Genomic DNA, 288,358 nt, shown 5'->3' with positions numbered 1-288,358 from the left:
ACTTATGCAGGATCACACTGTCATCATTTATTTGTAGCTTATATAATGCTAGATGTGTCATCTATGACATCATCCTATGAGGCAAACTGCAAAAATCTATCGGGTGGGATTGAGTTAGGGAATCATATATACTTATAGAAAGTGTGTGTGTTAGTTTCTCGTTGATGGTCTCTGCTCTCTAAAACACATCCTGAGCTACATCTAATCACATGATATAGGGTACTCACCATAGCAGAAAATGTGGCAGCAGAATAATATTTGGCAACATTATTTGTAAAAGTGCATGGCAGGCTATTCTAATTGGTTGGCAACCCAACTCAATCTTGGACTTTCGACTTGCTAGCAGCACGTACATAGAAACGAAACCAAGGGGGTTGGAGATATGTCAGCATTCCCCTTCTTTCCCCAAATAGGCCACCCTCTCTCATTGGTAGCCCTCATGCCAGTGTCTCACGTTTGAAGGTTGGCCTTGCCAGTTTGCACTGTCATGGGACATTTCAGGCAGTGTAGGTACACCGCTATCTTAGCTTCAGGCCTAATGAATAGCCCTTGTTTGCGAGCTTGTCGTCACCTGTTGCAAGACCATGAATTTTGTACATTTCGACAGTGCATTTAACATCATGTTATTCAATTATGCTAGGGGTAGTTGCTCCTCTTGCCCTTTACAGACTTGCTCACTCTATCCGATATTAACGTTATGCCCTTTTAATTACCAAATGTTTGGTATCAATACATGTTCTTTTTCCTCCTATTCTTTTGGAAATATGTCCTTGCACATGGTCTACTCGTAGACTCCCTTTGTGCTTTTCCTTCATCTCTCGAAATAGCATCCTTGGTTCAAAGTCAAAGTACTCCTTTATTTATCAAGGGTAAAACAGCTTCTACATCTTCTCTCCACATTTAAGATCCTGGGCTCATATTTTGATGTAACTGGGTTGATTGACATAAGCCATCATCCATCTTGTTCTGATGGCAGTCCTAAACGTTGTATCTGTACCGCTCATAAGCAAGCTTCTGCCTTGCGTTTCAGCGTATGTACAATTATTGACTCGGCGGTAACTTAATTCTTCTTTGTGTACACCCATACTGCATCATGGAGCACATGTTTCTCTTAGTATCCCAATTAGATTGTTTTTCTTAAGTGTTTTCATATTGTTTCAACATAGGTCCATATACCTTCTCTCTGACATTCTTTTGTTATTATTAGACTTTGTTTAACGTACATCCATGGCATGCACCATTTTATGCAGTTATATGTGATTTTACCGATGTACATTACAGAGTGGTACATTTAATCGCAGACAAAATACCGGAAAACACCTTTATTTGGGGGCTCCCCGCCCCAAGTCCCCATGTTATGTCACCCTTATAACACCACCCGTACAACATCCTGACCCATTCTAACCCCTTTACCCAACTACTCTTTCTATATTTATTGAATGTTTTCTGTGGTTTTCGGTATTTTGGTCCTCTGTGAAATTTACCACTCTGTAACGTTTTTGGTAAATTCACTGGGTACCTTTTATTCATGGCTACTTTCCGAAAATGCAGCAAGGGATATCCTTCTTGATAGGTTTCCTCCACTGTTTTAACGTGAGGGTATCCTCCGAATGGCTGCCTGAGTGCATATTGTTTTTCATATAGCCTATGTGGTATAATATGTGCATGGGTTCCAAATTGTGGCTCATGGTCTGTCATTCCAATAGGGTGTGGTTTAGGGGGTGTTGACTAGGGAGAATGCATCCACCTGCTCCTCTACAACATTTGTTATGCCTTTCTATATCTGTCAAAAGCATTTGACTCTATTAATCACAATTTGTTATGGAAAAAGCTTGATGGATTGGGGGTTTGCTGGGCTAAGCGTTGGCTCAATACAGGGGATATAATGAGGTGGTGCTCCATAGAGCTACAGGCGCTCCTACCCTTTACTCAATATGGGCAATCCCACCACGGCACTTCCTGAAAAACTTTCCACAACATCCCATACTTGTTCCCAATGGCGCAGGATGTGTACTGGTTCTGGGGTTTATATACATACAGCCCCTTCATCGATCACACTCCGAGTCTTATTGCATGGGTGAACTGATTCACGCACAGCAGCACGCAAGGTGAAAAAATGTCAGGTAGTGGTTTTATTTAAGGACGACACCCCTCTCCACTTCTCAGTAGCTAAAACTATGCTGGGGCTGTCAAAGACGGACTGGCCCAGATAGAGGACTATACATTTGGTCATTGACGCCTACACAACTAGGGAATCGAGAGGCAGGGAACCCTCGATGGGTTGGGCAGAATTTGCCTGGGATGCCATGGAGTACCCCAGGATGAGGACCTTCTATGCCCTTAGTATGCATAACAATTTCAAGAGAATTCTCACCTTGGCAAGTATGTGGGCAGAATATTTGGATATTGCACTAAATATAGGAGCTATTTTTCCATGATCAAACATACCTTGTGCAATTTGAAACATAGAGAAATGCAGTGCAAGATCATTCAAAAGAATCTATTTCCCCTCCCACCAGACTATAGAGCGTGGGTATTACCTTGTCCACTGACCAAGTGCTGGAGAAAATGTGGGGGGATGGCAACAATGGGTAATGCGTTTTGGCTCTGCCCAAAGATTGTGCCGTTCTGGGCCAGGGTCTCTCAATGATTGAAGAACATACACAGCATCACATTGGAAATGTCTCCCACTGCGTTGCTGTTTGGCATGGACCTAGATGAGGGGCACCCAGGTGCCTGGTCCAGAGGCTGATCCATATAATTCTCTTTGCAGGCCGTGAGGCTATTCTTCTAGACCGGAAGTCTACAGCACCGCTCTCCCACGGGAAATGGCAGACATTGTTGTCTAAAGTTCATGCTGCAGAAGGTGCATGCTTCTGTAAAACTGCTGGTACCGCCAAGCAGATCCAATTTGGGATCTCGCAGACACATTTGTATGAGTGGTACCATAGCCATTGACGTAATGCTGGACGTGGGGAACCGTTATTGGATGCCGTGTGTTGGATACGTTGGACCTATGAGGGGATGCATGGCCTGTAGCCTGGAACAGTAGCCACTATACTCATATAATGGGAGCATAGACACTGTTAAATCCTTGCAGTTGTGGTCAGTCCACAGTCCGTGGGGCATAGGTTTCAGAAATGTTGCCGGCCCTACTAAGCATATCAGAGTAGACACTGGCAATTGCTGCATGCCAGTACCAGTGCTCCTTTTAACCCCATAGTCTGGACATGGCCACTGGTCTTATAAGTTATATATTTTCTTTTTCACTCAAATTTTGGAACTTTTGAAAAAACTAAACCATGGATGGATTAGCATTTTGCCGTCTTCGCACAAGTCCACCCACCATCCACCAAGATATAACTAATTTGATAACCTAGTTTTTGGACATATTTAAAAAATTTGCTGAACTGATTTACAATAAATTTGCAAAGCACGCTTTTGGAATCACGCTGTCACCCCTCACAAAAGTTTGGTGCAAACCTGTCCAGCGGTGCGGGCTGTAGTCATGAATTCCTCAGCCAACCTTCCACTTCCTTTTTTTTCTCAATTTCTCTATCTGATGAGTACTGTACAGCATTCTGATCCTTTGCATGACCCTTTACATTGTATGGCATGTATTTGTTGTCTAATAACCGTATTTATTATTGCACATTGCTTCCTTAAATCCCTGTTTCACTTATTCGTCTTCAGTACTCTTGTAAATGTTGTTTCACTTATTTGTTTCATTCAATGTGCTGAATAGTTTCTCATTGCAGTGATTTGTGTTTAGTGCTAATTGCGAGCAAGTGTCTGAAGACCTCTCTAGGGATGCTGGCTGTCCTGCTTTTACTTGCACGCACTTCGATTTCCCCACTCACCTTCAGACTTACTGTGCTTTGATCACAGTTCACTGCCAATGTGATGGCACTCCTTTTCTGCTCTACTTGGTGCCATCGTCTGGTCACCATTTATTTATTTATGTTTGTTTATATAGCGCTAAAGCCCACAGGCATCAAAGCGCTTCCAAAGAGACAAGACAATAAAGATTAAAGACGGGACAAAGACGTGAACCAGGCCATTATTTCATCATAATAGGATTGTCGTTAATCCAGGAATTATCTGAATAACAGTGTTTTCAATATCTTCCTGAACTGAGAATAGTTGGATTCAAGCTTCAATGATATTGGTAGTTCGTTCCATATTTTAGTGCTTTTGTTCGGGAAGGCCTTACCTAGGCCATTTTACTTTTTTGTTGCGGTAGTTTGCAGTAAACCTATGTTGGAAGTCCTAAGGCACTTAGATGGCGCATGCCACTTAAACTTTTTCTTAAGGTAAGCTGGAGCTTTTCCATATAGGCAACGGTGGACCATGGTGAGTGACTTGAAGATGATTCTCTCTTCCATGGCCAACCAGTGAAGAGCTTTCCTGTCTCCAGTGATATGTTCTCTCCTTGGCCTGCCTGTAATAGCCCTGATGGCGTTATTTTGGATCACCTGGCATTGTTTCAAACATTTGCTGTTAGCTCCCAGGAGCAAGGAGTTTCCATAATCCAGTCTGGATAATATGGTTGCTCTAGCTATGATGGTACTGTTCTTTTGATCGAGCCGAGGTCTGATCTTTTTCAGTAGAATTTGATGGTACTGGCAAATTTTCTTTAGGTAGGCTGTGTGTGCCTCTGCTCCGAAGGAGGCTTGTAGATAAACTCCTAGAGTCTTCACTTTTTCCGATATTGAGATTTGGGTGTTTTTGATACAAAATGAGGAGTAAAGGGGACTCAGTTTCTTTCTGGCCTGAGTGGACCCGAAGATCATGAGCTCGGTCTTAGAGCCGTTAAGACACATCCAGTTGTCCTTCATCCAACTCTCGATGGTGTTGTATAAGGTTGAAAATGTGTCGCTATCCTTTTTGTGATCCCCACTGAGTTCAAAACCAGTTGGGTATCGTCGGCGAAGTTCATAAAAAATATACACATTTGGGACAGCATGGTGCAAAGGCAGCGCATTTACAGGTTGAACAGTAGTGGGGAGAAGCTGGTTCCCTGTGGAACTCCACAGTCCACTGGTTTGGTATTTGAGGCTTTATTTCCCCAGACAATCCTGGATTGCCTATCTTGTAGGAATGAAGCTATCCACTCAATTGCCCCTGGTGAGCATTTACCTGAGTTTTCGAGGGCCTCTCGGAGTTTTGTATGATCTAGCAGATCAAATGCTGCCGAAAGGTCCAATAAAATTAACAGGCCTGATTTGCCTTTTTCCAAGATGGACAACATTTCGGTCTGGAGGTCTAAGAGAGCTGACTCAGTACTCTGACTGAACCTGAAGCCAGATTGTTGAGGGTGTAATAGGTTGTTGTCGTCTACGTAGCTTTGGAGCTGTTCGGTAGCTACTTTGTCCAGAACTTTCAGCAAAAAATTGCAGTTTGTTATGGGTCTCAGATTAGCTGGATCTTGTTGGTCTTTCTTGGGTAGAGGAGTGACCGTGACTGTTTTAATTGTAGTAGGTACCGTTTGGTCCCTAAATGAGGCATTAACCATTCTTCTGAAGAAAGGGGCAAAAATGTCCGGATTGTCTAGGATGAGTTTGGGTGATAACACGTTTTCCGAGAATTTTTATGTTTTTTGCATAAATTAACTTAGGGTCTAACCCTAAGTTACCAGGGCGATCCAGACGTGGACCCCTTGCTCACTGTTCTTAGAGAGGTGCAGCTTCACCTCACTGATAATGCCCAACAAGGCTGAAACACGTGTATGGGGTTGCTGTGGTACTCTTGATCAGAGGAGAATTGCCTAGCATTTCGGTGCTGGACTGCCCCTGGGCAGGACAAACACTGATATGTGGGGAAATTTCTTCTCTGTGAAAAGAACACTAAGCTAAAGACTTGGTTGAGACTCTCCCAGGGGCCATCCACCCAAGAACAAGTCAATGGGCTGTGTTCATGCTGGTAGAGAGTTTCCCAGACACCCCCTTTTTTTGCATAAATTAACTTAGGGTCTAAGCCTAAGTTACCAGAGCGATCCAGACGTGGACCCCTTGCTCACTGTTCTTAGAGAGGCGCAGCTTCACCTCACTGATGATGCCCAACAAGGCTGAAACACGTGTATGGGGTTGCTGTGGTACTCTTGTTCAGAGGAGAATTGCCTAGCATTTCGGTGCTGGACTGCCCCTGGGCAGGACAAAGACTGATATGCGGGGAAATTTCTTCTCTGTGAAAAGAACAGTGAGCTAAAGACTTGGTTGAGACTCTCCCAGGGGCCATCCACCCAAGAACAAGTCAATGGGCTGTGTTCGTGCTGGTAGAGAGTTTCCCAGACACCCCCTTTTTTTGCATAAATTAACTTAGGGTCTAACCCTAAGTTACCAGGGCGATCCAGACGTGGACCCCTTGCTCACTGTTCTTAGAGAGGCGCAGCTTCACCTCACTGATGATGCCCAACAAGGCTGAAACACGTGTATGGGGTTGCTGTGGTACTCTTGTTCAGAGGAGAATTGCCTAGCATTTCGGTGCTGGACTGCCCCTGGGTAGGACAAAGACTGATATGCGGGGAAATTTCTTCTCTGTGAAAAGAACAGTGAGCTAAAGACTTGGTTGAGACTCTCCCAGGGGCCATCCACCCAAGAACAAGTCAATGGGCTGTGTTCGTGCTGGTAGAGAGTTTCCCAGACACCCCCTTTTTTTGCATACATCTCATGTTAGTGAGTGTTTTCTTCATGTCTTCTAAAGTTATGGACTTAAATTGGAATTTGGGATTTTCTAGCCCATTCCTGAATTTCTGTTTGATTAATCTTGATCGGTATGCTTGTGGTCTGACAATTAAGAATGGTCTCTCTGGCTTTAAGGATTTTATTGTGGAATGCAATTTGAACTTTCTCACAATCTGTTTCTGTGGGCTGGAATGGTGAGGTGAGTGTTGTGGGTTTATCTATGGATTTAAGAATCTGAAAGAGCTTCCCCGTGGAGTTAGCCGCTGGACTAATGAGCTTGTTGTAATCGTTTTTCTTAAGATCAATAAGTTTGGATTTGTAAATGCGGTCGGCATTCTTCCAATTCATTTTGTTTGTTTCAGCGGGTTCTTTTAACCATTTCCTCTCGAGGTTCCGTTTGTCTTTCTTAAGATCGATGGCTTCAGCATTAAACCATTGTTGGTGGCTGGTATTAGGTCTAACTTTCTTGTTTTTTAAAGGGGCTTGGAGGTCGAGTAGGTTTTTCAGGCTTTGATTGTACATCAATATGATGTGTTCGCATGTGTCCTCATCTTTAGTGTCAGTCATGAGTTTATTCATTTCTTCAGAGAGCATATTGCTCGTAGTTTTTTTCAGGTTCCTGTCAAGTACAGATTTAGGTGTATTGTCTGTTTTTTCCTTTTTGTGTTTCAGAGTCAGAGAGGTTTCTATTTTGAAGTGATCTGACCAAATACATGGATAAGTTACAAGCATGGTCACATTGATGCTATTTGTGACAATCCAGTTAAGCTGGTTCCCTGTGGCTGCCGTGGGGCCCTTGTTGATTATAGAGAAATTGTTGTTCTCTAGATACTCTTCAAGGATTATGGCTTGTTGGTCGTTTGGATTACCCCTCCATCTGTTTATATCTCCCAACACCATGCATCACTCTACATTCTATCGGCGCATGGCAGCCATATTTGTTTGCACATTCGCGTTCATTCAAGCGAGATCAGCGTGGTCATAACAACATACTTTACTTTCATTGACAATGAGACCGTATTCTCTGCTCAACCATGGCCCACAAAGTATATTTAAATAATGGATCTTCAAGGTACTTCCACGTCAGGCTAGCAAATGCAAAATATAAAAGAAAGGAAAAAATACAAGGTGAACGAGGAGAATAGAAAATTGGTGAAGTCGGGGAATTAACAGAGAAGTGAAGGAAATGAAAAGTAAAAAGGTAACTGGAAAAAGGGTCAGAGTTAGGCATTCAGGGCATAGTTGAAGGTCAGGGAGGTGGACTCCCACCCAAGTGTGAAGAAGGGGTTGACGCTTATTTGTTCCTTATCTGTCTATCCTTCCAAAGTATGGACGACCCATCATTTGAGCCCTGCTGGAGGATGATGTGAAGGCAGTGGCGGGGATGGCCATGAACTTGACCTTTGAGTCCACAGTTTCTCACCTTGCCACAGTGACCATTAGGGTGAGTGTGAGGCTGCTCTTACTGTCATTTTAGAGGACTTTGGTTCTAGAAGACACAATGATCCTTATAAGACAAAGGAGGTGTAGGGGCCTCCGGTTCCTGAGGCGGGCAGGCACAAGCCGCCCGCAACAGTTGGCCCATAGCACGGCCTCCTCATGTCCTGGGTTCAAAGGATCCATAAATTGTGGCCCAGCCACATCAGTGCCATATGAAAGCCCATGATGTTGTGTTGGAATAATGATGCCCTGAGTATATATTGTCCAACTGGCCCTGAGGAGGGGCAATCTGGCCCCTTCGACTGATTAGCTGGCAAAGTGCCTCCCTCTATTAAAGGTGCTGCTGAGTCCATTGACCCCTTAAGGAAGTTTATGTTTCATTCCATCCTGATCAAGCATCCACTGTCACTAGAGTGGTTGACCTTATCCCTCATATGGCCCAGCATGTTTACTTCAGCCTCAGCAAGTCTCTGTCAGGGGAGGTACAGACCTGGTTTATGTCTAAGTGCCACAGCGTGACACTCCACTCTAATAACCTATTGTTTTCAGAGAGGAACCCTAAGGTGTTGGCCTTTGTTGCATAGAACAGGAGAGAAGCTCATAAGGGTTTGCACAGAGGTTTGAAGACATGTCAGAGCTGTCAGTGGATTGCTTAATCCAGCATTCTACTTCACTGAAGAAAATTACATTGGAGAACTCCCTCTGGAACCCATGGCCCTCGGGAATGCCTACAGAGGGCTCTTTGTTTTCTGAGTGAACGCCTGAAGATTAACACTTACTAATGCTTCATTTTCAAACCCAGAGTCAGGTCTTTCCACTTGGGAGGCTTTTTTGGTCAACCCTTTTTGAACAAAATTCCAATATACATGGGGACATATGGTTCCTTGAAGAAGTCCCAAGCTTTTCAGTCATAGGGACTGTGCTTTTGGAAGGGCTGAATCACCTAGTGAGTGCCTCCCCAGTTGTGGTCAAGGGCTGGTCGCAACTTTGCCTACATCTTCCCACACTGCAGGGCCCCTCCGAAGTACCTGAATTATTCCAAGTCATGGATATCAATCTGGAAGATGCAGACTTTGCTTGCCTAGACACATACCCATGGCGACTCCAACCCCGGTATGTGCACACCTTTCTTCATCCTGTTTGGATGGAAACTCACGTGGCCTAATTTGTCCTGGCTTGGATCCATATATCTACAGTTCCTTGGGTTTTGGGCTGAACAATGACAGTCATTCCCTCCTTGCACCGCACAACAACCCCAATCAGTCACACTTGGATGACCAGAAAGTTACCTCCCTGCTTGAGAAGGAGTTCACTGATGAGATGTCTCTCCTGACTTCATGAGCATGTGCATCTTTTGCCTGATTATGTGTCTTAAAGGCATTCTCTTGATAGCTAATTCCGAGGAGAATGTGCACTGTTTCACAGACCGGAGGGTGGGGCTACACCAGCTCCTCAGTTTCATGGTAACATTCTGGAAGCTCACTGTGAATCCGGTGAAAGGGACCATCTTCCTGACATTTATTGTGGACTTCCTGTCATGGAGCCACAAAAAGCCTGAGCACAAGACCTGACGGATTCGTTGTGAGTTGTGCCAGTTCATTGACAACACATGATCTCCCTTTGGGCTTGTCAAGGCTCTTCAGTCCCCTGTCCTCCACCAGCCAATCCATCTTTATGGACCCTCTCTACTATCAGGGTCTGCAATGCCTCAGCCTCAAGTTTTATTTTTCTCTTTTGTGTAGACTCCATTATTGCACAATGATTCAGGGCTCTGCTCAAGGCAGGTCGGCGGTCCATTGGTAACTTCATGACATGAACGCTTGGCATGGTTTGGTTATTTTTCAGGGTGTCCCGTTTTGCTCATTGAGTCGCACACCAGCCTTCATAATGCAGCAGTCTTTTCACTGGCAGAGTGAATCTTGCATATTAATGTATTGGAGCTATTGGTGACATATTTGGGCCTGAAAATCTTTTCAGCTGCTCCTCTATCCACTCTGTGTTTCTGAGAATGGAAAATGTGGTAGCTGTGTTGAATGTGAACTGGATTGGAGGGACCCATAAAAGGGCCTCGAAGCCCTTGCCTCAATTCTCTGTTGCTTCTCCGTTCGGAGAGGCTCCTCAATGCGCTGTCGTCCAACATCTTTCCCATTATTTCTGGACCCTCCTCATGATCAGGGTTTGCAATGCCTAAGGGGTTTTATGTAGACTCACACAATGGTTCAGGTTGGGTAGGTCAGAGGCTCATTTGTGGCTTCAGAACACAGAGGCCCAGATTTGGTAATTGAGTCAAACACCAACCTTCACCATGTGGCACTCTCTCTACTAGTAGGAAGTGGAGACCTTCTGAGTGTTTCCTGAATATCAATGTCTTTCAGCCATCAGTGACATGTTTAGCCTTGAAAAACATTGCAAGTCTATCCTCTATCCACTGGGTGTTTTCTGAGAGTGGACAATGTGGTGGATGCGTGGCATGTAAACTGCCTGGGGAGGCACAATCGGAGGCCCTAATAGACCTTGCCTTACTTTTTGGCACTCCCCCCTTCTTCAGGTTAACTATCTCCAGACACAGTACCTCCTGAAACTCAGTAATATGATTGCAGACTGACATTCTTGCCATTGTCTCAATTTCAGTGATTGGAAACTACACCACAAACGTTTCTCTTGTTGTAATCCTTTTGGGCCTTTTTTTTCAGTGTGGCCCGTTTTGCATTCCTGTTCAACTACCAACTGCCCCTTTATTCAGATGGGGTCCAGGACATTTTTGCCTATCTTCATGACTTTCACCACAAACAATCTTAGCTTTTGTCTTGGTTTCTTGCCACATGCATGTGGTATGGCCTCTTTTCATTTGCCCTGCTAGAATCAACTTGGCATATTCATAATTGGTTTCCCTCTCCCATAGAGCTTATGGTTGACATTCCAGTTCTGGTGCCAGCCTCATCAGCTTTCGCTGGGCCCCAATCGCTTGCATTTGCTTGTGTCTGAGTGGATTACTAGATCACTGTTTTGCTCTGTTTTAGAGGTAGTTACATCAATGTTTATTGGTCAGTGTTTTTCTGGAATTAACAAGCCTATTAATGACCTTCCAATTGGCCATAACTTTGTAGCTTGAATGCCCTTCCAGGACGTTCATCTTCAGCGTACCCTGGTGACCCATTATAACTCTCTGTGGTACTTGGACAATGGGCCTCATTATGAGTATGGCGGTTAGGTAACACGCGGCCGGTAGCGCTACCGGCACTGTTGCTACAATACCGCCATACTACGAGCTGTGCTCGCGGGTGTCACACTGCCCACCAGGTCAGACCTGCACTACAAGTCGGATGCACATGCACCGTTGTAGACGGTGCCTGTGCATTCGATGTTCCCATTCCCGTTGAGCCCTATGGGGCTCAAATGGGAATGGGATGTACGGGGTCCGGTACCCGCAAAAGGGCAATTACCGGGTCCGGCTGGGCCGGAATAGCCCAGTAATTGCCCATTCGCGGGTGCCAGACCTGGATGCAAGTTTGGAGGTAGCCTTGCCGGTAAAAGGCTACCTCCAACCTCGTAATGAGGTCCATATCTTCTACCTCTTGTTAGTTTCTAAGGATAATGGAGTCCTTTCCCTTTATAAACTTAATTTACACTCACAATGTTACTTTGTTTGGTCTTCTTCAGGCAGGTCTCAGAAGTTCAGACCATAGACATAGAGGGTCTGTAACAGCCGAAAGGAGTATGTTATTACCTGCAAAAACTAGTCATCGTCTGCCTGCTACCTCTTTTTTGAGGCCCGTCCCAAAATGTGTGTTTTCTGCTACCTATGAAAATAGGAGCCCAGAACCACCTATTTGCACTCTTCCAATACCCCTCAGTTCCAAATCCCTTTTCACAGGCCCTGTGGCCTGTATTCCTCTGAGATTTTGGCTTGATGGGTTTGTCACTTTCTTCTGATTGCTGATTTAGAAGTATCAGTCATTGTAACCCACTCTTCTCAGAAGTAATGGCCAATACCTCTGAGTTCATTTTACTTCTGCTTGGTGTGAGTACTCTTTGTGTTGGGCTCCCGCTCCATTCTTAAAGCTGTAATATATTGGCTTGGGATTGTGTGCTAACATCTAGCCGCAGCCACCTCGCAGCTTTGGAGCCTTTTCCCCTTACTGTTCTCACCTCACCTCCCTCCCCGCAACCACCCTCAATCCCTGAATAGGCTGCTGCCCTGTGTTGTTCTGACGAGAGTTCTCACTCGCAAAGGATCGGCACAGAGTTCATCCTACTTGCGCTCGGATTGAGTACTATTTGTGTTGAGCTCCCACTCCATTTTTAAAACTGTAACATCTTGGCTTGGGATTATACGCAACATCTAGCCTCAGCCAAATTGTGGCTTCAGAGTCTTTTCCCTCTTCCTGTGCCCACTTCCCCTCCCTCTCCCCACCCGCCTGACCCCTAATTGGGCTACCGACTCTCTTAGGTGAACCCAGTAGGACAACCCCCTGCACGTTGCAGCCCCTGCGGCGAAGGACCCGAGGCAAAGAACAGTTCCCCTGATGCAGCTTCCAGATAGTGCCTGCCGGTGTCAGCCAGGGAGGCAAGAAGCCTGCAGACGTCAACCTGCTGCGACTGAATGGGCAGGTGCAGTCAAGGGGGCAGCAATTCACTACAACCCATTAAACTGCCACCCCACTCAAATCAATTAAATCAAAGTAACTATATTGCTTAGCCTTTCCTCACATCCCTGCTGGAAAGTCACATTCTTTAGCATTATTGCTGTGTTAAAAAACCAGGCCTTTTTCCCTCTTTTTATGAAAGTTGAATACAGGTGTTTTGCATTGCTGCTGTGTTTAGAAACTAGGCCTTTTCTCTTCATTTTAGGAAATTTGTTTCTGGGTGTTTTTCATTGCTGCTGTGTTTAAAAACAAGGCCCTTTTCTCTCTTTTTAGGAAAATTGAATTTGAGCGTTTTGTATTGCTGCTGTGTTTACAAACTAGGCATTTTTTTCCTCTTTTTGGAAAGTTGAATCGTGGTGTTTTTCATTGCTGCAGTGTTTAAAAACTAGGCCTTTTCACCCTCTTTCCAGGAAAGTTGCATCTGGGGTTTTGCATTGCTGCTGTGTTTAACAGATGTGCCATTTCCCTCTTTTTAGGATGGTCACAACTGGTTTGCATTGTGGTGACTGTGGCACTGTTAACTTGTCTCATTTGGCTCTCTCCCATTTCTAGGTCCCCACCCCGCTGGGAGGACCCTTTTACTGTTCAGGGTACCTGTGTGCCCCTTTTGAGGGTTCTCACTGCTCGACCCCCAGCTCCACTCTGTGCATCCTATGCTCTGTGGCACTGGACTGTGCATCTCTCCTCTCTCTTCTGCTCCCTCCTCTGCCTTTTTTCCCATCGTACCCACTATGGTTCTCTCCCTCTCCCCCATCTTCTCTAACTGCTATTCTATCTCCTATCCTAGCCCTCTCACTAGGTCGGGAAGGAAGAAGTTCAAGATGGACATCCTGGTCTCCAACATAGGCCTCCCTATCGCGGATACCTACATCAGTGCTTCTGCCAGACAGACTCTCACCGACATCCTCGTTATCGATACCTTGCCAGACCTATGGACCCTCATATGGTCTCGGTGTTCTTTCCTTACTCCTCCTCTCCCATTAACGGTGGCACTCAGTGGGAGGTCCTCTTGGCCCCCTTCCACTCCTCAAAGACCATCATTAATGTCTATCTGAATGGCACCGTCTTGGTCCAAGACCCTTAGCCCAATCTCATCCTTTTGGATAGGCATTTCCCATGTTTTTTCAACTTCCTTCCTTCTAATGCTAATCAAACTAGCAGCTTATGGCACCCTCCTCCCCTCTGTCTACTATGCCACCTCCTACTACCACCTCTGCCCACTCTCCGGCCCCTCAACCTCTTCCACAGGGCATACCTCAAGCCTGTACCCCACCACAGGAGTCTTTCAAATGTGGCAACCTGCTCCACATCGCTACTCTCAACTGTCGCACTGCTGTCAAACACTCCACTGACATCTGCCACCTCCTCGAAGAACTTGACCTGCATGTACTTGTGCTCACAGTCAGCTCTGTCACGTGTTTTGACGCTCTCCTCCCTGATGGCTACAAGACTCTCTCTGAAGCCAGAACCAACTATCCGGGAGGGGGAGTATCTCTGATCTTTTGAGAGTGGTTCCCTGCTTCTGTCATTCCTACGCAGGCCTACTCCATCTTGATATGATATGTTATGATATGATATGATATGATATGATGTGGCATTTATAATGTGCCTGTGCATAAGTGTTTCTAGGCATGACAAGTCAAGGAGGGGGAAACAAGGGAGGACACAATAAGGATCTTACTAGGCCTTGTCTCATTCAGATTGTGCAAGTGCGGGGAAGAGAGAAGGGGAAAAGTGCCAAGAGGGATTGGAAGGGTGAAGTGCAGTAAACTCACAAGTGCAGCCAGTGGGTGGCTCATAAGTGCAAAGAGAAGGGAATGTAGGGTTGCAGATACAGATATTTAAGTGCTGGAGAGCCGGAGGTAGTGCAAGGGCAACTGGACATGCAGGAGCCTGGGCCCGAGTTCAGAGGGTGACCAGGTGACCAGTGCACAGAGCAGTCAGGTGCATCAGCAGGGGAGAGGAAGAGAGAAAGTGGAAGCAAAAAGGAAGGTCTTGAGTTGCTTCCTTTACCATAGGTGGTTCTGCTCAAGTTTGAGAGAGACAAGGGGGCTGTTCCAGAGGGAGGCCCCACCCGAGGAGATAGGTGTGCCCCCAACTATGCTTGGAGAAGCGTCTGACCCTCAGTGAGTTGGAGGTGTATTAGCGGAAAGCTCGAGAAGGAAGATGGTTTGGAAGAGAAAGTTGGAGATAGAGCGGTCCCAGGCCCCAGAAAGGCTTGTGGGCAATGCAGAGGGTCTGGAAGTTGATCCTTGCAGCCACGGGGAGCCAGTGAAGAGATTTCACAGATGGAGAGATACGATCCCTGGGCTTGCGGCCAAAGACAAGTCTCATAGTCCTGTCCTGGATAAGTTGTAAAGGTCGATGTGTAGAGGCAGGAAGATTTATAAATAGGCTGTTGCAATAGTCCAGCCTAGAAAGGACCAGAGCTCTGGAGACGGTGAGCTTCTGGGGGAAAGTCAGAAAAGGGATAATACCTCTGAGGAGGGGCAACTAATAGGTTGACTTCTTAGAGACATCAGAGAGGTGAGGAGAGAAGGAGAGGGTGGAGTCAAAGATGACACCTATGTTCTTAGCATCAAAGGAAGGAGCAGGAAGAGATCCTAGAGTGGGTGGCCAGAGAGAGAGAGGAATGCCTTTCAATGCCTGGTCTGCAGGCTCTCTAACTCTCCTGGCTTCTCTCTGACTGTGACCACCATCTAGAGGCCACCTAGCCAGGCTACCATCTTCCTCTAAGAGTGGGTCAACCTCTCCTCTTCTCTCATTGCCTCTACCTCTCAACTGTTCCTCCTCAGAGACCTCAACATCCACCTGGATGCTTCTGATCCCTTCTCGTGGCTCTTTCACAACCTGTGTGACAATCCCTCTCTTTGCATTCTACCTTCTGGTCTGGCACATACTGCTGGGCATACCTTGGATGTTCTCATCTCCTCAGACATTCCCCTGTTTGAACCCTCTCACCACTCCTCTCTCTTGGACTGACAACTTCCTGCTCTCCTCTCACCTGACGCTCTCTGTCCGCCAGGCTAAGATCACCCCAGTGCTGCCACCTACCTTCTCGGTCAATTGGCCCATGAAGTGTGTGTCAATGGATGCCTTTGCCGCTACTTTCTCTGCACCTCCCATGCCTGCAGCTGACTCACACTCTGACACAGCCCTCTCTAACCTGCCTCATTCTATCTGAAATACTCTGGATGTCCTTGCCCTTGTCATGAGAATCTGTCTGAAGCCTACCTACAATTGCAACTCTTGGTACGACTCTAACCTCACCACCCTGAATCGCAAGTGAAGGGTGGCTGAGAAGAAGTGAAGGGCATTGGGTGCATCCTCTGACAAGCTGGCCTGCCGCCTGATCCAAAGGCAATACAGATTCTATGTCTTGTGCAAGAAGAGAGCCCACATCAAGGCCCACGTCTCTGTGGCTTCTAACAACACAGCCAAACTCTTTAAAATCTGCAAGGAGCTGGTCAATCCTTCTGCAGTCTCCACCTCTACTGTTCCCTCACAGGCCATCTGTGTGGCTCTGACTTCTCACTTCACCACTAAACCTCAGGACATCCTGTCCTCTTTCTCCTCTTTCCCTCTTCCTCTCTCAGCCCCTCTCTGGCCACCTCTCCCTCTCCTCCTCCCTTATCCTTTTTCTCTCCGACTACACCTGACAAGGTTTCGAGACAAGTTCAATCTCTGAAGGTTTTGTCCAAACAGGTGCTCCATCAAGAACTATCAAGGACCAATAGGACACCCTTGCTCCAGCATTGGCTGATATCTGCAACCACTCTTTTGCCACTTGATCTTTCCCCTCTCTCCTCAAGCTCTCCCTTGTGCACCCCCTCCTTAAAAAACCTTCTTCTGATCCTACCTGGCTGGCAAACTATTGCCCAATCTCTATCACTCCTTTCCTGAACAGGCTCCTGGAAAAACTGCCCATCACCCAGCTTATCCTTCACACTGAATCTGTTGTCTATCTCCATGACCATCATTCTGGCTTCAGAGCAGCCAGAGGCATGGAAACTGCTCTGCTGAACACCCATGAAGATCAGATCACTAATCTTGATTCAAGCTTTCCTTCTGTCCTCATCCTCCTTGACCATTCATCTGCTTTTGACACAGTCCATCACGCCATCCTGATCAATGAACTCCGTGAGAACCTGGGCATCACGGTTCAGGCCCTGCAGTGGTTGTCCTCCTTCCCCCCGATGTTAGATGGGAAATCATATTGTGCCTTCCTTATTGAATATATTGGCCTAAGCCCAGTCGCTCTGCGAAGAAATCTGCACTTCAAGGTTCTGACCTTAGATCGATTTAGCTGCCATTTTAGGTTCATCCGCCATTTTGATTCTCACTCCAAAGTCACCTGTGTTCTAAGATGGTGGACAGTGTCCTTCTGCTTGTAACATGGCCGTCGTGATCTCCACACACGAGTTAATGCTTAAACTGCCCATAGGCCAAATGTTAGGGTCATGTAATGAGACCTTGTCCTTCGTTGAGCTGTAGATCGAGGATTACCTGTGCCAATGATACTAATCCATGAACATATATTAAGCACAATGTAGTTTAAATACTGAATGTGAGCACTTGTTTGACTACATTGTATGAAATATGTACGAAGGCTTAATGTCGAACCCAAAGACACACTGTTGCTATTGTTACCCATTGGAGTATGTACTAAGGATAATCCATAAAGGTATAGATGCATAAATTAGGAACGAACTCGGCATGAACCCCTAGCCCGAGAAATGGTTAACTTGCAGATGGGCTGGACCACATGTAGAGAAACTGTATAAAAGAGCAAACATTCTGATGTACAGTCCCACTCACTTCACACACCAAACAGGGCTGGTATTCGCTGTGTTGTACTGAGGGCCTGATAGCTATCTGTTACTTTGTCCTTTGAAAACTGTTCAGTTGTAGAATAAATATCTCTGTATCTTTGTAAGCCCGTGTTGGTGTATTTCCTTTTGGGATACTCAGCCTCGATATTCACTTTTTGCTTTGACACATGGCGCCCGAATAGGGACCCTCAAGATAGATGCCAGCTCGTTGAAGGTTGACGCGGCTATCGGACTGGAATCGGATGGTGTAAAAGGGGGCCCCTTACTTGGATGAGAAGCGACACCTCAGCAGCGCTGCACGACCCGATCCCTGGACGGTGAGCATGCGGTCCGAGTCGGCATCTTGACGAGGGTCCATATATCGAGGCGGGCAGATTTGTCAAAATCACCAAACACAAGGGTCCTTTGTTTGTTAGAAAATTTGTATCCAATCGGACCTCCTTAGGATGTGATCAGGTGAGTCGTGACCCAATTCTTAAGTATCCTGATAATTTGTTTTGGCGTATTGCACTCGCAAGTTCAATTATTGACCAGGTAACACCAGTATTCTGATATGCCTGGGAAATTGTCTGCCTGCTTCAGGGCATTATTCCGTAAGGACAGACAATCTTTGAAATTTGGCCGACCGGCACCAATGGAGGGGTCGCCGGCGTGTACTATGTACTGTAAGCACGGCATTGGTAGTATAGCATTTAATGATATTTGGCACAGACAAACTAGACATGCTTCCGAACTTCAGTGGCCAATCAATGGTAGTTTTTAAATCCCTCGTATTGAATACTTAGAATCTATATCATTGAAGATAAAGGCTAGACCTGCAGCATTTGATGTATTACAGAATTGGAAGAAAGAAGCTTTGCAGCAGCTCATGAGTAGAGAAAAACATGCGTGCCGTCATATGACAAACGCCGAAAAAGCATTGTTATATGACCAAAATAAACGGTCTGAGTCAGCTAGGAATATGGATAGGGCGTTCTAACTTGGTATCCAGAAAATCTATCCTTCTAAAGACTTTCATGTTTCTGACGAATTTATCGATAAATTGTTAAATGAACGAAGGCCTGGTGCCACTGCGCCACCTCCGCATGTTCCTCTTCCTGCTGGTTTGCCTCTTCCTGCTGTTATTCCTCCTCCTGCTCCTCCTGATCTTCCTATCGTTCCTCCTGCTGTTCCTCTTCCTCCAGTTGTTGCTCCTCCTTTAGTTGTTGCTCCTCCACCTGCTCCTCCACCTTTGCCTGTTGTACCAGTAATGGCACATCCGTTCCCAGATGTCCAAAACTTGCCTATTCTCCCTCTTCCAAGTGGTTCTACACCGCTTGTAGTAGATCGGGGAGCAGGGTGGAGGACTGTCACTCGTAATACTGTATCTCCAGAGAAAAAACGTGAGTTAACTGCGTGAGCTAAGCATTGCATGGAGAATGGTGATCAAGCTAATTTTTTTGCCACATTTTCTAATATAGGGCCTGATCATGACTTTGGTGGTAACCCTTAAATCCGGCGGATTTCGCCCTACCTCTGAGCTGGGGTGAAATCCGCTGAGAATTCGCGCTATTACCGCTGGCGGAAATCCACCGGCGGTAAGAGTGCGAATTTTTCCCCATTGACCCCAATGGGGAATGCTGCATTCCCGGATGGGCTCAATGGGGAATGGGGAATTACATTACCGCCAACCTCGTGATCCGGCGCTATTAGCGCCGGGGAGTTCGGCGGTAGGGCTAATACCGCCGGTGGTAATACCACTGGCATTACCGCCAAAGTCATGATATGGCCCATAGACAATTTTTTCTGAGGGAAACGTTTTTATTGAGGGATTAGGAATTAATTTGTGTGTAATATGGGACAGGTTAACTGATACAGATCTCCCACAAGGATTGAGGGATCTGAATACTTTAGCGTTTTCTAGAGACACTGCAGAGAGAGTGCAAGAGCAAGTTGAGAGGGTTCTTGAGAATAGAACGGAACTGGAAAGGTTACAGAATGAAAATGAAGATGGTGATAGCTTAGACGTTATGTACGTACAGAAACGGTTCTTTCCTTGTCGTAAATCGATAACTGAACAAATGCGGATTTGCATGAAAGATGCGATTAGATGGATCTCAGACATATTGATAACTCCTGTTGAAGTATATGACATGTATAGCCAGTATACGCCAGAAATGCAGAGAAAAGTGATACAGGTAATGGTAGAGTACCTACAGGATGAGTGTGTAAAAAGAAAGATTACTTGTCCCGCAGAGTTATTGAGTATTTACAAGAGAGCTTTTTCAATTGACACCTCTTCGGCTGCTTTAGCGCTCGATTTGGCTCTGTTGCTTAGTAAGCGTTCGGAGTTGCCTACTTCTCAGTTGCCTATGAGAGAGGTTCCTCCGACATTTGTCCCAAAGGTAGAGATTCCTGCTAACGCTGTAGCAGGTACACCAGCTCAGGATATTCCTGGAAATTATGTGTTGCAGTTTGTTCACGCCCCGTTCTTGAGACAGGAAGTGAACACCATCAAACAGTCTATTCACGACATTAGGAAGAATCTGACAGGGTTCTACAAAGAAATAGAGTCTGTTTTGCAATCATCAGTATTCACTTTAAGTGATAGTGATTTGTTATTCCATGTACTCCTGCCTGTTGATTTGTGGAAACAGATTAGAACTGTGGATGACGCACCAGGGTTTGAAGATACATGGACTAAAATGGTTTGGATCGATGGAGAAAGGCCAGCTGGTGAAAGACCGCCTCAGGTGATACTAACTTTGCCTGACAGAATAGTTACGAAATTGAAAACTATAATTCCTGAAAAGAGAATTATTTGGGAAAACCTTACTGCCTGTGTCCAAGGGAAGTCTGAGGGTTCTACCGAGTTTTTTAATCGGTTCAAACAGGTATTTTCAGATTTCAGTGGACAAGACTTAGGCACAGAGTCTGGGAAAAGATTATTCTTAGACAAATTTGTGCGCAGATTGCTGCCTAACATCCAGTCGCACATTATGTCCTTCGAGAGCGCTTGGCAAGCGAAATCTCAATCAGAAGTACTGCACATGGCTCAGTACTACGGGAATCGTGTCAATAATGAAAAGGAAAGAGTCGAAAAGAGAAAAGGTGATTTGAAGACTAAAGTACTGTTGCAGCAAATTGTTAGAGGCCCTAGAGGGGGTAGTATGCAAATTAGAGGTCAGTATGTTCCACAGGGTAATGCGCCCTTGGGTTCTGTAAACATTAACCAGTGTGCTTATTGTAGACAAGAGGGTCAGTGGTGTGCACAATGCCCGATCCTCTGACAGAGGTCAAATAACACATTTGGGAATATGGGTAGACGATCCAGAGGCCCCCCTGGTGTAGGGGGTCCTGGTAGAGGTCAGTTTTCACAGGATTCACAGCAACCTTTTTCGCAGGACAATCAGGCATCGAGTGCGGACAATAGAAACATTTTTGACCATCCTTCTGCCGCTTACCTCTCTGAAGAACTTCTTTTCGATGACATTCGGTTTTGCTAGGATTGCCCGAAGCAGGGTTTGGAACCAAAGCCTATTCCCGTTAATCAGAAAGGTCCCTACGTTGAGATGTTAGTGGGAAATAGGAAACATTTATTCTTGATAGATACAGGGGCACAGAAGTGTTCCATTGATCATTCACGGGTTCCAAACATTCCACTGTCAGGGCAAACCAATGTTTCTGTAGGGTTTTCTGGCACACCAGTTGTTTGTCCGGTTTCTTCAGCGGTACCTATTTCTTTGGGTCCCTTTACGGACCATTGTCCATTCCTTTTGACTATGAACTGTGGAGAGAATTTGCTGGCGTTGAATCTGTTGAAGGAATTAAATTCGGTAATTCATTGTTCTTCTGACGTAGTGCTTTTGACGATTTCACCACAGCAACTTTCTGACTCTCAATTCTTGACCAGACCTTTGCCGCCGGAATTTAGTGAGGTTCCGGAGTGTTTATGGGCTATTGATGATAATGATGTCGGTGTTTTACAAATTGAACCTGTTAAAATTGTCTTGAAACATGGAGTAAAGTTGCCACGTATTCCACAGTACAAGATCTCGGTTGATGGTGAGCAAGCTTTGAAATACATGGTCTCCGATTTTGTGCATCGAGGAGTGATTGAGAAAATTGCAAGTAGTTTGTGCAATAGTCCGATTTTGCGCATGTACAAAAAAGACGATAATGCAATTCCTTTTCATTTCATAATTGATCTACGTGCCATCAATAAGATTGTTGCTCGTCAATTTCCAATTGTGCCTGATGTGACGACAATATTGACTATGATCCCGGCTTAAGCTACTCATTTTAGTGTCGTGGATCTAAAGAACGCTTTCTTTAGTATTCCGATACATAAAGACAGTAGATATCTGTTCGCGTTCACCTTAGGGGGAAGTTCGTTTACTTTCACCCGTGTACCGCAAAGTTACACGGAAAGTCCAAGCATCTACAGTAGGGCTTTGAAAGAGCAGCTAGATACCCTTGAATTGCCCTCTACTTGTACACTGCTTCAATATGTTGATGACGTGCTCTTAGCTGCTGACTCAGAGAGCGCTTGTAGGGAGGGCACCGTGTTGTTGCTTATCCACTTAGCACAACATGGACACAAAGCTTCACTTAATAAATTTCAATATTGTTGTCAGGAGGTCGCCTATTTAGGCTATCTCCTGTCAAAGGAGGGAAGAAGGTTGAGACCTGAATGGATAAAAATCATTTCTAGCATGTCTGTCCCAAATACGCAGAAAGAAGTTAGAGCCTTGATAGGAATGGCTTCTTACTGTAGGCAGTGTATCCCGAACTTCTCCTTGGTGTTTAAACCAATGTTGGCTTTGACGAAGAAGGACATTTCTTTGCCATTGCCGTGGGACTTGGTACACCAGCAATCATTTGATTTGCTCAAGACTGCACTGTGCTCGGCACCGGTTTTGGGCACACCAAACTATGAAAAGGCCTTTGTGTTGTATGTGCATGAATGTGATGGATGTGCTTTGGCTGTATTAACGCAGGAACATGGAGGGAAGAATAGGCTGTGCAGTTACTTTTCTTCCGCCCTTGATCCTGTAGCATGAGCTTTGCCAAGATGTTTGCGAGCTGTCACTGCTGCTGCTGCATCTGTAAAACAGAGCGAGGGAATGGTCCTAGGCCATCCTTTAACCCTAATGGTACCTCACTCTGTAGATGTTCTATTGAACAGAACTCAAATGCAACACCTCACCTCTGCACGATTAACAAGATATGAATTGATCTTGTTTGCGCCACACATACAAATTAAGAGGTGTTGTGTTCTTAATTCAGCTGAACTTTTACCTTTCCCGCAAGATACTGCTTGCAGTGACGAAGAGTCACATGACTGCCTTTACACTACTGAACAAGAGACAAAGGGTAGAATCGATCTGAAAGATACTCCTTTGAACAATCCACAATGGGAGCTGTTTTGCAACGGCTCCTGCTTCAAACTCCCGGATGGAACATCCACAGCTGCTTATGCAATCACTACATTGAGCACGGTCGTGGAAACCAAGAGAATCACGCATAACTCCGCACAGGCCGCATAGATTATAGCAATGACCCGAGCTTGTGAACTTTCCGAAGGGATTACAGTAAATATATACACTGACAGTCAGTATGCCTTTGGGGTGGTTCACAACTTTGGGAGACTTTGGTCAGAAAGAGGGTTCTTGATTTCACATGGTATGAAAATTCAGCATGGCTCTTTGATAGTATGGCTACTCTCAGCGATTGCACTCCCTACTCAGCTAGCTATCATAAAATGCGGAGCGCATCAGAAGATTGTAGATGCTGACCATATAGCTAAACAGACTGCAACTGATCTCTCTTCAGACATGTACACTTCAAGGGATGCCACAAATGCTTGTACTATGGATGAGGGTATTGATTCTGTAAGGGATATCCAAGCCGATGCCACGTTAGAAGAGTCCAAGAAATGGGCTGAGGGCTTGGGGAAACTTGATGATGATGGGTGTTGGGTGGACAAAGTTGAAGGGAAGTGGCTACTTCCTGACGCCTATATTATGATGATGGTTGTTATGGCTCATGGTCTCACACACATATGTGCTCGTAAAATCACTAAAATGTTGCAAAAAGTATGGGTAAATGACAAAATCTCTAAAGTAGCTGAACGCTTCGTTCAGGAATGCATTATTTGTTTGCAGCATAATGTGGGAAAAGGCACATCAACTCCTAGGGGTAGTTTTGGCCCTACTTCTGTCCCCTTTGAGGTCATCCATTTTAATTTTATTGAGTTGGAACGTTGCAATAATCTAAAGTATGTGCTAGTCGTCATCTGTGATTTTAGCAAATGGGTTGAGGCTTTTCCTGTCAAAGACGCCACAGCCATGACCACTGCAAAGACTATGTTAAAGGAATACTTCCCGAGATTTGGGTTGCCAAGGGTCATCTGGTCGGACAATGGTCCATATTTTATCGCTGCTGTAATTCTGCAGATAAGCGCGGGATTACAGATCGATAAACGGTTCCATTCGGCTAGACACGCTCAGAGTGCTGGATTAGTTTAGTGGAAAGACACAACAGCATCATCAAGAACAAGCTCGATAAAACGTGTGCCGGCACCAAACTACAATAGCCGGACGCCTTACCGATTGTATTGTTATCAATGCGAACAACCCCTCAAACTAAGACCGGGCTCTCTCCCTTTGAGGTGGTTATGGGGAGGCCTGCTAATATTTGGAATGTTCCGAAGTGTCGTTCTTTGCGAAATGTTGAAAATGTACTTCTTTCAGATTACTGTAGCCAGTTGACTAAAAACTTGTATTTGATTTATCACCAGGTGTGAGAGGCTTTACCTGTACGATACGAGGGTCCCGGTCACAGCATACGACCTGGGTAGTGGATCCTCGTGAAGTCCTTTGAGCGATCTTCTTGCCTCGCACCTCGTTGGCGGGGCCCCTTCAAAGTCCTGCGGGTCACACAGACTGTGGTGCGGGTGGTAGGCCGAAGAATTGGATTCATGCGTCGCACACCAAGAGGATTCCACACCCGGTGCCACACGATACAGAAGAAGTAGAACCCCTTACCAATGTTGTAACCAACGATCACGAAAAAGCAACCAGCATCAAGAGTGCATCGGAGACTCTCTCTTATCCCGTGAGGTCTGAGGAAACAGCCATTTCATCTCCACACTCTCCAACCGTTTTGTTTCCGGAAATAGTCCCTAATTGTGTCTCTGACCTTGCTTCCGCTCAGTCACCACTTCCAGTGGGAAGTGACAACATGTTGTTCGCGGATCACTCAGTACCAGGGATCGCAAGGTACGATCTGCGTCCAAGGAAATAGACTTACTGCACGGTTCGGCTGTGCGATCGAGGAAAATCATCAAAGGGCTTGTCTTTTTGGCCCGATCAATTGTTTGTAAGGGGATTCTGTTGGCTAGGGTTTGTGGAAGGACTAAGAAAACGCTCGGCCTGGAGGTCGCCAGCAAACTGACGTTGGTGCTTTCATTTGAAGACTACAATGCCTGCAACCACTTCCGCTGGTTCAGGACTGATAAGAGAACATGTGACCAACTGTGAAAATGGACAATCCATTACGTGAGCCCATAAAACATACTGCTGTCTTGTGATAATGTTAATTGGTTTTACAATAGTCATTGTCTTAGGTTTCTGGTATCTAGAAGAAGTACATCCGCTTGAGAAATTGTTGCCTACTGAAAATGTACCTACTGTTTCTAATCCTTTCGTGCATCTGCACACTCTATCTCCTAGAGACTCTCAGCACAGATAGAGATATCATAATAATACACTATTACTCATCATGAATGCTACACATGCCATTTTTAACAAATCTGATTGTTGGGTCTGTTCACATTTACCGCAACACGTGGATAAGGGGCTAGGTTGGTATATTCATCCTCTACCTTTGACAACTGCATGTTATGCTTCTCTTAGAGCACTATTCTTTGGTCGCTCGAACGATAGCATCTCAGGAAACTTTGATGGGACTAATTTGAATCAGTTTGAAAAACGTGTTCTGACTCCCTTGTGATGCTCGCTCTTTGCAAATAGGAGTAAGCTTAACGTTGCTTCTATTAGGCCTTCCGATAGACTGTCCCGTCCGTTTCAATCTTTGATCTCTTTCAAGATGACTGCTATAGGCAATAGGGATGCCACGCCTCCTTCCTACACTGTCAATCATAGCCCTGATTCAGTTTCTTTCTGCATACAGAGGAATGCTACTCAGTCAATGGGCAATTTTAAAGGTTGCGCCAACGTTGCGAATTCGACTAGTGAGGACAGACATGTGTATGTAGGCGGACCTGTCTACTTTGTTTGTGGTAATGTAGCATTTCCATGGTTACCCAGGGATTGGCAGGGAACTTGTTATTTAGGGATTCTGTTAACCGGGGTATTCAAAGCCAGTACTGTAGAAATTTCAAAGGCTTTTCCACGGTGGGACGAGAATGGTGACACTTCAGCACAAGTTCTGGGCAATGTAGTGAAATCCTTTGTGCCATTTTGGGGGCAAATAATGAACTCTGAAGATATCAGGAGACTAGCGAGAGTACTGGAGAGGACCATAACCCGGACCACTGACATACTCTATAATATGACTCTAGAACAGAAAGCAATAAGGTTAGTAGCACATCAGAACCGGATGGCATTAGATGTCATCCTGGCTGAACGTGGAGGGGATTATAAGTTAGTGGGGTCCGCTTGCTGTATTTTCTTGCCAGATTCCTCCCCAACTATCTTCAAGGCAATACAGAATCTGCATGTCCTAACTTCAGAAGTGCATTTTCCCGAGGGAAACTGGGATCTTAGGGCTTGGTTCTGGGACTTCTTGCGATCTTGCGGTTGGAAGCTACTTTCGGTCTTACTGATCATTTTAGGAATTATGTTGTGTCTTTGTTGTTGTATACAATGTCTACCTGGTATGTGTTTGATGCTTGGGGGGTGTTGCGCACAGGCGATGGGTGCATTAGGATGCAAGGCACACGCCCCAGAGAAGAACTGCAATGAATATGTGCTGAAAGAAATCTTAGTAACTGATGTTATGGCAATTGACATCTCTGATAGTGATTCAGGGTGAATGGATTCTGAGACGTGAAGTTACTTGTAAAGTGACTAGAAGTAGTTTAGCGCTTGGCTTAGGCCAAAAGGAGGGTTTGTTAGATGGGAAATCATATTGTGCCTTCCTTATTGTATATGTTGGCCTAAGCCCAGTCGCTCTGCGAAGAAATCCACGCTTCAAGGTTCTGACCTTAGATCGATTTAGCCGCCATTTTAGGGTCATCTGCCATTTTGATTCTCACTCCAAAATCACCTGTGTTCTAAGATGGTGGACAGTGTCCTTCTGCTTGTAACATGGCCGTCTTGTCCTCCACACACGAGTTAACGCTTAAACTACCAGTAGGCCAAATGTTAGGGTCATGTAATGAGACCTGGTCCTTCGTTGAGCTGTAGATCGAGGATTACCTGTGCCAACGATACTAATCCATGAACATATATTAAGCACAATGTAGTTTAAATACTGAATGTGAGCACTTGTTTGACTATATTGTATGAAATATGTACGAAGGCTTAATGTCGAACCCAAAGACACACTGTTGCTATTGTAACCCATTGGAGTATGTATTAAGGATAATCCATAAAGGTATAGATGCATAAATTAACTCGGCATGAACCCCTAGCCCAAGAAATGGTTAACTTGCAGATGGGCTGGACATCATGTAGAGAAACTGTATAAAAGAGCAAACATTCTGATGTACAGTCCCACTCACTTCACACACCAAACAGGGCTGGTATTCGCTGTGTTGTACTGAGGGCCTGATAGCTATCTGTTACTTTGTCCTTTGAAAACTGTTCAGTTGTAGAATAAAGATCTCTGTATCTTTGTAAACCCGTGTTGGTGTTTTTCCTTTTGGGATACTCAGCCTCGATATTCACTTTTTGCTTTGACAGATGGCGCCCGAATAGGGACCCTCAAGATAGATGCCAGCTCGTTGAAGGTTTATGCGGCTATCAGACTGGAATCAGATGGTGTAAAAGGGGGCCCCTTACTTGGATGAGAAGCGACACCTCAGCAGCGCTGCACGACCTGATCCCTGGACGGTGAGCATGCGGTCCGAATCGGCATCTTGACGAGGGTCACTATATCGAGGCGGGCAGATTTGTCAAAATCACCAAACACAAGGGTCCTTTGTTTGTTAGAAAATTTGTATCTGATCGGACCTCCTTAGGATGTGATCAGGTGAGTCGTGACCCAATTCTTAAGTATCCTGATAATTTGTTTTGGCGTATTGCACTCGCAAGTTCAATTATTGACCAGGTAACACCAGTATTCTGATATGCCTGGGAAATTGTCTGCCTGCTTCAGGGCATTATTCCGTAAGGACAGACAATCTTTGAAATTTGGCCGACCGGCACCAATGGAGGGGTCGCCGGCGTGTACTATGTACTGTAAGCACGGCATTGGTAGTATAGCATTTAATGATATTTGGCACAGACAAACTAGACATGCTTCCGAACTTCAGTGGCCAATCAATGGTAGTTTTTAAATCCCTCATATTGAATACTTAGAATCTATATCATTGAAGAAAAAGGCTAGACCTGCAGCATTTGATGTATTACAGAATTGGAAGAAAGAAGCTTTGCAGCAGCTCATGAGTAGAGAAAAACATGCGTGCCGTCATATGACAAACGCCGAAAAAGCATTGTTATATGACCAAAATAAACGGTCTGAGTCAGCTAGGAATATGGATAGGGCGTTCTCACTTGCTGTCCAGAAAATCTATCCTTCTAAAGACTTTCATGTTTCTGACAAACTTATCGATAAATTGTTAAATGAACGAAGGCCTGGTGCCACTGTGCCACCTCCGCATGTTCCTCTTCCTGCTGGTTTGCCTCTTCCTGCTGTTATTCCTCCTCCTGTTCCTCCTGATCTTCCTATCGTTCCTCCTGCTGTTCCTCTTCCTCCAGTTGTTGCTCCTCCTTTCGTTGTTTCTCCTCCACCTGCTCCTCCACCTTTGCCTGTTGTACCAGTAATGGCACATCCGTTCCCAGATGTCCAAAACTTGCCTATTCTCCCTCTTCCAAGTGGTTCTACACCGCTTGTAGTAGATCGGGGAGCAGGGTCGAGGACTGTCACTCGTAATAGTGTATCTCCAGAGAAAAAACGTGAGTTAACTGCGTGAGCTAAGCAATGCATGGAGAATGGTGATCAAGCTAATGTTTTTGGCACATTTTCTAATATAGGGCCTGATCACGACTTTGGTGGTAACCCTTAAATCCGGCGGTCGCGCTATTACCGCTGGATTTAAGGGTCCGCCAAATCAGAACTTCGGCAGATTTCGCCCTACCTCTGAGTTGGGGGGAAATCCGCTGAGAATTCGCGCTCTTACCGCTGGCGGGAAATCCACCGGCGGTAAGAGTTCGAATTTTCCCCATTGAGCCCAATAGGGAATGCGGCATTCCCGGATGGGCTCAATGGGGAATGGGGAATTACATTACCGCCAAAATCGTGATCCGGCGCTATTAGCGCCGGGGAGTTCGGCGGCAGGGCTAATACCGCTGGTGGTAATACCACTGGCATTACCGCCAAAGTCATGATCAGGCCCATAGACAATTTTCCTGAGGGAAACGTTTTTATTGAGGGATTAGGAATTAATTTGTGTGTAATATGGGACAGGTTAACTGATACGGATCTCCCACAAGGATTGAGGGATCTGAATCTTTAGCGTTTTCTAGAGACACTGCAGAGAGAGTGCAAGAGCATGTTGAGAGGGTTCTTGAGTATAGAAGGGAGCTGGAAAGGTTACGGAATGAAGATGAAGATGAAGATGGTGATAGCTTAGACGTTATGTTCGTACAGAAACGGTTCTTTCCTTGTAGTAAATCGATAACTGAAGAAATGCGGATTTGCATGAAAGATGCGATTAGATGGATCTCAGACACATCGATAACTCCTGTTGAAGTATATGACATGTATAGCCAGTATACGCCAGAAATGCAGAGAAAAGTGATACAGGTAATGGTTGAATACCTACAGGATGAGTGTGTAAAAAGAAAGATTAGTTGTCCCGCAGAGTTATTGAGTATTTACAAGAGAGCTTTTTCGATTGACACCTCTTCGGCTGCTTTAGCGCTCGATTTGGCTCTGTTGCTTAGTAAGCGTTCGGAGTTGCCTACTTCTCAGTTGCCTATGAGAGAGGTTCCTCCGACATTTGTCCCAAAGGTAGAGATTCCTGCTAACACTGTAGCAGGTACACCAGCTCAGGATATTCCTGCACAGTATGTGTTGCAGTTTGTTCACGCCCCGTTCTTGAGACAGGAAGTGAACACCATCAAACAGTCTATTCACGACATTAGGGAGAATCCGACAGGGTTCTACAAAGAAATAGAGTCTGTTTTGCAATCATCGGTATTCACTTTAAGTGATATTGATTTGTTATTTCCTGTACTCCTGCCTGTTGATTTGTGGAAACAGATTAGAACTGTGATGACGTACCAGGGTTTGGAGATACATGGACTAAAATGGTTTGGATCGATGGAGAAAGGCCAGCTGGTGAAAGACCGCCTCAGGTGATACTAACTTTGCCTGACAGAATAGTTACGAAATTGAAAACTATAATTCCTGAAAAGAGAATTATTTGGGACAACCTTACTGCCTGCGTCCAAGGGAAGTCTGAGGGTTCTACCGAGTTCATTAATCGGTTCAAACAGGTATTTTAAGATTTCAGTGGACAAGACTTAGGCACACAGTCTGGGAAAAGATTATTCTTAGACAAATTTGTGTGCCGATTGCTGCCTAACATCCAGTCGCACATTATGTCCTTCGAGAGCGCTTGGCAAGCGAAATCTCAATCAGAAGTACTGCAACTGGCTCAGTACTACGAGAATCGTGTCAATAATGAAAAGGAAAGAGTCGAAAAGAGAAAAGGTGATTTGAAGACTAAAGTACTGTTGCAGCAAATTGTTAGAGGCCCTAGAGGGGGTAGTATGCAAATTAGAGGTCAGTATGTTCCACAGGGTAATGCGCCCTTGGGTTCTGTAAACATTAACCAGTGTGCTTATTGTAGACAAGAGGTTCAGTGGCGTGCACAATGCCCGATCCTCTGACAGAGGTCAAATAACACATTTGGGAATATGGGTAGACGATCCAGAGGCCCCCCTGGTGTAGGGGGTCCTGGTAGAGGTCAGTTTTCACAGGATTCACAGCAACCTTTTTCGCAGGACAATCAGGCATCGAGTGCGGACAATAGAAACATTTTTGACCATCCTTCTGCCGCTTACCTCTCTGAAGAACTTCATTTCGATGACATTCGGTTTTGCTAGGATTGCCCGAAGCAGGGTTTGGAACCAAAGCCTATTCCCATTAATCAGAAAGGTCCCTACGTTCAGATGTTAGTGGGAAATAGGAAACATTTATTCTTGATAGATACAGGGGCACAGAAGTGTTCCATTGATCATTCACGGGTTCCAAACATTCAACTGTCAGGGCAAACCAATGTTTCGGTAGGGTTTTCTGGCACACCAGTTGTTTGTCCGGTTTCTTCAGCGGTACCTATTTCTTTGGGTCCCTTTAAGGACCATTGTCCATTCCTTTTGACTATGAACTGTGGAGAGAATTTGCTGGCGTTGAATCTGTTGAAGGAATTAAATTTGGTAATTCATTGTTCTTCTGACGGAGTGCGTTTGACGATTTCACCACAGCAACTTTCTGACTCTCAATTCTTGACCAGACCTTTGCCGCCGGAATTTAGTGAGGTTCCGGAGTGTTTATGGGCTATTGATGATAATGATGTCGGTGTTTTACAAATTGAACCTGTTAAAATTGTCTTGAAACATGGAGTAAGTTGCCATGTATTCCACAGTACAAGATCTCTGTTGATGGTGAGCAAGCTTTGAAATGCATCGTCTCTGATTTTGTGCATCGAGGAGTGATTGAGAAAATTGCAGGTAGTTTGTGCAATAGTCCGATTTTGCGCGTGTACAAAAAAGATGATAATGCAAATCCTTTTCGTTTCATAATTGATCTACGTGCCATCAATAAGATTGTTGCTCGTCAATTTCCAATTGTGCCTGATGTGACGACAATATTGACTATGATCCCAGCTTCAGCTGCTCATTTTAGTGTCGTGGATCTAAAGAACGCTTTCTTTAGTATTCCGATACATAAAGACAGTAGATATTTGTTGGCGTTCACCTTAGGGGGACGTTTGTTTACTTTCACTCGTGTACCGCAAAGTTACACAGAAAGTCCAAGCATCTATAGCAGGGCTTTGAAAGAGCAGCTAGATACCCTTCAATTGCCCTCTACTTGTACACTGCTTCAATATGTTGATGACGTGCTCTTAGCTGCTGACTCAGAGAGCGCTTGTAGGGAGGGCACCGTGTTGTTGCTTATCCACTTAGCACAACATGGACACAAAGCTTCACTTAAAAAATGTCAATATTGTTGTCAGGAGGTCGCCTATTTAGGCTATCTCCTGTCAAAGGAGGGAAGAAGGTTGAGACCTGAATGGATAAAAATCATTTCTAGCATGTCTGTCCCAAATACACAGAAAGAAGTTAGAGCCTTGATTGGAATGGCTTCTTACTGTAGGCAGTGTATCCCGAACTTCTCCTTGGTGTTTAAACCAAAGTTGGCTTTGACGAAGAAGGGCATTTCTTCGCCATTGCCGTGGGACTTGGTACACCAGCAATCATTTGATTTGCTCAAGACTGCACTGTGCTCGGCACCGGTTTTGGGCACACCAAACTATGAAAAGGCCTTTGTGTTGTATGTGCATGAATGTGATGGATGTGCTTTGGCTGTATTAACGCAGGAACATGGAGGGAAGAATAGGCTGTGCAGTTACTTTTCTTCCGCCCTTGATCCTGTAGCATGCGCTTTGCCAAGATGTTTGCAAGCTGTCACTGCTGCTGCTGCATCTGTAAAACAGAGCGAGGGAATGGTCCTAGGCCATCCTTTAACCCTAATGGTACCTCACTCTGTAGATGTTCTATTGAACAGAACTCAAACGCAACACCTCACCTCTGCACTATTAACAAGATATGAATTGATCTTGTTTGCGCCACACATACAAATTAAGAGGTGTTGTGTTCTTAATACAGCTGAACTTTTACCTTTCCCGCAAGATACTGCTTGCAGTGACGAAGAGTCACATGACTGCCTTTACACTACTGAACAAGAGACAAAGGGTAGAATCGATCTGAAAGATACTCCTTTGAACAATCCACAATGGGAGCTGTTTTGCAACGGCTCCTGCTTCAAACTCCCGGATGGAACATCCACAGCTGCTTATGCAATCACTACATTGAGCACGGTCGTGGAAACCAAGAGAATCACGCATAACTCCACGCAGGCCGCATAGATTATAGCATTGACCCGAGCTTGTGAACTTTCCAAAGGGCTTACAGTAAATATATACACTGACAGTCAGTATGCCTTTGGGGTGGTTCACAACTTTGGGAGACTTTGGTCAGAAAGAGGGTTCTTGATTTCACATGGTACGAAAATTCAGCATGGCTCCTTGATAGTATGGCTACTCTCAGCGCTTGCACTCCCTACTCAGCTAGCTATCATAAAATGCAGAGCGCATCAGAAGATTGTAAATGCTGACCAGATAGCCAAACAGACTGCAACTGATCTCTCTTCAGACATGTATACTTCAAGGGAAGCCACAAATGCTTGTACTATGGATGAGGGTATTGATTCTGTAAGGGATATCCAAGCCAATGCCACGTTAGAAGAGTCCAAGAAATGGGCTGAGGGCTTGGGGAAACTTGATGATGATGGGTGTTGGGTGGACAAAGTTGAAGGGAAGTGGCTACTTCCTGACGCCTATATTATGATGATGGTTGTTATGGCTCATGGTCTCACACACATATGTGCTCGTAAAATCACTAAAATGTTGCAAAAAGTATGGGTAAATGACAAAATCTCTAAAGTAGCTGAACGCTTCATTCAGGAATGCATGATTTGTTTGCAGCATAATGTGGGAAAAGGCACATCAACTCCTAGGGGTAGTTTTGGCCCTACTTCTGTCCCCTTTGAGGTCATCCATTTGAATTTTATTGAGTTGGAACGTTGCAATAATCTAAAGTATGTGCTAGTCGTCATCTGTGATTTTAGCAAATGGGTTGAGGCTTTTCCTGTCAAAGACGCCACAGCCATGACCACTGCATAGACTATGCTAAAGGAATACTTCCCAAGATTTGGGTTGCCAAGGGTCATCTGGTCGGACAATGGTCCATATTTTATTGCTGCTGTAATTCTGCAGATAAGCGCGGGATTACAGATCGATAAACGGTTCCATTCGGCTAGACACGCTCAGAGTGCTGGATTAGTGGAAAGACACAACAGCATCATCAAGAACAAGCTCGATAAAACGTGTGCCGGCACCAAACTACAATGGCCGGACGCCTTACTGATTGTGTTGTTATCAATGCGAACAACCCCTCAAACTAACACCGGGCTCTCTCCCTTTGAGGTGGTTATGGGGAGGCCTGCTAATATTTGGAATGTTCCGAAGTGTCGTTCTTTGCGAAATATTGAAAATGTACTTCTTTCAGATTACTGTAGCCAGTTGACTAAAAACTTGTATTTGATTTATCACCAGGTACGAGAGGCTTTACCTGTACGATACGAGGGTCCCGGTCACAGCATACGACCTGGGTAGTGGATCCTCGTGAAGTCCTTTGAGCGATCTTCTTGCCTTTCACCTCGTTGGCGGGGCCCCTTCAAAGTCCTGCGGGTCACACAGACTGTGCTGCGGGTGGCAGGCCGAAGAATTGGATTCATGCGTCGCACACCAAGAGGATTCCACACCCGGTGCCACACGATACAGAAGAAGCAGAACCCCTTACTAATGCTGTAACCAACGATCACGAAAAAGCAACCAGCATCGAGGCTGCATCGGAGACTCTCTCTTATCCCATGATGTCTGAGGAAACAGCCATTTCATCTCCACACTCTCCAACCATTTTGTTTCCGGAAATAGTCCCTAATTGTGTCTCTGACCTTGCTTCCGCTCAGTCACCACTTCCAGTGGGAAGTGACAACACGTTCTTCGCAGATCACTCAGTACCAGGGATCTCAAGGTACGATCTGCGTCCAAGGAAATAGACTTACTGCACGGTTCGGCTGTGCGATCGAGGAAAATCATCAAAGGGCTTGTCTTTTTGGCCCAATCAATTGTTTGTAAGGGGATTCTGTTGGCTAGGGTTTGTGGAAGGACTAAGAAAACGCTCGGCCTGGAGGTCGCCAGCAAACTGACGTTGGTGCTTTCATTTGAAGACTACAATGCCTGCAACCACTTCCGCTGGTACAGGACTGATAAGAGATCGTGTGACCAACTGTGAAAATGGACAATCCATTACGTGGGCCCATAAAACATACTGCTGTCTTGTGATAATGTTAATTGGTTTTACAATAGTCATTGTCTTAGGTTTCTGGTATCTAGAAGAAGTACATCTGCTTGAGAAATTGTTGCCTACTGAAAATGTACCTACTGTTTCTAATCCTTTTGTGCATCTGCACACTTTATCTCCTAGAGACTCTCAGCACAGATAGAGATATCATAATAATACACTATTACTCATCATGAATGCTACACATGCCATTTTTAACAAATCTGATTGTTGGGTCTGTTCACATTTACCGCAACACGTGGATAAGGGGCTAGGTTGGTATATTCATCCTCGACCTTTGACAACTGCATGTTATGCTTCTCTTAGACCACTATTCTTTGGTCGCTCGAACGATAGCATCTCAGGGAACTTTGATGGGACTAATTTGAATCAGTTTGAAAAACGTGTTCTGACTCCCTTGGGATGCTCGCTCTTTGCAAATAGGAGTAAGATTAACGTTGCTTCTATTAGGCCTTCCGATAGACTGTCCCGTCCTTTTCAATCTTTGATCTCTTTCAAGATGGCTCCTATAGGCAATAGGGATGCCACGCCTCCTTCCTACACTGTCAATCATAGCCCTGATTCAGTTTCTTTCTGCATACAGGGGAATGCTACTCAGTCAATGGGCAATTTTAAAGGTTGCACCAATGTTGCGAATTTGACTAGTGAGGACAGACATTTGTATGTAGGCGAACCTGTCTACTTTGTTTGCGGTAATGTAGCATTTCCGTGGTTACCCAGGGATTGGCAGGGAACTTGTTATTTAGGGATTCTGTTAACCGGGGTATTCATAGCCAGTACTGTAGAAATGTCAAAGGCTTGTCCACGGCGGGATGAGAATGGTGACACTTCAGCAGAAGTTCTGGGCAATGTAGTGAAATCCTTTGTGCCATTTTGGGGGCAAATAATGAACACTGAAGATATCAGGAGACTAGCAAGAGTACTGGAGAGGACCATAACCCGGACCACTGGCATACTCTATAATATGACTCTAGAACAGAAAGCAATAAGGTTAGTAGCACATCAGAACCGGATGGCATTAGATGTCATTCTGGCTGAACGTGGAGGGGATTGTAAGTTAGTGGGGTCCGCTTGCTGTATTTTCTTGCCAGATTCCTCCCCAACTATCTTCAAGGCAATACAGAATCTGCATGTCCTAAGTTCAGAAGTGCATGTTCCCGAGGGAAACTGGGATCTTAGTGCTTGGTTCTGGGACTTCTTGCGATCTTGGGGTTGGAAGCTACTTTCGGTCTTACTGATCATTTTAGGAATTATGTTGTGTCTTTGTTGTTGTATACAATGTCTACCTGGTATGTGTTTGATGCTTGGGGGGTGTTGCGCACAGGCGATGGGCGCATTAGGATGCAAGGCATACGCCCCAGAGAAGAACTGCAATGAATATGTGCTGAAAGAAATCTTAGTAACTGATCTTATGGCAATTGACATCTCTGATAGTGATTCAGGGTGTATGGATTCTGAGACGTGAAGTTACTTGTAAAGTGACTAGAAGTAGTTTAGCGCTTGGCTTAGGCCAAAAGGAGGGTTTGTTAGATGGGAAATCATATTGTGCCTTCCTTATTGGATATGTTGGCCTAAGCCCAGTCGCTCTGCGAAGAAATCCGCGCTTCAAGGTTCTGACCTTAGATCGATTTAGCCGCCATTTTAGGGTCATCTGCCATTTTGATTCTCACTCCAAAGTCACCTGTGTTCTAAGATGGTGGACAGTGTCCTTCTGCTTGTAACATGTCCGTCTTGTCCTCCACACACGAGTTAATGCTTAAACTACCCGTAGGCCAAATGTTAGGGTCATGTAATGAGACCTGGTCCTTCGTTGAGCTGTAGATTGAGGATTACCTGTGCCAACGATACTAATCCATGAACATATATTAAGCACAATGTAGTTTAAATACTGAATGTGAGCACTTGTTTGACTACATTGTATGAAATATGTATGAAGGCTTAATGTCGAACCCAAAGACACACTGTTGCTATTGTAATCTATTGGAGTATGTATTAAGGATAATCCATAAATGTATAGATGCATAAATTAGAAACGAACTCGACATGAACCCCTAGCCCGAGAAATGCTTAACTTGCAGATGGGCTGGACATCATGTGGAGAAACTGTATAAAAGAGCGAACATTCTGATGTACAGTCCCACTGACTTCACACACCAAACAGGGCTGGTATTCGCTGTGTTGTACTGAGGGCCTGATAGCTATCTGTTACTTTGTCCTTTGAAAACTGTTCAGTTGTAGAATAAAGATCTGTGTATCTTTGTAAGCCTGTGTTGGTGTATTTCCTTTTGTGGTACTCAGCCTTGATATTCTCTTTATGCTTTCACACCGACCCTCCAATGTCCAACTTGGGTCCTTTCTCTCTGCCACCTCTCCCTCTACCTCTGACGTTCACCAGGGCTTTTTCATCTTACCCAGGTTTTTCAACCTCTACTTGGCCCCTTTGGTTCACTTGATCTCTACATTCTCCTCTAACTTTCAGTGTCATGCAGATGACACTCATCTCTCTTTCAGGCTCCCCTCACCCTCCTCTCCCCTCTTGCCCAATCCTGACCTTCAATCTGCGACAGAGAGTCAGGGGTAGATCTCGCTCCTCTGCAGGTGCCTCCCTCTGGAATGGCGTCCCTGCCCCTCTCAAACTTGAGCCAGACCACCTGAAATTCCGGAAGCAGCCCAAGTCCTTCCGTTTCGCCTCTGTTTTCTCTCTCTCTCTCTCTCCCTTGCTGACCTACCTGTTTGCTGCGCTGACTGGTGGCCTGGCTACCTTCAGAGTCTATCTGGGTACCAGGCTCCTTCTTGACCAGTCACCTCTGCACTGCCTCCGGGCCTACCATGCATCTAGGAGCTGTAACTGTAACCCTATAGTCCCCTGCTGTAAGAACGAGAAAATATTGAGGCTGAGTACCACAAATGAAATACACCAATCACGGGCTGAAAAGATACACAGATCTTTTATTACTGTACAGTTTACAAAGAAACACAGATAGATATCTGGCTCTCAACACCCCGCAATGTATACCAGCCTGACAGAGAGAGGTGAGAGAGTGCTGGACGTCTAAACATTCATGCTTTTATACAATTTTGAATAATATTGTCAAGCCCCTCTTCATGTGGTCTAGAGTTTGTGCCTAGTTCACATTCGGTTCACACAATATTTTACAAAGGATTACACATGTTTGTATTTCCGCAGTGGTACAATGACAACGTATGTTCACAAATCCGACAGCAAGCTCCCTTTACAATTCAAATTCAATTGAGTTCAGCTTGTGTCCACGCTCAAGATTTACTTTACATTGTTCCAGATGTGTATTCACGGATGAGTCTTGTGAGCGTAGACAATGCTTAGACAACAGTTCATGTGCAGTACAAAGCCTTGTTACCTAATCTAAACATTCGGCTCTTGGACAGTCTAAACATTAACACAACTCAAAGGTCGGGAGGCTTGGTTGCAAGTTGAAAACACAGTCCACCATTTTAGAACAGAGAGCGTACGAACAGAAATCAAAATGGCGGATGAATCTTAAAATGGCGGCAAAGTCGATCTAAAATCAGAACTTTGCAACGCAGTTTTCCTCATAGAGCGACTAGGCTTAGGCCAATATAAATCAAAAGGAGGCACTATACATTTACCGTTTCACAAACCCTCCTTTTGGCCTAAGCCAAGAGCTTTACTACAAATAGTCGCTTTATTCGCAACCCAACGTTTCAATGTCCATACATCCTGAATCACATTCATCTGATATATCAATCGCCATTAGGTCTTTCTCGGTAATATCCTTCATCACAAATACATTAGTCATCTTCTCAGGCGTATGTACTTTTGGTCCTAGTGTTACTACTGTTTGCACGCAACATCCCCCTAACATTGAACAAATGGCAGGAAGACATTGTATACAACAACAACAGAACAACAAAATGCCAAGGATTACCAATAAAACCGAGAGAAGCCTCCATCCCCAAGACCGTAAGAAGTCCCAGAACCAAGTACTAAGATCCCAGTTTCCCTCAGAAACATGCACTTCTGAACTCAGGACATGCAGATTTTGTATTGCCTTAAATATGATCGGGGAGGAATCTGGTACGAAAACACAGCAAGCGGACCCCACTAATTTGCATACTCCAACACATTCAGCCAAGATGACGTCTAATACCATCCGGTTTTGTAGTGCCATTAATCTAATTACCTTTTGTTCTAGAGTCATGTTATAGAGTATGTCAGTGGTCCAGCTGATGGTTCTCTCCAGTACCCTTGCCATTCTCCTAATATCTTCGTAATTCATAATTTGACCCCAAAATGGTACAAAAGATTTTGCTACATCACCCAGAACTTGTGAAGAAGTATCACCATTCTCGTCCCGCCTAGGACGAGCCCTTGAGATTTCAGTAGTACTGCTATATATACCAGTGGTAGCAGAATTCCCAAATAACAAGTTCCCTGCCAATCCCTAGGTAGCCACGCATAAGCCTCATTACCGCGAATGAAGTAGACAGTTTCGCCTACATACAAAGGTCTGTCCTCACTGGTCAAGTTTGCAACACTGATGCAACCCTCGAAATCACCCATTGACTGAGTACCATTCCTTTGAATGCAGAAAGAAACAGAGTTGGGGCTATGGTTAACAGTATAAGAAGATGGCGTGGCATCCCTGTTAGCTATAGGAGCCATTTTAAAAGAGATAAGAGATTGAAAAGTGAAAAGGTCGGGACAGTCTATCAGAAGGCCTAATAGAAGCAACATTGAGCTTGCTCCTATTTGCAAAAAGTGAGCATCCTAAAGGCGTTAGGACTCACCTTTCAAATTAATTCAAATTTGTCCCGTCAAAATACCCTGAGATGCTTTCATTCCACCGGCCAAAAAATAGTGCCCTTAAAGAGGCATAACATGCACTAGTTAAAGGAAAAGGGTGAATATACCAGCCCAACCCTTTTTCCCCATTTTGCGGTAAGTGATAGCATATCCAGCAGTTCGTCCTATTCAAAATCGCACGTTGCATTCATTATTAACAGTAGGGTATTGTTATGATAGCTTTATCTATGTTGGGAGTCCCTAGGAGATAGAGTGTGCAGGTGCACAAAAGTTGTAGAAATAGTAGGAACATTCTCAGTAGACAAGAATGTTTTAAGTGGGAGCACTTCTTCCATATACCAAAATCCAAAGGCAACTAATACCATACAACTGGTTAACGCAATTACAAGAAGACAATATGTCTTAAAAGGCCATGTATTTGATTGTCCAATGTCATTGTTGGCCACCTGATTCACTGTTTGGTCCGCACGAGTAGGGACGATAACAGACATTGTTCCTTGAAGCTCTTTCCCAAAAAGATTCCTGCGTAAAACTCCATAGTCCGTTTGTGATCTCCTGATCATGTGGTTTCTTAGTCTTTCCTGCTCCCCAGCCACCTACTTTTTCTTCAGTGCAAAAAGAGTAGCGAAGGACAAGATCTGTGGTTGTTCCCCTGTGGGCACAGCCGTGCTGTGCAGTAAGTCTAGCTCCGTGGTCGCAGATTGTACCTTGTGACTCCTTGTACCGTGTGGTCTGCAAACAGAGCATCGTTACTTCCTGATGGAAGTGATGAATTGGCAACAGATCCGGACAAAGGTGCGAAAGGATCTGTACAAGAGTTTGGAGACAAAGCTACAGTTTCACCAGGACCCGCAGACTCAGGAAGTGTCTGCGTAACAACCTTGGTGCTGCTCAATGCTGATCGATCATTGGAAACAGAGCAAGTAAGTTTCTCCTTGTCTTCTCCGTCGTGTGGCAAAGGGAAAGGTATCCTCTTGACATGCGTCACATGAATCCAATGTCGCTTCCCCACTACTCGTACAGCAGTCTGTGTGGCCAATAGGACCTGGTTGGGTCCTCTCCACCGCGGTGCGAGACGGATGCTCTCTCGAATGATTTAGTGAGCACCCAGTCGCCGGGTCAGATTCTGTGACCTGACCCCTTGTATTTGACTGGGAGAGCATCTCACACCTGTTGATAAATCAAATACAGATTTTTAATTAACCGTTCACAGTATTCAGAAAGAAATACATGTTCTACATCCCTTAGGTACTTCGGTTTAGGAAGGTTCCTAATGTTAGCTGGCCTCCCCATCACTACCTCATACAGAGAGAGCCAGGTCCTAGTCTGCGGAGTTGTGCGCATAGAGAGTAGCACTATCGGTAAGGCGTCCGGCCATTTCAGATTGGTGCCGGCACATGTTTTAGCGAGTTTGTTTTTCAAAATACCATTGTGTCGTTCTACCAGTCCAGTGCTTTGGGCATGTCTAGCTGAATGGAACCGTTTATCGATCTGCATTCCTGCACATACTTGCAGAATAACAGCAGCGATGAAATGTGGACCATTATCCAACCAGATGACCCTCAGCAAACCAAACCTAGGAAAATATTCCTTAAGCATGGTTTTCGCCATTGTCATTGCTGTGGCATCTTTCACAGGAAAGGCTTTGACCCATTTACTGAAAGCATAAATAACTACTAAAACGTATCTGCAATTATTACAGTGTTCCATTTCAATAAAGTCAAAGTGGATTACCTCGAACGGGACAGAAGGTGGACCAAAACTACCCCTTGGTGTCGATGTGCCCTTCCCCACATTGTGCTGTAGACAGATCATACAACTCTGGACAAAACACTCAGCAGTTTTCGGGATGTTAGCATTTGCCCAGACAGATTCTAACATTTAGCAAATTTTCCTAGCGCATATGTGTGGGGGATCATGAGCCATTGAAATCATCATAGTGACGTACGCGTCTGGCAACATCCATTTTCCCTCTGAGTTATCCACCCAACACCCATCATCATCTAACCTCGCCAAGCCCTCAGCCCATTGCTTAGTTTCTTCTAGAGTGGCATCGGCTTGGATATTTTCTATGGAATCAATTCCTTCATCTATAGTACAGACATTTGTGGCTTCCCTTGTAGTATACATTTCTGAATAGAGATCAGTAGCAGTCTGTTTGGCTATCTGGTCAGCGAAAGCATTCCCTTTTCCTACATTGTCTATGATTTTCTGATGTGCCCCGCAATTCATAATTGCTAGCTGAGTGGGAAGTGCAAGCGCTGAGAGTAGCTGAACTATCAAGGTGCCATATTGAATCTTCGTTCCATGTGAGGTCTAGAAAACTTGTTCTGCCCAAAGTCTACCAAAGTTGTGAACTACCTCAAAAGCATACTGACTGTCAGCATATATATTTACTCTAAGCCCTTCGGAAAGTTCACAAGCTCGAGTCAATGCAATAATCTCTGCGGCCTGCGCGGAGTTATGCGAAATTCATTTGGTTTCCACAATCGTGCTTAGTGTAGTTTGAAACAGGAGCCATTGTTAAGCAGCTCCCCTTGTGGATCATTCAGAGGTGTATCTTTCAAATCAATCCTGCCTTTAGTTTCTTGTTCTGTGGTATAAAGGCAGTCATGTGACATTTCTTCACTGCAAGCAATATCTTGCGGAAGAGGTAACAGTTCAGCCGGATTTAATACACAACATCGTTTAATTTGAATATGCGGTGCAAACAAAATCAATTTGTATCTCGTTAATCGTGCAGAAGTAAGATGTTGTGTTTGCGTTCTATTTAATAGAACGTTTACAGAGTGAGGTACCAACAAGGTTAAAGCATGGCCTAGGACCATACCCTCGCTCTGTTTTACAGACGCAGCAGCAGCAGCGACAGCTCTCAGACATCTCGGCAAAGCGCATACAACAGGATCAAGGGTGGAGCAAAGTAACCGCACAGCGTATTCTTCCCCCCATGTTCCTGCGTTATTACAGCCAAAGCACATCCATCAAGTTCATGCACATACAACTCATAGGCCTTTTCATAATTTGGTGTGCCCAAAACCGGTGCTGAACACAGTGCGGTCTTGAGCAGATCAAAAGCTTTCTGGTGTTCCAAGTTCCATGGCAATGGCAAAGAAATGCCCTTCTTTGTCAAAGCCAACATTGGTTTGATCACTAGTGAAAAGTTTGGGATCCACAGTCTACAGTAAAAAGCCATTCCTATCAATGCTCTGACTTCCTTCTGTGTATTTGGGACAGACATGCTAGAAATGATTTTAATTTGTTCAGGTGTCAATCTTCTTCCCTCCTTTGACAGGAGATAGCCTAAATAGGCGACCTCCTGTCGACCATATTGAAACTTTTTCAGTGAAGGTTTATATCCATGTTTCGCTAGATGAATAAGCAATAACACAGTGGCTTCCTTACAAGCACTTTCTGAATCTGCAGCCAAAAGAAGATCATCGTCATATTGAAGCAATGTACAAGTAGAAGGCAACTCAAGTGTGTCGAGCTGCTCTTTCAAAGCTCTACTATAAATGCTTGGACTTTCCGTGTACCTTTGTGGCGCAAGGGTGAATGTAAATGAGCGTCCCCCTAGGGTGGACGCGAACAAGTATCTGCTATCCTCGTGTATAGGAATGCTAAAGAAGGCATTCTTAAGATCCACAACACTAAAATGAGTAGCAGAAACTGGAATCATCGTTAATATCATCGTCACATCAGGCACAATAGGAAATTGTGGAGCAACAATCTTATTGATAGCACGTAAATCGATAATAAAATGAAAAGGAATTGCATTATCCCCTTTTTTATACACTGGTAAAATCGGACTATTGCACAAACTTCCGGCAATTTATTCAGTTACCCCACAGTGTACAAAATCAGATACTATACACTTCAAAGCTTGCTCACCATCAACCGAAATCTTATACTGTGGAATTCGTGGCAACTTAACTCCTGGTTTCAAAATGATTTTAACAGACTCAATCTGCAAAACACCAACAGCATTGTCATCAATCGCCCATAAACACTCTGGAACGTCACTAAATTCCGGCAGCAAAGGTCTAGTCAGAAACTGTGAGGTAGAAAATTGCTGTGGTGAAATCGTCAAACGCACTCCATCCAAAGAACAATGAATTACTGCATTTAATTCCTTCAACAGATTCAACCCCAGCAAATTCTCACCACAGTTCGATGTCAAAAGAAACGGACAGTGATCTGTAAATGGACCCAGTGAAATCGGTACCGGCAGAGAAACCGGACTAACCACTGGCGTACCAGAAAACCCTACAGAAACATTAGTTTGCCCTGACAGTGGAATGTCTGGAACCTGTGAATGGTCAATGGAACACTTCTGTGCTCCCGTATCTATCAAAAATAGATGTTTCCTATTCCCCACCATCATATCAACGTAGGGACCTTTCTGATTAACGGGAATAGGCATTGGTTCCAAACCCTGCTTCGGGCAATCCTAGTGAAACAAAATATCATTGAAAGGAAGGTCTACAGAGAGGTAAGCAATAGAGGGATTATCAAAAATATTTCTATTATCCATACTCGGTTGCTGATTATCTTGCGAAAAAGACTGGGAATTCTGAGAAAACTACCTGGACCCCCTACCCCAGGACGGCCTCTGGATCGTCTATCCATGACACCATATGTGTTATTCGACCTTTGCTGGAGGATCGGGCATTGTGCTCGCCAATTACCCTCTTGTCTGCAATAAGCACATTGATTTGCGTGTACAGGACTCAACGGCACATTACCTTGTAGATCATACTGTCCGCAAAACTGTGTACTACCTCCTCTAGGTCCTCTATCTGTTGCAACAACACCTTAGTTTTCAAGTCTCCCTTTTTCTTTTCAATCCTATCCTTTTCATTATTGACTCAGTTCTCATAATACTGAGCCATATGCAACACTTCAGACTGTGACTTAGCTTGCCAAGTGCTCTCAGAAGTCATAATTTGTGACTGGATGTCAGGTAACAATCCATGCACACATTTGTCCACAAATAATCGTTTTCCAGACTCAGTGCTTAGATCTTGTCCACTAAAATCTGAAAATACGTGTTCAAACTGATTGAAGAATTCGGTAGCACCCTCAGATTTTCCTTGGATACAAGCAGTAAGTTTGTCCCAAACAATCCTTCTCTCAGGAAATAAGGATTTCAATTTCGTCACTATTCTATCAGGCAAAGTCAGTATCACCTGCGGTGGTCTTTCACCAGCTTTCCTTTCTCTATCTTGCCTAACCAAACTATCCCATGTGTCACCTAACCCTGCTGCATCATCTACAGTCCTAATCTGTTTCCACAAATCAGCAGGTAGGAGCACAGGAAATAGCAAGTCTATATCACCCAAAGTGAACACTGACAACTGCAAGACAGATTCTATCTCTTTATAAAACCCTGTCTGATTTTTCCTAATATCTGGAATGGATTGTCTAATGGTATTCACCTCCTTTCTTGAGAACGGGACATGAACAAACTGTGATACATAATGTGCATCAATATCATAGGCGGCTACACCCGTTGCGGCATTAGCCGGGACCTCGACTTTGGGGACAAATGTCGCAGGAACCTCTCTCATAGGTAACTGAGAGACAGGCAACTCCGAATACTTACTGAGCAACAGAGCTAAATCAAGTGCTTAAACAGTGGAAGGAGTGTTAGATGAAAACACTCTCTTGTAGATATTGAATAATTCTGCAGGACAACAAATCTTTCTTTTTATACATTCATCCTGCAGGTATTCTACAATTACCTGTATCACTTTCCACTGCATTTCTGTCACATACTGACTATACGTGTCATATACTTCAACGGGAGATATCGAAATGTCTGAAATCCATCTAAGTGCATCTCGTGTGCAAATTTGTGTTTCTTCACTCATCGACTTACAAGGAGGAAGGAACCATTTCTGTACAAAAATAGCATTCAAACTATCACCGTCTATTTCATCATTCTGTAACCTTTCTAACTCCCTTCTAAACTCAAATACTCTCTCGATGTGCTCATATACTTTCTCTGCAGTATCTCTTGAATATGCCAAAACATTCAGATCCTGCAACCCAGGGGCGTAGGAGGCACATAAAATCTGGGGGGACAGGGGACATCTTGGGGACTTTGCTTTATTTATTTATTTATTTATTTATTTATTGTGTTTCAGTCAAAGAACTCGACTTTTCACAAACTTAGAATTAAAAGAGCAGTACGTATTAAATTACAAATATCACTGTATAATACAAGGGAAAAAAAGAAAAGAAAACATAAGGAAATTGAAGGATGCAGCAGAAAAGAACATGTCTTTGTATGTTGCATTTCTGGATTTATCACTTGACTATGAGTTCAGGGTAAGCAAGAGAAAATATTTACTTACACCAGCTCGTTAAGAGGCAGATCACCTGTAAGTGGACTCCTGCCAATTAAAGGAGTTGCAGCCTTTTCTACCAACTGTAAGTTGCTACTTTTTTTGTGTGGGGCAAGGAGACGTGTGTGTCTGTTGGAATGGAAGGATAGGGGTTTCAAAGAAAGAGGAAATCTTGCTTGTACCTCTGAGTAAGCCCTGTTATGGGAGTAGAGGGACCAGGTGTGTGATGTTGCTGCATTGACTCTCCTCCAGGGGGGGTAAAGCAAACAAGGAGGATGAGCGATCGCAAGACCACTCCCTTATAAGCAGTCCAGAGGTCCGCAGCCGGATGTGTCGGACAGGGGGATGCCTAGTAGGTGGGGTGTATGAGGACCCCGGGGGTGGCCAGAGGGGTAGCACGCTATGTGGGCTGCCTTTCTAGCGCCCCTGCAAGGGCCGGGCCAGCCTTTCATGATGAGTCTGGACCCTCTTATTCCATCTCATGCTGGCTTTCGAGCCAAGCCTTTCTTTGCCTTTGTTATTCTGAATGCAGAACTGAACTCTGTTCCTTTATCGTTTAATATTTGCTGCAAAGCCTGATCTATTTGATTCGCTCATATGTTACTAGGACGGTAGAGCATGGGTCCTCTGCCCTGCTACATTATTCAAAGAGCTCCTCCGGCCTTTCTTTGCCACTCCCTTATCTCACTGCTTGCTTGCTTAATCCATATGTCCTAGCTTGAACACTCAACATATTCTCCCTAACACAGCAATGGCAGCTGCCGTCTGTCTTAACTTCTATTTGTTCTGTATCTTGAATTGGCCTCTTATTTCCGCTTTTCTGTCTGCAGGGGAAAGGCATTTGCCAGTCACTGCCATGATGGTTCTACCTGGCCATAAGAGAGCAACAGCTAGCCAATATTGAAAGAACATGGCATATTATGCCAGAGGCTGGCAACTGCCTTCCTAATGCCTACACAAGAGACAACTCTTGCCTTTGTTTCTAACAGTAATTCAGTGGAAGAAGAAATGCGAGAACACACATATTGCTTATAAATGAATCCCTTAACTGCCATAAATGACCAAAAAGGAGAACATTTGGGGTTTTTCAGAAAATGCCAATAAAATGTTGTACAAAGAAGCCTGTGGTGTTTTCCTTGTAAGAGCTAGGAACAAATGCTTTGCTGTGCTGGATTCGCCATTTTCCAGGCTTTCAAGAACAGATTGAGTGGAAACCAAAATAACATATTTTGATATGCTAATCAGCCGTTTTCTTGTTGGTGTTTTTTGTCCAATAGGACATGCATGGACGGAATGGAAGAAAAGGGTAGGAAAGCTGAATGGGAAGCCAGAAAGGCATACATTTCTGAAAAGTAGACAATATTCCAAGTTTAGGAGGGGGTGATTTGTGCAGGTCAGGCAACAACTATGTAGAGAAAGATTCGATAATCTGGGGGGAAATCGGGAAAATGACATTAAAAAACCCACAATTTCCGCACATTTCACTCTGGTCATCCACCGAAACACGCAGCCAACAACACATGGCCTACCTTCCCACGTTTCCACAGGTTTCCCGGTGAAAATTGTACCTCACATGTGTGGGTGCACCTTCCTGGGTGTAAAGGAAAAAGCCTAAAACACTGGTAACCCCAAGTCTTTTCGCACAGCAGATTTTCAGGAATTTTGCTCATGTGTACAAACTACAGATTTGGGCCTAGGGTGTCGAAGCCACAGAGGAAAACAGGGAACCCCATGCATTTCCGAAAAGAAGACACACGTGGAAATCCACAGAGGTCTGAATTGTGCGAATCACCCCATAATTTATGACCCACAATCCCTGACAAATTCTGAAATTTGGTGAAAAAAACACAATTTTCACTTTGTCTGGGATTGTGGGTATTACATTCTGGGGCGATTTGAGCAAGTCAGACCTCTGTAGATTCCCATGGGTGTCTTCTTTTTGGAAATGCACAGGGTACCCTTTTTTCCTTTGTGGCTTCGACACCCTAGGCCCAAATCTGTAGGTTGTCTCCCCAAACCATATGGGGGTTACCAGTGGTTTAGCCTTTTCCCTTTGCGCCCAGGAAGGTGCACCCACACATGTGAGGTACCATTTACATTGGAGACCTGTGGGGATGCGGGAAGGTAGGACATGTGGAGTTGGCGGTGTGTTTCGGTGGGTGCAAGAGGGAAATACCTGTAAATTGTAGTTTTTTCACTAAATTTGAGACTTTTCCGGGGATTGTGGGTAATACATTCTGGGGCAATTTGCGCAGGTCAGACCTCTGTGGATTCCCACGGGTGTCCTCTTTTTGGAAATGCATGGGGTTCCCTGTTTTCCTTGGTGGCTTCGACACCCTAGGCCCAAATCTGTATGTTGTCCACATGAGCAAAATCTGCTCTACCGAAAGGCTTGGGGTTACCAGTGGGTTAGCCTTTTCCCTTTGCGCCCAGGTAGGTGCACGCACACATGTGAGATACCGTTTTCGTCGGGACACCTGTGGGAACGGAGGATGGTGGGACAAGTGTTATTGGCAGTGTGTTTCAGTGGGTGGCCAGAGTGAAATGTCTAAAAATTGTGTTTTTTTCCACCAAATTTCAGAGACATTTCCCTCTGCCCACCCACCGAAAAACACTGCCAACAACAGATGTCCTACCTTCCCGAGTTCCCACAGCAATCAGCTAGAAATCTGCCCCCAGGGAGGGCTACATGAGATGCCCCCATCCATTTGGGGTGGGGGGAGAGGGCCACTCCCCTTTCCACTGAAAAACATCTATGGTGGTTCAGTGGCCCCCCACACCCACCCAAAGCAAGTTATAATTTGTTTTGCCCATTTCCTAGGGGCAGATGGGCACATGTTTGTGGCCATCTGCCCCCAGTGGGAAACACATACTGCCCCAGGCTTGGGGGTAGCTCTACCAATATTGTAGTGGACTCCCCCCACCCCAAATGGATGGGTGCATCTCATGTACCCCTTCCTAGGGGCAGAAATCTTCCCCCAGGGAGGGCTACATAAGGTGCCCCCTATCCACTTAGGGCTGGGGGAGAGGGCCAACCCCCCTTTCAAACACAAAAATCCTGTTGGTCTAGTGGGCTCCCCACCCCCACCCAAAACAAGTTATAATATATATATATATATATATATATATATATATATATGTTTGTTTTGCCCTTCCCTAGGGCCAGATGGGCACATATGTGTGACCATCTGACCCCAGGGGGGTGGCAAAACGTACTTCCCCAGGCTTGGGGGCGGGTGGCTCTGCCAATATTTGCAGTGGCCTCTCCCCTCACCCCAAATGGATGGGGACATCTCATGTACCCCTTCCTAGGGGCAGAAATCTGCCGCCAAGGAGGGCTACATAAGGTGCCCCCCCATCCACTTAGGGTGGGGGGACGGCCACCCCCTTTCAAACACAAATGCTTTGGGGGCCAGTGGGGAGAGGGCAGCTTACATAGTAAGCAGCCCCTCCCCCCACTTCAAAAACAGAACCCTGCGCGACTCACCAAACACATATTCTGGGGGGGATAAATGACATTAAATCCCCCCACTCAAAACTGTGGGGGGGATTTGTCCCCCCTATGTCCTACGCATATACCTCAATCCTTGTGGGATATCTATATCATTCAATCTGTTCCACATTACGAATAAATGAATTCCCACCCCTTCAATAAAAACATTTTTCTCAGGAAAACTTTCTAGATTAGAGAGCGTAGCGAAAACATCAGATTGTTCACCTTTCTCCAAGCACTGTCTAGCCCATGCATTCAGGTCTCGCTTTCTTTCTTTAGAAACTGTATTACAAGTTACAATTTTTGATTCAGCACCCTAATCAACTACAAGCGGAACAGAACCACTTGGAAGAGAAAGTGTAGACAAATCTTGTACAATAGGTAATGAAGGTGCTATTACTGGCGTCAAAGACAAATCTACCGGAACTACAACAGCAGACAAAGGTGGAGGTACAGGTGGAGGAACAATAATAGGAACCAGAGCAATAGCTGGCGGCGGAGGAACAGTAAAAGGAATAACCGGAAGAGCAGCAATTACTACGGGAGGAGGAACAATAGCAGGAAGAGGTAAGGCAACAGGAACAGGTACATAAGGTGGTGGTGCAGTGGCACCAGGCCTTCGTTCATTTAAAAGCTTATCAATCAATTCATCTGATGCATGAAAATCTTTAGACGAATATATTTTCTGTATACCAAGTTGAAAAGCCCTATACATGTTTCTAGCTGACTCTGACTGTTTTTGCTGATCATACAATAACGCTTTCTCGCCGTTTGAAATATGTAGGCGCACATGTTTCTCTCTACTTTTAAGCTGCAACATAGCTTCTTTTTTCCAATTTTGTAATATATCAAAGGCTGCAGGTCTAGCTTTTATCTTTAACAATATAGATTCCAAATATTCTATACAAGAAATCTCAAAGCTACATTGATTGGCCACTGAAGTTCGGAAGCATGTCTAGTTTGTCTGTGCCAAATATCATTAAACACTATACTACAAAAGCTGTACTTACAGTACATAGTACATGCCGGCGACCCCTCCTGTGGTGCCGGACGGCCAAATTCCAAAGATTGTCTATCTCTGCGGAATAACACCCTGAAACAGGCAGACAATTTCCAAGGCATGTCAGATTACTGGTGTTACCTGGTGAATAATTGTACTTGCGAGAAAAATACTCCAAATCAAATATCAGGATACTTAGGAATCGGGGCACGACTCACCCGATTCAAAGGAATAAGGGAGGTCTGATCGAATTACTAAAGACAACAAAGGACCCTTGTGGTTGGTGATTTTGGCAAAACTGCCCGCCTCGATATATGGACCCTTGTCAAGATGCCGTCTCGGACCGCATGCTCACCATCCAGGGATCGGGTCGTGCAGTACTGTTGAGGTGTCGCGTCTCATCCAAGAAGGGGCCCCCTTTCTTACCGTCCGATCCCGGTCCCATAGCCGCATCAACTCTTCAACGAGATGGCATCAATCTTGATGGTCCCTATTCGGGCGCCATCTGTAAGAACGAGAAAATACGAGGCTGAGTACCACAAATGAAATACACCAATCACGGGCTGAAAAGATTCACAGATGTTTTATTACTGTACAGTTTACAAAGAAACACAGATAGCTATCTGGCTCTCAACACCCCACAATGTATACCAGCTTGACAGAGAGAGGTGAGAGAGTTCTGGACGTCTAAACATTCATGCTTTTATACAATTTCGAATAATATTGTCCAGCCCCTCTTAATGTTAATAATCTGTAGTCTAGAGTTTGTGCCTAGTTCACATTCGGTTCACACAATATTTTACAAAGGATTACACATGTTTGTATTTTCGCAGTGGTACAATGACAACGTATGTTCCCAAATCCTACAGCAAGCTCCCTTTACAATTCAAATTCAATCGAGTTCAACTTGTGTCCACGCCTCAATATTTACTTTACATTTTTCCAGATGTGTATTCGTGAATGAGTTTTGTGAGCGTAGACAATGCTTAGACAACAGTTCATGTGCAGTACAAGGCCTTGTTACCTAATCGGAACAGTCGGCTCTTGGACAGTCTAAACATTAACAGAACTCAAAGGTCGGGAGGCTTGGTTGCAAGTTAAAAACACAGTCCACCATTTTAGAACAGAGAACGTACGGGCAGAAATCAAAATGGCGGATGAATCTTAAAATGGCTGCAAAGTCGATCTAAAATCAGAACTTTACAACACGGTTTTCCTCATAGAGCCACTAGATTTAGGTCAATATAAATCAAACGGAGGCACTATACATTTACCGTTTCACACTGCCTCCTTGCACAGAGCACTGTAGCTGCATTGCACAGGCTGCACTTACTGAGCAATGTTGCCCTGATTACCCTTCCCCTTTTTCGCTCCCTGGCACTTCCCTTCTCCCTCCCCTGCACTTTGCTTTACCACACTTGCACAATCTGAATGACATAAAGCCTTGTAATATTGTTTGTTTTGTCCTCCCTCTATCATCCCTCCCTTGTGTTGTTGCGCCTTTAGACACTTGTTTACAGGCACTTTATAAATTACTTAAATCATATCCTAAAGGCATTTTATTTTCAATTGTACTTTGTCAAACATTATGCAGATCACAGATTGGTCTACTAACTGAACCGTTAAGCTCTTTTATTGTATTATGTACATTGAAAGTCTTGCAGTGAGAAGAAGACCTCCGCTTTCCATCCCTGGTCATGGTGGCCACGATTTGAACCTACATATTGCAAACCCCTGTGTCATGCTACAATTGTAAGATTTTCCCTGGGATTATCACACCTGCATCTGAAAAACGATGGCTCGCTCCTTTTCACTGAGCTTTATTTCTGTGTTGCAGCCTTGATATTGCCATTGGCCAATGAGATACATTCCCGCTGTATTCCCTTCTGATGGTTTTGTGGTCTTTTCTGGCATACTTATTTCCTCCTCACTCTTAGCTTGCCGAAAAGAAGGAAGTATTTATGGAGGATCTCCTGTGTACCTTCTCTCACTTCATAGTCCTTCCTTTGTTGTTGTCAATTTTTACATTTGTGTTTGTGTTTTGCTGTTGAGATTGAAAAATAATAACAATGTAATGCTTACATCTAGCCTCAGTGTTCTTGATAAAATGAAGGTTCTCTGGAATGCCAAGGGTACATCTGAATTTGACAGTCACTGTGACGAATCAACTTCCAGGGGAACCAGAGGTGAAGGAATGAATATCGGTTCCTAAACCATCCATCAGCCCCACACCTCTAGTACACCAGAAGGGATCCGAACAGATTGGAACACAAGTAAATTCTAAACCTCCTTAGCCAATTTTTGGTAACATGGACGGAACGACAGGCTTATCTCTGCAAGGTTGTGGATCGTTGGTTAGTTGCAACACAGCGAAAATACAGTTATTACCGAATGATAAAAGGAACTGTCCAGTCAATGTTGAATTAAAATATCTACTTTATTATTATTACAACAACAAGTTCTAGCACACTACGAAATACAACTCACCCTGTAAAGGAACACAGAGGACAGACAGTTTCACAAAGGAAAAGAATGCACTCTGGATACTGACAGAAGGGTAGTCGGTAAAGCAATCAGTCTTAACTGTTCAAGGTTATTTGGTTTCAGCACCAAGGGAGCAACGGTTCGTAAATTACACTAGGGGCCTTCAGAGAAGGACCAGGGGGACAGAACCACAATGTACCTGGTGCTTCAGATGATCTTGATGCTCAAGAGCATCAAGTCAGTTCCAGGATGCTTTGCAGATCCTGCGACAGAGTTCAAGATGGGAGACAGCTGCGGGTATCAGGCAGCAGGCAGTTCGGTAAGCAATGTTGGACAGATAGCTGCAGGCTGGCCTACACAGCAGTTCAGGCTCAGCAATCATTTTCTCTGTGCTGGTTGGTGGATCTGGAATGCTGGTTGAGGCGTCTCGGATAGCTTCAGTGACTGCAGTGTGACAACAATCTGTGGTGCAGCCTGTGTCGCGGTTCGAGGGCTCGACAGCCTCAAATATTTCCATAAAAGATGGACACTGATTGATGCTTGTTGTGGCATTCCTCCTAGGTTCTTCGCAGGGCTCGTGTTGTCCTTTGAGGCAGACGTCCCAAAGCTGAGGAGAGTGTTTGCAGGCAGCAACCTTGTCCTTTGTTCAGAGATTCTCTGGCACTTCCCACCTAGGAAGCTTGATGGTAGAACCAAGCAGGGCATGCTGTGTGCTGGCTGGGTACTGGTTCTGGATCTGATGGACGGGTACTCTGAGTCTGGTATCTCCCTCTATTCCCTGGGAGATGTTTAGGGGAGGGATCTTCCTTCCCCCTTGGAAATCCTGGCCTTCCTTCACTGGAGGAAGCTGTAAGGTAGACTGTACCTTCAGCCACGGTCCAATGCTGAGTTCTTCTTTCCTGATTCTGGTGAAGCCTTCAGATGATCTGGTAAGTGAGGGGCTCAGCCCTCCTTTAAGGCCAATGGGCCCCAGTAATTGGTGCATGATAAGCCTACCTTAAGGAACCAATCCAGGCTCCCCACCAACAATCTTCTGTTATGCGTTAGGTCAGTATCAGAATGCATTGCAACAGGAAAGGTAAGAGGTGACAACATGTACTCCTAAGTCCCACCCATCTTCCTATCTGTTATAGATTATAGTGTCTCTTTGGTTAACTGAGCCCTCTGTGGCTCTTGATCAAAGCGCAGGTCTCCCTTGATGTTTGTGATGAGAGCAGACTTCATGTCTCCCTTAAATCACATACATCTCCCTCTGAAAAGGGATCCACTCTGCAGGGGTTGCCCACGGTAAATAGTGGGCCCAGACATGCCATTCACTGTCCTTCATACAGAGGGGTGGGAACTAGCTTAAAGCTGACAAATTGCATATCCACGAGGTGTTATTTTCCTGGCCATTGTTAAGTTTGGTGACTTTGACGGTCTGCTTCAATTAACTCTCATGAGTATGCACCGCCACCATACAGAACTTAGACAATAGAACAGGGCAGATCCATGGAGCCTCTGAAATTTCAATTAGGCTGCCCATGGCCAGAGGGAGATTTCGCCTTCCCCCTTCTTGAGATGCTTTTGATGTACCCGTGGCTGTCACATTCCAGCTGAACATAACTGGGGAGGATGGTGCCTGTAGGCTGTGTCCTCCCGGGGTACACGTGACTATGTGTTTCGTGCAGTGAGCATGGAAAATGTGGGCGGAATGGCCTCACACGTTTTCAGAGGTTGATCTACCATCATTCATTTTTATTTTCAAAAAAGCCCAGTCGAGTGCACACTCCCCCTACGGATGGTCGAATTCCTCACAGTCATCTCCCCAAACAACTTCATTTATTTCTATACCCTGTGGATATTTAAACATCTCTACCATACCCCCCCTTCTTTCCCTTTATTGGCACCCGTGAGATGGTTACACATCTCTACCTGTGCCACTGGTCTGTCTTCCCTGTATGGAAGAGTGCACAGGAACGTTATAAATGACTTGTCATATTATATCATATCACATATCACTGACTTTTTTAAACAACTATATGTAAATCCGTGTATGGTTTTAAAGTTTACCCTCCTGTTGAAGTATGCATACAGTGTTAACATATCTTCGCTGGTAAACAATATCACAACACTAGCAAGGTTTTCAGTGGTTGTTTGTACTTTATTTAGTCTTTTTAATTCCTTTTGCACAATTTTAAAATGCAGGATGTTGAATTTGAATCTATTTGACAGATACACTTATCACATCTCTAAGTTATTAAAGTGTCTCTGTGGCATCCCCCTTCCTCAACTCTACTCATATTCCATAGGTAGTTAAATGTCTCAATCATGTGCGCTCTACCATCACTGAATTTCTCTTCGGTATTGGTCTTTATAGATAAAACACCCCGGTTTAATTCACGGTTCAGTTTGCCTAGCGCTACAGAAGCAGCAGGAGAAGATTGCCACGCTTTTCTGATGTAGGAATAGTCAATATATCCAGAAATTCAATCAAACATCTGTGCTATATTACCACTGTCCTTTATTTCTCATTTCACATAGACAATTTATTGATTGTCTTTCAATTAAAGTAATTGGTCAAATAAGCATGCAAACTCTTCAAATGAAATAGACTAACCAAATGGCTTTTAATCTTGTGGAAAGCTACAAATTAGTGATCTTGAAACAATGACAGCACACTTCGGCCTTTCCTTTCAGAGAATGTGCATGTCTCTCATAACCTCACATACATACAAAGGGCCTGATTTACACACGTTTTAACACGAGAAAGTCCCATTCAGAAAATATTGTAAATTAGGTCCAAAATATTTTAGAATGTTGTTCAAATCAAGCAATTGAATATGCTGTTTTTAGAACTTGCTTCCCCTTTGTTTTGGGCAGGCCATTCCTGGGGGCCAGTCTGTGAGTATGAGACAATGATCCCAAGTGAAAGAATGTCTGGCTTGAGTGCCTGAGTATTTGAGGCTGTGTGCTCTGCCAGTCTGAGTTTGTGAGAGTGCTGTCGGTGGTCCAGAGTGTGAGTGGGCAGTGAGCGTATCCAAGATTGAAAGAGACAAATGAATGTCTGAATGAGAATGACCCCCAATCCAGAATCGGGGGGGTGGGGGGGAGAACCAGAGTGAACTGAGGTGAGCTCTCCCCACACAAAGCTTGTTTTCAGCCGTAAGGAGGCTTCACACAGCTTGGAATTCGAGATTTACATTTGTTTATTTCAACATGCCCTGGCTTTTGTGACCTACATTGCCAGACCTTCTTGACTAGTGGACTTACAGAATGTTTTCAAACACATCTTGACTCTTAAGATCATTATTCAATGCTACTCTCTATGTGGCCGGGGTTTTCAGATTTGATTAGCATCTATGTTTTCTAAACATGGATTCCACACAGTCTCTATTTTAGAAGGCTTGTATTCACATGTATGTATTTCAAATCCATAACCATACAGATTAAAAATATAATAATTTAGACTGTTGTGTTCTACCTTTCACACCCGGGTAAGGACACTTAACCAATCAGGTGGCTGGAACAGTGGGCAAGAAAACACATTCTCCTCCCGGTGTTGTCAGACACCCAAGGCCCTTCCTTGGGTGGTGCCATCCTTTTTTTAAAAAAAGTGGGGAGGCAACAGGGGTCACTTTCTCTCCCCTCTCTATTTTATCACACATCTCACTCATCCCCTTCTTTCACTCTCTCACTCTCTCACACACTCTCTCTTTCTCTCTGCCTCCCTCTGACACTCTCCCTTTCTCTCTCGCACTCTCTCTCGCACTCTGTCACTGTCTTTATCCCTTACTTCTTTCCTTCACTTCCTCTGCTGGTCCAAATGAGCTATATGCCATTATTTCCTCACCCCACTAATCCCTTGCTCTTGCTATTAATATCCTGGCTTTCTTCTGCCCCTTTGTTTCTGTAGCTGGTGAGGCCTGTTATGCATGAGGCGTGTATAGACATGTTTGTTTTGGGGATCATTCTACCAAGCACCGGTAGCTTTGACATTGTGCAGATTATGGGATGTGTTGGTGGGAAGCTGACTGATCAAATGATTCCATCCTGACTTCCTTTTTAATCAAAGTTAGTGGACCCAGTGCTATTCATTTGCATGTGTCAACTCTGAAGATACAAACAACAATTGCCCCTCTACCTTCCCTTAAAAGTGTACCTATCCTGGAAAATTAGGATCACATAAAAGACACATAGAGGAGTATTATCCCTTACGTTTTGAATTCCCACCTGTTTTACTGCATCTGACTGCTCCTTTTGGTGGGCATTGCTGTTAATTGAAGATATGGGAGTGTAATATTACCAACATCTGAGGTTTTTAAGGGTTTTACCAACTTTCCATGTTGTGAGTTTAGACTGCTTGTTCCAGTGTTTTCTTAGAGTTTTTTGCAGCTGTTTCTGGTTCACTGATGAGCAATACTGCACACAGTAATCTTCAATGAAGTTTTCTATGTAATTCCAATCCTGAGAACCTTTGGGGTCTTTTAATGTAAGAATTTACATTATGCATATCCATGTTGTCTGCTATAAAACAGAGGAGGTTTTTCAGACTTCTGGTATTTGTAGTCTTCCCTTCAGGAGAACAAGTCTGCAATCATACTCTTGCAGCTTCATATAAGAATGTTTATATTGTCAGGTTGCTGGTTTGAGAACTTAACATGCAGTCTCTACAAGACGGGTCATGACGAGTTGGGCTGTGCGGGTGAAGTGCGGCGGTATTACCATATTCTGCCACCATACCGCACTTGCCAAGTATGAGTTGGGCGGAAAGTTGGAGGATTCACCTCCAGCTGAGCTGAAATCCACCGACTTTCCACCCACTTTCAGTGGAATTAGCGTGGTGGAATTGCTGCCATGTTAATTCGGATGCAAATGCCCCATTAAGTCCTATGGACTAAAAAAAACAGGGACTTACACCACCACTGACAGAAGCAAAAGCTGAGTGTCGCACACACAGCTAAACGGTCGCTCTCAAAGATGTACCTCATCCGAGGTTACTCAAAAAGCTGGAAAAATGTTGAAAGAAAATTCGAGCAAGTTCCATTAATTCTTAATGCTGATAATGCCGAAAAGATGTGCAGTGGTACTTGTATAGATATGTGGAAATCCTTTTCCTATTATTTTCTGTTGCTCGAAAAACAGCAGAGAAGCCAACTAGGCTGATTATATAAGAATGACAGCTTTAATTATTGCCAATGCATTTCGGAGACTGTATTCTTCGTCAGGGCTGTGCTCTCTATTTACAGTGAATTCATACATTAACATAATCACAACATGTATATTTGTCAATCAGTAAATGGAACGCAAACAATAATCATGTATTTCCATCTGAATAAATTGAGTCAAAATATATGTACCGCAGTTCAGTTTGATGATATGCATATGGCACAAAACAAAGAAAATAAGAGGAAAAAAAGAGAAAAAAACAAATCAAGAACACATTTAGACTTAGTTAAACTTGATAGCTTACGACATGTTAAGCGTTACTACTTTTATTCATGTTCCTCTACGTGTGGAGTCCAATGAACTAACGTGACTTCAGATGATGGTCCTGAAGTATAAAAAGCAGTAGATTAGGAAACTACACGTAATTACATCGCATGTATCACTCCTCGTTATTAATGTGTCAAGAGAAGTAAACTTACTTCAATATGGGCATGTCTACCCCAGGGGTTGTGTAACAGGAATGCTAAATAGCTCCGGTTTTACCTTTGAAATATACAGAGATGGTATTTAGAGTTCATTATGTGTGAGCAAAATGATGTGATTATCCGTGTGGTCAACTTGCAATGACTCCTAGTGGCCCTTCAGTTATTTAAAACTAAAAGTTAAATCTTTCTACCATCTAGAGGTCAAATGGTATGCGGTCAAGTAAAGTGTGAATTGCATTCAGAGGGCCACACATTATCACATAAACACCAAGTCCACTTTTTCAATGTTCAACTTTAAATTTAGTTAATTGTGATCTGGTTAACAAAAAACCTTTCACAGTTACCATACATCCAAATAGACATATGTTAGTAACACAAAAAGAATAAATACAAACCTAACATGCATTTATTTTTCTCTAAAATATTGTTAAAAATGTTCTTAGAATAGGACCATATAACGTTAATTGTAGCTAGTATCAGCAAAATCTGTCTTCTACCAACAGATGAAGGGCCAGCCTTAATGACGCCAGTGCCCCAGGCAGGTAAACAAAAAACATGGTGCCCTCCGTCTCCCTGCGTTCCCCAGGTCCACATGTTTCATGTCCCCGAGAGCAGCGTGCATTTAATTTCAATAGGTGCCTGCTGCGACCTTCTCCCACCATGCCAGCTTGACCCCTGACTTGCATTGACATTACAATGTGCGGTTGCAGCAGGCTGGAAGGACCACGCACTTTTGCAAACAGCAATGCATGTAACCCAAGCATGGGAAGTGGAGACTGGTGACGTGCACCACGTCTGCCGCAATCCCCAGGCTCTTCACTTGCTTTGGGGCTGGAGCTTAGATGCGTGCAGCACATTGGGGCGAACTGCCAAGGCACTACGTTTATTTTTATCTATTTACTTTTTGGAAATGTCCAAAAGCGTCGGTGGCCCAATACCTGACTGGGCATAATGTAGGTGTCGTTATCATTCTCCCCCAGGGTCCCACCTTGTAGCCCGCGCTGCTCGTTTTACAGGTTTGGGCCAGTAGGAGCTTCGGGAGCATTGGGCCGCAGGGAGCGAGAACACTGGCTGCCTATGTAGAAAAGGTTTTTTAAAAAAGGGCAAAAATGTGTAAGTGGGGTGGCATTTCATGATTTCAACATGTGTGTGCGCAAGTCTTTAAATGAATGGGTGCGCATGTGTGAGTCACTCTATTTGTGTGTGTGTGTGTGTGCATGTGTGTCTGTCTATTTGCGCAGTGCTCGCATATATTACTGACTGGTCAGCACCACGAAAGGGTTTTACAGTGGCAATAACGGAACCGATTGTAAATTATATAGCCTCTGACCCAGTTTTTTTTTTTTTTTTATCAAACATTGCACTGAGAAATGTATAATTATTTAAAAATAATTCTCAGAGGGGAGCCCCCTGACATTGGTTCGGACTCCATCGCTGCTCTTAGGTACACAAATTCAGGGATAATATTTACTCTCCTCCAATGAAAAGACCTACAGCTGCCACTTCACCCAGCATCAGTTATAATGGAAGTGCCCTATCAGGTTCCACCAGTCGCTCGGCACTGAATGCTGGCTCCACCACTGAGGAGGAGCCGCATGCCTCACCAAATGAGGACTGGGACGGAGATTCAAGGGCACAGAGGTAATGAGTGCAGCTTGCACACATTTTATGTGAGACAACCAGCCCATAGAGGAAAACTCAATATGCCATTATGTGTGTGGTCAACCCCTGAAAAATATGCCCCTGGATTAAAATGAAGAGTATTAGTATAACCTTGAAAGTCATTCTGTCTTAATCTCCTCTTTAATTGTGTTATATTCTCCTCCCCATTACAGTTTAGTTTCTAAAATTATTTGCTGCATTAAAACTCACATTTTGTTTTAAATCCATGCTTACATATTCTAATAGACGAGTTTTCTATTTCATTGTGGTGTTTGCGTAAAACTCTGCTGCATATCACGCACACACCTTTGTCATACATCTGCACCCACAGAGGAGCCACAGATAACCATGGTTTCTGAAGTATCACACATCCCCCGTAGTCTTCTGTGTTAAGTTACAATCCCATACTACAAGCGCCAGCAAGCAATATGCCAACCCAGGACTTTCTGAAGGACCTCTATGCAGCCCTTTTACAGCATACATCTAATTCTGAGGGCCTAAGAAAAATGAAAGCTATCTCAGGGTATGCACAAGCATGGCAAGCGATTGAATTTTACAATTTTAGACAGGGCCTCCCATGTTCAAGAGCAGATTCAGCATGTGCAATCACTCGCCATCACTCACTCTCTCTATACATCCCTTTTTCACTCCCCCTCTATTTGAATGTAGCACTCTTAGCAGCATCATAATGTTTTACAGTGGCATATATTATTGAGACAGGCTTCATATTGTTCTTTGTACACAAGCAGCATGAACATGTTTTAAAATGGCAATGCTAGCATATATTATTTGGGCACCTGTGTGATTCGACCGAAGGACAATTGTTCACACGACATATCCTTGTAAGACCTCCCACCGAATCCTGCCCACCAAACACCTCTTCTTTACCCTCACCCATTGAAGACGATTTCCTCAGATCCCCTCCCATCTTGCCCTCACTGTCCTCGCTTATGGGGGTTATCACCCCACATGCCCCTCCCCCAACCCTTAACCCACCCACCACTCTCTCGTATCCAAGCTTAATGGGGGACTTCCCCCCCATGCCCACGTCCTGGGACTCAGCCCGCACTATGCCCCCTGGGCTATGCTTTAGGTCCTCCAGTGTTCGCAATGCAAGCCATTCGGTGGCCTGGGGATTTGGCTAAACATATTTGGTGAAGATGAGTTTGAAGAGTCCATATTCACCAAATATAGGTAGAACCATTATTTTGATGGGCCTTTGAATTTTCTTTGGACACCCCTACCTTAAAAGGTAGAAGCACTGGCATATATTGTTGAGACAATATTCTTGTGATGTCTTTAGGCACAAGCAGAATGAAAAGGATTTACAGTGGTAATGCTAGCATATATTATTTGGACAGGAGTCAGAATTTCCTTGGGGTACACCTAGCTTAAAAGGGGTCAGCATTGTCACATATCGAGGCATCTTTCCACACTCGCCAACTTTCTAAGTATTTGAGACTGTTGTAGAATACATGTTGTATTAACAAACATAAATTCAAATAAAGAGAGTTTAGGAACTGCCATTAGGTACATGATCGTACGTTATAGGTTCACATGTGTTGAGAAATGTTGATAGAATTAGATGTTATCCAAGAAACCATGTGTATGCCATACTTTAGCCACCAATTTCATGACCCCCACCTAGTTGCTGCAGCTTTTTCAAATTGTTGAGAGCTGCCAGCAGTAGCCTCATCAGGGGTTGGGCAGTATCCTGGCCCTAATTGCACTGGGATACTGCCCAACGCTATTAGCATTACCGCAACTCCACTCCGGGACAATTTGCGCTGGATACCAAGGTGCGGTGGGGAGGTAAATCCCCATTCCCATGGGGTCCATTGGAAATTAGCACTGCTCTAATAGCCCCGTAAATGGGCAGAAAGTGGGGATTTTTATCTCCAGCAAAAAGCTGGAGGTAAAACTCTGACTTTCAGCCCAACTTTTGGCCAGGATTGGGCAGAGTGGTAAATGCGGCTGTAATAGATTTACTGCTGCATTTTACTGCTCCGTCCAACACGTGATGAGGTGTGTTGACAGCACTGGTTTGGCGCAGGATGCCAGGGGAAGCTCTGGTATCTTAATTCACATAGACAAATGCCCACAGTAGCTACACATAGGCCTTGACTATATGAGCAGCCGGGCACAACGTGTGCATTCCTAACGCCTCTATCATACGATAAACCACAAATATGTGCATGTGCATGTACGAGAACAGCTATTACATATACGAAATGCAAATATAGAAGAACATGCAAGCAATGGAACATTCACAGGGACCCCCAAACACACATATCTAAGTGAGCCATGCAACTTTCACAAATAGGACCTTCAGATTCCATGCATGGTAAAGGCAACTGCCACTCACAGATGACTAACCAACTACTCTTCAACCTTTCCAACGTATCCAGATCAGGACTGCAAGACTTGTCCTTGACCTCAAGCCCAGGGATCGTATCCCTCCAGCACTGAAATCTCTTCATTGTCTCCCAGTGGCTGCAAAGATCAAGTTCAAGATCCTCTTCATCATCCACAAGGCTTTCTTGGACCTGGGGCACTTTCACTTCCAAAACCTCTTCCTTCTCGAGCTCTCCGTTCATCCACCTCCAACGCTCTGAGGGTCAGACGCTTCTCCAAGCAGAGAGTTGGGGGCAGATCTAACTCCTCGGCTGGGGCCTCCCTCTGGAGCAACTCAGGACCTTCCTTTTTGTTTCCACTTCCTCTCCCAGCTGATGCACCTGACTGCTCCGCGCATTGGTCACCTGGTCACCCTCTGAACCTGGGCCCAGGCTCCTGCATGTTCAGTTGCCATTGCACTGCCTCCTGGGTCCCCAGCACTTAAGGGTCTGTATCTGCAACCCTACAGTCCCTTCTCTCTGCACTTATCAGCCACCCACTTGCTGCACTTGCGAGTTTACTGCACTTCCCCCTTCCCCTCACCCCTGGCACTTCCCCCCAACACCCTGAAATGCGCCAGTGGCCATCTTGAAAAACACAATCCATTGCAATCCTCGGCTGACAGGACCGGTGCACTGAATCTACCTAACCCTGCTGGAAGACAATGTCAAAGGCAACAAGGACAGGAACAGCCCGCCTGCGTAAACCGCGCTTCTCTGACGATGAATTTAGCATGCTCGCAGACACGCTTGTGGAGCAGGCGGACGTGGTATTTGTTATAAAGCAATGTCCACACCGCTTTGAGTTACTTCTTCTTCAGTTTACTCCCGTTCATAAGTTACAGTTACAGGATTAAGACATAATCAATGAAGAGAGAGAAAGACACCGGCACCCATCACCCAGGGAGGAAGGGCTCAACTGAAAAACATAGAACACTCACCACAGCATTCTCCCACTCATACATCAACATTCCACAGGCACTCAGGTGACATCATAAATAACATGACAAACCACATCAGACTAACCAAGCACATCACAACACATCTCGCTCCTTACGAAACACACTTGCAACAAGAGCTTCACAACACATCTCCCTCCTTACCAAACATTTTCACAAAACAACACACATCACATCCAAACCAGTAAGCAAATGGAAGTTTTACATGAAAAACCCACAACAATGCAATTCCAGAACTCCGCCTATCATTCTTAAACACCATCAATAACAACACTAATCACCTCCCATCCACCCCTGCCACGGGCAGATTCTAGACTCCCACTCTAGACACAAACCAGCCCAGATCCAAGGCTATACCTAACCCACAATACCATAACCAACACAAAACAACTTTGGTCCTCCTGCTCGCCCCTGCCACAGGCGAGCCTTCAGGCTGCCACCCTGAACCACCACTTGTCACCCCGACGCAATACTAGTCATCCAAGATGACAACGAAATCACCATAGACAGATAAGAGATTCAGTAAAACTCTACAGCTCACTAACACAAAACCAGCAACACGCATGCCTCAGAAACACACATATATATATATATATATATATATATATATATATATATATATATATATAGGTGGACCAAGCCAATCAAACAAACCTAACGATACCATGGTGTAAAGCTCCTAAAACAGCTTGGAGATGCTGTCCAGTCAACTCCAAGACCATCTACACAAACATATGGTTGACTCTAGCACTCTTCTCAATGGCAGTACAATCCAGTCCCATAATCAAACCCTGACCAGATAAAATATAGCCAGGATCAACACATAACACATAAAGATAAACAAATCACCATGCGATTCTTCACCTCAAACAGCATCTTCAACTTTAACATAGTATTTACTAGAGGGCGTCCCCTACCAGCAACCCGATTCATCTGACTTCTACTAGCTGTCCGTTAGGATAAGAATCATATTCTCCAAAGAGTGCACTACCGCCATAACAAAGGCACTAGACTACCGCTATAGCAAAGACACTAGACTTTCCAGTACCATTCACATTAGTGCAACTCTCACTAACCACTCATTAAAATTCCTGACAAGGCGCTACCCTCAGGATTCACCTTACTCACACATAAAACCTACAGAGGCGCTACCTCACCTTAGTTGCATCACAAAAGGCAATCTCCATGACCTAAACAGTGCTACTAAAAGCACTAAAAGAGTGCACTACTAAGTGGCGCTACCACCTAACAATACTCATCAAAACAGTGCAACTACCTACTGTTAATACCAACGGAGGCGCTACCTCCCTAATATCTAAAACTTATACTTAAATAAAAAATGAAAGTTGCACCCACTCCTTTTATACATCCATACCTATTAACTAGATAATATACTAGTGACATGCCTTCACTTCCATACTTCTCAAGTGCATGGATATACATGACATTCCTACATCTTCATTTAACATTTTCTTTTAAAACATATTATACCTAGCATATGCAATATTACTTCACATCTCGATATGATTGTTACATATGCCTAAAAGTCCATGTTGTTGTGTAACAACTTACTCCTAAAAATCCTCAAAACGTTAAATAGGTCAATCCACATAGGCTTCACCTTGCATCATCATCTTGCATTGCATTCAGCTATGCACAATTTAACTAATCAGAAGTCCAAATTCCTGCAAATCCTTGAAATATGTTAGGTCCCTAACATAATTGCAAATTTACTAACCACTCACACCGAAATGAGCCCCACAACATACTTCTGCATTTACATATGCATTTTTTTTAAATGAGCAACAGTCCATAGGGCCTGCAAATCCTCAAAACTTGTTAGCACTGTACTTCATAACTAATCTCAACGATCACAAAATATGCAAGCGTACGAGGCATATTCAAATGAACACAAACACCACTGCGTTCAACACACGAATGCTTAATGGCCCTAGAATATACTTCTGACATTGTTGTTGAAACATAACTTCACATAACGAAAATATCACTTCATACTTTGGCATAAGACATTCTCGCTAATGCATTTCCAAAATACAGAAATCTCACAGAATACAAATGCTGTCATCTTAACATGCATTAAAAGATGATTAATTCCCAATACTGGTATGAAAAGCATTTATAAACCTGGTGACTTTAGACTTTCAATACATAGCACGTAGCTCATCACGTTATTACAACCTATATCAGTCACCTTATACGTTGGCTGCTTCACACCTCACTATTTGAGATGGAGCGGCATAAACTGGGCCCATCCCTGCTTCATCATGCTCCTCGTTGGCTGCCTCAATATCTCCTATAAGACTGACGGTTCATGACAGAACGGGGTTCCATCTTCATAGCCACAACAAATACCTCGTCATGTGACAGTGTAGCGTGCTTCCACGAGTGTTCATTTCATTGTCTCTTCCGGATTCCCCACAAGACAGCTTGACGTTGCGTGACTTTCGTTAGGTCCCTTGCTCGAGCAACCAAGCTTCGCACGTTGTGCATTTATTTACGTACGTGCGTTTAAGCTTGAGGACACTGGGAAGTTCACCAAGTTCCAAAGGATCGCCGAATCCTTCTGTTGACACATGACGTCATCAGACCTGAACTTGCCACAGAAGACTAAGGTACTCCTGCGCTGACCCAAGACCAACGGTCGCTTGCCAGGCACTGTCATTTGCACAGACACTTCTTTAATGCCATGTATAATTAACAGTGGAACTGATCACGCAAAATTACTGGATCCTCCATGCCAATATCGCACGACTTTTATAAACGGACGACATCTTATTAGGACTTCCTTCTTTCAATGGCAGATATAATGTCAATTCAACTTCTGCTTCAGGAGTTTTTTTTTATTTTGCTACATTAAACATCCGAGCGCCAACCAGTCAAAAAGCCTGCTTTTCACCCGGTTTCCTTTACTTCACTTCGCTTATGGGACGCATACAACTTAAGGGCAAGCCTCTCTTAACTCCCGCTGTCCCTGGAAGTTCCTTATGGCCCACCAACATAGCGCTCCTATTAGTTAAAGAGCTGCTGTTCAAGCGTTTAACATAATGGATCACATCCATAACAACTTATGTCCAGGAATGGAGCACTCCCAATCACTGCGGGCTGCTGACCCCATTAATAGTGATCCATTAAACCTCCTCCCTTATACACCCTGGGTGATGGGTTTGCTTACTTGGTCCTTGGGGGCGGTGTCATCTGTTTTCTTCTGGTCCTGATTCATCCTGCACCCCCCGCAGCAGGCGACTTGAATCTTTAGCTTCTTCATCACTTTACTTAGATTCTCTTCATCTTCCTTTGCACATGGGTTCTTTTTTAAGACATCCTCGTCGCCATTGTTATAAAGCAATGTCCACACCGCTTTGAGTTACTTCTTCTTAAGTTTACTTCCGTTCATAAGTTACAGTTACAGGATTAAGACATAAGCAATGAAGAGAGAGAAAGACACCGGCACCCATCACCCAGGGAGGGAGGGCTCAACTGAAAAACATAGAACACTCACCACAGCATTCTCCCACTCATACATCAACATTCCACAGGCACTCAGGTGACATCATAAATCACATGACAAACCACATCAGACTAACCAAGCACATCACAACAGTATTCTGTGCGGACCTGAGGTGTGCAGCGCATTTGCGTGAAAAACAAATATGGGAGGAGGTCGCAAGGAAGGTCAGTGCGGTGGGAACCACACCATGCACCGTCAAGGATTGCAGGAAGAGATGGGACGACCTGCAATCTACCTGCAAGATACTTTCTGCCAACTGCAGCCAGAGACAGGCGTCAGGCGGCAGTCCAAACTCCCACATCAAGTTGGCCAGGTGGGAGGAGACATGTAGGTCCATCATGGACATGGAGGTGATTGAAGGGGTTGGACAAGCGGAGTATGGAGTTCCAACATCAGATAATGACGTGAGTGACCCTATGCGCACCACAGGAGACCCCACACACCTCTGACATCCCAAGTACAAAGTTGTACACCAAATGTAAAGTTGATGAGAGCAAATGCATGACCTAATATCCACACCTACACACATCCCTAACCGAAACGGCACATCCCTGCAACATGAGCACACAAGCAACAAATGCATGCATGCACACACACATCCCTGCCGAGATGCTGGTCTCACCACTGTCACATCAAAATGCATGCTGCATGCCTCCCCAATACCGAAGCCACCCCCGATACCCAACCCAACAGCACATGACACATAGCACACAAGCCACAACACACCTGTAGGCCTCACAACAGACAACATGGACATCATGGCTGCACCTGAGGGATGCCAAACAATCCCCCCCCAACCAGCAAGCACCATGTCTGCCACTCCAACCAGCACACAACAAAGCACATAACCCAAACTGCACCAACACTGATGCACGCAGGATGCAAGTACTCCCATTAATGGTGCCCTGCCTCTCTATCCCCCACAGGCACTAATTCAGACAGCGATGATGCCGCAGCACTATCGAAAACACCTGCAAGGGAGACCAGGGATGAGGACGATGCCACAAGGCCATCAACATCCAGGGGTGCAGCAACTACCAAAGGGAGAGCCAGAGCACACACCAGTGCCCAACTGGGTACACAGCCCCTACCACAGGCTGAGCCGCCACCTGTCCCTGTCACCCTGGAGCACGATGGCGAAGGAACCCCTGTCTGCAAGGGACACCTGCTGAGAGATGCTGCGGCCAGGAAGGCAGGCCACATGCAACAATCGGCCCCCCAGGAGACACCCCTTCCCGAGGATGACCCTACATCAGTGGCAAGAACCTGGACGGCACACACTCAGCAGCCACCAGTTCTGTGGGTGAGGTTGCAGCAGCAGCCCAACACAGTGCTGACGAGGATGAGGGGCCTGAAGGGGATCCAAATGCAGAAGTCAGCATGTTGGGGGATGGTGGACACACGCCCAGCCCACAAGACACATCAAAGGGCACCCTTGAGCATGTGCCCGAAGCCCACTTCAGTGAAGGGAAGTCGACTCCACATTCACACAGCCTTGTGTTGAGCAGGTAACCACCAGCCATGCAACCATCCCAAAGCACTTCTATCAGGGACCTAGCAGGGCATTTGTCCCACATGGAGGGTAGACAGGAATCGATGCACAAAATAGTGAAGCAGTATCTGGTGGATGGGGAGGCAATGCGCAAGGCCAACAGAGACAACGCTGTGGCCATCATCCGTGCTGTCAACCACGTTGCAAAGCGGGTTCATGAGAGCTTCACGTCTGTTGCACAGACGCTTCACCGCATGGCCAGCTACATGGAACAACGCTCTCTTGCCCCACCTGAGCAACAACAACCTGCATCAATGAGTACCACGCCTGCAAGCTCGACACAAATTAGCCCTGTGTGCAGGTCACTGCGCAGCATGTGCCGTCCAGTAATGCAAACACCTACATCGAAAAGGGGGCGGCCATAGCAGGGGACACTTGGATGTGTTGGTTTGCACTCCATTTAAAATCACATTGAGGTGAGGGTGTGTGGGGCTGTTGGGGGGTTGGGGCATGGGCGTGTGGAGCAGTTGGGTGGTGGTGGGCATGGGTGTGTGGGTCAGATGGGGGTGGGGCTCATACATGTAAATAGTTTCACCAGATCAATACACCTGTTGTGTAAAAAAAACGCATGACTGGACATTGCTTCTTGAGTGTGTGTCAATTTATTGTACAACAGTGTCCGGTGCCCAGAGTCCCCCAATCCCAGTGCCCAGAGTCCCCCAATCCCAGTGCCCAGAGTCCCACATTTCAAGCACCCTCTGCATCCCAGTGCATCAGAAATATTGTCTAATCAATGATTGGCAGACAGCACATCCCTGATGTGAATCGCGGCATGGCCGATGTGCAGCATCATCTTCACCATCATCCTCATCCTCGCCCGGTGGTGGCTGGTCCATGTCAGGTGGCAGCGGCATGTTGCACCAGATGCACATGTTGTGCAGCATGGCACATACCATTATTATATTGCCCACCTTCTCAGACCTGTAGATGAGTGCGCCACCCGACCTGCTAAGGCAGCAAAACTGTGCCTTCAACAGGCCAAAGGTCTGTTCTATCACCACACGTGTGTGTGTATGAGCACGATTGTTGTCCTCCTCGTGCCTGTTCTGCAGATTCCGGACAGGGGTGAGGAGCCACGGCATCAGGGGATATCCAGCACCACCTGCATGGGAGCACAATGATGTATGTGTGTGAGCATTTCTTCCATTCCATTTGTGCACATCATGTACATTGTTCATGTTCATGTGCAGTGGGTTTCAAACGGCAGCTATTGACAATGCATCTGTGCCAATATCAGTTATGTGTACTACTTGGCAATACATGATGGGGGGCCTGGCTGACGTACACGACTTATATGCATTGACATCAGATTCACCACTCACCTAGATGGGGTGCAAGGGTCCATGATGTGCTCACATGTGAGGGATGTGTGGGAGAGGATGTGACTATATGCATGTTGTGATTTTAACAATGCTTTAGGCTGACATCCATCATGTTACAGGTATTTTTGGCAAACATGCATTCTGATGATGTCCAGTGGACATGTTCAGGGGTGGGAGCAGATTTGTATCTGGCATTTGCACAATGAGGTACAGCCATGGTACGTCTGCATCCATTGTCAGTGTCATTCATCGTGTTGGTATGCACAAGGGCACTGTGTTTGCCACCAAAAACAGGGTCCAGACACCCAAAAAAAAAGACAGGCTGCATATGCATGTCACCCCCCCCACACACACACACAATACCCCCATTTGCCAGGAAAGCAGACAGGCTTCATATGCATGTCACCCCCCCACACACACAATACCCCCAATTTGCCAGATAAGCAGACAGGGTGCATCTGCATGTCATCTCACCCCCCACCCCCCACAATACACCCATTTGCCAGGAAAGCAGACAGGCTGCATATGCATGTCATCACCCCCCTAAACACTCCCATGGCCCTACATGTGATCGGACTTACCCAGGAGCCAGGCATGTCATGCGGCAAGTTGTTCCATGTAGCGAGGAAGCGAGGTGTTCTGCAGCGCCATTGCATCATCTGTGGTCCTGGGTATCTGGCACAGCAATGTGTTACCCTCCCTAAACACACCCATGGCCCTACATGTGATCGGACTTACCCAGGAGCCAGGCATGTCATGCGGCAAGTTGTTCCATGTAGCGGGGAAGCGAGGAGTTCTGCAGCGCCATTGCATCATCTGTGGTCCTGGGTATCTGGCACAGCAATGTGTTATCTTGCTTGCATCGCACACCATCTGCACATTGACAGAGTGGTACAGCTTCTGTTTGCGGTACACCACCTCCCCGGCATGCAGGACTACCAACTCCACGTGGGTGCAGTCCAGGGCACCAATGACATTGGACATGCCTGCCAGTGCATGAAATGCAATTTTGGTGTCATTCACCTCCTGTGCTGTCCATGGTAGGGATATGTAGGCCCTTGTATGCTTTAGGAGTGCATTCAACACTTGGTTTAGCACACCAGAAAAACATGATTGCAAGATGCCATGCAGCTGCCCCACTGTGTGCTGGTAGGTGCCTGTGGCCAGGAAGTGGAGCACAGACGCCACCTTCTGATCAAGTCATCATGTATTAGATCCACATTTTTTGGTGATGGTGTCCCTGTCCAGGGGGTACAGGGTATTGATCTGTGGTGGGGCTAAGTTGAATAGACTGGCCCTTATGAGAGGGATTGGTGGTAGCCTGCGGGGAACCACTGCCTGCACTGGTGGGATTTGCTGGCCCATTGTCACCCTCTCTATTTATTCCCAGCTGTACTGCCTGCTCAAGCAGTAGCAGTGCAGGAATGTCCTCCAGCTCCTGTATTCCAAATGCAAGTGGAATCATTTCAGTCTTGGAAGGGGTGTGGTGTGTGGATGTGCTCCTTTTGTGCAGGGCCAGGCTCCATTGCCTCCAGCTGTGCTGATTGTGTGCACCTGTGGCAGTTGCGTACACAGCAGTTTGCTATTAACGGATGATCCGCGATGCCAGGGTTATCGGCATCATGGTGACCCTTCTTGCTGGCATCTGGATGCCGGTATATGCATGTCCGTGCGACTCGTAATGTCCTCTTCCTTGCGGCATGCCGGTGTTACTGGCACGGTACAGTGGTGCACGGTCACAGCGGGTCCCTGTCTATGCCGGTAGGGCCGGCATTGCAGGTCGTGATGGGCTGGTCCGGTAAACAATGCCGGTAATGCCTTACCGGTATCGTTATTACCAGACCACACCTACCTCTTAATGAGGCCCCTTGTCTTGTTTCGCCTAGAAACACTTGAGTACAGGCGCGTTATAAATGCCACACCATATCATATCATATCATAACTCCATACTGTGTGTGGCTAATCAGACCATTGATTTCAACTATGTTAAGTGTAATTAGACTGGCCTCGTGCAACAACAGGTTGGCTTTGTGAAGAACTGTCCCAAAAGTAGTGTTCCGTTTGCTTTACGGACGCTCATGATGTTGGGAGCGCGTGAACTCGAAAGGCAGCGAGCTCCAGATTTGAGTCGCAATCAGTGATAAGAAAATATTCAGTGTTTCTGAATTTCCGAATTTCCTGTCGGGAGAGCCCATGACAGAAATAGGGATGTTTTTTCAGCGGTTAAATAATTGGAAGGGAACATCTATAAAATGAATAAAGACTGCAGTTTTTGAAAGCAAGAATTGTCAGTCCCTATTAAAATGTCCTTTTTACTATCATTCTGCCATAAAGTATAGGTTTATTAAAGTGGAGCGAAATGATCGAAACACACAATTATGGCATAGGCACCGACCAAGGGGGGATGAATGATGCAGACAGAGGTAATTTCTTCTTTTGATTCTTTGCCTGTCAACACTCCTTAATAATAGTGCAAGGTTGCCATCAAGTGGTCAATTTTGAGAACTGCAAGTACAATTTAGCAGCGCTTTTAATTTACTTTTCTAGGCATTTCATTCGTCTTCGAAGTAGGTGGGCTTTTTCCGGTCACGGAATGTTTTGGGGAACAGAAATATAAGGCAGTACAATAATGTTATAGTGACATCATTGATGGATTTACTTCTATTACATGGATCTGAGTCCCTGAGTTTCTGCTGATGTAGCAGTTTGCTGGTATTCTTTTTTCCTGGCGACACTGGGTTTTCTCCCAACAGCAGTCGGATGTTCTGGCCGTCGTCAGGCTTTGTGAAGCTGTGATTCTTTTTGCTGTATGTGTGAGCTCTGTGGGAGTAATTGCATATACCCCTTTATATTGGTGCTGTTCTTTTTCTCTCCTAATTGCCAACAAAGGGTACTCACTGTTGACTTGTGTTCGCCTCCTGCATAAGTGTAGTATGGAGTCCCACATGGTCTCCCATCCCTGTCGCCTCTATTGTTTAATGTTATCCTAGGCCCCTGAATAGACCTCCCAGCAGACCTCGCTGCCTCTCTTTTCAGTATCAGGCCGAGGCAGACGATGTGCAGATGTGTGTGTCTGCTGACGTATCCCACTTGAATTTTACTCTTCTGTCCTACGGGCCTTGAAAGGAAGCACAGTAAACTAAAACGAAATGCTTCAAAGACTAAGGCCCTGCTATTAGGACCGACCCATCTGATAGGTAATCCCACCACACACACTGGCCCCCACCTATAATGTCCAGGCAGGACATCCCTTTCACAGTGCCGGTGAAAAACTGAAGGGTCCACTGGACTCATGTGAGCATGGCTAAGTAGATTAAGTCTACCCTCATGAGTTCTTTCTTTCAGCTTTGCAGAGGTCTGCCTTCTATTCCTTCCACTATTCACCATTCTCCTCGAGGATGTTTATTAAATTCTAGACTGCACTACTCCAGCGCCCTTTACACAGTCCTTCCAGCATACAAGATCCAGTGGTGTCAGAACGGTTCTTTGAGTAAAGTAGATACTATCATTACATTTGCAGTGATCACTTAATTGGCTGCTGGTCCATGACTGCATTTTCTTTAAGATGTATTAAACCCATCCAGAGACGTCTCAGTGAAGGATGAAGACCAGCCTCTTTGCCCCTTAGCCTATCAGCCTTTCTGTATGCAACAGAACTTCCCTTATCACTGACTACTTTCACACCAGCTCTCCTCCCATAGACCTTCTTGCTATCACAGAAACCTGTGCGTCTCCATCTGACACTGGCCATACACGACTCCAAACTATCCTTCATGCACTCTCCTCGACTGACTGGGAGAGGTGGAGGCATCGGACACCTGCTCTCTTTCCGCCTCAACGCCTCACAAATCCCCAATGCCATGTCCTCTCCTACCACTTTTGAACTCACCATCTCTATGATTGCTACGCCTCATTCAGTTCACATCATCTCAATCTATCCCCCTCCTGGTCCCACTACACCATTCTTTGATGATCTTGGACAACTCCTTGGTTCTCTTTCTGCTGAACATCACCACATTCTCTTAGGTGACTTTAACCTTCCCTCTCCAACCACTTTACAGAAATCTGAACTTCAGTCTTTTCTAAGTGGCCATGCTCTCTAATCTATCCATAACCCACCGACCCACACAGGGGGAACATATTTAGATCTCTTATTCTTCTCCACACCTCTCTCGACCACTAATTCTACTATCACACCACCCCTATTGTATCCCTCCATTGTTTACACCACCATTTCCTTTTCACCCTCTCACCTCTCCTCACCACTTTCATCACTTTTACTAAAAGGAAAAGTAAACCTTCTGCCATTACTCCCTTTCTTGCTGACCTACAGTTTTCACTCTCCTCCTTCACACCTGATGACTCATCCACTAACACTGCCTTCTCCAGCTTCCAAGCAGTAGCATATGACTCATTCTCCACTCACTTCCCACTGCTTACTTTCACCCCAAAGCCTCTGCATCCTCAACCATGTGTCACCCCATTCATACGTTCTCTATGCAGAGGCATTTTTCTGTCCCCTCCTTCCCTTTACCCCTATGGTCCCCCACTCCTCTATCTATCTGTCTAGAGTTGAGGAAACCCAGTTCCAAGATAATATTGAGACGAAGAAGAATGCTACTGAACTTTATAATGATCATCATTTCAGTACTGTGACGAGGAAGAAGGCTGGAGCAACAAGGAATACCTATAGGAACCAGAATATGCAGTCTAGCTGTTGTATATTGCCTATTCACTACCCACATTACAGATTAGAAGAAGGACTAAACCATTTGTCAAGACTGCCACAGAGAAACCGAGCGCAAAGTATACAAGCCACAGAGGGTGCTCCACAAAACAAACTGTACACCGGTAAGACTGTGGAGCTGAGCTACCTTCTTGAAGGGTGCTGCGAAGAACTGGCAGATCGAGAAACCAAGTATGCAGAAGACTTGGGACGTCTCCTGGAGAGAAGCCACGCAGCCCGACTTGCGGGATTCAGCAGCTGAGAGAAGAGGATCGAAAAGGTCACCCAGAGAGTCGAAGGAATTCGAGCAGGTCACCACACAGCAGGAACCCAGAAACAAGGTACGGGTGCTGCCTGGGTCCATGAGAGGGGCGGGGAAGTGAACAAGAGAAACATAAGGAAGGTCGGGAACCCAAGCCAACCAGCGGTAAGGACACAGACATTGTTGCATCAGAAGACACTTGGCAGGAGAGTAGACCATGTGTCCTGGCAGGCCAATACAAAGGGGTCCAGGACCCAAGCAAACCACAGATAGGTAGACAGCATATGCTGCATCAGTTGACACTTCGCAATAAAGTAAACCAAGTGTCCGGGAAGGCCAATACGAAAGGGTCTTGGACCCAAGCGAACTACCGAGGAAAAGCCAAGAGTAAGGAGTCAGAGACCCGAAAGTACTACAAGGGAAAAGAAAAGCAGCAATTAACTTCAGAAGACATCCTATGTGGAACAGCATCGCAGTAGAGTACACCAGGTCTGCTCAGTTGGACATTGAGTGAAGCATGGGTAGAATGGTTCCAGTGGTTCCAACACTACTGTAAACTACTGGGTTAGCGAGCCCAAAAATAAGGCAAACCCCAGAAATTTGGACCAGCTGTTATTGTTACATCTCATTGTCAGAAAGGCCTGCACACAATGCATTTGTGTAGTCCAGCTTGGAATAATGAACCAAGTCTCCCCCAATGGACCATGCTACTATTTAAGAAAGGATAGCAGGTTCAGATGGGAAAAGCAGAGCCTGACAAATGAACACCAGAAAACATCCTCTAGTTGTGATGTAATTCCCCTTGTTTACTTACTACGATACTCTGAGGCTTTTAGCCTTCTCTGCAAAATGTATTTGGAATCCAAATGATGTCAGAAAACATGGCATTTCACTGGATTTCGAAATACACGGTGGGCTCTCAATAGCGGCACCTCTGTTTTGGGTGCATTCATCCACAATACACACTGAAGCATTCAGAGCCGTACGTCTTTGAGGCAAGTCAAGCACCTGTTAAAATCCACTCTGGGGCCAGTAACTCTTAGATATCATTAGCATACAAATGGTAAGAGAGGGCCTCATTACAAATGTGCCGGTCCGGAAACAAGAGTGCTGGTAAGCTCACCGACACCCTTAATTCCAGACTGGCAAACTAGGAGTCTGCCTGCCGGGGCCACTGTGCCCAGAACATCTAACCCTGCCGGGCGCAGTGGCCAAAGGTAGGCAGACCGGTCACAGAAGCGCCGGCACCGCTAGCAACTCAAGTTGTACCAGCTGTTGCTCCAGCTACACAGTGGTGGATCAAGGAGGAGTTTCAAGTGGCGGATTCTGGTCTGGACCCATGGAGGACACCCTGTTCTAGACAGCTTGGTGTATGGGAGCCAGGATAGACTGCACCGTGTTTGCCTACCAAGACTGGCTAACACCCGGGGACGAGAAGGACTTGAAAACCCCAGGGTGAGAGACTTTGCTTTGTGACCAATAAAACAAGGACATTTGCCATTGTTCTTGACTTTGTTTTGAACGCGTTTGCCTTGGATAATATGAAGACTGCCGAAATCAGTAATCTGTGCATCCCATGAGCCTTCTGTGACAATGCAGTGAAAACTGAATGCTGCTGCCTGCTCAACACAATGAAGGAGGACGTTTTCAGGCGCAAAGCAGGAAGCAGTTATCACCTCTCCCTGAGCACTGATCCTTGTGCGTGCTCTAGGGTTGCGAAGCCAGCGCTCCCTTAGACGAGCAGCCACAGCTATGTACCCTCCTGACCAGAAGGTGCCTGCAATACCTCAGCCCGGTTTGCGCAATCGACCATGCAATATTGGGCAAGCAAATTTACTTGGATAGACCATTGGGCATGCATGGGCTGGGGTACTGCACTCAAAGGCGATTACAGGTATCCAGTAACAACGGCTGGCCAAGGAACACTACCTTAGCTTCTTCCTACAGCTGAGGTAGTACTCATTGTTCACTGAGACTGCCCTACTGACTCCTTAATTATGAATGGCAGGACACCATATGTTTGCTTCAGGACAAGCTTCAACTATGTCCTTTCTGATATCCTCAAACTTTTCTTGTGATGTATCCAGTCTTGTGAGCAGGTTAGGGGGGATCATCTGTGTTCTCAGGTGTTGGTTGTGTTTTGATCCCACAGGGTCCATGTGAAGCTGGCAATGATTCTCCTTTGATTATGTAGTGGTTGATGCTTTTGTGTGTGATGAATCTGTTTTCTGTCACCAAACCAGGGTTTGTATTTGAGGTCTTTTGCCATGTTGATGTTCTGGCATGGTCCTTCTGTTTGCCTCAGATTAGGTATTTTATATGCAGGTTGTTCCTGTTGGAGAGTCTATTCGCAGCAATATATCCCATTCTGTCTGGTCAACAGTGTCTTGTCCTATTATTTAGTTCCATTCAAGGTTCTTTTCTTTCACCTGTTTCTCACTAGAAAGCTCTTTCCCTTTTGTTTTCTAGGTCTGCTCACTCCTGGTCTAACTGTTGTGCCTGTGCTCTCTCTAGTTTCTCCTAGGTTACTGAAGAGGTGTCTGTTGTTATTTGAGTATTTACAGTGATCTGGTTCTTAGTTCCAGGGCATTTTTCTATTCAAGTCGTTGTAGCCTGATGATTTCCTTCACTTTTCATTCAGTGCTTATGGCTGTGATCTCCCTTTCTTTGTTCTTTCATCACTGACGTTTCTTCCTGTTTGTAGCGCTCTTGTCTCTTGGGTTAGGACTTCTATCTACCTTTTTAGTTATGTTGCTCCGGTATTATGACCATTCTTGATTTGCAGAGTATATCTATTGTGTTGCTTTTCTGAGGATGCTGTGCTCTCACTGAATTGCATGTAGTTGACCCTAAAAGTCCAGAGGCAATCTTCCAGTTATTTGCTGTGGCATGGGGGGTTTTGGTACTGGTCTGTGGCAACTCACCCACCTTCTTGAGTTGTTGCACTTTTACTTTGTTTTCCTGTGAGCTTTCCACTATTTACCTATTTGGCCTAATTTCTACCTTTCTAATGTATGTCTCATAGAGGTGTCATTAACCATCTGTAAATGGTATTCATAGGACTGGCCCTTTTATCTGGTATGTGTGGAAGGATACATGCATGCCAGGTGCATAACCTGTGGCACGCCATCTCTGTTATTTAAGCGCTTGTCCCATCAATATGAAAAAAGACCAGCCTTTTATGCCTGAATAATCCTCTTGTGAAAGGTAATGGGTTAATTGCAGCTACTAAGCTACCACCTAGTGGAATAAAATCTTCTTGACCTTTCAGCAACTTGGTTTATACGCAATATAGACAGCCTCCTAACCCATACAGTCCTGGATTAAAGTACTTTGTTTGTACTTCAGAAGACTACTCTGCTGAGTCATGACAGAGCTGTAAAATTGTGAAAAATCGGCCTCCAATTAGACACAGATGTGCTGAGTTTACTATAAGCAGACATGATGCCTCTATGGAGATATGTGTAACACTACAACATGGATTTGCTACAATTCTCCACAAATCATCACAATACAATTGCATGGTACTGCTAGTTTTAACCTTTTCTTTACAAAAAAACAGACCCATGCATATCCCTCCACCATATAAAGTATATAACTTATACCACAAGCACAGCTATACCCTTCAGCAATACTAATTATTATATACATGTCAAGAAATCCGAGTCAGGGGTAGCATAGCGTACTGATATGGGAATGCGAGTGTGATGAACTGAAAGTAGGCAGGAGTCTGAGCACAGTGGCACCAAGCTGTGTGTGTGAGGTGCAGTATTGGGATCTGCTCCTAGCACACCCCTGTGCTTTGGGCTAAAATGGGACTCTGCTTTATATGAATTACCTGAAACGTGCACAAATCAGATAACAAATGATCCTGACAATATATAAACTGTCTCAATGGAAGCATGTATTTAAACGGTTTATAGTGATTGGATCGAAAGCCAAAGCATTGAATGCCTTAGCAGCTAAGAAAAAGCAACGAAAAAAAGAATAGAATGTATTTTTTTTTAATGTATGGCAGGGTACAGGGGGTTCCCCCAACCCCTGTTTTGTTACCCCTTAAAACCCATTACAATTAAAATAAAACCTTTACCTTTGAAAAAAATGCATTCAATGCTTTTTTGGTGCATTTTTTTTCGATGCGCCTACAAATCTCTGTTTTACAACTGTACTGCCAAGGCTGAAACAAACACAGCAGGAGAAAATGTATCATATGACCGTTTGCTTGTGTCATTGTGCCACACAGAATTCAGTTATAGGCACTCCCCATTCTAGCCGCTCAAGATTTGCACCTCTTAAGGGACTTGCCACAGACCAAAGGCACCCATTAATACCCACACATTGCTGTGCCCGCAATACTCTTACATTAACAATGCTTAAGTGAAAAAAGAAAGGCAAACAGGAGTAAAGCTTTTCTGAGCACAAAAGTCTTAAATCATTGGGAACAGCTGATCACTGCGAATGCAGAATTACTTCGTAGCTTGGGCACATGCTTTTGTTTTCCCGGGATTTTCGGGAATCCAGAGTGACAATTTTTCCCATTTTCTAATTCTGAGGACATCTGACCCAGTTCCAGCACTTTGGGTATATTTACCAAACCCTTTAGTGGAAATAGGGATTCACAGTACCCCAGTGTCCCCTGTCTCCAAACGTCCATGATCCAAACAAAGCACATTTCCCTGCAAGTAGGCATCGAGCTGTGGACAGTGACAAGCCTTCAGTTATCGTGACACAACCCAGTCCAGCTGCATGAAAAGCTGCACAAGCGTCAGAGACCGGTCCTGGTGCAAATTTGCTCGTGATGCAGATTAAACACAGCTTTGCCTCACCATGACCAACGTGGCCGACCTCTGCATAATCCCACCGTCCATGCACGGTTGCACATTCAATGCACTATGCTGTAACACATCCTAATATGCTTCGCTTTGAGATGACGTAGAATCAAATCCGCAGCGACATCTGGTGGGAAGAAAGTGAACAGCAATAAGATATTTGGATGCCTGGAAATATAACACAAGGTTTTCATTACATCTTGAGAGCTCCACTGAAGACCCTAGTTTGTTTAGCCACATCCTATATACTCTTTTAAGGTGCGAGACGTATTCAACCACAATATCAGGTGCAAATGCTCTCAAGTTCCACCCACTTACCCAGCACCACCTCATAAGCACAGGCGCGCGTGCATCCACGCACGCGCATTGGAGAAGTGCTTTATAAGTGCTGTTGTTCTGAGACACTCTGATCTACTGCTGCAATCTAATGCTGGCGTTCACTGGACTTGATTATTGGTAGGGATTGTGTTTTGATGCCATATGGACTCACAGGATGTAGCATTGAGTTATATGTTGTATGCACTATATAATATAGAAGGCTGATATATACCTCCTTTATTGTTTTAGGTGCATTATTATTATTATTATTATTATTATTATTATTATTATTATTAAATGCCCTCAAGCTCCACCCACTTACCCAGTACCACCTCACAAGCCAGGGGTGCACGTGCCTCCGCGCACGCGCATTCGAGAAGTGCTTCACAAGTGCTGTTGTGCTGTTTGGCTGGAGGGCTGGGGATGTGGGCGACATGTGGTCTGCAGTAGCGTTAAAATTGCTTTGAAAATAATTTGAAAACAACAATTTCCAAATACATGTCATGCACGTGCACGGTAACTACTGCCATGCCGCCACCTACCGTCATTGCAAAGTTATTAGCAGAAACACAACACACCCCCAAAACTTCTGCACGATCGATAAACGTAAGTCAAAGCGTGGGCTCAAGTGTAAGAGCTCGAGAAATGTCCCTGACAAGCGATATTCGAAAGTATTGTTTAGCTTCTGTCCAGCCACATACTTCCAGCCCCCTCCCCTGTGAGTCTGAGTGACACGGGGAAGGACGATGACGAGCAAACTGAAAACAAGATAGCGCCAATAGACTTAAGCAGGCCAACAGACTCGCTCTTAGCTCCAGGCTATCCGCTGAATATTGACTGCGTTCAAGGCATCATAGACATAGACGTACACAAGAACGTCAGTAACACCGTAGCACAAATCCATAATCCAGCGTCTGATTTAAACACGGCACCTAATTCATCCGAAGCTGTGCAAAACATTATACCGCCAGATACTGTAAAGTGCTACACCAGTGATATGATTTCGCTATCAACAAATGTAACTGACATGCAAAATGACACACCGCGCAGAGCAGTTGAATCTCCGCTGCTCTACTACGCTTGCAAAAGAATTCTTAAACCAGTAACCTTATCAAACTCAGTGCACGATTCCTCTGTCTTGTCGATTCAATTTACAAATCCGACACCGAGGAAAAGGAACGAACATACCACGCCTTAACCAAATGCCTCACCTATAAACTTGACATCTACTGCAGAAATCACTCTGCAGGCCATGAATACAGACCTATTTTCCCTAGCAAAATTGTACGAAAAACCTGATAATAAAATCAATGAACAGACTAGATCAATTACGCAATTGGTTCAAGCTGGTATACAATTGAAAATAAACTAAATGTGGAAACAGCAATCAATGACTTCCACTGACCAAAGTTTGAGCTCACATGAAGCTCTGCTGAGGGACAAGATGAGAACTCAAAATATTAGTTCAAACGAAAGTCTTGAAATCAAATTGCAGGAACATATAAACTTATTGTTGCAATTGATCCAATCCCCCACTAATGAGCATAAAAAAGTCAATGTTAGCACTACAACCGATGAACTAAATCAGAGCGAGTCAAACATGACCCCAAATGTATTACCGAGTCTGATGCAGACAAACATGCGCACACTGATATGGCCCCTGCACAATTAGTAAATGCTGAAACTCAATCAAGTAAACCAGCATTTACCATATTTACGAACCAAAAGAAAAAAGGCAAATCTGCTATTATACCGCTCACCAAAAAAAGCAAAAACTTTAAACAAACAGTGGTGAAATCTGATTAGCGGTTCTTCATACACTCTCTGAGCTTACCGAAAAAGAAAGCGTAATCGGCTAGTAAACCTGATTAAAAAAAATATGCCGCTTTGGCACACAACAAAAAACTTGCACTAAACAAAAAAACAAGCATTGTCAAAATGAATAAAGCTGGGCTAGATCTTACCTACGAGCCCCTTGATGAACTAGTAACTGAGTTCGACAACATGAGAACAAATATTGGCTTACAGCAAAGCACACATTTTTATCACAGCGCTAAATTTAACACTCCAGCCCCATCTCTTCTGGGAAATGTAAATCCAAGTCAAAATTTAAGAGAAACATCGTTCGCATCTATTGTCTCTGACAAAGATAAAATTGAAAAAACCCCTACACTAGAACAGAGGAGAGAGGAGATCGCCAAATCGATAGCCCTTTTTGTGGCAAACTTTGATAATGTTCGTTTGACCAAAGAAGTCAATACAAACCAATATCAAGATAGACAACCCCTAGGTCCTTCCAAATTAAACATGTTGCCTAAAAATATGAAAAACAGTATAGGTGCTTCAGAAGTGACTCTAAAATCAGGCTCCTCTCAGAAACAATATAGGAATAAAATGTCCTGCAGCTCCAATACGCATTTCCAGTTAATACTTCGATGCAGAGGTGGTGTGTTCGTTATCTAGGATCCAGAACCAGTGTTGTAAATATACTGGAGGACATACCACATCTTGAGGACTTAAATTCAAATGATAATTCTCAAATCGACTTTATTAGAGAAGACAACACCTCCATTGTCAAACTTTGGATGTCATCCGCGGCCATTAGGAACATGATTTGGAAGGCCGGAGATTATTTCTATCAGTTAGGCTTTCTATTGACCCAACAATTCGAACCTCCACTTGGCTTATCCATACAACCAAGGACAAATTAATATGATCATCAAACTATTGAGTGGACATCTGCCCCATTAAAAATCACCTGTTCACCTGATCTGGAGGCCCATCTAAACCGGGCGATTAGTAGAACCCTCATCGTTCAATTCAACAAGAACTCTTTCAAATTAACAACCAGGCAAAGTTCTGTTACTTAAATGCAAATTTGCTTTGTGGAACACTGAAGGCCACAATCATCTATCCATCACAATACTAAATCCTCTCGATTCCCGATGATATCATAGCACTACAGGAGGTCTTGCTGACGAGTCTGCATGTGTGGGATAGCTACACCTTAGCCCTAATACCGGCCCAGACATTTAAAAAAGGCAGACCGATGGCAGGGTTATTGGTGGGGGTAAGAGTTTCATCCAGTCTGCTGGTATTACCATAGCATTGACCTAATATGTACTTGCAGTTGGTTAAAAATGTGGCATGTCTCAATCCATATTGCTTTAATAAATATCTACAGGAAGCACGTGGCCAAAAAAGATGAGGATTTCCTGGATAGTTTAGAGTCTCTACTCGATCTAGCATCAATGATCCATCCATTGATTACACAATTATTGCAGGTGATCTAAATATCAAATGTTTCCCGTTCTCTAGGCTCAAACTATCCAAGACAGCAAGGCGCTGGTCATTACTCCTGGATGAAAGACAGTTTGTCATGGTCAATGGGTCAATGCCGGACGACATCCCTCCCAACTAAACTTGGCGGTGAGACAGACAGAAGAGTAAAATAGACTACATATATGTAGATCGCAACTTATACACCCTGACTGAAAAATTCCAGGTAATTCAACAAGAATACAGTGACCATGAAATGTTGTCTCTCGAATGGGCATGGCCCACAAATGTAACACCTGTACATTCAGAATATTATGCCGAATCACTTTCCATATCGAACAGCAGAAATTGTTTGAAATGCAATCCACATTTACTATTGCAATTAGAAGGCCTGATTGAATATCAGGATGATGCCATATTTCCGGAATTATCTTACCATCATGGGAACTATGTGACGGCTCTGCAACTCTTTACTAGTCCAGCACGCTCACAGAACACACATAAGTTAAATCACTCCCATACGTATGATCAAGCCACACGAGATATGAAAGCAAAATTCAGGGCGGAAAAAAGGGCCTCAAATAAACTTCCTTTGATGACCAGAATATGTTGCTTAAAGAGGTTGAAAACGGGATATCAAAATTGGGTCAAGTCCAGGAAAGCTTCTCGTGAATGGGAACGTGGAAGTATGCATCCTCCAGATCCAGCGACTTTAAGAAGTCCTCTTCTTCTAGTTGGCCGAGTACGTGCTGCAACGTGGCCATCCTGGATTTCAGGAACTTGAAGTATTGGTTGAGATGCCGCAGGTCTAGAATGGGCTGTTGGTCCCTCTTTCTTCTTCTTTACCAAGAAGTTTCTGGAGTAGACTTCAGAGCCCCAGAATTACTTTGGAACCAGCTCTATCACCCCTTTTCTTATCTTGGCCCGTACCGCCTGCAGGAGCTGAGGGATGTGCTGCTCTTGCCGGGCCACCGGAGGGGTCCGCAGACACTTTTGATGGAAATCTAGAGTGTGTCTGTGGACGAAAACATCCAGCGCCCATCAGTCAATGGAGATCTTCTTCCACTCACTGACGAAGCACGTCAGCTGGCCTCCCATGGGTGGGATCCTGATGTCCTGGCCAGTTCAATCTTGGTTTAGGTCCTGTGTGCCGCCTTGGAGGAACAACGATGTCAACCACCTCCACCAAAAGCCTTGAAATGGCCTCCTGGGTCGTGGACCGGGAGGGTTGGCTGTACGAACAGGACCTTCCGCCGAAAACTTTTGACCTGCACCATCGACTGGACCTCCTGGCGGAAGCTGGTGGCTTTCAGCCAGACACGATGACAAAGGCAGACACCATTCCCCATCTGCCAGAACCCTGTGTCCGCGACATCCAGGGCCACAGTGATGGCATGGTCTGATGCCATCTCCCTCTTCTGGAGGATGGAAAGCGCCTCGACCAGCTTGTCGTCGGGTAGAAATTCCAGCAGCGGGCCATCTTATACCACAGTTCTCTGTCGTACCTGGCCAGGATTGCAAGCGCATTAGCCACCTTGACTGTTGATGCTGCCGACTAGATCAACTTTCTTCCCACAGCGTCTAACTTCTACCCTTCACTATCCGGTGGGACGGAGGATGAAGACAAGGGGTTAGACAACTTATTTCTTGCTGCCACTGAGGCCACTGGACCACTGAGTCGGGGGAAGTCTGCAAACATAGGCACTTTGGTGCGGACTCCGGCACCCAGTACTTTTTCTTTAGCTTATCCCTCTTGGCCGGGGCATTGCAGGATTTCTCATCAAAGCTAGGCCCTCATCCCAAACCTCGTCCAGGAGAGGCACCACCAAAATGGTCTTCCTCTTGGCCTTGCACCGTTGGTATGAGAAACCTTCCTTCTTGGTCTCTTCTGGAGTCAGTTAAAAGAGCTTGGATGCTCTGGCGACCATGGAACGGAATGACCCCACCTCGTCCGATGGAGAAGCCCTTGGCAAACCGCCCCCGTGGCCATGTCATAGTGCATGTCCGTAGTCGCCCTGTCCGTCCCTGTGTCGCTAGGGAGGGAAGGCACGTGTGGTGGTTGATGCACCGGTGTAGGATGCTGCTTCCTCTTTTTCACCAGAGGCCGGTCCGGTGCCACTGGGATCGTGCCAGTGGTGTTGTTGGCATCCTTTTTGAATCTCAGGGTGTGCAGGGTCGAAAGGATGTCCACCGATACATCCTTCAGAGGGGTCAGGCTGTAAGCCTACTGGGCCCCATGCTGCCGCCGTCATCTCAGCATTTCCGCTGTCGCTGTCTCCGTTGTCATCGCCCCCCTCAGCGTTTCCCCATCGCCATCGTCGTCGTTCTCCACGTCCTCCTGAATCATATGAATGGACACCTGGTCCTCCTCATCCGAGGAAGAAATATATGTGCCCAGAAGTACGATTGAGCCCTCCTCATCCCCCCTCTTTTTTGCATCCTGAGGGGTCGGCTTTGGGTTTAGGGATGGCATCATCTTCTCTGGTGTCTTCTCCACCACCTTAGCCGAGGCCTCCCTTCTCAGGGGAAGAATTACTCTGAGCACTGCCGGGGCTACCTTGACCGGGTCAGCCCCTTTGGCTGACACGGACATCACCTGGTCAGCCTGGGGCTTCTGGGGCAGGTCAGACACCTTTTCCTGCGCCTTCGTTTCTCCAGCTTTTTCCACAGCTTCGCCGGGTTAACCCATTTCAAGGAAGAAATGGAGCGATGGCTGGAGAAAAAGGCAGATGGTGAAGATGAGTGCGCCCTGCCCATCACGGGACCCGCCTGCAAGGCTACGCCGGCGGAAGCGGACTTGCGGTGCTTCGCCTTGTCCTGGGCCCCCATGGATAGAGCGCTCTCACAGGACTTAGAAGCCCGCTCCTTGGACCAGCCGGTCCTGGGTGAGGCATGACCCTGCTTGCCACACGGGGCAGAGGCCCTGGTGCTGAGCCACGCTGCCAGCCTACTGTGACGATCCTTCACGGTTCGCTTGGAGAACCCAAGGCAGATGTTGCAATCTACTTACCTGTGATCTTGATGGAGACAGTAAAGGCACTGGGGGTGTTTGTCCTCAACAAACACATTCCGCAGTCCGCAGCTGGAGCAGAGCTTGAAAAGGGAGCTTTCCTCTCTGTTCTCTTCCACCATGGTTCGGAGTGCGGAGTAGGCCTGATGGCCTTCTGGAATGTTTGATGAAACCTCGACGATTCTAGCCCTTGAGGGGCATTGAAACTCACTGACAAACGGATCCCTGCTTGTCGACCGAAGGAGCAAAAGAGCACACAGGCTCTATTTGACAGAAATATAACTTTTATTATCAGAAAAAGCTCAAACATGTAGAATAACTCTCGGAGAAAAAAACGAGGACTCCCAAAACTTGAATGTGCGGTAACAATGTGAAGATGACTGCCAGAGGAGGGGCTTAGGGAGAGGGCAGTCATTGGCTGGGGGCAGTATGACCCTGAACTCAGTGATTGGTTTAGAGGAGAAATACAGTTTGTAAGTGAAAGTGAAACAGTTTTTTCTTTTACTGTGGATTCCCAGCCTGACAGGGAATATTCATGAGCATGTGAATCCATGCCAGACACCATGCTGGAGAATGGGAAGACAGAATGTCCCATGTACAGATGTACGGTTGCTTACTGATAAAAGAATACAATGCCGAACAGGTACAGGAACTCTTTACAAATTAAAAGTAATCATACAAGTAAATAGACATCATGTATATCAGTCAACAATGACTTTTATTATATTATAGGTATTAGGACTTAAACCAATTTTCTAGATCCCAGTGGACTGAAACATTCAAAATGTTATAAAAGAACTATAAATAGTGAGGTAAGACGAGGCATTTACAATAAAATTCAATTTGTCTTAATAGTCTAGGAAATATATTAAAGGGAGCAGTGCATAAGAATGCCTTAATTTTAAAACTACATATCTATTGAGAGTGTCCGGTCGAGTTGGGGACCAGTAGTTTGTGATCCAATCCCAAAGGCTAATAACAAGGTTAAAGGTTTAGAAGAAAGTTTCCAGATTGATTTAATATGTTATGGATATTTGAAATGAGATAGTGTTAGTTGAAACTTAGATTGCAATATGTTAATAGTTATCTCTCTCAACCACTCACTATCATGTCTCTCTATTTTCTTTTTCTTTTACAGAATATATTTTGAAATGTGTTGAAGGAATTGGATAGACATTTGAGAGATGTATGATTAGGATGTACTCATTGCAATGCCAAGGACAATATTAGAATTAAATATGAACTAATGATTAAACAACTACTGTCAAATAATATAGCCTGGACAAAGCCCAAACAAATGGCCGAAACATTAGCACATGCTCGCTAATCAGTTTGTTGGTTTTTCTTAAAGGTCTTCACAATTGGATACAGGTGTGAGGTACACTCTACTGAACAATGTATCTTTGACGGTCTGATATAGTATGAGTTTTTGTATGTGACCAGGGATTTAAAATTAGTTTTATGGAAATCATATGATGTATGGAAATAACCATTCTTATGGATTATAACATTATTTTTTGAGATCCTCAGCACTTGGTCTGGCCTGTGATCATTTTTCTTAATCTTTAAATATTGGTTGGCTTTAGAGTGTTACAACCACCAGACAATCCACGCAGCATTGTTTTTATATTAGAAGCTGTTTGAGTTTAAATTGACGCACAATTACCACATAGGGGAGCGCTTTGTCATGCTACCAAACACCTAAGCTTGTTCTTTTCTATTGAAAGACAAGCTGTGCTAGGGCACATTGGAGGATGAAAGAGAGCAGTTAAATAATGGAAATGGCAAAGTTATACATGGTATAGTTGGGATTCAACGAAGGCCAAGGTCAGTGGGATAATGATAGAGTAGGGGTTGAGATGGAAAAGAGAAATGGTTGCAAAGGAGCGGAAACTAAGGGTGAAGCTGGGGTTCCTAGTGGCTAAGGTGGAATGGGGAAGGAAGGAGGATCAGCACAGGAATAAAAATACCAAGTGAAGGAGGAGTTGAGGGACCTGCAAGTGTCAAAAACATGCAAAAAACTGCTGCTCCTGAAGCAAACATACTACGAGAAGGGGGCAAGGCCAACAGGCTGTTGGTGAGAAGATTGGGTAAGCAATTGACAAGTCACCGGGTCACAGTTATTAGGTCCAGTTCAGGAGCCATTCAATCCACCCCTGTGGACATTGCAGAGGCATTTGCTAAGTGTTATGGAGATCTATAGCGAGGCAGAGAGTGGGTTAGCCCTGAGCACTGTAAGTAATAACTATTGACATTGAGTCTACCCACTTGGAGTGGAGTGATAAGAGAACTACTAGATGACCCCATCACAGAACCTGAAATATGGTTGGCCATTAAAGTTATGAAGTCAGGTAGGGCACCTGGCCCAGACGGATTCTCAGTAGGGTGTTACAAATAATTCCAGGATCTGTTGGCACCCACATTGCAGGGAGTCTTTAATGCCCTGGTCGAGGAACAAGAAATCCCACCATCCTTTTTAGAAGCCTCAATCACCATAATCCCCAAAAAAGCAAAGAATCCACAGTTTTGTGTCTTGTAAAGGCTGAAATCGTTGCTAAATGCGGATGCCAAAATATTCACAAGGTTGCTAGCCAACAGGCTGGGCCCGTATCACCCGACTCTTGTCCACATGACCAGGTGGTTTTTGTTAGTTCTAGGCAGGGAGATGATAACCTCCACAAGACGACTGACTTGATGTATGTAGTGTGAAGGCAGCTGGGAGACTCGCCCTTATTATCCTTGGATGCACAAAAGGCACTTGACCGGGCCCGTTGGTAGTTCCTGACAGAGGTATTGAAGGCCTTTGGTTTCAGTCACAGCTTGGTAGGGTGGATGACCCAGTCATATTTAAGACCCATGGCCACAGTCAGGGTGTGAGGGTGCCTTTTGAAGCATTTCCCACTGGGGGGAACAAGGCATGGGTGCCCGCGTTTGCCTCTACTGTTTGCCATTGTCATCAAACCATTGGGGGCAAAATTCAGAAAAAATAAGCAGATTATAGCTTTTCAAGATGGTGATTAGATTACAAGCTATTATTGTTCCTGATTGATGTCCTACTCTATATTACCGACGCAGTGTCCTCGATACACAGTCTGCCTGAGAATCTGCAGGAATGTGGCGGGTATAATCAGTAAGGATAAAATACTTGGGAATCTGGCTCCTGGCAGACCTTTAACTTTTGTGGCAAGAAAACTACCGGAAGTTGTGGCAAAAAATCTTGCAAGATGTCGGAGGATGGCCCAGATTGGGCCTCTCATGGATGGGGAAACTGACCTCTGTTAGAATGAATGTCCTCCCCAGACTCCATTTTCTTTTTACAATGCCACCTGCAGAGGTCCCAACATCTTTTCTTGGGGAGATCAAGGTTAACCTTTAGAGATTTCTATTGGGAGTAAACAAAGCAAGGATAGCCTTTGGTTCAATGTCACTACCGAGGGAGAAAGGAGGGATGGGTCTCCCAGCTATTGATTGCTTCTACAGGGCAGCTCATTTGCGAGTACTCATAGACTATCTGACAAACACACCCAACTAACAGTGGGCTCAACTTGAGAATCATGTGGTTCCCCCAGTGATGATAGAAGTGTGGTTCGCCCAGTGAGGATAGAAGAATGGCTTTGGGTTCCACAGAAGGACCCTTCTGGAAAGTGTGCAGGGTCATAACCGGTCATCACATCTTAGTTGAGTCTCCCCTACCCCCATTCCTGGAGGAATGGATGACCCTTCTAGATTCCAGAAATTGTTCTAAGGGGGCTTAGAGAGGGTGGGGCATCTCTGGAGAAAGGGCAGCTTCATGTCCATTAAGGAGCTGAAGGGATGCCTGGGTATTGGCCATTTACCAGTGCTGCCATATCTACAAGTGAAAGGAATATTAACTGGAGAAAAGTGGAAGGGGTCATTTGAGCATTAGTTAACACCTTTTGACACACTTTTGGACCAACACACAAAAACAAAGGGCTATCGGTAAAATATACAAAGCTCTCTTAGAGGTGAGGGGCTCAGAGCAAATATCGTCCAAAGGCACATGGGATGCAGTTCTTGGGTGTACCCTATCAACGTGGGAGAGATTATGTAAGCTATCTAAGAAAGCATTGATTGTGAACCAATACAAGTTACATAGCCTCACACTTTTGCACAGTTGGCAAATTATTCCCGCAAGACTAGCTAAGATCTTTAACAATATGTGTGACCAATGTTGTAATGGATGAGTGAGGGCTACCTATTTGCGCATGCGGTGGAAGTGCAACAATGGGTCCAGGCTTACTGGAATTAAGTCCTGTCGTGGATTAAAGGGTGTGAGGGTTAGTAAGACAGCTGTGTCCCTTGTTAGTGCTATTTGGGCTTCCCTCTAAAGAAGAGGGACACCATCACATACTGCACATGACACACTGTATGCTATTGGGAGTGAGGGCATGCCTGGTGAGAAACTGGAAGAGAGAATGCCTACCATCCAGGAGAGAATTGTATAATAAAGTCAAGGCGTTGTACCACATGAAAAGAATCCCACACTGGGTCCAAGATCTCTCAACGATCAAAGAGGAGGAATGGTACTTCTTCTGGAGTAGGGAGAATGAAGCAACTCAGTTTCAATTATTAAGTAGACCCTTTTAGAGGTTGGAAAATACACAGTGTTGAAGGGGGATGTAGGCATTAGAGGGGGAGGAATCACATTCAGGCCCATCTAGAGGAAGTTGTGGGAGGGAAGAATGTAATCCCAATCTTTGGACACATTAGTGGGGCTGGGAAAATATAAGGAAGGTACATAAACAGCTACCTATGTAATCTGTTCATCTTCAGGAATGTCGGTGTGATTGGGTGACTTCTACTAAGAGTAGTGGTACCCTGTTGGATGTCATGTCGGCAACGGTGGGAGATGTACCAATTCTGTTGTTGGGGGAGAGCGAGGAGACGGGTGGGAGGGAGGAGGAGGACAGGGTATGGAACACTGTTTGTCTCAGACTGTATGGGAGAAGTTAGAAGGAGTTGAGAGGGAAGGGTGGGATGTATGATATGATATGGCATTTATAAGGCACCTGTACACAGATGTTTTTAGGCACCACAAGTCAAAGGAAGCAAACCATAGGGAGAACAAGACAAACAATCCTACCAGGCCTCGTGTCATCCAGATTGTGGAAGTGTGACAATAGAAGTGCAAGGGGAAGGAGAGTGGGGGGTGGAGGGGAGTCCGAGGGAGAGGAAAGGGGGAAGCACAAAAAGGGCAGCATGGCTCTGAGTAAGTGCAGCCTGGGCTGCACGACTCTAGGTAAGTGCAGGAGACAAAGGGGCTGTAGGGGTAACAGATACAGCCCCTAAGTGAACATAGGCAATGAAGCAGTGCAAAGAAGACTGGTCGTGGAGGAGCCTGGCACCCAGGGAGACTGAGGGAATCAAGCAACCAGTCGGTGCAGCATGCAGGTAAGTTAGCAAGGGAGCGAGAGAGAAAAGTTCAAGAAGAAAAGGAGGGTTGAGCTGCTCCTGGCACTTCAGGTGGTCCAGCTCAAGTCTGAGAGGGACTGGTAGGCAGTTCCAGTGGGAGGCACCAGCAGAGGAGAGAGATCTACCCCACGCTCTCTGCCTGCACAAGAGTCTGACCTTCAGACATTTGAAGGTAGCTAAGTGAAGGGCTCTAGAAGGAACGTAATTCTGGAGAGGTAGTTAGATGTAGTTCAGGCTCCGGCCCCAGAAGGCCTTGTGGACGATGCAGAGGGTCTTGAACTTGATCTTTGCAGCCACCGGGAGCCAGTGGAGAGATTTCAGGGCTGCAGAAATATGGTGCCTGGGCTTGAGGCCAAGGATAAGTCTTGCAGTCCTGTTCTGGATTAGTTGCAAGGGGCCAAGAGTAGAGGTAGGCAGATTGAGAAAGAGGCTGTTGCTGTGGTCCAGAATGGAGACAGTGCTCTGGAGAGAGTGCGCTTCTGGGGGAAAGTGAGGAAAGGTAGAATACCTCTGAGGAGGTGCAGCTGGAAGTGAGCCTTTTTGCCACGGTCTGTGATGTAAGGAGAGAAGGAGAGGGTGGAGTCAAAGATGATGCCAAGGGTTTTTGCCTCACAGGAAGGAGAGGGGCCTAGGGAGGGCGGCCAGAGTGAGAGAGGGAAATCGAGAGCAGAGGTCCCAATGAGAAGGATCTCAGTCTTACTGGCATTAAGGCAAAGATCCATGTTCGACCTGGGAGTGATGGTCCAGTAGGAAGGAGGTCAGCCACACCAGAGCCTGATCCATGATGCCTAGGTTCTTATGGAGTCTGTTGATCAGGGTGGCGTGATTAACTGTGTCGAAAGCAGAGGAAAGGTCAAGGAGGACAGAGGACAGAGGAAGAGCAGAAGTCGAGGTTAGAGAGCAGACCTTCACGCGTGTTCAGGAGAGCAGTTTCCATGCCACTGGCTGCTCTGAAGCCAGACTGATGGTCATGGAGGAAACCTACAGATTCAGTGTGGCGGGTAAATTGGGAGATGGCCATCTTTTCCAGGAGTATGCCCAGGAAAGGTGTGATAGAAATCGCGCGTTAGTTTGCCAAGCATGTATTATTGGCAGATGGCCTTTTTAGGAGGGGGTGCACAAGGGAGTGCTTGAGTGGAGAGGGGAAGAATCCAGTGGTGAAAGAGTGATTGTAGAAATTGGCCAAGACTGGAGCGAGGGTGGCAATGTAGCCCTTGATGGTTCTGGAGGAGCAGGGGAGCACCTGTTTGGATGACTCTGTCATAGATCAGACTTGTCTAGAGACATTGTCAGGTGTTGTCAGAGCAAAGGAGAAAATAGGAAGAGGAGATGAAGAGGCGTCAAAAGGGGGCCTGAGGGAGGTAGAGGGAGAGGAAGAGGAAAGCGAGGACAGAATGTTCTGAGCTTTATTGAAGAAATGGTAGGCTAACACTGTATAAAAGGCCCGGGAGGGCACAGCAGAGGAGGAGACTGTAGTAGGATTGGCCAGTTCCTGACAGATTTTAAAGAGGTTGGCCGTGTTGACAAGGACGCAGAGACATGGGTTTGGATATGGACCCTCTTCTTGGAGAGGACAGAGAGTCTGTATTGCCTTTGGAGCAGACGGCAGGCCAGTTTGTCAGAGGATGCGCCCGAAGCCCTCCACCTCCTCTCAGCCACCCTGCAATTGCGTTTCAGGGCGGCGAGGTTGGAATCGTACCAAGAGTTGCACTTGGAGGTAGGCTTCAGATGGATTCTCAGGACAAGGGCAAGAATGTCCAGAGCGTTGGAGATAGAAGGATGTAGGTTAGAGAGGGCTATGCAGAGTGGGGATACATCTGAAATATGTTTGAGTTATTGATGGTTTAATAAAACTCAATAAACTTGATTTTAATTTTAAAAAGTAAGCTAGATCCATGTCACAATGCAGGAGCTCTTAATGCAAGACTATTCCTAACTGCCCATCCTTGGACCATTAAATGACATATTCCAGGAGACAACAGACACATTTAAAGGCAAGGAACACAAAATAAAGTCAAAACAGATGCAGTTCCAGAAGCCGCAAACCAAGCAATGGGTCTTTATTGGTATGGGAGAGTTGAGGACTCTACTATCCATTCCAGTCAAAGCTCAAATCATAGAGCTGGTAGAGACTGCAAAATGGCCCGGCGCTATAGATAACACAGAAACATGAAAACAAATTGATCAGTTTGTGTGTTGATCTCACGAGTATAACCTATAATATAAATATAGGGAATGTTTGCCAATGGAGTAGACGAACAGAGGTGGTGCGTACATATTAAAACAAACTCTTATTAAGAGCAAGGAGAAATGTGATAGAGAAATTAATAAAACTAAATTCGACATGGGTTGGTATGACAAGGGTGCTATTCTCAATTAAAATGTGAAATTTCAATAACCATGTGCCACAGATCCAGATGATCTGGGAGATTTGGTTATAAAAAAAAAATCACATACCTGGGCAAACATTTTGCATATATACTTCACAGAGATTGTTAGAACAAATAAGAGCCCGGTTTCTTGGAAAGAATCTATATTGGTCCCGGTTTATAAAGAAAATGACAGAACAGATCCTGTGAACTATCGACAGCTCACTCGGCTGGACGTTCCGGGGAAGCTCTTTGCAAATATTCTTCTTAAAGAACTTACTACATGGGCTGAGCAAAATAACTTATCAAATATCTTTCAGTCTGGCTTTCGAAGGGGATGAAGTGCAACACAAAATTCCCTGATATTAAACATGTTAACTAGACAAGTGATATAGCAAGATGGAACACCTCTATATGTTGCATTCATTGACTACTCGGCAGCATTTGAAAGTGTAAACAGATTACCTCTATGGTCTAAACTCAAAAAAATGTGGGATTCCAATGGGCCTTCTAAATGTGATAATTCAACTCTATAATGAAAATAAGGTTGTGTTAAAGTTGGACAGCTTGGTACAGTAAGCTGAAAAATGATACCAATCATAGACCAACCATGGACTCAAACAGGGCTGTGTGCTATCCCCTCTTTTGTTCAGTCTGCATGTTGGCGATATACTTAGTGTATTGGAAAAGGTGAACAACTTGCTGAAGATAGGTGTTACCTGACCTCACAAAAGATCAAAATAGAGGCAGCTTCCACTGACTCCTGACCTGCTGGGTTCAGCAAGACAGCCAGACAAGGAAGAACACACACAGCCTGGTCATGGCTGAGCTGGACTCAGAGAGCTGGCATCAGTATGATACAAATGTGATGTGGCTTTAATAATTATGATAAATACCAGCCACCATACTTCACCTGTAATTGTACAAAAATGTCGCCCTCATTTGTGCGCCCCCGCAGTCACTGCGACTTTGGAGGTGCACAAAATACTGACTCTCATTACTGCACACTAGCAGAGCGGGAGTTGCAGGGGTGTCCTCTGCTCTCCTTGGGCGCAGTAACGTGAGGCGGGGGTTGCGGGGGACAAGAAAGTAGAAAACAAAAAAAAGCACCCTCCGGCGCCAGCTCCGACCTACTTAAGTCGAGGAACCGATGCTTCAGGGATAGCGAGGAGTCAGCGGCACACACATAAGTGTGCACTGCAAAGGTAAGTGAGGTGGGGGCTCGGTTAAGGGAATGTGGGCCGGGGGATGCCTATAAAGTGATCTATTCGATCACTGCGCCGCGCCATAATTGGCAATGACATTTTCGTCAGCGCAGTTACGGGCAGTGCAGTGATCACATAGATTCCTTCACCTCAGGTATGGCTTATATTTAAAGAATACAACTGCCACCAGGATTGTGATTTCCTATAATTGTGTAGTTTGGAAACTGAATTGCAAATCTTAAATGCAGCTGCTGTGCAAAAGTAACTTTGCTGTCACTGCTGTTCTCAAGAGGGGACCTGTGACCTCTGAACCACTCTGTGCCGCAGGTAGGCAGGAGCTGTAGATCAGGATACTGATTCATCAGGCACAGGTATACACCAAGCTTTTTTCCTGGGGTTTGCTTAGAGGGGGTCTACTTACCAGGAAGCCCTTTCTGAGATAGAATTATTAATAATACAAATATAGGGCTTTTACACTGATTCCAGATGGCAATACATCTACAACAGTTAAAGTTTCCTTCACCGAACAAGGATACATTTAGGGTGAGTTGAGGCATAGCAGCCTGCACAATAAGGCAGCCCTTTCAACTTCGATGCTGAAACGTCCTCGGTCAATGATGGCACTACATCAGAAAAATGTCTCCCTTGCAGTAATAAAATCATAGGTTATTCTTGAATCTTCTGTCACTTTCTTCCTTTAATAGTGGTCTCTTAAGCCTAACTTGAGAATCAGGCAACTTGATTACATTACTTCCTGGTCCGACTCTAACCCAGTCTGGCCAAACCAAGGCCTGACAGGCTCATAAATGCCCTTCCACTTCTCCACCTTCCCATCACTTTGCCTAAAATCAGTTTCCATAACTAGATCAATTATGGCACTGCAAGAAGTCGAGTGGTCAACAATTAATTACAGTGCATCTTTCAAGTTGTCCCACAAGCCTCAATAAAACAAGGGGTGCTCGCTTTTACTTACGCCAGGGAATTGAACTCAGTAATATAGCATAGTAGGTCCTTACTCCGATGCTTAATAAGTAATGTGCTGTCCACCCCAAGTACCTTGCCTACAACCAAACATCCCCCATCTCAATAATAAGCAGGGACAACATTTAAAGAATGGGATTGGTTTGTGACACCAATGGGATGTACCAAGAGGCACCATCCCCAGAGAGAAGGATTGCATAATACAAATCTGTTATTTATTAACCTCTTTAGTGAAACACTCTGGGCCAACAAGGGAATAGATAGATGAAGCACTACTGGGCGCCATCTGCCCTGAGAACTAGCTGAGGATTATCCTCTGCAGCTTGTGCCAAGACCTCCTGCACAAACTGCTCCTTTCTGGCAACTTGATTGGGTACTAGTTTCAGGTAGAAGAGGAATGCACAAGGCCTTTATTGTAACAGCTCTCCTAGTTTGTGCTGCCAACTGTGAGCATCAATGTTCTTCAGTAAATTCTTCATCAATTCCCCCAAAAAACCATAGACAATCTCTTGCCACTCCATGGTGACTCGGGTAGAAAGCCAATTTGGGCCTTTCATACTGTTAGATCAAGTTGCTCTGATTTTCAAAGGGGTCACCCTAGTCTCCACAGACCCCCTGAAGAACATGCCTACCCCCCCAAACCTTATCCAGGGGGACAAGGTGAGAGTGGGAGAAAATAATAAACTCCAGAACAAAGCAACATGGTTAGGTGATAGAAGAGAACAAGACTGATTAGTGCTCTTTTCCATTATCCATCTTCTGAATATTTGCCTTCCAGCCCACGCTATCCATGGGATCCCAAAACCTAGGACCTGAGGGTTTATCCTTGGTAACTTGACAAGACTAAATGTACTTCTTCCAGAAGAGTTGAGAAAGATGTCTCAGAAGCTTTTCTTTGACTTTCGAATACGGGTTCCAAAACAGTTCTTAAAAGAAGTTTTTTATCTGAATTATTTCTACAACGTGTGCTGAGTTTTAGCTAGTCGTAGCTTCTTCTCTTTATGGAATCCAGTATTTCACTAAACTTCCTAAACCTAACTAGCTAGGCTGCAAACTATTCCTAATGCTCCCTGCCTATAACTAATGACAAGGTTAATAATTATTTACATATTTATTTATTTTATTTATTGGATATTTGTAAGGCGCCTATACAACAAATGGTGTTTCAAGGCACCACAAGACAAAAATGATCGGGGGGTACAAGGGAGAAAGATACAACAATGGTCCTACTAGCCCTTGTGACATTCGGATCGTGCAGGTGCAAAACAAGATGTGCGAGGGGCTGGAAGGGGAGTGCCAGACTGCTCAAGAACAAGTGCTAAGGTGGGAAAGTAAAAGGGTGGTGAGGCGAGGTGCAAGTGCTAAGGGGAGGCCAGAGGGCAAGTGTTAGGGAAAGCAGGTAAGTGCAGGCAAGAGGGACTGGACGGATGGGGCCAGGAGTCCTGTATACTCAGAACGAACCAGGCAGCCAATCAATGAGGCAGAAGAAGGTGTTAGCAGGGGAGGGGGAGAGTAAATGAGGAGAAAAGGAGGGTCTTGACAAGCTTCCAGAACTTAAGGAGATCTGGTTCAAGCATGAGACAGTCAGGGAGAACATTCCAGAGGGAGGCTCCTGCAGAGGAGAGACATCTAACCCCCCACTCTCTGCTTCGAGTAGCATCTGATTTGCAGAGATTTGGAGCTAGCAGACCGAAGGGCTCTAGCAGGGAAGTCTTTAGGCAGAGAGAGTAGGATGTAGCGGGGTCCCAGGCCCCAGAAAGCTTTGTGGATGATGCAGAGGGCTTTGAATTTGATCATAGCAGCAACTGGGTCCCAGTGCAGAGAGATTAGGGCTGGGGAGATGCAGTCCCTGGACTTGAGGCCAAGAATACATTTTTCAGTCCTATACTGGATTAGTTGAAGGGGAGAAAGAGAGGAAGAATTAATATTGATGAAGAGGATGTTACAGTAGTCAAGCCTAGAGAGGACCAGAGCTGTGGGGAAATTGAGTTTCTGGGGGAAGGTGAGAAAAGGGAGAATATCTCTGAGGAGGTGCAGCTGATAGTGGGCCTTCTTGGCAAAGTCCTCGATGTGAGGAGAGTAGGAGCGAGAGGAATCAAATATGACACCAAGGTTTGTGTCAGGAGGGGCCTGAGGGTAGAGGCGTGCCCACTTAGCCAAAGGGAGAAAGGCACACAAGAAGCTGGATCAAAGGAGTCCTGCAGACAAGAAATGATAGGCATCAAAGGCTGTGAACAAAAAGGGGCAGGGAATACAAAGATAACAAACACGTTGGGTTCCCTCTTGGGGTGTATGCAGAATGGGGAAAGAGTGTTCCACGGATCTTGGGAAACTCCAGCCTTCTGAACAGATTGCTATTACAGGGGCCCACTCTGAATGCTCATGGCTGGGAGCAACAGCAGTGGGTGTCTGTATCTGAACACTAAGGCACGAACAAGGTAACAGTACTCAGACTGAAGCCTGTACAGGTTCAGCAGGAACCAAACAATGACTGCTTCCTGAAACAGGAACCAGTACACTGTAAACAATGAAACGAAGTACAACACTGAAACGCGACAAGGGAGGGGGCAGAGATTGCCTTCTGGAATCCAGCAGTCAAACTCTGTACATAGGATTTACATAAAACACAAGTGAAGACAAGAACAGAAATATCCCAAGAAAAAAGGAAGTCAAAGAAAGCAAGCTTCAGGACAGAGAACTGGAAAAAAAGGAAGGCAGAAACCTAGTATGTAATGCAGGGAATGGCGACCGGAAACTGTACACAGGAATCAAGAACAGTAACTCAGGGCGGGAAAGACAAGAGAAAGCTAGCAGAGGGAAATTAAGGAAACAGTATAACTGGAGTGGATAACCAAAGGGGAGGACAGAAGACTCAAGGAAGTCAAGGACAGGAATCATGAACAGAGGGCTGCAGGCAAGGAAGAGAGCAAGGGAGCAGTAGCCAGGAAACAGAGGGCTTTCAACAAGAAAGGGAGCAAGGGGGCAGTAGCCAGGGATCAGAGGGCTGCAAACAAGGAAGCAGGGCTGCAGTATGGAAAGCACATAGGTGCATGTAAAAGGAAGGGGAGAGAGGGATGAGAAGAAGGGCTTCAAGGCAGGAAGGACAGGGCTCTGGAACAAGAGCAGGAACTGGAAGCCACAGGACACAGAAAATATCCAAGGAACAGTGCAACAAAGGGCTGGTAGAAAGCTCAATGCAAGAGGCCTGTGCTCCTGCAGGCAGCTGCTTAAATACTGCCCTGTGCTGAAGTAGGCTAATTAGCAGCACCTAGAGCAGCACACCTGAATGTAATTGGCTTCCACCCTCTCTAGTCCTGGGAAAGCTAAAGCTGCACTGTTCTCTAAGGCCTCTGGGGATTGTAGTGCTAGAAATGCTGTATAGGAATAGCCAGGAAATGGGAACTGCCACAAGGTGCATTATGGGACATGTAGTTTGTAAAAGTAAATAAGAAAGTTCCAAACCTTGCAAACAGAAGTAAAGACAATAATATGAATAGGTGTTGTCCAGGGAGTATTACGGAAACAATTGAGTCCCAAATAGTCCACAATGGGTGCCAATTGGTGCTCCAGTGGCACAATCGTGACAGTTTGTTGCCTCACAAGAGGGTGAGGGAAGGGGACCCATAGGTGGCAGCTAGAGAGAGGGAAGATGGGATCTGGGGTCCCAATGTAAAGGATCTCAGTCTTATTGGCATTAAGGCAGAGATCATTGGCAGCACGCCATGACTGAATAGGACTCCAACGGTCAGGGATGAGAGAAGAGGAGGAGGAGGAAGAGGAGGGAAGCTTGAAAGAGAGTTGCATGTTGTCTGCATAACACTGGAAGTCAGGAGCGAAGGAAGAGATTGAGTGGGCCAGAGGGGCATGGTAGATATCAAAAAGTCACGGTGAGAGGATTGAGCCTTGAGAGTGTGATAGAGGAGGAAAAGGGCCAAGTTGAATCTGGGAAGGTTGGTTGGAGAGGAAGGAGGTCAACCATTCCAGTGCCAGCCCCGAGATGCCTAGGGTGTCACAGAGTCAAATAGTCAGGATGGCATGATTGACTGTGTCGGAGGCAGAGGAAAGATCTGGGAGATTAAGAATGGATGGAGAGTTAGAGTCAGTATTAGAGAGCAAGTCATCCTGGTTGTTCAGTAAAGCAGTTTCCGTGCCTCTGGCAGCTCTGAAGCCAGACTGGTGGTCGTGAGAAATCCGACAGATTTGGTTTGTTGGGTTAGTTGGGAGATGTCCAGCTTCTCCATGTGTTTGCCCCGGGAAATAGTTAGCATGGCAGGCAGGGTCAGAAGAGGGCTTATTAAGGAGGGTTGCACAGGGGAGTGCTTAAGGGGAAGAGGGATGGAGCTGGTGGCAAAGGAGTGATTACAGAAATCACCCAGGGCAAGCGCAAGGGAAGCAATGTTGTCCTTGATATGATGATGTGATATGATATGGCATTTATAACATGGTTATACACTCTCGATGAGCAGGGGAGCACCTGTTTGGAGGAGAATTTCCTAGTACTAGTCTAGAGACCTCATCCAGTGCTATGGGAGAGAAGAAGGAGAGAAGTAGAGAAGGGGAGAGGGGCGCCAAGGTTACAATGACAGCTGGGGAGGAAGGAGGAAGGGGGAGAGGAGAATGAGGACAGAATGTCCTGGGTTTTGTAAAGGAAGGGGGAGGACAGAGAGGTACAGAGGTTCAGGTATGGCAGGGGAGATGTGGAAACAGCAGTAGGATTGGCAAGTTCCTTACATATTTTAAACCGTTTGCCAGAGTTGTTAGTGGCACCGGGGATGCAGGCTTGGATGTGGGCCCTCTTCTTTGAGTGAATAGAGTGTATGTAATGCATTTGGAACAGCCGACAGGCCAGTTTGTCAGAGAATGTATCAAATGCTCAACACTTCTGCTCAGCCACTCTGCACTTGCGTTTCAGAGAGGCTAGGTCAGAGTCATACCAGGTTTTGCACTTGGAGGCAGGCTTCATTTGGATCCTCATGACAGGGGAAAGGATATCCAGGGTGTTGGTGATGGAAAGGTGAAGATTAGCAAGGGCAGAGTCACTGTGAGAGCCTGTCGCAGGAGTAGGAGGGGGAATGAAAGTGCCAGCAAAGGCAGCAATTGACACTCTCTTAATCGGTTGAATGACGGAGAAAAGACAGGCAGTGCACACAGATGCTTAGCACAGGGACCAAATAGAAATATCTGAGGAGATGAGAACATCCAAGGTATGTCCGGCAGAGTGTGCGCAAGAGTCCAGTGGATGCCTATGGAGAGTGAAGGTGAATATTGAAGTCACTGAGGAGGAGAGGTTTGGAGGTAGCAACAAGAAGGGAAGAGGTGAGGTTAGACCACTCAGAGAGGAAGAGGGTGAGGGACCAGGGGTCCTGTAGATGGTGGCGAGAGTCAGCGAAGGGGTAAGGTTGACACAGAGCCTGCAGACAAGGCATTCTAAGGAGGAGTAGCATTGAGTGGGAATATTAGTAGCAGCGATTGAGCCAGGGAAGCTCAATGCCACTCCACCTCCAGATCGGTTAGGACTGGGCTTGAAAAGGATCTTGTAACCCTCAGGCAGGAGTGTGTCAAATGCAGTGACAGAGCTGGTAGTGAACTATGTCTCAGTGAGGGTGAGAACATCGAGATTAAAGTCTTCGAGAAGGGAACAGATATCAGAAGCGTGTTTGACAGTAGAGCGAGAGTTGAGGGTAGCAAGGTGGATATGGTTACCACCTTTGAAGGTCTTCTGATGAGGGGTACAGGGACATGGTAGGCCCATTGGAGGTGGAGAAGGGGCAAGGGAGGAGGCCACCAGAGGAGTGGCGGGAGAAGGGTGAAAGTTTATGAAAGATAAAAGATGCCTATAAAGAAGGAGAAGGTTGGTGTTATGGTTACGGGCCAGAGGCATACTTGCAGGCCCTCTTTCTGTATTGTTCATAGGGATAGGTGGAAGAGACAATCAGGAGTGGCATGGGTTAAGGCTCTGAGAACCCAGAGTGTGTCAGCTGGGAGATCCCATCATCCAATCACTGCCAAGGGTACTTCCTGCTTCCCCCAACATGAACAAAGGTTCCCAGCACAAAGCAAGCAGCGCGGTCTAGTCTCTGGGCGTGGTTGTCTATATAAACCACGCCCAGGGACCAACACGCGCTTCGTGTGAATTCTGTATCACACGCTTACCCGGACTTCTCTGCATCCTGCAGTCCGTGTGGACTCCTTCGTTTATCTGCAGTCCATGTGGGCTTCTCTGCTTTCCAGCAGCCTCATTCGGGCTTCTCCGCTTACCTGCAGTCCTGTGTGAACTCCTCCGGAGTCGTTTCACCTTCGTTCCACGGCCTACACAGCATACCACCACCTGAAAGGGAAAGACAAGAACAGGTAATTAAAACCGGCCAGTGTCGGAACTTTGCTTCGCCTTCAGCAGCGCGTTAAAGTACCGCTCTGAGACCGCTTACTGACACTCACCTTCAGAGTGCGGTTTCTCGTCTGTAGCAGTTGTTGGTCCTGCCTTCTCGCTCCTTTCTTCCGTCCAATACTTCAGCACCTCCCGGAGCGGACCGAAGAAGAGAAGAGAAAGACAAGGTTAGTCCCAGAAAATATTCACTCTGTACTCTCACCGGATTCAGGCTGCAAAGCACTCAGTGCAAGGAATTCTGTGCAACCCAGTGAGGCAACTGGGGAACTGAATTTACCTGGTACCAGAACTTACCTGTTAAACCAAACCAAGTGAGCTAACTGGGTCTCAGAACTCACCATTGGCACAAGGAAACAAACATGTGAAGCAACTGGTCCTGAACTAAACTAACTCTGTTACACACGGCCATCTCCAACCACTCCCTCCGGACCCCAGACATTGCGCCCCTGCAAGAGCAGGATGGAGAGCTCGCCTAACTAAACAGAAAGGTGAGTCATCCTCTGGTTGAGAGGGAGCTACTTTCCTTTGTCAGTGGGGACTGGGTAGAAGGGTGGGGGATTTTGAACTACTCACCTCTTCTTTTCTAAGAACGTTCCCTTTCTTGGCAGATAACCCATTCAGCTGTAGAGGGCAAGTAGGAATCAAGGGAAGGCCCGGTGGACTCCATCACTCCTGCGGAGGCTCAGGTAAGCGTGACAGTTGGGCTGAGAACCCTGGGCCATCACAGTGTCATTTTGATAGACATTAATGCTGCACCCAGAGGATGAGAAACCCGACAAGAGTACTTCCCATCTGGGACCTCCTTTAATGGAAGACGAGGAATAAGGAGAGAGAACAGAGGCCACATGTGGAGTCCATAGGTACAGGGAGGGAGCGATAAAGAGGATGTCAGTGACAGTATGCCTGGAAGAAGCATTGAAGAAGGTGTCAGTGATGGGCAGGCTTGGGTTGGAGACCAGGAGATCTTTTTTGAATTGTTTCCTTCCAAGCTTCAATAAGGAGGTAAGATAGCTGATAGAGTAGCAGTTGGAGTCAATTGGTGAGATAGTGAGCACCATGGAAGGAGGGAGAGAGCAAAAAGATGGAAAGAAAGAGGGGAGAGAGATGAGAGCTGGAAAAAGCAAGACAAACTCACTGGGGTGTCCTAGCAGCAGACAGATGTCGATAGACGGGAGCAGGCAGTTCCCTTTCTGGACTCTGGCCAGTAGGACCCTCCTTCCAACGGGACAGTTGCACAAATGCAGCGGGCAAGTGCCTTAGGTTCTTAAGTCAATTATGCCTACATTAAGATAGAATTCTTCTCCCGTGAGGCCTCAAGGGAGGAGACAGAATGCTTTGCCAGTGGGGGGCTAACTGCACACAGTGCGTTAAAAGCATAGGCACACAGATTTTTTTATTATACTGTCCTTTTTTACACACTTAAATTGTCTCTTGCACCACCACTAGATTCACTTTCTGAGCTATGAATAAACTGGAAAAACATCATTATATGAAATTGAGTTTTTTTCTCAGAGTGAGATTGGAGAAATCTTTTCTCAATGGTGAAGAGTAGTTCAATAACTAAGAAACTGAGGTTTGGTGAGACACTACTCTGCAGACTAAATGTAGTGCATTATTTTTTGATCGGCAGGCAGTGAGACATTGCTTCACTGCCACAGGCCTGCATGCTCTCAGACTGCGCGTTTGCATGTCTTGGCAAGTAGTTCTTTACTGTAATGCCGGAGAACCAGTGAAGGGGAAACATAATCTAGGCACTCTATACAGTTATTCAAATCGCTGTTTATGAACACAAGTTCTCTAAATGCAAGAGCCCCACCAGAAGCTCTTCGTAGTGTGGTATGAAGCAGATGAGAGCAGCATAAATATCCTTCTTGGTAAATTAAAATAGGTTAAAACTACTCAGGGATCAAACCTTAGGTCCTCCCACACCAGAGAGTTATGATGAAAGGCAGTTTACAATGTTGACCGCATTCCACTCATGAACGTGTTCCTTAATGACATCATCTTCTGCAGTCACATATTTATCTTGGAATCGGTAGTGTTTTTGCTGAGAGTTTCTTTAAAGGAGAGTTCCGGGACTTTTTTTTTATTGTCCCTACGGTTCGGCCATGTGTTTTTAAGCATAACTCGGTAGATCGTAGAAAACTTTCCTATGGACCTTACCTGACGTTTCGTCCATTAACGCACTCGAAATCAGCCGCCATTTTATGATAATCCTATCATTTCCCCCCATCGACCTGGCTCACCTGCTTTTGCGGCACTAAATCAAATCCCCCGCCCCTGAGCCTGACATCAGCAGACGCGTACTGCCCATTTCCCAACGCCAAAGCACGTTTCGTGTCAATCGCTGCGCCTCAGCTAATGAAGTGTCGCCATGGAAATGGCAGGACGCCTCTTTCCTCAATAAGTATAAACACACCGTTTCACAACACACAGCAGCAGATTTTCGATTCCATTCCTCTCTCTGTGTTACTTTGAGTATTCTGTGACTCGTTTCTGTGCTCTGGTCAGCTACCTTCGCCGCTTCTAGGCCTTGTGAACACCTGTACCATCTCTGTAAATTATTTTACTTTCTTTACCACACAATGGCTACAATAATGCCGTATATGTACGAGACCGAGTACACCGAGGAAGAACTACTGGAAAGGCAAGCACGCGAAAACGATGGGGATTCGGACGGCAGTTGGGAGGACCAGTCAACGGATGAAGAGCCTGGACCATGCCGCATGGACGGCGTCTCCACCTGGTGCACGTGCAATCGGTGCAAGCTAATGCCAACTGAGGAGGAGAACTGCTGCTGCCATGAAAATTCCGGGTGCTTGGCCTACATTTCGAAAGGCGAGCCAAGTCCGCAATGCATCACCGAGCTGCCAGAGTTCAGGGAAGCCTGCCTCTCACGGACCGTGTTGAGGATGATGATGGTGCTAATGCACGAACTTCGCGGCACTGTACGTCCGCGTAATCCGAGTAACGAGTAAGTATACTCTGGTTTTGATGTCAGTGATGCCACTACTATGTCATGGTCGTCTCCCACATATAAAATTACATCTACATATCATTCGAATGCATGTAAACTGGTTCCATATTGTGCATTTTCTAGACAGAATTTTTTTCAAAGCAGAATGACATTTTTTACCTGAATCGACATTGATCAGAAAGTTTTGTCATTTTAATACAGTTTGCATCTTTCATTTTCACAGGTGGTACAGGCTGGTGGCCTATCGTTGCTTCACTTGGTGGCTTCACGGGAGGCTCGGACACCGCGTTCGGAGAGTAATACCTGCCTGTGCGGTACTTGCCATTAGACAACATTTCCCCAGCGACAGTGGACAATACCGCGGATTTTCCCTGGATGTGCTGCAACCGGAACTTTACAATGTGTAATGTTTATTATTTATGTTCAATTGAAATTAAGATCTAAAATAAAACCCAACATATATTTTAACAATGGTTGTTTGGATTTTTTAAATGAATCTAGTGTGTCTCCATTGAATAGTCTTCCTGTGCCTTGTCTTGTCACACCACATGTCTCCGGCCAGCATCCTCCCTCACGCTGGCCGCCCACCTTCAATCCACATAACCGTTGAACCCATATGCAGCAGACATACATATGTTATTTTGCGGGTTGGCATCAAGCCTCCCGGCCTTGCCTCCTCCCCCAAAAATACTTACCACACCACTTTGTTCAAGCGTTGGCAATAAAAGGAAGGCCGTTGGATTTTATTGATACAAAACATGGTTATAGGTAAATAATCAATATGGTTGATCATAATAAATCATCCTTTTGGTCACCAGGTACAGAGATGACCCCCTCTGAGCCGTGCCGCCTTGCCACCACAGGCCAGCCTGCTGCTGACTAACTGCCTAGGCATCCAGGGTCTCCAGGGTGAACTGCACCCATATATTCTCCTGGGAGGCTGAGGTATTTATAAACTCACCCCCCTGCCTTCCATGTACTAGATCCTTCAGCCTGCCTCTTACATGCAGTGAGATGGCCTCTCCTTGGTGAGGCCCTGCGGCAAACGAGTCTTGTCTGCACGACCAGCGCCCTAATCCACACCCCCCCGCCCTATCAAAGGCAGTTCGCACCGGGGTACTTGTGCTGGCAAGTGGAGCTGTCAGGGAGCGATAAAGGCCAAGAGGTGCCAAAGACCATGTACACTTCAAAGTGGTCTATAGAGCATGGGTTGTTGTTCCCATGTCTACCTCCAGACCCCGTGTCTCCTGCCAAGCATCCCCCCTCACGCTGGACGGCCCCCTGCAATCCACATAAGTGTGTCTCCATTCACGAGTCTTCCTGTGTCTTGTCTGCACGACCACCGCCCCAATCCACCCCCCCCGCCCTATCAAAGGCAGTTCGCACCGGGGTACTTGCGCTGGCAAGTGGAGCTGTCAGGGAGCGATAAAGGCCAAGAGGTGCCAAAGACCATGTGCACTTCAAAGTGGTCTATAGAGCATGGGTTGTTGTTCCCATGTCTACCTCCAGACCCCGTGTCTCCTGCCAAGCACCCCCCCTCACGCTGGACGGCCCCCTGCAAACCGCATAATGCCACGACATATACACGTCATTCATTCACAAACACACCCCTGTTTCGAATTCTTTATAACCCACTTCATATTTCTAATGAGAACTACTTTGCGCTTTGCTAGTCAACCCGTGAAGGTGCTGGTTATCTGCTCTTCGTCTCTGTGAACTTCCGTGACCACTTCGAGGAAACTCGTCAGTTTGCAACCTGTGAACTGCTCCCTGTTCTACGACAAGAAACTACTCTGATCCCTGCATCTAACTGTTTGTTCGTCAAGGTAAGGCCATGTACCATAATCATTTTGCGTGCAATTTCTTTTCGTTCAAGACAGTACATGCAAGTAAATAGTCACATGTTCTGAGTTTAGTCAAATTATTTTTCTATTTTTTTAAAGTTATTCAAATACTTATCCGCATGTGAATAACGTGTATAGTTCCAAGAACCAAAACGAACCTTGCATTGAACCTTTTATGTGTCATTTAATTTTTTAACACATTGGTATTCATAGAGAATTGTTGATCTTTACTTTTCAGAACTTTCCACAATGCCTGCCTGTTCCATTGGCGGTTGCCCTTCGAAGACCCATAATAAATCTGAAGGTATTATAATGCATGTTTTCCCTAAGACAATAGATCAGATAAGAGAATGGGTCCGATATTGCGGATATCCACCGTCTGAGCTTGAAAGTAGAGTCCTAGAAGTCTTTGCGGACAAGAGGGGTGATCGATACCGCATCTGCAGCAGGCACTTTAGCTCAGACATGTACTCCACATCATTGCTAATAAAGAAGAACACACCGCGAGCGAGGCGAAAATTGCTCTCAACCGCTATTCCCACTCTATTCGTCCACATCCCTCCACTGGTGAGTCAAGTTTATGTATTTATCTCTTGGCCTTGCGGTAGTGTGTAGCATTAGCTAACAATAATTTCCCCATTTATGTATCCACTCAATATGAAGGCGGAAGATTCTCCATCCGTGTCGTTATTGCAGTCATCAGCCACTTCAAGCGCCTATCGGGTAATCTTACTTGGCTATTCTGCCACTGACTTGTTTTAGGCATGTAAATCAATAGTTTTAATTTATCGTGTAATTATTTTACCTAATGGTACACCCTTGTACTCGTCCTCTAGTCTTTGTTTTCAGTTATAATTATTGTTATCCAAAATAATGCAAGTACTGTCTTTCAGGGAGATGCTGAGGAGTCCAACGTATTGACGACTACCGTTGATGTCACTCAGATGCTCGAGGTACGTTTCAGGACAGTTCCATCGATGGAGATCATCAGATCTTGCATTCTTGTAGCGTGATTGTTACACACAATGTTTCTTTCGTTTTTAGCCATTGATATGTCCTTCTGTCGTCGCCCTCCTATGTGTCTTCTTTTTTCAATATTGTGTTCATTACTAATGAAAGTCCTATGTTTCAGGGAGTCGATGAAGCATTAGTCCAAGAAGAATATGGGGGAGCGTGCAGTTACGGGTCGGCGCAACAGCTTGCAGAAGTGTGCACCGCAATTACATCGTCCCTTGATGTTCTTATGCATTTCGAGGTATGGATACTGACAGTTCGATCAAGCGAAATCATATGACGTCATTACATCCGCTATACTTCCTTCTTTATTAACGCAAGTACTATGTTTCAGGGAGATGACGGAGCTTCTTCTACAAGAACATCACCCCTAGTAGTTGATGCAGATCTCTGGGTGGTGACACTTCCAACGATCGAGCAAATCGAATCATATTTACATATCCATTATTTATTTTAGACAACTGATCGTTTGTGCAGGTCTATTTAGATGAGCCGTTCACGCCTGCACAAAGTTTCTGTTCTTTTTATCAAAATAGAAAACCATACTAATGCAATTACTGTGTTTCAGGGAGTCACTGAAGCGTCATCTTCAATAATATCATCAATGGAAGTTTATGAGGAGCCCGAGGTATGGATCTTGACAGTTCCATCTAACTAGATCAACAATGCGTGAATAATTGTCGTTTGAATGTTCTACACAAAGCGTTCATTCGTGTTTTGCTATTGACATGTACGTGGGTATTGGTCCCCAAGTACATTTTGTGTTTTCGATATTATTATACATACTAATGAAAGTTCTATGTTTCAGGGAGTCGATGGAGCGTCAGTGCGTGATGGATGTGCTTATCATGAAAATATAGTCGTTGCAGCGCGAGAGGAAGTGGAGACATGCACACACGAGTCGGAGCAACAGCGTCCTGATGTTGAAGTTCGAGGCAAGAAAGTTTCAAAGAAAAGAAAGCAAAAGAAGGTTAGTGTCCTGGTCACTATATTATGTTGTTTTTCACTGTTAATAGTTCAATACTGTAAGTTGTGTTTAAACTGAACATCCCTTTTCCAATCTGTCCTCTAGTTGCGAGTGGTTGTACGAACTAGATCTACACAGACAGTGAAGCGAACGAGAGATGTTGCTTGTCAAACCTTTTGGCAGGGACTTGAGACTGGAGATGCATCGTGCCAATGGGAAGAATATGAAGTGATTGACAACGGAGCTATACCACCACCAGCCATTGATAGTGAATGTCCTCCTGGTAGTTCGGATGCAGTCGGAGATCAATTCACAGAATCCACACCCGCGAAAACTAAGACCGCGAGAAAGTTGAAGAAATTGTTTTATTCACCCATCGCCAGAGAAGGAACAGATGTTGCAATGGAAGAGAATGAAGTGGACGACAATGAAACACCATCAATATCACTGAACATAGCGGAAGACGATATCAGAGATTCTACCTTTCATGTGAGTGACATGTCCTCAACGTTACAGGCCGAACCAGCTGGGATGCAGAGTGACAGTATAAGGAAAGAGGCCAAATTCATTGTATTCGATAGTTGTTTGATTGATATTATTATTCGGATGAAATGTGGGCATTCGGTTGGTGGGGAAGTATGTGGGGAGTCATTGATTAATGTGACTCGTGCAATTCGAGGCACTAACCTTAAAATACATGCCACCTGTACAAAATATCATCCTTTCTCATGGTCTGCACAACCTATGCTGGGACAACTGCCAGCAGGCAATCTACTTTGTGCAGCGGCTGCACTTTTTAGTGGTTCAAGTTTTAAAAAATGAGAGTCTTTCTTTCAGTTTGTGGGAATCCATTTCATTGCGAAAACTCAGTTCTACAAATACCAAACCGATTATCTATTTCCAGCCATTAGCGAAGCTTGGAGAATGGAAAAAATGTCTATTGATAGTACATTCGCGGGCAAACGGTTCAGGCTAGCCGGTGATGGACAGTGCGACAGCCCAGGATTTTCAGCCAAGTACTGCACCTACCACTTTCAGGACATGGAAAGTAAGAAAATTGTGAGTTCGGTGGTCGTGCAGGTGTCACAAAGTACATCCTCAGTGGCCATGGAGAAAGTTGGCTTTGTAGCATCATTGCAAGAACTACAATCGCGGGGAATGGTGATCGACCTGATAGCCACGGACAGACACGTTTCAATTGCCAAGACAATGAGAGAACAGTACAAAAATATAAATCACCAATTTGACGTTTGGCATCTTGCAAAAACAATCAATAAAAAATTGTCGGCTGCAGGTAAAAAAAAAGAAACGCAAGGTATTTCACAGTGGTCCAAGTCAATCAGCAACCATCTTTGGTGGAGCTCAAAAACATGTGGAGGGTCGTTGGAAATCCTACTGGAAAAATGGCGGTCAGTAATGCCACACTGTACAAACGTTCACCGATGGAACACGAACCAACATTTCCACAATTGTGAACATGGCCATTTGTCCACAGAGGAGGCACGGAAGAAGAAGTGGTTGATTCCTTCATCACCCACTCACAAAGCCATTGAAAAGATTGTATTTGATAAAACTATAACAAAAGCTTTGAGGGGACTCACGGAATTCTGCCACACAGGAGATTTGGAGGTGTTCCACAATATGTGCCTAAAGTACAGGCCAAAACGATTGCATTTTGGCATGGAGGGCATGATAAATCGGACTCTTCTAGCGGTCTTGACACATAACCATAATGTTGGCCGTCAACAAAGTAGGACGACCGGAACTTTAGGGACGCTTCGCTACAATAAGGCCTTCACTAAAAGAAGTAAACAATGGGTGATCAAACCAGTGTTTGAGGATATGCAATATGAGTTTATTGAAAGACTTATTGTTGACGTCCTAGATAGGCACATAAATGGAGTTGTGAAGGAACCTGTGCAGGGGACAACTGCATTGCCACCCAACATTGCCTGTGTTCCATGTCCACCTAAAGAAGAGCTCATTGAGAAATACACATCACGGTTTAAATGATTGTAATTTGATTGTCTGTTCTCTCTGTGTATCTATGTATTGTGTAAATAAAAGTGATTGCTCAGTGTACATGCAATGTGTCTCTCCACCGTTGCCCCTCCCTTCACTGTGCAGTTGTGCGAACCACCCGGGTGTCACCTGTGACTTTGCTCTGGAGTCTCCTCATGTCGCAGGCCCATTGAATATGTGTAGCTATGTATTGTGTAAATAAAAGTGATTGCTCAGTGTACATGCAATGTGTCTCTCCAACCTTGTTCATTTGCGCATTAAATTAAACCAAACAGTAATATAAATCATTTTTCAAAAAATATAGAATGTCTCCGTATTTATGGTTCTGTTGGGCTGCAAAGCACGCAGACAAAATGCAAAGATGGAGTGTAAATTTCAAGTCCTGTGAGATGGCCTTAAACTGAATGTAGCTAACTAGGAATGTGTGCTCGTTCAAAGTGAAGGTCAGCTGCTTTGATTTTTTCTCGGGTGCCAGAATGGCCCACGACTCAGTATAAGGTTCTATTGTTATTTGACCTTGACAGGCCGGGACCACGTAAGAAACGATAATGAATATAATTTCAGAAACGAAAGCCATTTCATGTTCGTTCATTAGAAGAAATAACGTCGGCATAGAAGGAGTGGTATTTCGGGGCTGCCCTACGCACAAACACAATGGAAAATGCAAATATAATGTAAGTAACTCTTTAGATGAGTTTATACCGCAATTTAATTACTATACAGTAGCTTACCGCGCACTAGAACCGTCTCCTTTTACGGAAGCACCTCAAAACCTACCTCTTTGCTTCTGCTTTCTCTCCCCCTCTCCCCTGCTACAACTGGTCCACTGTCTGCGATCTCGGTCCTGGGCCCTTCCACTCTCCACCTGCACTCCCTGTCAACCCCTGCACTGGGGGACTGTCTCAGTATCCTACAGCCCCCCCTTGACGTATAAAACCCAGTTGCACTGTCCTAGCTATGAAATAATTTCCCGACCTAATATATAAAATGAATAATTTTAATAAAGATCTGATGGTGAGACTAATTTCATTTTTTATGTTTTTCAAACAGGTACTTCATCCATTACTGTCTGTGTCACGAGTACCAGACACCGGCGGATGGGTTCTATAATCGCCAATTGCTTATCCGCGTGAACAACGTTAGCACCCTGACCATTTTGTGGGACGATCGCCAAGTACAAGTATGCCCTTACGCGGTACTAATGGCTAGATGCAACATACAGACCGTTGTGGTGGCCTAGTGCCTCGTTGTTGGAACAGCCATGCGATTATCAGTGCGACCGAAGAGCTTATTTTATCGTAAACCAACACCCTGTGTGCTGGACACGAACATCGCTTGCCTCAAGACGAACTATTTTGGATCGAGAGCAAAGAAAAATGCAAATCGCTGAATATTCTCTAAACATTGGATGTCAAATAAATGTACTTTGCCAAATGTACAATCTTGCAGTTTGCTTTTAAACCACAGTTTCATATTCCGAATTGTGGCGCTGTATTGTGAGATGATCTAAGACCCTGTGTACAGCAAAGGAACATCGCGTGCCTCAAAACGAACTTTTTGGAACGTGAGCAAATAAAAATGAAAATCGCTGAATATTCTCTAAACATTTGATGTCAAATAAATGTACTTTACCAAATTTACAATCTTGCGGTTTGATTTAAAAGTACAGTTTCATATTCCGAATTGTGGCGCGCTGTGTTGTGAGCTGATCTGTGTTGATTTCCGGGTTCTGTGTGGAGTCGCGTAGAAGACGCCTGGGCGCGTTTGCCTACGCAGCACAGTCACGTCACGGATAGAGGTGGGGAATATGAATGTTTTGATAAAGTCTGTTTCAGGGGCGGGCGATTTGATTTAGTGCCGCAAAAGCAGGTGAGCCAGGTCGATGGGGGGAAATGATAGGATTATCATAAAATGGCGGCTGATTTCGAGTGCGTTAATGGACGAAAAGTCGGGTAAGGTCCATAGGAAAGTTTTCTACGATCTACCGATTTATGCTTAAAAACACATGGCCGAACCGTAGGGACAATAAAAAAAAAGTCCCGGAACTATCCTTTAAGGAAAGGGACTATGTAAAACACACCTACATATTTGTACTCCCCACCTCCATAAGCTATTGCTAAGACCCAGAGGATTAGAAAACATACCTAGCTCCTCTGGACCACAACCACCTGCTCATTTGTCCAAGCCCACTCTTGATCTCACACCAACTTGAATTCCAGAAGACACCCATGAGTCATCATTTTCTCTCTCATTGCAGCCTTTTAGAAGAGGAGGACTGAAAGGGGAAGCTGGGTCTCAAGTTAAGGATGGAAGAGTGCACAATCTGTCGACAAAGCACAGTTATCTATTATTATTGTTATTATTACTCCCATTGTATTATATTTATTGAGCGCAGAGCTAGCTTCAGGAAGCTGCAGAGCACTTTACAAGTCATAGGGGAAAGTACACAGTAAGAGCAGGACATTGCAAGGGATCAAAACAAGGGAGTGTGGCACTAACAAAGGGTGAGGGTGTGTAATTCAGCAGCCAGGGATTTACAAACCAGCTGGGGAGAAAAGGGTTAGAGCAGAACCCCTAGTCTCAGGTTAGGTGGATAGTGCAGGGGGTGTGAACCAAGGTCTTGTAGAGAGGCAGATGTACACGTCATCTCTAGTACCCACCCCCTCACCTCTGTCATACTGGAATAGCAGCAGGAGAGCACTCTGTGTGACACCAGATATCGTCTCTCTAACACATCGAAGATACAAGACGTTATGCACTTAGACAACCGTATCAAATGTACCCTTGCACGGATGTGGTGGAAGGATGTCTGCGCATATACCATTGGACATAGAAGAGCCATACATGAAATCAGACAACAGTAAAGTGATGTCATGAAGAGAAGACAGGAGGACACATTGAAACAATATGCCAATACCTAAGGAATGAAGAAATAACTGAAGTAACAAAGTAAACATTTATGCGAATACAAAGAAATCCTTTACACTAAGAATATGAGTGAGCAGAGGGGTATACACGCAGAAATGCAAGGTAGATGAGACATATAGAAGCTTGCTTTAATAGAGAATATAACACAAGTAAAGCGGCCGTGTTGGAAAGATGGACATCAACTCTGTATTAATAAGCAAGAAGCCTTGAAGACAAAGGCCATGGCTGCAGAGCTGACAGGCACTGTAAAACAGCTTTCTGCCAGGAACAATGAATATCTGTTTGGCTTGGGATCAAGAATGCCACATCAAAAGGTCACTGCAAGACACATGGGGATTCGAAGTGGATAGGCTACATATGCATGACATATTTCTCTTAGATTAAGTAAAGGAGTGAACTTCTGCAAATGCCAAGTATTGAACAATCAAAGATGCAAAAAGCATATGCAAGATGGAGCAACAAAGTCTCCACAGGCCAAGAGGAGTAATAGCATCCAGTATAATTGAATTAAATAGCACTAAATAAAAGGTCAAAATTGACAAAATTCTGGTCTCCTCACACGTGGTGCAAAACCAGAAAACAAGGCCTAGTCATTAAGTTCCAGACGAAGATAGCAATGTCCCTATGCTCCCTTAAAATTCCCAAGGAAGAGAACAGTCAACAACAAAGAAGAAGTCTTGACTTAGGTCCTAACTGATGAGAGCTGGTAGGCTAATAGACCAAATGGGCAGTGGTCAGACATTGTGCCCCGCATCAGGGTTTCATTATGCTTACTTGCTGCTAACGAGCCAAATGTCCAAGGTTAGAAGAGAATGCCAACCAATCATGAGGGCATATGTAGCAGTGTACCATACATTGTTGCAGGGGCCAATCCGCTGCTGTTATCCTGCTATTAATCTGTATTATACGAAGTTACAGGTAGTTCAAGGCCTGCCTACAATATAGAGGGCAGCCAATTATGTTACTAAAACCTAAACAAAGTATAGGTATATATGTTCCCTTAACCAATCCCTCCGTTCAATAGGTTTTTACTGTTTGCCATGTAGGATGACGTCATCGCTGACATACATCGAGGAATAAAGCCTTTGTGTAATTGAAATGTAGTTAAGAGTGAGTGAGCTGTAATCAGTTTGTTCACCAGGTTTCCCTACATTATTTGAGCTGATAATAAAGTTGCATTTTGCCATATTCTTTGAGTCTGTCTGGTTATTTGGGTCTGAGATTGTTTATTGGTAATTCCATCTGCCACTTGGAATGTTCCAGGTGCTACTGAACAGTTTTAAGGAGGAGCTATACCTTCCTGAAATGTTCCGAGTGGGAGAGTCTGCTGTAGATGGGAGGAGGTTCCAGAAACTGGGGGCATAGACAGAGAAGGGCTGTCTTCTGGTTCTTTCCTCCCTGCACCAGCAGAGTTCAAGTATACACATGTCCTGGCTTCTGATGAATCCTAGGCCTCTGAAGAGAATTACATACATAATATTTTCACTGTGGCTAGTAATCAAGTCTCCAAAACGTTTCTCACAGTCAGAAATACTAAAAAGGTACTGCAGCTACCCCTTGCTGCGGCCTTCAGTTTTCTTGATAAATTGTGTGTTACCTTGGGCATAGTCTTTCCTCCTCCTAACAGCTGGGTTTTAGAAGACTTGTATGAACAAAGTGTCTTTCAAAGGAATTGGAGACAAAGCTCCCTCAAAATCTGGAGCCTGCAACAAACAAAGGCCTCTCGACCCATCAGGGTACGTGTATTACAGGGGTGCGCGCAATAATCTTTTCTTGATTTCTAAAATGGAAATGATGCCTATCGGACATTCTCTCGCAAACTCCAAGTTATCCCAAAAAGTCTGTGTGACACTCTGTTCTTTGGTCCTCTTTTAGTCCTAACATCCTTCCATCCCCATTCAACCCAAAGCGGGAAAAGAGGTCTTTTGCCCTTCTTTCCCTCACTCGGCCACCATTAATGGAATACGACTCCCAATTTTAACCAAATCATATACAATGTACTCTACTAGCAAGTACCTGTTTGGTGCACACCGGCAGCAGGTAATGTAGTACTGTATAGCCCTCAATGTATCACTTTTTGAAGGGGTGTCTCGTAGGGGAAGTGAAAATCCATTCTGACAGCCAGTTCTTACTTCAGCTGTGTTAGTGACCAAATTTGTTGCAACAGTTCATCCTTATTTAAGAAACAGATCTTACGATATCACCAGACAATTAGCTCACCTGTTCAGCTACCAGCCTCCTCAATAAGATGTAGACATATTGACCCTATTTTGCTTGTCTTTCAGTTTATTTTCTATTAGCACGCAGCAACATGGGTTTTTGTGGCCTCCCAGCTATTCAGGAGGCTCAGAACGGATTCTACCACACGGTACAACCCCCTTCTGACCCTCCTCAGAGTGGTAGGCGACCATCTTCCCCTGTCTGGACTGAGGTAAATGATCCTGTACGCACCCCAAGTCCCCTTCCCCCAAACCACATCCTCCTTTTTCACATATATAACCCCCTGAGCCTACCTATCTGGCGCTCTCTTGTCTCTCGCCAGTGCCAGCAGCACTAGTGTTCGTGGCGCATCCCGTCACAGCAATGGCCTCCTTAGAAAGGGAGACAGGACCACGTGTAGTTCCCTTCTCCCTCTTCCATGGTGGCCATCTTGAATTGTAAGTTTTTTCAAGTTGAGAAATGGCATGTTTCTTCTAAACTTGAAAAAATAACTATTAGCTTCTCGGTATGATATGCTAGGATGCTAATTAAGCAATAAGCCCCAAGATGGGGGTAGGGAGTGCATTACCACGTCAAGTAATGCCCCAGGGCCCATACTTACAAGCCAGAGTGAATCTGGGGTAATGATAGTGTGTTTATTTGGTTGCGAGACACTCCCTTGTTTCCCAACTGAACAAAAGAAAATGGCTGCCATGGAACGGGAAACAAAGTCTATTCGCCCTTTTAATGGCGGCCATTTAAAACAGTAAGAAAAAGTAAACAAAGCAGATGGCCATCGTGGAAATCGAGAAGGGACTATACATAGTCCCTTTGCCATTTCCATGGCGGCCACTCGTGGAAGGACGCAGCACTCAGCAGAGCCTTGTCGGGCTGGTAAGGAACCGGCGAGTGCCAAAAAGATAGTTTGTAGCAATCTGACTTGGACTTGCACTTATTAGTGAATTGTTTCTTCTATCTTGCCATTTACACAACTAACAACGGGCAGTGTGAAACGTATTATAGAAAAGGCATTCCAATTGTCTAGTGTTGATGAGAAGGCATCATTATGACTTGACTTTTGGAAAATAACTGTGAGCTTGCAACATGTTTTCTGGATTTTATGTTGGTCACATGGAATCGTTTAGGCCTTTTTCACATTGTGTACACATTTAAATATCCCTTCAATTGGTCTCACCAGTAAAGGGAAGAAAACATTAAGTGCAAGCTCTATTTTTAAACCTCTGGCGTCTAGCTCATAAACAATGTTCGTGGCACGCGGCGAATGAAGCACATGAGAATAAACCAGTCGCTCCAGGAGGTGGGTGCCATGTGTGCATGAGACGATTTAGACCCCACTAGAATGGGTTAAACCATCATTTTCAGCCCTACCTCGGAGGGCAATCATATGTTGTGTAAAATGCCCGAGTTTCTCATCCATTCTTGGGGCCATGAATTCAAAATTATGTTTTGCATTCACAATATGTTGTTCGTTGCCAGAGGGTGAGTGCCTTGACCAAACACACTATTGTTTGAATTGGTTCATCGGATATAAAACATGATTTAAGTTCAGTAAAAGAAACCTTACCGATAAATGCAATATAGGCATCTGAATAAACACGGGAAGGTAACGTTTCACTGAAAGGGTTAGTGGGACAATGTTCACTGGAGGCAAAGCGCCAATGTTTGCTTGAAAAAAAGCCCGGTGCATTTGTGAAATAGGCTAGAATAATCTCGCTGTTTAAACAACTCCTGAGACTAAGGACTCTGAGAGCACGCTGAGCTCTTCGGCGCTTTAATAACTCGGTGGCAAGGTGAGCGAGACGGATTGATTTTGAGTCTATAAACGCTGAAGCCCCAGGCAAAGTTCGAAGAAGCATACATATTAAAGGGACGTTCTCTTCCGAATCCCTCGCTCATGAAGCGCACTGCAAGGTTGCTATGCACTGCCTGGTGTGTTTGATGTGTTCATTTGGTGGATTACCTTGTCAATATTGGCAAAGTCTGTTAGCCTTTCGCAGCTGCTGGTCTGACGTCATTCTGGAAGCCTGTTCTTGAAGGGTGTGTGCTGCAATTTTCTGGGAATGTTTGGAAATGACTTGTATTTCAAAGACAACACAAAAGCATGCAAAGAACTCCAACTGATAAAATTATGCAGAAGGTTTTTCCAAAGAGTGCAATCATTTAAAAAATAAATACTTATCGGCAGGTTGGTTTACTTTAACTGATGCAATACTGCCACTCAGAACTGCCAATTGTTAGCAATCTCAGCAAAGAGGGCAATGTTTGAAAGGACCTGAAGTCTGAGCTTGCTTGCATTGTTCAGATCAGGTGTGATGCACAGGGCTGTGATGTAAGCAACACACCTACAACCAAGTAAATGATTGATGGAGGTTTTGAATTAATATTAAGCAATGCACCTTTCATGGACTCTCTAAGATGCACCATTTGACTGAATTTGCTCCATCCAAAGCAGCCGCATGTGATGTGGCCCTTTTCGATGCAAAGTAGCTACCCATCTTCCAAGCTGCTTGATGACCCCTCCAATCTTTCCCAGAAGGAAATGCATCAACATAGCCGACTACATGAACTACACCTCCACCCTGAAAGAAAATGGGTGTAAGGAAAACTAAGGCATAACAAAGACGCACAGATGGCTAATCTATGCTGAATGTTAATTAGCAGGGCGGAAGATGGGTAGGCGTTTGAATGAGTTTTAATTCAGAATGGAAAATGTACCTAGTGCCCCGATTCATATTGCTATTACTTCTTGTTAATCATTCTATGCTAATCAGTCATTCTGTAACCGTCTATGTTTTGGTGGGTATATATCAGCCTCCTCGATGTAACAGTAACTTTGCTCAAAATATTTTAGACTCCCTGTTTTCACGTATGAAACCTGTCGCTCCCCTTGTCTTCCAGGGGACTGCCACCTTTGGTCCTGTATATGTTTTGGACTACACTTGCCATCCGCCCCAGCGAGCCCAGTCAATGCTGAGGAATCATGGAAGTTGTTGTCCAAAACACCTGGGGAGCCACAACGTTCCGACCCAGTTCAACCTCTATTTCATTGATTTTCAGGATACCCAAGACAGCAGCTGGGCACGTTGTGAAAGGGGTTGCCCTCTGCTGGGCCCCTACTTCTACGATTCATAAGGAAGGCTGCACAGTTGACTGAGTTATGTCTTTTTAACCACATCCCCATTCATTCTGAAGGGCCGTCTTGTGGCACTTTATCCCGAGAGAAGGACCCCCCACAGCAGACCCCCGCTCACTCAGAAAATATTCCCGGTTGATCCTGCCATCTCAGTTTTGTGCCGTGGCGCTTCACGTGATTGCAGGAGAGCCACTGAGATCCCTGCCAGCCCCATCTGCAGCAACTTTCACCCAGAACTCTGCTCACAGACTGCAACTTGGGGCTTCTGTGCACACCGCCGCCTGGAGCCACTCCTGATCTACACAACACACACGTGACTTGGAACTTTTATCTTCACCCGGGCCACCCAGCTCATGCAATCCGAGACTTAGCCTGCACGCCGACCTGCCACCGCTCCAGCATTAACCTTGGCTGCCCCTCACATGCCGCCCTGGACTTCATCAACACCCATGCCACTCTGCATATGTGGCCTGGGCAATGAAGCTCTCCAGTTGCTGTTTGCTACTGCACCCTAACCCAGGCCATTTCTGGAATATAAAAAAAAGGAATGGCCACTGTTGGCACATTACCGCAGATCAGGCGATATATAGAACTTGTGCAATGCTCTGTACCATTTCCTCTGAGGGAACACTCCATCTCCTCTGACACTCCTGTACTCCATTATCCGTTACTGTAATGGAGGGAAGTCCTTGGCTCTTAAATATAGTCTCCAAAAATGGAATAACATCCTTAATACAAATATTCTGCACACATGTAGTCTCCACCCATCTGGACAGCACGTCCACTAAAACAATGCAATATTTAAGCATCCCCTGACTTTTCACAGGACCTAAGATGTCTAAGCCCACACTTATCCAGTGTTTGGAGGATATAGGCATCAACGTCAAGGGATTAGTTCTGCTGATACAGCCTTTGGCCGAATTCTCACAAGTCTAATCATTCTTACTACTTGCACATCCATCCTGGCCACCAATAATTCTACCTCACCAATGTTTCTTATTAAACATGCCATGATGGCCCTCAATGCACAACCTTTAATATCTTTTCTGTCGCCGCTTCAGGTGGAAAAATCTCGTCGCCTCTTAAAACGAAATCTCCTTCAACATGTAGCTCATTACACACTATCCTCAGTTTCCCAAACAATTCCTTTACATACTTCCTCAATCTACAACCCACCTTCCAACTTCTCCTTCAATTCCATTAACGTTTCATCAACCATCATAGCTGCACACCACTCCTCATTGGTTATTATTTCTTGAACAACCTCCAATACTTGATCACCAATCTCACTACTGTCACTTTGTTCTTCACCTGCATTAGTCAGACACGATAGACAATCATCTGCCCTAGTTCGAGTACCAGGCACATACTCCACATCCCACATAAAACCTGCAGCTCTGTTACCCACTTTCTAATTCCAAGGCACACTCCTGGCCCCTGCTACCATCGACGAGCTGAACACTTCCTTTTACCAGCAGGAGCTGCAGGGTGCTGGTGCCCCTGCCTCTCTCCCACATCCATCGGGAGATCAGACTTTGCTCCAGACACCACCCGGAAGCAAGGTAAGCCCTGTGGCTTACACAAAGGACTATTTGCCTTCGGGCGCGACTTTTATTCATAATGCATCTAAATTCGAAAATTGCCTTGTTCTAGCACATACCAGCCTTCACTGTGATTCTTCAATGCTTGTTTGTCCTGCATTGCCATTCCAAGATGGCTAGCCCGCATGCACCGGAGTGCCTGGGCCGTTGTTTGAGGCCGTTGTCCATGATTGGCTGAGGATAGGCGTATACTGGCCTATGGGAGAGCCAGCACTTTTGGCCCCTGCTACCATCCATGAGCTCAACACTGTTAAGGATTTTAAAGATGCCGCACACTCCAGACCAGGACTCTTTCTACTGGCCAGGGGTGCAGTGCACATTTAAAACGCTTTTATGTTTATATTAACAGTGGTGAAGTGGTGTGCAAGTGGAAGCAGTCATTGCAGTCTCCAGCCTTTTTGACCGAAACTCTGTGCAATAACCTGGTTTGGAGTCCTACTTCACTGTCTACTACTTCTGGCTGTGCAGGGGTTAAAAACTCCCAGGACCGCGAAGCGGAGCGAAGTGGTGTGCAAGTGGAAGCAGTCATTGTAGTCTGTGCTGTCGGCTGAGGCAAGGCGGGGAACCCTGCCACATTATCCATCTGTTTTATCAGGTAAACCCCCATTGACTCGAACTGTGACTGCTTCATTGACATTCATGATTGAAATCTGAATCAAGTATAACGGAATTTGTGAGAACCGTCATTGTTCGCCATTGTTTGTAACAATTGGAGCAAGCTTTGGAATACTTTGGTGCTTCCTCTGCACACTAGTTATAGTTGGGGGAGCCGGCGTGAGTGAGGAGCAAGAAGTACCGCGTGTAACGACGGTGTACTTCATAGCCCTTTTTTAGCCGCGCGTTGTCAGCACATATTCTAGCTCTGCGTGGGAAGCTAGAGAAGGGCTGAGAAGGGCTGAGCGGCGACTGCGGGCTCTGTAGCCTTTGAGCCGCTCAGCTGCAGTGTTGCTTCTCATCATCGTACACGCTGTGGGAGGGGCACTATTTGGCATCTGTTGGGGCTCACAATAACTGAGCTGGTCGGCTCCATTGTGAATTGCCTCTCTGCTGCAAAAATGAGCGGAGGGTTGAGCAGCGCATTTGAGCAGTGTAGCTTGTGAGCTGCTCTGTCCTAAATACATTTTAGCGCTCACAGGTGGGGTTCGTTTTGATACATGTAGGAAGACGCAGCTGTTCTCTTCCTTGGTAATTCCTCCTGCCTGAGGACCTCTGAATATTGTAGTGCTCCAGTCTTTGAGTGTGAAGCAGACTCATGAAATTGAGGAGTACCCCACTACAGGATGATCCAAGAGCCCCAGAATGGGAGGACCCAGAACTGAGAAGGATTCAGTTGAACAGTGGCGCTAATTGTCTTATAGATGAGCCTGGCAGGGGCCAAGCGATGGAGGTGGGGGACTCGCGGTTACAAATACAAGCGCTAGTGCATATAAACCCATGTCTCCCCCTTGTCTCCACGCCTGTCAGATGTAAGGGGGCCTTGGATCCTGAGCCCACCCTAGCCGATAAGTGGAAAAAAGGTTTAGAATACACAACAACGACGACAAAAATTCAGAAAAAAATAGAAGAGTATTTTGGGGCAAATAAAGTGGTGCCTGATGAATTAACATATGGACCAAGTAATATATCATCAAGCTCCCTAGAAGATGTTTGTCAACCGGACAAATGTGTCAATTGCCACTCAGCTCTGGACACAGGTGATCCAACTCTGAGTCATCTGAATCTTACAAATACAGAAGACAACCAAGAACTGGGAACTCCGGTGCAGGCACGCCAACCGGTCGAAATATCTGTTGCTATCAGTCCAAACGTAACACAGGAAGAAATTCTGGTTGAGGGGCCAGAGTCGAATGTAAACTCATTAACGGCACTCAGTTATGTGTTGAATTCGCTGGTCTCCGTTTTTGAACTTCTGAAATCTGAAGTTCAAATTCAATCTGGAACCATGATGGAATTAACAAAAGAAGTAGCTGCACTGGACAGCTCCGTAGCAGGCTGCTGCAATGTCGTTAATTCATGTGTATTGCCGAAATTACAGTTGATGCAACTGGAGTGCATTAAACAGGGTTTGGACATTTCTGCAATACAGAGGTCCATTGCAGACATTCATAAATCTGAAGAGGCAGATAGATCCCTTAAACAGGGTCTTTTGGCCCAATTGAAATTGTACAATCATAACTCACAAGAACAGTTGGGAAAAGAGCCTATAGAGGCAGATCCTACAATTGACTGTGAATCATCTCTTTCAGTGTCCACACTGGAAGAATTTATGAGACTGGCAAATGTGAATGTGGATCTTCTCCATGGAGTCGCAATGGAGAAGTCTTCAGCAACTAATACCAGCAGTCAGCTGGACTCCCATGAGGCTGCATTAGAAGAAGTGGGTGTCTCAAGTCCACACCAAGACAGGAGAAAAATGAGAAAGAGGGCAGCAAGACGGGCCAAAAGAATCAAAGAAATTAAATCTCAAAGGAAAAAGGATAACTTGGTGAAAAAGTCAAAAAATCAGAGTAGAACAAAGCAAAATAACTCGGTCACTAACTCATTCTTAAAGAAAGTTGGAAATAATTATCCATCTTTGATAGAGGATGAAATGGAAATTATGGAATTAACATCCCACAACAGCTCATCTGTTAAGGGGAGGGACCCACAGAGGAATTGCAATCACGTAAAATCCTCTCAACTCACCGATGAACACAAAAAAAAGCAGGCATCATTAAAAAGAAGGTCGATCAAAGTATGTTCACGAAAGGATCCCAAACAGAAAAGTTCCCTGACAAACCAGAGATGGCCCAAGCACTGTCTAACCCAAAGAAGTCAATTCCTTTGGCCCCTATCTTTTTGAAAGCTAAACAAAAGATGAGAGCAAATGCGTCACTGAATGACAATGATCCTACGGTGTTGAGGAATCTTAACATTAAGATTGCTCCTATCTTCTTGAAAAAAAAAAATAGCCCCCAACAGAACTTTACAGCACCCAGCGAATGTGAGTCAAATGACAATACAAATGTGAACAAGCGAGTCAGAGCCCAACCATATTCACCTCTAGACACCTTGGTAAAAGAAATCTCGCATAGTGAGCTACAGGATTCACAGCGTCTGAAGGCAAATTTGGCAGTTGAAAAGAGCAACACATGTGACATTATGGATGCGAGCTGGAATAGTGGGGAGGATGTGAGAGCCCACAGATCTGAAATCAGGAGAGCAGTAGATGCTTACATGCAAGGCCTTTCTATTCCTCTAGTCATAGATCCAGCGTCATCAACCACCCATTGCAAACTACTTAATGGTGTTGACAAAATCACGGGGATTGTGAAACAAGCCCAGAAGGGGCCGGAGATTGGAGGGTCTGTCCCTATGATTCAAGCAACAGTAACATCTGTGACTCCAGCCGCAAGTTTGGATGTAAACACCCCTAGGGTGCCACCCCTGTGGCCGGATCTGATCTATCTTCACCCCCACAATTGAGCCTACCCATTGATTTTACAAAGGATGTATTGGCGCTGATTCAAGATGCTTTAGGGGATTTGGCTCCCAATCTGAAAGAGAAAAGAAATAATGTGACCTCCATCAAGGGCATTAAAACACCAGGGTCTGTGGAAACGGGAAAGGTTACTCCTCGAGTGGCACTGTGTTGCATGATTTTGAAATGTAGACCTGCTCCATGTACTCAATACGATCTGAACCGAAGAGCAATATTAGCCATCTTTTCGGATATACCATTGCTGGAAGATATATCTTCAGCTGATTTGACTTTGGTAGAATTTACATCCAATCAGAATTTAAATTCAGTACGGGTGTGGATGCAATCTAGAGCAATTCGTAATCTGGTATGGCAAGCGAAAAACTCATTTCATTTGGGCTTTCTGCTCGACTTAGAAATCGACAGTGTTTTGGAGTCTGAGTTGTCAAGCAATATGGAATCTATGCCAAGGGCAAAAATTGTCACAGCGAATTGTCAAGATTTTAAGCAGCCATTGAAGGATAGGACTTCGTGTGCATGCAACTGCAGCAGTAATTTGAACTAGCTATCTAACCTGGCAAAGTTAACCCCTCTTACCTTGGTCAGCTGGAATTTGCGGGGTTTCAAACATTTGCTAAATAATGATGAGAGTGGCCTAGGCAAATTCCATATAATTCTGCTGCAAGAGACTTGGTTGCTAAATCCCATAGTCTGGTCAGGTTATCAAATACACTTGAACCCAGCTCGGAAGCCTGCAATAGGCAGACCTTCTGCGGGTCTACTGGTGGCGTTGAAAGACGAACCGGAATCATCGTCACAGGTGTGGGCCATGCCGAATGCATACATGCTACTTGTAAGGGCGGTAATTAATGGTGACATCTATGCAATTTTGAATATATACTGGAACCCAGTAGCCATCACAACTGAGTGTTTCTTTAGGGATTTGAATAAATTATTTGACATAGTATCTGCGGATGATAAGATTTTGTACTTCATCTTAGCAGGTGACTTGAATATGAATTGCTTAGCAACAAATGGGGCACAAAAGAGTGAAAAGCTGTTACAATGGAACACAATGGTCACTCACAGGAACTTGCAAATGTTGAATGGAGCATTTAAAACAGACATCCCTCCTGCACCAACTTGGAAGAGAGGAAATTCTGTATCCACAATTAATTTCATCTATGTAAATTGTGCTTTATGGTCAGCAATGTGCTCCTTTTGTGTGTCTCCATCTGTAACAAGTGATCATAACATGTTGTGTGCCATTTGGCAAGTAATGGCAAATGCGAATGATATCAAACACAAGTTAATTGAAGGTGGTTGCTTTGTGGTAAATGGCGGCAAGAACCGACTCTGATGGTCGGAGAACGCCATGTGGCATTTTTATCAAATTTTATATGACTCAAATACCTCAACTAACTGACAAGCATCAGACATAGGTTTAACATATTCCAATACAATGCAATTATATAGCCAACAGAAGGCTGTGAATTCCAAAAGAGAAAGGCACATCCATGTTTTTGATAGCTCTATATTCATTAGGAAGAGAGCTTATCGTGCTGAAGTGAGAAGTCTCACCATTTAATTGACTCTCATAAAAAAAGTCCGCCTGAACTATAATAACTGGGTCAAAGGACATCGAGCCAATCTATATCAAAAAGATGGTGCAATTATGTTGTCGACTTTGGCTGATAAAAATATCACAAAAATGTGGGCAATAATAAATCAAACTAATAACGCCCGCCAATTAGACCTTCAGACATCGACAGTTGAGGTACATCAGTTGGTAGATTACTTCCAATCCCTATATGCTTCACCCGTAAATACTGTCTCGACATTAAATACACGAGAGGGGTTGAGGTTCTGGCTGCATACTGACCAAAAGGAAATAAAACACCTAATTATGACATCAAGCAACTCGTGTGCAGTAGGACCTAATGGGATTTCGAACTCTCTGATGAAACAACACCCTGAAGTCTGGAGCTAAATTCTCTACAAGATATTTTCTGCAATAAACAACCATCAAAAATTACCAAAAACATGGACGGATGCAATTACAATTCCGATTTATAAAAAGGGTGACCGTCAATTACCAACGAGTTACCGACCAATTTCTTTATTGGATGCACCTGCGAAAATATTTTGTAGAATAATATTAAAGGAGCTCAATGAGTGGGTAGATCAAAATAGTCTAAGAGACCCATTCCAGTTAGGCTTTGTAAAGGGCATAGGCACAATACCGAATATCTTAGCACTCTCAATGATACAATCAGAGCAAGTTGATGGTGGACTCCCCTTATATTTGGGGTTTATTGACTTTAAATCCGCCTTCGACTACATTGATAGAGATCTGCTTATAGCTAAACTAAGGCAACATCAGTGCCCAGTGTCCCTTATAAACTTAGTGATCTTACTACACTCCTCTACCTCTATGCGAGTTAAACTAAATATGGGCGGAAGATTATCACCAGCTATCCAAACATATAGAGGAGTGAAGCAGGGTTGTGCTCTTGCCTCATTTTTATTTAACTTCTTTATTTTTGATCTAGGCCCTGCACTAATGAACTGCATAGTTGATGCGCCTCGTATAGGATCTCAAAAGGTTGCCTACTTACTATACGCAGATGATTTGGTATTACTATCTCGCATTCCCATAGGCCTACAAAACATGTTAAACCAATTAGGTTCATATGCAACATCAAATAACCTTGTGATCAACACAGCCAAATCTGAAATTTTAGTGTGTAATAATAATTTTACAAAAAAATATCATCTGGAGTGGTCCCTCCAAAAGTGTGTACTAACTAAAGTTGCCAGATATAAGTATCTCGGAGTATATATTGAGCACAAGAAAACCCTAAGTACTATGACAACTGAAATTAGGGTTAAACTTAGTTCTTTGATTTCACAATCTAAAATCATGTTAAGAAGATATGGGAAGTTCACCGTGAAACACATTGTGCTCTTTTATAAGGCCAAAGTAATTCCAATTCTGCTATATGGTGTCGAGGCTTTGGTACCACAAAACCGCAGATTCTGGGATAGCTCAGAAGCTAGATTTTGGAAAAAAGTTCTATCACTCCCCCCAGGTACACCACTGGCCATGCTGCGATATGAACTGGGTCTGGTCCCCTTATATGCCCATGTATTATGGAAGCAGTGTGCGCTTCTACGGAAAATGCTGTATGGTTTAGGGAGGCCTACCTTTCTAAATGTACTAGCCCAAAACCTATTAACTGCAAAAGTTGGTATGTCAAGGAAGTGTAGAAGTCACACGCTCAATGCGGCTGCTGATGCCTCAGTATCCATCGAGCTTCTGTTGACTAATCCGGATCATGGCAAAAATAAAATTCATCAAGCAGACTGGATTTTCAACATGGAACTTTGCACAAAACTTAAAGACTTTAACCTCGAAGCTTTTGGCATTAAAAGGTATGGGGTAATAGCAGAGTATCTGCTGAAACTCCCGTCACATGCATGCCGACAGAAATATCTAAGATTCAGATTCAATCAAAATGAGACAAATGAGATCTTGTTTAGAAGAAAAGTAATATCGAAGGATCAGAATTTCTGTCGTCACTGTAAAGTTAATGGACAATGTGAAACATTACAACATCTCATCATTGAATGCCCCACATTACATGACATCAGAGTGAAATGCTTCGGGGGAAAGTTGTCAGTTCAGAGTGGCTCCAGTTCTGTGCAAATATGGAATCGTCTGTTTTCTAATCCAAGAATGACTATACAACTTGCAATTGTGCAATTTCTTAATTTAATGTTCCCCGGCTCGAATTCTGCATAAATTAATTCAAAGTGAATGGTGATTGTCAGTTCTAAGAAATTTCAAGGAGGGCTTTCACTTTCACTTTGTATCATTCTGTTTATTCTGTTTTATGTGGTTTTATTATGTTTACTTGTTTCATATTTGCCTATAATGGGGTGTAAATATTCGTTGTAAAGTATAAGATGTTTAAGTATGCTAAATGATAATGTATATAAAAATTTGAAAAGTTGGTTCACCAGCTACAACAAATAAATTTTTTTTTTTTTAAAAAAAAAAAACGCTTTTATGTTTATCTTATTCAGATTCCATTTTTAAGGAGGCAGTCAACCCGTCTCACACTCCACTTAACGTACACCCTGTGTCGGCAATGGACCATGAACCAGGCCAGTGTGTAATAATGAAATATTTATTTATTTTTTATTTTTAATAAAAACCAAACACATTCAATATAGGGCAGCAATCACCAAGGTGGTGATAATTACACAGTAAAATGATAGAATACACTTAGTTTATTCTTCTAACATAACGTACACAATGCACAAATGAATGACAGCAAGATTACTGTTCGGTAGTATTTTCAAATAGCACCACAGTTAGGAATTCCCCCTGCAACACTCGCTCAAACCCCTGTTAGCCCAATTCTGAGTGGGTAGCAAGGAGACAGGTATACTAGCCAAATCCGACCTACCACCCCTGAATCGGATTGAGCTACCTTGAAAAATGAGCAAAATGGCGCTGGAATTACAAAATAGTTATTTTACATGTGCAGTAGAATGAAGATGGCAAGAATGTGTGTGGCTGTACTAACGAGGCAATAAAACGTACAAGCTACAAGGCCATGTACTAATAACGGCCAGTTTAGAAAATCGACTTTGGAAGGAAGAAACAAGTGTAGCAAGAATCACACAAGGGAAAATTGCAATTACTTCGTTTCACAGGTTTAAAATAGCAAAACGACTTGGAAAATTTGCTAAACCGACATAATCGGAAATCAGTTTTAATGCTAAGGTACAAAGGCACATAACAGGTATGATATGAAAGTGAAAGGGTGACTCAGCATTGGGGACAGTATGGGATTCTCAATAGAAGGGAAAACTCTGATTTTATAAAGAAAGCAGTTACAAGGACATAATCAGTTTTAAGAGGAAAATGACAGGTTCTACTGAGACTATTTTGTTAATGGCTAGGATATTAAAGAAAGACACTGCCTGCGAAAGGTTAATTTGCAATGTTAACCCATTCATGCTGTGTGTCTCTTTATATGGGTATTAATGTATTCCAAATAGTACTAAGGACTTATAAAACGGACTGAAATGACTAGAAAAGAATTGCACTTGTAGAGGAGGTACCAAGAACGATTCACACTCCAACCGCCCATTTTGAAGTACCAGGAACATTCACACAAAAATATGTGATGCATAATGAACAAATAAACCAGCAGAGAGCCACAGTTGGGCTCTGTCCAGTACCTATCAGAAGAACAGCACCTGTTGAAGTACCGACACCTAAGAAAACCTGGATAGTGAGGTACCCATTGAGAAAACCATATCGACAAATGAGACAGAATGACGATTGTCAGAATATAATACCCGAAGAAGCTAAAAAGATGCTGTAGGAAGACGAATGATGACATCATAAGAGCCCGGACTGACTCGCATATAGAAGATATGATGAACTATGAATGATGAAAAGAGACGAAACACCATGGATAAGTGACATCCTGAGCCTAAAGTGAAATAAGTGATGTCAAGATGTCAGAAATTATGCCACATGCACGATGAAGATATTCAGTTAGTTTAAAGGTGTACATATGCAAAGTAAGCGCTAGAAGCACAGAAATTGTGAGGCTTGCTTATGCTTAGCAGTAAGATAGATTGCAGGAAGTGCCACCTATACATATATCTACCTCAAGGAGCACTTTAAATAAGTGTACTTCCACTATGCACAAGAGCAGAATCAAAGTTTACTAAAGGTCTCTAGAGGAGAGTTTTGCAGCAAGCAAATCGAGAATTAAAGACAGAGAGAAACTCAGACGAAGACAATCATGCCAAGAAGCCAAGGTTGTATTGGCTGAAATAGCCCAACAATGTATATAATTAATGAGAAGAAGAACAGAGTATCCTGTTCAGAAAGGTCAAGATAAGCCACAGATGGCAGCCGACTGGCAGAATTAAATTAAATAAACGAAATTGCATGAAGAATAAGATGATTTTACGGTGTCGGAATCACGTGACCAGGCAAGCTGAGGGGATGAAACTTTCACACCTACTCATGGACCTTGGCCATGCATGGACGCCTTAACTTTCCCAGACCAAGAAGCAGACTCGAGGCCAATCACAAAGAAATAATTGACACATGACCACTGAAGTGATGATTGATTGTAGCAATAATTGGAGGGAAGCTTGTGGGTGCAGACAAACTCCCTGCACCTGGCCGGCTATTCTGCACGCTACTAAGCAAGTGAAAAGTATGAATGAGGTTGTGCCAACCCAATGATAATGGACCATGTAATCTAGGGTCCTATAGTTAGTAGAACCAATGAGACGTGGTACTTTTAGTTGCCCCACCTGACATTGTTTATCCATATCCCTCTCCCCATTAACATTTACAGATATAGTCCCTATATTAAAGTTAACTTCCTAGAACCAATAGAGTTGCATGCTAAAGTTTTAAGAGTTACACACCAGTAGTGACGAGTTTTTAGTATAAAGACTATGTTTTTTCTGAAATTAATTGGAGTTGAAGGGAGAAGAAAGATCAAGCGTTTGCTGATATTCATGAACTCCCCGTTTTGTGTACTTTTCATTAAATGGACTCCCTTTGCCAAACTATTGAGTTGTCATTATTGATTTGATGAGAGAGTATTAATCTGCATCCCCATCTATCTCAAGGTTGCTGCTACTCATCTTAAAGTGCTGTTTGGGAAACCCCCAGTCCTATGGGCCGGCTGGGGTCCCTACTGCACACTTGGTAGCAGAGGATGGTTCAATTAGAATCGATTAAGATAAGACACCCATTGGCTGTCGATATAAGTAACTCCAGGTCCTCGGCAATATCACAAGTCCTTTGCCATCCAGCTAAGTAGACTGAGACGCTCCCTGTGGATAGTGGACAGCCAAGTAAAAAAACCTACAGGTTGAGGTCTGAAGGAACCTGTGCTTTCCCCCACAACCCCCTTCCCACTTTTACGAGCAGCTAATTGGACGAACGGCAAGGAGAGGCGGTAATGAAGGCAGTGATCCCGAGCATCCAGAGAGGAAAAAAATATGAACAGTGATTGAAAAAGACTAAATGCTTTGTCAAAAAAGTTGCATGCCTTAGAACAAGTAAGGGAAGTTAACGGAGGGAGGTGGGACAAAAATAGCGACAGAATAATAGTATAATACATATATAAAGGGAAAATATTGACGGGAGGCTACCCGAGCAATAGAGAGAGATACCGGGAGGATACTTGAGCTAGAGAAAGATACTGGGAGGATACCCAAGCTAGAGGATATGCCCAGATACCTACGTTTTAATATAACGCTAGAAGAAGCCTGCATTTAAAGTCCTGAAAAATAAAATAGGACGCTATAGGGACCAAAACGATTAAAGACGTTTTTGAAAGAAATGGGCTTACATTCCATGTCGGAATAATGATAGGAGCATGAGATTTTTATGTAACCGGCTGGAGTCTGTCTAGTCTGTCTTGTCCGTCTTGTGTTTTTCTTTTTTCTGTGACGTCACGATTTAAGAACATTTTTTGGAGAAATAGCATGAAAATTGTGCGATTGCATAGATAAAATGTTGTATGACATGAATTGATGGTTGTTGTCTGAAAAATCCAAAATAAAAGTTTTCGTGAAAAAACAGGATTGGAGCTTGTGACGATTGGTGCTCGCTCATATTGTTCATTTTGTTTGAAAAATTTAAAGCATAACAAAGTGTTATGTGAGGAAAAGATAAACAGATTTGAGCATGGAAGAAATAACGCCGTTAGTAAACTTGTGCAAACAGTTGCCAAAACATGCACCTAAGCTGAAAAAGTACAGTGCAGAATGGGTTAAAGGAACCGCCCACAAAATGTTTATGCCATGGCCCCAAGGCGGATCGCTATCTAAAACAGTCCTGCAACACATGATGACATATTTGCACGCCAAATATACTGGCAAAAAGTTAGATAAATGCCTAGCTAGTTTAGAGTTTTGCAAGATGTACCAAGAGGAAAAAGAGGAGGAGCCACCGTTAGATTGGATTCTTAATATATGCACAGAGGGGGGTGAAACGCCTTCCGCGCCACCCGCCCAATCTGAAACAAAAAACAAAGCCAGTAAAGATGAAGATTATACCCGTTGAGGGAGCTTAAAGCATCCAGGGGATATAGTAACCCGGCACATGAGTCACCTCCGGATAGTATTGAAGAAAGCCCAGAGAAAGATAGAGATTGAGCTATCACCTCCAAAGTCCTGAGGGACGAGGAGAGGCGCGAAAAAGAAAAAGAAGATCAAACACAAGCAAGTACATCTCTAGATACGAGTAAAGAGGGAAAGAGATGAGGATAGAACTGATGAGATGGTATTCACACAGAACAAATGGATGGAAGGTCAGATTTTATTGAAACTCGAAGGTAAAGGCATTGAGGATGTGAGACAAAAGGGAGAGTCAGACGATTCAAAAAGGAAAGAGAAGAAAAAGGAAAAAGAATTGAGGGATGAAAGAATCAGGAAAAAAGATAGACAGAGACGAGAGCAGTTGTATTGCGAACAGCAAGAAAGGAAACGCGATCATAAGCCAAGAACAGCTAATGATCAGGACAGGCAAGAACAAAAGAGAATAGAAGAAGAACAAAAGATATGGGAAAAGAAAATAAAGAGATGAAGGGATGAGGAAATGTGAAGGGCAAATGAACATAGAGATGCGAGGAAACAGGAAGAAGATAGGGTCAGAGAGGAAGCAAGGAAGCGCAGAGAATTCGATGACGACATAGAACGTAAGCGAAGACAGAGAGCACGAAATCTTGAATATCTGGAAAGGGAGGTTAAAAAACCTGATTCAGTAGTAGACTGGGAACACATAAAATAATTATTTCCTGAGTATGATTCAGTACCAGGTACCAGGCACGTCTAGGCAAATATGGAAGTGACTTCAACACCAGAAGCATCGGAGAGACGATTGATAGAATATATGATGAAATGGGGCTAGAATAGGTACCCCGAGGCAAAGGAGAAGATGAGCGTCTGGAGAGCATTCAGTTGTATGACACTGAGGGTGCCTCCTGAAGTAGCAGAAATAGAAAACTGCCCCTAGATAGGTTGACACAAAACAGGAATGAGGAAGATGAGAGGAGTTGCACGAGTTGGGCACAGACAATATCAGACGCAGAAGGATAGGAAAAAGAAGATGAGAGAAAACACAAAAGACGCTTCTCTAGAGGAAAGGGAATAAGATGGTCAGATTCTAGTGAGTCTGCACATAAGGCATCAGATTCAGCCACACAATCAGACCGAAATGAAGCAGTATCTTACGGTCAGAGTGGCGTGCCTCCACCACCCTATGTGAGCAGACTAAGGACATTGCCAGGTAGATGGTGATGTGGGAACATTACCCCTGCAGTGGATAGGAAAATGATGAAGGAAGAAAAGTGCCATGTGTTACAATTCCCGTAACTCTAAAAAGGAGGAACGAGGCCACAGTACATACCCTGGCCACATATGGATCTAGAAAATCTGAAAAATAAGCTTCCAATGTTGACATCGGGAGCTGAAAAATGGATACATGAGTTAGAAAAAATGACGGACGGGAACACGTTAGCTATAGGGGATATTAAGGATCTTTTAATTGCCATACTTGGTGATAGAGCTGACGATGTGTGGACATGTGCAGGTTACCCTGGCATAACTACAGTTAATACTGCGCACGATGGAGCTCTGTTTAACAATTGCAGACCCACGGTATGAAAAGCATTACGATTGCTATAACTGGATACTTCTGACATGGGAGTCAGAGGATCCTTCGATTTACATCCAGAATTTCCCAAGACGCATGGGTGTTGGAAACTCGCGAATCCTGGGGGAAGTCCATACCCGTGTTTTACCATATACTATGTCAAGGGCTGTCAGATCAAGTACAGAAGCAGTTCAAGAAATTGGCAGGGATCAAGGGTAACCCGTGGTCTGAAATACAGTTGACCATAGCTCACTATTGCAGGCTGCTGCAAGAGAAAAAGTGCAAAAAAGAGGCTGCACGAAAAGCTGAAGAGGCAAAATTAGTGCAGAAGAAATTGTCAAAATATGCCATTGAAGGGGCAATGATAACTAGTACAGATAGATCAAACATACAGCAGGTCAATAATCAAAGACATGTTGATCAAGGCAATAATGGGTTTTACCCCAGAGGGAGAGGCTTTTGAGGAAGAGGTTTCCAGTGTAATCAGGGAGGTTTTCAAAACATGCAAAACGGCAATCAGGATATGTCAAATGGGCAACTAATCAGACCATAGCCAATATGTTGGACGTGTGGGATGACAGGGCATCTAGCACGCAAATGCAGAAGCCAAGGCATGGTGTAAAGCGACCAAGGAACAAGAGTAGGGATGGTGAATCCACCTGTGTTTTTACAGCAGGGTGGAAATGGAGTTGCACAAAATCACACGTTGCAACGGCAAGCGGCGTGAGCAGAGCAAAGCTTGCAACTGCAGACTATGACAAATTTTCCGCAAGGACAATCTCAATTGTCACCGATGCAACTGTTACAGACAACAAGTACAGGGCAGGTACTGAATTCTGGAAAGAGAAATAATAATGGTGATGGAGTAAGTCCATTCACGCAACATGGCACAAAGTTATATATGGACTAGGACAGCTCACTGGGATACCTGATGTGTTCTATCCTATCATTGACACCAAACCCTCAAGAGGAACCGAGGGTAAATGTCGTTATAGGTGATAAAGAAAATTCCTTCTTAGTTGACACCGGTGCAACACGCTTGTGTATACGTGAAGGCAAGTATTCCTTGTCTTGCGATGCCAAAAATACTCAGGGCTTCACAGGAGCAACAAGTCATGTTCCTTTTACAAAATAACTTCCAGTTTCCATAGGAGAATGTGAAATGAATGTGCCACTGCTATATTCAAGCCAAACGCCAGTGAATATATTGGGATGAGACCTAATTACGAAGTTAAACATGACAATCTCATTCACGGAGAAGGGCATAGTATGTTCAACTCCAGGAATGCATTATTGAATTTATGCAAAATGATTAGAGCAAACGCAGGACAAACGGCTATGAGATCTGTTCCATTGGAACCAGAAATATTAGCGTATTGAGTGCGTATATTAATGGAAGGGCTACCAGGCCTTGCAGGCAAAGCCATGAGAACCCCGATGCGCTTTTGTTTAGGGCAAGAATACCTATGCATGAGGAAAAGAGACAAGTATTTCACTTGGCAATGCACACAGCCATAGTGCGAGGAAAGATGGCACTGATCGATGGTTGTGATGGGGAAGGCAGACAATGGTGCACAGTAATCGCCATTGAGGAAGGATACAGATTGACTGACGTCACTGATGATGATCTGTTAGAAGAACAAACAGATGTAGATGAAACAACAGTTGAAGTTAACCTCATTTATTGGGTGAAAATGATCAAAAGAGAAGGGCCCCAGAAAATTATGCTAGCACAAAAACGTCCTAAATATTTTGATAACGACATGGCAAAAGTGCCTGTCTCAGTGTGTACTACAGGCCCCTATGACGTAGGCTTGTTGGAAGGAGTGGGAGAAGTGAAGATTAAATTGAAACCAGGAGCAATTTTACCAAAAGCACAACACTATCCCATGTCTAGGGAAGCAGATGAAGGGATTTTTAAAACAATTTCTGCTATGATAGAGCAGGGCATCTTAGTGATGTCAGGGTCGTCATGCAACACCATTTAAAAAATCAAAGGGAGGGTCTGGGGGTTTAATCCAAGATCTAAGGCCGATAAATGATATTGTAGAGGCAGAGTTCCCTCTAATCCCTAACCCGTCCACAATCCTATGTAATATACTCATTGAGGCGAAATACTTCACGGTGATTGACTTGAAAAACACATTTTTCTCAATCCCATTGCACAAAGACTCACAAGAATTGACATCATTCACGTTCAGACAAATGCGTCTGAAAAGTACCAGGTTACCTCAGGGGTACTGTGAGTCTCTGTCAATTTTCAACAGATTCCTGCAGATGGACCTAAGCAATAATGCATTAGAGAGTGTTGTCTTGCATTATGTGGATTATATCTTAATTTGCAGCACGACAGAGGAGACGTGAAGACATGATTCTATTCAGCTATTCACTGTCTTGGCTGAGAAAGGATATACAGTTGACAAAGAGAAGTTACAATACTGTCAACAAGAAGTGCTGTACATAGGCCACCTGATCTCACATGAGAGGAAAAGGGTTACCCCTGAAAGGGCTGAAGCAATATTGAACACAGCCAAGCCACACACGATAAAACAAATGCAGAGTTTTTTAGGATTATGCAATTATGTCAGGGTATTGGTCTTTGACTACAGCTCTTATACAAAGCCCTTGTTACAAGCCCTAAAGAAATCACAGGGGACAAAAGAAAAAGTTGAATGGACCAAAACCATAGAAGAAGGGTTTAACGAACTAAAAAAGTCTATTTGCATGGCACCAGTTTTAACAATTCCAAATTATGCAGAGGAATTCTACCTGTTTTCACACACGAATGGCAGTGTTATGACAGCAGTACACTCACAGAGAACCACGTTGGGGTACAAGCCCCTGGCATACTACAGTGGGAATTTGGACCCAGTAATGAGAGGTCACTTCCTGTGCGAACAAAGTATAGCTGCCGCAGCATTTGCCATAGAGAAGGCTACAACCATTGTGTTGGGATGCTCAATGACTTTATTCGTCGAGCACGCACTATTTGCCATTCTAGAGAAACCGAAAGGAACATTGACATCTCAGAGAGATTCTGCTCATGAAGTGATCATATCAAATCGATCGATTAAGATAATTCGATGTAAGATAGTGAACCCAGCCATGTTTATAGCAGAGCCAGTCACTGAAGAAGAGCCAATCCATGACTGCGCAAACTATGAAGAATTTTATGATGAGATCCTCAGAGTGAAAGAAAATGTATTGGCAGGAGCAGAAATCGTCTTCGTTGACGGTTCGTTGAGAATCGATCAAAATGATAGGCAGAGATATACAGGCACCGCTGTGATGAAGCACACAGCAAATGGAGAATTTCGAGTACTCTTAAGTGCACGATTACCATCTCATTATTCAGCACAAGCTGCAGAATTATTGGCGTTGATACTAGCACTCGAGAATCACGCAGACCAAGAAGTGACGATGTACAGTGACTCTTCCTATGTGACGTCAACAGTGCACACAGGCTTAGCGTGCTGGATAAGGAGGGGCTACCTCCAAGCGGATGGCATGCCATGGCAGCATGCAGCCTTATTGGACAGGCCCATTAGTGCACTACAACTCGCAGTGGGCATAGCGGTCGTGAAATGTGCCGCCCACACAAAAGGGACAGATTTTATCTCACAAGGAAATCAAGCAGGAGACACGGAAGCCAATCATGTATCAACCAAAGACGAAATAATAATGAATGTGGAAATAACTGATGTCCATGAGAGAATGATTGTTGCATGAAGTGAACCTGAAGGTTATAGTCATATGGAGAAAACCCAATTAATGGAGCTCCAAGAGGAGGCACCACAGGAGAAGAAAATCCTTTGGAAGCAGAAGGGGGGGTCTTTAAACCTCTCAGAGAGCTTGTGGCAACAAGCCAGCACTGGTAAACCGGTGATGCCTATAGCTCTATTGAAAATAGCACTGGAACAGTTGCACTATCCAGCACACATAACAAAAGAGAATCTAGCAGCGACAATTGCTGAAGACTGGTTTATACCGAACTTGGCAGAGCACGTTGCATTTTTTATGGTGAACTGTATAATCTGCCAACAGTTCACAGCTGGGCATACGCTACGTGTAATTAGAGGAGTCACCCCAAGGCACAGTGGACCTTTTCAACACTTGCATGTCGATTATGTCGATATGATTCAAGTATGTAACGGGTATAGGTACATTAATATTGTGGTGTGTCCATTCTCTAGATGGATAGAAGCAGGTCCATGTATACACCCAGACTCTACCTGTGCAGCCAAATTTCTAGTGAGGGAAGTATTTCCCAGATGGGGAATATGTGAAGTCATGAGATCAGACAATGGTCCTCATTTTGTTAATGCAGTATTTGAACAGATCAGCTTGTTGCTTGGTATAAAGCACACATTTTCTTCGGCATATCATCCCCAAGGAAGTGAAATATGTGAGAAGCTCAACGTCTTGTTAAAGGAAAGGATAGCCAAGTTGAAGCTTACTCTAAAGAAGGTATGGCTGCACTGACTTCCACTGGCACTGTAAATGTTGAGAAACCAGCCTGGTTCTGACCACCATCTCATGCTGCATTAAATTGTGACAGGCAGAAGGATGCACACACCACTGACACCGCAAGATAGAGCTAGATGTGATGCTCAGCCAACAGGGGAAGTGTTAGGATCAGAAATGCAAAATTACTTGAATTGCATGACATCTTGTCTTACTGTAATTTCAGGACAACTGCAGCTGTCACACCTCGGCGCCGTTCCACACTACGACCCCGTGCTTCATACTTACCTCAGGGCCGACAGCGGAAAAGGACATCTGGCAAAACTATTGCGCTTCGCCGTTCTGTTCGGCATTATGCAGCGCCATTCTTGATGAAGTGGCGAATGCCATGGAGGCTAACGACTACTGCACCAGCCAGACGGTTTCGAACTACGATTCCCATGAAACCTAAGGGAATTCGTAGCCCATAACATCACGTGTGCCTCTCCTCACTTGGCTCCACCTCCTCATTGATATAAGCGGCTGCAGCCCGGAGGACGCTGCTTCTGTTTGAATGTTACAGCCGGCGCTTAAGTTCCGTCTTTATCGCCTTGTTCCTGAAGCTCCTCTTTTCAGTTTCCAGTCTGCTCAACGGAATACTGTTTCCTTCTCCTTCATTCCGTGCTCCCGTGTACCAAACCCTCTTTTGAACTAAGGACTGCCTGTCTGCTGTTTGTTACCTTCTTGCTTGCCCGTGTACCGACTTGAGGATTGTTGTAAGGACACCTGCCTGCTGATTCTGTTACCTTCTTACTCGCCCGTGTACCGACTTGAGGATTGTGGTAAGGACTGCCTGTCTGCTGATTCTGTTACCTTCTCGTCTGTGTACCGAATAGGAAAACTGTCCAACAGAGTGCCTTAGCACTTTTTCCCAAAGTTCTAAGTATTTGTTTTTGTGCGTCTTTCCCACGCACCCTACCCTCACCTGCACTCCTCCTCTCGCTTGCTCTTGTATCTTTCCATTTGGCTCCACTATTAAAGGACATTTGTTGTTATGGATTCTACCTGGTTCCGCCCTATAAGTGCACTTTGAGGACGCCTTGAAGTTGTGCACCCACCCGGATCTAGTGCGTCCCTCGTTCCGCCCGGGACTAGTTACCCAACTAACATTCCCCGTTTATTATTTTGCACTGTCGTTGTGTTCTGCATCCTGGAGTACAAGGGAACTTTGACTTCCTAGGGTAAGACTTTCAGTGCCTTTTTCTCCTTGTTATTTACATTACTCAAGATAGTTTCTAATTCCTTGTCTATAATATTTCAGGGGATATCAGGGCATTGTAATTTCAGGATCCAGGGACTGGGTTGTTCAGGTACTATTCTGTCTTATCTCCATCTATTGGTAGTTGCTGTTATTCCAAGTGATTAATCGTGTGTTGTTTCTTGCAGCTGGGTCCCTGGCGGCGTGTTTCTCCCCGCTCTTTCGGGTGATCGGACCCTCTGTCTGGCACATCTATCAGCAGAGGGTCATATCATCAGAAAGGTCATTTTCCCTCATAGAGAGGAGGCTTGGGTGGAGGCTCCAACCCGAGCTCTTCAATCAACGCACAGCCTCGCTGGTCAGGCCTCCTGTCTTGTCTACTCCCGTTCGGTGAGTAACAGCAGCGATGACGAAAAGGGTGCAGGGCAGCACAGAACACAGAAGGAAATACTACAACAGACCAAATTCAGGGTTTAAGTGTTCCACAACTGTTCCCTGGGGACACGGTCCTGGTGAGAAACCACACGAGAAAAAAGTGGGGCAAGCCAATGTTCAACGGTCCCTTCAGAGTGGAGGACGTTACTCCCTCTGCAGTCAAGTTACCGGGAAGAAGAGCTTGGATTTTCTTGGGTGACATCAAGCCATACATCGCAGAAGACCCTCTGCCCTCACCAAAACACATAGAGACTACAGACGACGGGGAGTAACCACAGCACGTGCAGACGAGATCCATGACGAGGAAGAAGGACGCATGACCAGCAAAGCAAAGGCAAAGAACTTTTGTGCAAAGTTGTGGCTTCATTTTGGACATTACCTCTTATCAAAATAAGGTTTAAGGACATATACACGGACACTCTGTGCATCCTAGTTTCAGGGTGAAGAAGAAAATTGCACGTATAAGCCACAACATCGTCTGTTGATTTTGAACTTTGGACTGAGGCATCCTGAAGCCTTGATAAGAAAAGGATATGCCAAATTTTGATCGAGGACACATAAATTGGAAAATAATACAGTATCCAGACTTTTTCAACACAGAGACTTTATACGGACTCGCCTATGGTGTTGCACAGTAGTGACATCACTAAAGACGTTTTGATCTACTTCAAGTTAGTATTGAGAACGTACCCATCGTTAGTGGGAAGGCTCACTAACATCACTGTATTTCTTCAAGATCCTCAAAAACAAAAAAAAACAATAAGTAGGCTGCTCACTGTGATTACCGAGCAGTTCCTTTTTCTTCCAGAATACAGAGAGGACAAGACAAATGTCCCTGTCACCAGAACATAGCAGATTAGCAACTAACATCTTCTTTTGCCTAATTGAGGACTTTCCAGAGCTTGTGGGGAGATCTGCCAGTGTTTACGTTCTCACTTTCATCAGAGACCCAGCGAACTCCACACAGATGAGCATGCTCTTGCATGGCATCGTAATGCAAGTCGAACTTTCTAATCATCATCAGAATTTCCGGAGAAGATTCTAATCTTTCTGACGAGGGACAGATCGAGAAAGTGTTGCCAGAGACTTCACTCTTTTTATGCTGACAAGGACACAACATGTCTTCTGGAGTGAAACAGATAAGAAGCATTGACTGGGAGCTTGTTTATTTTGAACACACACATTAAAGACTTGCTGAACTTATTACCTTATTTGGCATTTTCGTATACAGAAAAGAGAACTGTTTCCAGAGACAAGAGGCAATCTATTATTCAGGCAAAGAAGGACAATCGTTCCAGTATCTGCAACCTACAAGCAGAAACAGCAGAATCCAGAGCTAACTATATTACCTAGAGAAGGGGCGTGGCTACGAGAGCCATGTAGGAGGACGCGTACCAGCGGAGCTACCGAGATCCTGAACAGATCCGGGCAAATCAGTGCAGTACGACTGCTTATTGAATACCGACGATATGCATGCCAGCGTGTGAAGGTGCTACCGAAGTACTGTGAACTTTTGGAGGTCATAGCAGCTACGACGGCTAAGATCAGAGAAGAAAAGTCGAGAGATGCTGAGAACAAAGGGCGACTCAAAATGGCCGACATAGGCCCGAGACGGGATTGAAAAGAGTTGCGGGAAGACCTAACCAGATCAGCGTGCAGTGCGCCCACTCATTATTCGGTAGACCTGCACGTCCTCAGAACCATGTCCAGTAAGGCAGTGCGACCTAAGGCGAAACAGCCCACGCTGGACGACTTCACCAAAACGTCCCCGGGCCCGGACGCCACCAAGAATAAGGATGCACCGGCCGTGGGTAGCGCGACGACTTCGAGCTCTAACCAAGAAATCCTGGCAGCGATTGCGGACCTGAGAGCGGCCTGGGAGTCGAAATTGGAACTAGCTGTCTCTGAATTAAAAACAGCATTGGACCTCAAAGTTGGGGAGGTCCAGGAGGACGTCAATCTACTGAGACAAGACGTTAGGGTTCTGGCGGAGCGCACAGAGTCCCTGGAAAAAGAAGTCGGCCCGAATACGGCGGACTGCGCCACCCACAAGGCAAAACTGCATGCCCTAATCCAAAGGGTGGGCAACTTGGAAAGTAGAGTGGAGGAGGCGGAAGGACGGGCCCGTCGCAACAATATCCGCATTGTGGGCCTACCGGAGGGGACGGAGGGCCGTGACCCTACTGACTTTGTTGAGACCATGTTGCTGCAAGAGATATCCGGAGGGGCCTTGTCCCAAGGCTTCGCAGTAGAGAGAGCACATAGAGCCCTAACGAGGAGGCCGCCTCCCGGAAACCCGCCCAGACCCATCATTGCTAAAATTCTTAATTATCGTGATCGGGAAAGAATATTAGAACATTTTCGAAAAGGAGGCACGATCAAGAGAGGAGCAGCAAACATCACGGCGTATCCGGATTACACCCTAGCTGTGCAGCGGAGCCGCATGAACTTTGGGACTGTGAAACGGAGGCTGAGAGAGGCAGGTTACAAATATATGTTGCTTTACCCTGCAAGGCTGAAGGTCATACAGGCGCATAAAACTTTATTTTTCGAGACCCCAGAGGACGCCATGGAGTGGCTCGACGCACAGGGGTGCCCTCAAGAATCGGCGGACCGGCCCCAGAAGGACTCGGAGGAGCTGCGGAAGACGTAAAATGGCGCAAGATGGCGCGACTCATGGACCCTGAGACTTGATTATAGTCGGTTCGGAACCTTCGGTATGGAAGGTCAGTTGGTTGTACTGTTTGTCACAAACATTGAGATTATCATTGAACGGGAGCCCCATGGAGCGATACTCTCTCCCCACAATAGTTTAGGTTAGGTGGCCATTAGGGCGACCTCACCCTACTGGGCTCCGTGCACGGACCGGTGTTTGCGGAACCAGATGTGGGGGTGCCTGAGCTCTTTTGTTGAAGCTGGGCAACAGTTGGGGTGTGTGGTGTTGGGGGGAGGGTGGGAGAGAGAGGGGAAAGGGAGTTGGAGTTTGGTTGTGTGTGTGGTTAGTTTGGGAATGAGCTTATTCGCGGAGTGGCTGCAGTGGGACGCCTTCTGTGTCATGAGAACCGCTGGAGGTTCCCGTAGATGGGGTGGGAAGACACATAGCTGCCATGGGTGACCTCAGGATTGCCACCTGGAACGTCCGAGGCCTCAATAATTACCTGAAAAGAAATAAAGTCATGTTGTATCTTAAACGACAGAAGATCGACATTGCCCTACTACAAGAAACGCACCTGGCCCAACATAAACTAGACCTTGTAAAGAAAAAATGGGGTGGTACAGTAGTGGGCTCCCCGTACTCGGCCTATGCCAGAGGTGTGCTGATCTGGGTGGCCCCGCATGTCCCACTCAGAATTGTACGAGAGGAGGTAGACACGGAGGGTAGGCTGGTAATACTGAGGGTACTGATTGAGAACAGAGGACTGAGTATTATTAATACATATGCCCCCAATCAGAATACTGCTGTATACTTCAGGACTCTATGTACACGCCTGGGCCCGTGCGCAGGGGAACCGATCATCTGGGGGGGGGGACTTTAACTGTGTTCTTGACCCCAGGATAGATAGGTCCGACAGTAAAGTAGACAGGCCCACCCCAGCGGCCAGGGCTCTACGGGTACTATTAGACGACTATGGACTAGAAGATGTCTGGAGATTGAAACACCCCACGGCCTTGCAGTACTCTCATTATTCGGCCCCTCAACAGTTGCACACGAGACTAGATTACTTCTTTGCTACGCCAGAAGTGGCGATAACAACTACACAGGTTGAATACAGAGCGAGGGTCCTGTCGGACCATTCGCCCTTGGTGATGGCCTGGCAATATGGCCGCCCCAGAGGGCGGATTCCAACATGGCGCCTTCGGGCGGAGGCGCTCAGAGACCCGGTCTTTAGAGAAGATATTAGAGAGACGATTACAAGGTATTTTGAGGAGAACACGGGCAGTGTGGATTCGGCTGGGACACTTTGGGAGGCCTTCAAGGTGGTAGTGAGGGGCGACGCTATTTCTAAATCAAAGGGCCTTCAGGGGGGGTTTTAGCTGAGCTGGAGAAAGTGGAGAAAGAATTGGAGCGTGAATGTACCAGAGGGGGAGGGGACACAGACCTAGTACTCGAATTACAACAACGATGCTCAGAGCTTTGGGAGCGGCTTTGTGACCTCAATTACAGGAAATACGTGGAGAGGCAACATGCAGGAGGTGACAAAACTGGTCGCCTACTGGCATGGCTTTATAAGAGGGAAACCCCCAGGGCCCCGGTCATGATGATAGAAAGGGAAGACGGAGAGGAGGCTCACACTCAGGAGGAGGTTAACGCTGCTTTCTTAGATTATTATAAAGCGCTGTATGAGGACAACAGGGAAGACAATCTGGATAAAATCAGGGACACACTGGAAGATATAGAACTGCCCAGGATTAGTGCAGAGGAAAGGGAGGAGTTAGATGGCCCCATTACGCTAGATGAACTGGAAGAAGTGGTGAAAAGGCTGCCTACTTGCAAGACCCCGGGCACTGACGGACTCCCGAGTGAGTTCTACAAAACGTATAGCGCAGAGATACTCCCCCCTATGCTGGAGATGTATAACGAATCATTCGAGGGAGGCCGATTGCCAGACACGCTCAGAGAAGCGCTGATCGTACCACTACCCAAGCCTAACAAGCCGAGACAACACTGTGGATCGTACAGACCGCTGTCGATGTTGAACCAAGACAGTAAGATCCTGACAGCGGTCTTGGCGGACAGGCTGCGCAAGGTCATCGGCAGACTGATACACTCGGATCAGACAGGATATGTCCCTGGCAGGAATATAACTCATAATCACAGGCGGCTCCACCGAGTGATAGAAGAAGGGAACAGAAGAGATGAGGAAATGGCAGTGATCTCCCTAGACGCAGTTAAGGCGTTTGATTTGGTGAGGTGGCCGTGGCTGTTTGCGGTCCTGAGGGAATATGGATTTGGGCCAGGCTATATCAGATGGGCGAGACTACTGTATAGCCAGCCAACGGCTAGGGTGCGTACGGGATCAGTGATATCCGATAAGTGGCACCTAAGTAGGGGTACTAGGCAGGGATGTCCTTGGTCCCCGATGTTATACATATTGGCCTTGGAACCTTTAGCGGTATATCTTAGACAGCAATATGACCTGGTAGGCATCGAGGTGGGAGGAAAGAGCCATTTGATATCCTTATATGCCGATGACTTGCTGCTGTACTTAAAGTATCCGGAAGAGAACCTCCAGTATGTTTTAGAGGTCATGCGGAGGTATGCCGAATTGTCCGGCATAGCGGTTAATCCCGGCAAGTCGAGCATGTTCCCCCTAGGGTACTATTCGAGGGTCCCCACGGAACGCTTGCCGGTATTGCCCGTGCCTTGGGCAGCCGAGTCCTTCCGATACCTCGGAATAGACATATATCACACTGTGGGAAACGAACATCTGCATAACACCGAGGTTGCTGTGGATAAAATCCATGCAGCTATGCGATTTTGGGAAAAGCTGCCGCTAGCGATGATAGGGCGAGGGGCGTTGCTTAAAATGGTTGTCTTGCCTAGACTGCTGCATTTCTTCAACAACATACCATACTTAATAGCTAGGAAGTTCTTTACCAAACTCGACAGTATGTGCAGGGACTTCCTATGGCACGGCACTCGCAACCGAGTGGCGCTGTGGAAGCTACGAAACTTCTACGATAAAGGAGGGATTAAATTACCACATTTTGAGGCCTATTATGTAGCGAGCCAATTGCAATATGTTACACAGTGGCTCTCTGATGAGGAATCTCCCGAGTCCAGGTTGGTTGGGACAGATTGCACCCCGTTTTATTTGAAGGAGATCATCTGGGTCCCTAGACAAGACTTAAATCTTCGCCCTGGTATGCTGTTACTTGGGTGGAAAATGTGGCGTAGAGCATGCCGGCTACTGGAAAGCCCGGATCCGTGTTCGCCGCAGGTGCCACTGGTTGCCTTGACTGCGGGGGATGGTCAACTTAGAAAAACGATCAGAATGTACTGGGAACCGGTTGGGTTGGCCACGTTAGGAGATATATGGCAAGATGGGGCCATCAAGGATTTTGCAGACCTAGAAGAAGAAGCTGGGTTACATGGGGGCCAATACGTTACATACCTCAGGTTGGTACGGATTATCCGAAAATCTTGGCCTGAGACGGTGTTAGCGGAGGATCCGGACACCCTGATTGATACAATATATGACATATCAGAGGGCGGACACGAGATCTCCAGATTGTATGAGGTGGTGATGTCCCGAGTGGGAAAGGACTTGACAGACTTGAGACTAGAATGGGAAATGGAGGTGGGGGTTCAGATGACTGATGGGATGTGGGAACGGGCTCTGGGATATCATAAAAAAGTGTCCAGAAATGCTAGATTACAGCAAATCCAACTATATATCACACACAGAGCGTATATGACCCCCAAGAGAATAGCTAAGTTTGTGAACTCGGGCAGGCAGGCATGCCCGAAATGTAACGAGGAGGACGCGGACATGACGCATATGTTCTGGTCCTGCCCAGTAATCGAAGTCTTCTGGAGAGAAGTGTCACAGAAGTTGGCTGACAAAGGGGTCCCGATAAGCATTGACACGACCTGGGCTTGCCTTCTAGGGGGGTTCCCCAGACCGAAGAACACCAGACATCTGGGGAAACTGAGAGACCTAGCGTATATACTCGCTAAGAGGAGGATAGCCATGAATTGTAAGCAATGCTACAAACCTAGGATAGAGATGTGGTGGAGGGATCTCCAAAAATGGGCGGAAGCCGAAACCATGGTCTGGCAAGAGGCATGCAGTAAATGCGGGGAGGAGGATGTGGGCAACCTAGCAGCCTGGAGGTCATTAGTCACTGGTCTGTTTGGGGTACGAGGAGAACCTACTGCCTCGGAGGAGGAAGTCACCCGGCCACACCAGGTCGATACGGAACTACCCTGTGGATGAGCTCTTGGGGGGGAGGGGGAGGAGTGTAGTGTTGTGTTTTGTTAAGTGTTTATTGTTTTATTGTATATAATGTTACAAGTTTGTTTATACTGTTTTCACTTAAAACAAAATAAAAATATATTTAAAAAAAAAAAAAAAACTATATTACCTAGAATGTATTCTAGAGTTTGTTTTATTTCCTTAGATGATCGAGATGGGCAACCAAAACAGCAATCTTGTCATCCCTCAGGAGGAGAGGCGCTCGTATTTCCCTGGAACTAAGTGTTGTAGGTTAACCTATAGAGGAATCATGTACCTATGCATTGTATTCGTTATTGTTTTACTGTCGCTGACGATTCGAACTGCATTTTTTTATTGGTGCACAAAGTGTTCTGATCCCAGTGCACCCGCCTAATGATGTAAGCATGAAACCCACAAAGGCACCCAGACCTTACATAGTCATTGAAATCCCTAGAAGGTCTGATAGCGGAATCAGTGAACTTGAGATGGATGTGATTAGCAATGACACACACACACTTTTGGTGACAAGCAAGTTGAAAAATCGGAGACAGCGTCGGCAAAGCAAACATGAGAAGGGGTTAATGAAAAACACACACACGCAAACGATGAATGCACATACACCAGGTCTAGTGTCAATAACTGCAGAACCACAGTCCAAAGAATGGGAGAAGTTTGAACAACCTACAATAAGAAGTTCCACGCCAAGTGAAGCCAAAGGACAAATGGAGAAAACTGAACTTTTAAAGAGACAAGAAGAGTTGGAGAATAAACAAACAGAGACAGCATTGACAAGCATCCCCAATCCAGCAATGAAAGGTACAAGTGCAAGTCCTGCAAAACTGACAAGTGTAGAGATGATAGCAGAATCAATATGTCCGTTCATAGCCAAAGCCAGGAAAAGACAAGAGGACAAGGAAAGAATTACCAGACTGTCTCCTACTCAAATGGACCAGATGAAAATGCCTGGACCATGGATAGAGATGCCTGAGAATCCTCCAGCGAGAAGAAGCTCTATGGATGCTATTAAGGATGTGATGATAGCAAACTACATGAAAACCTTGAGAATCAGGAGAAGCACACAAGAAGACAACAACGAACTAAACGACTACCTGGACAGCACAGCACACTTGGGAAATAACATTTGGTACCAACACATGAAAGAAGTTGGATGACGAAATTCCGAGGAAGAATGCTTTGTCTGCGGACTCCGACCTTACAGCATGGGGAAGTCAAAGATCTTCGTAGCTGTCGAAATAGATGTACAAACAGCACATTGTCTGTCACATATAGCAATGTGCAAGACCAGAGGCCAGTTCATGGGAAGTGATGCTTCACTCAAATGGGCAACTGAAGCAACTGATCCAAATGAAGACGACTATGTCCAAGAGATAAAGACAAGAAACAATGGAAAAACTAAGAACATTGTGATCAGATATGAGAAGCCTGGAGTTAAAGGAGCAGAGATCAGAAGAGAGGCAAACCCAAGACTGAGCGTTCAAGGGAAAACTCCAGAAGAAGCTCGGAGTTGGAAGAACAGAGGCCATATGCAAATTTGGGGAACAGTGCTTTCACGAGACGGATGAGAGAAAGGAGTAGTGATCTGGAGAGCATGGATGGTCATGAGTTGTTACCAGGCTACCATTCACATAGTACAGAGTGGATGCAAGCCCCTTTGGCCGAGACTTGCTAAACTATTGACATGGGTCGAGGACAGAGGAGGACCCTTGCAGATAGTACCATTAGAGAGCCTGAAATTCTGCTTCAGAAATAAAGGTGCAAGAAAAATGAGAGAAAACCAGAATTGTGGCCGAGTCTTTGACGCTCCAGGAATGGTACATGGTACTGCAGTGATGGTGGATCATTATTGGGCATGTGCATACAAATCATATATCATATTGCCGAAACATTGGGGAGGAATATGCACACTGGTAAATGTCCATGTTCCAGCATTGGTGATTCCAAAAAGCGTTTTCCGAAAGCAGATGCTCACCTGAGAAAGAAGAGATCTGTGGAACTGATGAGCTGAATGAAGAGAGAGAATTACTTTTCTGCTAAATCAGAAGAAGCTTTTCATGCAATCCCGTATGAACACAGGTTGTTCAGCCTAACCTCATCAGTGTTCACTACAATTCTGATGCCAAGAATTCAGGTTGGAGCAAATACTAAATGGTTGCAGATAACCAGATGGGAGTTACTGCAGACCATCAACACGACCATAAAATGATTCAATGCAATCAAGGAAGAGTTAAAGGCGATTCTACTAATGACTCTCCAGAACAGATATGTCCTTGACATGATCACAGGTATGGATGGAGGTGTTTGTGCAAAAATTGGAGAATCATCTTGCATAATTATACCATCTCACGATGACGAAAATGGAACCTTAACAGAAGCCATTGGTATGCGGAAGAAACTACAGAAACAGATGATTGATGAATCTGACGAAGTTGATGATGGCAGCTGGTTTGGATCGCTATTTTCATGGATTCCGCAACGGATGGCAGATTTATTCAAATTCCTAGGAGCCCTGCTGGTGATGATATTGCTTGGATTCTTTGTTATCAAGATAATAATATCTCAGTGCCAGAAAACTGCAAAAAAGGCCATAGGCATGAAGATCATGATTGATGTCGAGTCAGGATGGAAGCCTAAGGACCTGATTGATGCAGAAATAAGATACTTTGTGAAAGCCATCATTTATGCACCAGAAGGAACAAAGTTTCGATATCCAAGGAAACATAGAAATTATGATGGAAGATGGATCTATTGTAGTCCAAGTGGACAATGCCAACTAATGACTTGGAACAAAGATGAGCACGTAAGAACAGCAGGAAGCTTGAAGGGAGTAATAAAGATATGGACCCCAAAGGAACATTTATACAGACCTCTATGATTGGATCCAGAGGATGAAATAAAAGTGGATACAAAGGAAGAAGTGAGAGTGGTCGATGAATCGCCCAGAGGGGGGAGTGAAGAGGAAGTGCCAAGCACAATTCACACTCCAGCCAACCCTTTTCTGAACTACCAGGAACATTCACGCCAATATATGTGATGTATGATGAACAAATAAGCCAGCAGGGAGCCGCAGTTGGGCTCTGTCCTGTACCTATCAGAATAACAGCACCCATTGAAGTACCGACACCTAAGAAAACCTGGACAGTAAGGTACCCATTCAGAAAACCATATCGAGAAGTGAGACAGAATGACTATTGTCAGAATGTAATACCCGAAGAAGCTAAGAAGATACTGAAGGAAGACGAATGGTGATGTCTTTAATATGGCTTCAGCCCTTTCAGGGGTAACCCTTTTCCCCTCATGTGAGATTAGCTTGCCTATGTACAGCACTTCTTGTTGACAATACTGTAACTTCTCTTTGTCCACTTTATATCCTTTCTCAGCCAATAAAGTTAATAGCTGAATTGAATTGTGTCTGCACATTTCCTCTGTCGTGCTGCAAATTAAGATGTCATCCCCATATTGCAAGACAACACTCTCTAATGCAATGTTGCTTAAGTCCATATGTAGGACTCTGTTGAAAATCGAAGGAGACTCACAGTACCCCTGGGGTAACCTTGTACTTTTCAGACGAACTTGTCTGAACATGAATGATGTCAAATCTTGTGAGTCTTTGTGCAGTGGGATTGAGAAAAATGCGTTTTTCAAGTCAATCACCATGAAATATCTTGCCTCAACGGGTATATTACATAGGATTGTGGACGGGTTAGGGACTAGAGGGAACTCAGATTCTACAATATCATTTATTGGCCTTAAATCCTGGATTAAACGCCAAGACCCTCCCTTTGATTTTTTAATAGGGTAAACTGCAGTGTTGCATGACGACTCTGATATCACTAAGATGCCTTGCTCCATTATAGCAGAAATTGTTTTGAAAATCCCTTCATCTGCTTCAATAGACATGGGATACTGTCGTGCTTTTGGTAAAATTGCTCCTGGTTTCAATAAACCTACGTTATAAGGGCCAGTAGTCCACACTGAGACAGGCACTTTTGCCATGTCGTCATCAAAATATTCAGGATGCTTTTGTGCCAGCATCATTCTCTGGGGCACTTCTCTTTTAATCATTAAATGAGATTAACCTCAACTGTCATTTCATCTACACCTGTTTACTCTTAAAACAGATCGTCATCAGTGACGTCAGTCAATCTGTATCCTTCCCCAATGGCGATTACTGTACACCATTGTCTGCCTTCCTCATCATAGCCATCTATCAACGCCATTTTTCCTCGTACTATGGCTGTTTGTATTACCAAGGGAAACACTTGTCCCTTTTCCTCATGCATAGGTATTCTTGGCCTAAATAGAAACTCATCTGGGGTTCTCATTGGTTTGTCTGTAAGGCCTGGTAGCCACGACAACAATATACGCACTCCATACGCAAATATTTCTGGTTCCAATGGAACAGCTCTCATAGCCGTTTGTCCCGCGTATGCTCTAATCATTTTGCATATATTTAAATAATGCATTCCTGGAGTTGAACATACCATGCCCTTCTCCGTGATCGAGATTGTCATGTTTAACTTTGTCATTAGGCCTTGTCCAAATATATTCACTGGGGTTTGCCTTGAATACAGCAGTGGCACTTTCATGTCACATTCTCAAATGGAAACTGGAAGTTCTTTTGTAAAAGGAATACGACTTGCTGCTGATGTGAAGCCCTGAGTATTTATGGCATTGTCGGACAAAGAAAACTTGCCTTCAAGTATACACAAGTGTGTTGTGCCTGGGTCAACTAAGAAAGAATCCCTTTATCCCCTATAATGACATCTACCCTTGGTTCCTCGTGAGGGTTCGGTGTCACGGATAGGATAGAACACATCAGGTTTCCCGGTGAGCTGTCCTAGTCCATATATAACTTTGTCCCATGTTGAGTGAGTGGACCTCCTCCATCAGCAGTGTCATTTTTATTCCAGAATTCAGTACCTGCCTTGTACTTATTGTTAGTAATAGTTGCATCGGCGACTGTTGAGATTGTCCTTGCGGAAAATGTGTCATATTCTGAGGTTGCAAACTTTGTTGTGCTCCCGGTGCTTGCTGCTGCACCGTGTGATTTTGTGCAACTCCATTTCCATCCTGCTGTAAAAACATAGGTGGATTCATCATCCCTACTCTTGTACCTTTTTCATTTTGCACCATGCCTTGACTTCTGCATGTGCGTGCTAGATGCCCTGTCATCCCAAACGTCCAACATATTGGCAGTGGTCTGATTAATTGTCCATTTGACATATCCTGATTGCCGTTTTGCATGTTTTGAAAACCTCCCTGATTACCTTGAAAACCCCCTGATTGCTCTGCCATCCTCTTCCACAAAAGCCTCTTCCTCTTGGGTAAAACCCGTTATTGCCTTGATCAACCTGCCTTCGATATTGACCTGCTGCATGTTTGATCCATCTGTGTTAGTGATTAGTGCCCCTTCAATGGCATATTTTGACAATTTCTTCTGCACTAATTTTGCCTCTTCGCCTTTTCGTGCAGCCTCTTTTTTGCGATTTTTCTTTTGGAACAGCCTGCAATAGTGAGCTATGGTTAACTGTATTTCAGACCGCGGTTTGGCCTCAGTTCCTACCAATTTCTTAAGCTGCTTCTGTACCTGTTCTGGCAGCCCTTGGCATAATATATGGTAAAACACGGGTATAGATTTCCCCCAAGATTAATGAGTTTCCAGCACCCAGCCGGCTTGGCAATTCTGAATGTAAAGCAAAGAATCATCTGACTCCTTCATTTTACTTGTCATTATAGCTCCCATGTCTGAAGTATCCGGGTAGAACACTCGTAATGCCTTCCATACGGAGGTTCTGCAATTGTTAAATGGCACTCCATCATGCAAAGTATTAACTGTAGTAACTCCAGGGTAACCTGCACGTGTCCACACATCGTCAGCTCTATCACCAAGTATGGCAATTAAAAGACCCTTAATTTCCCCGATAGCTAACGTGTTCCCACCCGTCATTTTTTCTAACTCATGTATCCATTTTCCAGCTCCCAATGTCAACATTGGAAGCTTATTTTTCAGATTTTCTCAATCTATGTGTGGCCATGGTATATATTGTGGCCTCGTTCCTCCTTTTTTGAGTAACAGCAATTGTGACACATGGCACTCTTTTTCCTCTCTCATAATTTTTCTATCCACTGCAGGGGTAATATTCCTGCATTGCCGTCTACCTGCCAATGTCCTTAGTCTGCTCACATAGTGTGGTGTAGACACCCCCCTCTGACCGTAAGATACTCCTTCTTGTCGGCTGATTGTGTGGCTGACTCTGATGTCTTTGGTGCAGATCCACTAGAATCTGACCATCTGATTCCATTTTCATTGAGAGAAGTGTTTTTTTTAGTCTTCTCTCGTCTTCTCTTTCTGTGTCTGATTTTGTCTGTGCCCAACTCGTGCAACTTCTCTCATCCTCCTAATTTCTGGTTAGCGTCAACCTATCTAGGGATAGCTCTCTATTTCTGCTACTTCAAGAGACATCCTCAGTGTCATACAACTGAGTGGTCTCAAGACGCTCATCCTCTCCTTTCCCTTGGGGTCATCCTCTCCTTTCCGTGTTCTAGCCCCATTTCATCATATATTCTATCGATCGTCTCTCCGATGCTTCTGGTGTCGAAGTCATCTTCCACATTTGCCCTAGAGATGCCTGGTACTGAATTGTACTCTTGTATGTCTTCCCAGTCTACTACTGGATTGGGTTTTAACCTCTCTTTCCAGATATTCAAGATCCCGTGCTCTCTGTCTTTGCTTGCGTTCTATGTCGTCATCAAACTGTCTACGCTTCCTCACTTCCTCTCTGATCCTATCTTCTTCTTGTTTCCTCGCATCTCTTCGTTCATTTGCCCTTCGTACTTCCTCATTCCTTTGTCTTTTTATTCTTTTCTCCCGTATTGTTTGTTCTTCTTCTATTGTCCTTTGTTCCTGCCTGTCCTGATCATCAGCTGTTCTCTGCTTATGATCACATTTCCTTTCTTGCTCCTCATGATATAACTGCTCTTGTTTCTGTCTATCCTTTTTCTTAGTTCCTTCGTCTCTCAATCGGTTTTCCTTTTCCTTTTCTTTCGTTTTTAATTCATCTGGCTCTCCCTTTTGTCTCATGTCCTCAATACCTTTACCATCAAGTTTAATGAAATCTGACCTCCCATCCATTCGTTCTGTGTGAATGCCATCTCATCAGTCCTATCCTCTTCTCCCTTACATCTCTTTCCCTCTCTTCCCATATCTAAAGATGTGCATGCTTGTGTTTGATCCCCTATTTCTTTTTTGCATCTCTATTTTGGAGGTAATATCTCTGTCTCTGTCCTTCTCTAGGCCTTCGTCACTACTTTGCGTAGGTGACTCATGTGACGGGTTTCTATATCCTGTGGCTGCTTTAAGCTCCTTCAATGGGTATAATTCTTTGTTTTTACTGGCTTTTCTTTTTGTTTCAGACGGGGAGGGTGGTGCAGAAAGTGTTTCACCCCCCTCTGTGCATACGTTAAGTATCCAATCTACCGGCGGCTCCTCCTCTTTTTCAGCTTGGTACATCTTCCAAAGCTCTAAACTAGCTAGGCGTTTGTCTAACTTTTTGCCAGTATACGTGGCGTGCAAATATGTCGTCATGTGTTGCAAGACCGTTTTAGATAGCGAGCCACCTTGGGTCTATGGCATAAACATTTTGTTTGCGGTCCCTTTAACCTATTCTGCACTGTACTGTTTCAGCTTAGGTGCATGTTTTGGCAACTGTTTACACAAGTGTACCAGTGGGTAACGTCTTCCATGCTTAAACCTGTTTATCCTCTCCTTATATAACACTTTGTTATGCTTTATGTTTCACAAACAAGGTCAACAGTATGAGCGAGCACCAATCGTCGCAAGCTCCAATCCTGTTTTTTCACAAAAAATGTACTTTTATTTTTTCAAACAACAACCATCAATCCATGTCATACAACATTTTGTTTATTCAATCGCACAATTTTCATGCTATTTTCCCCCAAAAATGCTTTTACCTCGTGACGTCAGAAAAAAGAAAAACACAAAACAGACAAGACAGACTCCGGCCGGCTACATAAATCTCATGCCGTCTACTTCCTCAGATGCATTCTGCCCCTATTTCTGTTCCACTAGGGAACGTGAGTCTATCTCTTTCAGAGAATCTTTAATTTCTCTGGTCTCCTACGTCACCCATTTAACTGGGCTCTAGGTAAAATACTCCTTCTGGCAATCTTTAAATCCTAGGCAAAATGGGTGTATACTTCTCTCTCAGCCTCTAACGGTATCTCTCTCTATTGCTTGGCCACCCTCGAGCCAATATTTTACTCTTATATATACATTATACTTTCCTCTATCGTTATTTTGATCCCTCCTACCTCTGTTACCTTCCCTTACTTGTTTTAATGCATGCAACTTTTTGCCGAAGCATTTAGTCTTTTTCACTTTTTCTCTGGATGATCAGGATCACCGCCTTCGTTACCGCCTTTCCATGCTGCTCGTCCGATTGGCTGCTCGCAGAAGTGAGAAGTGATTCTTGTCTGAAATCAAAGGTTCCTTTAGACCTAACCTGCAGGGTTTTTTACTTAGACTAACCACTATCTACGGGGAGCTTCTTGTTCTACTCAGCCGAATGGCAAATGACTTGTGATATTGCAGAGGACCCGGAGTTACTTATGTTTACGGCCAATGGGTGTCTTATATAAATCGATTCTAATCGAACCATCAATCTCTGCTACCAAGTGTGCAGGATGGACCCAAGCCGGCCCATAGGACTGTGGGTTTCCAAACAGCACTTTAAGATGAGCAGCAGCACCCTTGAGATAGATGGGGATGCAGATTTGTACTCTTGCACCAAATTAATAAATAGTTTGGCAAAGGGAGTCAGTTTAATGACAAGTACAAAAAAACGGGGAGTTCAATGAATATCAGCAATCGCTCAATCCTCTTTCTCGCTTCAACTCCAATTAATTTCAGAAAAAACATAACATTTATACCAAAAACTTGTCACCACTGATGTATAACTCTTAAAATTTAGCATGCAACTTGATGGTTCTAGGAAGGTAACTTTAATATAGGTACTATATCTGTATATGTTAACAGGGAGAGGGGATTGGATAAACAATGTCAGATGGGGCAACTAAGCCCTTCCTTCAAAATGGCTAGTGTAAATGTCACTAAAAGTATGACGTCTCATTGGTTCTATTAACTATAGAACCATAGATTACACAGTCCACTATGATCAACCCCACTCATACTTTTCCACTTGCGCTTAGTAGCATGCAGAATAGCCGGCCAGGGGCAGGGGGTTTGTCTGCACGCCAGCTTCCTTCTAATGGTTGTTACAATAAATCATCACCTCAGTGGTCATGTGTCAATTATTTCTTTGTAGTTGGCCTCGAGTCTGCTTCCTGGTCTGGGAAAGTTAAGGCGTCTGGGTATGGCAAAGGTCCATGCGTAGGTGTGAAAGTTTCATCCCTTTCTGCTTGCCTGGTTAAGTGATTCTGACACCGTGAAATCGGCCTTTCCTTCATGCAATTTCGTGCATTTGATTTAATTCTGCCAGTCATCTGCCATCTGTGGCTTATCTTGACCTTTCCAGACAGGATACTCTGTTCTTCTTTCCTTTTAATTGTATCCACTGTTGGCCTATTCCAGCTGATACGGCCTTGGCTTCTTGGCATGATTACCTTCGGCTGAGTTTCTTTCCGTCTTTAATTCTCGGTTTGTTTGCTGCAGCACTCACCTCTTGAGACCTTTAGTAACCTTTGGTTGATTCTGCTCTTGTGCGTAGTGGAAGTATATTTATATAAAGTGCTCTTTGAGGTAGATATATGTATAGGTGGTGCTTGCCGCAATCTATCTTACTACTAAGCATAAGCAAGCCTCACGATTTCTGTGCTTCTTGCAGCTCCTTTGCATATGTACACGTTTAAACTGACTGAATATCTTCATCTTGTTCGCGGCATAAGTTTCTTTATCTCGGGTTCAAGATGTCACTTATCCATGGTATTTTGTCTCTTTTGTCATCATTCTCAGGTCATTATATCTTCTATATGTGTGTCAGTACGGGTTTCTATGACAACACCATTCGTCTTCCTCAGTATCTTCTTAGCTTCTTTTCGGTATTACATTCTGACAATCGTATTTCTGTCTCACTTGTGGATAAGGTTTTCTCAATGGGTTCCTTACTATCCAGGTTTTCTTAGGTTTCGGTACTTCAATAGGTGCTGTTATTCTGATAGGTACTGGACAGAGCCCAACTGCGGCTCTCTACTGGTTTATTTGCTCATCATATGTCACATATTTCAGTGTGAATGTTCCTGGTACTTCAAAAGGGGTGGCTGGAGTGCGAATCGTGCTTGGCACTTCCTCTTCAAAACAAAACCCTCATATTTATAGACATCACCCTTATAAAAAATTAGATAGGCAAATACCATATTTCACATGGAGCATACTATTCCAAACCCCAAGTTTGAACAATGCTGTTTAGTCCTTCTGGCAATCTTTCACAATTTCTATGGCAAATATTTCTGCTAAAATTCTAAAAATGGATACACAGAAGCTTAACAATGTCGGGCATATTTGCATTTAAGTTTCATCACTGTACCATGTACACTTTGTCCAGAAATGCCATTTTACTGCTTGGAAGATCGACATTGTCTTATTTTCATGATGCAAAAATTACATTCAATATGTCAACATTTTACATTACTGCTTCTTTAGATTACTGACATAAATGTATTTACATGAAAAGTTTTTTCAATCATATGGGCCGGCTTTGTTCCCAAAAGTGGCCAGTCCTTTCAACTCCCCAGCCAAATGTAATGCGTTGGTCAGCTTTGCCTAGAGGTTGCTATGACTCTCCTTTGATCTTAGACAGTTGAAGCTGAGGAGAGGTGTCAGAGGAATTCACACTTCAGTGACAGGGCTGTCCATTGTCGGCTGTTTTTGTGTTTATTAAATCCATTACTACTTGACTTTATAATCATCAGTGTGACTTCAATAGTGTGAAGCACAGCAACTTCCTATCTTTTATCAGTACTGTCCATTGTCCCAGGCTGCAGCAGTGCCGCTCCATCTGACGAAGTCGCCTCTTCCTACACCTCTGGGCTTTTCATGTGGAAAAGGAACTTCCCTTCCCATGTGGCTGGCACATTAGAAGTGCCTGCCTTTGCAAAGACTGGTTTGACAGCAATTTATGGGCCTAGCCATGATGTTGAAGTTCTTTTTGTGGGAAAAAATAAACTACAGAGAATACAATTTACTTGGCTGGAGTGCGAATCGTGCTTGGCACTTCCTCTTCAAAACAAAACCCTCCTATTTATAGACATCACCCTTATAAAAATTAGATAGGCAAATACCATATTTCACATGGAGCATACTATTCCAAACCCAGGTTTCAACAATGCTGTTTAGTCCTTCTGGCAATCTTTCACAATTTCTATGGCAAATATTTCTGCTAAAATTCTAAAAATGGATACACAGAAACTTATCAATGTCGGGCATATTTGCATTTAAGTTTCATCACTGTACCATGTACACTTTGTCCAGAAATGCCATTTTACTGCCATTTTCATCCCCAAATGCTTGGAAGGTCGACATCGTCTTATTTTCATGGTGCAAAAGTTACATTCAAGGTGTCAAACTTTTACATTACTGCTTCTTTAGATTACTGACATAAATGTATTTATATGAAAAGTCTTTTCAATCATATGGGCCGGCTTTAATCCCAAAAGTGGCCAGTCCTTTCAACTCCCCAGCCAAATGTCATGCGTTGGTCAGCTTTGCCTAGAGGTTGCTATGACTCCCCTTTGATCTTAGACAGTTGAAGCTGAGGAGAGGTGTCAGAGGAATTCACACTTCAGTGACAGGGCTGTCCAGTGTCGGCTGTTTTTGTGTTTATTAAATCCATTACTACTTGACTTTATAATCATCAGTGTGACTTCAATAGTGTCAAGCGCAGCAACTTCCCATCTTTCATCAGTACTGTCCATTGTCCCAGGCTGCAGCAGTGCCGCTCCGTCTGACGAAGTCGCCTCTTCCTACACCTCTGGGCATTTCATGTGGAAAAGGAACTTCCTTTACCATGTGGCTGGCACATTAGAAGTGACTGCCTTTTCAAAGACTGGTTTGACAGCATTTTCTGGGCCTAGCCATGATGTTGAAGTTCTTTTTGTGGGAAAAAATAAACTACACAGAATACAATTTACTTGGCTGGAGTGCGAATCGTGCTTGGCACTTCCTCTTCAAAACAAAACCCTCATATTTATAGACATCACCCCTATAAAAATTAGATAGGCAAATACCATATTTCACATGGAGCATACTATTCCAAACCCCAAGTTTGAACAATACTGTTTAGTCCTTCTGGCAATCTTTCACAATTTCTATGGCAAATATTTGCGCTAAAATTCTAAAAATGGATACACAGAAGCTTATCAATGTCGGGCATATTTGCATTTAAGTTTCATCACTGTACCATGTACACTTTGTCCAGAAATGCCATTTTACTGGCATTTGCGTCGCCCAAATGCTTGGAAGATCGACATTGTCTTATTTTCATAGTGCAAAAATTACATTCAAGGTGTCAAAATTTTACATTACTGCTTCTTTAGATTACTGACATAAATGTATTGATATGAAAAGTCTTTTCAATCATATGGGCTGGCTTTTTTCCCAAAAGTGGCCAGTCCTTTCAACTCCCCAGCCAAATGTCATACGTTGGTCAGCTTTGCCTAGAGGTTGCTATGACTCCCCTTTGATCTTAGACTGTTGAATCTGAGGAGAGGTGTCAGAGGAATTCACACTTCAGTGACAGGGCTGTCCATTGACGGCTGTTTTTGTGTTTATTAAATCCATTACTACTTGACTTTATAATCATCAGTGTGACTTCAATAGTGTCAAGCACAGCAACTTCCCGTCTTTCATCAGTACTGTCCATTGTCCCAGGCTGCAGCAGTGCCGCTACGTCTGACGAAGTCGCCTCTTCCTACACCTCTGGGCTTTTCATGTGGAAAAGGAACATCCTTTCCCATGTGGCTGGCACATTAGAAGTGCCTGCCTTTGCAAAGACTGGTTTGACAGCAATTTCTGGGCCTAGCCATGATGTTGAAGTTCTTTTTGTGGGAAGAAATAAACTACACAGAATACAATTTACTTATATTTTGGCAGCTTTTCTTCCCAACATATATAGTTTTGTTTCAGGGCATGTTACAGTATTATTTCCATTGAGCTTGTACAATAGCAACTCACTGCTTTGCAGAGCAGTGCAACACGGGTTAATTTTACTTGGCCGGGTCATTTATAAATGCAATTTTCCTCGCACCTTTATTCTGAACATTTCCATAGCTCTGGTCAATTTCTAATACACAGGAATCTGATCAAAACAAGGATTCTTTGAAACTGACAGAAGCAAAGGGAGAGAGCTTCTTGTGAAGAGATTTGCCTATGTTACTTGGTTGCAAGCGTAAACGCTTGCCGTACATCCTGAAACAAATTTCTCTGCTCTTTCACAGTTTTTACTTGACACACAATGCCTTTCCGGGAGGAATGGCCCTCCTTTGATGGTGTTCCTCCTGAAGATAGATGGGCATGAACTGGTTTTACTGGAACCAAACTGTGTAATGTTGAAAAGTTGGAAATAGCACCAGTGCAAAATCATTTTAAACACAGAACATTTTCTCTTTCAGTTGGAAGCCTTGAGCTGGCAGCATAGCAGCGCTGAGCCAGGCTGCTTTTCAATTCTTGTTTTTGGTGCACATGAAGAAAATAAATGCAGCCATTCTCGGGGTGTTCTATGTTTCATCTTGCCCCATATGCGGTCAGCAGAGCCAGCGCAGCCATTACCTTTGCAACTGCTAAAATGAAGTTTTGGTGATGCAGGGGAGTATGTGCCCAGCAGAGTCAGTGCAGTCATTCTTCTTGTAACTGCTGAAAATGCGGTTTGGTGGTGCAGGGGAGTTCTACAGGGCTGGTAAATGTACCCCACAACACTTCCTTTTACCAGCAGGAGCTGCAGAATTCTGCTGACCCACCCTCTCTCCCACATCCATCGAGAGGTCGGACTTTACTCCACACACCACCCTGAAGCAAGGTAATCCATCCCTATGACTTACACAACGACAATTTTGCATTTGAGCGTAACTTTTATTCATAATGCACCTAAATTCCGAAATTGCCTCAATATTGCGCTGCAGCAGCGGATCTCTGCTGCCCTTGGGAAACAATGCCTTGTTCTAGCACATACCATCCTACGCTGTGATTCTTCAATGCTTGTTTGTCCTGCATTGCCATTCTAAGATGGCTGGCACGCATGCACCAGAGTGCCTGGGCCGTTGTTTGTAGCCGTTTGTCTGTGATTGGCTGAGGATAGGCATATACTGGCCTATGGGAGAGCTGGCACGCTTGGCCAGCCCTCCCTCCAAGGCCCACTCCCATGGCCCCTGTCAGCTCCCTGTCCTCTTCGGATATGCTTCCCACCCACCCCCCTTGGTTGCCTGTGATATTTTGTGTGCCCCCCACACTCCACTTGGTCACCTATGATGTCGTTTATGCCCCCCACATACCCCTTGGTGACCTGTGATGTTGTGTGTGCCTCCCTCTTCTCTTCCCTTGATGTCCTCCCACCTCCCCTCCCCTCTTCCCATTCTTCAAAGCCAATAATGGCCCCTAACTAATTTGCATTTGCATGGTGATGCTGTCCTGCAACATGGGGCAGGATCCATGTATCTGCCCACTGACTTGCACTTCCGCATCTGTGTGTTGCTGCTGCCCTGCAACATGGGGTAGGCACCATGTATTTGCCTATTGCTGGACTTTTGCATCTTTTTGTTGTTGCCGCCCTTCAATAAGGGGTAGGCACCATGTGTTTGCCTATTGCGAGACTTTTGCATCTGTGTGTTGCTGCCGTCCTGCAATATAGGGTAGGCACCATGTATTTGCCCATTGATTTGACTTTCGCATCTGTGTGTTGGTGCTGCCCTGCAACATGGGGTAGGCACCATGTATTTGCCCACTGATTTAACTTTCACGTCTGTGTGTTGCTGCCGCCCTGCAACATGGGGTAGGCACCATGTATTTGAATTTTTGAATTATTTCTCTTTGGAGTTTTGAATCATTTGTATCGCGCACGGGACAAACTGAATCGTATTTGGGCTCAGATGGAAACTTTAGCCTTTGGAATGTCTTTCTCCAGTACAGTAAGTAAATTGCCCCTGTAACCATTTCCCATGGGAAATCTCAGCAGAACAAATGGGTTTTGAGGGCCCTACGGAATGTCATAAGTGTCTTGGCCTCTCTGATATCTCCCGGGAGCTTATTCCATAGTCTAGGTCCATAGATCCCAAATCTACGCTCTCCTTTGCTCACATATTTTGACCACGGAACTTGGAGTAAATTCTTTTCCCCCGAGCGTAGCTGCCGGCTAGGAGTATAGCTTTTAATTTTGTCAGATAGATAACCTGGCGCCAATATTTTTACACATTTAAAAAACAAGCAGAGTTTTAAACTCTATTCGCTCTTTCACCGCTAGCCAATGTATGGATTTTCTCAAATTAGTGATAGGTGCACTTTTTGATACGTTGCACACTAACCTAACCACATCAAACCACTGAAGGGCTTGTTCTGAAACGTTTCCTACTTCCCTGAGTCGTTTCAACAGGATGCCATGGTCTACCAAATCAAATGTAGCAGACAGGTCCAACATGACGAACAAGGACATATCCCCCTGATCTGCCATCTTCAATAGGTCATCCCATACTGTCAACAACGCGGTTTCTGTCCCGAACCCTGGTCGAAAGCCAGATTGTAACGTGTCCAGGAGGTTTCCACGGTCCACGTGTTCTTGCAGCTGGGATGTCACAATTATTTCTAGAATCTTCGCCGGCCACGGCAGTCCTGCCACTGGCCTATAGTTTTGAAGATTCTTAGGATCTGAATTTGTTTTCTTTAACAGTGGGGTGACTACAGATTTCTTCAGAATTTGGGGCACTATGCCTGATGTTAAGGATTTGTTTACAAACTTTGTAACAAATGGAGCAATATCTAAGACTACTCGTTTGACTACTGAAGATGGAATAGCATACAGCACATCATTGGTAGCCTTCAACTCGGGGAGAAGGGAGCAAACCCTACCTTACAAAACTTCCATAAATGCAAACGAGTTAAAACCCGCCTCAGTATCATGGCTGAATGCCTCCATTCTCTCCAACTCTGCCTTCCTAGCCACGTCTGGTTTCTGGATCCCCAACTTTTCCAGTCCAGTGACTTCTATTGTCTCTGGGTGGTCCTGGTGATCTATTGGGGTAATTTTGGCAATTTTAGCTCATATTAAATCTATTTTATCTGTAAAATAGTTATTGAAATCCTCAGCCTGTGATTGAGAGATATCTGAAGCTATTGATGCGCACCTAGATTCTGCTAACTGAGAGACCACTGCATATAGTTCTCGTGGTTTATTAATAGATTTATCAATTTTTTACATCATGAATTTAGATGTGACCTCAAAAATTGCCTTTCTGTATTCACTTGAGATACAATTTACTATTTCTAAATTGCTCTCTGTGTGCTTTTTCCTCCATATGTTTTCGGAGGCTCTTAAATATCCCCTTTTTTCCGCAATGCCCTGCGAGAACCACGGGCTGGTAATATTCCTGGCTCTATTTTGCTGGAGAGGAGCGTATTCATTACATATCCTGTCCATGATCTCTGTGCCTTTATTGAAAAATTCTTCCCATGCCAAGTCATTATTGATTCGAGCCAAAGCTTGCTTCAAATCCTCCGCTGGGATCTTCAGTAGATCTTTTGACCTACAGATTTGACCAGTCATGTGCTCAACTTGCTTCTCCAAAGTTTTTTCCGGTGGTACTAATTCAAATATTCTGACATAAGGATCTGTCCATGACAATGGAATTGTATCTATGAAGCGTACCATCTCCCCTCTGTGTATCAATACATCAAGACAGTGGCCCTGGCAATGTGAGGGAGATGATGCTAACAGCTTAATTTCATTGGCTGGCAAGATCCCCATAAATTCCCTGCCGTCTGGGTTAATCATGTCTTCAACCCAAATATTAAAGTCACCCAGACAGAGCAGCTCTTTGTGCTTACTGCCTTTGTCTATTAAAAAGGTTTCTAAGTTGTCCAGAAATTCCCATGCAGGGCCTGGTGGTCGATATTCAAACAGAATGTTTACAGTTCTGTTTGGGGTGCACTGAATACATGCATGCCCTATCTGAGTATTATCATCCCACTCTAAAGTTTGCAAATGTGATATCTTGAGTGGTGCCCGAATGATGGCTGCTATGCCACCTCCTCTTTTTCCTAACCTGTTAATGGTTTGTATCAAGTATCCTTGAGGGACCAAAAGATGGTACATGGACTGAGTTGCTTCATTGAACCATGTTTCTGTCAGGAAAATACAGTCCAAATCAAGAGAATGAATAAGATCATATATCTCTATGGCATGCTTGACCGCTGACCTAACGTTAAGTAGTGCTGCTCTGAACACGTTTGCACTATTATCATGTTTATTTGATGGCATTCCCCCACTATGGCTTCTGTCAATACCCAGGCTCCTGATTTTATTCAGTGATCGCAGGGAAAGAGAGCTTCCCCTCATACCCAATTCCTTCAATTAATTATTTGTAAATGCTATCATGTTCCTACTATTCCCAGTTCCCACCCCATCTATATTGCTAATTTTAGTCCCGCCTGGTTATGTAACGGTACTAATCAGAGTTATAGATCTGCCCGGCAGAGCTTCCTGCCACATGCCGCACTCGTCTATCTGAGCTCAGCAAGGGACGGCCCACCAAACACTTTTGGAGATTCTTATATATTATGACACACGCACAAAAGTTAAAAAGTAAGTAATCTATGTGGGGTATAGGATATAGAAGTAGGTTGGATCTCAGGTTGAGATTGATTCATTTGAAAGTGTTAGGACATCTGTATTGGACTCCACTGTGTATGTATCATTTAGGACTGGCTGGTGATGACTTGTGTTGGGGATGTGGGAAGGAGAAGGGAACGTTGATTCATATGTTATGGTATTGTTTTCGGGTGTTAGACTTTTGGGTGGGAGTGCTAGATAGATTGGAGGCGGTCTTGTCTATATGTTTTCCCAGGATGCCTATGCAGGTGTTGCTTTTATCGGGTAGGGGGCGTTGTGCGGTTGCTCGTCAATATGGACAATGGATTGATAAAGCACTTGTGGTTGCAGTGAAGCAAATACTAATGGTATGGAAGACAAGGAAGAAGCCTAGAGTAGATAATTGGATTAATGATCTGTTAGTATTATCGAACTTTGAGCGGGTGATGTTTGTGAGGCAAGGAAAGGAAAGTAAATATCGAGCACTTTGGAAGCCGTTTATGGATTTATATGGTGACTGTGTATCTGATGATTAGTTGTTCCTGTTGGATCCGACTACCTGATAATGTATATGTGCTTTAATTGAGGATTCTTCGTCAGTCTTGTTTTTGTTCTGTTTTGTGTGAGTCTGTGAGATGTCTGTATGTCTTATGTGTTGTTCTGTGTTGGAATTTTCAAAATGTAAGAATTTGTTTAGGTATTTTATTTCAAGAAAGGTTAGTAATTGGTTTTGAAATGTCTGCTGTTTCAGTATTTATACATGCTTTGGATTACTTTTATTTCCTTACCTATTTAATGTAGAGTGTTATGTTTTTATACTCTATTGAACGTTTGGTGATGTATTTTTTGATTATTTGAAAATCTTGAAAATAAATGAATAAAAAAAAAAGTAAGTAAGTGCAATATCCATCCACACATTACAGATAATTAAAATGTCAGTGCTTTTTAAAAATAGTCCCACTTAAACAACAAAGTTCTTGCAATTTAAATTGACTAAATGGAAAATAAACAAACGACTAAAACTGAGCGGAGTGGGTCAATCGTGCCCACTGATTTGACTTTCGCATCTGTGCGTTGTGCCGCCCTGCAACATGGGGTAGATACCATGTATTTGCCTATAGCTGGATTTTCGCATCTGCGTGTTGTTGCCACCCTGCAACATGGGGTTGGCAACATGTATTTGCCTATTGCTGGACTTTCGCATCTGTGTGTTGCTGCCGCCCTGCAACATGGGGTTGGCACCATGTATTTGCACATTGATGGACTTTTGCATCTGTGTGTCGCTATCACCCTGCAACATGGGGTTAGGCGCCATGTATTTGCTCTCTGACTTGACGTTGCATCTGTATGCTGCTGCTGCCATGTAACTCGGGGTCAGGCTCAATGGATGTGATCTTCATGTACTTCTCTTTCACACTTTGCGTATGATGTATATTACCCATGCACGTTCCACAATGTTGTAATCCACTTCTTACGCTTCCTATTCTGTAACCTGAAGCCCTAAAACCAATCTCTTAAACTGAAGTGCCTAGATACCTCTGGGTTTTGTGTGCTATATAAATAAACAAATCAAATCAAATCAATAATAACACTATGAATTCAAAAGCAAGCTCCCTGTCTGTCTCCTGCTGTAATGTCCCACAGTGTGATCTATCTGCTGAGAACAATTTTAAAACCATATCATTTGAGGATTTTGTAAATATTATTAGTAAGTTAAAACCGACCAATTGTACTGGGGATCCAAGCTCCTCTTTTTTTTATTTTGGTGATGGAGTGTATTGAGGCATTGGCCCCATTTATCACCAAAATGTGTCAATACTGCCCTTGAAGATGCTAAAATCCTACATGATCTCAAACGGGTCTATTTTACTACTTTCATTAAAAAAACACATCTAGATGTTAGCATTTGCCTCAATCATAGGACCATGACCACTATATCATTTTTTAATTAACATCATTGATTAAAATAGCTACCTTACAGTTCCAATCCCATATGGAAGTGCATCACTTGCTGAGAGAATTGCAATCAGGCTTCCAGTGTTAAATAGGTTCAGAATTGGCCTTAACAGATGTAAAAGAGTATCTATGGCAAATTGTTGATGGGAGCAACTGGATTTTCCCGCGTTAATGTATGTTGCTCATGTCAATGGACCTATCAGCAGCGTTCAATACCCTTGGCCACCAGCTGTTGATTTGCTGCTTCAGGGAGGTGGCGGGAAAGACAAATTATGCTGTAAACAAGGGTTAAATCCTAGTCAGAACTAGTGGTTTTTGGAATACTTGCCGTGTGCCTATATGTTTTAGCTTTTATTAAATATACATATCAAATCCTTATGTGATAAGCATCTTGCAGGGACGTCATTTAGGGGTCGCCAGAGGTCGCAACTGCGACTTCTAGAAAAAAAAAAAAAGGGGGGGGGGGGGGTTTTGTAATGCAAGCTCATGGGCTGTGGCCAGCACCATGTGGCTCTTTAGTTCTGAAGTGGCTGGCTTTCTTGTTAAAGCCCCTTAAAAAAAAGAAAAAAAAGAAGAAAAGGAGTGACACAAGTCTAACACTTTCAGCACTGACCCTAAATAAGAAAGATTAGGAATACCAAATAATATGTCTTTCTGGAATTCTATACAATAATTGCTAAACTCATTAAAGGTTTATTTCAGGCACACTTCAGGGGGTGAGTCACTGATTTAGTCTGTTCTTAAAAGCCTCAATTCAGCCTTTCATCCTTCTGAGGTCGATAAATGAGTACCAACACAGGTTGAGTGATATTGGGTGTATATTTTTTCTATATAAAGCGCTTAAGCGTAAGTGCTATATAATAACACATCATTATCATTTGGTCATGGACGTCTGCTTGCATTCACAGTAATTTGGTAATATGGGCCTATACACACTGATCTTAACAATACATATGGCAATCCATTCTTGTATGAAATGTACATCACATTATAGTGATATCGTAACCATATTTTTTGTAGTGTACAATGCTATGTGATAGCACTTCCTGTTTTGTCAACGGGTGAAAGGTTGCGTTCCATCGCATCCTGCGATATCACTTCGGGGTGGGGTCAAATGACATCACTTGCTGTGATGTCACCAGGGGGTCAAGGGTCGTGTGATGTCACTTCCGCTACCCCAGGCATTTTGGTGAAATGACGTCCCTGGCATCTTGATCATAATATCATCTTACAAGATTATGCAGGCAACACTCAGCTTATTTACTGTTTAAAAGAGAATCAGGGAGGGAGGGTTGTGTTTGCTAAAACGAGTAAAAGATGCCAAACTCCGTAATTGCAAAACAGAAACAGGAAATTAACATAATACAGTACAAAAAATATATAACCTAGTTGGGACATGGATGAGTACTAATTGGCAGGGCTTCAATCAAGTCAAAACTGAATTGCAGCTGGCTTCAACCCCTGATAGTTTGAATATGAATGGGATGCCATAGTCTGGCCTTTCTTTGTCAGGCTCTCCCATTCGACACTTCAAGAAGATTAAAATATTGGGAGTTTTTTTTTATTCAATACTGTCTTCTGATACTCAAGCTAAATCCATCCCTACCTCTGTCATTTATGACCTGGTCCTCCTCCACCAGTCGCGCCTCTTATTGTCCCAAGCTCATTGTGCTACCATTAAAATGGTTTCACAGTTTCCTCTCTGCTCGGTCACAGGTAGTAGAATATGGCCCTTTTGTTTCTGCCTCTTTGCCAATCATCTGTGCAGTTTCCCCTGGCTCTTCCCTCTCACCCCGCCTGTTCTATTTTTAAGTGCTGCCTTTGATAAATATCATCCATTATTGTAATAATCAGTTTTACTCATATGGGGGTGGCACTCAAATGTTTTTTAAGATGTCTGGTCCCAATGAGAAAATGTGTTTGGAGCAAATCAAAATATAGTTGTGAAATAAATACCTTAAACTAAATCCCTTAAAGACTGAAATCCTGCTCCTTGCACCCACACTACTACTCGAAGACCACCTGCACCGCCTGAGCTGTTCGGTCTTCCAGCAACGTATGCAAACAGAGTAAAACAAATAGTGGTGCTTTCTGGGTCGTGAAATGATGCTGATTAAACAAATCAAAGAAATGTTTAAAGCTTTGTTTTTTTTTGCATCCAAATGTTGAAACATGTGTTGCCTTATCTCCTCCATGCTGGCCATGCGCCTGGAAACGACTTTTTGCTGTATAGTGCACCCTATAAATATTCAATAAATAAATAAAATGAAGTAGTGGGCACACTATGATAATGCCCTATGTTCCAGGACTACCAAAATACTCGATGCAGGATCTCCAATCCACTCAAAATGTGGCAGTGCGGCTTATTTTTAAGCTCCCTGATTTTCTTCTGTCTCCACAGCCAGATGTTCCTTGCACTGCCTACCAATATACTACCATGTCTAGTTTTTTAAGTGCTTACACAGCCTAGCACCTCCTTACCTCTCTCCTAAAATACAAAGTCATCAATCCTTCAATCATCACATGCTTTCCTGTTGGATATTCCCTACCCCGCCCACCCACCCCAATGTCTTTGTTACCTGGGAATGTTTCGCTGTATTAGGCCCTCATCTGTGCAACAATCTCCCCCCTCACATTCTATATTACATTGCACACACCCTAACTGAAAGCAAAACAGTTTTGCAGTAATCTCTACTTGAGAGCCAAGCAAATTATCTAGTTCAGCTGCAGTTATTTCAGGATGTAGTGGTACAGACTGAACAGGCTGTGAATGGGAGTGTGAGGCGTCTGAGAGGCTTTGATTGGCTGCCACTGGAGGCACTGATGCTGTTTAAAGCATTGACCTTGGTTCACAAGGGACATGATGGTCAAGCACCGCCTTCGGATCTGAAATCTCATCTGCAATGGCAACTTGCAGATAGATGCTTACGTTTGCCTGCGTACAAGAACATCAGGGGCCGCCATTTTAAAAGTTCCCAAGCCTTGGCATGTTCCTTTAGTGTTTTGGGAGCTAGATTGTAACAAGCTGCCTCAAACGATTCCTGATATCAAAGATCTCTTCCATAACAACAACAAAACCTACTTTCCTAATCTTCTTCTATTATCCTTTTCCTCTGGATGGCTTTTAGAATCTGAGCTTTGATACCCTCGAATCACTAGCACATTATCGAAATCAATTAAATCAAAAAAATGTTATGGCAGCACACGCATAAACACGTACGGCATACCATAGGTAGCAGCCGTCAAGATTCCCTTGTGTACACAACACATACAGTACAGGTATCATCAGTGCAAGTTTTGGGCAATGCTGCATGGGCATCCCACAAGCGAGGCAGGGTAACTGCTGTTACCATCGGCAGCTGGGAGAGTGGCAGCCCCAACCCCCCGTGCCTGCTCCTCTCCTTCCCCCCCAGCTACGGAGACACGCAGTCTCGGCAGTACAAAAGCCACGGAAGGGTAAGGTGCGAACAGTCATCGCACCCTTCCTCCAAACAGCCAGGCACTAAGCGCCATAAGGAAACAACCATCAGGCAGGGCCCAGGTTCAAAGATCTGCCCCCACCGAGGGGTCAGACAGTCGGCTATCCGGCCGGGGGCTGCGACAACAGCAGCCCCCACCACATACACAACAAAGACCCAGGGCCTCCCTGGGTCCTATAAATGAGAGCAGCATGCTCAGAGTAAACTCAATGGGCCTCATTACAACTCAGGCGGTAAGGGGTTTACGGCGCTGTAAACAGCGCCGACCCTTACCGCCTGAGTACGAGGTCCCTTAGCGCCATGGCGGATTTAACACCTGCTTTAAGCAAAGACGCGTGCTGCGGAATTATCCACAAAGCCAGTGCGAACGAAGGAGAAGCGGCACTCAAACAGCACGGCGCGGACGTTTTTCCGATTCAACATTTTACAGGTGAGCCACCGCGCTGGGGCTACGAGGGTAGAAAAATAGACCTTTATGTCCAGGAGCGATACATTGTATTTACAGTGGACCGGAACTCCCACGTTATAAGGCAGACGGGGCAAGATAACACAACCCAATTTTAAATTTGGCAGAGTCACAAACCAGCTTGGGAGCTCGTCTTTGCTTGACAGCCACGCAGAGCTGGCGAACACATTGCCAAGCTCGGCGGGCCCAAAGACTGCAGATTTAAATTAATTTCTGTAATATTGCAGGGCGATTCCTGCAGCGAAACCAATTATTTAAATACAGTAAATCAAGCCTGGGGTCTGCCCAATTTTCGGAAACCCGGGCAAGAAGGCACAGTCAACAGTTACCCAGCACGGGCAACAAATAGAACAAACGCAAAGAACTCACCGATAACAATGGTTTTAACTCTGTGATAAAACCCCCTTTTTTCTTTTTCCTATAGCAGGCATAGAAAAACATGGGCCCCAAACGGAAAACACGGGCACCCCCAACACCGGTGCAGAAGCCCAAATCACCACAATTGCTAGCAGCCATTGAAGCGGCACAGCACTACGGATGGGCATGGGTTAGAGAAAACATGTACGGCCTACCCAGGGAAGGATTTACCAGCCCATCCTGCCAGGAGGAGGTTCCTGCACCATTGAAAAAGAGAAAAATATCCAAAGACGCCAGAAAAGGTACCAAAAAATTGTCAAAATTATGTGAGAATATGGCGGAATTGCAGCAACTAATGGTAGAAATAAGGGGGAAACAGACGCCGTCCGCAAGGGAACCTGGGGCCTCAAACCCCCCCATCACAATAGAAGCTCCTATTATGGTTGTCAATCCACCCATAACACCACTTATAGCAACTCCGCCACAACAAGTACAGCAGTTGCCAATAGCGGCCACAGCTATAAATGCAACAGCCTCCACAACTCCAGCAACTGATCCAACAGGTGCCCTAAAAGCATGGACAATGCCAGGCGCAGACAGCCCAGGCGCGACAGGGACACCCGGCAGCAATACAACTGACATTATATCAATCTGTAATGCGCAAGTAGAAACAAAAATGAAATCTTTCCAAACAGAGATATTAAATACAAAAGATGCCTGGCATGGAACATTGGTACCACAATCAAAGAAGCCTTATGGGCCAAAGAGTTTATAGAAATATTTTCCCTAATAGAAGCACAGCGCAAAGGGAAATACGCTTTTAGAGATTGTAAGAGGATTCAATTCAGCACTACAGCCAAGTTAACGCCTAGTCTAGAATACTGAATGAAAACCCTTATTGATATATCTTTAGGTCCAGTTCATGCGTTCTGGATGACTACCCTTGTATAACACCCCTCTCTTGGAATCCCCCTGACCCCACTGAGCCAAGAAGTAATTCTGTTTTGCAAGTTTAAAAGGTTTATTTGATAAATTAAAATATATATCACACTTTTTAATAAATTAAGAATTGAATATCACACTTAATCTGATATGGTAAATATTAACAACGGAGAATCTGGCACTAACACGCTTCTCTATAATCAATAAGGAGTTGACAAGAAATGGATAAGGTAGCACACTGGTAAATAGGTACAGAAGTATAATGTGGTAGAGGATGCTTTATGTAAGCTCAGGTGGATGCAATATTCAATGAATGCAGTACAGAAAATACTCAATATGATTTCAACCAAACAATGTAATCACTTTTCTCTGGCTATTCACTCCCCCCCTCTTTATGCAATGCAAGGGAATGGGAGGAAAGCACACAGTTCTCAGAAATGCAATCAATGTAATCAGTTCAATCCAGCAAGCTTACAGAAAACAGAGAGGAGTTTTGAAAACACAGGCAATGCTTGGATATGTGCTGGCAATGAATGAGAAATATGCTAAATTTGCTTTTAATTCCCTTATAGAGGTTCAGGGTGAGTGGTATCTAGTTAATATTAGTCCAGGCTCACACTAGCAATGATGCAGGGATAGTTAGCAGGTTAAACGAATTTCTGGCCAATGGAAAGCAAACAGCAACAGTTTTTACATGTGAAGAAATTGCAAATCGCGGTAAAATTCGCGGATGCGCCGAGCGCTATTACAAAGGAACCGCAAGGACTATCTCTACCGTTTTGGGGTCCTAGAAAAGCCTGGGATCTCAGCTTCCAAATGAAAGTTATTGCAAGTCTCTAGCCCAAACGGTTGCGGAGATATGAGTAATTTAGTAAAGGTCGTTTTTGGTTTTGTAAATTTTAAACGCACACTTTTTCAAAATGACAAGTGACAAATTTTTGCAGCTAGAATGACAGGTGACAGCTAGGAGGCAGTTCTACTTAGGTTAAATAGATTGAATTAGATGAATTTAAACTAAGAGATGTGTTCTGAGTTTTGCTAAGTACTCACAAGAGATTTTGAACAGGAAAGCGACTTGGTCACGGACTTCAGTCTGGTCAGGTCTTTCCGGGTTCTGCTCACAGCGCCTGGCCTCTGGAACTGCTCACAGGGGTCTGGTCTCTGCTAGGCACCGGTTCTTTGGGTCTCTCTGCTCTGGATAGATTGAAGTCTCTAGTTTGGCTTTCTGGAGTTTGATGGAGGTAAGTATGGATTTTTCCGGCAGAGCTTTCAGCGGCAGATGAAAAATGAATTTGGAAAGCCCCTATCTGTCCTGTCTGTCTGCTTTTATGTGTTTAGAATGTGGGTGTGTTCTAGCATCACTGACCCTACCTCTCTCTCAGCTTCTAATTGGTCAAACTTCCATTCCTCCGCTTGATTGGCAAACTGAACTGTGAGTCAGATTGATGTCATTTTACAGCCTGCAGAAAGTCCACTCCTCCTGTCAACTTACACACAAATCTAGATTTGAAACAAATACATATTTGCAGAGGTACATATTGTTTTAAAATCATATGCACCCATCATGCATCACAGGAGGTATCCCCTGTTCAAACTCTGCTCTTCCTGGGAGCTTGCATTCAGAACTGGCACATATTTCACTTTTTAACTGCTTTTTCAATTTCCGACATGGACCCAACTTTACATACATGTGTGCAGGGGGTAGGGACATTAACTGATGAAGTTTCAGATTTTTAACATGCACACATTTAGAGTAATATCCACTTTTCCGCTAAAACCTCCCCGAACATACCACCGGTTCCTACCACGTCTTAAACTGTGGGCAGAAAAATCACAAGAATTATGGTATCATTTATAAAATTTTCACATGTCCGCTCTATGAGTTATTCATCTTTTTATAAAACCATATCCTTGCTGCAGGGGTGTGTCTTTTCAGGTCACATGGTACAGAAACCAGTCTTTCCAGTTTCTGCCAAGCCAGCTTGCTTCTCACAGGCAGTGCTCCTCCCAGCTCCTGCCAAGAGGAAGCTACAATTTACGACTGCGGTAATAAAAACCTTTGCCTGAGTGAAGAGGGCTTTGTTCACCCTCTTGCAGAGCACAGATAATTCAATTATCAGATAGATGGCATATCCTTAGCCTGGGCAGCAAAAGGAAGGTTGGCCTGGGAACACAGTGGTGACTCAAGTTTCACTCCTGATGGGTAGTTGCTAGGCAAAATCAAGTTCCTTAAGCCAGACCTTCAGCTAACTTTTTGTTGCTTTTAAAATAACTTGTAATTTTACACATGCAGCTAGAATGCTGATTCTAAGTGCAAAACTATGACATTTCAACAGTTACAAAGGCATGTGACACCAAACATAGGTCACTCATTTAATTTAACATTTTCGATTTTGGTGGTTTTAAATCCAGTTGCAGTTAGGCTTAAGCTGCTGACTCCATAGCATTTTTGTTATAAGCATTGTTTTTGGGCTCTTCATTTCCCAGATTCTGTAGGCACACAAAACTCCATTCTGCCAATGTCTGCTGGTGTTCAGTAAATATTTTGCACATGTTGCACTGTTAGAAATAGGCATTTTGACTTGCCTTCAGAAACACACAGAGTGGTTTTAAAACGCCGGCTTTTGGATAGTGGTGAGTACTGGTACTGCACTCATTTTTGGGATTTAAGAAATGAATTCCCCACACTTCTAGGTTGCATTTGGCAATCAGCATTGCCATTCCCAATGGTTTCAGACTACTATGCGGGTAGTCCAATGGTGGTTTTAAAGCGCTTTGAAGCTAACCGGCGCTACTGTTTTTCCTTTGGCAACCCATTTCCCTCATGGCAACCCGGCCTTTCATTCTCGCACTGGTGGGTGGCAAGTGAGGCAACCATTTTGGTGGGCGCACAAACTGCGCAGCTTTCCTGGATTTCGGCGCACATGTGGGTTTTCCGCCATCTTGAATTTCCTAAGCCCACAGCACCAAATGTTGTAGCAGGATAGCTTAAACGTGGGTCAGGACACCCTACAAGCCCCCCCACGTGACTGCACTTTGAGTTTGGGTCGATGGGGAGTCGCGTGCCCAAGGGTTTTGACCCACGCACCGGTCTGTCCGCATAATCTTCTTCCTCTTCTGTAGATGGCACAGTTCAGCATCTTCTTCTCCATCCGGTCAGATCGATCAGTTCTCCTCGCCGGTCCTGATGGGAAGATTGGGCGGTACCCCGGGCCCGTTGTGTCTTTGCTCCCGGTCTCCGGATCGTCCTTCTTGGTCATCCTTCATGGTTTCATCTCTCCTAGGATGATAAAGGAAGAGCGGCAATATCTACTCATAGACGATTTTTTTTTTCCACCACTGTTGAGATAGTGGGGCGGCATATGCATTTCATCATAACGAAACATTACATTCTTATTTTGAAAAAAAAACAGTATCACTAGAGACAGTTTCATGTAAATCCCAGTATGTTAGAGACTAGATGTGGTATGTTTTATGATTGGAACTGAATTAGTCTGATACAGTACCCGCTAGGATTCCAGAGGATTCCTCCAGTTGTTGCAGAGTGTGCCTGGGATGGCAACATTTCAACTGGTTTATGTGGACCCACTTGTCTTCCCCCTCTGCCGAACCACCTTTGGGGATGCGGATCTTGTAGGCCACAGGGGAGATGTTATCGACGATCTCAAAGGGTCCCTTCCATGTAGGCAAAAATTTGCGCTGCTTGGCCTGGTTCCTTTGGAAGTTGTATAGATAGACCCGGTCTCCCACCTGATATTCCTTCCTGGAAGTTTTCAGGTCATAATGGGTCTTCATGCTATCAGTCGATCTTTCTAGATTCCGCTGAGCGTAAGCAAAAGCATGTTGGAGGTGTTTCCTTAAATTCTCTACATACTCATGAGTAGTGGAGGCATTTATCAGTGTCTGCTCTTGGGTCCTATAGAGCAAATGCTGCGGAAGCACCATCTTGCGTCCAGTCATCAACTCAAATGGTGACATTTTGGTTGCAGATGAAGGGGTAGATCTGATAGCCATTAGGACCAGAGGTAATCGGATATCCCAACTTGGCCCAGAATCTGCCACAAACTTCTTTAATATGCTCACAATTGTCCGGTTATATCTCTCTACTGCCCCAGAAGAAGCTGGTCTGTAAGCAATATGCAGCTTTCTCTTGACCCCCAGTATCTCCCACATCTTTGTCATTACTTCACTGGTGAAGTGGCTACCTCTGTCTGACTCAATCCTTTGAGGTAGACCAAAACGGGAAAAGATGTGGTTAATCATCAAGGCAGCTGCAGTTTCTGCCTTGCAATTTGGGGCTGGGAGACATTCCACCCACTTGGTAAACAAGCATGTCACGGTCAACATGTACTTATTCCCCCTAGCCGAGCGAATCACAGGGCCTACAAAGTCGATTTGTAAATCTGACCATGGCAGTGTCATTCCCCTCTTTTGTAAAGGCGCCCGGTGTGTGAGGGATGATGGCTGAAATTGTGCACACACAAGGCAACCCTTCAGGTACTGGTCGAGGTCCTGCCCCATGTGTGGCCAGTATGCAACCTCTCTTAAGATTTCCAATGTTGTGTGAAACCCCCTATGACCGGCAGTGGCCGCATCATGGGCGTGACTTAACATCAGGCTTCGGAATGAGGTAGGAACCACCCACTGATCGTGGCCAGCTTTGGATTTCCTTACCAGCAAACCGTCTTGGATTCGGAACATTTTTGGACATTTCATCAACACTCTTAGGTCCTCTTTCCCAATGTAATCGGTATCCGTCAGGGGAAAGTTCTCAGGGTCCTCAAGGTGCTGGTAAAATTTACCAATTATTGGATCCCCCTTCTGAGCAGTAATCAAATCAGCATCAGGGGTCTCCTTACTCCATTGTGCAATTGAGAGGTCGTTGTGAGCATTTGTCTGGGACCTAGTGATGGCAGTGACCTGGATTTCCCCCAACAGGGACTCAATCTCAATTAGATCCCCTTGGATGGCCCCGGTTTTGGCCAGCTGATCAGCTAAGTCATTTCCAGTTTTGTCTGGTCCCTCTACTTTGGAATGACCCTTGATCTTTTTCCAATAGATGGTCATCCCATTCGAGGTGACCAGATCATCAATGTTTTGGATCAACTTCCCATGTTTCAAGGGTTTGTTGTTAGCGCATAACATGCCTCTGGTTTTCCAATTAACCAGGTGCTCCACGAACCCGTTCCGTACATAATCCGAATCTGTGATTATGACCAGTTCGCGGAGTTGATGCTGGACAGCAGTGAGGATGGCCTGATGCACAGCCATCAATTCTGCCACCTGACTACTTCGGGGACCAATTTTGTATCCAGCGGAGGGTTCTGGGGACTCATTCACCCATGCATTCCCTACGCCGGCCACCAGTTCTTTCTCCCCGTTGTTGTCAACATGGTAAGAGCATCCATCCACATACACAGTGGGCATTCCCTCACACTTGTCTTCTTCAAAGACTTTGTGGGGGGAATTAAGGTATGCCTCCATGTTGTCCTTTATTTTTAGACTTTCGTCCTCGAGACAGTTTTCTCTGGCACAATCATGCAAGTCAGCCAGACCTTGCGCGAGGGGACTCTTCTTGTTTTGGCCATATCTGACCTCCACAGGAAAGCCTTGCATTGACAGAATCCAGGAAGTAATTCGGGAATTACTCACATTTCCGGCCCGGATTCTATCACTTTGGAGATATTGCAGAGGCTGGTGTGGAGTCTCCACTATGATGTGTTCCCCCTGGATAAACGGGCGGTAATTCTTCAATGCCCACACCGTTGCCAGGAGTGCCTTCTCACAATCGTTGAATTTCTCCTCCACAGAGGATAAAGTTTTGCTCGCATAGGAGATTACTTTATTGACCTTGTCATGCTTTTGGTATAATACTGCCGTCAAGCACGTATCAGAGAACCCCGTCTCCAGGAAGAACTCCTTGTTTCTGACCGGGTAAGCTAGGCAAGGCGCTTGTGAGAGGCTTCTTTTGAGTTGTTTTACTGCCTCGGCTTGTTCTGGACCCCATTCCCACTTGACCCCCCCCTTCAGGAGATGAATCAGGGGTCTGGTGATCTCTGCGTAGCCCTCAATGAACTTTCTGCTGTAATTAGTCAGTCCAAGGAGGCTCCTTAGTTCCCGCAGAGTTGTGGGGTCTTTCAGTTTCTGAAGTGCTTCCACTTTCTTTTCCTGGGGACAGAGGCCCTGAGGAGTAATCTCATGCCCCAAGAAATTAACACGGGTTCTACACCACTGTGCTTTCTGAAAGGAAAGTTTTGCTCCGGCGGCCCTCAACTGTGTCAGAACATAACGGATCTCTGCTATGTGTTCCTCCACAGATGAACTTTTGATGAGGACATCATCTACATAAGCCAGGTTACCCCTTGCACCCAAGTCGGGCATGGCCTTGTGTAGAAAAATGTTGAATTCATTGCCGGAGTTGAGGTATCCGAAGGGAGTCCGGGTCCATGTGTACTGCTGGCCCCCAAAGGTAAAAGCCAGCTTGTATTGGTCCTCCCTACTGACAGGCACAGTCCAGTATCCATTGGTCAGGTCTATTGCAGTGAATACCTGTGACCCCTGAATCTGGGCCAGCCCTTGGTCAATGTAGGGAAGAGGCCATCGGGAAGTATGGACCCGTTTGTTGAGCTCCCTGAGGTCGGCGCAGAGTCTCCACTGGCCGTTTGGCTTCAATATTCCCAGCACCGGATTATTGAAGGTGCTGTGGACTGGACGGATTATTCCCCGGGACTCAAGGTTCTTAATTATTTCAGTAAGGGACTCCATTGATGCGAGAGGCAAGCGATATTGCTTCACAAACACTGGAGTCATGCCAGGGTCCGTGGGGATTGTTGTGGTGTGGGTGTCGGTGCGACCACAGTCATATGAGTCTACCGCAAAGAGATCTTGGAAATCCAAGAAAACTTGTTTCAACTTTTGCTTTTGTTCCAGAGTCACACAGGCATCAGCTAGGTTGACTCTCTCTTCCACCATCTGCCTGAAGCCTGGAAAGACTTCTGGTTTGGCTATCTCCGCGGCCTCCTCCAGCTGGGTGGAGAAGTCCCTGGTCAGAGTGCTGATTTGGACCGGAGGCTTCAGGTGGGAAAGGCAGCCCTCATGGACCTGGAAAATCACCTCATCCCTCCTGAAGTCACAGGTCACATCTTCCTTACCATAGGGGCAGGAAGTGTACACCAGGAAGTTCCCCCCATGCCGGGTAAAAATCCTGTCTGGTGTTGTATTGTCCTCACTGTCACTGTCAACATAGTCCTTGGGGATTGGTCCTAACAGTTCATTTACAAGATCAATGGAGAAATGTCGGTCATCAACCGCCATTCCAATAATGGTGCCTGCGGCTAGAGTAATACTCTTTAAGTCGCTGTTATCCACCTCTATTAGAATGGGGTCATGTTCTATGTTGACTAATGGAGTCGGGTTTACCCCCAACCCTTGCTGTTGGAGAGAAGCATTTAGATGTATGTAAGCATCAGGGTTTTTCAACTCTTGTCCCCTTTTAACTTTCACTTCCAGGGAGAATTGTCGGGTCCTTTCTGGGATGGTGACTTCCTCTTTAACCTGAATTTCAACTGCATAAGGTAGCAATTGAGCTGACCTAAATGCTTTTTCTGGATCATCAAAGCCCATGGGATTATCCGCTAATCGGGACCAAGCTTTGAAGTTTATTAGGTCCAAACTAATGGCAAAGCGATTGAGAATGTCACTGCCTAAGTAAAAGGCGGCAGTGACGTCTCGCACGACCCAACAATTATGGACTATGCTCTTGTTGCCAATGGAGATTTTGAGCATACACCTGCTTGGCAGGAGATGTTTGGAATTAGGTACTTCCAGGTCCATTTCCCATTTGTCTATTAGTTTGAAGGTGGGAATGGCTGGATCTTTTGGGAGTTGGCGGAACATGGCTTCGCTGATGAAGCTCTTACCGTTGTTTACACACACTCGAGCGAGAACAGAGTCCTTCCCATCATTTAACTGAACAGGGATGAACAACTGCTCTTCAATTTGCTGAATATCAGCCAGGCTTTGAGCTGATTTCACATCTTTCTGGACTATAGGAGTGGGAGTTTCAGATTGTGGATTGGTATAGAATTTCAGAGTGTTTCCTTCCAGCGTGGAATACCACCTTAAACTGGAAGGAAGGTTGATTTTCAGAAATAGAGAGGACCCCCCATCACCAGTCTGTTGTCCTACTGCTATTACTGTCACGTCTGGAATTTGGTTGTTCTGGAAGTGAAATTCTACTTGGTCAGATTTTTGTTCAACCATGTGGCATGTGCCGTTTAAACTAACATGGTTGACACTCTGTTTTGTTTTAATTTTATTGGTCGGCTAGTCTGGGTCCAGAGGACCTTGTTTACGCAATCTATTAGGGGTGACAACCTTCTCAGGAGGTCATTCCCTAGTAAACAAGGGGTGCCCTCTGGGGTCACAACTATGACCGGGTGTTTCAACTTGTGTCGCCCAATTTTAATGTCCAAGTCTGCAGTCCCCTCAACGGGAATTTCCTTCCCGTCAAAGTTCTGTAGTTGTCCCGGAAGAGAGGTGAGAGGAATTTGGTAATCCTCTCCCCTTCCTGCATTCAGTTCATCAAAGGCCCTTCTGGACAGAAGGGTAGCTTGAGATCCAGTGTCCACCAGTGCCGAGATTGTACCCTGCCCCTGTACTTGTACCGGGGCATAATATCTTCCCTCCTTCTCCTCAAGGGGGCACAGATAATGTACATTTTTGGACAACTGGTGGGCTAATTTTCTGGTTTTGGACATCGCGAGAGAAGAATTTTGGGCAGAATTCTGTGGAGAGCCTTGGGAATCTGAAAGAAAGAATTTGCAACTGGAGATCAGAGCCATTGTGGGTTCCCCTGGCTCCGTTTCTGGGCCGCCCCCCCCTTTTTGGAGGCAGTCGCCAGGATGGGTTTGAACCAGGGGATTTTCTTGCTGTTGGTTCTGGGATGAGATGGTGGGCGGCGGTAGCTCAGTCTCCACATCTCCCCAGTCTGGATTTGCATCCCTAGGGACCCATTTTTCTTTGGGAGGAGTTCCCCCCTCTCTGAAGGAGAAGATCCTTTTCCCAGGATCCTCTGAGGATCCCTCTCCCTCAAATTGGAAGATCTGTACCTCCTCCTCAAACTGAGTCTGTTTGGGTCTTTTGTTTCTCCTACCCCCCCTCTGCTCCTTAGGAGGCAGACTTTCAGGGGCAAGAGATTTTGTTTCCGGTTCCTGGGTTTCCAGGGGCTGTTTACAAGTGAGGAAGGAAGCTTCCTCCAAGGCTTTACACCCCCCTTCCCCTTGTGCCTCCTCCCTGGGAACCGGTGAGTTATCGGGGTGCTGCCCCCGTCATTGTTCTGGAGCACCAGGTCCAGAGTTGGGTGCGTTCTGCGCCGGCATGCTGATCTGAGGGTTCTGCTGAGCCCTCAGTATGTCACCCATATCCCGCGCCATGTTTTGAACCTGGCGCTCTAACTGGGAAACCCGCTCAGGCTGATACGGGGCCCTGTTTTCTCCCCTGGGCTGATCCCGGGAAGGGTAGCTATCCCTCCTCTGGTAATACCCCGGGTTGGGAAGATTTGGGTACCCCTCCACCCTTGGCCTCCCCTCTCCCGGATTCAGTGGTCTGGGCTCAGGGAATTGAGGAAAGAAGGATGGATGATTTTGGGGTTGGAAGTCGGGTGGATATCTGGGGAAAAAGTTCTGCCCAGGGTTTGGTAAATTTCTGCCCTCCTGTGGGAAGTTTGGAGGGAAGTTCCCTGGGTTAGGTGCTTGGCTGGATCCCCCCCCTTGGGCTGGAGGAGTCCACACATAACCCAGGATGGGTCTGTTACCTTTGTAGCGAGGACTTACATAGTCAGGAGAGCGAGGGACCCCATTTGTGGGGCTGCCTCCCTGGCTCCCTGTCTGCGACTGGCCCGAGGACCTTCTGGGCCTAGCATTATTAGGTGCAGGTAGGTTTTTAGGCCCCCCCATCTCCAAATCCAAAACGGGGGTGACCTTTACCTCTGCCACCTTGGCAGCAGCAGGGGTGCTGTTGGCTTTGGGGTTTTTCTGGGCATTGCTTTTATTTTCTATGGGCTTCTGCACCTCATAGATGCGGGTAGCCTGTTCAATGACCCAGTCTAAAGATCTTTTCTCGTGAAAATCCCTCACGAGCTGGGTCATGATATATTTGGGCAAGGCATGGAAAAACGTGTTTATAAATTCACGGCTATCCGTGCGCACCCTTCTTGTGGTCTGTGCAAAAGCCCGCTTTAACTCCTGCACAAATTCTTGTGGGGCCTGATCCTCCCCACATTGCAAATTGTAGGCTGCCTTGCGAGCCTCTTGAGGATTTCTGTGAACAGAAAAATGTTTCAGGATGGCCGCCTTATAGGTGGACCATCTTAAATGATTTTGGTCCTCCAGCCCCGCAAAGAAACTGGAGTATTCCGGGGAGAAGGTCCACTTTACATATTGAATGCAGCTTTGGCTGTCCTTCAAATGGAAAGTCTCCATCATTTGTTCAAACAACTCTAAGTGCTCCCAAACAGAATACTTAGCGTTCTTATGGTAAGGCGTGATGACGCTCCTGATCGCCTTAATCTGCTTTAAGGGGTCCTTGAGCAAGGCCCTTTTTGCCTTATTGGCCTTTTTGGTTCGGGTAACCCTTGTCCATTCTTCGTCGGACTCAGAGGCACTGCTCCCAGAGGTTCCCGTCTGTTCTTCCAGGTTTTCCCGGATTCTGCGAGCCTGGGAATGGCTGGCAGAATGTGGGGACCTGGTCTCCTGTGTCCTGCGCAGTTCAGAGGAGTCTTCAGATTCCTCCTTGCTGTCAGGATTTGATGGGTACCCCCTCCACTGACCTAACTGGGCAGAGGTTTTCAGGATGCCCTTAATGGGCCTACTCTCCTGGGGTTCCCCACTGAACTGTATTGTACTTGGGTGCCCATACCCGGATGCCCACCCCTCCATTCCTGGATGGTACTGGCCTATGAGCCCCATACTCTTAGCTGGATAGTAATCTGCCATCCCTGTGGCCCTGTGCTCATGTGCGCCAGGGGACACAGGGGTGGTAGAGTCCAGGGACTGGGGAAGATGAAGGCCCCTGGTGTTAGGGCTCCTGCGGTTATGGTCAGGAGTCTCTCTTTCCCAGCGGACCTCATCTCTATCCGCCCCTGCTCCCTGTTGCAATGCAAGAGCCTGCATTTGTGCTTTCAGTTCCTCTGTTAAGGCCTTACTCGACTCTATCAGTTTCTCCTGCATCGCTACCTGTTGCTGGAGCCTATCATTGTGTTGACAGAGGGCCTCATTCTCCCTCTGTGCTTCCTGGTTGGTCCTGGAGAACTGGGCCAGTCTTTGCTGCAGGAGGGTTACCTCCTGAGCTGTGTCCCTATTGGCCTGCTCCTTTCTTGCTAGAGCATCCTCCACCCTTCTGGTGTGCTCTACCAAGTTCTGGTTTTCTTTTTGGAGGTCACCCAGCCCCTGGTGGGCCAGGTGATTTTCTTCCATTTTCCTTTTTAAATGGCAGACTTCCTGGCCTAAGGCGTCTCTTTCCTGACTAAGAGCCTGCATTTGTGCCGCCAGGTCGTCCCTTTGCCGTTGAAGGGCACCAGCTTTTTGGCGCTCCTCATCAAACTCTGCCTGGGTATCCAGGTCTTTCAAGATCAGCTTGTTGCTCTCTACCTTCACTCTATCTAGATGACTTTGCAGGGTGGCTACCTGCTCCGTGCATGCCCTGTTAAAGTCTAATTGTTGCTCCAGCTTTTTCTGGCTCTGCAGTAAGGAGTCCAAACTGTCTTGGTGCTCCTTCTGTAGGGCCAGAAATCTGGTATCCTGTTCTGACTTTTCCTTTTGCAGCACATCCATATCCTCCTTTATTTTAGTGATGTACCGTCTGCTGTCATTTTCTGACTCCTGGCTCCTCTGCAGCCTCTGCTCAGAAGAGTCCAGATCAGATTGGGCCTTCTGTAATGCCATCTGTTGCCTATTTGCCAGATTTTGGCTTTCCGCACATCTATCCTGCATGTCTCCAACGTATAGGTACAGGTATGCTGCTATCCTGGCAATCTTATTGTGTTCCTCTTTGGCTTTAGGAGCCATATATAGTTCACTCAGGGCCACATGTAAGGGACCCTGATCTCTATATATATCTGACCCTGTTTCAGTGACCTGTTGTGTGATGGCCTGCAACCACACATCCTGGCCCTGTTCGGTCCATTCACCTCTCACAAATAGCTTATGCAAGAGGTGCTCTCTGGCTATTTTCATGTCTACTAAGGTCGTCATTCTAGAGATTGGTCTCTGTCCTGACTTACAGAAGTTTGTATTTTATTTTTGCAGAACAGAACTTTTCTTGGAGTGTCCCTTTTGAGGAATGCTTCACAGCGTAATGCAGCGTGGTGATCCGACTGGATGTATGTATCCCGTCAGTTAGCACACTGTATTAATCTGCACAAATGGTAAATCTAACCCAACGTCTCGGCTCGAGCCCCCACTTTGTAAGAGGATTCAATTCAGCACTACAGCCAAGTTAACGCCTAGTCTAGAATACTGAATGAAAACCCTTATTGATATATCTTTAGGTCCAGTTCATGCGTTCTGGATGACTACCCTTGTATAACACCCCTCTCTTGGAATCCCCCTGACCCCACTGAGCCAAGAAGTAATTCTGTTTTGCAAGTTTAAAAGGTTTATTTGATAAATTAAAATATATATCACACTTTTTAATAAATTAAGAATTGAATATCACACTTAATCTGATATGGTAAATATTAACAACGGAGAATCTGGCACTAACACGCTTCTCTATAATCAATAAGGAGTTGACAAGAAATGGATAAGGTAGCACACTGGTAAATAGGTACAGAAGTATAATGTGGTAGAGGATGCTTTATGTAAGCTCAGGTGGATGCAATATTCAATGAATGCAGTACAGAAAATACTCAATATGATTTCAACCAAACAATGTAATCACTTTTCTCTGGCTATTCACTCCCCCCCTCTTTATGCAATGCAAGGGAATGGGAGGAAAGCACACAGTTCTCAGAAATGCAATCAATGTAATCAGTTCAATCCAGCAAGCTTACAGAAAACAGAGAGGAGTTTTGAAAACACAGGCAATGCTTGGATATGTGCTGGCAATGAATGAGAAATATGCTAAATTTGCTTTTAATTCCCTTATAGAGGTTCAGGGTGAGTGGTATCTAGTTAATATTAGTCCAGGCTCACACTAGCAATGATGCAGGGATAGTTAGCAGGTTAAACGAATTTCTGGCCAATGGAAAGCAAACAGCAACAGTTTTTACATGTGAAGAAATTGCAAATCGCGGTAAAATTCGCGGATGCGCCGAGCGCTATTACAAAGGAACCGCAAGGACTATCTCTACCGTTTTGGGGTCCTAGAAAAGCCTGGGATCTCAGCTTCCAAATGAAAGTTATTGCAAGTCTCTAGCCCAAACGGTTGCGGAGATATGAGTAATTTAGTAAAGGTCGTTTTTGGTTTTGTAAATTTTAAACGCACACTTTTTCAAAATGACAAGTGACAAATTTTTGCAGCTAGAATGACAGGTGACAGCTAGGAGGCAGTTCTACTTAGGTTAAATAGATTGAATTAGATGAATTTAAACTAAGAGATGTGTTCTGAGTTTTGCTAAGTACTCACAAGAGATTTTGAACAGGAAAGCGACTTGGTCACGGACTTCAGTCTGGTCAGGTCTTTCCGGGTTCTGCTCACAGCGCCTGGCCTCTGGAACTGCTCACAGGGGTCTGGTCTCTGCTAGGCACCGGTTCTTTGGGTCTCTCTGCTCTGGATAGATTGAAGTCTCTAGTTTGGCTTTCTGGAGTTTGATGGAGGTAAGTATGGATTTTTCCGGCAGAGCTTTCAGCGGCAGATGAAAAATGAATTTGGAAAGCCCCTATCTGTCCTGTCTGTCTGCTTTTATGTGTTTAGAATGTGGGTGTGTTCTAGCATCACTGACCCTACCTCTCTCTCAGCTTCTAATTGGTCAAACTTCCATTCCTCCGCTTGATTGGCAAACTGAACTGTGAGTCAGATTGATGTCATTTTACAGCCTGCAGAAAGTCCACTCCTCCTGTCAACTTACACACAAATCTAGATTTGAAACAAATACATATTTGCAGAGGTACATATTGTTTTAAAATCATATGCACCCATCATGCATCACAGGAGGTATCCCCTGTTCAAACTCTGCTCTTCCTGGGAGCTTGCATTCAGAACTGGCACATATTTCACTTTTTAACTGCTTTTTCAATTTCCGACATGGACCCAACTTTACATACATGTGTGCAGGGGGTAGGGACATTAACTGATGAAGTTTCAGATTTTTAACATGCACACATTTAGAGTAATATCCACTTTTCCGCTAAAACCTCCCCGAACATACCACCGGTTCCTACCACGTCTTAAACTGTGGGCAGAAAAATCACAAGAATTATGGTATCATTTATAAAATTTTCACATGTCCGCTCTATGAGTTATTCATCTTTTTATAAAACCATATCCTTGCTGCAGGGGTGTGTCTTTTCAGGTCACATGGTACAGAAACCAGTCTTTCCAGTTTCTGCCAAGCCAGCTTGCTTCTCACAGGCAGTGCTCCTCCCAGCTCCTGCCAAGAGGAAGCTACAATTTACGACTGCGGTAATAAAAACCTTTGCCTGAGTGAAGAGGGCTTTGTTCACCCTCTTGCAGAGCACAGATAATTCAATTATCAGATAGATGGCATATCCTTAGCCTGGGCAGCAAAAGGAAGGTTGGCCTGGGAACACAGTGGTGACTCAAGTTTCACTCCTGATGGGTAGTTGCTAGGCAAAATCAAGTTCCTTAAGCCAGACCTTCAGCTAACTTTTTGTTGCTTTTAAAATAACTTGTAATTTTACACATGCAGCTAGAATGCTGATTCTAAGTGCAAAACTATGACATTTCAACAGTTACAAAGGCATGTGACACCAAACATAGGTCACTCATTTAATTTAACATTTTCGATTTTGGTGGTTTTAAATCCAGTTGCAGTTAGGCTTAAGCTGCTGACTCCATAGCATTTTTGTTATAAGCATTGTTTTTGGGCTCTTCATTTCCCAGATTCTGTAGGCACACAAAACTCCATTCTGCCAATGTCTGCTGGTGTTCAGTAAATATTTTGCACATGTTGCACTGTTAGAAATAGGCATTTTGACTTGCCTTCAGAAACACACAGAGTGGTTTTAAAACGCCGGCTTTTGGATAGTGGTGAGTACTGGTACTGCACTCATTTTTGGGATTTAAGAAATGAATTCCCCACACTTCTAGGTTGCATTTGGCAATCAGCATTGCCATTCCCAATGGTTTCAGACTACTATGCGGGTAGTCCAATGGTGGTTTTAAAGCGCTTTGAAGCTAACCGGCGCTACTGTTTTTCCTTTGGCAACCCATTTCCCTCATGGCAACCCGGCCTTTCATTCTCGCACTGGTGGGTGGCAAGTGAGGCAACCATTTTGGTGGGCGCACAAACTGCGCAGCTTTCCTGGATTTCGGCGCACATGTGGGTTTTCCGCCATCTTGAATTTCCTAAGCCCACAGCACCAAATGTTGTAGCAGGATAGCTTAAACGTGGGTCAGGACACCCTACAAGATCCCAAAAAAATAGAAGAGAAAGCCATTGCCAGGAACGCCCAGGTCGAGCAAAACTGGGACAACTGGTTACAGGCCTTTGCCATACTAGCAACAAAATATGAAAAAAAAATTCCCATGGATGGTAGGAAGATCTGGGCATATGTTGATAAAATAAGGGAAGTAAAAGTAACACAGAAGGGGAAGACATGGCTTGCATACGACATCAGATTCAGGAGGAGCATGTCAGAAAGACTGACCATTCAGTGGGGTGAAGTCCAAAACGATTTATACACCCTCAACGCCGATCCTCCCCAGGAGGATGCATTCTTCTTCCAAAAATAGCAAACATTCGCAAGTAAGCAAATCCCATGACAATGATAAATCCAAAAAAGGGGAGCAGCCCTTTCGTAGGAACCAGCCTTGGGCGGCGAAAAATAATGCCCACAGACAGAACAAACAGCAGGCTGGCAAATCCAACATCGCAGAAATTTTGGGAAAAACCAGTGTACACGGGGCAAAGTATGCTGGTACAAACACGCCTGCACAAACTGCAACGGCGTCCATGCAACAAGCAACTGCACCAGACTCCCAGTCAAGAAAGAATGATAGCCCAATTTTAGAACCAGGACGAACGCCCATCAACCCGGGCAATTTTAGGGACGCCCTAAACAGCTACCCAGACACAGAAACCAGCAGGATAAGATCCCAGGGTTTCACCAAAGGTTTTTTACCCCATTTAAGGGCTCGGGTCACAATACATCCCGATGAATCTAAAGTCAGCCAGGGACAACCCCCAGATAGTAGAAACCAAAATCAAGAAAGAACTGCAACTGGGCATGGTAGCAGGTCCCTGGGATGCCATGCCTCTAAAGGACTATTTAATATCTCCACTAGGCCTGGTTCCCAAAAAAGAACCCGGAAAAATGAGACTAATCCATCACCTATCCTACCCCAAAGGCCAGTCTTTAAACAATGGCATCCCACACACAGAATCCGCTGTAACTTACACGCATTTCCAAGAAGCAGTAATGCTCATACAAGAATACGGCAGAAACGCCGTGATGGCGAAGCTGGACATCGAATCTGCTTTCAGACTTTTGCCAGTCCACCCAGAGTCACAGCAGTGGCTAAGTTTCACTTTTAACAACAAATTCTACGTAGATAGATGCCTTCCCATGTGGTGCGCAGTATCCTGTGCACTTTTCTGAGCAATTCAGTTCCTTTTTTCAATGGGCTTTCCTAAAGCAGAGACCAGGGACAAAAATTGTACATTACCTAGACGATTTCATGGTCATAGGGCCACCAAAATCCAAGGAATGCGGCCAGGCTTTAGCAAACCTGGAGCACATGGCCGCACAGTGGGGAATTCCCCTAGCGAGGGAAAAAACCACCAAACCAGACACAAACATAATCTTCCTGGGCATCGAAATAGACTCAGCAAAGGGGCTCTGCAGAATCCCAAAAACAAAAATAACAGAACTCCGGGCTAAAATACAAAACCTGATAATGAGAGATAAGGGGACTGTAAAGGAAATACAATCCTTAGCAGGCAGCCTCAATTTTGCATCCAAAATAATACCTCAAGGGAGGATATTTTCCAGATGCCTGTAGTTCAAAATCAAATCACTCACCAAACCACACTTGCATATCCGGCTAGGCAGAGAGGTGAAACAGGACCTGGAAACATGGGAAAAATTGCTCAGAGATTTCAACGGGTCTTTACTTTGGCGAACGCCTTTAAACACCCGGTTTAACAGGGTCCTATACACCGACGCAGCTGGGAGCAAGGGGTTTGGAGCCATACTAGAATCCGAATGGGTGGCAGGACACTTGCCCAATTCATGGCAAACAGCAGGGTGGACAAGAAACATCCCCTTACTAGAAATATTCCTCATCTGGCTAACATTACACATCTGGGGAAGGCGACTAGCGAATACAGAACTTTTGATTTGGTGCGACAACATGGCTGTAGTGGGCTCCATAAACAGAAGGTCTGCGAAATGCCCTTCAGTACTAAAAGTATTACGAGCCATTACAACAGTCACACTACAATTAAACATTGTACTCAAAGCGAAGCACATTTCAGGGGCAGATAATAACATTGCTGATGCCTTATGTCGCTTCCAGTGGACAAGATTCCGAGAGCAAGCGGCGCACGCCCAAGAACAGATGACGCCAATACCAGCAGAATGCTGGGCAATAATGGGAAGACAAGAGTAACGGCATCAACGCCAATGCCAGAGAGCACAGGCAGGGATGCCCAACGAAAACCAGGCACCTCTAAAACGGGTGCCAACAACACATCGGCATCAACGCCAGCACCAGAGAGTGCAGGCCGGGATGACCAATACAAAGCAGGCACCTCTAAAAGGGGTCCCAGCAACACATTGGCATCAACGCCAGCGCCAGAGAGCCCAGGCCAGGATGCCCAACAAGAATCAGGCACAACAACAACGGGTGCCAACAACCTCACAGGCTTCCTAACAGAGATGGCAGAGAGGGCGGTGGCAAGCACCACAGCAACACAGTACAGTAAGTGTTTACAAACAGTATTCAAAGCCACAGGTTTAAACCACGTAGAACTAATAACGATTAAATATATAGAAGTATTTTTAAAATGGGCCCGGGAACAAGGTTTCAAAAGGGATTGGGCCAAAAGACACGTGGTGGCAATCTCATACTTTACTAAAATTCAGGGCGATTCAGACCCCACCCAGAACACACTCATTTCTTATGCAATGAAGGGATGGGGCAGATTGGAGGAGCTGCAAGTGGACACCCGCCGACCCCTTCATTTCACCAAACTGGTAAAGATAGCAAGCCATTTGGAAGCCATATGCTGGCACCCTTACGATATAATGTTATTTAAAATAGGCTTTTTCCTAGCCTACTTCGGGGCTTTCCGGGTAGGAGAACTCATCGCTTCCAGCACCAAGGCCACAAACGGCCTGGGCGTCATGGAAATCAGGGTGAGACAGGAGAGTGTTAATAGAGAAATGCAGCAGTCGAAAACGGGTGCAAAAAGAACCATCAATATTTGTTGCATCGACGAGGCAACAAACTGCCCGGTGTGCATCACCAACCTCTATTAGGCACAACAACCTAAAGTGGGGGGGAGTTTTTTAATCCACATGGATGCATCGGACCTAAGCCGCTACCAATTTAAAGGAGTGCTGATGAAAGCAATCAGCAGAGCAGGGTGAGATCCCAAACATTTCGGCACTCATTCCTTCAGGATAGGTGCCGCCACCGCGGCATAGAAAGGAGGTTTAGCACCGCAACTACTAAAAAACATAGGGGGGTGGAAGTCAGACTGTTATAAAAGATATATCAGACCGCAACTGATATAGCCATCTGCCCGTATAATATTGTCTTCCTTTTCCCTCCCTCCCACCACCACAGAAACAACAGGTGAATTGAGGACCACACTCCGATCAGCATGGATAGTTGGCCACTCATTCGTTTTCAGGACAGGCAGATGGGCAGAAGAAACTAAAGATAGGCCACCTTTCAGAAACACCATTACGTCATGGTGGGGATACAGAGGCCTACGTTGGGCAGACATGCACGAAACATTAGCGGAACTGGTGGCATACAGGGACCCACCAGAATTCCTGATCATACATCTAGGGGGCAACGACCTAGTCAACACAGCTAGACGCACCCTATGCAAAGAAATGTGCTCCTCCCTAGCAGGCATTGCGCACAATGGAGGGGTTCCGAAATATATTTCTCAGCCATTTTACCAAGAAAGAAATGGCTAGGGGCCAACTGCTACAAATCTATAGACATATCCAGAAGAAAACTGAACAGGACCATAGAGAGTTTCTGTATGACCAGAGGACTGGATTTCATAAAATACCCAACCATTACACTAGGCAACCCAGACCTTTTTCTCGACGACAGCACCCATCTATCTAGCCAGAGCATGGAGCATTCTTACCGGGAAATCAATACAACTCTTGCTCACAGGGGCTGTCACTAGGGCATACTCTTGGGGGAACACGGCCAGCCGGGAACCTGCCCGTGTGTGGCGGCACGGGTCCGAGGGGGTACTCTCAGGACCCGGTGCCCAAAAGTATGATACCATCATGATATGTGATATTGTTATTGTCATAACCCATATCTGTACAATAAAATCCTACAGCCTTTTATTGCCAACACTTGTAACAAGTTGTGAGCCTATCATTACGGGTGAGGGTGAGGGGTTCGGCCATTACTAATGCATGCATATGGGTTCAGGAGTTATGGGCAATGCTGCATGGGCATCCCACAAGCGAGGCAGGGTAACTGCTGTTACCATTGGCAGCTGGGAGAGGGGCAGCCCCAACCCCCCGCGCCTGCTCCTCTCCTTCCCCCCCAGCTACCGAGACACACAGTCTCGGCGGCACAAAAGCCACGGAAGGGTAAGGTGCGAACAGTCATTGCACCCTTCCTCCAAACAGCAAGGCACTAAGCGCCATAAGGAAACAAACATCAGGCAGGGCCCAGGTTCAAAGATCTGCCCCCACCGGGGGTCAGACAGTCGGCTATCCGGCTGGGACCTGCGACAACAGCGGCCCCCACCACATACACAACAAAGACCCAGCCCTGGGTCCTATAAATGAGAGCAGCATGCTCAGAGTAAACACAATGGGCCTCAGTACACGGATGGCGGTAAGGATTTTCCGGTACCGGTAAAATACTGGTACCGGTAAATCCTTACCGCCTTACTACGAGGTCCCTTTGTGGGTTGGGGGATTTAACGCCTGCTTTTTGCAGGCGTTAAAAACCAACCCGCAAAGGGACCCAGGGAGCTAATTACAGTACCGCAATTTGCGGTACAGTAGTTAGCGCCTTCCCCATTCCCATTGAGCCCTATGGGCCAAAAATGGGAATGGGGAAGGGCAATGGTGGAAGGGGGAATTACCGCCCCGCCAACCTTGGAATGGGGCGGTAATTCCTCTTTCCGCCAAGGCGGTGCCGGTATTTTACCGGCATGAACCATGGCGCTAATAGTGCCATGGTTCTCCGCCATCCGTGTAATGAGGCCCAATCTCTTTGTGGACCCTGAACTGGGACCCAAGCAAACAGGAGGTTCACTGTTTACTCAGTGTCTTCCAAATGTTCTTGCTTCTTTACCACAGAACCCACCCACCCTACAAAAGGGGAGAAGAACAAAAAGAAGTACAAGGCACTGTACAGTGCCCACAACAAGTCGTGGGTCACAAGAAGGCGGTATGGGTCCGAGGGGGTAACCTCAGGACCCGGTGCCCAAAAGTATGATACCATCATGATATGTGATATTGTTTTGTCATAACCTATATCTGTACAATAAAATCATATGGCCTTTTATTGCCAACACTTGTAACAAGTTGTGAACCTATCATTACGGATGAGGGTTTGGGGTTCGGCCATTACTAATGCATGCATACGGGTTCAGCAGTTACACCTGCACAGCGAACTGAATCAGCATCATTGCAAGACTGCACCTGGCACAGGCTGCAGCAGCGTACCACTGCATCATTTTAAACCAGTAGAATGCTTATAAACGCAGGGTGCCTTTCTGGAAAATAGAAAAAGCACTGTATGTGCAGAATCAGTGAAAGCTTCGTACATCCTATTAATATACAGGACGAAAAATGCTCTTTTGATCACAAAATAACTTACAATAGATAACAAATCAGATTTGACAGGGAAGCGGTGAGCTTCGTACAATAGGGTGAGTTCGAGGGACATTCTAACCGAATTGTGGAGGGGAGAAAATGGAACAGTCAACGGGGACAATACATAAATGGACATACGTAGCTTAAGAACAACCAACATTCGAAGTTTTTAAGTGCAGGTAGGCGGCATGGCCAGCTGTTCTCGGGATGTGACCATGATGGGTGAAATGCTAATGTGGAGGCAGAGGAAGCGAGGGACATAGGCAGGTTAGATGCAAGGGAAAAATATTAGCTAGCAGTTTATCTATACATATATTTTGAAAGTGTGTTTGTATGTTTGGGGTTGGCTACAGCCCCAGCCCCATAACAGTTGGTGGGCTGAAATGTTGGCACAAGGTCTGCATACCAGTCAGGGGTGTACTGGTGATAGTGATAGTTGACCAACCCCACCCATTCTCCCTGCACAGGGGAGCAGGGTCTGGCTCTATGCTATCAGTATAGGTGATTTCGGGAGATTGCCAGTTTTGCGATTTTTCAAAAATAGGAAGTTATGACACAATAAAACATTCAATAAATAGGATGTTAGGACACAAGGTTGGCATACCAGTCTGAATTTACTGACCATAGTGAAATTAGACCAACCCCACCCATTCGCCCATCACAGGCGTGGAGTGGGGTCCGGCCCTGTGCTATCAGTAAAGGCAGTTTAAAAAAAAAAAAGAAGTTGTGACAGCAAAAAACATACACAAGGCTACAGCAGACCCCCACTTGCATACCCCGCAATGCCAGGTGGTACCGCTAGTATATACATATACACAAGTGGTACAGCATGGACACTGACTGATCACATTTCCCCCAAATGCACACAATACATACACCATAGACATCAGCAGTAGCAGTATCCCACACTCAGACGGAATAGGAACTGCATGAGCAGCAGTCTGTGCTTCTCTCACACAGAGAAGGATGACCAGCAGCACTCAAAGATTGCTCCACACACACAGAGAAGACACATGTATAGACAAGCACACATTGTAAAACAAATACAGTAGGAGTGCAAGTGTCCGTCACACACAGAACAGGTACATTGTGGCAGTGAAAGTACATTCACACACAGACACACTCACACAAATACACACACAGACAATACATGCGGGCACACACACACACCAGGTAAAGCACATGCAACAGTGGTACATGCTTCACACACACACAATATAAGTGCAGTATTGGCAGCATCATTGCAAATGGCTAGAGCTCAGCCCCTTCTGCTGGTGCCCCCCAGCTGCACTTGATTCCTCTCCTTGAGGAGATTTGCCGCTGATCGACCTGGTCTGGGGCTCTGCCCTCAGTCCCCCCCAAACCACTCTAACCAGAAGGGGTAGGGGGCAGAGTACATTTTGTTCAGCCATGTTTTATTTCAGCAATTGGGCAGACCAACAGAGTTTACTCAGATAAGCAAGTTCGAGGAGACAGATTTAGACATCCTCCACTCCCCACCCTACCTGATACTGGGTGATCAGCTCCCTGCTCTTTGCTCCCTGGGTTTCTCTCTACCATTTGCCCACACTAGCCCTCCCCTATTGTTAGCTCCCCGGTCCCTGTTTCTCTGCTTCCTTCCCCATGTTCTTCCCTATGATTGTAAAGCCCTCTATTGCTTCCCAAAGCTAGGTTTACACTCAATAAATAGCTTAATAATCATACAGCATTAACTCATTCATTGTTCACAATTACACAATTACATCAAAATAAAATAAATTTATTTTTCATCGTTTGAAAGTAACTAATTAATTGTGTATACACAATTAGAAATTCAGCAGAGTTTGGCACAAACTCAGCAAAATGCACAATACCTAAATTAAAGTGCTTGTTTTGGACACCAACTTCACTTAAAAGTATATGTTGTAAAGAGCTCCTTTCAATTTTACAAAACAAGTACAAATAGAAAAGAAACTGAAATTCAGCTGCATCAGTACATACTCTAAAAGGGGCACGAAAATGTGTACGTCTTCCCCGCAGTCCTCCCCGAAGTCCTGGTCCTGCAGGGTGGAACTTAACATGGCAGCGCAGAATAGTCCTTCGTTCACTGGCACAAAGCCTCTAGTCCAAAACATCTGAAGAACTGCAGCTTGCAGACCCCAAGCTCTCTGATTGGTACCCCACTTTTCAAAGGGTGCACAGGGACTGATAACGGTCCAGTTTGGTCCAATCCTCATTTCGTTTTCACTTCCAACTTTTACACTATGCAATTTTATTAAGAACCAAAACCATTCATCACCCTACGGGGGGGGGGAGGGTATTGCATGCATTGCCGAAAAGCCATGAGCATAGCTTCCCTGAGGTCACACTGCCTACCGTGATAGGGGAAGGAATTGCGGGAGCTGCATCCCTTTGAAGATTCCAGCAGGTCAGTGTTCTTCCTTCTGGTGGGTGAATCCTTTTCTGCCGGCACATTAAACATCCTGTACTTGGATTTGGGTCAGTGCTGGACATGGGCTGCATTTACACGTATTGGCCAAAATCCCTGGAAAATAAATAGCCATGCAGAAGTCGTGACACACTGTACTCTCAGTGATCAGCTATTGCCAGCGCTGGGAGATGAAAACACCTGTGATCTCAGAAGAACTCTGAATAGGTGTGTCTTTGTTTTACATGTAAGCACATTATTGGGATTAATGTTAAATGATTGCAGACACAGTGAAGAGCGAATAATTATGGGTCATAAGAGTAGCGGGTGGTGGGTGCCTTGACTCTACTCCAATTCCCCTCCAGGTGAAATAGTAAAGCATGCCGTTCATCTCCAGCAGTGGTTTGAGTGCTCCATCTGCTAGCAATTGTTAAAAGATTGTAAATCTTTCTTTTTGCACCTCTCCTGCTTCCTGTTTCAAGGCAGCACTGACACCAATCTCAGAAATCCGAAAAGAGTGGCCTCTGCTTTTGTATCAGCCAAATGTATGTATATCTCATGAGTCTGTAACCTTTGGCTCTCCAGATGTTTTGGACTACAATACCCATTAGCCCTAGCTAGTACAGTCTATGGTTAAGGATCATGGGAGTGGTAGTCCAACACACCTGGAGAGACAAAGGTTGCAGACCCCCGTTATATCTGTATATGGGTGATTTATAGAGTGGAATCCTAGCTAGAAAGTAACTGAGCCATAAAGTGTAATGCTCACCTGACTCCCACGGAGACGCTGACCAGGTCTGGGCTGCTGCGGCCTCTTCTAAGGTGATGCGCAGGACTCGGAACACCGACTGGGCCGGACCCCCAAACCTCGCCTGTCTGATGCGTAGGAAGATCTTTCTGTAGATGGGGAAAAGGATTTTAATCACCTGCGGAGTGACGAGTCGAACCCCTCCTTTCCCCTTTTACTCTCTCTTCAAACCACCTCTGAACCTTCCCGTTAATTCTCACCTTAAGATTTGAAATGACAAGCTCTCTATCCTGCTTCTGGTGCAGGGGTGCGGTAGAATCCAGTTACTTCACTGGTTATCGGACGGGCATTCAGGTCCAGTTGCTTCACTGGTTTTTTGGATGAATAAGGCGCTTTCGTAAGTATATGACTTATCAAGTTCAAGGGTTGTTCTCCCTTCCTGTTTGGCCTTTATTTTCAATGGACTGCTTTTAGTCTTTTAGAGCAGGTGCTGAGCGAAGATTCCACGTAGAGAAGACAATTCGCTGTGGATAATTCAGGTGAGCTTATGTTGGGGTGGTTTTTCTAATGTCTGTATGTTCACCCACTAATGCGCGTGTTCTTTTTTCCCCATAGGGGCCGGGGCGCGGTACTGCCAAAAGGCGTGCCAACCCGAGATGAGGAAGGATTCTCCCCCACCAATCGCCAGGTAAGCCTTCTGGCAAATCAGTTTTTTCCCAATGTTTTCTCTGGCTCACCTTTTGTTCTTCTCTTTTCCTTCCTATGTGCTGGAATGCAGCGGAACGTGCGGATGGTCGCAGGAGTACGGAATTCTTTGTGGACAGGTGAGTTGAGCGCAGCGCTGCAACGAGCAACGCGAGAAATCCAAAAATAATGTCTTTCCCTTTAGGATCGTCTATGTGTTGGCTCCGGATCCCATGCAATATCAGGTAAAGTCCTTTATTCACCTTCTCTTCCTCTCTTCTTCCTTTTAGGTGTTCCAGGACTGAAGCAGGCGTGGCTGGAGTCAGGATGCAGGAGCAGACACGGTGAGCGTTCAGCTGCTAGGAGCAGAGCAACGCGAAGCGTGAGCTGCTGTCTGGGCGTGGCTTAAATAGCCTCCAAAGAAGTCCCAGGTATGTATCCTTCCCCAACCAGGTATGTATCCTTCCCTGACCACGCCCGAGTGGCAAAATAGTCCCACAGGCAAAGTAGTTCCTTTCAGGCCTCAAAGAGGTCTGGATCTGGCAGCATGGTCTGCATCAGGTAAGTCCACCAAAAGCACTCTCTTTATGAGCCTGGCGCCTACGGCGCCAGGACTGATGTCCAAAATGAGCCTGGCGCCTATGGCGCCAGGACTGTGTCCAAAGGGCCCCTATTTGGGGTTGCTGGACCTTCCCTTGGGTTCCTGATGTGTGCTTCCGGGGCTGCCGGTCTTGGACTGGCTCTCCGGGAGTATGCATCATGACATAAAGCCACAGACTTCACTCTCATATATAATTATATAGGTTACCTTGGCCTGAAACACTCTAATGTATCATCTTGCATTTCCACTGACTAACCTTTAAAGAAAGTTGTGATTACCGGAGTATACTCTATTAGTATGTTAATTATGTTAATTGCTGTCACCATCTGCAGATGGTAAACAAATGGACAGGGCAGATCCATTGATCCTTTGATAGTTAATTAGGCTAGCCATGGCAGGAGGAAGGTTTGGCCACCCCCTTCTGAGGTGCATCATGTGCTCCACCTGTCATATCCCAAAAAAATATGACAGGGAGGACTGCGCCTGTGGGCTGTGTCCACCCAGAATACACAGGTCTATGTGTATGTCATATACAGTGAGCATAGGAAAATGTGTGTGGATTAGTCGATCTACCATCATTCAATTTCATATACAATTTCAAAAAAGCTCAGATGAGCGCACACCCATCGTGCACTTTGTACATTTATGTAGCAGGACTGATAGAAATAGCTTCCCGGGTCTAAAGCTGGATGCTTTAGTAAACAAATTCTAAAGGCATAATAGGCGTTTAAAATTGATGCAAAACCGAAAGACATGAAGTGATAGGTGCAAAACATATTGAAAATACAATTGTTATATGTTGAAAGATAACATCAAAATGCTTTTCATAGTTTTGCATGCATTGTCTGTACTGTATCTTTAAACAGTAGCAAGTAGCATGTAGTATTAAGAATTTGCAGAAAGAGACTAATGAGAAGCCAGCGCTAAAACCGTGGGGAGTTAGTTTGTTGATGGGCTGCAGGTAAAAGCAAGGTGTGGGTTGACTGCCAAGTTACCCACAGTGAAATTACTATGCACAAAAGGGATTGTTTGCTTTCACACTGCGCAATTAGACAACAAAATCAATGCAAGATATGCACAGTTTAATTGAGAACAAGGCAGCCTGACACGTGTTTCGAGCTGAAAGGCTTTTCCTCTGAGGCTGCGAGTAACATATACATCAGCAGTACAGATAATGCACCATGAGTAGTTGTTAGTGCAATATAACCAAAACACAAAGGCGGCACAGTGGGTGAGTTACACAAATCATTAGTCAGACAATCAAATTGATCATGAGCAGTTGCCAAAGTTGAAGTATGGAGCAGTTGCCCACAAAGCAAATTAAATGGCCATTGCATCAAAACCCATGTAAAAAAGGATATTGGTTCTCAGTTCAATGTTACCGGATTTTAATTTTGAAGCGGATGCAATATGCCAGAGAAAAATGACAAAGCAGAAGAAAAGAAGAATAAATGCCTGTTAGCATAAAATCCATCATAGTTCAACATGTACACTTGTACTGAATGCACGGAAGTATATAATTCCTTGGGAATCTTATGTAACGCTAGAGAAAGACACAGTGAAGATGGTTATCCGTGAGAGACATGTGAATAAAGTGCATAGGGCAATGTGCCGATAGCGTTGGGGGGCTGTGTGCCACTTACCAATTGGTTCATGTAAATTATTCCGTTCTTGTTATTCAAAACAATGGGCTCCACCGTAAACGAAGAATAGTGCTATCACTTGCAAAGCAATGCAAAGGAATTATTACTAATTAATCATTTTAGTCAAGGATTTGCTAAATAATATTAGGTTGCACATACCTATATTAGCGCTGTTGCGAGAAAGATGCAATCTATTCAGTGTTGAAAGTTCTGAACCCTTTGGGCGATTGGAAATCACATTGGTGCGGTAAAGAGGAGAAGGGGAGAAAGTATGCTAATTAGTTTAATTAGTTTGGCAAGACGGTCACGTGCGCATTCGTAGCCCCTGATAGTCTGTGTCAGAGACGTGCGCGAAAGACCTCGCTTACCAGCGTTGCCGCATGAATGCCATGGACGGACCTGCACGCGGCAAGAGCTTGCTTCTGTTTAGGCATTGGCGCAAGGCTAGCTCGTACATCTTAGCATGGCGTGTGGCTCTTGTAGGCGGCCATGTTGGGTGTATGAAATGGCTGAGTGTTAATAACTGAAATTGTATTGCATTCATAACACGCGAAAGTGGCCAGCAATATTACGGCCCACTGGAGTCAATATGATTAAAAAAGACGCTAGCACGAGGGAAACCCTCAAAAGAATTGTTGGAATAGTATGAATAAGGAAGCAGACTCCGGGGCCACTCATTAATAGGCGGAGGGGAATATCAAGGGAGAAATTAAGAACAAGGGTAATAATTGTCAAGGTTGGCTTACTAAGTCAAATAATTAGAGTGGTGATTTACTCAAATCAGCGTGATTACTCATACCTTCTCTTTAGACATGGTGAGCCAAGAAAATCTTCGGCTGGCACCGTCAGTACACAAATAGTTAAATACAAGGGCTAACTTCCGTGCATCCGTAAAAGGCCACACATCACCTTTCAGAAGTACCAATGGCATTTCCATAGAAGAACATAGGGCCTCATTACACGGATGGCGGTGGACCAAGGTGCTGTTAGCACCATGCCGGTAAAATAACGGCACCGCCTTGGTGGAAAGGGGAATTACCGCCCTATTCCAAGGTTGGTGGGGGGGTAATTCTCCCTTCCCCCATTGCCCTTCCCCATTCCCATTTTTGCCCCATAGGGCATAATGGGAATGCGGAAGGTGCTAATTACGGCACCGCAAATTGCGGTACCGTAATTAGCTCCCTGATCCCTTTGCGGGTTGGTTTTTAACGCCTGCAAAAAGCAGGTGTTAAATTCCCCAACCCGCAAAGGGACCTCGTAGTAAGGCGGTAAGGGTTTACCGGTACCGGTAAAATACCGGTACCGGTAAACCCTTACCGCCTATCGTGTAATGAGGCCCATAGTCTGTTGTGAAAAGAAATCCTTACGGGGGTGGCCTTGGGCCTCATTATGAGGATGCCGGTATCCTGGCGGTATTACAGCCAGGATACTAGCAAACTTTAACACTGTTACCGGCACTCGGTTCAGCGGAATTACTGCCGGATTACGAGTGCTGGTAAATGATGTTAATCCCCATTCAATGGAGTCCCATAGGACTCCATGGAGGGATTTGCCGGTATTACCAGCACATGTAATACTGGTGCCGGTAATACTAGTGCCAGTAAAACTGACTATTTTTGCTGGTAGAGTGACGGAATTACCTCCAGCTCTTACTTTCTATTTTGCTGGGTTGTAATGAAGCCCAATTGCCTTTAGCATGCACATGAGTGTGCACTTGGTGGGGACATAGGCAAACAACACCTGCAGGCTGTGTGCCTCTCCTTGCATGCCATCTCCCTTCTAACATCTCTTCATTTGCCAATAGGTTTATCTTATTGGCAGCAATAGACTGCCACTTATACGCCAAAGCTAAATTGACCTTTGCATGTAGGTTAACATGAGAACATATAGGGCCTCATTACGACCCAGGCGCTAATGGGTTAACAGCGCCGTAAAAGGCTGCAGCGCCGTTAACCTATTAGCGCCTAATTCCGAGGTCCCTTTGCGGGACCCGACCAGCCGTTAAAGTAGGGACCCGCAAAGGGACCTTGGTGCTAATTACGGTGCCGCAATTTGCGTCACCGTACTTAGCGCCTTCCCCATTCCCATTGAGCCCTATGGGGCAAAAATGGGAATGGGGAAGGGGGAATTACCGCCCGCCAACCTTGTAATGGGGTGGTAATTCCCCCTTTCTCCATGGCGGAGTCGGTAACTTACCGGCATGGACCATGGTGTTAATAGCACCATGGTCTTCCGCCAGGGTCGTAATGAGGCCCATAGTAATTTATAAGACAATTCGAGATTAACGGAGGACATTTACGGGTAGTATAGCTCAGTGGCAACGCACTCGTCTTGGAAGCAAGAAGATGCAGAGCAACACTGATTTGAGTCCTACGTCTGCACTTAGAAACCTCTTCGGTATTAAGCGTGTTATAAAAAAAACTATAATAATTATAATTAGAAGTTATAAATACATTATTTATTGGTATTTGTAAAATTATGATTATTACTAGTAAAGGTTACAACAGAGTATTGGCACAGAGGCTTCGTAATATGCTTACTCAAAGTTTAGAAATCAGCAGAGAAGCAGCACAAACAATGGTTTTACAAAACCCTGCCTGTGACACACATGTCCATTTGACTAATCGGCTGACATGAACGTTTCTTTGAGCCTAGCCCCTGCCCAAAAGCCTTGCCATCCATCACATCACCAGAAAAATTAGCCCTGGACGTATAAATGTCAAAACCCATCTGGGCCATAACCAATCCAATCTACTCTGAAAGAGTAGGGGTGGCTTCAGGATGCTGAGATTTGCAAAAGAAAATGTAAATCTGATCACAGACACTGGGCCTCATTCTAACCCGCCAGGATACTGGAAAAGGCTGTTACCGTTTCTGGCACTCAGTCTGGCGGCACTGCCACTGGATTCCGAGTGCCGGAGTGACAGTGTTAATCCTCATTCATGGTGTCCCATAAAAATGCCCTCAAAAATGTTTTTCTTTTTCTCTTTAAAAATGGTCTTCAGAATGAGTCTCAAATGAATAAGAAGTATTACTTTTAGTGAATATCTCTAAATGAAATGAGTGTTTTTGCTGATCAATACTGGCCTAGTAGTTCAGGGAAAGAGATGTTGGGTTCTACTAATAATGCAATCTCTAAAAAGGGACAGAACTACATCCCAAAGGCATGAATATTGAGGTTTTGGTTGATTAATAATTTAAGGCCCTTAAGGAGTCTACAGATTAAGGGATGAAAACCCATCATCCATCTGTACACCGAATAAAGAAAAGCAGAGATTGCACAATGATACAGGTTCACAATATGAATAAAGAAGGAAAACGTAGCTCACATGTTTACCTCCTGCATTGCATCTGTATGAAATGGGTCAGCGTTCCTTTTTATTGCCAATGCACCCATACTTTTCAGATTCATTCATAAGCCTTGAAAGTGCTGCTAGTTCATGATTTTCAGTAGTCATAGGGGGCCCCTTTTTTCCAATGTAAAATTTTTGACAAGTGGGAACGCCCCCGGGTAGTCCTTATTCCCGCCACTTTTGATATGGGTTTGATTGTTTTTTGATATGGAATTGCTTTATCAAATTTTATAGCAATTTCGTATCTGTTTTATATAAACGGCTATATAAAGTGTGTTTGTATACTTTGATACAGTTTGATATAAAGTTTATATCAAAGTTAGACGGCGAGTGTTAGGGTTTGGTGATGCGGTGATGACGCGGGCATGGGTGGTGCTGTGTGTGCGAGAGTTTGATAGAGATGAAATATAAAGCTAGGCAGATTGGGTTACGTCACGCAGTGCTAAGAGTTTTATGAATATAAATCTAGGCACGCTAAATGACATCACAATTTGATAAGTTTGAATATAATTCTAGGGGGAATGCCAATATGATTTTATATGGAGTTGATATCATTTTAGGCAATGTTTTTTTGATATTGGATATTCTTCTGATATCATTTTTCATATCAAATTATTATCAGTCATTTTTAAATCAACATTTCTCGATATAAAAATAAAACCTTTTATATAAACTATAAAAATGTTAATATAAAATTTGATTGTAAGAGCCGGCTTAAGACCGCGATGGTGACACATGGGAGGGTTGGGCAACCAGGATATATACTGCTCTGTAATGGGCTGGAAAACACAGTGCTTTCTGAGCTTTTCAGGGACTATTCCACAAGCAGCTATTATGAACAGCTATAGCTATGATGAGGGGCGAACACCCCCTGGAAAACCCGTGGATTTGCTGGTGTACGAAGGGTTGGAGGATGCTCAGGATCTAATGGCCGGCTATGTACCCGAAGAGTTTTGGGACGATGACAAGGCTGTTTTGGAGCAATTCTTTGCGGTCGACGCAAACCCTGAAGATGAGGACTGAGAAGCCATGGTGATGTCAGCAGATGCGGAGATGATGATGGAGACCGCTTCCAGCCCCCGGAACTGGCATGAAAAACAGGGCCAAGTGTGTGGGGGTGGGGTGAACCAGACTACACCAGAGACAGAGACTATTAATATTTATTACACTTGCTGTTCCAGCTGGTTTGAAACCCCAGGGTCTTTTGAAAGTAGCCTGTGTAAGGCCTGTCTATCGCTGCTCGAGACCAACGGCCTTAAAGACAATGCCACTATTCAATGCGTTTGTTGTTCAAAACAAATTGAAAGTCCAGCGGATATCAATCTGTGCAAGTATTGTATTGTGCTAATGAAGATTGACATGGACACGCAGACCCATCTTCGTGCTTCATGCCACCCAGGGGATTACGGCCATCGTAACGGGGGCGTGTTTAAAACAACACTATTACAGGTGTTGCTACAGACATTAAAATTAATGATCCACAGCAGGATGCTCAGGTATGTTTGGAAAAAGCTTGCGCAGATAATTCGCTACTTAAAATATGTTTTGTGTTGAGCCCAAAACCCAATATAGACTTATTGCGATTGACACAACCACTGACACATATAAGGATCGGAGCGAGTACTGAGCGGTACGTATCAAAAATGTTATGGGAATCAGCGAATAACCCGCTTTTGAAAATGAAGCAGTTTAGTCGCATGTGTCCCATGGATGCAAAAAACATTATTAAAAAGACAATTCCCAATTGGGGGGATAAAATATATACAAATGGAGTGTAACACAAGCACTTAACGAAGCAGCGGCATACAATGTGGTTGTGCAGCATTCGCAGGTGTTATTTTAATGTGAATGTTTTAATGTGAATACATTTGGAATAGAATTGTCATTTTTAAATGCGAATAAAAACCGTTGTTCTTTATGTTGATTTGTTACAGGAAGACAAGGCTGGCCAGATGCTGTCAAAAATATATTATGATGAAGCAGGTGTCGGCAGTTATGGCGGGGGTTGACAGCCTGTATCGTAAAATGTGAGCCAACAGTGAGAAGGTGTAACTGGGGGTTGGTAAGATGTGGCTTTCAGGTGAGAAGACCTATGCGTTGCATAAGCCGACCCAGAAACATTTTAAATGGTGAATGACCGTGGCACGTGATGTCAATCAACAATAGCAGGCAGACATTATGGATTGGAGACAGCTTTGTGAAGACAACAATGGTTTCCGCTATATTCTAGCCATCATCGACCTTCTATCAAAATACATGTATGTTGAGGCTTTGAAGAACAAGACGGTGCACAGCGCAGCGGTGGCTTTTAAGTGCATACTTAACAACGCTAAAGTCCCCGCTAAACTACAGATGGATGCCGGTAAAAAGTTTTTAAATAAACTGCTGCAAAACCTTCTGAAGCAGCACGGTGTACACCACTTTGTAACACACTCCGAAGTTAAAGCCTCTATTGTAGAACATTTTATTACCACCTTTAAAACACGGCTCTCGTGCTATTTTACAGCTAAAAAAACCTGCAGATGTGTGGAAGTGCTACCGCCATTTATAAATGTGTATAACAACACACATCATAGATCTATTAAAACCATACCGGCGGGTGTAATACTGCAGAATTCCCTGTCTGTCTGGAAAAAACTGTTTGGCGAAAGCCTTTTTAAAAAGACCAGAGATATACCCCTTAACAAGGGGATCATGTGTGGATCAGGGACGTCATTTCACCAAAATGCCAGGGGTAGCAGAAGTGACATCACACGACCCTTGACCCCTGATGACATCACAGGAAGTGATGTCATTTGACCCCACCCCAAATTGATATCGCGTGAAGTGATGGAACACCACCTTTCACCTGTTGACAAAACATGAAGTGGCATCACATAGCATTGTACACTACGAAAAATATGGTTACGATATCACTAAAATGTGATGTACGTTTCATACAATAATGGATCGCCATATGTATCATTAAGATCAGTGTGTATAGGCCCATATTACCAAATTACTGTGAATGCCAGCAGACGTCCATGACCAAATGATAATGATGTGTTATTATATAGCACTTACGCTTAAGCGCTTTACACCCAATATCACCCAACCTGTGTTGGTACCCATTTATCGACCTCAGAAGGATGAAAGGCTGAGTTGAGGCGTTTCAGAACAGACTAAATCAGTGACTCACTCTCTGAAGTGTGCCTGAAATAAACCTTTAATGATTCTAGTAATTATTGTATAGAATTCCAGAAAGACACATTTTTTGGCATTCCTATTCTTTCTTATTTAGGGTCAGTGCTAAAAGTGTTAGACTTGTGGCACTCCTGTTCTTAATTTTCTTATTTTTTTAAGGGGCCTGAACAAGAAAGCTAGCCACTCCAGAATGAAAGAGCCACATGGTGATGGCCACAGCCAAGGAGCTTGCATTACAAACAAAAAAAAAAAGATTTTATTTTTTTATTTTTTAGAGGTCGCAATGGAGACCCCAGAGGTCGCAAGGGAGACCACAGAGGTCGCACTTGCCACCTCTGGTGACCCCCAAATGACATCCCTGGTGTGGATCCAGAAACACAAGGCTGTCTTCACAAAGGGGTATGAGCAGAACTACAGCAACGAGATCTTTATTATAGACAGCATAGTTAAAAGGGAGTGTGTTAATATATATAGATTAAATGATTATTCGGGGGGAGGGTATTCAGGGTGTTTTTTTATAAAGATGAGAACCAGCAGCGCATTTATAGAATTGAAAAAACATAAAAAGTAAAGGTTGTGGAGCCAAAAAACAATATTTAGTTAAATGGCTGGGATTGCCTGACAAATTCAGTAGATGGGTACCTGCCGGATCTCTGTCATGGTCATGAAGTCAGGGGCACAGGCATGCAGGGGTCGCATGCACAGGAGAGCTGGGTGGACACTGTCCTGGTGTCTTCGGCATTGCTATAGGTTTGCCTTCGCCCGTGCTCACTCTCTAGGAGTGGCAGGGTGTGGCTGGTAAGCCGGCCCCTAATGGGCGTGCCCATGATCTCAACTATATAAGATGCCCTGATCCTCAAGACAGATGCTTCGCATTATTCTGCACTTGCAAGCAGCGTAACGCTCACCATCGCCTGAGGTCAGACTTACCTTTGAAGATCCTGCTTCCTGAACATCCTGCTTCCTGCCAGCATACTTACCAACTGGGGGAAGCTGTTCTTACCTGTACATCTCTTCGGCGAACCAAGTATCATCTTTACACTTTCCGGAATGCCGAAATCTTCATCTTGGCACTGCAGCACGACACCATCGTCGACAGCAGCGCCTGCATGGAAAAACAGAAGACAAGGGGCCTCATTACGACCCACGTGCTAATGGGTTAACGGCGCCGCAGCCTTTTGCGGCGCCGTTAACCTATTAGCGCCTAATTACGAGGTCCCTTTGCGGGACCCGACCTTAACGGCTGGTTTTACCAGCCGTTAAAGTAGGGACCCGCAAAGGGACCTTGGTGCTAAGTACGGTGCCGCAATTTGCGGCACCGTACTTAGCGCCTTCCCCATTCCCATTGAGCCCTATGGGGTAAAAATGGGAATGGAGAAGGGCCATGGCGGCATGGGGAATTACCGCCCCGCCAACCTTGTAATGGGGTGGTAATTCCCCATTCCACCATGGCGGACACCGGCATGGACCAATAGCACCATGGTCCTCCACCTGGGTCGTAATGAGGCCCAAGGTTAGACATAAAAAAAAACAGTCAGTTTAAGGTTGCGCTTCTCCATGCTTCACGCTTTCCTTAAATCATCAATTACCTGCTGTGGAACATTGCGGTAGCATCCAGCTTCCATCCGGCCGCGTCTCGCATCTTACAGCTGCATTGAGGCCGCATTTCCATGTTAGGGAAAAAACAAAAGAGAGACATTATTGCGGGCATAAATAGGAGCAACATATAAAGACGTTAAACAGAATGAACAGCATAAAAAGAGCTCAAGAAAGACTAATCAATCATAAGGAGAAGCATAGTCACAGCTGGACTGGACTAATCCTTATCAGGGATCAGTGAAGGAACTAGATCCCATTCGACGCGCCCCTGCCAGAAGTAGCAGGACGGAGAGCTTATCTTCCATAATTCACAGGTGAGCTTTATGGGCAGGCGTATGCACACAGAAACCGTACTTTGGGGTGAAGGGTTCAAGAGGTACAACAATCACTGATTGGCGCACTCACACACTCTTATCTCCACGCAGGACCAGTATCACCACGTACCACTGCTCACAGCTTTTCTACTGAGGGAGAGACCTGAAGGGGGTGATTCAAGTTCAGGGAGGGCTGCAACCGTGCCCCAACGCCTCTGCAGAGACCAGGTGAGCGTAACAATCTCTGGAGACCACGGGTGTGTAGCTGCGGTCAAAATTGAGTCTGCAACTTCTTATATTATGCTTCCCAGCAATGCTTCAGCAGAGATATTTCCAGGGAACAAAATATCACCATTACCAAGAAGCTGGCCAAACCCGTAAATCTGGAGGGTCAATGGATGGTTGCGCTCACTGAGGTTCAGTATGTCTGATCGTGGGACATATTAGCCCCGGGGGAAGCTGTGTTTATCATAAAATTAATTGGCCAGGAGGATTCCCAGAGGGACATTATCCAAATATAAAGGAACTTGACTGTGTCATCAACAAGGCCATAGCATGCATACCCGAGTATGAGGACACAAAGCTACATCTAGACCCACACCAGTGGAAGGTTTTTCTACAGGGCCCAGACCCATCTGTGTTCAACAACCGGGAGACTGCTCGGCATATTGGGAAATCTGCAACAAATTGGAAGTAAAGAACCGTGGGACAAAACCTGCGCTGATATTAACAGAGGTTTTTGTAGCTTATTGCTTTATAGCGAAATCGTGAAGTATCAAAGGATGGGGGACAGCTACGCCCTGCTGCTTAGAACCATGGAGATTAAAGGAAACAACAACGATATAGTGAACATTCAATACAGCAAACCCGAGTATGTACCTGTGTGTAAAGACCACTTTGACACCATCAACATACAGATAAGAGACGATAAGGGGTATTTTGTATCATTTAAATACAGAATCTGGCTGTGAATGCAGTTCAGACAGCTCCGGCTAAAAGACTAATAAAAGCAGCGCTATAATGGCAGTGGTGAAGAACTATGGAGACTTGGGGGCTTACATGGAATATTACATAAACCAAGCCGATTATGGCGATCAAACGTATTTTAGCAGAGCCCCCGTCATGCATGGGGTGGGGCTCGGTGGTATCTTTAAAAGTCTTTATAGACATGCAATGCTCTTTCCATGGCGTGGCTTGCTTTGAATTAGTTAAACTGCATGTGAAAACGGCAGCCGGCAATATTGCAAAAGATGTCGTGGGCAGCGTGAAAACGGCAGATGCTGAGCGGCTAGCCAGACAGAAAAAGGAGGGTCAGGAGTGCTCGGGCTCATTTATAAATCATGCAGAAGCATTAAGAGGAACAGGTCGGTGCCCGTGTTGCGCAGTCCACCAAGACCCAACGGGAAAAACAGATCAAAGCCCTGCTGCGCACCAACGCATGGGAAGAAGAAACATGTTATTCCTGAAAGACACAAGGGCGGTGATATTTTCTAAAGAACAATGACCTTCCTACACAGAGCATTCGGCAATGTGTAAAATCAGAGCTCGATCTCTTTACCGTGCCCCCAACCCAAACCAGCATCGGCAACAATTTTTTTATTGAGGTCTCGCTGCTGGCGGCTCTGTCACCGCTACCCGGCATAGACTTTTTGTATCGGGTTTGACCGATATGTATCTGGATTTGAACAATACCCTGCTACATCTAACCTGTAAAATAACAAAGGCTGATGGAACCGACATCGCTGCTACAGCGCGAGTGGGCATGATTGCTTAACCGATAGCCAGCATGTTCAATTAGGTGGACGTAACGCTCGGGGATCGACTGATAACGCAGAACGATAACATGTATGCCTACCAGGATTATATAGAGAGCCGGTAAAATTATAGCAGCAATGTCCTGGACAAAGAGCTGTCGGCTGGTCTCTTTTACCACAATAATGTGGGGCATTTCGACAGCACCGCTCTGGATGGTGATAATAAGGGATTTGCGAGAAAAGCCTATCATGCCAGGACCAGCAGAGTATTTGATTTACTAGGCCACCAATACGCTGACCTATTCTTTCAGGATAAACTAATGATGAACGGTGTTGATCTTGAAGTGAAACTATCCAGAAACACAGATGCTTTCTGCCTCATGAACGGGGACACTGAGCAATATAAACTAGTAATCATATTGGGCAGTTTATTCATTAAGCATGTAAGCGTCTCACCGACTGTTAGACTGGCACATGCAGAGGTGCTCCAGATATCTAACATGAAATACCCTGTTGAGAGTCGCTGTAAAAGTCTTTCCTACTGGTAGCCACGGTACTCATCAATACAACCTGAAATAATCATCATGGGGATTGTTGAAACAACGTCCCTCAATGGGGCATACAATAAAAACCCCTTAGAGTTCAAACACTGTAACATGAACTATGTGGCGCTGCACATGGACAGTGTTTCAATCCCCGACAAAGTGTATACCCCCAACTTTGGACTTCCGAACATAATCAGAGAATACATGGGGGTGGTGGGTGTCACGGGGAAACACATGTGCGATGTGCCGGTTTAATTTGCAAGCAACACTTATGCTCTCGGCTATACCCTACTGCCCTTTGATCTAAGACCTGATAACGCGTCAACAGGGCATTTCAACCTCACGAGGACCGGAAACCTACACACTGAGATAAAGTTTCAAAGAAACCTAACCGCCACACATTCTCTGCTAGTGTGGTATGTTTTCGATAGCGTTCTTGAGATCAACACGCACAGAAAGATACTTTTTGATATTTAATGGACACTCTACAGATAAGAGGATTTCTGTGCAAACATAGACAGGCACAAAAAACATTTCATGGTGTGTATGCCAGCGATACATGTCCCAGCCGTCTACCCAGAAATTGCCTTGTATGCCTCATGGTGAACACCGACCTGCAGGACTGGGGTGGAACATACTGGTTATCTTTTTGGGTAGAGGGGCGGGGTATTACGCAGGAGTTTTAACAGACTATGTACGAAGCATCGCAAAGTATTTATGCTACTGTACCGGTGGAAAGGCTCTAAAACCATGGACTGTGGTCAACACTGTATATTCTTCATCACTCAAATGTCAGAATGGAGAGTGCTGTCGGCTGTTTTGAAAATGTATTTGAGCAACCCCATGCAAAACAATCAAATGGTGACCAGATTTGTGAAGATGATGATTACAGTGTGTCACAAAATGCAAATGTGTATCGTCTATATACTGATACAAGTGTCAATAAAATAGCTTTTTTTCATGTGTAAAAAACACTGTGTTAGCATTTGACAAGCATTCCATGGCACCGGTTTTCAGAAATAAGAGAAGAATTGGGGGTGTTGGGGTCAAGGGCCCCTTTGGATGAAACAAAAGAACAACTCCATGTTAGGGGGCGCCCAGATACTCCTCTGGCCTTGATGGGTGAACCAGAAAAAACTTTAATCCTAGGGGCCCCAAGACACTCCTTGGGCCCCCGATGGGTGAACCAGAAATAACTTTGATCCTAGGGGCACCCCAGACATTCCTTGGGGCCCCCCCAGGATGAATCAAAAACAGTGTTTTACTCTCCGTGGCGTTGGTTGTCAAAACTCTGTGATCAATGTCTTAGTAGCAGCAGCTCCTCCGGCCTACAAGCCTTGGTGATGACGAAGCAATGGGAGCCATGCAGAAACAAGTGGGGCTGTGTTGAAGTTACAAAAGAACTCTGCAGTGTTTGTCCCACAGACACTCCATCAGGCATAGCAAATATGCCAGATCCAAGCGGGCCTAGTGTTGACTTTACCAAAGAACTCTGCAGCGTTGGATCCCCAAATCCCATGACCCTTACTCATGCTGTAACAAAAGAGGGTACCCCATTCCGGTGTTGTTGAAACATTACAAATGTGTTGCTCCATGCAGAACAGCCCCCATCCCAGTGTCCTCAAATGCCCCAGTAGAAACAGGTTGCATCATTCCATTCACCTCGGGACATCCAACATTCGTTGAACCGTCTGCCAAAAGCGCCATCCTGCTCCATCCTGCCATCTGTAATTTGCTGAATCAGTCGCTCTACAATTCAGAATACAGAGATTGTGGCGCCTGTGCCATCTGGTTGTTGCAGGCCATTTCTATACAAACAGAGAAATATAGAATCAGTGGCTTATAATGTTAATATTTATACCCTGAATCAGAATATAAGATCCTGAATCTCTGCGGCTTATAAAATGTCAACTGCTTGTGAGATCTGTGACACATTTACAAACCAAACATTCTTTTATAAAAGGCGCTGTTATACTTTAAAATTATGACACAAAGTTAAGATAACAACACAATAGTGACTATGTAACCATCAGGCACAGTGCTGCTGTTTGGACCGGTAGGGACTGCCACGGGATCTCTGCTGCAATACTGTAGATGTCCCTAACAGTCCAAATGGCCGCCCTTTCCCGAACGGTCCAATTGGCCTCACTGTCACTATGGTCCAAATGGTTGCGCTGTCCCTGATCATCAACTGTGCTCTGCAGCAAATTTGAAAGAGCAACTGTGATAAAAATACATATTTAACACACAGCATTATGTATCTAATGCACATTTGTGTTTTAAAAACTGACACACACACATACAAGCACACATACACACACTTTGCTGGAATTTGAGATTGTAATGATACAAATTAACACACATTTCTGCAGTATGTGCATAACACGCTGAGCTATCCTCTAAACCATCACCATGCATAAGTTGCACACATTTTGCCAGAATTTGAGATTGCAATAATACACATGAACACAACTTTGTGCAGTATGTGCTTAACACGCTGAGCTATCCTCTGAACCATCACCATGCATAAGTTTATCAAAATGTATTTCAACTTTGGCTATTGTAAATGTTCACGCCATTATGTGCTTAACATGCTGAGCTATCTTCTAAACCATCACTGTACCTACATTTATCAAAATGTATTTCAACTTTGACTATTGCAAATGTTCAGGGCCATATGTACTTAACACGCTGAGCTATCTTCTGAACCATCACTGTGCCTAAGTTTATTAAAATGTATTTCAACTTTGGGTATTATAAATGTTTAATACAGCCCTGAAGAAATGTTAGTCGGGATCGCTTGATCAGCCCGTAATTGACAACAACAGTTAGAGCTGCAGCAGCGGCTAGCAGTAAAACATCCAGCCGTGTGCTATTTAAGTTTGGTGAACAATGCAAACCGACTTCTTTAGCACAGACAGCTCTGTATTTTAAACACCCCAAACCAGAAATTGCTAAAGCTTTCAAAAGCCAAGCTTTCAAATACTGCATTGCTAAAGTGAAGTAGAGCCCATGAATTAACTTGCAGATATTTAAAAATCATTCTCAAACACACTGCTTGCAACAAGATTCAAGGTATTTGGTTAGTGGCTGGTAATTAATTAATTCCCCGCACAAAAGCCTCTAAGGCCCTAGGACATTGTAAGGACTTCAGAGAAACACATGTCTTTACATTACAAATGTCACGTTTGTTGTCTGTAGCTATCTTTGACACAGTAGGGAGCTGTCAATACCTCCTAATACAGTTTGAATAGGCCTGGCACTGCCGTTTCACATTTTAAAAGCACAATGCTTTGCTGTCGGAAACACCTTTTGAAAAATATATGAAATTCCCTCCCCAGGCAATGTAACTTACCTTATTCGCACTATGTTGCTCAATGCCTCGAAGTCAAGATAAGATAAGCTGGGCCTGGGGCGATGTCTTCCTGATCCGGCCGAGATATCTGCCTTCAGAGTAGGTTTCCAAAGGTCTCTGGTGCCAGCCCTTTCCTGCTCACCGCCGGCCCAGTAAGCCGTCTCCGGCAGAGAGCTGCACCTGGAGGGGGCTGACCGTGCTAGCTATTCACCTTTGCAGGGGTGGCTGCACCTCACACATCCAGCTGTGCAAGCCCAGACGTGGACTCCCTGCTCACTGTGCTTAGAGAGGCTCAGCTTCACCTCACCGATGATGCCCAACAAGGCTGAAACACGTGTATGGGGTTGCTGATGGTATTCTTATTCAGAGAGGAATTGCCATAGCATTTCGGTGCTGGACTGCCCTTGTGGGCGGGACAAAGACTGATATGCAAATGGATATTTCCCATCTGTGAAGGTACAGTGAGCAAAAAGCAATGGCTGCGAACTCTCAATGTGGTTAATAACCACTGAACAGGTTATCATGCCTTGTTCTTTCGAGAGAGGGGCGCCTGCTACCTTTTTTGTATTTATGAAAGGAACTTGGGGTTGGTCACCCTAGGTTACCTGGGGGCAACCAGACATGGACTCCCTGCTCACTGTGCTTAGAGAGGCTCAGCTTCACCTCACTGATGATGCCCAACAAGGCTGAAACACGTGTATGGGGTTGCTGATGGTACTCTTATTCAGAGAGGAATTGCCATAGCATTTCGGTGCTGGACTGCCCTTGTGGGCGGGACAAAGACTGATATGCAAATGGATATTTCCCATCTGTGAAGGTACAGTGAGCAAAAAGCAATGGCTGCGAACTCTCAATGTGGTTAATAACCACTGAACAGGTTATCATGCCTTGTTCTTTCGAGAGAGGGGCGCCTGCTACCTTTTTTGTATTTATGGTTCAGGGGACCCCTCTTTTATAGAACAAGTTACACATCTTTGTAGAAGGGGATTTGTAGTTCTGTTTCCCCTCGTGACACTCAGCTGACACCATTAGCGCTACGTCATTTTTAATGTCCCACATTGTCTCTTTAGATTGTGTGACCACGCGATACTCAGCCCTGGATCTCTTGACATTGCCAATTTGTCACACCTAGTCTAATAGCTATTTAAAGTTCTGTGTTTATCAGGAAATGTGCACGTACAGGGGTCTAGGACATTATTATGAATGTCATGTCCTTTTACATGTTTGATATTATCTCTTTAGATTTTGTCAGGCCGCGATACTCAGCCCTGCGTCTCATGACAGTGTCATTTTGTCACACCTAATTAAAATACTTGGTTAAACCCCCTGGGCATAACAAGAGTCCTTGCAGCCCTGGAACTCTTGACATTGCCAATTTGTCCCACCAATTGTAGTATCTATTTAATTTCTGGGTTTATCTGGAGATGTGCATGTGCGGGGGCCTGGGGCATTATCACGAATGCCCCATCATTTTGCATGTTTGATATTATCTCTTTAAATTGTGGTAGCCCTCGATACTCAGCCCTGTGTCTCCTAACAGTGTCATTTTGTCACACCTAATTAAATTCTTGGTCAAACCCCCCTGGGCATAACAAGAGCCCAGATTCATGGGCTGTCCCCTATCTTCTACGCTCAAACTCTGCGGAGGGCAATGCGCTTGGTAGAAATGCATTTCATTAAGGCTTTTACTAAACACTTGGAACTTTTTTTTTAAATGAGGGAAATGCATTGCACACAGCCATGCATAGGCCTTTGATTTCATCAGTGTTCAAGAAATAAGGGAAATATTATATACAGCAAAAACAAATTCAGAGCAGGCTATTCTCATGTATTGAATTCGTTTAGACTGCTGCAAGCTTTATAGAAGGACATAAATATCACACCCACACACATGCTTGTTTCAAATATAGACCCATTTAGTTCTAAAAAATCTAACATGCCCGTGTTTAAAACAGCACACAAGTTTTACAAGCCCATTTAACCAATCGCTCTATAAGGCTCTACTAATCATTCTTAAAAATAACAAAAGCGCACAATTGCGCCCGCACTGTCCACACATTCACATTTCTCATTGACACTGCAACATTACACTTTTTTTGTCAGCTTCTATTTACAAACACACATGCCTGGGCATGTCTGCCCCGCCGCACCCCCAAAAATGGTGCGCCTAAAACCCTCCTTTTTAAATTGAATCTATGTAAAATCATGTCAGCGATCCCATAGAATTATAGTCAAACTCTCTAAAACCCCTATCAAGTTGTGACATCATTTAGCGTGCCTAGATATATATTCATAAAACTCTTAGCACTGCGTGACATAACTCAATCTGCCTAGCTTTATATTCCAGCTCTATCAAACTCTCACACATGCAGCACCACCAACACCTGCATCATTGCAGCGTCAACAAGCCCTAACACTCACTGTCTAACTCCTCACAACTCATTTTGCTCTCGACCAAGCTACAGCGCACACAGGCTCACCCATATTAAAAACATTTTGATATACACTTTATATCATTTTGATATACACTTTGTTTCAAACTGTATCAAAGTACACAAACACACTTTACATAGCTGTTTATATAAAATGGATATGAAATTGATATGAAATTTGATATCGAAAGATTTTGATATAAAACATGTATTGATTTCAAATTCCATATCAAAAAGAGATCACACCCCTATCAAAATGGGGTGGGAATAAGGACAACCAGGGGGCGGTCCCAGCTGTCGAAAATGTTACATTGGAAAAAAGTGGCCCTCTATAAATACTATTGTCTAATGAATCTTAAAGCCTCTGCTGAAAGCCTCTGGGGGGCCATCCACTCCAGAAATCCACCATGCCATAAAGAGACTATGTGAGCTGCTGGCATTGTTCGGAAGAAGGTCCCTGGAGCTTGGGAGCAGCACAGGAAAGTGTGTGGTCATCTCCATGACTAAAGGAGACCATTCCTGAGCTTGCCAAAATGGGGTGATCAGGATCAAGGAGTATTTCTGATTTCGTGTGTGAATGAGTGTTCTCGAAAATCAATGAGAATGGTGGAAAAACATAATACACTCCTCTGCCCCATGTCTGAAAACATGCATACAGTTTTCAGCTTCAAAAACTAGGCATTTGTGTAATGGAGCGAGATGTGCAAAGGTGCTTTGGAGATGGGCACCGCTATTACCAACCATTTAAAACTACTGAACTGTGATGTTTCCAATCCCCGGAATCCAGACATGAGCAAATGCTGGGCACCCTGGAGTAAGCCTCCCTTTACTGTGATTGGGTAACAGAGACAGTAATCCCAAAGGTTCAGAGTCAGGTCTAGAATCATTATGTTCCTTGCCCCAGCTTGTTCATATATCATTTTGCTACTTAGTTGCCCATGAGTGCACTTACCACACAGTCAGAACAATATTTTGCAAAACTGCAGACTGCAAATGATCTGACACGAATGTCTAAAAGGTCTTGGCAAGGTCATTGCCCTCCCGTTAAAATAGAACTGCTCCTGGCTCCCCAGACTTTCATGCTTGTATTCAATTCTAAGCAAATCAATGAGGCGGAAGAGACTACTGCTCTGCCATTTCAGGCCTCCACATTTTTTAACCACCATATGTGCTCTTCCTTTGCATTCATGGACAGTGGGACACAGCTTGAATTATATAAACCCCTCTAAAGAGCTTTTTATTTTAGGGGCATGAAAGGATACTTGTATAGTTGATGAAAGTAGTCCTATGATCCGAGCTAGGCGCCTCAGAATACCACTCGAAGAGTTTTCCCCCTTTTTAATGATTTCTTGATTGATGCAACCATGGGTCTGGGAAAGCACAAAGTGGATGTCTGGCAAATCACAGAAACTGTATTCACTGCATAGGGATGACCTCCCAGTTCACACTGTACCCTAATGGCCAAAAATATACTGTTAAAATGAGATGAACTATTTTCTAATTTCGACACACTGCAATTGAGAAGGAAATCAACCAGATAGCTTCCTCCAAACTCCTCCTGCCCTCAGAAATATTGCTACTGATTGTAAGAGTTACATAAATCTAAACGGGTTAAACGGAGGGAAAGAGAACTGGTAATTCACTCCCCTTCAAAAGAATTGAAGGAAACATTTGTGAGGGGCAAACATTCTTACAGTTAAGTATCCTTAAGTAAAGTCTGACCCACATAACCTTTGATATCAATTTGTCTCTTGAAAGAGAAATTGCCTCTATTTTATGATGCTGAATCTGTTGAGATCCTGTCCTGAAAACGCAAGGACAACCAAATAAAGGATAATGCTTTCATTGTTAGAAAAATAATTCAAACAAAAAACCTTTCCTCAAGAGATGTTCTCATTATTACTAATACTATTATTATTATTATCGACATTATTATTATCAGGCTATTTGTTGAGCACTGACCTAGCTTCGAGAAGCAACGGAGGGCTTTAAAATCATAGTGTGATGAACAAGGTGAGGGGAGAAGAGAAACAAGTGGGTGGGGAGATAACAACAATGGAGGGTGAAGGTGGGAAACAGTGGGGATCGGATCACCCAGTCTAAGGTAGGGTGGGGAGTGGAGGGTGTGTGGACCTAGGTGTTAGGGAGGAGCCTCCTTGAAGAGAAGGGAATTTAGATCCTTCATCTCAGATTCAATTACTGCAAAACCTAAAGTGGTTAATAGTTCAAAACAACCAAAGAAAGCCCCACACAAGAATAACATGATAAATAACTGTGTATCTAATAACATCTCTACGTTTTTTAAACCGTCCATTTCCACAGGCAATCTTCTCTCAATAATATCTCTGTGGGACATGTTGGGAACATCAATATTAATTCTGTCGCTGGAGTCCAATCATGTCCAGAAGATGTGGGGAACAGCCGAATGGTTCTGCTCCAAGCTGCGTCCTGGATGGAAGCAGATATCGAGCCTTGGAGGATGGTACTATTTTGCAACAACATAACCCATACATCAACAATAGATTAATTGGCTTTCAGTCCCTATTGGCGACAAAAACCTTTTCCCACTAAACAGGGCCAAATTACTCAACATTTTTCCAATTTTGCGGCTTCAAGGCTGCTAAATACTAATGATATGGAGCTGGAAAAGTTTCACCACAGCGGATAGGCATGGTTATTGTTCATTTTTACTCACAAATAATATCATAATTGATAAAGGAAAATAGAGAGTATTTACAACAAATGGAAATTGTTGTATTTCCCTGTGATGCAAGTTTGGATCTAAATACATTTGGAAACAAAAAACAAAAAGCCTTGAAGATCTGCATAGCATAATTGACAAGATTTGAAAATTGCACATGAAGATGGAAATACGGGGGTCAGAATAGTTACTGGGGTTCAAGATTGGCTATAGACTACTAAGGTGCTGGCAGATTCAACATGGTTGTCGGCCATATTGCAACCATCATTGCTCTAGGCTAAAGAAATCACTTACCTTTAGGTTAATCTGCTGCAAAATCATATACTGGATTTGTAGAGGAAATTATCACATATTGAGAAACTCAGGCAAATCTCCACGATTAATAGACTATGGGCCTCATTACGGATCCGGCAGTATCCCTGCCGGTGCTACCGGCAGGTTGCAGCCGGACCGCAACAGTTTACCGGCACCTGACTTCCCGGTGCCACCGGGAGATTAAAACTCCTGCAGCCCTGGAAGTCAGGCGCCAGCAAAATGTAACTCCCCATTCTCATGGAGTCCCATAGGACTTTGTGGGGGTGAGGACACGGAAGCGCCGGCACTATTGCTAACGGTGCCGGTGCTTCCATGAAGTGTTTGCCCACCATGGCTTCTGCGCCCGGCAGGGTCAGACCTGTCGGGCACAGTGGTCACGGCAGACAAATACAGAGTTTGCCGGTCCGGAAACAAGGGTACCGGTGAGTTTACCTAAACTAAACGGGCAACCATTTTGGGTGCTTCCTCACAGATCATTGATAATAAGACCGGTAGCTTATTTGCTTTTTTGTTGGGAATTTCCAGAGATGCTTGATGAAATTGTGCTGGCAAGCGTATATTGGAATCCAGCCTTGCACTCTGAGGGCTCACTATTTAAGGAACTGAATTCTATATGAAGATGTTTCTATGCAGAGGGCCACTTAGATAAAAGCATTATTGCTAGGGACTTAAATAGCTACTGTTCTATAGCCTCTGATATGATTGATGGGGCTTTTAATGTACAATGTCCCCCTCTCCAAGCTAATCAAAATCGTGTCTGAGCTCCCTAGACCCATCATGAGCCGCAAAACAAGGAAGCTGAAACATGACCACCCTTTTTACAGCTCTCAGCACCTACGTATCATGTACCAACCACTAATCCCATGATCTGGATGCCTTATATCGAACCTGCCTGCTCCAAACCCTTGATATTCATGCCCCACTCAAATCTAAGGTCCCCAAACCTCACAAAGCTAATAACTCCTGGTTTTCTGAGGAACTGAGAAAATAGAGCTCTCCAACACATCTGCAAAGAATATAACTCCCCCGAAAAGTGCCAGGTACTCACCACCCTGGCCCACAAATATAAAAATGCTGTCCTTGCCTGCAAATCCAAAAGCTATAACAGAATTGCAAATGCCAACTCCAATAGCAAATAATTCTTTGCAATACTCAGAGAGCTGAAAACTCCTGTCCTTCCCACAGTTACTAAACAAGCCAATAACGATTGGTGCACCACTATACAAAATGCCCTCTCCCACAAGATAGACACACTGCTATCCAAAACAATGGTAAAAATGTTCTGCTCGCAGGCAAGCCCCAAGGAACTGACTTGAACACCTTGCCTCAGAATGGCCACGTCCGGAATACTCCCCCGGTCGCATTCAGCCAAGTCTCGCCAGAGCAAGTTGCTGCTACCATCAGCAACCTCAAACCATCCAACATTAAAGGAGACTCCTGCCCCACACACATTGTGAAACTCTGTGCCCCCACTCACTCACCCATTATCACTGACTTTGCTAATGCAACCTTCGCTACTAGCACAGTTCCCTCCTTGATCAAATCTGCATGGGGCACCCCCCTTTTAATAATAACCTCCCTAGACCCTTCTACACCCACTAACTACCAGCCCATCATCACTGACCCTTTCCTCCTAATAATTTTTGACTGCCTAGCTTACCTGCAACTCCAACAATTCCTTGAAAACACCCCCCTCCTCGACAAAAGATAATCAGGCTTCCGCCGAGGCACAGCACAGAAACCACCCTCCTTCACCTCAAAATACAAATGGACTCTATCCGAGACTCAGGCAACCTATCTATATTCCTCCTCAATCTGGCTTTGACTTGGTCGACCATAACATCCTTTGCCAACATTTCCAACAACATTTCTACTTCTCACTGGAAGCTATCACTTGGATCAAATGCGTCCTTCGCTGTCGCACCACTCGAGTGTTCACATGAGATTCAGTGGCTGATGTCATCCCAGCACCACTAGGTGTTCCACAAGGCCCCTACCTGTTGCCTACCTTCTACAACACCTATGCAAAGCCCCTCTTTGATCAGCTGGAGGCCAATGGAACCATTTACACCAATTTTGCGGATGACACCCAGATCTTCATCTCGCTCTCCGGTGACCATGATAGTGACTCCCTAAAATTAATGGCGTTTACAGCACCATCTAAAACTGGATGACTACTGACAACCTATGTCTGAATGATGGGAAAACAGAGATCCTCATCTTTGGGTCTCCCCACAGGCTAAGACACTTGGACCCTGCTTTCTCATCCTTCCGCATTGACGGCACACCCATCCCAGCCTCAAAACAGATAAAAACCCTGGAGGTCTACCTCAATACTGACCTAAACATGAAAAGGCAGGTTAAAGCCCTTGCCTCATCCACTGCCTACACAACTAGACTCATATAATTGTGTGGGCAGTTCCTCTCACCGAACAACTGCATCACCCTGGCACAAGCATTAAGCCTCTCCAACTAACTTGATAAAACTGCAACTATTGCAAGCTGTGCTCTCTTAAATATATTCTTCACTGATATCTGTGACCATATCTGTTAATGTACACATTATGCTCAACATGAAAATCTTTGAACAGGCTGATCGTCTGGCTTTAGTGGCTTCATCTAACAGCTGAAATAGGGCTACCTGGCATCCTATATTTTTGTATTAGTTCACAAAATCAGTGACTAGTTCATATAATAATTATTTGAAACCAGATCTAGATTTTTTGTTTAATGCTGTTAAAGATAGTGTCACGAGGGCGCTGCGTACCTGTTCATCCGGTTTGGGGTCTCGAAGATGATGCCAGACTGTCTAATGTTCCGTGGAGACGTAAGTGATGGCGCGGGAAACCAGCCCAGCTCCAGCCCGAATGGAACCGGATTGGAGGTGAACCAGCTCCCAACGCCACGGGTTCGCTCACCCCTGATATTGCGTGGCATCGGGACAGTGCAAGCACTGACAGGGGGAGCCTCCTTGTCGATAGTTCTGGGTAGTTCTGGGATCACAGAAGGTAATAGGCTCCAGATGAAGTATGACGAAGACCAGTAGGCTGAGGTTGAAAGGTTCTTCCAAGTATCAGCAACAGGCAGCAAGTGACAGAGGCAGGCAGGCAAGGAGAACCAGAAGGAGCAGTAGAACCCAGGACCAAATGGAAAAAGGCCTGAAGGGGAACCACCCCAAAACCAGAGAGGGAGCCAGGGAGATCCAGGAACCAAACCCCAGGAAGGATAAGGGAACAGGAAGGCAACAAGAAGGGAACCAGAAGGAAACAGACTGGAACAGGGCAAGGCAGAAGGACTCAGGAAACAGGCAAGTAGACTAGGAACCAGCGTAGACACGGTCCGAACCAAACCGCGTTGAGACGCGGTTTGGATAAGGACCGGGGCTCCTTATATGTGACCACCAACACCTGGGAGGCTTGCAACGCAAGCCGTGCTGTTTCCCAGGCATTGGTCAGCCCACAACGAGGCTTGGGCCGCAGGATTCCCTGAATCGAGCAATCTGCGCACGGCGCATGCGCGGAGAGCGGAGAGCGGCCGCCCGCGCATGCGCCGAGCCACCCGAAGACAGAAGCGCGGGTACAGCCTCCAGGACGGGAAGCGCAGTAACTGGTAAGAAAGCCCCAAGACAGGCGGCGTGACAAATGCTATCAATGCAAGTGATGTTTTGGAAGAGACTGTTTACCTTTTGCCTAAGAAAGGCTTGGTGTATATAGACCATGTGCATACTCACATTTATGACAATCGCATGGCCATCAAAAAGAGGGAAATGTGAACACAACTTAGAAGGCTATCTATTTCATATACGGATAACCTATCTGTTTCTCTATTTGAAATTAAGGGTGATTCAGAAATATAAAACGTGTCCCACTTACTATAAACATTAGTTCTACATAACTAAGAGGAAAGTTATGTTGGAATAATTACGCTGCTTCAATTCTTCTAAGTTTTGAGAAATTGCTAGCTGCTCCAATATTAAATTAACAGGGGTTACTCCTAATCCATTTTTGTAAGAATTGTGGGCGAGTCACTTCAATAAAGTGTATACAGAACCGCTGCTTTGTCATACCACATGCAATGTTATCTCTATCTCTTTGAGGAAATGAGAGGTCACTTTTGACCAATTTGATATAAACGAAATAATTTAGAAGTCTAAAAACTCAAGAGCCTCAGCGCCAGAGAAATTGGCAAATATTACACTAAAACATAACTTGCATCTTTGGTCGAGTTACTAAAGATCTTATTTAGCAACATAATGAAGACTTTAACCTTGTCACCTTCGTGGTCGACAGTTCACATTGTGCCGACATTCAAAAGAGGTGATAAAGGTAATCCAAGCAACTACTGACCTATCGCCCTACTTGACGCTTCAAGTAGCATCTTGGCATCTTTTATTTAATCAATAAACACCTCTTTGCGGGGCTTCACCGGCTGGTAACAGCACAGGTCCAGGTTATAGGCCAGAGAAAAGACTATAACACTGGGCCCATGTGCCGTTACCAGCCGGTGAAGCACCGCTGAACGACAGCTTATTGCTATTAGCACCCCGGGTTTTAAATCTGAAAACCCAGGGTGCTACCAGCAATGTATTTTGGTTGAATGAACAGGATGCCTCATGGCGTCCCCCTTCATTTAAACAAAATACTTACCTAAAATGACCATCATGGATCTGTAAGGCAGAGCTCCATACAGAGCCCCTCTTCCATTTCCATGGCAGCCAGTGGTGGTGGCAGGAGAGACGCCATCGCACAAATCAGATAAGTGGGGTGGGGAGGTGGAAGGGCCTGGAGACCCGAGGGGAGGGGGAGGCTGGGAGGGAGATGGCGGTGCATGGAAAGCACCCATCATGCTGCTCAGAATGAGGGATGAGATTGTGGGATTCAGCCCCCGATCTGAGCAACCTGATTGGTTGTTTCTTGCACACCAGTTGCTGTAAACATCCTTGCGAATATTGTCCACATATCAAGTTGGATTCAATATGGTAAATTCATTCAATGGGACAATCTTATTTTTGATACATTCTAATGCTATGAATATACGTAAGCAAACACTTTTGAGGATTTAACCTCTCCTTTTGATAGGGATGACTGTTTCAATTTGTGGAATAAGTTACTGAAATTGAAGATTCCTGTTAAAATAGTGATGCTTCTACATGCTGACTCCTGTATGTCAATAGACTTAACGTAGAAGGTGATAGATCCATGCCTATGCACACTACATAGCTGTGTCTTCACTCCAATGCCATTTAATCTCTCTATTTATCAGACATTTCTGATACATGGTATCGTATTTAATCCATCTCTACTAGTTAGGGCTAATTGAAACTGAAATGGCCTTCTTATGCAGACAACCTTATCTTCTTCAATACCACCCCGACCTGCAGCACAAGCTAGCTGCTTTTGCTAAATATGCAAGGGAACATAATCAGCTGATAAATCCTACTAATAATAATAATCGCCGGTGCTGGTATGCCCGCCAGGTCAGACCCGGTGGGTGGAAAGGCACCCAAAAGCAGACGTCGTAGTTTGCTGGGCTTCTTGGAAGGTTAGGTGTAGCTAGAACTCATCTGACTAATAACCCCATTAGATTAAAAAAAGAAGCTTTAAGATATGGACTGGTATATGAATGAGGTAGAAATACAGATTTTCCATAGTAACGTGAAGGATAGTCATGATTCTATTAAAGAGACGGAAGCCAAAGATTATGCTTAACTTTTCTCTTTACTTCTTGAACATCGCATATCAAAAATCTTCAAGTGAAAAACCCAAGGAAAAAAATACAAATTCAGGTAAAAACAATGTTTTTTCGTAAATTGAGCTTGACTGGCTGTGACCATCTTTGGGATACTCGCTCTACCAATCCCAGTCCTGCTCACCCTTCAACCTCCTCTGCTCCTTTCCATTTCTCCCCTTTCTTCCGTTGCTTTAAAGCGAAATTTAAACTCTGCATACCAACAAGTAAACGCTCCAACACAATCTCTGACCGTACCCAACGTCTCATGAACCACAAGGTGATCCGTATTGAGAATTCTCTGGCCAGGCAATCGTAACCCTAACTAGCAGCCATGCATTAACTCTGTCACTTATTGTGCATCCTCGCTAAGCGCTCACTTCCATCTCTGCATCGATTGTGTCGGTCGGATAATTATTCACCTCTGTGTCTTTAATAGAATCATGACTTTCCTTCACGTCAGTATGGAAAATCTGTTTTGTATTGTTAAACAGAAATCATATTATGCCTCCTTTTGATTTATGTTGGCCTAAGCCTAGTCGCTCTGTGAAGAAAACCGCATTGCAAAGTTCTGATTTCTAATTGACTTTGCCGCCATTTTAGAATCATCCGCCATTTTGATTTCTGTTTGTATGATTCTCTGTTCTAAAATGGTGGACTGCGTTTCTAACTTGCAACCAAGCCTCCCGACCTTTGAGTTCTGTTAATGGTTCGACTGTCCGCGGGCTGACTGTTTAGACTAGGTAAAGAGACCTTGTACTACGAATGAACTGTTGTCATAGTATTGTCTACGCTAACAAGCCTCATCCACGAATCCACATCGGCGACAATGATGCGTAAACGCCAAGCGTGGACACAGGCTGAACTACATTGTGTTGGAATATAGACTAAGGCTTACTGAGAGATCCGAGAATATACATCGCCATTGTAACTTGATGGAAATGCAAACTCATGTAATCCTTCTGCATATTATTGTATAAGCTGTATGTGAACTCGGAACAAACTCTAGACCGCAGATTATTAACATGTAGAGGGGCTGGACAATATTGTTGAAACTGTATAAAACATGAATGTTCAGATGTCCAGCACTCTCTCTCCTCTCTTTGACGGGCTGGTACTCATTGTGGGGTGTTGAGAGCCAGATAGCTATCTGTATCTGTTTCTATGTTTCTTTGTAAACTGCGCAGAATAAAAGATATGTGAATCTTTATAGCCCGTTTTTGGTGTATTTCAATTTGTGGTATTCAACCTCGATATTTCCTTTTGCTTTAACAGATGGCGATCGAATAGGGACCCATCTCGTTGAAGAGTTGACACGGCTATGGGACCGGGATCGGACGGTGAGAAAGGGGGCCCCTTCTTGGACGAGACGTGACACCTCAACAGTACTGCATGACCCGATCCCCGGACGGTGAGCACGTGATCCGAGACAGCATCTTGATGAGGGTCCATATATCGAGGCGGGCAGTTTTGCCGAAATCACCAACCACGAGGGTCCTTGGTTGTCTTTAGTAATCCAATCGGACCTTCTTTAGTTCTTTGATCAGGTGAGTCATGCCCCGATTACCAAGTATCCTGATATTTGATTTGGCGCATTGTCCTCGCGAGAACAATTATTGACCAGGTGACACCAGAAATCTGATATGCCTGAGAAATTGTCTGCCTGTTACAGGGCATTATTCCGCAGAGACAGACAATCTTTGGAATTTGGCTGTCCGGCACCACAGGAGGGGTCGCCGGCGTGTACTACGTACTGGAAGTACGGCATTGGTAGTATAGTTTCTTAAAGATATTTGGCACAGACAAAGCCGACATGCTTCCGAACGTCAGTGGCTAATCAATGGTAGCTTTGAGATTTCTCGTATAGAATATTTAGAATCTATATTGTTGAAGAAAAAAGCTAGACCTGCAGCATTTGATGTATTACAAAATTGGAAAAAGAAGCTATGCAGCAGCTTAAAAGTAGAGAAAAACATGCGCGCCGACATATGTCGAACACCAGGAAAGCGTTATTGTACGATCAACAGAAACAGTCAGAGTCAGTTAGAAATATTGACAGGGCTTTTCAACTTGGCATTCAGAAAATATACCTGTCTAAATATTTTCATGCGTCTGATGAATTAATTGACAAGCTTTTAAATGAATGAAGGCCTAGTGCCACTGCGCCACCTCCGTATGTACCTATTTCTGCTGCTTTACCTCTTCCTCCTGTTGTTCCTCCTCCTGCAGTAATTCCTGCACCTCTTATTACTCCGGCTATTGCTCCTCTGGTACTAGCTATTGCTCCACTTCCTATTGTCACTCCTCCACCTGTATCTCCACCTTTGCCTGTTGTCATGGGTCCGGTAGATTTGTCTTTTGTACCAGTGTTAGCACCTTCATTACCTATTGTACAAGATTTGTCTACTCTTTCGCTTCCAAGTGGTTCTGTTCCGCTTGTAGTTAATAAGGGAGCGGAATCGAAGATTGTAACTCGTAATACCGTTTCTATGGAAAGAAAGCGAGATCTAAATGCATGGGCTAGACAGTGCATGGAGAAGGGTGAACAATCTGATGTTTTACCTACACTCTCTAATCTGGGTAGCTTTCCTGAGAAAACTGTGTTTATTGAAGGACTGGGAATCCATTTATCCGTAATGTGGAACAGACTGAACGATACAGATATCCCACAAGGGTTGAGGATCTGAATGTTTTAGAATATTCAAGAGATACTGCGGAGAAAGTATATGAGCACGTCGAGAGGGTTTTTGAATATAGAAGGGAGTTAGAAAAGTTACGGAATGAAGAAATAGATGGTGATAGTTTGGGTGCTATTTTTGTACCGAAACAGTTCCTTCCTCTTAGTAAGTCAATGAGTGAAGAAACGCGAATTAGCACAAGAGATGGATTTCAGACATGTCGATATCTCCCGTAGAAGTATATGACACGTATAGTCAGTATGCGCCTGAAATGCAGAGGAAAGCGATACAGGTAATGGTAGAATACCTGCAGGATGAATGTACAAAAGGATAGATCTGTTGTCCCACAGAATTATTGAAGAACTGTTAGAGAGCTTTTTCGTCTGACACTCCTTCAGCTGCTTTAGAGCTCGATTTGGCTCTGTTGCTCAGTAAGCGTTCGCAGTTGCCTACTTCTCAGTTGCCTATGAGAGAGATTCCTCCGACATTTGTCCCTAAAGTCGAGGTTCCGGCTAATGCCGTAACAGGCGTTGCCGCCTATGACATTGATGCACATTATGTATCGCAGTTTGTTCATGTCCCGTTCTCAAGAAAGAAAGTGAACACCATCAGACAATCCATCCCAGATATTAGAAAGAATCCACAGGGTTCTATAAAGAGATAGACTCTGTCTTGCAGTCGTCAGTATTCAATTTGGGTGATATAATAATAATAATAATTTAATTTGGCACTTATATAGCGCTACGAACCCTCAGGTATTTGAGTGCTGCTTATTATTACCCACGGTGTGTGGTACTCATTTATCGACCTTGGAAGGATGAAAGGCTGAGTTTGGCCTTACCAGGATTCGAACCTGCGTTAGCAGGCGCTGCACGGATGTCAAAGCAAGTGCTCTACTCACTGTGCCACTTGACCGGCTTAAAGTTGGTTTGTTATTTCCTGTGCTCCTACCTGCCGATTGGTGGAAACAGATTAGGACAGTAGACGATGTACCAGGGTTAGGGGACACGTGGGATAATTTGGCTAGGCAAGATAGAGAAAGGAATGCTGGTGAGAGACCACCACAGGTAATACCGACTTTGCCTGATAGAATAGTGACAAAATTGAAAGCCTTAATTCCTGAGAGAAGGATTGTCTGGGACAAACTTACTGCTTGTGTCCAAGGGAAATCTGAGGGCGCTACTGAATTCTTTAATCAGTTTGAACAAGTATTTTCAGATTTCAGTGGACAAGATTTAAGCACAGAGTCTGGAAAATTATTATTTGTAGACAAATTTGTGCGTGGATTGTTACCTGACATCCAGTCGCAAATTGTGACTTCTGAGAGCGCTTGGCAAGCTAAGTCTCAGTCTGCAGTATTGCATATGGCTCAGTATTATGAAAACTGAGTCAATAATGAAGAAGAAAGGATTGAAAAGAAAAAGGGAGATTTGAAAACTAAGATGTTGTTGCAACAGATTGTTAGAGGACCTGGAGGGTGTAGTACACAGTTTATGGGACATTATGTTCCACAAGTTAATATGCCGTTGGGTCCGGTACATGCAAACCAATGTGCTTATTGCAGACAAGAGGGTCATTGGCGAGCACAATGCCCGATCCTCCAGCGGAGGTCGAATAACACATTTGGTATAATTTGTAGACGATCCAGAGGCCGCCCTGGGATAGGGGGTCCTGGTAGAAGTCAGTTTTCTCAGAATTCTCAGCCTTTTTCGCAAGACAATCAGCCACTGAGTGTGGACAATAGAAATATTTTTGATCATCCTTCTACTGCATATCTCTGTGAAGACCTTCCTTTCGACGATATATTGTTTCGCTAGGATTGCCCTAGGCAGGGTTTGGAACCTATATCTATTCCCGTTAATCAGAAAGGTCCCTACGTTGAAATGATAGTGGGAAATAGGAAACATCTATTTTTGCTAGATACAGGTGCACAGAAGTGTTCCATTGACCATTCATGGGTTGCCGACATTCCACTGTCAGGGCAAACTCATGTTTCTGTAGGGTTTTCTGGTACGCAAGTGGTTAGTTCGGTTTCTCTGCCGGTACCGATTTCACTGTGTCCATTCACAGATCACTGTCCGTTTCTTTTGACATCAAATTGTGGTGAGAATTTGTTGCGGTTGAATCTGTTGAAGGAATTAAATGTGATAATTCATTGTTCTTCGGATGGAGTGCGTTTGACGATTTCACCACAGCAATTTTCTGCCTCACAGTTTCTGACTAGACCTTTACCACCAACATTTAGTGACATTCCGGAGTGTTTATGGGCGATGGATGACAATGATGTTGGTGTTTTACAAATTGAGCCTGTTAAAATTGTCTTGAAACAAGGAATAAAGTTGCCACATATTCCTCAGTATAAGATTTCGATTGATGGTGAGCAAGCTTTGAAGTGTATAGTTTCCGATTTTGTAGACCATGGGGTAATTGAAGAAATTGCAGGTAGTTTGTGCAATAGTCCAATTTTACCAGTGTATAAGAAAGGGGATAATGCAATTCCTTTCTGTTTATTGATTTACACGCTATGTAACTATGATATTAACAATGATTCCAGCTACTGCTACTCATTTTAGTGTCGTAGATCTTAAGAATAACTTCTTTAGCATTCCTATACACAAAGATAGCAGATACTTGTTCACGTTCACCCTAGAGGGATGCTCGTTTACATTCACACGTGTGCCACAGAGGTACACAGAAAGTCCGAGCATTTACAGCAGGGCTTTGAAAGAGAAGTTTGATACACTCGAGTTGCCTGTTACTTGTACATTGCTCCAGTATGTCGTCGACCTTCTTTTAGCTGCAGATTCAGAAAGTGCCTGCAAGGAGGGCACTGTGTTATTGCTTATTCACCTAGCAAAGCATGGACATAAAGCTTCACTGAAAAGGTTTTAGTATTGTCGACAGGAGGTCGCCTATTTAGGCTATCTCCTGTCGAAGGAGGGAAGAAGATTGACGCCTGAGCGGATTAAAATCATTTCTGGCATGTCTGTCCCAAATACGCAGAAGGAAGTCAGAGCCTTAATAGGAAAGGCTTCTTACTGTAGGCAGTGGATCCCAAACTTCTCACTAGTGATCAAACCAATGTTGGCTTTGACAAAGGAGGGCATTTCTTTGCCATTGCCATGGAACATGGAACACCAGAAAGCTTTTGATTTGCTCAAGACTGCTCAGCACCAGTTTTGGGCACACCAAATTATGAAAAGGCCTTCGAGTTGTATGTGCATGAACGTGATGGATGTGCTTTGGCAGTGTTGTTGTAGGAACATGGGGGAAGAATAGGCCGTGCAGTTACTTTTCCTCCACCCTTGATCCTGTTGCCGAGATGTCTCAGAGCTGTCGCTGCTGCTGCTGCATCTGTCAAACAGAGTGAGGGTGAGGGTATGGTCCGAGGCCCTGCTTTAACCTTGTTGGTACCTCACTCTGTAGACATTCTATTAAATAGAACGCAAACACAACACCTTACCTCCGCACGACTACCGAGATACAAATTGATCTTGTTTGCACTGCATATTAAAATTAAGAGGTGTTGTCTACCGGCTGAATTATTACCTCTCCCGCAAAATACTGCTTGCAGTGACGAAATGTGACATGACTGCCTTTATGCCAAAGAACAAGAAACTAAAGGCAGGATTGATTTGAAAGATACACCTTTGAACGATCCACAAGGGGAGCAGTTTTGCTATGGCTCTTGTTTCAAACTTCCAGATGGTACATCCACTGCTGCTTATGCCATCACTACACTGAGCACAATCGTGAAAACCAAAAGAATTTCGCATAACTCCACGCAGGCCGCAGAGATTATTGCATTGACTCAAGCTTGTGAACTTTCCGAAGGGCTTAGAGTAAACATATATACTGATAGTCAGTTTGCTTTCGGGGTAGTTCACAACTTCAGTAGACTATGGGCAGAACGAGGTTGCTTGACCTCACATGGAACGAAGATCCAATATGGCACCTTGATAGTTCAGTTACTCTCAGCGCTTGCACTTCCCACTCAGCTAGCAAGCATGAAGTGCGCGGCACACAAGAAAATCATAGATGATGTAGGAAAAGCAAATGTTTTCGCTGACCTGATAGCCAAACAGACTGCTACTGATCTCTATTCAGATATGCATACTACAAGGGAAGCCATGAATGTCTGTACCATAGACGAAGGAATTGATTCTATAAAGAATATCCAAGCCGATGCCACTCTAGAGGAAACTAAGCAATGGGCTGAGGGCCTGGCGAGGTTGGATGATGATGGGTGTTGGGTGGATAACCTAGATGGAAAATGGATGCTGCCAGACGCGTACATCACTATGATGGTTTCAATGGCTCATGGTCCCACTCACATATGCGCTAGGAACATTTGCAAAATGTTAGAAACTGTCTGGGTAAATGTTAACATCCAGAAAACTGCTGAGCGTTTTGTCCAGAGTTGTATGGTCTGTTTATAGCACAATATGGGGAAGGGTACATCAACACCAAGGGGTAGTTTTTTTCACCCTTCTGTCCCTTTCGAAGTGATCCACTTTGACTTTATTGAAATGGAGCATTGTAATCATTTCAAATTTGTTTTGGTTGTTATTTGTGCTTTAAGTAAATGGGTTGAAGCCTTTCCTGTAAAAGATGCCACAGCAATGACAATGGTGAAAACCATGCGTAAGGAATATTTTCCTAGGTTTGGTTTGCCGAGGGTCATCTGGTCGGATAATGGTCCACATTTTATCGCTGCTGTAATTCTACAGATATGTGTGGGATTACAGATTGATAAACGGTTCCATTCCGCCAGACACGCACAGAGTGCTGGATTGGTAGAGAGACACAATGGAATCTTGAAGAACAAGCTCGCTAAGACGTGTGCCGGCACCAATATGAAATGGGCAGATGCCTTACCGATAGTGTTACTCTCGATGCGCACCACCCTGCAGACTAGCACTGGGCTCTCCCCGTATGAGGTGTTGATAGGGAGGCCAGCTAACATTTGGAATCTTCCTAAATCCAGGGCTTTAAGGGATACAGAGCATGTACTTCTTTCTGAATATTGCAAACGGTTAACTAAAAATCTGTATTTGATTCATCAACAGGTGCGATAAGCCCTCCCAGCTAAATACGAGCGGCCAGGTCATAGAATCCGTCCTGGAGAGTGGGTGCTAACTAAAGCATTTGAGGTGAAGAGGGCCCTACCAGGTCCTAATGGCCACACAGACCGCTTTACGAGTAGCTGGAAAGAAACATTGGATGCACGCTTTGTATGTCAAGAGGATACCTTTCCCTTTGCCACGCGACGAAGAAGATAAGGAGAAGCTTACTTGCTCTGTTCCCAGCGATCTTTCAGCATTGAGCAGTACTGAGAGTGCTTTGGAGACACTCCCTGAGCCCGTGGGGCCTGGGGAAACAGCTGCTTCATCTCCACACTCTCCTGCAGATCCTTTTGCATCTTTGTCTGGTTCTGCTGCTAATTCACCACTTCCATTAGGAAGCAACAACACACTGTTCGCAGACCACACTGTACCAGGAGTCACAAGGTACAATCTGCGTCCACGGACCTAGACTTACTGCACGGTTCGGCTGTGCCCACAAGGAAAGTAACCATAGGGCTTTTCCTTCGCCCCATCTTTTGCATCTGAAGGAAAGTAGATGGCTGGGGATAGGGAAAGACTAAGAAAACGCGTGATCACCAGCAAACGGACTATGGAGTTTTCGCTTCAAAGGAATAATGCCTGTTATCGCCCCTACTCGTACGGAACAAATAAGTGACTGTGTGGCCAACAATAACAATGGACGATCAAATACATGGTCTTTCAAGATGCATTGGGCCTCATTACACGGATGGTGGTAAGGCATTACTGGTACCGGTAAGGGTACCGGTACCAGTAATCCCTTACTGCCTTACTACGAGGTCCCTTCGCGGGTCCCTACCTTAACAGCGGGTTTTACCAGCCGTTAAGGACGGGACCCGCAAAGGGACCTTGGAGGTAATTAAGGTACCGCAATTTGCAGCACCGTAATTACCGCCTTCTCCATTCCCATTGAGCCCTGTGGGGGCAACAATGGGAATGGGGAAGTGCCATGGTGAATGGGGAATTACCGCCCCCGCACACCTTGGAATGGGGCAGTGGTTACTGCCTTCCGTGTAATGAGGCCCATTGTTTTCTTGTAATTATGTTAACTGGTTTCGTAGTATTAATTGCCTTAGAATTTTGGTATATGGAAGAAGTACGCCCACTTCAAACATTCTTGCCTACTGGGAATGTTCCAACTGTATCTTCACCTTTCGTGCACCTTCACACTCTATCTCCTAGAGACTCTCAACATAGATAGAACTATCACATTAATACATTACTGTTAATAGTGAACACAACCCATGCCATTTTGAATAAGATATGATATGATATGATATGGTATTTGTAACGCGCCTATACACAGGTGTTTCAAGGCGCGACGAGGCAGGGAGGGGAGGAACAAAGGGGAGACAGACAACGATCCTACTAGGCCAGGTGTCATTCAGATCGCGCAAGTGCAGGGGTGGGGGAGGGGGAAAAGTGCAAGGGGAAGGGGAGGGGGGGAAGTGCAGTACAAGGTAAGTGGCGTAAAGTAATAAATAAATAGGGCCAGCTGGTGGCAAGTGCAAGGTAAGTGCAGAACAAGTGCTGGGGAAGGGGGGGGGCTGTAGGGATACAGAGACAGTCCCGCAGTGCAGAGGGGTTCCAGGGCATCAGTGCAAGTGGAGAGTGGCTGGGCCCAGGGCCGAGGCCGTTTAGAGAGGTCCAGTTGCAGGATCAGTGCAGTTTCAGTGAAGAATATTAGCTGTTTAGCAGGGAGAGGGAGAGAGAAAGCAGAAGCAAAGAGGAAGGTTTTGAGGTGCTTCCGGAACCGGAGATGGTTCTCCTCGAGTCAAGACAGACTGTTGGTTTTGCTCTCATTTACCGCAATATGGGGAAAAAGGGTTGGGCTGGTATATTCATCCTTTGCCTCTAACTACTGCATGTTATGCTTCTCTACGGGCACTATTCTTTGGCCGATGGAATGATAGCATCTCAGGGAACTTTCATGGAACGAATTTGAACGGGTTTGAAAGACGAGTTCTAACGCCTCTGGGATGCTCACTCTTCGCAAATAGGAGCAAGCTTAACGTTGCTTCCATTAGGCTGCTGATAGACTTTCCCGACCTTTTCAATCTTTGATTTCTTTTAAGATGACTCCTATAGGCAATAGGGATGCCACACCACCTTCCTATACTGTTAACCATAGCCCCAACTCAGTTTCTTTCTGCATACAGAGGAATGGTACTCAGTCAATGGGTGGTTTCAAGGGTTGTACTAGTATTGCAAACTTGACCAGTGAGGACAGACCATTGTATGTAGGCGAACCTGTCTACTTCGTTTGCGGTAATGAAGCTTTCTCATGGCTACCTAGGGATTGGCAGGGAACCTGTTATTTGTGAATTCAGCTGCCAGGGGTATTTATAGCTAGTACCACAGAATTCTCTAGGGCTTGTCCAAGGTGGGACGAGAGCGGTGATACTCCTTCGCAAATTCTGGGTGATCGAGCAAAATCTTTTGTACCATTTTGGGGGCAAATTATGAATTCTGAGGATATTAGGAGACTAGCGAGAGTACTGGAGAAAACCATCAACCGAACCACTGACATACTCTATAACATGACTCTAGAGCAGAAAGCAATCAGATTTGTGGCGCTACAAAACCGGATGGTATTAGACGTCATCTTGGCTGAGCGTGGTGGAGTATGCAAATTAGTGGGGTCCGCTTGCTGCGTTTTCGTACCAGATTCCTCCCCAACCATCTTTGAGGTAATACAAAATCTGCATGTCCTAAGCTCTGAAGTGCATGTTCCTGAGGGAAACTGGGATCTTAGTGGTTGGTTCTGGGACCTCTTACAATCTTGGGTATGGAAGCTTCTCTCAGTCTTATTGATTATTCTGGGTATTCTGTTATTCTGTTGTTGCTGTTTACAATGTCTTCATGCCATATGTTCAATGTTAGGGGGATGTTGTGCACAGACTATGGGAACGTTAGGACCAAAGGTACATGCAACGGAAAGAATGACCAACGAATTTGTGATGAAGGAAATTTCCGCCGCAGATCTTATGGCGATTGATATATCTGATGAATGGGATTCAGGGTGTATGGACATTGAGACGTGGAGTTACTCGTAAAATGACTACTTTTTAGTTTAGCACTAGCTTAGGCCAAAAGGAGGTTTTGTTAAACGGAAATCATAGTATGCCTCCTTTTGATTTATATTGGCATAAGCCTAGTCGCTCTACGAAGAAAACCATGTTGCAAAGTTCCGATTTCTGATTGACTTCGCCGCCATTTTAGAATCATCCACCATTTTGATTTCTGTTTGTATGATTCTCTGTTCTAAAATGGTGGCCTGTGTTTCTAACTTGCAACCAAGCCTCCTGACCTTTGAGTTCTGATAATGGTTAGACTGTCCATGGGCCGACTTTTTAGACTAGGTAAAGAGACCTTGTACTACGAATGAACTGTTGTCTTAGTATTGTCTAAGCTAACAAGCCTCATCCACGAATACACATCGGCGACAATGATGCGTAAACGCCAAGCGTGGACACAGGCTGAACTACATTGTTTTGGAATATAGACTAAGGCTTACTGCGGGATCCGAGAATATACATCATCATTGTAACTTGATGGAAATGCAAACTCATGTAATCCTTCTGCATGTTATTGTATAAGCTGTATGTGAACTTGGCACGAACTCTAGACCGCAGATTATTAACATGTAGAGGGGCTGGACAATATTGTTGAAACTGTATAAAAACATGAATGTTCAGATGTCCAGCACTCTCTCTCCTCTCTTTGACGGGCTGGTACTCATTGTGGGGTGTTGAGAGCCAGATAGCTATCTGTATCTGTTTCTATTTTTCTTTGTGAACTGCGCACAATAAAAGATCTGTGAATCTTTATAGCCCGTGTTTGGTGTATTTCAATTTGTGGTACTCAGCCTCGATATTTCTTTTTGCTTTAACAGTATGTCAAGACTGATGGCTCGGATTATGCTTCTTCAAAGCTTACTGACCACGAACAAAGTCAACAGTCTTAAAAATCGACTTGTTTGACCAGTCTGCTGTCTTTAGACTATCTTCTAATAGCACCCCGACACTAAATACTTTAGATGCAAGTGGGCCTCTTGCTGAATTTGCTCCATATTCACCGATAATGATAACCGCTTGCTGCATACTCCATCCAAACCATCTTGCCAGGGCAGCTGGAGAGACTGCCTTCAATGGCTTCCACAGGGCAATAAGGATCTGCGGATATCCAGCTGTTCCGTCATTGCTTCAAATGGGACAAAGCTTGGGCTGCTCCAGCAATGTTGGGTACAATACTGACCTGATGTTTGTCATTGTCCTCTTAGTAATGTGGAATATGATTCCCATCGGGGAATAGGACCTTCTAGTAATCTCTAGTGCCCTAAATTCTGAGACTCGTTTGCAGGAAAGCAGACAGAATAATGTTGTTACTTTGGCAGAAAGGGCTTTCCTTGAAAAGCCATTGTTATCGGGCCATCTCTGAAAATAGCACGTTGGCGCTGGATGTCTCAAATGTTTTACTCCTCTCAGCAACCTGCTTACTAAGGAATGCTCCCCAACCAGTAGCCTCTGTATCCACTCATGCCCTGCTGAAATCCCATATCTAAAGGTATTAATTGTACTATACGCTTCGTCTTGAGCATTCACAGCAGGTTTGAAATTAACTACATGAATCACATCCATTCTAGCGTGGTGCAGGTCCCTTGCCAAACACCACCTTTGGCATTTGGCACAAGCTGCTCCATAAGATTTTGCTGTTCGGGGTACCGAGAACTCTGCAATGAGGCTTTCAGCTTCTCCCAAAAGGCCTGGTTTTCACCAGGTGCCCCTGAAACCGACCATACTATTAGGGTCAGACTCTTTAGCAGCACCAGAGGGTGAGCCTCGCCTGTCGGACCTTGGAGAATCAGCTGTTCTTGAGGGAGCAGAATGGGGCTCCTGTAAGACACCTCCAGGAGTCCGGGCACCAAGTCAGTGTTACCAAAATATTTTTGCCTGCAGTCTCCTTGCTCAAGCTAGCATTCTCAATATCATCATCGCATAGGTGGAAACGCATACTTTGTTTGAGGACCTCAGACTTGTAAAAAGGCATCTGTTGCCACCTCCTCTGGGTCCAGCCTCCAGCTGTACAACCATGGAAGCTGTCTATTCAGCCTAGACACAAAGAGTCCATCTAGCAAGGGCCTTGTTGACTCATTATTTTGAAGAACACTGTTCCATCCCACTTCCAATTGCTGGAGTCACAGAGATAGCTTGAATTCCAGTCCGCCACCTGATTGGCTAGGCCAAGGAGGTGTTCTGCTGTCACACTGATGCTCCTTTGAAGGCAGAGTGCTGGAAATCCTTCACTAGCAAGCATTCTGCATCTTGTTCCACCCACGTTGTCCATCTTGAGAGGGGAGCAGCATTTCACTGTCCCTTGCACCCAACATCTCACAGCGAAAGAGCCTGAAAGCAACTCTAGACAGTTGATGTGTAGTCTGAGCTCTTTCTCTGACCATCTCCCTCCAATCACCAACTCCTTGTATGGTTCCTCATGTCCTCTGTGGCTAGCGTCTGACTCGTTCACCAGGTCCGGGGAGGATCCGAAGATCGCTTTCCCATTCCATGCATCCATGTGGTAGAACCACCAAGACAATTCCATCTTCGTTTCCAGGGAGAGAGGTATCCTCTGATTGTAGGAGAGGCCCCACCTGAGATACTGAATCTTGAAGCACTGAGGCGCACAATAGTTCAGCAGCCCTGGGAAAATCGCCTGAATCGACAAAGCTAGCCAACCTACCAGTCTGACTAGCTACCCAGCTCTTTTATGAGCGTGGTTGTTTGATTCACCTGATTCTGCAGCAACTGCTTGTCTTGACAAATTTTGCAGATGTTGTCTAAGTATACAATGAGCCTGAGCCCCTTCTTGCGTAGTTTTTTCACCACAGGCTTGAGTAACTTGGTGAAGCACCAGAGGGCTGATGCTAGGCAAAACGGCAGGCAAGTGCATTCCCATTGCTGGTCCTGCCACAGGAACTGAAGGAAGCGAAGATGTGGTTGGAAGATGGGACTGTCAGATAAGCATCCATGAGATCGATCCGAGCCAACCAGTCTCTCTTCTGTAGTATATCCCATAGCAGGTGAATCAGCTCCATTTTGAAATGGCGATACACTAAGAATGTGTTTAATGCCCAGAGGTTGGTGATGGGTCTCAATTTTAACTTCCTTCTCAACCCAAAGATGCTGCTCACAAAGTTCTCTGGCTCAGTTTCCACTGGCCCAATTGTGCACTTTCGCTGCAGTTCAGCTAGCTCTTCTCCCAGCAGACGCTCGACTTCCCGAGAAAAACATATCGGGCCTGGAAACTACATCTCTATAGGCTCCTAGTAAAAATCTAAATGAAAGCCTTGATTTCTCTCTAAGACCCAATCGTCTCTGGTGATTTCTTGCCATTTCCTGGTGTGCCTTTTGAGTCTGCCCCAGATGGTGGGAATCACGGCGCTTGCTCACCTGCAGAGCAGCACTGCTGTTGCTCTCATCTGAGGTATTGCTTTGTTCCTTCCTTCCGTACCACCAATAGCCCCTGATTCTGCCTCTTCCTCAAGAAGGAAAGAAGGGGTTGGGCTTGTCGTCTTCTTGCTCCCTCCAGGTGGCTCTGTTATTGGCGTACCTCTGGAATGAAGAGCATCTGGCTAAGCAGCCCCTTCCTCTGCCAGCCCTTCCAAAAGCCTTTGTCCTGAAGATTATCTTGAGGGATGCTTGTGCCTTGACTAAAGCCGCATAGCTGCTGGCGGACTTGGCCATGTCTTTAACGAAGGAATTGCTGAAGAGATTCCCTTTGGCATCATCCGCTGCTTCAGATGAGATCAGCTCTCCTAATTTGGGGTCAAGGTACACCAAAATCGACCTTCTGCACTCTGTCGCTATTCCGCAGTTCACATTCCCCAGCAGACAGATTGCACACTGCGCCCAAATTCTGTAGCCTCTTACTCTCTCTGCAAAATCTAAGCTAGAGGCCCTACGACATCTATCGTCTTGTCCTGGCAGGATCTCCACGGTCTGTCATTCGTTTCTTAATGTCTCTGCTGTACCGCCCCATGAATGTTAATATGCAGTCTTCTATCTCTGGCATCTCTTCCACCTTATCCTGCACTCATGGTCTAGGACACTCAGCTCTGAGTTTGTTCCTGGCCTCTTTGTCAAACGGAGTGCAGAGGTCGCTTCCTCAGCTATGATGTGATGTTGGCTACTGGCTCCCACTCTGCTGACCTAGGATGGATTAGCTCCTCTGGGTCGAATTTGTCCCCTGATTCTGCGTTTCTTTCCTATGCCTCTTCCTACTTTTCTTCGTCGTTTCCTGCACCCTGCTCACGGTTTAAGAGAAGTACTCCTTTTTGACTCTGCTGTGTTGTGAGGACTCTGAACAGGTCACATCCTCATGTTCCTCCTAACTCAAGCAAACATAGTGGCTGCTTCCCTGGCTTGAGGATAGCGTTCAGCTCACATCATGCCATGACCTTGCACACCTAGCGCTCATGTGCACTCTTCATGGTGAGGACCAGGGGAGATATAGGAGCTCCATGTCCAACAGGCTTTCTTTCCCCTAATCTTGTGGAACTGGGGGCTTCTGGTTTTCTTGGATTGCTCCCTCTTAGTTCCCTCATGCCTTGTGAAAAGGCTATTCAGTCCTCCACTGAGCTGAATTGTTTGTTGAGCGGTCCCAAGCTGGTGCATACCACATCCTGGACAATGCGTCCTATGTTGGGTTTGACCCTGCCTTCTTGGGGGTCATCTGATTCCCAAATGGAATCCCTGGCTTTTCGCCTACTCATAATTCTGTACTTAGAGTAGGTAGTGTGCCGAGAGCTGCAGTTTAAATCTCGCCAATCTGGAACTGTGGGAGGAACGCAGGCTAACGTGGGGCCTGCATCCATCAACATTGCTCTGTGAGCAGGTCGGTGGGTTGCTGCCTTTCGTGGCAGACCAGATTTTCTTGCGACTCGGCCCATATGGCCCTCAGCATGCTTCTGTTATTGTTCTGTGTGGCGCTATCTTTGAGCGATCAACGCACTGAAGTACCTGGTTATGCCGCCATGGCAGCTGTATCAGTGTGGGGACACTCCGCATATGTGACCGACGCTGTGCTCTAGCACCTTGAAGCATCTCTTGTGCTAAATGGAATTACCAATAAAGATCTCAGACCAAATAACCGGACAGACTAAAGGAATATGGCAACGTACTACTTTATTCTCAATTTTATAAAGCTGGGTACACCGGCAGACAACAGAATGAGGCTGGCACACACACACACAAACTTGATTACACAGAGGTCTTATACCCCAATATGCATCATCTATGACGTCATGTGCAAACTGTAAAACTTATTGGCGGTAGGGATTGGTTAGGGGAACATATCTACTTATAGAATGTATAGGGGTTAGTACTTCATTGGCTGTCCCTTATCTGTAGGACTTGAACTACCTCTAAATACACATACCACTTTTATAGTGGACAAAATGGCAGCAGATTGGTCTTTGTAGCATTGAATAGCATTTTCCCCCAGAGACCCACTGATTGGTTGGCATTCCCACCCAATCTCAGACTTTCAGCTCGGCTAGCAGCATGTAAGAAAACTGAAACCCAGGTGCTTGAGTCACGTGAGATTACTCCCCACTTTGCCAATGAGTCAATCATCTCTCATCAGCCTCACCATAAGCCAGAGCTTCCCGTGTGTAGTTGACCTTGCAGTCTTCTCTGTTCTGGGACATTCAAGGGAGTATGAGCACAACACTATCTTCAATTGCTTCTTAATGAAAAGCCCTTGCTTTCGACTTCTGCATCACATGTGAGGAGATCACACATTTGTCAATTTCGACCCTTCTAATCACTACTATTTGATTGAATTATGCGGGGTGTTATTGCTCCTTTGGCCTTCAAAGACTTGCTCACTCTATCTTGTTTGAGCCTTATTTACTGTTAATTGTCCAATACTTGGCTCCTGCACATGTTTTCTTCTTCTTTAATCTAAGGGAAATATGCCTCACACTCTTGGCTTATATGTCTGCCTCCCTTTGTGCTTTGCAGCTATTCCTTGAAAAACCATCCTTGATCCTATGCCAACATAGACTCCTCAAAGCTGTTTTCTAGTCTATCCTGACTCTGCAGCCCTGGTCTGTTTCTGAGGTGGCTAAAAGAATCCTTGCACGAGCCATCGTCCATGTTGCAGTTATGGCCATCCTAGCCACATTATATATTCCTCTGTAGCAAACTTCTATATTTCACATCTACCTTGCGTTGCTGCATATTTACACTTATTGGTCACCAGGTTACTTTATCTTCTTTTTCATACATGATTACTTTATCATTCCGTACATGTTTCTCTTGTCACTTCAATTACATTGTTTCTTTTAAGTATTGTCATAGCAATTCAATATGTCCTTGTTAGGGAGATTTATCATGATTGTGTTTTATCCCCTCTCCTAGTGAGACCCCCAGCACTTTTTGCTAGACCTCTGGACCTTTTCTTTTAATCCTGAATGAGTGGAGCCATTTTCCACTCATTCCCTCTTGTGGGCGTTGTCTTTTGGAACTCTATTCTTTGTAATCTACTTCTACTATGGAGTTTGTCTGCTCCATAGCTCTTAGATGCATCTGTGTTTTATGACTGCAGCACACCGCTCCTTATGGCCAGTGTTCCTGGAGACCCTTTGGGTCCTCTTTAAGATTCTTTTTCTATATTCTTAAGTAACTACAGTTCTTAAGGATAGAGAGATACTTAGTGTCTCTCCCAAAACTCTATAGTCTGAGCAATTGGCACCCACCCCCTTCAGTGGAATGCCCAACGGATACTTAGTATCTCTCTTCTCTCTGCTCCTGTGACTTTTTAGGCACATAGACCATCACCTACTTATGGCTAGTGGCAGTGTACATGTTCTATCAACTGTTGTCTATTTCATTATGCCACAGCTTTTCTTCTGCTGTTTAAGTGTGACAGCGGTGAGGGGCTGGGAGTTAGGGTATATGCGTCTACCTGCTTCTCTACAACGCACTGCCTACAGTGCCAATAACTAAGGCTCCAGGCCACATTCTTGTACGCTGAGGAAGTAAGCTGCACAGGCACTGGAACACATTGAGTCCCATCGCAACCAACTGGTTGCATCCACGGTGCGCTGCTCCCTGACAATGCAGAACTGTCCACCATAGTCACGGTACACCAGCAACTGCAATTTCCATTCAGGAATTGTTGATCAGTCTTCGCTGCGCCCCCTTCACAAGCTAAGTAAAACTCGCCCCTAGGCACTACCACAATAACAAGAAAATAAAATGTACTTATCTGTTGTCCGAGGAGCAAATAAAGAGAGAAATGGAAAGGAGCAGAGGAGGTTGAAGCATGATGAAAAAATACTGTTTTTACTGCAAGTTGTAGTTTTCTTCTTGGGTTTTCACTTGAAGTTATGATTTTTGATATGTGCTCCTTGAGAAGTAAAGAGAAGTGTTGAGAATAATACGAGCATCCGGTCTTGACATAGTATTTAAAGTTACAAGCTCTGTAGAGAGTATGCAAATGTGATCAAAGATTAGCAGATTGGCTTACATGAGATTTGGTGGTTGATAAAAAATTGGGGACATTACCAAGATATTTGTTGAAGTTCCCAGACTGGAAAACGAAAAAGAACTTCTTGAGTATTTGCCTCAATCTTGTTCGTACTGGGGAACTACTTTCCAAAAGGGGGTAGGGAGATGCAGCAATTGAATTGTGCAATACATGTATTAGCCCAGACAAACAGAGTTTAAAACATCTTTCATTGGAATGTGAGGGCACATGGAATTGGAGACTGATTCTTTTTTAGGAGATTTGTGGAGAGAGAGGAGGGTATAGTGTCAAAGATTTATTGGGATAGAATGATCTCAGGCTATGACACAGCATTAATTATTGCAGTGGTCCAGGTTCTGGAAAGAAGTGACTCTATGCTGCTAGTGTTTATAGCAGGCTGTGATGGAGGGAATCTTCCTTATTGCTTGTTCCTTACCATTTTCCCTTTTGCTGCCTATTCCCTTTTTGTTCATTTTTTTCTCTTTCCCCTTGTTCTTTTCTTTTTTCCTTTTTTTTTAATTTCTTTATGTTATGGTTAGGAAGAACAGTATATACTATTCCTTCATGTGTATATCAATGTTGGTGTACAAATATGAATGAATGTAAGTTACATGATACACAAAATGTTGCCTTGCCAAATTTTACATTTAATGTTTTTGTTTAGAAATGAAATGTGTGTGTATATTTTTTAAGAATTGAATAGTAAGGTGACGAAATAATATTTGTTGTATTTGTAAAGGTTTTGCATAACCAAATACAAATAATTAAAAAAAAAAAAGATTTCATTTAAACCTTTTCCAGACAATGGAATTGTTGGGCCCTGTTAAAAGTAGAACTCTGAGAATCGTATTACTAGATTGTGCAATTTTAATTATTTAGACAATAAAACATATGATTAGAGATTGTGGCGAAACTCAAACATTAAGGGTTAAGGCTTTTGCTAAATTTGTACATGATCCATCTGCTGTTTTATCTGAATCATGATGGTCTTGCGTAATAGACGCACATCAAACTGTCTTAATTATTGCACTGAGATGATTCTTAACAAGTCTATATCAAATTGTAGGGGAATTATCTTAATCAGAAATGTTATGTACTGTATGCATAGAATATGTATGGTATTAAATATTATTTTTTGCTTTTTCTCTTAGGTTTTGTTATTTATTTTTATTTTTTTGTAATCATAAACTAATAAAAAAGACGACAGGCCCAAAACCTTTTTCCCTACCGGGAAGATATTACTTATGAAATCATTCTAGTCAAGGGGCGTGGCCTGGAGCTCATGGCGAGTGGAAGCTGAGTCGCCGTGCTCCGGCCGAGGCGCCGTTTCCAGATCCTTTTGCCTACTTAAAATCGCACCTGAGATAGAAAGAATCGGCTCCGAGAAGAGTGGAACCGATCCCGGACACGCTGCAGGGGTCTTCCCCTGGATCCGGGCCCCCGAGCCCAAGGATTCGTTCCGATAACGGTCCCCCCCCCCTTGGCGGGACCCAAGATGGCGGCCATCTTACGAAACTAATGTCGCAGGAGAACTTGCAGCCAAACCGACCTATCAACCTCTGCTGCGACTGCATCGGGGATGAGGAGCCTCTACCTCTATCCGGCCCTGCTGAGCTGAACTAACCAGACCCCCTGGCCGGGGAAACCAAACCGGGGCTCAGACCCACACCACCGGCCATCGACAACAGACGACGGTGGCGGTGGGGAGAGCGCCGGGCATGAGCGTGAACGACCTGATAAATATCCCACTGTACACCCTCTTGAAAACTTGAGCCTGGACCACCCTGCTTCCGACAAATAACCCCGGCGCCTGTCTCCACACGATCGAGTGGCGCCAAAATGGCGTCCAGGAACAAGACAAAGGCAAGCACCATGGACTCCTACGTGTCCGCTAAAGCGAAGACTCCCCTGCAGCCAAGCGCTTCCACTCCTGAATCCCCCCGAGCGCAACCAACTGGTTCCCCAGAAAACCAAGCACAAGTACTGGAGGCGATTGAATCACTGCGTGCGTTCATAGACATGAGAATTGGGGAGTTCAAATCTGAGCTGCAGCTTGTGCGCCAGGACGCCCGCAACTTGACGGAAAGGGTGACCTCCGCCGAATCCACCATTAAAGAGACGTCGGGAGACACAACGGAGCTGAAGGCCAAGGTGACGGACCTAGAACGGAAGGTACTCACACTTGAAGCCAGGGCCGAAGAGGCCGAGGGCCGAGCCAGACGCGCCAACATCCGAATACTGGGGGTACCGGAGGGAAGCGAGGGCCCGGATCCGACGGCCTATGTGGAATCCCTGATACAACAGGAGGTGGGCGCAGGAAAGCTGACGCAGGGATTCTCGATCGAAAGGGCGCACAGATCGCTGCAGAAGAAACCCCCGCCGGGCTCGCGCCCTCGCCCTATAATTGCTAAAGTTCTGAACTTCCGAGATAGGGAGATTATCCTCCGACACTCCAGAGAGGAGGGCCCTATCGAACGCAACGACTCTAAGATCACGATCTACCCTGATTACACCCCGAAAGTTCAACGGGAGAGGAATTCATTCGTGCCGATCAAGGCTCGGCTCAGACAACTAGACCTAAAATATATGTTGCTCTACCCCTCCAGACTAAAAGTGATCCACAAGGGCAGGGCGATCTTCTTGGAATCCCCGGCAGCGGCGACCATGTGGCTAGAGGACAACAATCTGGCAGCGGACAATGACTCTCAACTTTCCGCGAATTGATGAACCCCCTCGCCCGATGCGAAGATGTCATATACTCAACTCGGACGTTGGGCACTCGACCTAAGAAGAAGGTAACATCACTCAACAGTTTGCAAAGATGAAACGGCCCTCGCTCGGCCCCCGCCAGGCACAGGGCCCCACCCCCCACGAACAGAACAGGTCAGGCCAGTTGCCTGCCCGACCTTCCTCGTGCCCGATACCCGGATGGGTCCAGACGGTACGAGAGCGCCTGAGCACCCGCAAGACTTTGTCGTTGCTGGGCGCACCAGTTTTAGTTTTGTTATTTGTTTTTGTTCATACCACAGCCCTCAGACCACTAATGAAGCAGAAAAATGGGACCGGAGGCTCTTGGGGGCGGCGGACGGGACGTCACCAGACCCTGAGGGGGATAATGTACCGCCCGGAGGCGGGGGAGGCGTGGAAGACGAGGCTGAAACGATAACTCCATGGCGTCCCAAATCAAGGTGATGACGTGGAATGTGAGGGGCATGGGCACGTACATGAGGAGGAATCGGATCCACTCCTATCTGCGTAGGAAAAAGATATCAATAGCAATGCTCCAAGAAACCCACCTCACGGACGAAGCAACGGCCAAACTCTCCGATAAGTGGGGAGGTACTGGGAAAGGGGCGCCTTATTCCAAATTCGCCAGAGGAGTGTTCACGTGGGTGAGCCCAACTGTCCCCTTCCACCTGTTGGGCCACGAAGCCGATAAGGAGGGCAGATATCTAATAATATGGGGCACCATCGATTCCATACCGGTGTGCCTGGTGAACTCATATTTCCCGCAACAAGGAATACCCTCACACCTCGCAATGCTCACTGCCAAAATCATTCCCAGGAGAGAGAGCGCTTTCATATGGGGTGGCGACTTCAATTCGGTCAGGAACGGCGCTCTGGACAGGTCGGACCCCCCCCGTTCCCCGAACAACCTCGCGTCTAACGCGCTGAACACGGCAATAGAACAGCTCGACCTGGTGGATATTTGGAGGGAACAACATCGCATCGAGAGGAGCTACTCCTATTACTCGGCCCCCCACAAGGTCCACACGAGGATAGACTATCTGTTCATTGATCGTGCGCTGGCTCAGCAGGTGGACGACACACTTTACCTAGGTAGAACCATATCTGATCACTCACCGCTGATCATGCAATGGACCCCTAGAGGACCCAGGCCACCAATCCCGCTATGGAGAATGCCACCCGCAGCACTCACGGACCACGCATTCAGGGAAGAACTGGGTACCAAACTTGAAGATTATCTCGACATTAATACAGGTTCAGTGTCGCGCTGGAGCACACTTTGGGAGGCCATGAAGGTTGTCACAAGAGGCGAAGTTATATCAGGTGCCGGAGGTATTCGCAAGCAACTGAAACTGAAACTGGAGAAATTGGAAGACAGGATCACCCACCTTGAATCCGAACTCAATAATGCACCCGATGCCGAAACAGAGCTGAAGGACATCCGGGAGGAGTGCCTATTGGCATGGAACAGACTGTCCAAATTCGACTACGCGACCTACATAGCCAGAACTCACAAAGAAGCGGATAAGCCTGGTAGAATGCTTGCCTGGCTGTGTGGGCGCGAGTTTCCAAGACACCTCCCAACCGAAATAACGGATGAAAGGGGGACGACTCATCGGACGCAACGAGATATCAACCAAGCTTTTGCGGCCTTCTACTCCAGGTTGTACGCCCATGACGCCAAAATACCAGTGGACGACATCAGGACCACACTGGCCGAGATTGAGCTCCCAAGTCTGACGGAGGCCCAGAGAGAGTCATTGGATGCAGAGATCACCGCTGAGGACGTGACATATGCGATTCAGTCGCTGACCACTTGTAAAACCCCCGGGAGCGATGGACTCCCGCCCGAATTCTACAAAGCCTACGCCGCGACCCTTGCCCCGACACTCCACAGGGTCTATATGGAGGCATTTGAAACTGGGACCTTACCTGACTCCATGAAAGAGACAATTATTATCCCTATACTTAAACCTAACAAACCCGCCAACAACTGCGAGTCATATCGCCCGATTGCCATGCTGAACTACGACTGCAAAATTCTGACCACAATTTTAGCTAAGAGGCTGGCAAGGGTGATTGGAACCTTGATCCATGAAGACCAGAATGGTTTTGTGCCAGGTCGCAACACCACTGCGAACCTGAGGAGGCTCCAACATATCATGGCGGAGACCCACGACCGAGATGAAGACCTCGCTATACTCTCTCTGGACGCCATAAAGGCTTTTGATTCCATCTTTTGGGAGTGGTTGATTGAAGTACTAAAAGAATTCGGCTTTGGAGCGAGCTTCGTGAGGTGGATCGAGGTACTGTACAACACCCCGACAGCGAGGGTGAAGACTGGAACGACGATGTCTCAGGCCTGGCCGATACAGCGCGGCACCCGACAAGGATGCCCACTATCCCCAATGTTATATATACTGGGCCTGGAGCCAGTGGCTGCCTACTTCAGGGCACAACATTTTGACGCGGGCATCGGGCTGGGCAGGGACTATGCCATAATATCCATGTATGCGGACGATGTCCTCCTGTACTTGAATAACCCCCGGCTCAACGCACACGTCGCGCTCGATATCCTCGACAACTACTCCCGATACTCCGGAATAACATTCAGCAAACTGAAGTCTTGTGCGTTTCCGCTGGCGAGACTTAGGGGCCTGGCTGAGTCAGACCTCCCAGACGTCGGGATACGATGGCAACTAGAGCACTTTAAATACCTGGGAATTGACGTGTGCCATACCCCAGCTCTCACACATGACCATAACACAGAAAAAGCTGTTATGACCCTTCGCAAATCCATGAACTTTTGGTCGAAGCTACCACTGGCGGTAATGGGCAGAGCCGCAATAGTCAAAATGATAATTCTCCCCCGCCTCTTGTACCACTTCACGAACGTATGCTTTTACATCAGGCCGCCTTTCTTCAAAAAATTGGACTCTCTCATCAAGGACTTCATATGGGGGTCCTCCAGACACAAGATCTCCCTCCCCACACTCACGCTCCCGCACAAAGAAGGTGGGATACAACTACCGGATCTACAAAGGTACTTTCTGGCCGCACAGCTCAGTCACACAACGAAATGGCTTTCTGATGAACTTTCGTCGGAAACGAAGCTCCTCCGTAACCCGACTTCCAGGCTGTTCCCCAGGGAGACGCTTTGGAACCCGATGAAACAAGCTTCAGGAGTCCCCATGATTGTCACCTTGGGCCGGCAGGTGTGGGCTAGAACCGGCTTTCTCCGACACCTGGAGCACCCCTACAATCCCAGTGCCCCCATCCTGGCTGACGTGTGCAAGACCCACGCAGACTTAGCGACAGCGAGACAATGGGAGAGAGCTGGAATCTACACATGGGGGGATCTGTTCGAAGACGGTATGTTCAGAGAACTCGAATCCCTACAAGCCAATGAAGGCATTTCAAACGCCCAGTTCTTGTGGTACCACCGCCTCAAGCGAACGGCAAAGGCACAATGGCCCGTCTGGCCGGAGGAACCCCCACCGGACCCCCTTCTTCAGGAGATGTACGACCTAGCAGATGGCTGGAGACCGGTCTCCCGCTTATACGCCAAGCTGAACGACAGACCCAACCCAAAAAGCGCGCCCCTGAGACAAAAATGGGAATCCGACCTGGGGGTCCCGCTCACCGACGGCGAATGGGAGCGAATACTTCTATACCCCAAGGAGGTGTCGAGGAATACCAGATTTAAACAAGTCCAGTTAAATGTCCTATACCGGACATACATGACTCCGCTAAGAGTTGCCACCTTCAACAATCGTGCACTTCCGCACTGCCCCTGGTGCGGTAACGACAAGGCGGACTTGATCCATATGTTTTGGACCTGCACCAAAACTGCGTACTTCTGGTCCATGGTGGAACGCACATGCACTGAGGCGGGGCTCACAAGATACGAGTGGAACCCAAAGGAATGCCTGCTGGGAGCCCATCCCAGACCCAGCAAACACAAGCATCAGGTCAAACTAATGGACCTTGCTTGCATCCTTGCGAAGAGGTCCGTAGCGATGGCATGGAAATCCCCAAGGGGCCCTAGACACGGACGTTGGCTCAAAGACCTGGAAAAGTGGACGGAGGCGGAGACTAGGGCCTGGCAGGATGGTATCCGCTCGAACGATGACGACTCCAATGAAGCTCTGGACTCATGGAAGGCCCTGGTGCGTGACATTCAATTTGCCTCCGACCACAAACCCCCCTGAATTTTCGCTCCTAACAGAATACCGCCTGTGACTGGTTTCCAAGAATGGCCAACACCATACCCAGCCCCCCACGACCACGGACTTGCTGCACACCGACCCCCCCCCTCCGCTCCCCACCACGGACGATACATTGCTCTATGAAGGCTGTGGAAGTTAAGTAGTTAATTAGTTAATTTGTTTTAAGTTGGTTGTTAAGTCACTGTTTGTTGTTTGTTTCGCACTTTTACAAATGCCAATAAAATGTTTTAAAAAAAAAAAAATGAAATCATTCTAGTCAAGAGGGATCCTTTCTATGGCCCTCTTATCCAGCAATTCGCTTACATCCTTTAGTTCTTCCGAAATGGTGTTCTTTTGGGAGAACGGACTCGAGCTTTAAAGGAAAAGCTGAACAAGAGGACTGTAAAATTCAGACGTAAAACCCTTGTGTAGTTTTGAATGCCCATTGATCTAGAGAATCATAAGAACAATGTTGAGAAAAATTCCTGCTTGCAAAACAATATCATGTACCAGGTTTTTTTGTATGTGCTGACCTGGGTTGAAGTTCCTGCAACCTCTGTTTCATCTGAGACCCTGTGTTGCATAGGTATGGCCTCTCTGAGGAAAGAAGATGGCTTTTGATTGTTGGAATTCTTAATGAACATTCCTGCGTCTATTGGTGAGGCCTGAGTTGCAGATAAAAACAGCCAGACAATTAACCTCTAACATGGCCAATGCTGGTAGAAAACCAAAGGTTAAAGATTTACTTTACGGATGACTGGCCTCTGTATAGGAAGGCCAATGTGTTGATGTACTTCCCGAGATCCTTGATGAAAATGTCACCAAACAAAACTGCATCTGAAATAGAATTTTTGCTGATCTAGGCTAGATTTCTTCATTTAGGACTTATCTTTGAAAGGACCCCCTTCCTCCCACTTATGCAAAATGAATGCGATAGTGTCATTGGAGCCAGTTGTTCGTTGAAGCTGGATCCAAATAACAACCTAGCTTTCTTTTCCATGTCAAGAATGGTTAATAATGGAGCTGAGTTGTTGAGCGCTAAATCGTGGCAGGAGGTCCAGGACCTATCCATTCATTCTGATAAGTGCCTACCATATATCGGGACATACATACATGGGCTGGGAGGATAGCTCAGGGTCAAGCCCTGTGTCTTGGAAGCAACGCAATGCAAAGCAACAATGGTTTCAATGCTTTGCTTCGACTGGTTTCCGGTATTAAGCATGCTATAAATATCGAATATATCGAAAAGAAGACATACATTTTGGTTTCTACTATTGGAGTTGTAGTGGATTAGTTGGGAGTATTGTGATAAGGACTCTCAGCTATTCTCTTGTTTTGAGTGGACACATCCATTTTATGCAGAAGCAGGCCTCCGAGGAGACCTATTCTCTAGAATGTGGTTGAGTGATGGAGGCAGGGTTAAACATTGGTTCCTCTTGACATCCTTGTAATTCCAGAGGGCCTGATTCCTATTTATCCAACTCATCATCATCAAACGCATCATCATCTTGAATAGGGACAGAAAGCCATGTAGTGTAATGACCCCTCCCAAGGATAGGGCTATTAGGGGAGTTGTTAGAATAATCCCCCGATGACACGTCTGAGCATAGTATGCATTTAGCTTTCTTAGCCAGTGTCTGGCCCTCCTCTTGGCCAGAGCATCAGATGAGGGTCTGCAGCACATCCTGGACAGAGGGTTCTCTTTCCGTCATTGCCCTGGGCTTCTAGGCCCAGGTACATTTCCATACACTTTTCCCTTGTGCTCTATGTCTTTCCTTTTTTGGGGGGCGTTCCTGAGAAAAGTAGAGTATGCCACATCGCCATCCTTACCCTCCCTCCCCACTCCCAGACCTCCAATGGGCTATTTCTGGGGGCATGAATGATAGAGGATGTTTAAAGTGGGCTTTATCAACTTTTAAAAAAAACTATAGTTTTCGGAATAAGGTCCATGACAGAAGAAAAGGCTTTTCCAACTGACTGTCACAGAAGTATCTATGAATCCCATACATTCACCTTTCTACTTATTATTGTGTATATCAATATTCAAATGAGTTGACCTTGTGAAGGGGAGCCCTGAATCTGGGGTTTATAGTGAGTATGCCACATGTCATCACCCCAAGAAGACTGTGGGCCTCACTAGGACCCTGGCGGTCCCGTAATGAACGGTGCCGGTCCGGCACCGGCACCGTTCATTACGGGCTGCCCTATTACGAGGATTACTGAGGGACCCGCTAAGGAACGCCTGGTCCCACCAGGTGTCCTTAGCGGGTCCCGCTAGCAGTCCAGGATGCTAACAGCGGGCCCGTCATTAACGGGCCCATTGTTAGCATCCTCCCCATATGGGGCTCAATGGGAATGGGGATTCATTTTTACCAAGTTCCCAGAAAGGGGCAATTACTGGGTCCACCAAGGTCGGAATGACCCGGTATTGCCGTTTTCTGGGACCCAGTAAAAAATCATTACCCGTGGCAGCCGTGCCCTTAATAAGGGCATGGCTACCGCCTGGGTCGTAATGAGGCTGAGTGTGTCAGTGCAGTGATTGCAATGAGAAATTGACTCCGTTTTCACTTGCAAACATCTCCTGATTCTGCGTTTAAAGAGTTGTATGAATATATCTTAAATATTATCATATTACTTCATACAAACCTCTCATTGTTCATAATGTTCATTGAATTGTACACTTATCCATCTTAATGTGGGAGCAGTAAGAAAAGAGGTCATTGGTTAAAAGGGGCAACTACATGAATGTGATAAACACGCGTTGGATACAGAGAAGAACTGGGACTCAGGGAGGAGGGAGAGGGGAATTGTGTATTGCAGTTCATGAAAACATGTTTTGGTTTCTTACTGCTAATTGCAAAGTAAAGTAAAGGAGTTTTCTGCATAAGAGAAAGCCTGTTCCATGGCATGTAGCATGCATTCAGGAAGTACATCAGAGCCAATGAGAAGGCTCATAATACCGGTTTTAACCACCACAGTGTGCGCATTCTGAGCATCACTTGGCCTTGGCAAACCTCCCTCCTTTTTTGTTCTGTGAACTTAATTTTTACAGCAGACTGTGCTTCTCAAGTCGCTTCCTCCCTCCTCCTCCGCCTCTCCCACGGTTGCATCCGCTTCGATTTGCCTCACAGCCAGGGACATGGAAAGTGGGCACCTGTATTTCAGACGAAGTTCATTTTCCATGGCAACCGTAGTTGGCCAGTTTCACTGTACACTTTGAAGCTGAATGGCCTCCAAGCGCGTCACGTTCGGCGAACATTCAACTTTCTCATCTTGCCATAGTCAGAGCCTGGGCATCTCACCCCTGTGCTAACACACTTATAATCAATTTAATCATTCAAACATCCAATTTATATTTCGAAAGCAAATAACGCCAGGCTGCTGGAAGGCAGGTTGCTCTTTATTTTTTTTTAAATTTATTACATTTGTTACACGCACAGACCCTTAGGTATCACGGTGTGGTATGCAAAATGTTATCCTGTCGAGTATTTTTGTTGGGCTATTAGACGTTGCTTGCGACATCTACAAGCCGAAACTATTGCCTTAGAGTACAGATAGTACAGGGAGGAATCGCATATGAGGAGGGGCACACAGCCTGTAGGTTTTGTTTGGGTATATATGCTCACCAATTGGGCCTCATTACGTGAACGGCGGTAATCCGCCAGTGCTACTGGCAGGTTACCGCCGTCCTTGTAACACTAAATCCACCATATGACTTGCCGTTGCCACAGGGACATCACAAGTCCCGGCTGAGCGGGAAGTCAGGAGGCGGATTTGGTAAGTCCCCATTCCTTTGGATTCCATAGGACTCCACGGGAATGGGGACTCGGAAGCACTGGCACTGTTGCTAAAGGTGCCGGCCAGTGCTTCTGTGACAACTCTGCTTTCTGGGACCGTTGGGCCAGGTCGGTCAGACCTGCTGGCCGCACAGGCCCTGGAAAGCAGAGTTGTTGTCTGCCGGTCCGGAAAAGGTGCCAGTACGTTATATAATATGATAAGTCATTTATAACACACCTGTAAACAAGTGTTTCTAGGAACGACAAGACAAGGAAGGGAGGACACAAGGAGGACAAAACAACAATCTTATTAGGCCTTGTGTCAATCAGGTTGCGCAAGTGTAGGGGGAGCGAGGGGGAGAAGTGCAAGGGGCAGGTGGGAGGGGAGAGCGCAAAGTAAATCGTAAGTGCTGCTGTGAGGTGGGTCATAAGTGCAGAGAGTCAGGGGACTGTAGGGTAGCAGCTGCAGTCCCTTAAGTGGGTGGGAGGCACGGAAGTAGTTCAAGGGCAACTGGTCGTGCAGGAGCCTGGTCCCGTAAGTTCAGTGGGTGGCCAGGTAACCAGTATGCGCAGCAGACAGGGACATCAGCAAGGGAGCGGGAGAGAGAAAGGGGAAGTGAAAAGGAAGGTCTTGAGTTGCTTCTGGAACCTTAGGTGGTCCGGCTCAAGTTTGATAGAGGCAGAGAGGCTGTTCCAGAGGAAGCCCCCAGCTGAGGAAAGAGATCTACCCCCCAGTCTCTGCCTAGAAAAGTGTCTGACCCTCAGAGAGTTGGAGGTGGTGAGCGGCGGGCTTGAGAAGGAAGATGCTTAGGAAAAGAAAGTTGGATGTACTGTGGTCCCCGGCCCCAGAAAGCCCTGCGGACTATGCAGAGGTTCTTGAACTTGATCCTCACAGCCACAGAGAGCCAGTGGAGAGATTTCAGGGCTGGAGACATACAATCCCTGGGCTTGAGGCCAAGGACAAGTCTCACAGTCCTGTTCTGGATAAGTTGTAAAGGGCGCAGAGTAGTGGCAGGCAAATTTTGAAAGATACTGTTGTAATATTCCAGCCTAGAGAGGACCAGGGCTCTGGAGATAGTGAGCTTCTGGGGGAAAGTGAAAAAAGGAAGAATACCTCTGAGGAGGTGTAGCTGATAGTGTTACTTCTTAGAGACGTCAGAGATGTGAGGAGAGAAGAAGAGGGTGGAGACGAAGGTGGCCCCAAGGTTCTTAACCTCACAGGAAGGAGTAGGTAGAGGACCTAGTGTGGGCAGCCAGAGTGAGATAGGGAAGGCGGGAGCAGGTGTCCAAATGAGGAGGATCTCAGTCTTACTGGCATTAAAGCAAAGATCATTGGAGACACACCGTTCCTGAATTGTGGACAAACTGTCTGGTATGAGAGAAGGAGCAGAAGAGGCTAAGGGGAGCCTGAAGGAGAGCTGTGTGCCATTCGCATAACAGTGAAAGTTAGAGTAGAGGGTAGAGATGCAGGGGCCAGAGGTTAAAGAGCCAGGGAGAGAGTTTTGACCCCTGAGGAACACCACAAGTAGAGAGAGAGATAGAAGAGAGGAAAGATCCAAGTTGGACCTGGGATGGTCGATCAGAGAGAAAGAATGTCAACCAGGCAAGGTACCCAGGTTGTCACAGAGACGAACGAGCAGGATAGCGTGGTTGATCATGTCGAAAGAAGAGGACAGACTAAGAAGAATGAGGACAGAAGGAAGGTTTGAGTCAAGATTGGAGAGCAAGTCTTCACAGGTGTTCAGGATAGCAGTTTCCACGGTTCTGACTGCTCTGAATCCAGACTGGTGGTCATGGAGGCAACCAACAGATTCAGTATGTAGATTAAGCTGCGAGATGGCCAGGTTTTCCAGGAGTTTGCCCAGGAAAAGACTGATGGAGATCGGTGATAGTTTGCCGGAGAGGAATTTGCTACCAGCACCCTTATATCCAGACCAGCAGACTTGTAATGAGGCCCATTGATTGCCCATTGCCATGCTAATCCCCATGGCCATTCCCACCCAGTGCCTAACCCCCCACCCCCGCAATATACCTCCTCATGGGAACTCTTTAAGCTCTCTTTAATCAAGCTGTATCATGGAACCTTGCAATCAAAGTGCCTGACAATGTTTTTTCAAAGCAATTTTGCTTTTTTGTCACTTTATTTACAAAGTTTTTTCTCAGTGAGACATGTTTGGGACCTCATTAGACTCCCTGCCATTACATTTTGTGGTGCATACGGATATGTGTAATGTCTTTTCAGTTATAGGTGGTATGGCTTTTATGTCAACTGTGTGGCACTGTGGTGATGTTCCAGAGAACAAGAATGATAAATACCATAGGCAAACCATGACCATTCCGTGTAAAAACACCAACAACCTTGGTTTGTCAACAATCATAAAAGCAAAGCTACAGTAATGTAACACAAAATGTGGGCGCCCACTGGGAGCCATGGGGGGCCACTTGGGTCCCCCAAGCTAGGCAACAAAAGCACAGCTGGACCACACTAAGGTCAGGCCCGGAACACTATGCATGCACAATGTGCATGATAATCATGCTCTCTCAGATCCCGCTGTGCACTGTATTATGTGACAGATGTAAGAATGTATTTAAAACAAACCTTACAAGTTTTACTAAGCATAGAAACAAGGTGCTGAAACCCAAATGCACCAGCTAACTCTGTGCATGGCCTGTTATATTACGTACAGTACTGATGCCTTCAGAAAACATGTTCATGCTGGCTCTGCCAGTATATGCCAGTATCCCCATGTACGAACATTCTCTTGTTGGCTTCACCCTTATGCCAGTGAAAACCTACCGCCACAGAAATAAAACATGATTTTATTGCTGCACACATTCTTGGCCAACCCCCACACCACCATGTAAGAATACTCGTCATGTTGACATGGCTCTCAGCAACAGTAAAACATGCAATGCTACAGTCAGGAACCATTTCCTTGTTTGGTTGCACAAAGGCCTCTACCCACTCCCCACCATGTTAGAACACTCATCATGACTTTGCACTTAACACCAGTAAAACATGCAATGAAGCAGTAAGAAAGCATGTACTTGCTGACTGTACACGTTCTCCCACCCTCCCCACATGAGAGCAAACATCATATTGGCCTTGCCCCTTATATGAGTAAAAATTGCCATGCTATAGAAAGAAGATGTCCAGGTTATCTGCCTCATTATTCTATAAATCCTCCACCCCAAACTCTCCTCCATGTAATAACATTAATCAAGTTCGCTTTGCCCAATAATGCCAGTAAAACATGTAAGAAAATACTCCTATGCCCCTTGCGTGGATCCTAGCCTTGCAGACACACATTCAAACCTATTCACCCACCAGCCACTTATCCAGTGCAGCTGGTGAATTATTTTATTGGAGGGGTGTAAACATGTTCCACAAATATGCCAGAGCGACTGAGCATAGAAGGGTCGCCCAAACCAACCAAAGGGGATTCAGTGGGGGATGCTCCCCCCCCCAAGAACTGTTTTTGTATAATGAGTGAAAATATTGCATCTTACCCACAAAAGTGTACATGAGCATTTCCCAATACATTTTCATGATGCCTTTGCCCACAATATATGCCAGTATAAAAACAGTTTAAAGCTGTCTATGCCCATAGATGTCCCTGATGACTGCACCAATATATGTCAGTATTCACACATAAGAACATACTCTTGTTTGCTTTGTGCATAATGCCAGTAATTATATTATAAGAACACCTGTCTAGGCTGGCTCTGCCACTATATGGCAGTATCCCCATGTAGGCATACACTCATATTGGCTTTGCCATTGAAAGTGCCATGCCATAATAAGAAAACATGTCCAAACTGGCTGCACCAAAATGCCAGTCAGGCCACATAACAACACCTATAATGCTTACTGTAACATATGCTCTGAAAAAAAAGTCATTCCACTGTAAGAAATAAGTAGACTGGCTGAATTAAAATGCCAGGCTATGCCAAAAAATAACAAATATCCTGCTTGCTTTATCATAGATGCAGTGGTATGAAATGGCAAGACTGGTTACACCCACATGCAAACCTAGCCAGGCAATACATCTTAGCATGTTTGTTTATGATAAATGCCCAGCAAAATATGTCATGGCACAGTGAGAAATGACTAGACTGGAAGTGCCAAGATGCTAGTGTAGCCACGTAATAATACTACTGCGTAATTATAAATGCTCAGTAATAAATGTCATGCCACGGTAGAAATGGCTGAACTGGCTGCCCCAAAATGCCAGTTAGCCATGTAATAACACGTATTATGCTTCCTTTATCGTGGATGGAAAATGAAATGGTGTAATAGTGCCCTCCCCTCCAACCCCCCCTCCCCTGCCTCTCACCCCCCACCCACCAAAATCTGCTTTGTGGTGGCCGGACCAGTGCAAACACATGCACACACACATTCACACAACCTTCACTCACTCATTTATTCACACCATTCACTCAATCCTTGACACTTGCACCTATACACCATACACTTGATCATTCACACAAGCACCCAGCCATCCATTCATCATACACTCACTCCTTCACATGCACATTACACAATACATAACCCACCCTTACATGTACGCACACATACATACACAAATTCATCATAAACATCCAACACCCATTCATACACACTTACAAAAAAGATGTATGTTTGTATTATCTGCTGTTCAGAAGTCTTCCCCATGGGACTTCCGCGATCCACTATGTCAGAGAGAAACCAGAAAGCGGGGAGAGCTTCCTGGTTCCTGACTTGTGCAGTGGAGCAGAGGGAGCCTGAACATTTCATTCTGAAGGTGGACAGGCCTTTCGCCTCCGGGACATGTTGTGGCAGGGCCTCCTGCACAGGAGCGGGTACAGGGGCCCCCAATACATCAGTGCAACTACACCAGTGCAAGGCAGAAGTTGGAGGCATTGGAGAAATCCACTTTTCTATGTCATTGAACAACAATTTCTATCTACAAAATGTTAATGGAAAACTATGAGTGCCTATTTAAGGTATTCTCATGAACCAAAGCAATGCTCTATGGATATGATCAACGTGATGCTAAAGGGGAACACATGGGCTAGAAATGTTTGCCAAGAAAGGGGCGAGTCGATGGGGTAAATGGGAACTGAGGAACGGCCTATATGGGATTAGGAGCCCAATTAGTGGGGAAATGGCAATTGAAGAAGGTTTCCAGGCAGTGGTGTAGCCAAGATGTCTTGCCAGGATCGGGCCTGCACAATATGGATGTGGGCTCAAGGCAGCACCCCCCACAACTAAAGTTCAGATACTTATTTTATGGTGGTGCTTTCTTGATCATGCTCCTGTAGACAGGGGAACATTTTTAACAATTGTAGAGTATTGTATGTTCTTAACTATTTAAACACAATTTAACCAAAATGCATATCCCCAATGAACCAGAATATAAAGCAGTGTGTGTCGCAAAAGCATTTCCTGAGTTGTGTTACTGTATTTTCAAGACACAAAACAAACTGAGATAAATGTCCTTGCGTTTTGACGCAGTTTGACAAGTGCGTGCAGCTTGTTGTTTGTGTTTCATTAAACATTTGAGGTGCTTCACAAATGCAACCATTTATATATGTCTTGCAATCAGGCTTTACAAGAATGTGTTAAGCAGTTTTAAAAGCAAGGGGGTTTACGTTGTGATTCAATTTGTTGTCTTAGAGGAATAGTTCAGCTGCCAAACATTCACACTTAGCCGAAAGACGTGTCACACGTCAAGGAGTAGAATTGTGTGCATTACAGTAAGTACCAGTAGCTTCAGAATATTTTAAATAATGCATGTTAACAGTACACAAGTAAATGATATTTACTTTATCCATTCTGCAAAGTTAAAAGATAAAAGAAAGTGTCGGTCCTGCTAGAATTCGAGCATAACCTTTGGTTTCTCTTGTGGAGTAAAATAAAATGCATGCAAAGTAACTACTGATTATGAAAACAATTTAGCCTGTATAAAAGTAGTAATGCAGAAAAACACCATCCATCTTTCTCATATAACATCTCTACTTCAGGATGCACACTCCAGTTTCTTAAAAACATCCTAAAACAAAACTCTCAAATAATGTTCTATAAGTCCTGGTTTTTGAATTGCATGCCATTTTGCAATCCTGCAATACATTCTTTATAATGAGCTTAATACCGGAGACCAGTCTCTAAGCATGGGACCGGGATTCAAACCTGTGCTGCTTTGCATTGTCTTACTTCCAAGACAAACGCAGTGCTCCTGAGCTATCCTCCTGGCTCATACTATAAATGTAGGACTACATGAACCAGAATGCATTGGAACCCAAAAGCCAAGACTGGCTCATTACTTCTCACATAGCGTAGTAAAACTTGGGATCCCTGCAAAAAACCCTACCTCTGGTCGTACTTCTTTCAGACGTGCACACAATCCGGAGGACCCTGTGTGATAGTCACTTGCAGCCACTGTTTGACACACTCAAGTATCTTTGCACTGTGCACAATGGGCATAACCTTTGTAAATATGCAAATTAAGGATTTAAAGCACCCTCAACAGATGTCCAGTCAAAACCTCCTATTTTGGTCTCATCTGTGCTAGCAATGCTTTCCTTTATAGAAACTGGCTCAATGAAGGAAATCACTGTTAAAATGGATGTATTTATACTCCTGCGCCCAGGCTCCATTTGCATACTCAGATTGCTCTTAAATAGTTGAAATCGTTTTATTTTATCTAATCTAATGAAGTCAACAAAACTGCAGAGGGAGACCTGTTTACAATGGGGCTTCGGGGGTTTATTTCCTTTCTGTATTGTCTTCGATTCCATGCCAGATTGTTTCTGAACCAGTGCCGTCTTTAGGGAGGGCTGGCGGCTGGGCCCTCTTTTCAAAAACCATGCCATGATGTCTGGCAGCAGGCCTCGTGCTGGACACATGCAGCATGCAGAAACCGTGAGAACCACCACATTATGTGGAGTTAGTGTGTGTGGTCTAGGCAGCTGAAATATGCTCACCTTACTCTCAAGGTGGGCTGCAGTATTGCATTTCGACCACGGTTGCTCCTGTCACAAGCGTTCAGCATTACACATTGGTGTAGTCTTCCTTGGGGTGGTTTATGCCGGACATTCATGAGGGTAAGGGTTTGTGTATGTAGGACAGGCAATGCGTGGACGTGCCAGACCCGGAGCTTCTTATGTACAGTGAAAATTGATGTGTTCTCTTTCTGTGACCTATCATTTTGTGCATGCCAACATGTTAACACTACTGCTGTATAGTGTGTTCCTGTTTCAAGCTAGAACAGTTAATATATCCCATTTTTCTGTATAGTGCTTCAACCTGATTTCTAGCGCTTTAACAGGTGTTAGCACAGCTACATTTAACAATGCTCAATGTATTGAACTCAAACGATGAAGGGCTGGGCCTGGTTCAGGATTTGAACTTGCGAAATTCAGAATGGCATGTCTAAGGAGTGTGTTTAACAAGCTGAGCTATCTGCCCAGTCTTAAAGTATGTCATTTGATCGACTGTGCCATTAAAAAAGAAACATTTCCTATGAATATCTGCCTACTAGCCTCTCCTGTCCCCTCAGCGCTTCTTAAATACAAAATACTATACTCACATTCTCATAACGTTTTCGTGTAGTGTTCCATGCTGTATTATTACTGCTGCTTCTAACCACTATAATAATAGTTGGCATGTTGCCACATGCACCCCCTTTTTGGAACATCTGTGTAAGTGGCAGGTACAAACATATCTATATATATATAAAAGGGACATTTGTGGATATGTGTGTCTGTTCCAAATGTTCACCATACTTCCGAACATGCTACAGACCTGATATGTGGCATGTGGGTAGGTGCCATGGTGTAGGCAATGTAACAAGTATAAAATATACATTTTTCTATTTTTTCTTTTTTTGTAAGTGGTCTGCAATGCTTGGATATGTGTGGGTGTCTGTTCGGAATTTTCTGCATACTGCCCATGTGCATAGGTTCCAAGGTGTAGAAAATGTAACAATACCTTTTTCTGATTTTCTTTTTTTAAGAGGTCTGTAATGCTTACCCATGCCACATGGCTCTTCGTGCAGTAGTTCTGCCGTAGTTCAACGTTCATTGTTCCTAAAGTTCAGCAGTTCATGAAACCTTCAGCAGCTCATTGTTTCTAAACAAACCACACAATCAGCATTCTAGCTGACATTAGCAGCACTCACTTTTAAATTCATGCGGGTGACAAAATATGGTGCTTTTGTAGTAATTCGGGTGACAGGAAAAGGTGCATGTCTAGTGTCCGCAATGATGTTATCCGTCACATTGTAGCAACCTCTCATAATAATTACAGAAACATCATTTCCCACAGAAGTTGATGAATGTATTCCATCTCAACAGCATGAAGCTCACATGCTTCAGCCGTACACGTACGGGTACAGCACTTCAAGCTTACACGCTTCAGTCCTACATGCACAGCACTTATGTTGAGATCGCTGCTGCCTCGGATGAAGATCAGGACACCAATAATGTTGCTGTGCAATCTCAATGCTCCAACTCAAAGTAGCTGGAACCAATTTACAAGATTCATGCTTTTCTGATGGTCAGCTTTATGTGGCTTGCTCCAAAGTTGGAAACAAAGACCATTTGTTCACACTCGCTCCTGCAGGAAAGACTAGCCATATTGCCTATCAAGATGCATTGGTTTAGTTCATTAAATAAACTTCAAACTAGGACTAAAGTAGGAATTACCGTGGGAAGCACAGGGACACCTACTTAATGATAGATTTGCTCCAGTGGTTGCAAATGGGCTTTACAAGTACCCTTACTTTTGATGGATATTCACTCTATTTTGGGAGCAATCCTGTAGACCTGTGTTCAGCTCATAGGTCTTCTTAAACATAGGTAAATGGTGGGAGCGGGGCAGACAAGGATACAGGATATCACAGAAGTGCTTTGCAGAAGGAATGTCCACACTCATGAAATTACGTGTTGATGCAAATTAACGGTAAAGGTCTTGGGACTGTGCATTTTGGTTCACCTGACAAATGGGGTCAGAAGGTACAAGGTGATTACAGACAGGTGTGTGTTGGTACTGGATTATGGTGCAGTACTTTCCAGTGAGACAAATCCTCTTCCCTGGTGATCGTGCATGTTGTCACAGCGATAAAGAAACAGAGATGTGGATGCCATCCGCTGAGTGTGGGTACCCCATCAGTGGCACCAGATGTCACACCCTTGTTGGGACTGAAAACGGATGGGGCCACCAATTCTGGTATCCTCACACCCGTTACCCAGGATCAAGCTTTGTAATTGCATTTCAATGATTCTGACAGCTATGGGGCACTGCAGTGCACGCAATCCTTTCTCTGCAATGACCGGGTCAGCACAAGATTGTGGCGAGCACCGGGTTTGAAGCATGCAGGCTGATCCTGTGGGGTCAAGGGATGGATTTTAACAATTTCACGTGGGACAGTAATTCTGTGTAGTAGATTTACTTTGCATATCCTTACCCATAGACAGTGAGCCATTTTACCCTGGATCAATGTTGATTGACACAATCAAATTCCGTCCACTGTATAATGACCACATGTGTATGTATTAGGGATTTACAAGGCTCCCAATGAAAATGCAGTCCCTTTCTAGAGCCCCAAGAGGAAAAACAAGCAGCAGCGCGGGCGGGGGAGGAGGAAGCTGATGATCATTCACAGCCTTGGAGCAAACCAGAGCGGGAACGAGTACAACAATTTGCAAGAATCACAGGAGTGAGGGCAGATGCCATGCCTCACAAGTGCCAGAAGAGATTCAGCATGGATACGGGTGCATCAACCCTGCTGCCGAGCAAACAGGCGACGCTAGACGTCATGAGACAGGAATCCAAAGATTTTTTGAGTGAGAAATTCTTAAGTCTTTTCCTGAGCAACATGTGATTTTTTTTGTTGTTGTTGTTGCTCTGAGGGTTATTGGTAGTTCATTCCACATGACTGCCGTGTGCAATGTTCTACCACCAAACTAGATGTACAATTGCACTTCTTTAATTATGTGAGGCTGGTCGATATTGACATTTTATTTTATGTTTGTCTTAGAGGCTTTTAAATCTACCATTGGGATTTTATCAATTGAATTTGCTGTATTTCCAAACTTTATTTTCACCATTTATTTTTTAATTATTGAATTTAGACATTTCCTTTTTTTTTTGCTTGTCCATTCCTTGCCATGCGAATTAAGTTGCAGACTTCATCTACCGGGCTCCCTGGTGGTTTTTCGCCACATTGCTTACCATGCAGCATCATCAGAGAGCCCCCGGCAGGCTGACATGATGCAAGTTTGTCCCGGCTGGCATAGCTCTCAACTCACACGTGGGTGTGATGCCAAGCTCCCTATATGCCCAGTCACTTAAATGGGCTCTATCTTCCAACAATAAAATCTGGTGTTTTCACCTGCCTTGGCTACACAAAAGGTTGAGAGCTATGTGTTGGTGTCCTGATGTCTGGGGAACGATACGCTGTATGGTGTGCGGCTGAGAGTCTCTTTTAGTTGCTCTCGGAATTGCTTGGAATGCACCATGAAAACTCTTGTGCGAGAAAAATATGGTCTGCAATTCCGCCTCCTCTAGGAATCACGTGATAGTTGCACCAACTACTTCCATTTGGCAATGTGGGATGTGCTGTGCCTAATCGTTAAGGCTCCAGAATGACTCCACCCAGTTGACTTGGCAAGGAAAATGCTGGAGACCCTGGTAAATATCACAGCATCATATACAATAGGGGCCCCAACTTTAGGACAAAATGTGATCCCTCTACAATATACATGCCCAAAATAACTTCTCCTGGACAGGCTTTATCGGTTCCCAATGGTCCATCTTGGCAAGAACCCTTACTTCCTTACTTAATCACTGAATATATTGTGATCTTTTGTGTTTCTCAGAGAGTTGGCTGGCAGAACACAATATTTCAACAGAAAACAATATGTGTGTCAGTAATTTTTCTGTATTTACTTATCTTTCAAGGAAGTCTCGTGGAGTAGGTATTATTAGATATGAAGGAATTGCATTTTTAGTCCCAAATAGATCATTGTACTCCGTTCTACTCTATCGTCCACCAAATGGAGTCATTCATTTGTCATCTGAGTTGGGTCGCTTGGTTGGCCGGTGTATCCCCGTATGCCATCGCTTGATAGTACTAGGATGTCTCATCCAGGTGGCAATACAGTGATTGAACTCACTAGTGAGTTTGGGTTAACAGTGATTTTGGGTTGACATATTCTGAAATGTATTTTTGACAACTTTAACAACAATCAAAAATGCTCCTCCACTGTTTTCAAGAGGAACTTTAATCAGTCGGAAATAGTCAACCCACTGTTCCTTCCCAGGACAGATCATAGAGTGATTCCATTTAACATTAATTTGATCCAATATTACTCGTACTGGTTTTAAAGAGGGGTTTCCCTCTGGCAAGGGAGCTCAGGTTGGGGATTCTCAAAGTAGTGATCCCACTACTCTGTTTAGATATGTTCAATGGAAGACCGGTAAATGTGGTTACTCAGTGTGGAGTTCTGTGTTTTAGCAAAATGACTCTGACATCAAGGTGTGGATGAGTAACCTCTTTAATCAGTTTCCAAGCATAACATACAGTTTCTAGAGTCATTATTCATCAGATGGTAAAGTCCTGATCTCATAGACAAGCACCAGCATCCTCTCTCTCAGGCTACATCTCTCAACTCCTCAAGAGAACACCAGTCACAAATAAACATTCTAACCAGTAACATTCCATTGTCAATCATGGCACACACTCCAGATTCCATTAGGATGCAGGATAAAACCTGATCCTTACATATCTCCCCTCCTTACAGATGTCAAAAAGACAACCAGTTAACTCAAGCATAACAGCTATATAAAGCAAAAACACACAAACACCTACAAGGACGATGCACCTGCATCATCTCCCCCAAACTAAGAACATTCTGCTAACTGCTTCCTATATTCCATGAACATCCACAGTGCTGTGTGACACAATTACAACCAATGTCCCTTCCTCTTTCTACTAAGTGAAGAAGAGGCATCCAACTACTGAAAACCATTACTACACTTTACAAACATAGAGGCACCCATACCTCTCATCCAAATCTTAACTCCAATCTCCCCCAATAGAACACACACACAACTCCCTCACACCCTTCCATCGCAAACCGGTATGTGCCTCAACACATACCACCTCCAACTAGGCAGAGTATCCCTGATACTCGGGTATCTACTTGACTGCTCAGTGACTCCATTACCCCAATTGTGCCCATGTTGAAAGTATTCCTCAGTACATCAAGCTCCTTTTTGGGAGAACCCCACTTCATACACCCAAGCGACACACAAACATCAATAACTCTGCTAAAATCCTCATATTATCATAACAACTACTGTAAAGTTTCTAAGCACAACAACCATTAACTTTGCTTAACCACATATTTACACTTTAACATAACCAAACTTTCATTAATTCTGCATTATACAAGTCTCACCTGTGGAGAAAAACATTAGTGCAGCGAAAACTCTACTTTAGTTCCCACATACCAACTCTAGCAATACTGACTACGCAACCTGTACTTCAATAAAAAGTCCAACTGTGGAAGGAAATGTATGTTAGTTAAACATGCCAGTAACACTCTATTCCACTACTAAGCATTAGTTAACAGAGGCCACGACTTTTACACTCCATCCGTGCAGTCCAATCAATATCATGCACCACCACTTGCCACAGGCCCCCAACACAAATGTTCTTAAAACACAAATACAGAGTAACATTTAAAACTATCACTAGAACTAGGCATGTTTCAATCACTTCCTTCAAAAATGTCACTTTAAACCTCCTTTAAAACCCTTCACATCAGGATTTAAATCCTGCACGCCCCTGGCTGACTGAGCACAAACACCTTTGAAACCTAAACTCAAAACACAATTTGTAAACAAAAATTGTAAACCTTGTTGTTTGCTCCTCAGCATTCGACCACTTTGATGGAGCACCCAAATATCTGGACAACATATCCCACACGAAACTACAACCGTCAATTTCAAGCTCACACTCTCATGCACTCACGCTCTTTAAATGTTATACAGGCCTCACATGACATTTATCACCAAGCTGGGGGTAGAGCTCTGTCTTCGGCTGGGGCCTCCCTCTGGAACAGCCTCCCTGCCACTCTAAAACTTGAGGAGGACCATCTCCGGTTCCAGAAGCACCTCAAGACCTTCCTCTTTGCTTCTGCCTTTGCCCCCCCTCTCCCATGCTGACTCTACTCTCCCTCGACACCAGGCACCTGGCCACCCTCTTTATTACGGGCCCAGGTACATGCTCCTCTTGCCACCCCCACCACTGCCACCGGGCCACCCCTTGCACTGGGGTCTGTATCTGTACCCATACAGCCCCCACCCCTTTGTTTTGTTCTTCCTGCACTTATCAGACCTACCCAGCCTGTTGCCTTAAACCCAGCACTGCCAATTGCTGGCTGCACTCCCTCTGTTTGTTGACTTTTTATTTATTAATTAATTTATTATTATTTATGTTTTTTTCCTCCTTGCTCCGCACTCTCCTTTTGTTCCCCCTTCCATGCACTTCTCCCTTTCCCCCTCTACCATGCACTTGCGTGTTCTCAATGTCACTGGGCCTAGTAAGATTGTTGTTTTTGTTTCTCCTCTGTTCCCCTTCCCTTGCCTTGTTGCGCTCTGAAACACTTGTGTATGAGCGCAATAGAAATAAAATATCAATATCAATATCAATACCAAACTATACTTAATCTGCTATTCCACTAATAAAAAAGTGTCCACATCTTTAAACAAACAGTACCTTCGGGGACACGGCCCCGCCTCGTGTCCACTTCATTAAACTAAAATACCTTCAGGGACACGGCCCCTCCTCATGTCCACATCTTTAAACTAAAAGTACCTTCGGGGACACGGCCCTTCTTCCGGCTCAATGATGCAGTGCTCTGCATCTTTGCGATATTGCTTTCATAACAATGCGACAGCAGCACACCATAATCTGATCCCTAATTGAGAGCGCAGAATTGAGAGCGCAGACTCTTCTTCACAGAGCACCATACGGAACTACTTTAATTTTTTCTTCCATCCAACGGTGCTTCCTTGAATGAGCGTTTGACGCACGCACTCTCCGCACGCCAAAGGTTCTTTACTTCAGCATTCCTCCCCTCGCAACTTCGAGCATTGGTAGGGAGTTATTTCCCGTGACGTTCTCACTATGCCTTCACCAACCCCCAAGGCACTCCAGCACACATCATCACTAATTTGAGGGCCGCGGAGAGAAACAGAGCTCCTGGCTCCAACGAACATTGTGCCAGAGCGGTTCACTCCCCTAGGTTCTCCTGACCAGGTAAGTTCCTTCTCACAGCTCCTCTAGAGATACCTGTTGCATCACATTTTATGAGCTTGCAGTGCACACACTGTCACAAAAAAACACCCACTGGCAAACTCTTCCAACTTCTCCTTTTTGCACTCTTCTGCACAAGGAAACCTCCTACACAGCACAGGCCGCTCCCTGCACTTCTCGCTGGCACACATTTTGTGAGTGTGTCACTCCGCCTGAAAACAGCCGGTTCCAGAGCCTGATATATGCAGCCTTTTCTCCTCAGCAAAGCCAGAATTAAGAGCCCCTTCCAATGGGCTCTAACTCCCTTATGGTGTTGCTGCATATTGGCTTTGAGCCCCTTCAAAAGCACATTTGTGACTCCGACTACCTCCAACTGTGCCATGGGATCCAAGCCCCCAAGTGTATTTACAGGCTACAAGTCCCTTAGGTTCAGGTACGGGCTCCAAGCCCTCTCAAATGCTGGAATTGCCCCCAGGACCCTCCTCTGCTCCAGGCGCTTTGTACCTTAGCCCAAACTCCTTCAAACAACTTCCCTGTCACTTCTGGGTGCAGCTTAGGTTCACAACCTCTTCTGATGCTGCTGCCCTGGGTTCCAAGCCCCCAGCTGTGCAGCATGGCTTCCTAATAATCCAGGCGTAATTTAGACCCCCAGGCCTCTTCAAATCGCTACTGCCTTGGGCACCAAGCCCTCCATGTCGCAGCTTGGGTTACCAACCCCTTAAAACAGTCTTTGGGCCCTCAGCCCTGCCAAAGTCTCTTGACTTTCTCTGTGCTTGACCTGTCTAACTACTGACAGACCAGCTGGCCCCTGGCTTTGGCTCATCTCCTTATTTCCTGTGCCTGTGTCCTTTGCGCTAGGCCCTTCTGCGCCTATAGCATTAAGCGCTCTTCCTACCTGAGAGAGAGGGTCTTCCATGGTTTGGGGGGCGGTGCTTGTCTCTTCTTCTGTGCTGTCCCCCCAGCACAGACAGTATCCTCGTCGCCAATGTGGAGTTCTGTGTTTTAGCAAAATGACTCTGACATCAAGGTGTGGATGAGTAACTTCTTTAATCAGTTTCCAAGTAAACATCCAGTTTCTAGAGTCATTATTCATCAGATGGTAAAGTCCTGATCTCATAGACAAGCACCGGCATCCTCTCCTCAGGCCACATCTCTCAACTCCCTCAAGAGAACACCAGTCACACATAAACATTCCAACCAGTAATATTCCATTGTCAATCATGACACTCACTCCAGATTCCATTAGGATGCAGGATAAGACCAGATCCTTACACTCAGCTTGGTTTTAAATCTAATCTGAACAACAGCAAACCGTGGTTCAATACAAATGTGCATATTGAAAAATATATATATGCCAAATTACAAACAGTTCATATTCAACTCAGACAGTTCTGGAATGCCTCAAACTCGCAGTTGTGACTCCTCTGCTGAAGAAAGCTACTTTGGATCCACCGGACCCGGCTAACTATCGTCTATGCTTACAATTCCCGTTTATCAGCAAGTTAATGGAAGCTGAGGTAACATCATGGTTGCAGCATTTTGTGATACATCAGGTTGGCTAAATGAAGAACTGGCATGCTTTAGACCAGGCCATGATACGGAATCAGCGCTGGTAGCAGCATTGGATGATCTGAGATTGTGAGTGGACACTGGAGAAATGGGTGCCCTGGTCTTACTGTATCTCTCTGCTGCTTTTGATACCTGGGGCCATATGATGTTGGTGGAGCACCTGTACAGAATGGGTATCAAGGGCAGTGCTTGCAAATGGTTCGAATCCTTTCTGACAAAACACGCCCAATCAGTGTCTCTTCTACTTTTGTTTTTCCCCTCACGGATCTATTTCATGTGGAGTCCCTCTGGGCTCTCTACTCAGTCCTTTGTTATTTCATGTATGTATGAAACCACTGGCTGAGTCAATTCATAGGGCAGCGATAGTCTTCTTTATGGGTACAGGTGATACCAATTGATTCTTCATTTAGGGTATCCGGAGAATCCCCAAACAGAACATTTTAAAATCTGTATAGAACAAGTTAAGAATTGGATGGACTCTAACTACTTGCAGTTAAATGTTCGGAAAACAGATCTGATAATCTGTTCCAATAAGGCTGTTGAAACTTTAACTACCACCACTAGACATCACCAATAAGAGAGATTGGCTATGGCAAGACAAATATTGGCTTGCCTCATTTGGTTCATGCCCTCACCCTGCAAAAACTGTAAGCAACCTAGGCATTTGGCTGGAGTCAGATCTGTCTATGGCTTTTCCTGCAAAGGTCCAATTTATGAATGTGTTTGTGGGCCGCTTGGAATATTGTAAATCCCTCATCTGGGTCTCCCTTAAAATCACTAACAACACTTCAGTAGATTCAGAATGCGGCAGCCAGGATTATCTTCCGCTTGAATCGTCTCAACCATATTACTTTGGCATTGCGTGATTTACACTGGCTTCTGGTGACAAAGCACATTGAATTTAAAGCCCATTACCTTTTGCAGGCTCCATGTAATAAGGTCCTCTCAAAAGTAATGCCATGTAAAATAATTGCTGAAAAATGTCTGCTTTTTTGCGGTGACATTATTAGATGTAACATGCAGAGGACACCCCCACAACCCCTAAACCATTTTTTCTCCAAGAGGAGTAGGGGACACCTCCGCAACCCCCTGCTCCCCATGTCCCTATATATATGGTCACCTATATAATGTCGCCACTACCTTTTCCCTGCAACATTATATACAGCGACCATATATATAGGGATATTATTACCTGATACCCTTTTGCATAAGGCCTACTTACCTTAAAGGACCGTCTTTCATGTTTTTAGGACACTATATACCCAGCCGTCAGCTTAGATAGAGATCTGCCAGTCTATTGACAATTCCCAAATTCAGATATCAAAAGTGTGTTGGGTGTTCTGACCCACGTTTGGACTATTATGCTACAACATTTGGTGCTGTGGGCTTAGGAAATCCAAGATGGCCGAAAAAGCCCACATGTGCGCCAGAATCTATGAAAACCACGCAGTTTGTGCGCACACCAAAATGGTCGCCTGACTTGCCACCCCCCGGTGCGGGTGTGCTGGGTCAGAAGAGCCATGAGTGAAATGGGGTGCCAAAGAGAAAAACAGCAGTGCCTGTTCGCTAGAAAGCACTTTAAAATCACCTTTTGTTTTTCTGAATGCCAGCTCAAGATGCCTATTTTCAAACATTGCAACACATCCAAAAATCTCACTGAACACCAGCGGACATCTGGCAGAATGAAGTATGTGTGCATACTAAATCTGGGAAGATGAAGAGCCCAAAACAATGTTCATAACAAAACTGGCTGAGCTATCCATGTCAGCAGCCTAACTGAAACTGGATTAAAACCACCAAAATTGAAATGTTTAAATTAACTGAGTGACCTGCTTTTGAGTGTCACATAGTTTGTAACTGTTAAAATGTCATAGTTTTGAACTTAGAATCAGCATTCTAGCTGCATGTGTAAACATTGTTAGTTTATTTGAATGCAGAAAACTGGGTAACTAGAAGTGACATTAGCTGGGGCCTGGCTTAAGGAACTGAATTCTGCCTGACATCTACCCCCACAGGAGTTAAAACCTGCTCAGCCACTCTTCCCCTTGCCAAAAGGAGTTGTCACCTCTCTGATTAGATTAGGGGTGGAGCAGCTACAGGGAGTTGAACAAAGGCCTGTCCTGGGCCCAGGCAGAGGGTTTATTGGGGGGAGGCCATAAATGGCTTCCTCTTGAACAATGGGCCTTCCAGGGCCCAGGCAGATGGTTTATTAGGGGGACCATAAAATAGCTTCCTCTTGGCAGAAGCTGGGAGGGGCAGGGTCTCTGAGCTTGGCAGAAACTGGATAAACTGGTTTCTACACCATGTGACCTGGGAAACCACACCCCTTTGGGGCCAGAACATAAATCTAAAAAGATGGATCATTCATAGAGCGGACTTGTGAAAATTTGATAAGTGATATCATTATTCTTGTGATTTTTCTGTGCACATTTGAAGACGTGTTAGGACCCGGTGGTATGTTCAGGGGGTTTTTAGTGGAAAAGAGGATATTACTCTAAATGTATGTATGTTAAAAATCTGACACTCCACCACCTAATGCCCACATGCTTTGCGAACATTTGTGTAAATGCGGGGACAAATCCAATATTGGTAACCCGACCAAAAAGTGAAATATGTTGCCATTTTTTAACCCAAGCCCCCAGGAAGAGCAGAGTTTGAACAGGGTATACCTCCTGTGATATGTGATGGGTGCATGTAATTTCAAACCACTGTGTATCTATGAAATATGTCTTTAGGTCAAATATAGATTGTGTGTAAAGTTGACAGGGGTGGGTTCTCTGTATCATAAACAGACCTCATCATGATGACACTTCATTTCATTCCCCCAATCAAGGGGAAGAGGAGGAAGTGCCAATGACAAGTGGAGAGGGGTAGGGCCTAGAAAGCTAGCCTCTCCACCCACTTTCAAAACACATAAAAGCAGACAGTCAGGACAGATAGGGACATTCTATTCCATCTGCTGCGGGACGCTCTGCCGGGAAAATCCATACTTTACCTCCATCAACCTCCAGAGAGCCAACATAGAGACTTCAATCTATCCACCTTCAGAGACCAAGACTTTACTTCAGTATTTGTAGCAGAGAGGTCAACTACAAGCTAAATCCCTCTTTAGCAGGCCTCAAATCATTGCCACTATTCACAGCCAGGCGAGTTGTTTGAATTCTTTGCAAGAACTCTTGCCATTTGCCAGAAAGCATTGTTGTATCCAGAGAGAGACCAGCTGAACCGGAGACCGCTGTATCCGGACCCACAGACCTGATCAGAACCAGAGACCCAGACCAGACCAGCAGAGTAGAGCTGACCCAAACGCTGTGTGCAGAGACCGTCCGTGGCGAGTGAAGAAAACCCGCTGACCAGATCGTGACGAGGCCCAGTCCTTCTAAAAATTAGGAGTGAGTATCCGCCAAAACTGTGCAGAACCAATCTCTTAGTTAAAATAATATAATTCAAACTATTTTAATCTAACCAGAACTGCCTCCTAGAAGTTGTCACTTGTCATTTTGCAAAGCTGTCACCTGTCATTTTCTAGCTGCAAGCTGTAACCTGTCGCTTTGAACTTTTAAAATTTCAAATCCGAAAAACTACCTTTATTTAATCGTCCGTATCTCTGGAACCATTTGGGCTAGGAACTTGGTTTAACTTTCCTCTGAAAGCTTAGAATCTCACCTTTCCAACAAGCCTAGACTTCTCATACTTTTGCCGTAATCACGATTCTCGCACTCGCGAATTTTACCGCGATTTGCAATTTGGCTAAATATCCAGCCACGTGTGAAAACAGCAGCTTCATTGCTTTCCTTTGCCAAAAATTCGTTTAACCTGCTAGTTACTCCTAGATCCTTGCTAAAGTGAGCCTGAACTCATCCCAAGTATATTTCACTCACCCTGAACCTCCTGAAGGGAATTAAAAGCATTTTCAGCATATTTCTCACTGCATTGTCACCATATTCAAAGCATTTTGCCTGTGTTTCAAAACTCCTATCTGTTGTATAAGCTGCTGGGGGGGAATTTAACTGAATTCTATTTGATTGCATTCCTAAGAACTGAGTCCCATTCTATTCATCTCCTTACATTACATTAAAGGGGGGTGAATTGTCCAAGAAAGTGATTAAATTGTCTTTTGCTGAAATCCTATCAAGTTATTTTCTGTACTGCATTTCATTCCACATTGCATCCATTGAAACCATAAAAGTATTGTTGCTATCTTATCCATCCTATAACCACTCATCATTGATTATAAAGAAGTGTGCTAGTGCCGGACTATCCATTATTGATTACTGCTCAGATTAAGTGTGATATTCAATTATTAATTTATTATAAAGTGTGATATATATATCTATTGTTTAAATTATCGAATAAACCTTTTAAACTTGCAAAACAGAACTACTTCTTGGCTCAGTGGGGTCAGGGGGATTCCAAGAGAGGGGTGTTATATAGGGGTAGTCATCCAGGACGCATGAACTGGACATAAAGATATATCAATAAGAGTTTCCATTCAGTATCCCAGACTAGGCATTGAGTTAGCTGTAGTGTTGAATTGAATCCTCTTACAAATTGGGGGCTCGAGCCGGACGTTTGGGTTAGATCTATCACTTGTGCAGATTAATACAGTGTGCCAGCTGACCAGATACACATATCTGGTCGGATCACCACGCTGTGTTACGCTGTAAAGCACTCCTCAAAGGAACGCTCTAAGGAAAAGGTCTGTTTTGCAAAAATAAAATATAAACTTCTGTAAGTCAGGAAGGAACTCAAATTCCAGAATGACGACCTTGGTAGATATGAAAATAGCCAGAGAACACTTCTTACATAAGCTATTTGTGAGAGGTGAGTGGAATCATCAGGACCAAACGGTCTGGTTGCAGGCAATCACGCAACAGGTCACTGAAACAGGGTCAGATATATGGGGAGATCAGGGTCCCCTACATGTGGCCCTGAGTGAACTATACATGGCCCCGAAGGCCAAGGATGAGCACCACAAGATTGCCAGGGTAGCGGCATATTTATATTTACATATGGGAGCCATGCAGGACAAATGTGCTGAAGGCCAAGATCTGGCGAGTAGGCAACTGCTGGCACTACAGAAGGCCCAATCTGATCTGGACTCTTCTGAGCAGAGGCTGCTCAGGAGCCAGGAGTCAGAAAATGACAGCAGACGGTACATCACTAAAATAAAGGAGGATATGGATGTGCTGCAACAGGAAAAGGCGGACCAGGATACCAGATTTCTGGCCTTGCAGAAGGAGCACCAAGAAGGTTTGGACTCCCTACTGCAGAGCCAGAAAAAGCTGGAGCAACAGTTAGACTTCAATAGGGCATGTGCTGAGCAGGTAGTCACCCTGCAAAGCCACCTAGATAGGGAGAAGGCAGAGAGCAATAAACTGATTTTGAAAGACCTGGATACCCAGGCAGAGTTTGACCAGGAGCGCCAGAAAACTGGTGTCTTCCAAAGGCAAAGGGACGACCTGGCGGCACAGATGCAGGCTCTTAGTCAGGAAAGGGATACCTTAGGCCAGGAAGTCTGCCACTTAAAAAGGAAAATGGAAGAAAATCACCTGGCCCTCCAAGGACTGGGTGACCTCCAAAAAGAACACCATAACTTGTTAGAGCACACCAGGAAGGTGGAGGATGCTCTGGCAAGAAAGGAGCAGGCCAATAGGGACACAGCTCAGGAGGTAACCCTCCTGCAGCAAAGACTGGCCCAGTGCTCCAGGACCAATCAGGAAACGCAGAGAGAGAATGAGGCTCTCTGCCAGCACAATGATAGGCTCCAACAACAGGTAGCGATGCAGGAGAGACTGATAGAGTCTAGTAAGGCCTTAACTGAGGAACTGAAGGCGCAGGCTCTTGCATTGCAACAGGGAGCAGGGGCGGATAGAGACCAGGTTCGCTGGGAAAGGGAAACTCCTGAGCATAACCTCAGGAGCCCTAGTACCAGAGGCCTTTATCTCTCTCAGTCCCTGGACTCTGCCACCCCCCTGTCCCCTGGCACACATGAGCACCGGGGCACAGGGATGGCAGATTACTATCCAGCCAGAAGCATGGGGCTCATAGGCCAGTACCTCCCAGGAATGGATGGGCGGGCATCCGGGTATGGGCACCCAAGCACAGTGCAATTTAGTGGGGAACCCCAGGAGAATAGGCCCATTAAGGGCATCCTGAAAACTTCTGCCCAGTTAGGTCAGTGGGGGGGGGGGGTACCCATCAAATCCTGGCAGCAAGGAGGAATCTGAAGACTCCTCTGAACGGCCCAGGACACAGGAGACCAGGTCCCCACATTCTGCCAGCCACTCCCAGGCTCGCAGAATCCAGGAAAACCTGGAAGAGCAGACAGGAACCTCTGGGAGCAGTGCCTCTGAGTCAGAGGATGAATGGACCAGGGTTACCCAAACCAAAAAGGCCAATAAGGCAAAAAGGGCCTTGCTTAAGGACCCATTGAAACAGATTAAGGCAATCAGGAGTGTCATCACGCCTTATCATAAGAACGCCAAGTACTCTGTTTGGGAACACTTGGAGCTCTATGAGCAAATGATGGAGACTTTTCATTTGAAGGACAGCCAAAGCTGTATCCAATATGTAAAGTGGACCTTCTCACCAGAATACTCCAGTTTCTTTGCGGGGCTGGAGGACCAAAATCATTTAAGATGGTCCACCTATATGGCGGCCATCTTGAAACATTTTTCTGTTCACAGAAATCCTCAAGAGGCTCGCAAGGCAGCCTACAATTTGCAATGTGGGGAGGATCAGGCCCCACAAGAATTCGTGCAAGAACTGAAACGTGCCTTTGTGCAGACCACCAGAAGGGTGCGCACAGACAGCACAGAATTTGTTAATACTTTTTTCCATGCCTTGCCCAAATACATAATGACCCAGCTCGTGAGAGATTTTCATGAGAAAAGATCTTTAGAATGGGTCATTGAACAAGCCACCCACATCTACGAGGTGCAGAAACCGGTGGAAAACAAAAACCAGCCCAAAACCCCAAAACCAACAGCACCCCTGCTGCTGCCAAGGTGGCAGAGGTAAAGGTTGCCCCCGTTTTGGATTTGGAGATGGGGGCCTAAAAACCCTAAAAAGCTGTCCTGAGACCTGATTTACACGGAGCTTTGCCGCGGTCTCTTCAGCACTAGCGCTGACACGCTGATTTCTCCTAGGGATTCATTGTATGTTTCCCCTTTATTCCACGAAGGGAACCTCTACCTCTCAGGTTGGACCGGATTCCGGACTCCTACTTCCTACTACCACTCAGTAGAGAGCACCCACAGGCATCACTAGAGATGCCAAGAAATATTCTGATATTAATATTTGTCTGTTGATTAGAATTATTTGGTTACGTTGTCATTTATGTTTCTCCTGATGAATGTTCCATACCTAGTTTAGGAACTGAAACATGTCGAGCCAACACTCTGGATTGTTACCAGAGTGACCAATTTGCTGACACATTTAACCCTAATTAACTTTGGGTGCGTAAAACTGTATATAAAACGTACCGCTTGGTGTTCGGTGTGTTTACTCTTGACACACTGGCAACTAGCTATTGAAAGCTTGTCACGTAACTGTTGTCCATGTCCTTTGTTTGTGGTGTAGATTTTCAAAATGTATGTACATATTGTGGACCGTATGATTTAATTTGTTTTTAAAAATCTGTGATTCATTAAATCTGATATTAATCATTTTTAATTATGACGGGTCCTTGTTGAGATACTCCAATATTATGAGTTCTGTGTACATGTGGCATCTATATTAACTAGCTCTGTCTCCTTTGTAAATAATGGATTACTGTCCTCCCGGACCTAGATAGAGTATACGTTGTTAACTCTCTATAGTCAACGGTATACCGGGCTTCCTCCCCATATAAGTTGTTTGGCCTAAAAACCTACCTGCACCTAATAATGCTAGGCCCAGAAGGTCCTCGGGCCAGTCACAGACAGGGAGCCAAGGAGGCAGCCCCACAAATGGGGTCCCTCGCTCTCCTGATTATGTAAGTCCCCGTTACAAGGGAAATCGACCCATCCTGGGTTATGTGTGGACTCCTCCAGCCGAAGGGGGGGGGATCCAGCCAAGCACCTAACCCAGGGAACTTCCCTCCTAACTTCCCACCGGAGGGCAGAAATTCTCCAAATCCTGGGCAGAACTTTTTCCCCAGGTATCCACCCAACTTCCAACCCCAAAATCATCCATCCTTCTTTCCCCAATTCCCTGAGCCCAGACAACCTAATCCGGGAGAGGGGAGGCCAAGGGTGGAGGGGTACCCAAATCTTCCCAATCCGGGATATTACCAGAGAAGGGATAGCTACCCTTCCCGGGATCAGCCCAGGGGAGAAAACAGAGCCCCGTATCAGCCTGAGCGGGTTTCCCAGTTAGAGCGCCAGGTTCAGAACATGGCACAGGAGCTGGGTCGCGTGCTAAGGGCTCAGCAGAACCCTCAGATGGGCATGCCGGCACAGAATGCACCAAACTCTGGGCCTGGTGCTCCAGAGCAATGACGGGGCAGCACCCCGACAACCCACCGGTTCCCAGGGAGGAGGCACAAGGGGAAGGGGTGTGTAAAGCCTTGGAGGAAGCTTCCTTCCCAACTTGTAAACAGCCCCTGGAAAACCAGGAACCGGAAACAAAATCTCCTGCCCCTGAAAGCCTGCCTCCCAAGGAGCAGAGGGGGGGTAGGAGAAACAAAGGACCCAAACAGACCCGTTTTGTGGAAGAAATACAGATCTTCCAATTTGAGGGAGAGGGATCCCCAGAGGATCCTGGGAAAAGGATCTTCTCCTTCAGAGATGGGGGAACTCCTCCCAAAGAAAAATGGGTCCCAAGGGATTCCAATCCAGACTGGGGAGATATGGAGACTGAGCTACCGCCGCCCATTATCTCATCCCAGAACCCACAATACCAAAATCCCCTGGTTCAAACCCATCCTGGTGACTGCCTCCAAAAAGGGGGGGGCGGCCCAGAACCGGAACCAGGGGAACCCACAATGGCTCTGATCTCCAGTTGCCAACTTTTTCTTTCAGATTTCCAAGATTCTCCACAGAATTCTGCCCAAATCTCTTCTCTAGCAATGTCCAAAACCAGAAAGTTAGCCCACCAGTTGTCCAAAAATGTGCATTATCTGTGCCCCCTTGAGGAGAAGGAGGGAAGATATTATACCCCGGTACAAGTACAGGGGCAGGGTACGATTTCAGCGCTGGTGGACACGGGATCTCAAGCTACCCTTCTGTCCAGAAGGGCCTTTGATGAACTGAATGCAGGAAGGGGAGGGAATTACCAAATTCCTCTCACCTCACTTCCTGGACAACTCCAGAACTTTGACGGGAAGGAAATTCCCGTCGAGGGGACGGCAGATTTGGACATTAAAATTGGGCGACACAAGTTGAAACACCCGGTCATAGTTGTGACTCCAGGGGGCACCCCTTGTTTACTAGGGAATGACCTCCTGAGAAGGTTGTCACCCCTAATAGATTGCGTAAACAAGGTCCTCTGGACCCAGACTAGCCGACCCATGAAATTAAAACAGAGTGTCAACCATGTTAGTTTAAACGGCACCTGCCACATGGTTGAACAAAAATCTGACCAAGTAGAATTTCACTTCCAGAACAACCAGATTCCAGACGTGACAGTAATAGCAGTAAGACAACAGACTGGTGATGGGAGGTCCTCTCTATTTCTGAAAATCAACCTTCCTTCCAGTTTAAGGTGGTATTCCACACTGGAAGGAAACACCCTGAAATTCTTTACCAATCCACAATCAGAAACTCCCACTCCTATAGTCCAGAAAGATGTGAAATCAGCTCAGAGCCTGGCTGATGTTCAGCAAATTGGAGAGCAGTTGTTCATCCCTGTTCAGTTAAATGATGGGAAGGACTCTGTTCTCGCTCGAGTGTGTGTGAACAACGGTAAGAGCTTCATCAGCGAAGCCATGTTCCGCCAACTCACAAAAGATCCAGCCATTCCCACATTCAAACTGATAGACAAATGGGAAATGGACCTGGAAGCACCCAATTCCAAACATCTCCTGCCAAGCAGGTGTATGCTCAAAATCTCCATTGGCAACAAGAGCATAGTCCACAATTGTTGGGTCGTGCGAGACGTCACTGCCGCTTTTTACTTAGGCAGTGACATTCTCAATCGCTTTGCCATTAGTTTGGACCTAATAAACTTCAAAGCTTGGTCCCGTTTAGCGGATAATCCCATGGGCTTTGATGATCCAGAAAAAGCATTTAGGTCAGCTCAATTGCTACCTTATGCAGTTGAAATTCAGATCAAAGAGGAAGTCACCATCCCAGAAAGGACCCGACAATTCTCCCTGGAAGTGAAAGTTAAAAGAGGACAACATTTGAAAAACCCTGATGCTTATATACATCTAAATGCTTCTCTCCAACAGCAAGGGTTGGGGGTAAACCCAACTCCATTAGTCAACATAGAACATGACACCATTCTAATAGAGGTGGATAACAGCGACTTAAAGAGTATTACTCTAGCCGCAGGCACCATTATTGGAATGGCGGTTGATGACCGACATTTTTCCATCGATTTAGGAAATGAACTGTTAGGACCAATCCCCAAGGACTGTTTTGACAGTGACAGTGAGGACAATACAACACCAGACAGGATGTTTACCCGGCATGGGGGGAACTTCCTGTGTACACTTCCTGCCCTTATGGTAAGGAAGATGTGACTTGTGACTTCAGGAGGGATGAGGTGATTTTCCAGGTCCATGAGGGTTGCCTTTCCCACCTGAAGCCTCCAGTCCAAATCAGCACTCTGACCAGGGACTTCTCCACCCAGCTGGAGGAGGCCGCTGAGATAGCCAAACCAGAAGTCTTTCCAGGCTTCAGGCAGATGGTGGAAGAGAGAGTCAACCTAGCTGATGCCTGTGTGACTCTGGAACAAAAGCAAAAGTTGAAACAAGTTTTCTTGGATTTCCAAGATCTCTTTGCGGTAGACTCATATGACTGTGGCCGCACCGACATCCACACAAAAACAATCCCCACGGACCCTGGCATGACTCCAGTGTTTGTGAAGCAATATTGTTTGCCTCTCGCATCCATGGAGTCCCTTACTGAAATAATTAAGAACCTTGAGTCCCGGGGAATAATCCGTCCAGTTCACAGCACCTTCAATAATCCGGTGCTGGGAATATTGAAGCCAAAGGCCAGTGGAGACTCTGCGCCGACCTCAGGGAGCTCAACAAACGGGTCCATACTTCCCGATGGCCTCTGCCCTACATTGACCAAGGGCTGGCCCAGATCCAGGGGTCACAGGTATTCACTGCAATAGACCTGACCAATGGATACTGGACTGTGCCTGTCAGTAGCGAGGACCAATACAAGCTGGCTTTTACCTTTGGGGGCCAGCAGTACACATGGACCCGGACTCCCTTCGGATACCTCAACTCCGGCAATGAATTCAACATTTTCCTACATAAGGCCATGCCCGACCTGGGTGCGAGGGGTAACCTGGCTTATGTAGATGATGTCCTCATCAAAAGTTCATCTGTGGAGGAACACATAGCGGAGATCCGTTATGTTCTGACCCAGTTCAGGGCCGCCGGAGCAAAACTTTCCTTTCAGAAAGCACAGTGGTGTAGAACCCGTGTTAATTTCTTGGGGCATGAAATTACTCCTCAGGGTCTCTGTCCCCAGGAAAAGAAAGTGGAAGCACTTCAGAAACTGAAAGACCCCGCAACTCTGCGGGAACTAAGGAGCCTCCTTGGACTGACTAATTACAGCAGACAGTTCATTGAGGGCTAGCCAGAGAACACCAGACCCCTGATTTATCTCCTGAAGGGGGGGGTCAAGTGGGAATGGGGTCCAGAACAAGCCGAGGGGGTAAAACAACTCAAGAGAAGCCTCTCACAAGCGCCTTGCCTAGCTTACCCTGTCAGAAACAAGGAGTTCTTCCTGGAGACGGGGTTCTCTAATACGTGCTTGACGGCAGTATTATACCAAAAGCATGACAAGGTCAATAAAGTAATCTCTTATGCGAGCAAAACTTTATCCTCTGTGGAGGAAAAATTCAACGATTGTGAGAAGGCACTCCTGGCAACGGTGTGGGCATTGAAGAATTACCGCCAGTTTATCCATGGGGAACACATCATAGTGGAGACTCCACACCAGCCTCTGCAATATCTCCAAAGTGACAGAATCCGGGCCGGAAATGTGAGTAATTTCCGAATTACTTCCTGGATTCTGTCAATGCAAGGCTTTCCTGTGGAGGTCAGATATGGCCAAAACAAGAAGAGTCCCCTTGCGCAAGGTCTGGCTGACTTGCATGATTGTGCCAGAGAAAACTGTCTCGAGGACGAAAGTCTAAAAATCAAGGACAACACGGAGGCATACCTTAATTCCCCACACAAAGTCTTTGAAGAGGACAAGTGTGAGGGAATGCCCACTGTCTATGTGGATGGATGCTCGTACCATGTTGACAACGACGTGGAGAAAGAACTGGTGGCTGGCGTAGGGAATGCATGGGTGAAGGAGTTCCCAGAACCCTCCGCTGGATACAAAATTGGTCCCCGAAGTAGTCAGGTGGCAGAATTGATGGCTGTGCATCAGGCCATCCTCACTGCTGTCCAGCATCAACTCCACGAACTGGTTATAATCACAGATTCGGATTATGTACGGAACGGGTTCGTGGAGCACCTGGTTAATTGGAAAACCAGAGGCATGTTATGTGCTAATAACAAACCCTTGAAACATGGGAAGTTGATCCAAAACATGGATGATCTGGTCACCTCGAATGAGATGACCATCTATTGGAAAAAGATCAAGGGTCATTCCAAAGTAGAGGGACCAGACAAAACTGGAAATTACTTAGCTGATCAGCTGGCCAAAACCGGGGCCATCCAAGGGGATCTAATAGAAATAGAGTCCCTGTTGGGGGAAATCCTGGTCACTGCTATCACTAGGTCCCAGACAAATGCTCACAATGATCTGTCAATTGCCCAATGGAGCAAGGAGACCTCTGATGCTGATTTGATTACCGCTCAGAAGGGGGATCCAATAATTGGTAAATGTTACCAACACATTGAGGACCCTGAGAACTTTCCCCTGATGGATACCGATTACAACGGGAAAGAGGACCTTAGAGTGTTGATGAAATGTCCAAAAATGTTCCGGATCCAAGACGGTTTGTTGGTAAGGAAATCCAAAGCTGGCCACGATCAGTGGGTGGTTCCTACCTCATTCCGAAGCCTGATTTTAAGTCACGCCCATGATGCGGCCACCGCCGGTCATAGGGGGTTTCACAAAACACTGGAAATCTTAAGAGAGGTTGCATACTGGCCACACTTGGGCCAGGACCTCAACCAATACTTGAAGGGTTGTCTTGTGTGTGCACAATTTCAGCCAACATCCCTCACACACCGGGCACCTCTCCAAAAGAGGGGGATGACACTGCCATGGTCAGATTTACAAATTGACTCCGTAGGCCCTGTGATTCGCTCGTCTAGAGGAAATAAGTACATGTTGACTGTGACATGCTTGTTAACCAAGTGGGTGGAATGTCTCCCAGCCCCAAATTGCAAGGCAGAAACAGCAGCTGCCCTGATGATTAACCACATCTTTTCCCGTTTTGGTCTACCTCAAAGGATTGAGTCAGACAGAGGTAGCCACTTCACCAGTGAAGTAATGACAAAGATGTGGGAGATACTGGGGGTCAAGAGAAAGCTACACATTGCTTACAGGCCAGCTTCTTCTGGAGCAGTGGAGAGATACAACCGAACCATTGTGAGCATATTAAAGAAGTTTGTGGCAGATTCTGGGCCAAGTTGGGATATCCGATTACCTCTTGTCCTAATGGCCATCAGATCTACCCCTTCATCTGCGACCAAAATGTCACCATTTGAGTTGATGACTGGACGCAAGATGTTGCTTCCGCAGCATTTGCTCTACAGGACCCAAGAGCAGACATTGATAAATGCCTCCACAACTCATGAGTATGTGGAGAATTTAAGGAAACACCTTCAACATGCTTTTGCCTATGCTCAGCGGAATCTAGAAAGATCAGCTGATAGCATGAAGACCCACTATGACCTGAAAACTTCCAGGAAGGAATATCAGGTGGGAGACCAGGTCTATCTATACAATTTCCAAAGGAACCAGGCCAAACAGCGGAAATTTTTGTCTACATGGAAAGGACCCTTTGAGATTATAGACAAGATCTCCCCTGTGGCCTACAAGATCCGCATCCCCAAAGGCGGTTTGGCAGAGGGGGAAGACAAGTGGGTCCACATAAACCAGTTGAAGTGTTGCCATCCCAGGCACACTTTGCAGCAACTGGAGGAGTCCTCGGTAATCCCAGAGGGTACCGCTCCAGAGTAATTCAATTCCAACCCTAAAAGATCCTACCTATAGCCTATCAAATTCTGTGTTTCTCAAGTTTATGTGTTCCTGTCTCTTAATTTAAAAAAAATGTGCATGTTCATATCTGTTGAGTTCTAAAATATATATGCCACCCCACTATATCAATGGTGGGGGAGAAATGTCCATGAATAGGTATTGCCGCTCTTCCTTTGTCGTCCTAGGAGAAAGAAAACCTGGAGACTGGCCAAGGAGGACGATCCGGAGACCGGGAGCAGAGACGCAAGGGGCCCAGTGTACCGCCCAATACTGCCATCAGGACCGGCGAGGAGAACCGACTGATCCACCCCTGATGGAGGAAAGGATGCTGAACTTTGTCATCTGCGGAATTGGAAGAAGATGATGCGGTCCTCCCAGCACGTGGGTCAACATCCTTAGCACCCGACATCCCCTCGACTCAATCCAAGTGCAGTCGGGTGGGGGGGGTTTTTGGGTGTTCTGACCCACGTTTGGACTATTATGCTACAACATTTGGTGCTGTGGGCTTAGGAAATCCAAGATGGCCCAAAAAGCCCACATGTGCGCCAGAATCTATGAAAACCGCGCAGTTTGTGCGCACACCAAAATGGTCGCCTGACTTGCCACCCCCCGGTGCGGGTGTGCTGGGTCAGAAGAGCCATGAGTGAAATGGGGTGCCAAAGAGAAAAACAGCAGTGCCTGTTCGCTAGAAAGCACTTTAAAATCACCTTTTGTTTCTCTGAATGCCAGCTCAAGATGCCTATTTTCAAACATTGCAACACATCCAAAAATCTCACTGAACACCAGCGGACATCTGGCAGAATGAAGTATGTGTGCATACTAAATCTGGGAAGATGAAGAGCCCAAAACAATGTTCATAACAAAACTGGCTGAGCTATGCATGTCAGCAGCCTAACTGAAACTGGATTAAAACCACCAAAATCGAAATGTTTAAATTAACTGAGTGACCTGCTTTTGAGTGTCACATAGTTTGTAACTGTTAAAATGTCATAGTTTTGAACTTAGAATCAGCATTCTAGCTGCATGTGTAAAAATTGTTAGTTTATTTGAATGCAGAAAACTGGGTAACTAGAAGTGACATTAGCTGGGGCCTGGCTTAAGGAACTGAATTCTGCCTGACATCTACCCCCACAGGAGTTAAAACCTGCTCAGCCACTCTTCCCCTTGCCAAAAGGAGTTGTCACCTCTCTGATTAGATTAGGGGTGGAGCAGCTACAGGGAGTTGAACAAAGGCCTGTCCTGGGCCCAGGCAGAGGGTTTATTGGGGGGAGGCCATAAATGGCTTCCTCTTGAACAATGGGCCTTCCAGGGCCCAGGCAGATGGTTTATTAGGGGGACCGTAAAATAGCTTCCTCTTGGCAGAAGCTGGGAGGGGCAGGGTCTCTGAGCTTGGCAGAAACTGGATAAACTGGTTTCTACACCATGTGACCTGGGAAACCACACCCCTTTGGGGCCAGAACATAAATCTAAAAAGATGGATCATTCATAGAGCGGACTTGTGAAAATTTTATAAGTGATATCATTATTCTTGTGATTTTTCTGTGCACATTTGAAGACGTGTTAGGACCCGGTGGTATGTTCAGGGGGGTTTTTAGCGGAAAAGAGGATATTACTCTAAATGTATGTATATTAAAAATCTGACACTCCACCACCTAATGCCCACATGCTTTGCGAACATTTGTGTAAATGCGGGGACAAATCCAATATTGGTAACCCGACCAAAAAGTGAAATATGTTGCCATTTTTTAACCCAAGCCCCCAGGAAGAGCAGAGTTTGAACAGGGTATACCTCATGTGATATGTGATGGGTGCATGTAATTTCAAACCACTGTGTATCTATGAAATTTGTCTTTAGGTCAAATATAGATTGTGTGTAAAGTTGACAGGGGTGGGTTCTCTGTATCATAAACAGACCTCATCATGATGACACTTCATTTCATTCCCCCAATCAAGGGGAAGAGGAGGAAGTGGCCAATGACAAGTGGAGAGGGGTAGGGCCTAGAAAGCTAGCCTCTCCACCCACTTTCAAAACACATAAAAGCAGACAGTCAGGACAGATGGGGACATTCTATTCCATCTGCTGCGGGACGCTCTGCCGGGAAAATCCATACTTTACCTCCATCAACCTCCAGAGAGCCAACATAGAGACTTCAATCTATCCACCTTCAGAGACCAAGACTTTACTTCAGTATTTGTAGCAGAGAGGTCAACTACAAGCTAAATCCCTCTTTAGCAGGCCTCAAATCATTGCCACTATTCACAGCCAGGCGAGCTGTTTGAATTCTTTGCAAGAACTCTTGCCATTTGCTAGAAAGCAGTGTTGTATCCAGAGAGAGACCAGTTGAACCGGAGACCGCTGTATCCGGACCCACAGACCTGATCAGAACCAGAGACCCAGACCAGACCAGCAGAGTAGAGCTGACCCAGAGGCTGTGTGCAGAGACCGTCCGTGGCGAGTGAAGAAAACCCGCTGACCAGATCGTGACGAGGCCCAGTCCTTCTAAAAATTAGGAGTGAGTATCCGCCAAAACTGTGCAGAACCAATCTCTTAGTTAAAATAATATAATTCAAACTATTTTAATCTAACCAGAACTGCCTCCTAGAAGTTGACACTTGTCATTTTGCAAAGCTGTCACCTGTCATTTTCTAGCTGCAAGCTGTAACCTGTCGCTTTGAACTTTTAAAATTTCAAATCCAAAAAACTACCTTTATTTAATCGTCCGTATCTCTGGAACCGTTTGGGCTAGGAACTTGGTTTAACTTTCTTCTGAAAGCTTAGAATCTTACCTTTACAACAAGCCTAGAACCCACTTCCTTCTCCTCATACTTTTGCCGTAATCACGATTCTCGCACTCGCACATTTTACCGCGATTTGCAATTTGGTTACAAATCCAGCCACGTGTGAAAACAGCAGCTTCATTGCTTTCCTTTGCCAAAAATTTGTTTAACCTGCTAGTTACTCCTAGATCCTTGCTAAAGTGAGCCTGAACTCATCCCAAGTATATTTCACTCACCCTGAACCTCCTGAAGGGAATTAAAAGCATGTTCAGCATATTTCTCACTGCATTGTCACCATATTCAAAGCATTTTGCCTGTGTTTCAAAACTCCTATCTGTTGTATAAGCTGCTGGGGGGGAATTGAACTGAATTCTATTTGATTGCATTCCTAAGAACTGAGTCCCATTCTATTCATCTCCTTACATTGCATTAAAGGGGGGGTGAATTGTCCAAGAAAGTGATTACATTGTCTTTTGCTGAAATCCTATCAAGTTATTTTCTGTACTGCATTTCATTCCACATTGCATCCATTGAAACCATAAAAGGATTGTTGCTATCTTATCCATCCTATAACCACTCATCATTGATTGTAAAGAAGAGTGCTAGTGCCGGACCATCCATTATTGATTACTGCTCAGATTAAGTGTGATATTCAATTATTAATTTATTATAAAGTGTGATATATATATCTATTGTTTAAATTATCAAATAAACCTTTTAAACATGCAAAACAGAACTACTTCTTGGCTCAGTGGGGTCAGGGGGATTCCAAGAGAGG

At 45.0% G+C, this 288,358-nt stretch overlaps 1 long non-coding RNA gene across 3 annotated transcripts; it reads right to left on the bottom strand.

The window, feature by feature from the left end:
• Nucleotides 1–79,188: 79,188 nt before the first annotated feature.
• LOC138581908 (uncharacterized) lies at nt 79,189–200,690 on the bottom strand. Of its 3 annotated transcripts, XR_011304866.1 has the most exons (5): nt 200,634–200,690; nt 200,425–200,482; nt 103,014–103,092; nt 102,834–102,903; nt 79,189–80,107 (listed from the first exon to the last, which is right to left on the bottom strand). It is a non-coding gene; the product is annotated as an uncharacterized lncRNA (long non-coding RNA). The 3 variants fall into 3 exon arrangements; XR_011304865.1 differs by having other exon boundaries at nt 200,425–200,638; XR_011304864.1 differs by lacking the exons at nt 200,425–200,482; nt 200,634–200,690 and having other exon boundaries at nt 103,014–105,019.
• Between the last annotated feature and the right edge of the window lie 87,668 nt (nt 200,691–288,358).

Source organism: Ambystoma mexicanum, chromosome 3q, assembly GCF_040938575.1.
Source record: "Ambystoma mexicanum isolate Mex_15411 chromosome 3q, UKY_AmexF1_1, whole genome shotgun sequence".
Taxonomy (NCBI): Eukaryota; Metazoa; Chordata; class Amphibia; order Caudata; family Ambystomatidae; genus Ambystoma; species Ambystoma mexicanum.
The sequence above is the reverse complement of the archived record's forward strand: the minus strand, read 5'-3'. Positions and strand labels throughout refer to the sequence as shown.